General features: G+C 40.8%; 4 protein-coding genes and 3 non-coding genes across 13 annotated transcripts; 3 read left to right on the plus strand and 4 right to left on the minus strand.

The window, feature by feature from the left end:
- Positions 1 to 3,735: 3,735 nt before the first annotated feature.
- On the minus strand, positions 3,736 to 20,690 carry TOMM20 (translocase of outer mitochondrial membrane 20). The gene is made up of 5 exons (XM_062210635.1): positions 20,442 to 20,690; positions 13,411 to 13,457; positions 11,712 to 11,793; positions 5,611 to 5,753; positions 3,736 to 4,761 (listed from the first exon to the last, which is right to left on the minus strand). Exons 1-5 carry the CDS (start codon positions 20,560 to 20,562, stop codon positions 4,717 to 4,719), a joined length of 438 nt encoding a protein of 145 aa, XP_062066619.1. The 5' UTR covers positions 20,563 to 20,690; the 3' UTR covers positions 3,736 to 4,716.
- Positions 19,887 to 20,021, minus strand: LOC133774046 (small nucleolar RNA SNORA14). Its single transcript, XR_009868024.1, has one exon. It is a non-coding gene; the product is annotated as a small nucleolar RNA SNORA14 (small nucleolar RNA).
- A 5,725-nt stretch (positions 20,691 to 26,415) lies between the features above and the next one.
- RBM34 (RNA binding motif protein 34) lies at positions 26,416 to 45,298 on the minus strand. The gene is made up of 11 exons (XM_062210636.1): positions 45,174 to 45,298; positions 44,897 to 45,071; positions 44,523 to 44,659; positions 39,557 to 39,791; positions 37,181 to 37,240; positions 36,045 to 36,088; positions 30,188 to 30,271; positions 29,973 to 30,036; positions 28,463 to 28,502; positions 28,118 to 28,236; positions 26,416 to 26,766 (listed from the first exon to the last, which is right to left on the minus strand). Exons 1-11 carry the CDS (start codon positions 45,221 to 45,223, stop codon positions 26,479 to 26,481), a joined length of 1,296 nt encoding a protein of 431 aa, XP_062066620.1. The 5' UTR covers positions 45,224 to 45,298; the 3' UTR covers positions 26,416 to 26,478.
- Positions 45,299 to 52,296: 6,998 nt separating this feature from the next.
- Positions 52,297 to 201,259, minus strand: ARID4B (AT-rich interaction domain 4B). Of its 6 annotated transcripts, none has more exons than XM_062210639.1 (24): positions 200,842 to 200,997; positions 199,955 to 200,009; positions 149,325 to 149,435; positions 145,903 to 145,968; positions 144,224 to 144,314; positions 139,237 to 139,316; positions 128,850 to 128,941; positions 119,380 to 119,518; positions 114,575 to 114,654; positions 110,890 to 110,966; positions 108,821 to 108,975; positions 105,413 to 105,485; positions 102,945 to 103,039; positions 101,507 to 101,604; positions 99,128 to 99,371; positions 98,615 to 98,787; positions 93,415 to 93,570; positions 77,375 to 77,459; positions 75,108 to 75,306; positions 70,245 to 71,456; positions 66,963 to 67,076; positions 64,163 to 64,378; positions 62,546 to 62,692; positions 52,298 to 54,352 (listed from the first exon to the last, which is right to left on the minus strand). In XM_062210639.1, the coding sequence occupies exons 2-24, from the start codon at positions 199,958 to 199,960 to the stop codon at positions 54,225 to 54,227; spliced, it is 3,837 nt and encodes a 1,278-aa protein (XP_062066623.1). In that variant the 5' UTR covers positions 199,961 to 200,009; positions 200,842 to 200,997; the 3' UTR covers positions 52,298 to 54,224. The 6 variants fall into 6 exon arrangements, 5 of the variants coding, with proteins under 5 accessions (XP_062066624.1, XP_062066623.1, XP_062066622.1 ...); XM_062210638.1 differs by lacking the exon at positions 200,842 to 200,997 and adding an exon at positions 201,008 to 201,259 and having other exon boundaries at positions 52,300 to 54,352; positions 93,307 to 93,570; XM_062210637.1 differs by having other exon boundaries at positions 52,300 to 54,352; positions 93,307 to 93,570.
- LOC133774026 (U6 spliceosomal RNA) lies at positions 102,496 to 102,602 on the plus strand. Its single transcript, XR_009868007.1, has one exon. It is a non-coding gene; the product is annotated as a U6 spliceosomal RNA (small nuclear RNA).
- Positions 201,260 to 201,650: 391 nt separating the features above from the next.
- Positions 201,651 to 221,331, plus strand: GGPS1 (geranylgeranyl diphosphate synthase 1). Of its 2 annotated transcripts, XM_062210643.1 has the most exons (4): positions 201,651 to 201,849; positions 210,610 to 210,702; positions 217,667 to 217,737; positions 217,968 to 221,331. In XM_062210643.1, exons 2-4 carry the CDS (start codon positions 210,633 to 210,635, stop codon positions 218,727 to 218,729), a joined length of 903 nt encoding a protein of 300 aa, XP_062066627.1. In that variant the 5' UTR covers positions 201,651 to 201,849; positions 210,610 to 210,632; the 3' UTR covers positions 218,730 to 221,331. The 2 variants fall into 2 exon arrangements, with proteins under 2 accessions (XP_062066627.1, XP_062066628.1); XM_062210644.1 differs by lacking the exons at positions 201,651 to 201,849; positions 210,610 to 210,702 and adding an exon at positions 211,737 to 211,919.
- Positions 214,608 to 214,772, plus strand: LOC133774062 (U1 spliceosomal RNA). Its single transcript, XR_009868039.1, has one exon. It is a non-coding gene; the product is annotated as a U1 spliceosomal RNA (small nuclear RNA).
- Positions 221,332 to 233,466: the final 12,135 nt, after the last annotated feature.

Genomic DNA, 233,466 nt, shown 5'->3' on the forward strand with positions numbered 1-233,466 from the left:
GGGGGGGCAACGCTGTGGCATAGCAGGTAAAGCCGCCACCTGCAGTCCTGGAATCCCTTATGGGCCCCAGTTCAAGTCCCAGATGCTCTTCTGATCCAGCTCTCTGCTATAACCGAAGAAACCAGAAGATGGCTGGTCCTTGGGGCCCTGTACCCGCATGGGAGGCCTGGAGGAAACTCCTGGCTCCTGGCTTAGCATTGGCACAGCTCCAGCCACTGCGGCCATCTGAGGAGTGAACCAGCGGATGGAAGACCTCTCTCTCTGCCTCTCAAATAAATCAAAAACAAAAGGGAGCATTTAGCCCAGTGGCTAAGACACCAGTCAATGACCCACATCTCAGATCAGAGTATTTGGGTTGGATCCTCATCTCCAATTACCAACTGCAGCTTCCTGCTACTCCAGATTCTGAGACAGGAGTCTCAAGTTAACTCAGGTTAACTGGATTCTACCCACCCACATGGGACACTTGTAGTTCTCAACTTCTGCCCCAGCCATTGCAAGCAGCTGAGGAACAACACAGTGGAAGGCAGCAGTCTGGTATTTTTTAATCCCAAGGCCCTGTCCATGCTATCTGTAAAAAGATTGTATCACTCCTCACAATCATGTGTTTTTTCCCCTTTATGTGCCTTGTGTTAAGTAACCCCAGACTCTTGAATTTCATTGTGAAAAATTCTTATCCTACTTCTGCCCATTAGGCCTTCCATTATTTACTGAGCACTTAACTGTTTTACCTTGGGGAATCTAATGACCAAAGATATAGTCCTTAGAAATGAGCTAGTAGAGGCCAGTGCTGGGGCTCACTTGGCTAATCCTCCACCTGCGGTGCCAGCACACCAGGTTCTAGTCCTGGTTGGAGCGCCGGATTCTGTCCCAGCTGCTCCTCTTCCAGTCCAGCTCTCTGCTGTGGCCAGGGAAGACAGTGGAGGATGGCCCAAGTGCTTGGGCACTGCACCAGTATGGGAGACCATGAGGAAGCACCTGGCTGAGCCAATCCGAAGCAGCTATTTGGGGGATGAACCAACAGAAGGAAGAGCTTTCTGTCTCTTTCTCTAACTCTGCCTGTCAGGAAAAAAAAAAAAAAAAAGCTAGTAGAAATTACAACACACGGCTGGCATTGTGGCACAGCAGGATGTTGCCATTTGAAAGGCCAGCATGCCCGTGTAAGAGTGGGACTTGGCCCAGCCCTGGCTGTTAGTCACTTGCACAGTGAACCAGTGGATAGCTCTGTAATTGCCTTTCAAATCAAACTTAAAAAGTAAAAAATTATAGACCTGGGTAAATCCCATAGAATATCTCAGAATTCCTGCTTACTTTGTCAATGTTATATAAAGTATGTGACTCCTTTATCAGTCTAAATGGAAATTAAAGGTTTCTAACCTCCACACTGCCCTCTCGTCTGCTTTCAGAACAGTCATGGCCTTTAAAATCATTTGATTCTTCTGAAGAACAAATACGGAATTTATGTTGAACTGGTCTAGCTGGTAAGCTACTTTCTGAAATTTCCTGAAGTAATTTAGAGAATTCTTCCATCCACTGGTTCACTACCCAGATGGCTGCAACGGAGCCTGCAGTTTCATCTGGGTCTCCCATGTAGGTGCAGGGGTTCTAGGTGGACATCTGGTGCTTTTTTCCCAAGCCATTAGCAGGCCATCAGAAATGGAGCAGCCAGGACATGAACTTGTTACACAATGCTGGCCCCTGTTAACATCATCTTTGACCTCAACAAAGCTACTATCCTGTAAGGATTTCCTATTCATGTTTCTCACATGACCATCAAGCTCCACTGTCTGCTTTTTTCAGTGATCTCAAACCTACAGGAGCATCACCTAAGAACTTGCCAAACACTAATATGTGCATGGGGTCCTACACACCTGCTGCCTGGTAACCTGTTGCTTTAAACTTTCCAGATGATTCTGATACATGGTGAAATTGAACTACCATTACTATTCACAACCCTGCACCTAGTGACACCAAAGCTGGAGTTCTTTACCTAGAATCTGAGACCCCTTGAAGTCAAAAGCAAACGTACATTCTCCTGGGGAAGCAGCTATTACCCTCCTGACATCCTCCAAGAGATGTTAACCTAAAAAAGGATAGATGCCACCGCATCAAATTCAGCAGTGTTCATTTCTGCAAATATACACCAAGCCAAAATTTTCTCCAAGCCCTTTAATATTCACTTAAACAGCTTAGGCACAAGCAATAATAAACTGCAATTTTTACATCACAAGAGAATTTTGTATGGTATCTGCATGGTAAACCAATCTTCCCATCATCTCTTCTACTGTAACATTTCATTAATTCTCTGGTCTACAGGTTGATTCAGTAAAGTCAGAATGGCAGGCAGGAAGGTGGTAAAAATATCAAACGTACTGAGGGGTACAAGGAATCAAACATTTACTGGCTGCCTACTGCCCACAGTATGTTTTATACACTTCATGTCAATTAAATGTGAAGTTCCAGTTATCTGTCAATAGAATAGCATCACTACCACCATTCTATGCCTTTGTTTTAACTGCTTTCACGGAAAGTACAAATTGTGAGATAACAATACATTTTTGCCGAAAGCAGCATATCAACATGCACTAATGGATATTTGCCATTTCTAAGATCTTACAAAAGTGTGCAACATTAGCACACAGAATCACAAAAGCTGTTATTACTTTACTTAAATCTAGGGTTTTCATCCTGGGCACCATTTGGCCAGCATCATGACTTACTGGTTCCATCACTGGGCAAAACTGAGCATAGGAACAGCCAGTGTTCAGCAATTAGGTTCTGAGAAAAAAATCAGTGGATCTTTTTCTGTTTTTACCTAACAGTTTTAGTGGCACCTAATTGTAAATCACCAACACTGAAGATATAAAGTTGTGGAATGAAAACGTCTCTTTGCAAGCACTAGCCCACAGCTGATTATTTTCAAAGATCCAAGTGGCAGACAGCTCATACTGCAGTAGCTATCAAATCAAAAGCATATTTTCTACTCGCCTCCAACCCAACTTGGCCTCTCTTCTCCAGCTAGCACTGATTTTTCTGAGCTCATTCTTTTGTTGCTGTCTCTTGCTCCACTTCCCATTTCTAGTCTCCTCTGACTGCCTCTCTATGTCTGGAACTGGTGCAGATTCTTTCATAGCTGCAAGGTCCAACACTGATCTATGATTAAAACCAATCATCCAGCATGTTGCCACCCCCCCCCCCAAAAAAAAAGCATTTTGCACCACCTCCAAAACAGCATGGTTTAAAGGTTCAGGATCACAAACCTGGAAGGAACCTGAGGGAGAGTCCTCACGTATGTGAGTCACTTACTCTGATGGAACAATTTTAAGAACATTAGAGATACGTTCAGAGATGTAATGTGACTTGGCCAAGGCTGTGCAGCTAAACCAGAGACAGAAAGAAAGTGAGCCATCATCTACTACACTACAAAAAAATCCAAGATTAAGGTTAAGAAAAGCCAGAATAAAAAGAAACCAGAGTAAAAGGTCTAATAGTTAAGAAAAGTCTCTAGGACCTCTCCAGACTTTTAAATGGAATAAAAGCAATCTTTATAATATAATGAGAAATGCTGCCATTAAGGATCACAGTGCAATTATTCTCAGTTTTGAAACTGAACCCGCGACCGCAAATGTCACTGATAAATTAATTGAGTGAAAGAAGGATTAAGGAGACACATGAAGATAAAAGCCAAAGGAAATCAACCCTTTTACAAGCAGATCATCCCAGTCATCATAAAGGTTAAGTTTCAGCTTACTTTATAGAGCACTGACAGATCCCATTTAATTTCAGTGAAAAGCAACAAGATATTTACAACATTTTTAAAAACATCAATTCAGAAATACTAAATCAAGCAAGCATGCAAAATTCAGAATATAAACAAATACAAAGCCAGGTTGCCCAAATACACTTCTCAGGTGAAGATAGATTTGCAGCTGTCCAACAGAACCAACGGAACCAGGAGCAGAAAGGGACACCTCAGAGATCAGGAGGCTGATTTCCTCACTTCATAAATGAGCAAAATGAGCAGACATGAACTGGAAAAGCTCACACAGCTACATTAGTGGCATATACAGATCTAATTCCTAGTGTGATTTGCAACTCCACATATTTAAAACACATGGAGAAAAATACCCAGAACACATGAAGGCCACCGATTTAAACACAACATCTCTAGACTAACCCCAGGGGACAGGGTAAAGCTGCTAGCACAGCACAGCAGCACAACGCACATGGCTAAGAGATTAGATGGAAATATCTCCTGAAGAACTTTAATGCTCAGCCTTCACTATACAATCAAGTTTCCATTCAGTTTTCTAATTTATGTCACAATGTGCTAGTTTATAAAAAAAAGTACATTCTTCAGCTTTCTTCCACCCTCTTTCACCTATCTTAGAAATGGAGTATTGGGTATTTTTAATGTAAGTATGTTATATATGTACACATTAATTGCATATTTTAGAAATAAACAAAATCCATGATATTTTGGTAACTCATAGTGTATTTATAAAATGAAAAGCTCTCTACAAAATACACTTTTCACTGGGAAAATAAATAAAACAGACAAATGGATCTACGCAAAGCAAACATGAACTTTGGTAGATTTCAGTGTAGGACAGTCCACAACAAGCTTATTTGCCCTTTTTCCCCCAGAGCTGCTCAGCTTCCAAGTTAAGAATTTTAAAAATATTTTGAAGTGAGATTTTATTATGTTGAATTTCTTCATTCCACATCATCTTCAGCCAAGCTCTGAGCACTTACAATTCTCTGAAAGAAAAAAAAAAAAATTCAAGTGTTATAAGCATGTAATCAGGATTCTAAGTTCAACAGAAAATGCTCTTTGATTCAAAGAATCAAATCTTGCTAATAGTTCACCCATTTTGACATTTATTTCAACAGTTAACCGTTTATATATTGTTATCATCTACTAAGAAAACGATGATCATCCTATTGCCAGTTCCATCTCAAAATTTAAATCAAAAAAAAAATAATATTACATTATGCTATATGTTAGCCAATTACGTAACTCGAACCAGAAAGAGTTTCAGATCTCTTCATTCCCATACAAACTAAGAATACTGATCAGTACTTTATAACTTTTAAGTTATGCTTATCTTTCATATAAATGGGATTTTTGCACTTTTGAGTAGGGATTTAGGGATGTAATCTAATAGCTCCAAATTCAAAGCCCACCTCAGCAGGGGTGAAACTGTGTTATTAGAAAAGTGAGGTCAGAGAGTGCTGTATGACATAAGATCCAGGCTATGCCATCTTGACTCCATGTCCTCTATTAGGCCACCTTACTTACGTAAGGCATAACCTCTCAGAAGAGGAGGCAGAGAGCTAGTTTTAGAAATACGTCAAGAGTGGCATGGGTCTGGGGCCTGTGACTTAACACTAAGATACATACTGCCAGGTCTACCTCTGGGCCACAACCTCTAGATCTTATTCCTAGTCATTGAGTGCTTTGTAATTGGGAAAGAAAATTTCAAGCACCAATATTTCTCCAATATGATTTTATGATTTCACCATGTTCATTAAGCTCATTTTCAGATGCCTCTAAACATTCCATTCACAGAAATTCCACACTTATTTCATAACATTTCTAGTCCTTACCTGACTAATTGTTGGGAGTTTAGTGAGCAGCATCTGGAACACTGGCGGTGGAAGAGTTTGCTGTAATACTTGTAGCAACTGCTGTGGCTGCCCACATACAGCAATTGCATTTGTCAGATGGTCCACACCCTTCTCATATTCACCTGTAAGGTTCATATAAAATTGTAACCTGAAAAGCCTTCGCCTTTGTCAAAAAAATTCAACTTTTCACACCATCTCCAAGTGATGCAGATCAAAACCCGTGTAAGTAAAAAACTGAAAATAATCTATAGTGTATTCATATATCTGAATATTATTCATCTGTTATCAAGAATGAGTCAGATTACATATTCTAATATGGAGATGCCCCCAATCTACATACATACATACATAAGGGGAAAAGTACAGTGTAGAAATATATTTCCAAAAGCATTACTAAGAAATTACGAACAACTGAAAAGTACTTTTCTATGAAAAGAGCAAACTTAGGAGATGGATGACAGAAGTAGAAAACTTACTCAATTTTGCTTTAAACCAACCACTTGTACCAAATCAATGTTATCACATGGAAATAAAAAATTTTTAAATGATACCAGTTGGAAAAATGTTCACCTTGATAAAACTATGTCAGGAAGAAGCAGGTAACAAAACAGTGATCGATCTCTAAGTGACAGTATTTATTTGCTTTATCTATAAATTTTCTTTAATAGTGTCTTATAACTCTTGGAAGAAAAAATTAAGTTAAGGCTTACAGGTTTTTAAGGTTTACTTAATAAATATCAATTAACTGTCATGTGATCCTTGTCCTGAGTTGATTCTACCTTAAATAAAATTCTAAAAAATTCTAATATTTTCTGAATAAAATTTTGTGCTATAAGGGGCCAAGTGTTGTAGAGCAGAAGGTTAAGCTGCCACTTGGGACTCCTAAATCCCATACTAGAGTGCCAGTTCAATTCCTAGCTACTCTGCTGCCCAGCCATCCAGCTTCCTGCTATCGCATCATGGAAGCAGAATATGGCCCACGTGTCTGGGGCCCATTATCCATGTGGAAGTCCTGGATGAAGTTCCAGGCTCCTGGTTTCAACCTGGCCCAGCCTGGACTGTTGCAAGCATTTGGTGAGTAAACTAGTAAATGGAAGATCTCTCTCCCTATCACTATGCCTTTTGAATAAATTTTTAAAAAAAATTTTAAATACTGATACAGGCTGAGATATGAGTCTCTCCCAGTTCTGTACCATTTCTGAACAGAGATATTTGCTGCCTTGGCTTCAAATTATCCTTCTTAGGAAGTATGTATGGTGAACATCTTTGGAATTACAAAGTATCTCCCTTTGGAACAAGGCTCTATTTGTGTTTCATTCAGAATATAATCGACATTTATGGCAAACCAAAAACATCTTTTTAAAGATTGCTTCCATAAATTCAGGGCTCCTCTCCTATACACAAACCCACTATGTGTACTGGTGGGTACGCACTGTGGGGCTCAAAGAACCAGGCAAATGACAATACCCCGGCTACTGCTATTACAGTGAGTAATAAGCTGTCTTTTGTGTGACTCAGGCATCTCATGTCTTCAGCCAGCACCCATAAAATGGGCAAACCAATATACATGGTAAAATTTCAGATCCTTCACCTTCTGATACCATAAAGATTATGTTTTCAATTAAGCTGTTTTTATTTACTAAGCAATCATTCATTAAAAAATTTCAGAGTAAACCAATCTTAGTAAGAATGAGTTTTCAATTATATTTATTAGATATTTTCTAACAGTGCTTTTCTAGTACCGACTTTAGACATATGGCCTAGCAGTTAGGACACTGCCCAGGATATATCAGAGCACCTGTGCTCAAGTCCTAGCTCCACTCCCAAGTCCAGTTTCCTGCAAATGCAGACCTAGAAGGCAGCAGAAGATGGCTCAGGTAGTTAGCTGGGGTCCTGCCACCTATATGAGAATCGGATTCAGTTCCTAGCTCCTGTCTTCAGTCGGGCCTAGACCTAGTGTTGTGGGCATTTGGGGACTGAGTCAGCAGAAGGGCGATCTCTGTCTTCTCTCTTCAAACAAATATGTATTTTTAAAAACCATTATTTATCCAAGGGGCTCAAACACTCCCTCCTCAATCTTTATTCTCCTAACATTTAGCAAGTACCAGAAACAGTGTTCTTTGTGGTTTATAGGAACAGATTCACATCATTATCAGAACCTTCAGTCAGTTACTAGCCTTAGTCCTCATTAAGAGAAATTAAGAAATTGCTTAAAGTTATAGAGCCCAGGGCTTCTTAAGTCCAGAACTTTGTTTATATTGCTAACTTCTACCTTAACACAAGTAACAGCACAGTTGAACTAAATTTGATTTATTCTAAACTAAGTCAACAGCCAATGACACAAGAAGGCTTCCCAAAAGACAAATCAAAGATACAACCAAAAATTTTCTCAGCCTTTTTGAAAGCAATTCACGACCTAAGATAATGTCATCAGATCATTCCTAACCATTGTACTTCTTTTTGTCCCCAAGAGTGGCTGGTTTCCAATATCCTCCTACCATCAGACCTCATGCCTTTGAAGCTGCAAGCTGATGACAAGCATGGCTCTCATAATTGTCACTCCTGGTGTTCTTTGTAGGACCCTGAATTTGGTAATATGATGGTGTATCTCTTATTCTACCAATTAGCTGCTGTGTAAAGATTAAGAAAGCTGGCCGGCGCCGTGGCTTAACAGGCTAATCCTCCGCCTTGCGGCGCCGGCACACCGGGTTCTGGTCCCGGTTGGGGCGCCGGATTCTATCCCGGTTGCCCCTCTTCCAGGCCAGCTCTCTGCTATGGCCCGGGAGTGCAGTGGAGGATGGCCCAAGTCCCTGGGCCTTGCACCCACATGGGAGACCAGGAGAAGCACCTGGCTCCTGGCTTCGGATCAGCGAGATGCGCCGGCCGCAGCGGCCATTGGAGGGTGAACCAACGGCAAAAAGGAAGACCTTTCTCTCTGTCTCTCTCACTATCCACTCTGCCTGTCAAAAAAAAAAAAAAAAAATTAAGAAAGCTTTGGGGTAAAAATGTGAGTACTGTGGGGTCTCTGATAGCACCTAAATATAGTAAAGTTTTCCAAGAGCTTCTTCAACACCTCTCAACCATAGTCTGAAACAGCTGAATCTCTATTGCCAATGTAAGAACTGTGATTCTAATCTATACACCGTTTCAGGATACCCCAATTGTGTTGGCAATTGCCATATGGGTATGTTCAGCCACCATGCTGACCTGCTTGTAATTTCTGAAATGATGTCGTAAAGCTGCCCACCACAAGAGTGGTGCACCTCTGTTGTGCACTGATTCAGTAATGTTCAGTGAAGAGGTATATGTGATCAAGAAATTGGCTCAGTTCCTTTTTAGACATAATAAAACATCTCTGAACCAACTTTGATAATTATCTTTTCTGCAAATCCAACAATGTTAAAAAATATATCCGGGTACACTGACACGACCTCAATTAATCAACTTGTCTTGCAAAGCAGATGTTACTATCAGTTTTGCTGTCTAGATAGCCACAGCATTAGCAGTACCTTTTGTTAGTACCAAGAGTAACAAGAGCATCATACAGGAGCCAGCTCTGTGGTGCAGTAGGTGAAGCCACTGCCAGTGATGCTGGCACCACTTTCAATCCCACTTGTCTTGCTTCCAATCTAGCCCAGGGGTAATGTGGCCAAGAAGGCAGCAGAGGATGGTCCAAGTACTTGGGTCCCTGCCATGTATGTGGGAACCCAGATGGAGCTCTAGGCTCCTGGCTTAGAACTGGGCCAGCACCAGCCACTGTGGCCATCTGGAAAGAGAACCAGTCGATGGAATGTCTCTCCCTGTCACTCTCTTTTCAAAATAAATAAATTTTAAAAAATAAAAAAAAAAAAACCAGCATCAGATAATCATCTATTGCACAATATGGAAAGATCAAACCCAATGTTACAGGAATACAAAGTACTGCCGGCGCAGTGGCTTAAGAGGCTAATCCTCCGCCTTGCGGCACCGGCACACCAGGTTCTAGTCCCGGTTGGGGCGCCAGATTCTATCCTGGTTGCCCCTCTTCCAGGCCAGCTCTCTGCTATGGCCCGGGAGTGCAGTGGAGGATGGCCCAAGTCCTTGGGCCCTGCACCCGCATGGGAGACCAGGAGAAGCACCTGGCTCCTGGCTTCGGATCAGCGCAGTACGCCGGCCACAAGCGGCCATTGGAGGGTGAACCAACGGCAAAAAGGAAGACCTTTCTCTCTCTCTCTCTCACTATCCACTCTGCCTGTAAAAAAAAAAAAAAGGAATACAAAGTACTACCGTTCAGAATTAAGCCCAGCTTTAGCAACTGATGGGATTCTTCTCCCTTTCCCCAATACCCACAACCTCTCTCTCAGATCACTGGAGGAACTGAAGTGTTTGTTAGGTCTGTAAAAGACCTAGGAATATTTCTTGAATCTTTCTCCTGTTCTCACATTTTAATTGGTTCTCCTACATACTTTTGGCCTGGGCCAGCCAGCCCTGGCTGTGGCAGGCATTTGGAGTGAAGCAGCAAACTGAAGCACATGCTTGCTAATGCTCCATCACTCTGCCTTTCAAATACATAAAACTTATAAATAAAAAATATGACTTCTTGGGAAATGGAAGACATGAATAAAAGAAAAAAAAGCCACCACTTTAGTTTATCTCTTCCCATAAAAGATACAAATGAAACATGCACACATACGATCATGCAGTTCAATTTTAAATCTATAATGATGCAGCAATGAGAATAAGAAAAACAACTTAAAGTCGATGTCATTTTTATCAATAACTATGTACTTCAAAAGTACTTTTGGTTAGCCGGCGCCGTGGCTTAACAGGCTAATCCTCCGCCTTGCGGCGCCGGCACACCAGGTTCTAGTCCCGGTTGGGGCACCGATCCTGTCCCGGTTGCCCCTCTTCCAGGCCAGCTCTCTGCTGTGGCCAGGGAGTACAATGGAGGATGGCCCAAGTCCTTGGGACCTGCACCCCATGGGAGACCAGGATAAGCATCTGGCTCCTGCCATCAGATCAGCGCGGTGCACCGGCCGCAGCGCGCCTACCGCGGCGGCCACTGGAGGGTGAACCAACGGCAAAAGGAAGACCTTTCTCTCTGTCTCTCTGTCCACTCTGCCTGTCAAAAAAAAAAAAAAAAAAGTACTTTTGGGATAAATGTTAATATGACACAAAAAAGATTACTGAGGGGCCTGGTACTGTGACATAATGAGTAAAGCCAGAGCCTGCAGTGCCAGCATCCCATATCGGTGCCGGTTCAAGTCCTAGCTGCTCCACTTCCCACCCAGCTCCCTGCTATGACCTGGAAAAGCAGTAGAAGATGATGGCTCAAGTCCTTGGGCCCCTGCACCCGTATAGGAGATCTGGAAGAAGCTCCTGGTTCCTGATTTTGACCTGGCCCAGCCTTGGCCATTCAGTGAGTAAACTAGCAGATGGAAGACCTCTCCCTCTCTCTCCCTGTAACTCTGCCTTTCAAATTTATCAATTTCATAATTTAACTCTGTAACAGGAATCTTTGAAGGGAAAAAAATCCCCTTAATTTTGTCAGAGGGAATAAATAAGGCACAAATTAATGAAGTCTAAATTCTGGATGAGATACTACTGGTTACTTCTGAAATGAGGTGTCATGAACTCACCATGTGATCCTGATTAGGTAAATTAACCTTCTCTGGGACTTAATTAGCCATTCTTTCCTATAAACACTGGAAAACACCTGAAGATTAGATGAAGGCATTGAATAGTATATTCCTGCCTCACATGCTTCAGTTACTATCTACATATTGCACCACAGCTATATATAGAGTCTAAACTACTTAATAGTAACCTCGTTTGGAAAAATTATATTTTTTGTCATATGATATAGCAAGAACTAAAATTCAATTAAAATACACTATAGGCGATGATAACCCAAAGAAATATTTCTCTCTAGAACTAGTCTTATATAAATAATCACACTGCTAAGTATTCAAAATATGTCTTGAAATATTTACACTTCTTTTCCTAAAAATAACCAAGCTACATAGGAAAAACCTCTTATCATCATAAATTTATGTGTTTAAAGAATAGTATTAGTTCTATACTCTTTTAATGATTATTACCTTGAGCTAGTAACTCTTCTCCAAGCTGTATTTCTTCAAGGAAGAACTTCTGAACAGCTTCTGCATCTTTAAGGTCAGGTAACTATTGGGAAATAGACTCATTAGTAACTGACATCAAAATTATGCCAAAACCAATGAAAATTTTAAAAAATTGAATAGCTAATTCTAAAATTGGTAAGAGACAGTTATTCTTAGCACTTTTACCAATTATATCTATAATCAAATGAATGAAAGAAAAAATGCTAATTAAGTTGGTATTTTAGTAGTTCCTAGAAAGCTCTGAATCATATTTAAGAAAAAATGAGGGGCTGGCGCTGTGGTGTAGCGGATAAAGCCGCTGCCTACAATGCTGGCATCCCATATAGGCGCCGGTTCAACTCCTGGCTGCTCCACTTCCGATCCAACTCTCTGCTATGGCCTAGGGAGGCAGTAGAAGATGGCCCAAGTCCTTGGGCCCCTGCACCTGTGTGAGAAACCTGGAGGAAGCTCCTGGCTTCTGATCGGCACAGCTCCAGACGTTGCAGCCAAGTAGGGAATAAACAGGTGGATAGAAGACCTCTCTTTCCCTGCCTCTCCAAATAAATAAATATTTAAAAAAAAAAAAAGAAAAAAATGAAAGCTACCAATATCTATACCATCTATACATTGTTATTTTTTGATTGCTACTATGATAGACTTTTAAACAACTGTAATCAATTTGTTTTTCTGATTCAGCATTATTTCATATAGATTTTTAATGCCATCTAAAAGATGAATTTTTTTAAAATTTTGACAGGCAGAGTTAGACACTGAGACAGAGAGAAAGATCTTCCTTTTTCCGTTGGTTCACCCCCCAAATGGCTGTTATGGCCTATGTGCTGCGCTGATCTGAAGCCAGGCGCCAGGTGCTTCCTCCTGGTTTCCCATGAGGGTGCAGGGCCCAAGGACTTGGGCCATCCTCCACTGCCTTCCTGGGCCACAGCAGAGAGCTGGACTGGAAGAGGAGCAAACAGTCTAGTACCTGGTGCCCCAACTGGGACTAGAACCCGGGGTGCCGGTGCCACAGGCAGAGGATTAGCCAAGTGAGCCACAGCCGGGCAATCATTTTCTTTTTGTTGGGCATCTGAGCTACTTGTAAATTTTTTTGCAATTAAAATTATAAGTAGTTATTCAAATGTTTGTATTGTTTTATTTTGTGAGGTGTACCTGAATGATTATGGAAATATATAATGCCACCAGTTATATGGCTTATCTTTCTAAAAATGGAAAACTGTTATAAAAGTCCTTTTTTTTATTTAAAAATCTATACTTCAACAAAGTTTTTAGTTTTGGATCATATCATATACACTTATAATCCAGCAACAGTGAAAAACGTGAAGTCTCTAGTAGAGGTATCTTTCACTACCTCCAGCATTTAGCAATAATTTATTGTATTCTTTAATCTACAAATATTCACTAATACATATCTACATCTATTTTTCTGGGTTGTAATTGAGACAAGGCTACCAAAAAGACAACAAAGGGCAACTAATGAAGGATAATCTGTAGCTGAACTAAATTACTCACCCATTCCTAAAAACAAACTATTTTAAAATAGAGTATCAACGTCCAACATCAACCAGTTTTCTCAAAACACATACTGAAGCATATTTTTAGGTGATATGATATTTCTGTAAAGGATAAATATATAGTATTTAAACAAATCACAAATGGTTGTTACCTTAGAAAGCCCAGCTCTCTCTTTGGCAAGCTTTTGTTTCTTTCTTCCTACAAGAAATGAAATACGGTATTTTCATTTTGCCATTAGCAAACGTCAAATTCCTGTGGTGGTCATTAATGAATTCCATTTACGGACATTCCTGACTAGAACCCTGCCTTACATGGTCCCCCTGTCAAGGCCACATGAACAGGTCTAGTCAGTAAGCTACAGGCAACACGACATTTTCAGGCAGGAGGTTTTTTCCTTCTTTCTGGGAAACCTGCTCAGCAACTCACAAGATGGAGACAGTTCAACAGCTAAAGTAATGACAATAAGCAGAGCTGAGATGCCCTGCCCTGCAGCCTGCACAGGATATATAAAGGGGAAGTAGAACATTGCTTTTAGGGCATTACTGAGATACACCAGAGCCTACCTTTAATAACAGTTAAAAATTAATGTCATTCTTTTTTTAAAAAAAGATTTATTTATTTATCTGAAAGTCAGAGTTTGTACACAGAGAGAGGAGAAGAGGCAGAGAGAGAGAGCTCTTCCATCCGATGGTTCACTTCCTAACTGTCCGCAACGGCCGGAGCTCCAAAGCTAGGAGCCAGAAGATTCTTCCAGGTCTTGCACGTGGGTGCAGGGGCCCAAGCACTTGGGCCATCTTCTACTGCTTTCCCAGGCCATAGCAGAGAGCTGGATTAGAAGTAGAGCAGCCAGGACTAGAACCGGTGCCCATATGGGATACCGGCAATGGCAATGCAGGCGGCAGTTTTACCTGCTTCGCCACAGCACTGGCCCCAATGTCATTCTTAAATAGGATAAAAATAACATTTGAGAAAGTTTTCTAAAAATTACAATACAGTATTTAGGTAGTTGGTAAAAGTTGGGAGGAGACACAGTTCAGAAATGCACTATTATGCTAAAATCTTAACTGAACTACTGCTGGCTATTTAAGACTTTCGCCTAGAATATGTAGTTTGTTTTGTAAGTCTTTTTTTACTACAAAATCAAGAAACTAAAAATCTGAGAAGAGATGCTTAAAGCTCTAAGATATTAATCAATTCCTTTTTTAAAAAATTATTTAATTTTTTGGAAAGAGTTACAGAGAGAAAGGAAGAAACAGATAAGGCTCTTCAATCTACTGGTTCAGTCCCCAAATGGTCAAAACAACCAGTACTGAAACTAGGAGCCAGGAGCTTCCTCCCAGTCTCCCACATGGGTGCAGGGGCCCAAGCATTTGAGCCATCTTCCACTGCTTTCCCAGGCCATTTAGCAGGGAGCTGGAGGGGAAGGTGAACAGCCAGGACAAGAACCAGCATCCATATAGGACGCCAGCATCACAGGCAGTGGCTTTACCTGCTAGCCACAACGCAGGCCCCAACTAATCAACTCTTAAATCAATCCATCAATAACAGGAAACTCAGTACTATTTTTTCCCCCTCGGCGCTATTTTAAATTCCTCTTTATTGGTATACCCCATGTTAAAGGGTGCTGGCAAAGGGGCCAATGTTGTGGCTAGGGGATTAAGCCACAGACACTAGCATCCCATACAGGAGTGCTGGTTTGAGTTGCCGCTCTGCTTCAGATCCAGCTCCTTACTAGTGCACCTGGGAAGGCAGTCAAGACTGCTTAACAGCTCCATACTTTAGCCTACTGCCCTTTGAAGGAGACCAAAACGGCTCCTGGCTTCAGCCTGGCCCAAATCTGGCTGCAGTGGCCATTTAGGGAGTAAATCAGCAGGTGAAAGTTCTCTCTCTCTCTGCCTTTCAAAGAAATCTTTAAAAAAATTGAAAAGGGGTGTTGGCATAGAGTAAGCAAAGCAATTTTTTAGTCCAAATGGCCTGTTTTGTATCCAAGCTCTTCCATTTACTAGCAGTATGTGATTGGGCAAGTTATAATAACCTGGGCATCTCTTTTCATACAACTGTTTAACAGTACCAACTTCATAGAGATGACAAATTATTTCTTAAAATTCCTGGTTTACAATACATGTGCCATGTAATAAGCATTTCTTTTTTTAAATTAATTTATTTTTTTATTTGACAGTAGAGTTATAGACAGAGAGAAAGGTCTTCCTTCTATTGGTTCACTCCCCTAATGGCCGCTAGGGCCAGCACTGCACCAATCCGAAGCCAGGAGCCGGGTGCTTCCTTCCGGTCTCCCATGCGGGTACAGGGCCCAAGCACTTGGGCCATCCTCCTCTGCCCTTCCGGGGCCACAGCAGAGAGCTGGACTGGAAGAGGAGCAACCAGGACTAGTACTCGGCGCCCCAACTAGGACTAGAACCAGGGGTGTGGCACCACAGGCAGAGGATTAGCCAAGTGAGCCATGGCCCTGGGCTGTAATAAGCATTTCAAATTGAGTTATTCCCTCAGTAAGGGTTGTTTTATGCTAACTACCTAAAGTAATCATCACTGAGTACTACCAATGATATGGAAAATTACTGTGACACAACTAAGGAAGGTCAAGGCTCATTTACTTACTAGCTTAATGACCTTAGGCAAAGGTAAGGCCTGCCTAACCTTTTAAGACTTGCTCTGAGAAATAAAAGCCATATACCAAAGCAAATGTCTTCTGAAAACCTTAGAGTACTCTAAAAATCCAAGTCTCAATTCCCGACTAACATTTGCCTGACACCAGACAGAGGGTTAATTTATTACCATCAAATCAGGGTACTTTTCTTATTCTACTCTTACAAACAAGAGCTAAGCACTCTAGTGCTTAGGTGCCCCTTGCCAACTCTAGTCCCTCAAAACAGACTGCTGATTTTTCTAACTACATTACCTAAGTATACATCACTGGACACTAACTCTGGGGGACACACATACCGAATGGTAACAGATACTATTATCTAACTGCTAAATATCATGGTACAGACTGGAACCCATAACAAGGAGAATAGTAAGACTAGAAGAGAAATGAAAGACTTCACAGAGGAACCTGACACGAAGACAAGAAACACTCGGATGTTAAGAAATCGTTTTTTGGGTGGGCATGAGGCCTAGTGGTTAAAACAACTGCGTTCGATTCTGGGATCCTGCTTCCTGTGAATGCAGACCCCTGGAAACAGCAGGTAATGACTCAGTTGTGTCCCTGCCACCAACGTGGGCGACACTCAATGAATTCCCAACTCTGGGCTCCAGCTCCAGCCCAAGCCTGGCAATTGTGGGTAATTGTGGGCATTTGAGGAGTGAATGAGAAGACAGCAGAGCTCTCAGTCTCCCTTTCTCAAATAAATGATCTTTTTTGTAATTTTAAAAAGGAACTCAATTCTAGTTGCTACAAATCAGATACTATTTACAACATTATCAACAGATAATAAAACAGATATTATCACCCCTAATTCTACACATGACAACATTTACCTAGGTCACAACTAGTACATAATGGAGTGTCAATTCAAACCTGGGCAGATGAAATTTCAGAGCCTGTGCACTCAAGTATTATTCTGCCTCCATACTCAATAGTACGGTGAAATAAAGACATCCCTGTTAGACATTCCTCTAAAAATAAGATATCTCAGAAATGAACATGGGAAGCTTGTGAAATAAACAATAAAAAACACAATTCATTAAGCCAGAATTCAGTGAAAATGGCAAAAATAATAATGAAATCCTGAGTAGAGTGAAACTTAGGTCTACTACTATCCAGCCTTTACAAAACTTTAATAGGATATGGAGGAAGTACAATTTGACTGATATTGTTATCAATTTTTGAAAAAGATCTACTTATGTATTTATTTGAAAGTCAGAGTTACACAGAGAGAAAAGAGGCAGAGAGGCAGAGAGAGAGAGAGGTCTTCCATCCGATGGTTCACTCCTCAATTGGCTGCAATGGCCGGAGCTGTGCCAATCCGAAGCGAGGCGCTTCTTCCAGGTCTCCCACGTGGGTGCAGGGGCCCAAGGACTTGGACCATCTTCTACTGCTTTCCCAGGCGATAGCAGAGAGCTGGATTGGAAGTGGAGTAGCCAGATCTCGAGCCAGCACTTCAGGCCAGGGCGTTAACCCGCACTGGCCCCTACTGTTACCAATTTTAAGATCATTTGGATGCTTTACATTTCTAGCAGTAAGATTAAAATTCTCAAGTCTCCACATGGTGGCAGGGCCCCAGTCACTTAAGTCATCATCACTGCATTAAAAGAAGCTGGAGGGGCCGACACTGTGGCGTAGTGGGCTAAATCCTCCAACTATGCTAGTCCTGGCTGCTCCTCTTTCGATCCAGCTCTCTGCTATGGTCTTCAAAAGCAGAAGATGGCATAAGTATTTGGGACCCTGCATCTGTGTGGGAGACACAGAAGAAGCTCCTGGCTCCTGGTTTCAGCCCAGGTCCGGCCATTGCAGCCATTGGGGAGTGAACCAGCAAATGAAGAGACCTTTCTCTTTCTCTCTCCCTCTCACTGTCTATAATTCTACCTCTCAAATAAATAAATAAATAAAAATCTTAAAAAAAGAAAAAAAACTGGATCACAAGCCAGATCTGTGGCTCAAAGCCAGACACGCTTAATAAGGGATACAGACATCTTAACTACTGGGTCAAATGTGCATCCCTAAATCACTTTAAAGCATATATTTATTTATCTAAAAGATCCATTTATTTATTTGAAAGACAGGGACAGAGAAGGGGAGAGACAGAGATCTTTCATCTGTTGGTTCATTCCTCAAATGGCTCCATCAGCTAGGGCTGGGCCAGGCTTAAGCCAGGAGCCAGAAACTCCATCTGGGTCTCACACACTCAGGTGGCAGAGACTAAAAAAATCCTCTGCCTTCCTAGGCACATTAGCAGGAACCCAGATTCAAAGTGGAGCAGCAGGGACTCCAATAAGGCATGGGGCAGACTCAAGCAGCGGCTTAACCCACTGCAGCACACCACCACTCCCAAAGCATTCATTTAAAGAAGGCTGTATATTAATGAAAGAGGATTCATTTCATTTATTAATGATGAGATTAGTAAATACTCTGCTATTAAAAATCCTGATAATCTGCTCTTGCTACCTGGAGACAAAAGTCTGAATGAATAATGATCCAAATCTAAACATCTAACTTCATCTAATAAACATTTTGTCTCTTCTCCTAAAAAAAAAAAAAGGAAAAAAGCTAAATGATTTGAGAAACTGTCCTTGTACTGCAGATATAAATATTCTACCAAAAACTAGACTAGAAAAATTCAAAATTACTGAACTGAAAGTTATTTCATCCCACATATACTGAATACCTTCAAGTTCTTACAACCAGCCAATCTTGCAATTACCTTCAAACATTTCCCAAAATTACTCTGAATACAAGTTTTACTTGGTCATTAAAAAAAAAATCAAGATAATTCTATTCATAAACAACCGCTAGCATTCATCAATTATGTTTCAGGTAAAGTACTGAAACTCTATACTTAACACCATTTCACAAAAGAAAAACCAAGGCTTTAAGCTGCACAAGTAATTCACTTAAATCACTGCTGACTGCTAAAGTCAGAAAAAAATTTCTTGGATGGAAAATGACAGAAAAGGAACTTTTAAAACTAACATTCCAGGGGGCAGCGCTGTGGCACAGCGTCATCTGCGCACTGGCTGAGTCTTGGCTGCTCCACTTCCCATCCAGCTCCCTGCTAATGGCCTGGGAAAAAAGCCAAAGATGGCCCAAGTCTTTGGGCCCCTGCACCCACGTGGGAGACCCAGAAGAAGCTCCTGGTTTGCTCTGGGGAGTGAGGCGCTCTCTCTGTCTTTCTGTAACTCTGCTTTTCAAATAAATAAATAAATAAATCTATTAAAAAAGAAAAAGAAACTAACATTCCAAAATGTTAGCTTCTCTGATTTCTTCAACCAAATGCAGATTTCGACAGAATTTTTAAAGGAGTTAATTCATTCACCGACTCATTCCCATTTTTTTTTTAAGTTACAGAACTTTAAATTCCAAAGTCACACAGCCAGCGTCTATAGTGGGGCCTCCCCTAATCCTGGCGAGTTCTTCACACATCTGCCCAAAACGAAGGACACTACCTGATTTTACAGCAAAGGAAATTAAGATTCAGAAAGCCCAAGATTATGCGGCTCATCAGTGACTAAGCTGGCTCTGCAAGGCCGGCCTGAACCCAAATCTGCACTCCTTCCATTAGTCTAACTATAAATAAGACAAATTACATCTTTCCTCCTAAAAGGGAAACAGCTAGAACTACATTTAAATGACATCAGATCATCGCATGGATAGTCACGTGAAACACTCGAAGCGACCTAGGATAGCTTAATAAATAACATTAAATTGGATAATCACTTCTTTGTACTTTCTCTGGACTTTTCATGAAGTCCAGAACATGTAAATTTTAACTTCAAAAACTGTTTTGGCTGAGCAACCCGGGCAAGTCAAAAAACATTTCTTATTGCGACAAATTTACTCTTGATTGTTGCAAAAGAACATTCCCCGAAACCCAAGCGGCTCGCTGTGGTTTTGGTGACACGGTTTTTTTTCTTGCACATCTCTTTAAAAAAACAAACAAACAAAAAAAAACATGTCGCAGGTATGAAATAAGACTGATCCACAGGAGAAGCGCAGCCTTTTGGACTCCCCTGCGATTTCTATAGCATTCACTGATATCTTGGAAGCGTTGATAGCGAAGCTACCAAGAAGGTTTAGGAATGCAACAATGATACAGCGCTACATTTACCGATTTAGTTTCAGGCTACATAAAATGTGTCAAATAAAAAAGGCTCGACTTCCGCATGAACAGCTATTTTAAAAGAGGACTAGCAAAAAAAAAAAAATAAAGGGAACACTCCTCCGCCTCCCGCACCAGTTCCCAGACCCTCCATCCCCCAGCCTTAATTTTAATACCAACTAGAGTGCATTTACACGGTAGAAGGGTTTGGGAAAAACAAAATGGAGGGAATCCCGCGGGCCCGCCAGCCCCGGGAGCCCCGGGAGCCCCGGGAGCCACGCCGCCATCGCCTCTTCCGGGCCGCACCACGCGGTCGCTGAGCGCGCGGAGGCGAAGGGCGGCGGCTGCGAGGCAGGGGAGCGCGGGGGTGCGGGTGCGGGCCCAAGGGCGAGGGGGACACACTCACGTTCTCGCAGCCTGTTCTTGAAGTTGGGGTCACTCCGTCTCTTGCGGTCGAAGTAAATGCAATACCCGATGAAAAGGGCCCCGCATACGCCGGCGGCGATGGCGCTGTTCCGGCCCACCATGGTCTCTCGGCTGCGGAATGTGATGGCAGCGGCGAGGCCTCCGAAGCAGCGGTTGGCTGCGAACCCTCAGAGCGGACGGCGCCGCTCCAGACCGTCGCCCGCCGGCCAGGGAAGCGGAAAGAGCGAGCGCGGGCCACTTCCGGCCCAGTCGACCGAGGCCCCCGGGAACGTCTTAGGCAGTGCCTGAGCGCCGGCGCCGCGCTGCTGACGCGCCTGCGCAGCGGGCCCCGCCGCCGCCATTTCCGGCTTTGCTCAGAGGTGGAGGGATTCGGGGCGGAATTACGCACTTCGCTCAAACCCCGGAATGGGAGCTTTTGTCGCCGTGCACAAGGGCGCATCCCATCTGGGAGGGCCTGCCTTGTGCCCACCTCAGCCTCCGCTCCAGGTTCCTGCAGAGGCACACCTTGGGAGGCAGGATGTCGTGCTCAAGTGGTTGGGTTCCAGCCACCCAACTGGGAGACGCAACTGGGGTTCTGTACTCCTGGCTTTGGCCTGGCTCAGCCCTCCCTGTTGCAGACATTTAGGGAGTGAAACAGCTGTGTGTGTGTGTCAGTCACTTTGCCTTTCAAATAAAAACCTGGACACAAGCGCAGTGGCCTGTCCAGCCCAGGCAATACTGTGTGGTCACACATTCATGTGCTGTGTGCTGGGGAGGGTTTCGCTGCTTTAGTTCTGATTTGCACCTTTCTTGCCATTTAAAACTGCCTAAGTGTAGCACTTAGGCCTGAGTCCCATGGGTTCAGAACCTGAGAGGGCAATGGGAGAACCCCCAGTTTATAGCCAGCATCTCATACGAAAATGACCAGGAGTCCCTTAAAGCTGTGGCTCGGGTCTGACGTAAAAGCAGTGTTGGAGAATAGTATGCCCTTAACCAATGAAGTTTAGTTTAACTCTGGGTAGCTGGTGTCAGTTACTGGAAGGGTACTCTCAGGACCTAACCTAGTCCAGAAACCAGGCAATGGCCTCCTGCTTAGGTGAGGATGAACCCGAGATACTGAGGAAGGCTAAAAATTAAACCAAAGGCATGTGTGATGGTGCAGGTGTACCAGAGCAAGTGTTCTGATTACATGCAATAGAGAAAACACCAAATGTTTTTTCTTACACCTACTGCACATCCCAAAAAGTTGCCAGTGAACCGCCAGTACCCATATGTGTTCTGAGCCTCAGGTGTAGGAACAGAAATGATTTAGCCAAAGCTACAGCTAGCAGGAGGCCTTTCGTGGCCATCATGTCATTACTCCTCAATAAACACAGAACATGGCCCTCCTCTCCTACCCCTCACAGTTGTGTGTGTAGTAAATGCAGTACAGAGGCCAGGGCTGTGACGTAGTGGGCTAAGCCTCTGCCTGTGGTGCCGCCATTCCATATGGGTGCTGGTTCGTGTCCCGTTGTTCCTCTTCCAATCCGGCTCTCTGCTATGACCTAGGAAAGCAGTGGAAGATGGCCCAAGTGTTTGGGCCCCTGCACTCACATGGGAGACCCAGAAGCAGCTCTTGGCTCCTGGCTTCAGATGGGCCCAGCTCTGGCCTTTGTGGTCATTTGGGGAGTTAACCAGTGGATGGAAGACCTTTCTAGCTCTCCTTCTCTCTGTAACTCTGCCTCTAAAATAAAATTAAAAAAAAAAAATCAGTCTAAATTTTAATATAGCTACACTGAGGTTGTATTATACCAGGCAACATGTTTTAGCTATTTTTTTTTAAAAGATTTATTTATTTATTTGAAAGTCAGCATTACAGTGAGAGGAAAGGCAGAGAGGTCTTCCATCTGCTGGCTCACTCCCCAGTTGGCCACAACGGCTGGAGCTGTGCTGACCCAAAGCCAGGAGCCAGGAGCTTCTTCTGGGTCTCCCACGTGAGTGCAAGGGCCCAAGGATTTGGGCCATGCTCCACCACTTTCCCAGGCCACAGCAGAGAGCTGGATTTGAAGTGGAGCAGCCAAGTCTCAAACCAGCGCCCACATGGGATGCTGGCACTGCAGGTGGTAGCTTAACCCGCTATGCCACAGCGCCAGCACCCATGTTTTATCTATTTTTTAAATATTTGTGTTTGAAAGGCACAGTTGATTTTCCATCTGTTGGTATACTCCCCAATATAACAACTGGGGCTAGGTAGGCCAAAGCGAGAAACCACGAACTCCATCTGGGTGTCCATCTGGGTGGGAGGGACCCCAGGACTTAAGGTATCATCTGCTGCCTGTAATACCAGAGTGTGCAATAGCAGGAAGCTGGAGTGGAAGCAGAGTTAGAACTCAAGCTAACCATTCCAATATGGGATACAAACATCCTAGGTGGCAGCTTAACGAAACACTCCCCTCCACTCCCAACCCTTGCATTTTTTTTTAAAGATTTATTTATTTATTTGAAAGGCAGAGTTACACAAAGAGAGAGAGAGAGAGGTCTCCCATCCGCTGGTTCACTCCCCAATTGGGTGCAACAGCTAGAGCTGTGTCAATCCAAAGCCAGGAGCCAGGAGCTTCCTCTGGGTCTCCCACGTGGGTGGGGGGGACCAAGGACCTGGGCCATCTTCTACTGCTTTCCCAGGCCTTAGCAGAGAACTGGATCGGAAGTGCAGCAGCCAGGACTCGAACCAGCGCCCATATGGGATGCTGGCACTGCAGGCGGCAACTTTACCCTCTAAGCTACAGTACCACCCCAACACCCCCCTTGCATTTTTAAATACCTGTTGGAAAACACCTATTGCCAAGGAGTGGGGAACATATGGTCCATGAGCTGTGTAAGGCCTGAAAAATCATTTGGTCTGGACTTCCAAAGCAGACTAAGTTTTAAGGCGATAATTTTGTATGGTGCATGAATGATGTTATAAATATCCAAATGGACCTTAGCAGAAAAAAGGTTGCCCACCCTTGGATAGACTCCTGGAATGGAAAACAGCCTAGAAATCAACTAGACAAGTGTTTGTGAGCAGAATCATCAGTGGGTGATGGAATGACTTCAATAGACCATAACTATTTTTAATAAAACAAATGAAAAACACCATAGATAGAACATCACATTAGTAAGGATCAGCACTGTCATGGAAACATTTATGTAAGTTAAAAATACCTGTGTACTGGTCAAAACACAGTGAAAGCCAATGCACATCATAAACTAAGAAGTGTGAAACCACTGTTCTAGTCCAATCTCCTTATTTCACCAACAACGATGTTTTACTACAGAAAGGCAGAGATATTTGCCCACAGAGTCACAGAGCTCGGTCAAGAACCCAGAGATGCCCTTATTCCCCAGTCCAAGTCACAGTTCATCTGCCTAGGGAAATTACTTGGTTAGGTGATATACAGCATTCCTGTGTCTACTCATTCTAAATGATAATTTTTTTAACCTTGCATTTTAATCCCAGGATGATTAGCAGAAAATAAGAGTTTGATTGAGACAGAGTCAAGAAACAAAGATTTCTGAGAACAAAAAGAGTAATAATGCTCAGAAAAGCCAACAGGCGTCATTGCAGTCATTAAAAGCCACTGTTGACCATCCACATATACTCTCATGGCTACAAATATTTAATCAGATTTAACATGATACCAACAGTTCCACAAGTAACAATTAACAAAAGTATCTCGTGGAATTTTTCTGTAAAACTCATACTACTTTTTTCTTGGGTCAAACGTGTTTTAAAACTATTATAGTAACACATGTATATGCCCCTTAGGCAAAGCAAAAATTTCAGCTATACACTAATATGAAGTAAAATTTTAGCATTACCTCATATGCCCACTCACAGGAGAGCCACAACAGTCTATACAAGAGACTGCACGGATACATACAAACCATATAGTCCATATATGTTGTATCTTTTAGATAAATTTAACTGGAAATATACACAAAAATGCTCAGGAATTTAAGTAGATGTAAGAGTAGTAAGAATTTATTGAACCCTACTTACAAACAACAAAGTTCAGGGATACACATTGTGGTGCAACAGCTTAAGCCACTGCTTGGGATGCCCACATCCCATAGCAGGGTGTCTGGGATAGAATCCCGCCTGTTTCTGATCCAGCTTCCTGAATTGCACCTGGGAGACAACAGATCATGGCTCACGTACTTGGGTTCCTGCCACCCAGGTGGGGAACCCAGAAAGTTTCTAGCTACTGGCTTCAGCACGGCTCAACTCCAGCTTTGTGGTCATTTGGGGAGTGAACCAATGATTAAAGATATCTTCCTCTGTTGTTTTTTTTTAAATAAATAAATCTTTAAATTTCTTTTTCTTTTTTCAAGGCTTTAAGTACCACAATATCCTTATACCAAGTATCCCTATATTGAGCATAAACTCTAGTTCCAGTAAACAGGAAAACAGAGAGCTCTTTGCTCCTCTACGGAGCTACGTTTTAAAGATCCATTTGGTTTTCCTAGAGCTAGTTCCAAAAAACCAGGATTTTCAAAATAATTGGTAATAACTCTCCCTCTCCCCAGCCCACATCCTACCCATCAAAATGATGTATGTTCATTGGAGATTCTGCCGCCAAAATCAGTCTCCTTGGCTTACTCCCTACTCAGGCCTCCCACCTGGACACTGCCCCAACATAGATGTGATAAAGAGCACAACAGCTTATAAGCCCCAAGGGCATGTAATGGTATTCTCTCTCCCTTTGTAACTTCATTTATATTCTGCACCCAAATTACAAATTATTTTGTTAGAAACAATGCAGCTCCCTAGAAGCCTGGGAAAAGCAGCAGAATATGCCATAAGTGCTTAGACTGCTGCCACCCAAAGAAGAAGCTCCTGGCTTCTGGCTTTGGCCTGGCCCAGCCCTGGCCATTGTGGCTATCTAGGGAGTAAGCCAGTGGACAGAAGATCTTTCTCTTTCAGAATAAATAAATATATCTTTAAAAAGAAAAAGAATTCTCTTAAATGTTTTTGGGAAAAAGTGTCTCATTCTACTGAGTGATATCACAGATCATAAATTTTCCTGAGACAGTTATTTCTCAAATAGCAAATAAATAGAAACAAAAGTAGAAATGTCTTTTACAGCCAATTTGCTTAGCACTTTCAATAACCTGTGTAATCACTATTTAAATATAAAAGAACAACATTTCACCAATATTCTGGTTATAAGGCTGATCATATAAAATAAAAATTCACTTCCACGTATCACAATTATAATCATAAGAAAGAAAAATGAGTAGTTATTATATAACATCTCTTTTTTCTTAGCAACCTGACACAATATTTCCATTTTACCTATTAGGATACTTGTTCTAAGTGCAATCAGAATCAAAGTTTTTTGCTTTTCTTTAAATTTTTTCAATTAATCTTATCCCAATTAGTAATATTTTTAAAATAACTGTTTCAAGTGTTAGCTATGTATTTCCAACATACAGTAAAATAACAGGTACAGGAGTTGTGGTCTAGTAGTTAAGATGTCACTTGGGATGCCTACGTCCCATATCCCAGTGCCTGGGTCCGAGCTCTGCTCCTGATTCCAGCTTCCTGCCAATTGCCACCATGGGAGGCAGCAGGTGATGGCTCAAGTACTTGGGTTCTTGCCAACCTTGTCGGAGACCTGAATTGAGTTCCCAACTCCTAGCTTCAGCCCGGCCCATCCCCAGCCACTGCATGCATTTGGGGAGTGAACCAGCAGATGGGAGCTCTGTCTCTCTAGTAATAAAAATTTTCAAAATTAAAAAAAAAATAATAGATAACTATTAAACTTCTGAATGTTCATCTTAGGTTTGAAATCATTTCCTCTACCATCAGTAGTAACACATCATCCACAGCAAATAATCTGCCTACGTCTTGAATAATTCAAAGGTGGTATCTACAATGTGCACAAAGTGAGAATGTGAAAGTCTCCACATTTCACATACACCAGCAAGAAAAAATTATGAAACTCAGTACACAGGTTCACCTTACTTTTATTAGCAGAGCTTGGTGAGGATTAAAAAACACCAGCTTCCGATTGCTACTTCTGTTTTCTCTGTTTCTTAATTGGTCCACTTTTCTTCTGTCCTCTCTTCTTTTTAGTGAAGACAGCTTTTTCCCCAATAAACACACCTTTAGAATGTCTTTCTGCTTTTTTGGAAGCAAAGTTAAGTCCTTCTTTAGGTTTACCACCAGTCTTCAAAACTGGATTTGAATTTTTTGATTTTGAATTTAATTTTTCTTTATTAACAGAACGCATGACTCTGAGTTTTCTTCCCATTAGTTCAGAATTATTTAATTTCAGAGCAAGATGAACAGAATCTTTATTCTGCAATGAAAAAAATCAATACATTAGTTTCTACCAGAACTTCATCTGCAAAGAAATTAGTAACACTGGGACTTCAATGGATTAGAACAATTTTTAAGCCTGCATATAGAAACTTCTCCAATTTCCATACCCTGGAAGTCCAAGTGTGTCAGCAGCTGGGCTTGAAGTCTCCCTGACCATGTTCCTTACCAGCAGCACCTCAGGAAGCACACAAGCTACCATTCAAATGTTCAGATAAGCCACAATTCGAGGCTTCATTTGTTTCATTTTAAAACAGGGTCTCAACTAAGTAGATTAGTCAAATGCAGTATTTAAGCCAATACACCTCCTTCTCACAAATCATCTTTCTGCAAAAGCCCTGCTTTACTACTTGAGTGGAAGGCAGGGAACTCTCCATTATAGTCCCTGAGAAGTTGGACTACGTACTCTGAAGAGTTCTGTTTAGATCCAAATTCTATTACTTTCACACTCAAATCTAGAACCACTGATGCCAACAACCTCAATGGCCACGAAATCTGTGCTAAAGGACTTTACAAGCTTATTAGGTAATTGAGAATAGTAGAACAAATAGATCACTACAATATAGTAATGATGAAAACATAAGGCTTTGATGACCTTTCTAAAAAGCTGCCTGGCAGGAGTCTGAGAAATGGTCCCATCCCTTGACCTATGAATAGTCTAATGAGAACCTTTCCTAAAGAAGTAATCCAAAATACAGGCAAATATTTGAGGAAAAAACATAACTATTCCAATTTTACTATTATAAAGAAAAAGAGAACACTGCCAGTGTCCAACATCAGGGAAACAAAGTATAAATTACGTTGTATTACTCAGCAGAATCTGCTTGCAACAGAAAACCACATAAAGCAGGCTGCAAAATTTTATATTCGCAGATAGAACTGCAAAAAAGGTAGCATAGAAAAAAAAAGAAAATGTATTAATGAGTTGTTGCTGAGGGGAGAAAAAGTTAAGTGCCATCAGTCAGTGAGTATATTCTTTTGTTACATAATAATGTTATACATGAAATACTGGTTAATAATAAGTGAAAAATAACCAATTTTGTATACAGACTCAAATTTTCTCCTACATTAGTAAATGGCCAATTATTTTCTCCGTTTTATAAAATGTGGAGATTCAGAGATTTTTTTAATGTGCCACTTCTAAAACATTAGTAACATCAGTATCAAGAGAGAACAGTACAATTACAGCAACAGTAGTCTACTATGACATGGTATGAATTGAGTTTTTGAGTCAGAAACTGACAGTGAAAACAATGGCTCCAACTGAATGATGACACAGCAGTGACAATGAACAATTCTAAGGGCAGTGACAATGCATTAGTCTTCCATACCTCAAAGAGCACATAGCCAAACCCTTTGCCAATTCCTGTAATTTGGTCTCTCACAATCCTCACTGCCACAATATTTCCACAATCCAAAAAGTGTTCTTCTACTGCAGTTTCTTCAACTTCTAAAAACAAAGGCAGCCAAAAAATAAGTAAACACTTGGCATCTCTTTAGAAAGTTGGAAGTGTTTAACAATAAAGCAAGCTATACTTGGCCCCTCGAAAATAAGTCATTACATTGCCAGCTTTTCCAGGTTAGTCTAAAGCGCAACAGTAGTTATTTCTTAGCTTTCATTTCCCTATTACTTGTTTAATAACAGTATTTCCATTTATTTGTTTAGACAAACTTACTGTAAGGGAGGTTCCCCACAAACACTGATCTCTTGTCCCTCTGAAACACAAAGAGTATTAAAAAAAAAAAAAAAAAAAACTCATTAGAGCAGAAGATGGAAGTCATCCTAAAATGCCTCCTAACCTTTATTCTTAAATCTCAGATAGGTCAACCATCTCCTGATTTCACCACATATCTGGCCCTTGTTTTCTTGTTTCTTCTGTCTTCCTATCTGGACAGTGAGCAAGCACCAAAGGAGGAAGTGACTTTTCTTTCACAATTGCCACTGACACAGGGCAGCACTCAGCAAAGACTTACTATATTGGGGGCCAGCAAACTTTTCTGTAAAAGGTCAGACAGCAAGCATTTTAAGTATTGCGGACCACGTGGTCTCTGCAGCAACTACTCAGCTCTGCTGTTACAGCTCAAGAACAGCCCATAGATGCATAGATGATACAGAGATGAATAAGTATGGTTGTGTACCAATAAAACTTTATGCATACAACAGATAGCAGATGGGCTTAGCCCTCACACCATAGTTAGCTGTCCCTAGGTTAGGTCCTGAATCAAGTCAGGATTTTCATCCAGGTCACTGTCATTTCTGAATGAGACTGCTTTGAAACTAACAGACACATACTCCGGGTGAACTCATCCTTCACTGATTTCCAGCGATTTTTGTAAAACTGCAAATCTGTTCATATTACTCCCACAACTAAATGTCTGGAATATCTCCTGAACAAAACCCAGACTCCTCTGCGTGAAATACAGATCAGGCTTTCATGATTTAGCCTCTACCTATTTGTCCAACAGCAATTCTTACAACTTCCCCTTCACAGTCAACTCACTTAATAACCATACCAAGTTCCTGTCATTCCCTGAGCAAATTAAGCCTCTGTGCCCACCATTTATACTTTGTTTTACCAGATATCATCATCATTCTTTTTTTTGGCATACAGAATGCCTGCTCATCTTTCAAGACTGAGACCTGTTTTTCTGGAGTCCCTTCTTGTCTTTTTTCTCGTTGGCACGCTCCCAAGTGCCCTGGAGCTGACAAAGCAGTCTTCGCATCAATCACAGTATTTATCATGAAACAGGGGCACAATCTGTCCCTCTGCTCATGCCTTAGGTTTCGAGTTCCTGGAGAGCTGAGGCTGTTCTAGAACTGTATGCCTGAAAGAGCAGGTCCTCAACAGCTGTCTAATAGATTACTGAACTTTCTAGACCTCAGTCTGTAAAACACGGTGCTGGACTAGATGATCTAATGTACCTCGCAGGGTAACTGTCTAGGATTATTTGGTAAAGTAGGGGTGGGAGACATACTTCAAACATACTATATTTCTGAAACTACTATTATGTCCTTGTGTTGTTCTCAGCACCAACTTCCTGACCACAGACGGACAAAGGCTATTTCCTTCTGTCCTTTCCTCATATTCACACTACTAATTCCAATCCCTCCCAGGAAAAGCTCAGAAGAAACATCTCTCTACTAGACTCCAGTTAAATTCTTTAAACAAATCAAATATGACTTACAGATGAGGTCTCAGATGCAAGATCAACTCTAATACGAAATCCATCTGCAATGTGGGCCCCATTTCTGTATTATAAACATGAGAGGGGGATAGATTATTAAAAATGAGCACTGAATTACTAAAATACCTGCTTCAAAGTAAAGGTAAAACATATCAAATGTAACCACACATACTTATACAACAGTAATTCTGTACAAATCTCAGAAATAAAGTTACCTTTCCAATGCCTTTGTAGCAGCACTCTGGTCCTTAAATACAACATAAGCATTAATATTTTTCTGATCAGGATGAATTTTACGTCTATACCAAAAAAAAGAAGAAAATTTGTCAGCCTCAAAGTAATCAGAATAAATCCAGTTCATTTTCTACTCTCAATCAACACATGTGACAAGAATTCTTGAATGAAAATTTCATCTCCTTGGATATTTAGTAATAATTCAAAAAATAACACAAAATTCTTAGAGTGGCAGAAACATACCACACGTCTTCTGATGAGTCATCAATTTGAAAGATTAGGTGGGTCACGCATGAGATGCCCATGGGCACCAAGCCCTAAACAACACAAGGATCAGAAACCGACATCTTGGCTATAGCTATGTATCTGCCACATAGACAGATGTGAAAGTTAATTCCATTTTGCCTTCTAATTGTAAAATAAAACAGCCACATAGGAAAGTGCACAACCGTGTACATTTGGTGACTCAGCAGCAGGCTGAGACAGGGTCAGCCATGGTCCACGCAGCGCCCCTCCTGCCCTGCACAGGATAACACTATCACCACTTTAACAGGAACCACTTCCCTGAATAGCCACAGGTTTTATAGTGTCTATTCCTAGACACTAAACTTTGGTCTTGTCCATTTTTTGACCTGCGATGTCTTTTGAGTCCTGTTTAATGTACAGGATTCTCCCTTCTTTCTTCATCTAACTGTTTGACCCTGCAGCACTTCCCACAGCTTGGATTTTGCTGGCTACAAGCTCATACTGTAGTTCAACATGTACCTCAATTTCTGTATTTCTTGCAAATGGGCAACAGGATCCAAAGGTTTGATCAGATTTAGACTAGATACCTTTGTCATGACCAAAGGTAGGTGTGTGTTCTTTCACAGGGTGGAATGTTATCACTGGTTTTTACTTTTTCTAATGATGAATTCAGGCTTGCGAAATGGTGATACATTTTAGATGTGACAGTCAGCAAAATGGACCTAGTAATGACCACAGATCTTTTCTTGAAGTCATCAAACTATTGTTTTTGAAGTAACAAAAATAGTAATACTCAAACGAGTATCAGTAAGCAGAGTATTAGAAAATAGCGCTAATGACAGTCTTTAATAATAAATGACACTAATCCTGCCCATGTCAAAGCTCCTACACAGGCCCCAACTAAGCCAATGCCCACCTACCAGATGGGCCAGTGGAAGCACCTCATCTCCTCTGTGGACAACTTCACAAAGTTTGCATGAGGCTGCAAGCTCCTGCCTCAGGTGGCACTAGACAGTGTTAGGCATAAATGAAATAAACTGCAGCTTGGTCCCTGGCTCTTGGAGCTCAGAGAGATGCTCAGGTAGCAGTCAGGAAAAACAATCATCATCACAATGATAAATGATACTATTGATCAGTGTTAAATTGACAGACCCAAGTGTGCTTTACTTTTTTATTTGAGAGGCAGAGAGACAGAGAGACAATGAGAGTGAGTTAGCAAGAGAACGTACTCACATCTGCTGGGTCACTCCCCAAATGCTTCCAAAAGCCAAGGCTGAGCCAGGTTGAAGTCAAGAACTGGGAACTCAAACAAGGTCTCCCACATGGGTGACAGAGACCCCAACTATTTGAGTTGCCACCTGCTGCCTCCAAGGGTGCACATTATCAGGAAGCTGAAATGGGAGCCAGGGCTCAAACCCAAGCACTCTGATATGGGATGAGGGCATTCCAATCAGCAATTTAACCACTAGAAGCAAACAACTGCCCTGCCAGGATTGACTTACTGAATGCCTGATTCATACCAGGTACTGGACAGACAGGTTAAGTATCTCATCTCCAGTGTATGACATGGGTATTTGATTTTATGCACAAGAAAGCTTAGACTTAGAGGGGTAAATGACCATGATATAAGTTATCAATGGGGTGGCATTGTGTCATAGCAGGTAAAGCCACCACCTGCCAATGCCAGCATCCCATACAGGTGCCAATTCATGTCCTGGCAGCTCTACTTCTGATCCAGTTCCCTGCTAAGGGCCTGGGAAAAGCAGTGGAAGGTGGCCCAAGTCCTGCAAAAAATGCCACCAACAGGTACATGGCAGATTTTGATGGCCACACAAAGGATGGGCTGATGAGATACGGTGTCAGACACGTGACAAGCACACTCGAGACTTCTGCCTGAGGCTAGGTCAGGACGCTGCGGACCCTACTGCAGCCCCCCAACAGACTAAGCCAATTAACAAACAACAGCATTCTCTAAATTGGATCTTAAATAAAGAGAACATCTCATCTTTCAAAGACACTTTTTAAAAAGTTAACCACTTGGGACCAGCAATGTGCCGCTTGTGATCTAGCACCAGGTTTGAGACCTGGCTGTTCCACTTCTGATCCAGCTCTCTGATAATGCACCAGGGAAGGTAGCAGATGACCCTAGTGCTGTGGTCCCTGCCACCTATATGGGAGTTCCAGGTTACTGAAGTCAGCCTGGGTCAGCCCTGTCCTTTGTGGCCATTTGGGAAGTAATCCAGCAGATGGAAAATCTCCATCTCTTTTCTCTAACCTTGCTTTTCAACTTTAAAAGTAAAAAAAGTGGCCAGTACTGTGGTATAGAGCATTAAGCCAGTCTGCAGCGCTGGCATCCCATATAGACACCAGCTGGAGTCCTGGCAGATGCTCCACTTCTGATCCATCTCCCTGCTAATGCACCTGGGAAGGCAGCAGAAGATGGCCCAAGTTCTTGGCCCTGTATCCACAAGCTCCTGGCTCCTGGATTTGGATCAGCTTAGCTCCACCTCTTTGGGGAGTGAACCAGAGGATGGAAGGCCTCTCTCTATCTCTCTACCTTTCTGTAACTCTATCTTTCAAATAAACAAAATAAATCTTTAAAAAAATTTTAAAGAGCAGCTTTACTGGGCCGGCGCCACGGCTCAATAGGCTAATCCTCTGCCTGCAGTGCCAGCACACCAGGTTCTAGTCCCAGTTGCCCCTCTTCCAGGCCAGCTCTCTGCTGTGGCCCGGGAGTGCAGTGGAGGATGACCCAAGTGCTTGTGCCCTGCACCCACATGGGAGACCAGGAGAAGCACCTGGCTCCTGGCTTCGGATCAGCGCGGCAGCCACCGGAGGGTGAACCAATGGCAAAAGGAAGACCTTTCTCTCTCTCACTGTCCACTCTGCCTGTCAAAAAAAAAAAGCAGCTTTACTGTTGGTAAAGGTGTGGCAGCATAAATTCCGATCTCTACTGGACAGTATAACTGCAAATACAGTTTGACTAGATTTTAATCTGAAAGTTTACCCTACAAATAAATTAGCACATGTACAAAATCACCTCAGCACAGCTCATTCATTCACTCCAGCTTTACTTGTAATGGCCATAAGACTAGAAAAAAACTGCATGTCCATCAATGGAAAGTAAGTTAAAATAAGGTATACCTTGCACAATACTAAGATGCTCTGAAAAAGAACCACTTTTTTTTTTTAAACTTTTATTGAATAAATATAATTGCGAAAGTACAACTTTTGGATTATAGTGATTCTTCCCCCAACAACCACCCTCCCACCCGCAAACCATCTCATCTCCTACTCTGTCTCCCATCCCATTCTTTATTAATATTCAATTTCTAATTATCTTTAAATACAGAAGATCAACTTAGTATATACTAAGCAAAGATTTCAACAGTTTGTACCCACACAGAAACACAAAGTATAAAGTACTGTTTGAATACTATTTTACCATTAATTCGCATAGTACAACACATTAAGAACAGATATCCTACATGGCAAGCAAGTGCACAGTGACTCCTGTTGTTGATTTAACAATTGACACTCTTATCTATGACATCAGTAATCACCCCAGGCTCTTGTCACGAGCTGCCAAGGCTATGGAAGCCTCTTGAGTTCACCACCTCCAACCTTATTTAGACAAGGCCATAATCAAAGTGGAAGTTCTCTCCTCCCTTCAGAGAAAGGTACCTCCTCCTTTGATGATCCGTTAAAATAACCACTTTTACACTGAAACATCACATCAAGTGCAGAAAAGGTCTGGAGTAGTGCAGATGTCAAACGCTGCCCAGCGCCCAGCGAGAAGTTACACTGGGGGAAAGAACATGTGTGCCTATAGGTTTGCAAGCTGTTTCCAGAAGGTTACCTAAGACTCTAAAAACAGTTACTTGCCTGGGGCAGCGAACTGGCAGACAATAACAAAGGAGTAGAAAAGAAGCTTCATTGGGTATACTTTTCTACTTTTTGATTCTGAACCATCTGGTTCATTACTTAAATACATTGTAAATTTTTTAAAAAGGCAGAGGAAGAGAGGCTGATGACAATCACAGGTGCAAATTCCAATTTTCTGGCAAATCCCACCCAATCTGTTTAGTACTGCTCTTACATACACCTGTCAGAAGCTTGGTTTCTGTCAAAATATAGGCTCCTGGTTGTTAACCCTATAGAGAAATAGAAGTTTGTATGACTCGAAAAGAAGGGTGGGATCTTACCAAGTTTTCTATTCCCCACAACACCTAAACAACACCTTGCATACAGGAGGACCCTACATGTTTGGTTATCTCAACAGGTATTATTGTGGGAGGCAGTATATTATCAAGTGTTTACTACACATCTGGCATGGTGATGACAATGTGGGAAACCCAGCGAAGGCCTTATCTGCTAAATAACTCCAAATTAAGAATGAATGTATGAACGGAGGAGGTACTAAGAGGTCCAAGGGATGGTTACAATGCAATAGTTCGATGAAACAAGATTCCCAGAAGTGTCTCTAAGGCACATTAGCAATGGCCAGGGCTGGGCCAAGCCAAAGCCAGGAGCTTCATCCTGGTCTCTCCAGGTAGTAGAGGCCCAAGCACTTGGGCCATCTTCCGCTGCTTTCCCAGGTGCATTAGCAGAGAGCTGAATCAGAAGTAGAACAGCCAGGAGAGACGAATTATCATTTCTCAAGCACTCATATGACACCGGCATTATGGATAGCAGCTTAAATCTTTGTGCCACAACAGGGGGGCCCAATAAATAAATCTTAAAGGATGCTGACACCAATGGGAAGAGGAAGCAAGGAGAGCTGTCATCTCATTTTTCGCACTGGAGGAAAACAAACCCCAAAATTGGAATATGTCACACTACTAATCAGAGAACTGAAACTAGCTACAGGCTAATAGTAACCCCCAGGTGACCTGTAGAAGCAAACAGGAATCTTCTCTGGGAAAACCCAACCAGCTGACAGCAAGTATAAAGCAACACTGGTTTCTAAAACACTTTGATCTGACAGAAATTATAAGATAATCCTCAGAACTGATGAAATATGGTACTTATGATTTGTACTGGAAAATGTGGTCATAATGCTTTATGCTAGGGGCGGGCGCTGTGGTGTAGCAGGTAAGGCCGCCGCCTGCAGTGCCAGCATCCCACATGGGCGCTGGTTCGAGACCTGGCTGCTCGACTTCTGATCTAGCTCTCTGCTATGGCCTGGGAAAGCAGTGAAAGATGGACCAAGCTCCCGGCTCCTGAGCGGCACAGCTCTGGCCATTGCAGCCAGTTGGGAAGTGAACCAGCGGATGGAAGATCTCTCTCTCTCTCTCTCCCTCTCTAACTCTGAATTTTAAAACAAACTTTATATTCTCCAAACACTAAAATAATTTTCTTTGGCAATTTCTCAGAGTATTTTCCAGTACATAACTTGACAATACTTCCTGTGACTCTACAGCTTACATTTAGGTTTAAAGACAAACATCTGACAAATTTATAGGCTACTGAAAACACAAGAAAATGGTCAAGCATGTAGTATCAATCTATAAAGCTGTTAAGAAATGGTCTGAGTTTTTAACCAAAAGAGAAGAGTTTAAGATGACTTCCTTCCTCTAATTGTAAACTTACTTGATAGCCGCCAACTTTTTGGATAGAGTTTCCTCTGCTGGAATCTTAAGAGAAAAAAACATTATTAAAGAAAATTCAATACTTAAAATGTTGCTTCCAAATAGTTATATTCTACTTGAAGCCTGAACATCTAACTCAGGTATGTTGTGATTAAAAACAATTCTGGAGGGGGACAGCACTGTGGGCACTGTGACATGCTGTGTAGAACTGCCGCCTTCCACGCCAGCATCCCATACAGGCTCCAGTTGGAGTACTGCTGATCCACTTCCAATTCAACTCCCTGCTATTTTGCCTGGGAAGGCAGTGGAAGATGGTTCAAGTCCTCAAGCCCCTGGGCCTATGAGGGAGACTGGAAGAAGCTCCTGGCTCCCAACTTTGGTCTGGCCTAGTCCTGGCCATTGCAGCCATCTGGGGAGTGAAACAGCTTATGCAAGATTTCTCTCTCTCAGTCTCCCCCACTCTTTCTATAACTCTGCCTTTCAAATAAATAAATCTTTAAAAATAAAATTTTTAAAAATCATTCTAGAAAAATAACAAAATCAGAAATAATTCTGCTAACATTACATAAAAGGAACTTTGTATCTTAAGATAAAAATGTTGAAGGATAGCAGTCTACTCAGATTTAATAGGCGTTGATCACATAATATAATAATGCTTAGTTCATGCTCCAAGGAACACGGAAGCTGGTCCAGAATGCTGTTGGTGAAATCAGATTACTCACAATACACTGATTTTAAAAAATACTTCATCTGTCTATGCTGAAAGTATTAAGAACCGTTTGCATCAGTCATGTCACCCTTTCATACTGATGCCTAAACTGGGACTGCTTGATTCCGGAAGTGCTATTCAGCATTAACTTTTTCTGCCTATTCTATTGACAAACAAAATAAAAATCTTCTCAAAAAATACTGTTGGTCTTCGTAACAGGAATATCATTTTATTTTGTAGTCTCATTAACAAAGTCCAAGAGTCAGCAACAAATACTAAGAACAACTCTTAGGCTAGATTTAAGCCCACTGATCCAAAAAGTTAAAGTCAAGTGCTCCTTCATCTCACTAATAACAAGAAATTAATAACTTTGAGTTAAATGCAATACATTTTATGATTATAAAAATTTAAAGAGAGAGAAAACATACCAGAGAACGAAATCGTACAGACTCTATTGGCCCATACTCCTTAAAAAATGACTTCAGTTTCTAAAATAAAAAAATACATATATCCTTTATATACATATCTGTGTATGCATACATCTATACATATATTCAAATACATATATACTTTCAGAACATCAATTAAATGCTACAAAAAGGAATTAAATAAAACTGGTAACCTTTGTTTTTTTTTGGTAGGCAGAGTAGACAGTGAGAGAGAGAGACAGAGAGAAAGGTCTTCCTTTTCTGTTGGTTCACCCCCCAATGGCTGCTGCAGCCGGAGCACTGCACTGATCCGAAGGCAGGAGCCAGGTGCTTCTCCTGGTCTCCCATGCAGGTGCAGGGCCCAAGCACTTGGGCCACCCTCCACTGCACTCCTGGGCCACAGCAGGGAGCTGGCCTGGAAGAGGAGCAACCGGGACAGAATCCGGTGCCCCAACTAGGACTAGAACCCGGTATGCTGACGCCTCAGGTGGAGGATTAGCCTATTGAGCCGCGGCACCGGCCAAAACTGGTAACCTTTTATTGTCAGTTTTCATTGTAAGAATGTTTCAGAAAAAGCAAATGACTAAGCAAAAAATTTCACTGCAACTCACATAAAAAGAAACACAAGTGAAGTTCTTAACAGTAGCCACAGATGCACAATATTTTGCTCTTTCAATTTATTATCATCATTACCACATGTGAAAAATTAGGTTCAATTTGTATCTTCTACAGGTTCTCTCAACTTTCAGAATGGCTTAAACTAGAAATTAATTTTGGGCCAGCACCGTGGCTCAACAGGCTAATCCTTTGCCTAGCAGCGCCGGCACACCAAGTTCTAGTCCCGGTCGGGGTGCCGGATTCTGTCCCGGTTGCCCCTCTTCCAGGCCAGCTCTCTGCTATGGCCCTGGAGTGCAGTGGAGGATGGCCCAAGTGCTTGGGCCCTGCACCCCACGGGAGACCAGGATAAGCACCTGGCTCCTGCCCTCGGATTAGCGCGGAGTGCCAGCCGCAGTGTGCCAGCTGCAGTGGCCATCAGAGAGTGAACCAACGGCAAAGGAAGACCTTTCTCTCTGTATCTCTCACTGTCCACTCTGCCTGTCAAAAAAAAAAAAAAAAAAGAAAGAAATTAATTTTAAGATGTTTATGGCAATAACAAACTTTCCCCAACTATCCCTAACTAGACCACCAGCTTGAAAAGTTTTATACTTTATTGTTATGACTGATTTGAAAGGTACAGAATACTTATGTTTTACAGGTAGAACAATAATTTCTATAACCAATTCCAATTAAAGAATTCAAAGAATGCCTAGTATTTTTGCAAAGCATCATACCACCATGGCCCTCTTCCTTGGGCCCCTTACATACTGAAAGGAAGATCAAAAAACTAAGCTAACAAAGGAAAATGATGAACAAAATAATCACAAAACAAATGACAGGAGATATAAGGGTAAGGGAGAAAGGGAAAAATCAGTTTTTGGTACTGTTTTGTTATTAGGGAACTAGCATTTAAGTTGTCCTTCAAAGATGAGACAGTTTTTGACCCAAGGAATATCAACACAGTGATTACCTCAAGAACACACAAAAAGCATAGGGCATGTCTTTAGTTCAGTGAATCCCATATAATGGAAGAAACTTAGGATGTATTCATTCTTTTACACATGCCTCCACTATGCATGAAGAACTCCCTCTTAAGCATCAGGGATAGAGCAGTGTAAAGAGATTAACATCCCTGCACATGTAGAGTTTCTGTTCCAGTGACATGTAACAGATGATAAGGCTGAAAGAAAGAAACCAATAGGAGACCACTGCGATAGTCCAGTTATGATCTATGAAAGCCCAAAACAGGGCAGTTGACTACAGGAATAAAACGTAGGGGTAGGGGCTGGCCGGCACCGTGGCTCACTTGGTTAATCCTCCGCCTGTGGCGCCGGCATCCCATATGGGCGCTGGGTTCTAGTCCCCGTTGCTCCTCTTCCAGTCCAGCTCTCTGCTGTGGCCCAGGAGGGCAGTGGAGGATGGCCCAAGTGCTTGGGCCCTGCACCCGCATGGTAGACCAGGAAGAAGTACCTGGCTCCTGGCTTTGGATCAGCACAGTGCCGGCCATAGTGGCCATTTGGGGAGTGAACCAACGGAAGGAAGACCTTTCTCTCTGTCTCTCTCTCTCACTGTCTATAACTCCACCTGTCAAATAAATTTTAAAAAAAATTTTTTCATTAAAAAAAAAGTAGGGGTAGACTATTGGAATCAATCTATAAAATGATTTTTATAGTCATTTACAATGAAGTTAATGATTCATCAGTATAGGCTTATTTAATAAAGATTAAAGAAAGCTATTATTGTTTCAAAACTTTTACAATATATAAGCTTCAAACTCACCTTCTTATTACATGTGACAGGCAAATTTCCAACAAACACAGTTCTCTCATTCTTTAATTTCTCTTCCTCTTGGTTGATTTGGGTTTTCTTTCTTTGACTTACATCAAAGTTGTGATCTGCATCTTCAAGTAATTTTCTAGCTGCAACTTTAACTTTAGACTGAGAATTTTTTTCTTTCTGCCCTTGTTTTTGTTGACTTTCTTCTTCTAAATCAGCACTTGCTAGAGCGCTTTCCCTTTTTAAGGCAAGAACACAAGAAAATGAGAAGAGTCAGAGAAGTGAGCTCTAGTATTCGTCAAAATTCTACTCTTCTGACAAACTATTTCCCAACGACCTCTTTCCTAAATATACAGTACAACTCACATATACTAAGTGAACTTTTAAAGAAGAATTATCTAGGCCGGCGCCGTGGCTCAATAGGCTAATCCTCAGCCTGCGGCGCCGGCACATTGGGTTCTAGTCCCAGTCGGGGCACCGGATTCTGTCCTGGTTGCCCCTCTTCCAGGCCAGCTCTCTGCTATGGCCCGGGAGTGCAGTGGAGGATGGCCCAAGTCCTTGGGCCCTGCACCCGCATGGGAGACCAGGAGAAGCACCTGGCTCCTGCCTTCGGATCAGCGCAGTATGCCGGCTGCAGCGCGCCGGCCACGGCAGCCATTGGAGAGTGAACCAACGGCAAAAGGAAGACCTTTCTCTCTGTCTCTCTCTCTCACTGTCCACTCTGCCTGTCAAAAAAAAAAAAAAAAAAAAAAAAAAGAATTATCTAAAATGGGAATAGAATCTTTAGAAAAAAATTCTGTAATTCAAAACATAAATAAAGCTCAATTTCTGAAGACAAGCTGAAACTGCCAGCTAAGAGCAGAAACAAAAATTCACTTAAAGTTGGTTTAAAATTTAAAGCTGATTCACTTAAAGTTTTTGTAGATTAAGTTCACAACTCATCAATGACTGATTCCAATGATTGGTCTAGAACCTGATCCCTGGGGGCCAGCATTGTTGTACAGCAGGTTAAGCCACCACCTGTAACACCAGCAGACCACATCGGAGCACCAGTTCAAGTCGCGACTGCTCCATTTCCAATCCAGCTCCCTGCTAATGGGCTTCAGAAAGCAGAAGATGGCTCAAGTGGTTAGGCCACTGCCATCCACTCAGATGGGAGTTCTGGGCTTCTGGCTTCAGCCTGCATCAGCCAAAGCTATCATGGCCATTTGGGGAGTAAATCAGAGGATAGAAGATCCACTCCCATCCCCACTAGTCACTCCACTTTTCAAATAAATAAATCCTTCCTTAAAAAAGGTTCTTTGCTGGGGCCAGTGTTGTGGCATAGTGAGTAAAGCTGCCACCTGCAATGCCTGCATCCTATATGGGCACCAGTTGAAATCCTAGCTACTCCACTTCCAATCCACTTCCTGCTAATGTACCTGGTAAGATGGCCTAAGCACGTGGGCCCCTGCATCTACGTGGGATACCAGAAGAAGCTCCTGGCTCCTGGCTTCGGATAGGTGGAGTGAACCAGAGAATGGAAGATCTTTCTCTCTCTCTCTCTATCTGATGGAAGATCTCTCTCCCTCTCCCTCTGTACTCTGCCTTTCAAATAAATACATCTTTTAAAAAAGGAGTTACTATGCCTACAAAATACTCTAAGAAATGAATCTGGGCAAAAGAAGATTCCCTACTTATAACAATTCTGTAATAATTAAAGGAATGTTTATGAAAATTAAGTTTTTTTCTTTTTTAAAAGATTTGTTTATTTGAAAGGCAGTTACAGAGAGAAAGAAAAGGAAAGACAGAAAGTAAGGGTCTTCCATCTGCTGGTTTGCTCTCCAAATGGCTGCAATGGCTGGGACCGGGTCAGGTGGAAGCCAGGAGCTTCTTCGAGGTCTCCCACGTGGGTGCAGGGTCCCAAGAACTTGAGCCATCTTATTGCTGCTTTCCCAGGCACATTAGCAGAGAGCTAGATTGGAAGTGGAGCAGCCAGCACCTATACGGGATGCTGGCACTATAGATAGCAGCTTAACTTGCTATGCCACAGCGCCGGATCCAGTAAATTTTCTCTAAAATGTTTAACTGACATATAATACTAATGATTATATGTATTTATGGGATATAGTGTGACTTTCAATGCATGTATATAATGCATTATGATGAAATCAGGTATCTGGCATTTTTTTTTTTTTTAAGATTTATTTATTTATTTGAAAGTCAGAGTTACACAGAGAGAGAAGGAGAGGCGGAGAGAAAGAGAGGTCTTCCATCCACTGATTCACTCCCCAATTGGCCAAAATGGCCAGAGCTGCGCTGATCTGAAGCCAGGAGCTTCCTCTGGGTCTCCCACGTGGGTACAGGGGCCCAAGGACTTGGGCCATCTTTCACTGCTTTCCCAGGCATAGCAGAGAGCTGGATTAGAAGTGGAGCCGCCAGGACTCGAACCAGCATCCATATGGAATGCTGGCACTGCAGGCAGAGGCTTTACCTGCTATGCCACAGCACCGGCCCCAGGTATCTGGCATTTCTTTCAGATGTTTATCATTTCGTTGTGCTGGGAACATTCAAAATCTTTGTCTTGGCTATTTTAAAATATTCAATTCATTGCTGAATCAACCATAGTTATCCTTACTGTGCCTTAGAACACTAAAAGTTATTCCTCCTATCCAACTGCACCCCTTTATCCATTAATCCCCTCTCCAGTCCACCCTCTTTTCTAAAAATCTGAAGTGGAAAATACAATACAAAGTATTGGTACACATGGATAAGTAAGATCTGAGCATAAATTCAAAAAGAGAACTAAATGGGATTCCTCAAGAGTGAGGGAGAGTGATCAGTACAAAGAATTATGAAAATGACTGACTCATCAGCAAAGACTGGGTCCTGCTCAGTCCTAGGATCTGGGAATACAAACAGAAAGAGACTATAGGTGAAGTATAAAATGCTTGGGACCAGAAGTTACATGTTTCAATTTTTAGAATTTTGGAATAGATGCACAGACTTTCCTGGTTGAACATCGTTAATCTGAAATGCTCCAAAATCTAAACTCTCTAAGTGCAGGCATGTGCATCACATTTTGGATTTTCACATGAGTGGCTCAATCCGTTTTAAAAGGTTTTCAAAAGTTATTATGAAACAGGTAAAGTCCACAGTAAAACTGCAATGGCTGCAGTACATGACATGGGAACACAGAATAAACAAGACAGGTTTCTCAGAAGAGGAGAGTGGTGTCTGGCACACAGTCAGTCTGCAATGAATATTGACTATTAATAGTCTCCCATTACACACTCCACTAAAAGACGATGCACGTCTACTGTTTTGTTCACGATAATGTACAATGTGCATAATGGACCAAGCAGGAGAGAAAGGAAATGAAACGGTATGCTAAGGTGAGAAATGGGTCAACAAGGACATTCTATGTTATGCAAAAGTTCTTAGATTTTATCCAAAGAAGGGAGTCACTGAAAAGTTCAAGAGTACCTAAAAAAGATCATTTTTAGCCTAGCAGAAGATACTTAGGAATTAGAGATGGACACAACAGTACATATCTGAGAAAACAGACCAAAGAGAGCAGGGAAGGAGGTATAAAGAAAAGACAGATTAAACAGATAATTTATTTGAGAGAAAGAATGAATTAAAAACAGCATCATTAGAACTTAGCAGCTGATCAGTCAGGCAGAGAGAAGAAAGAATACAGGATAACTCCAGAACCACTGGATTAGGCAACCAGACTGGGGTACCATTCGCACAGAGGAATGGGCTGCTAAGGATGATGATCTCAGCCTGAAGCATTAATTTGAGGTGCCTATGAAACATACTGGCGTAAGGGAATACATTTACACACAGGTCTAGAAATCAGGGGAAAGATGAGAGGAGGCCCCCAATAAAGGCTGAAAAAAAGGTTAAGAGAAACAAGAAACCTCAGGGAAAATCAACATTTAAGGTCAGAAGATAAGCTACCCACTTAACACTGAGAAGTGACAAACGGAGAACCACAAGAGACTGTTTCCAGAAAAGCCAAACGCTTCAGCTAGAAAACCAGCTGAGTGACATACAAGAGAGGACTCCCAAGACAAGGGCTGTATGCACTGTCCTTAAATAAGGCAATTAGATCAGAGCGTCCATTTCAGAGGTATGGTCATGGCACAGACACAAAAAACACCACCAGGCTGCAAATGTGTAGAAGAGTGAATAAAAGAGAGATCAAAAGAATACACTACTGTTTACTAAAGCTTGCCTATGTTGAAGGGAAGGCTTGAGGGAATGGTAGCAAACAGACACAAGACTACCGACATTGTTGTTCAGATTTACATGGTGAAAACAACAACACTATAGGAAAGAGAAAATGGATGGATCTGACGGCACAATCCCTAAGGAGGCCGAGCAGGTAGGCAGTGTACATAGTTCATCCAGGTAAGAGGGAAGGCAGCCTTCTCCGGAAGACGAACAGAGGTTGTGCACAGACAGATGCATGGAGTGTAAGGAGGCAGACACAAAGGAGGCGTAGTTCACAACTGTTAGCAATTAACAGCTTCCAGAAAAGGTAAAAAGGTCCCCTACTGAAAGATAAGACAAAAAGCGGGAAAGAATACATAGGACCTTAAGAGGAGCAAAAAAGAATAAGGAGAGTTAACAAGAAACACATTTAATGGGAGCAACCGGGTCTCTAGGTTGAAGAAAACCAAGTTCATCTTTTACATACATGTCGAACTATTTAAACATGAAACACATCATAGTTTTGATTCCAAATAATAAGGGGGAGTGAATGTGTTAAAAATGAAACACTGCTCAAGTATTAGCAACTGCTGATCACGGACTCTTTTGTCTGTTAAGAGATTTTCCATAAATAGAATTTGCCCTTTGAAGAAAACAATTAGAAACATGAAATAAGAAAAAAAAATTTTAAGAGGAAGACTGCAGGTACAGGAATTTTCTGTTCCTACTAACCAATTTCTTTAACATAAACTAAGAGAATTTTACCAACCTGTTTGCTAAATTTTTGTCTGCCTCGGAGAGTTTCTTCTTCGCTTTTACTTTTTTTGCACCTTCTTGCAAAAACGGTCTTTGAGTCTGGAGTGTACTTTCTTCCTCCTCATCCCGTTTCCTTTTTTTGGCGGTTTCCTTACAAAAGTGTAAAGTTATTTTTGAGACCTCATTCTTTTCAAAGTCTGACCCTACAGGAAAAATTTACCGATCTTTCCAAATTAGCATCTCTTCCCTCTCAATGGTACGTCTATTAAGAAAAGTTTACTTACAATCAATCCCACTTAACCCACGTTAAAACTCTTGCTCAGCATGCCAAGCCGCTTGTCTCAAAGTCGTTCTAACCGGCCATTCGGAACAAACCCAGGGACTTACTTTGGGCACGGGCACGTACACGGGTTGAACTTGCGGCTCCAAAGAGCTAAAAAGAGACGCCAGCCGACCTGTACCGCCTCTGGAGGGGCGCTTGCCGTGGGCTAAGCTACCGGCCACTTGTCCAACCAGGTAGTCTCCGGTCAGATGCCCGCCGACGCCGCCGTCCAGCTTCTCTCTAGAAACGGACGCCACAAACTCAGTTATGCCGCGCCCGACCGCTTCTCCGCCCGAGCGAACACACGTCCTTCCCCAGCTACAGCGGCCGCGCGCCACTCACCCAGGCTCGGCACTTCTCTTCTTCTTTTTGTTCTTCCCTTCCAAAGCCATACTTAATCCAAGCCCTCCAAGCCAACAACACGTGAAACATCACTTCCGGGTTGTGGCCACTTCCTGCCCGGGCCACGCCCCTTCCGCTCGTGCTTTGGCGCGGGGACGCATGGGAGCGAGTTTGTGTCCCTACTGGTTGACTTCCGCGCGCTGTCCGCGACGCCTAATCTTGGGCGTGAAAAAATTCTTCCGATAGCAGTTGAGGCCTGAAGTGTGAATAACAGCAGGTCTGGGAGTGAGGTGTCAGTCCAAGCAGAGAGGAAAACACCCGTGACATCCGAATTGTTGAAGAGTTGGTATGTAGGTTTGACAAGAAGTGAGATTACAGGGGTATATTTAACGAAGTATCAATTTTTGAATTCGTGTGAAGGGTACACAGGAATTCTTAAACTCTTCTTGCAACGTTGGTGAAGTTGTTGACGTTATTTCAAAATAAAGTTAGAAACAAATACTTGGAGAGCCCAGCTTTAACAGAACACCTCTATAGACTGTCAAACTATTATTATTATTACTATTATTATTATTAGAAAGGCAGCGTTTAGAGAGAGAGAGAAAGAGATTCCATCTGCTGGTTCACTCCCCAAATGGCCGCAGTGGCCAGGGCTGGGCCAGGCCAAAGCCAGGAGCCCAGAGCTTCTTCCGGGTCTCCCACGTGGGTCCCAAACACTTGGACCATCTTCCACTGCTTTCCCAGGCACATTAGCAGGAAGCTGGATCTGAAGAGGAACAGCCAGGACAGGAACAGGTGCCCCAGGGTCACAGACAGTGGCTTTATCCATTGTACCATTATCCCATGCCCTGTTCAAATGCTTTTAATGCCGCTCTGCGTTTTTGCCAGGAAAGAGAGACACTTGGCACTCGAAATTCTATGCTGTTTTCTAAGCCTGGCTTCTCAAACTTACCTCGCTGCCTTGTACTTCCTATAACTGTTTTTTGCATTCGTGTAATTTACACATTCCTTATAGACCTAACAGCTAAGGATAAGGCTATATATACTTTGTTCATTCTCTATGCTGTAACAGTACCTGTGAATATCTGTTGCATTGACTTTGATAGTTTGTATGGTAAAATAGGATTTGCCATTCATCTTTTAAGAATAGCCATGTTTTTTGAAAGCAACTCAACACAAGTTTACTGAGAATATATGCAAATATGACCTTTTGTGTCCCCCGTCAAATAACTTTATTCAGCTTCTTGGCCCTAGTGGGTTTTTTTTTTGTTTGTTTGTTTTTGTCTTTTGTTGTTTTGACAGGTAGAATTATAGACAGAGAGAGACAGAAAGGTCTTCCCTCCATTGGTTCACTGTCCAAATGGCCACAACGGCCGGAGCTGCGCCAATCCGAAGCCAGGAGCCAGGTGCTTCTTCCTGGTCTCCCACGCAGGTGCAGGGCCATCCTCTACTGCACTCCCGGGCCACAGCAGAGAGCTGGACTGGAAGAGGAGCAACCGGAATTAGAACCCGGCACCCATTGGCCCTAGTTTTGATTGCTGAGCCCTAACTTTGTGTTTCTCACAATTATGATGTGCTGGGGCCAGCATTGCGGCACAGCAGGTTAAGACCCCTCCTGAGACATCAATGTTCCATAATAAGCCTGTTTATGCCCCAGCTGCTCCACTTCCAATCCAGCTCCCTGCTAATGCACCTGAGAAAGCAGTGGAGGGGGCTGGTACCGTGGCATAATTGGTAAAGCCCACGGCCTGCAGTGCCAGCATCCCACATGTCTGCCAGTTCAAGTCATGGCTGCTCCACTTCCTGCTCTGCTGTGGCCTGGGAAAGTAGTAGAAGATGGCCACGTCCTTGGGACCCTGCACCCATGTGGGAGGCCCAGAACAAGCTCCTGGCTTCTTGCCTCAGATTGGCACAGCTCTGGCCGTTGTGGCTAACTGGGGAGTGAACCAGTGGATGGAAGACTCCTCCCTGCCTCTCCTCCTCTGTGTGTAGCTCTGACTTTCAAGTAAATAAATAAATCTTTAAAAAAAAAAAAGGAGTAGAGAATGACCCAAGTGCTTGGGCCCCTGCAACCACGTGGGAGACCTGGATGGAATTCCAGGTTCTTGGCTCCAGCCTGGCCCAGACACAGCTGTTGTGGACATCTGGAGAGTAAACCAGGAGATGAAAGATCTCCTCCTCTCCCTCTCCCTCTGTTAATTTTGCCTTTCAAATAAATAAATCTTTTTAAAATATAATTGTGATCTTCTGATAATTCACGCAATTGAAAAAAGTCTATCCATGGATGCATGAACAAGCATTTGTTCCTATGTAGTCCAGTGAAAAAAATTCATTTTTCTCAGAATGTCTCCCAGTCCCATTCCTTCTCCACTATCCCTAACGTTGTTCCAAGAATCACCACCTCATTGGAGCATAGGTAATCCCATCCTACCTGTTCTTTGAAACATCCCTGTACTCTAGCCTACATGTCCCATTTCCCAATGAATCATCGCTAGATGTCAGTTTAAGGTCTGCTTGTTTGGAGACATCAGTCATCTTGACCCGTGTATAATCATGTACTGCCCCCTTCATAAGCTTTTTTTCTTTTTCATTATATGCTTTATTGAAGACAAAAGTCCCAAAACACATCCACCATCCCCCAACCACTAGCAAACAGTCTTCCTTCATGTAACCATGTCTGTGGGTACCCCAAGATACAGCTCTCTCCTCAAATATTTCATCTCAACTATAAAAATGGAACTGCAAAGGGTATACAAATATAAATGAGATTTTCTTGCCCTTGTTCTAATACAAACACTTCAGGTGACTCAAGAAACATGAGTAACAAGGAAAACTATGGTAATTAAGGAGTGGAGTGTCTGTTACTAACCCTGCATAAACTCTTATGTATTGTTCTCCCTGACCATACAGTTTTTTGTTTGTTTGTTTGTTTGTTTTTTTGACAGGCAGAGTGGACAGTATAGGGAGACAGAGAGAAAGGTCTTCCTCTTTGCCATTGGTTCACCCTCCAATGGCCGCCGCAGTAGGCGCGCTGCGGCCGGCGCACCGCACTGTTCCGATGGCAGGAGCCAGGTGCTTATCCTGGTCTCCCATGGGGTGCAGGGCCCAAGCACTTGGGCCATCCTCCACTGCACTCCCTGGCCACAGCAGAGAGCTGGCCTGGAAGAGGGGCAACCGGGACAGGATCGGTGCCCCGACCGGGACTAGAACCCGGTGTGCTGGCGCCGCAAGGCGGAGGATTATCCTATTGAGCCGCGGCGCCGGCCACAGTTTATTTTTTTTAAATATTTATTGTTTATTTGAAAGAATGACAGAGAGTCAGAGGCAGAGAGAGAAATAGAGATCTTCCATCTGCTGGTTCACTCCCCAGCTGGCTGCAACAGCTGGAGCTGGGCCGATCCGAAGCCAGGAGCCAGGAGCTTCTTCCGGGTCTCCCATGCGGGTACAGGAGCCCAAGGACTTGGGCCATCTTCCACTGCTTCCCCAGGCTATAGCAGAGAGCTGGATCGGAAGTGGAGCAGCCGGGATGCAAACCGGCGCTGTAGGCGTGGCTTTACCTGCTACACCACAGCGCCAGCCTCCACCCCGCCTTCCCGACCATACAGTCTAACACTTGATTTGATTATGTTTCATATTACTTTCTTTTTTTTCTTTTTGGACAGGCAGAGTGGACAGTGAGAGAGAGAGAGAGAGAGAGAGAGAGAGAAAGGTCTTCCTTTGCCATTGGTTCACCCCTCAATGGCCGCTGTGGCCGGCGCGCTGTGCTGATCCGAAGCCAGGAGCTTCTCCTGGTCTCCCATGTGGGCGCAGGGCCCAAGGACTTGGGCCATCCTCCACTGCACTCCCGGGCCACAGCAGAGAGCTGGCCTGGAAGAGGGGCAACCGGGACAGAATCTGGCACCCCGACCGGGACTAGAACCCAGTGTGCCGGCGCCACAGGCAGAGGCTAGTGAGCCGTGGCACTGGCCCTTATATTACTTTCACAACCAAGCCATGAAACTATTCTCCTGGAGGATTAGATCATATACATTCATAAGCCCTCCCATAACGTCAGCCCCCAAACTTCCTATGTTGTGGCTTAAAGTTAGAAGGTGAGAAAATGGCCTTGTAAAGAAAGACTGGCAGTACATACTTACCAAGGAAAATAGTTGGAGATAGAGTAAAAAAGATCTTCATTGCCATCAGAACTGTGTTTTAGCCGTTTAACGATTACTAACCCTTTGAAAGTTTAAGATATAAGGACTTTTTTCATGGAAAAACTAGAGATAAAAACATTTTGTTTACAAAAGTTTGGAGAAAATATTAAGGATTCCATGCATTCTTTCCACCTTCACATACCTCCCTCAGGTTAAAATCAACAAGATCCGACCATAAGGTCCTCTTAAATGGGGAAAATAAATTGAGAGAACACTGGAAGAAACATAAAGATATCAGACTGCCCCTTTTCTCATTTTCCCCAAGAACCCAAACTCAAAAGCTTCTTGGTTAAGTTCCCCCCATTTTATGCTTTAACAATGAGTCTAATTTTTTTTCTTTTTATATATTCCTGCTTTCATAGGAAAGCTAATTAAAACACTAAGATGACCTGATTTCTATCCAAATCAGAAGTGCTCAATGGTGTTCTGCATACAAACTGCAACAGACTGCCCAGATTGTCCAGATCAGGGAATCAGATTTGAGAATTACTCCTAATTCCTTACTTGGCTACCTTATAAGAAACTTTCTTCACAAAAGACTATAGCCTCCATATTTTGGCCTGAAGCACACAGCAAGCGGCTCATCCTGGTTCAGTAAGTTCATTATATATTGTTAACACTAGCATGAAATTTGGGTGACCAAGGTTAAATTCAAGTACAACAATGAAATTTTCAGGTATTCTGGAGAGGCTAGGAAGAAAGGCAAAAAGGTAGAAAGGACAAAGGGAATGCCTGGGTTCAAGTTTGACTCAGCTCTGGATTCCAACTTTCAGGTAATTCAAACACTAGGAGGCAGGAGGTGATAGCTTATGAACATAGGAGCCTGCTACCCATGAGAGACCTGAACTGAGTGGGACTGCTATCAGCCTGGCTCAGCACCAGCTGTTGTGGGCATTTGGGGAGGAGACCAGTGCATGGAAGATCGATCTCTCTCTCCTTTTTAAATAAAATGAGAGTAAAGACAGAGGGAAAAAAAAGGAGAGTTAACCTTTCTGTAAAAATGTTAGAGCCTGGGACTGGCATTGTAGCGTAGTAGTTAAGCCTCTGCCTTGGTGCCAGCATTCCATATGTCCTGGCTGCTCCTCTTCCAATCCATCTCCCTCCTAATGGCCTGGGAAAGCAGTGGAAGATGTACCAAGTACTTGGGCCCCTGTACCCCAGGTGGGAGACCTGGAAGAAACTCCTTGTTCCTGGATTTGGATTGGCCCAACTCCAGCCATTGCCGCTATTTGGGGAGTGAACCAGCAGATGGTTCTGTCTCTCCCTCTATCTGGAACTCTACCTCTCAAATGTATAAATAAAATATTTTTTTAAAAATTAAAGATCCATCCAAAGGGATTTTTGAGTTTTAAGGACTTAAAAGTTATAGTTTTACTTATTTATTTGGAAGAGAGAACGTCCATCTGCCGGTTCACTCTCCAAATGGCCACAACTCCAGGAGCCAGGAGCTTCCTCCGTGTCTCCCATATGGGTGCAGGGGCCCAAGCCCTTGGGCCATGCTCTGCTGCCCTCCCAGGCACATTAGCAGGGAGCTGGATCAGAAATGGAGCAGCCAGAACTCAAACCGGTGCCCATTTGGGATGCTGGCGCTGCAGGTGGCAGCCTAATCTGCTAGGCCACAACGGCGAGCCCAAAAATTAATCTTTTTTTTTTTTAAGTTTGAGGCAAAGCAGTGGTTCTCAACCCAGATGCATATTGAAATCACCAGAGGGGCTGGTAGTGCTGTGGAGTAGCGGGTTAATGCCCTGGCCTGAAGCCCCAGCATCCCATTTGGGTGCCAGTTCAAATCCTGGCTGCTCCACTTCCAATCCAGCTCTCTGCTGTGGCCTGGGAAAGCAGTGAAAGATGACCCAAGTCTTTGTGCCCCTGCACCCACGTGGGAGAACCGGGGGAGGGTCCTGGCTCCTGGGCTCAGCTCAGCCATTGTGGCCATCTGGGGAGTGAGCCAGCGGATGGAGGACCTCTCTCTTTGGCCTCTGCCTTTCAAATAAAATAAAGTAAATCTTAAAAAAATAAAAAAGAAATCACCGAGACCTTAAACAAAAAAATAAAAATGACAAATATCCAGGTAGCAGCCCAAACCATTTAACTATGTCTGTGGGGGGCAGACATTCTGATACAGCAGGTTAAGCTGTGGCTTAGGACACTCATGACCCATATATACTTATCAGAGTGCCTGGTTCAAGATCCACCTGAAACATGTGCTTCCGATATAGGAGTGCCAGTTTGACTTCAACTGCTGCACTTCCAGTCCAGTTTCCTACTAGTGTACCTGGGAAAGCACTGGAAGATGGTCTCTTGCTGCTCTCTTGCTACCCATATGGGAGACCTCCAGGCACCTAGCTTTGGCCTGTCCCATTCCTGGCCATTGTGGTAATTTGAGGAGTGAACCAGCAGACAGATCTGTCTCTCTCTAACTCTACCCTTTTAATAAATAAAATAAATCTTAAAAATATTTATATATAAAAATAAATGAACCTGGGAGGGAGCACTTCCTGTCACCACATATGAGACCCAGATTCAAGTTCTGGGCTTCTGGCTTCAGCCTGGCTTAGCCCAGGCTATTGCAGTCATTTGGGGAGTGAACCAGCAGATGAAATATTATCCCTCCCTCCTCTCTCTCTCTCTGCCACTCTGCCTTTCAGATAAATAAATAAATCCAAATAAAACTCTGGGGGTGGGGTTTCAGCATGGCAAACAATGCCCAACTGATTCCAGTGTGCATCAATAGTACACATTTAATTATAGGGATCTTCAAAGAGTTCCTGGAAAATGTATTTCAGGAAAAAACAATGGATGATTTCAAGATTTTTTTGCACCAAAATAAATTTACCATTTATTTCCATTTCCCATGAACTTTCTGAAGTAAATATGAAACCCACAAAGTTAAGAAGCTGCTGGTAATGGTTTCAAGTGTTAAAGAAAACATTTTCTACATTTTATTTGATTTTCTTCTTGCATAAACCTCCAAGTCACAAGAAAACTATTTACATTCAGATTCAAGCAAAAATACTCATAGTGTATGCAAAGATATAAGAATGCCTAATAAACCTCTCCTCTGATTAATGGACTTTAATTTTTACAAATAGAAGATTCCCTTTTTTGTATGTTAATTAACCCCTTTGCAATAATACATGCTGGATATGTATATGTGAGTCAATTATCACATACAGAAATGAATTAAAATTACTTAATCTTTTAGAAACAAAATCAAGGATTCACAAACTATGGCATTTTATTTCAGAGCCTTTGCTTACATTTGTACAATATATTACATAATTCTTCATTGTTGCAGATCCTAATATATATTTATAGCTTTTACTCTATAAGCTTTTTCTTCAACAGTTTGCTGTCAACAAATCTTTACAGTCCTGTACAAATTTGAATAACTTGAAACCATTTTCAACAAAATTAGTTACTGTAAGTAAGCACACAATACAAGACTGAAAATGCTTTTCTTAGAAAAGTTGAATGTAAAGGATTCTGACACGTTAGCATCTACAACAAAACGCTTTGAAATTCTCACATGTCGTATTGCCAGGAAACAAACAAAACATGCCAGCCCCATCCAAAAAAAGTACACAGAACTACAATTAAAACAGTAAAACAGTCTGTACAGTAAAGTACTGTGTATTAACAGTGCCAGGTATTAAATAGCTTGAATGAACACATCCGCAATATACAAATGTCTTACAAAGGTGAAGAATTAAATACAAGTGCCAAACAGAACAGAGATTGGAATCATACAACATAAAGTCAATACAAGTGAAAACAATTTTACGTTCATTTTGGAATTTATACAAGGCATTTAATTTTATAGGCCTACCACCCCAATTAGCTATTTATACTTAAAATAACAACCATCCTTTTGAGACAGTTCAGATCAACACCTTGAACCATACTAGTACAGTTACTTGTTCCTGAAGTCCTTTTGTTGTAGCTCATAATAAAATAAGCAATACAAATGAATTATCTGTATTTAAGGGAAAAGAAACATTTACAAGAAAACACAAAAATATAACTGTTATAATTCATTATGAATAAATATACACTTTGAACTGGCTAAGTACAATCTTTATACATTGTTTAAGATTTAATACAGTTTATTAGCCATTTTCTTTTTTCACACAATGTATTATATCAAAATTAAAAAAAAATACTGATTTATAGAAAAATGGCAAAGTACAGTAGTTCCATTCCAATTTGAAGGGGCATGAAAAGCCACTGCAAGACCTTTTAGCCTAATTCAAACCTGTAAACATGTTCAGTCTTTTTTAAAGAGAATCTTTAATAGTATTTGGTTACCAGGATTGATGTCTAATATCCTGTTAACTGCAGGTTTTGAATTTATTACATGTGCTTGACTTATACAATTAAAGCCACCCTATGGTGACTTGCATTAAAAAACAATTAGCTTGTACAAATGAAAATAGGTTCATATTTTTTCATAAATAAATGGAAAAATATCAAATGTTCCAGCTTTAACAAAATACAAGGGAATACATATACAGTAAGTTATCTTAACATGTTCTGGCCCACCCCGTAACTATGCTTACTGTATTGTCTCTACAGGCAGTGAAAAGCCTCCATTTGCCACAGTGGAAGGCCTTCAAGTTACCAGACACACAATTCCCAGACAAGTTGGAAACAATTATTGCTTGAGGAAAAGCAGTTCATTGTACTTTTTCTTCATAAAAAAGTGCACTTAAGTGCCAAGTCAGCTTGTCAAGAAACAATTTTTAAATATAAAATAGTGCTTGTCTGATTTTTTTTTTTTTTGTGCCACTGTGCAGTATAAAAAAAGACGTGGCCCTCAACAGCCATTAAGTGCAAAGTGCTTTAGCAAGTCCTGCTGTCACCTGCACTCAACTGACATTCCATTTTGTGATGCACTGGACATTGATGGTTCAGCTAAAGTTAGCATAACAGCAGCTGTTATAGAACTGGATGAAGGTGAAGAAGAAGATGAGGATGTAGCAGCACCTACAGAAAAAAGGAGATCAAACAAACAGCTGAATTTTTTAAAAAGTACATCTGACAATACAGGAAAAAAAAAAAAAAAAAACCATTGCTCCTCTGCTGTATGAGGGTACTTTAGTAAGTCTGTGGGGAAAATGCAATGAAATGATCTTATTTTGGTACAAAAAGTTTGAAATTCATTCATAGCGTTTTCATAATGTGCACGTTCTTTAAACTTTTTGAAGACTTTTAGTCTCTAAAATCAGTAAGCTTAGAACAAGAGCAGTCAATTCTCACAGTGCTGTGATATAAAGAAAGGAAAAACTAGTGTATTTCCAGCAGCTAGACAGGGGCGAACTACAGAAATAATGAGAAAGGATACATGAGGGATGGTGTTCATCAAATGGGGGAAATGTGTGACTAGTTTATAAAACATGGAAGTAAAATATGTAATATACTTCCTGTAACAATGCCAAATAGAGCTTTGAATTCAAGGGGAAAAATCTCTTATATGCCCAAAAATCTCCTTGCCCCATTTCTCACATCTTTTTGTTTCTGGAATTTTCTTATAAATTTGAATGGTGAAGAGAATGGAAGGTTAAATAACTTGGAATAAAGTCCATAGCTCAGCTACAGCATTCTCCTCTACTGGATGCCAAAGCAAATGATCCATTTTATTTCCCTCAAAAAAATTCTCATAGAAAAAAAAAAAACAAGAAAATTCTCATAATTATAAATTTATGTTTAAAGTATTTTTAAAAAAACAGGTAAAAAATTGATTTTGTACAGTGGAGTAAATCAGAATTAAAAGCAAAGCTCCCTCTCATCTTTCACCTAAGAGAACCCTCCTAAGTCCCCTAAATTCTCCTTACCACCATTATCAGTTATTTCTATTTTTTAAAACTCTAGAAAAAAGGCTGGCCTATTACGCCCAGGGCCAAATCTGGCCCATGTATTTGTGAAGAAAACTGTACTGGTACACAGCCATGCCCCTTTGTTTACATACTGTCTATGAGAGATTTCATAGCTACAGTGGCAGAACTGAATGTTTTCTATAAACTACGTGGCCAAGAAAGACAAATATTAGAAAATGTTTGAAAGCACTGTTCTAGAGGAAATTTTACCCTAGAATAGAATCTAGAGATAAAACATTCAAATTTAAAATATGCACATATAAAAACACAAATGGAAGCATACATATCATACAGTCTGACTATTTTTTTTTTTTTTTTTTTTTTTTTTGAACAGGCAGAGTGGATAGTGAGAGAGAGAGAGACAGAGAGAAAGGTCCTCCTTTTTGCCGTTGGTTCACCCTCCAATGGCCACTGCGGCTGGCGCATCTCGCTGATCCGAAGCCAGGAGCTAGGTGCTTCTCCTGGTCTCCCATGCGGGTGCAGGGCCCAAGGACTTGGGCCATCCTCCACTGCCTTCCCAGGCCATAGCAGAGAGCTGGCCTGGAAGAGGGGCAACCGGGATAGAATCCGGCGCCCCAACCGGGACTAGAACCCGGTGTGCCGGCGCCGCAAGGCGGAGGATTAGCCTGTTGAGCCACGGCGCTGGCCGGATCATTTTCTTTTCAAAGTGGAGTAGTATGCCACTATATTTATAAAGTATAACTTCTTTGATTTCTAATCTTTTTTCAGTTACCAAGAGTAATTTTTTGTGCATTATAAACAAAATTTTAAATATCTATTTCTCATTAACTTGATCATACAATATAACAATTTATATCTGCTATTATTTTTAGCAATACATAAAGATAGAAATTTCACTATACTGTTCTTATCACTTTTTTTATTGTACACACCCTACTAAGAATGGTACCTACTTTGATTTACATTTCTTTGGTAAACATGATAACCAATTTTCTATTGGTTTTTGAAACAGAATTGATTTGTAATGCTTACTCTCAAGAGAAAGCATCTATTTAACATAATCATCTTTTATAAGATTTATTTACTTGAAAAGCAGAGTTAACAGAGAGAGAGAGAGAAACAGAGATCTTCCATCCACTGGCTCATTCCCCCAATGGTCACAATGGCTAGGGCTGAGCCAGGATGAAGCCAGCAGCATGGAACTCCATCCAGGTCTCTCACATGGGTGCCAGGGGACTAAGCATTTGGGCCATCTTCTGCGGCTTTCCCAGGAGCATCAGTGGGGAGCTGGATTGGAAGTGAAGCACCCAGGGCTCAAACTGGCACTCATATTGGGTGCAAAACCCACTGTATCATTTTTGGTGTGAACCAGCAGATGGAGGACCTCTATCTCCCTCTCTGTGACTCTACCTTTCAAATAAATAAATAAATCTTTAAATACTATAATAAAAATAATTGATTTGATTTTTAAAAGTTTTTTGAGAGGCAGATAGAGAGAGAGAGTGAAACAGTGCACTCCCATTTATTTGTTGACTCCTCAAATACCTTTAACAGCTGGGACTAGGCCAAGCAGAAGTTGGGAGCCACTCAATCCTCGTCTCCCATTTGGTGGCAAGAACCCAAATACTTAAGCCATCACTGCTGTCTTCCAGAGTCAACATTAATAAGAAGCTAGAGCTCGAAGCCAGAGCCAGGGATTTAACCCAAGTATTCTAATGTAGGATGTGGGTGTCTTAACTACTAAGATAAATGCCCATTCCAGTTTTTAATTCCTTTTTTGTGTTTTTTTATCTTTTAAATTATTTTTTAAATGGTTACACCATCCAACATATAAAACTCAGATCCCCTTCCTTTGACAGAATTCTTTTGCACATATTTCTAAATATTAACATTTAAGTTCTTTTCAAATACTCTGTAATTCAGACTCTTACCCACCTTTCATATTAAAAAGTCCAGACCAGTTAAGGTAGAGAGAATCAAAGAATATCATGACAGCACAGGAGGAAAAGTAGCCAGATTCATGTGAAGAAAAAGGAAATAAAAATGAAAACTGAGGAATGGGCATTTGGGGCATCAGTTAGGACTTTCTTTGTGACACTTGCATCCTGTTTGGGAGTGCCTGCTTTTGAGTCCTGGGTTTGAGACCCAGATACAGATCCAGTTCTAGTTTCTTGCAAATGCACACTCTGGGAGGCAGAAGATAATAGCTTAAGTACTTGGGTCTCTGCCACCTATGTGGGAGTCTGACTGAGTTTCTGGATTCTGGCTTTGGCCTAGCCCAATCCTAGTTGTTGCAGGCATTTAGGGAAGGAATTAGGAGACAGAAGATCTCTGCTGTCTCTGTCTCTGCTTTTCAAATAAAATGAAAATAGTACCCAAAAAAAGTTTTTAAAGGAAAAACAATTCAGAGGTAGGAATAATGGCATACGAAGAGGAATAGGGAGCAAAGTCATAAAGTTACAATATGTGATGCTGTCTCCCTCCGCTCGCCCCTACTGTCCCATTTCTCCACTCCCCTTCATAGCGAAACTTAGAACTTCTCTCAGGTCACTATCACTACATCTCACCCCTCAGTGCACCCTCAACTGCCTTCAATCCAGCTTCTATCTCTGCAACTAAATGGAAATGCACTTGAAAAGGTCACTACTGACTGCTGCTCGTGCTCAGCCACCCACCACTTCCCAGGTCTTTCAGCAGCATTTCACACAGCTGACCACTCTCGAGTCCTCTCACTTCATTTTCTTGGCCATTCTCTCCTGCCTTTCCTCTTTCTTTTTCATTCAGTAGAGGCTACTGCTTCTCAAGCCTTACTGGTTTGATCTTCTACTTAGCCCTGCTTCTAGAAGTTGACTTCTCCAGCTTGCCGCCTTTTACCCCTTTTATTTCGTTTCTAAGTGATAAACTCAAGTAGTAAGGCTTTAAAAACCACTTGCCTTCAACTACTACATCTAATCTAACAGCAAATGCTGCTAATTCAATACTAAATGCTCTCTATATTTTATTGCAAGCATCCTGGTCCAAGTCATTATCAGTGCTCAACTGAACTACTGCAATGAGCTCTCACCATTAGTGACTCTACTTTCCACAGGGCACAAAGTGATCTCTAAAAAATTATCACAAATAGATGCTGTCATTTCTTCTTTAAATCTTCCCAAAAGCTGTCCATTTCACTTGGAATAAAATCTAAACTCCTCATCCAAGCGCACAATTCAGGCTCCAGATGATCTGGCATTCTGCTTGATATATCTACCAACTTCATACCACAATGGCTTCCTTCCTGTTCCCAAAACGCACCAAATCTATTACCACATTACAGCGCTGGTTCTCAGCCTGGGGATGATTCTATCCCTCCCCATCCTGAGGATATCTGGCAATGTCTGGAGACATTTTTGGTTGACATAACTGTGGGATGCTACTGGCATCTAGTGGGTACAAAGCAGAGAGGCTGATAAACATCCTACAATCCACAACATAGCTCCCTATAGCAAAGAAATATCTGACCCAAAATGTCACTAGTGCCAAGTTCAAGGAACCCCATGTTAGAGTGATATGCTGTTCTCTCTGCCTATGACTTCTGTTGTGAACTGAATTGTATCCCCCTAAAATTCTATTGTGACTATATTTGGGGGTGAGGAGTCAATTCAAGTAATAAGGGTAGGCCCCTAATCCAATGGGACTGATGTGAGACACCAGAGAGCTCTATGTACACACAGAGGCAATATGAAAAGGCAGCTGTCTACAATCCAACATGACAGGCCTCAGGAAAATCAAACCTACTGGCACCTGGATCTTGGACTTTCAGCTTCTCTCACTGTGAGAAAATAAGCTTGAGTTGTTTAAGTCACTCATTTTTGATATTTTCTTATTGGCAGCCCAAGTACACCAAGACAACTCCCTTTTCCCAGGATTTTAACTGATTTCATTCTTCTTGTCACTCAAGTCTCAACAAAAATGCCCTGATCATTTGTAGAAGATCCTGGTTCCTGGCTTTGGATAGGTGCAGCTCTGGCCGCTGCGGCCATCTGGGGAGTGAACGAGCGGATGGAAGACCTCTCTCCCTGTCTCTGTCTCTCTCAGTAACTCTGTCGTTCAAATAAATAAAATAAACCTTTTTTAAAAAAAGAAAGAAAAAAGGTAACTCTTACACAGTGTTGGCAGGAATGTAAATTAATGTAGTCACAATGAAAAACAGTACAGAAGTCCCTCATAAAATTAAAAATAGAAAGACCACATAACCTCCACTGAGTATATATGCAAAGGAAATGAAATTATCAAGATGCTTACTGCAGCACTATTCACAAGAGTGAAGATTTGGAATCAACCTAAATGTCCATCAACATATAAATCAATAAATAAAAAATATATATACAGATATTTTTCCACATATACATAATACAAAACCATTCAGTTACTTTAAAAAAAAAAAAAAAACCTATTGTTTACAGCAACACAGATGAATCTGGAGATCACAATGTTACGTGAAATAAGCCAGGCACAGAAAGACATACACTACATGATTTTACTCATGATTAAAAAGGCTGAGCTCAGCCGGTGCCGCAACTCAATAGGCTAATCCTCCACCTGTGGCACCAGCACACCGGGTTCTAGTCCCGGTCAGGGTGCCAGATTCTGTCCTGCTTGCTCCCCTTCCAGTCCAGTTCTCTGTTGTGGCCTGGGAGGGCAGTGGAGGATGGCCCAAGTGCTTGGGCTGTGCACCCGTATGGGAGACCAGGAGGAAGCACCTGGCTCCTGGCTTCAGACTGGCACAACTCTGCCCTTTACAGCCAGTGGGGAGTGAGCTAGTGGATAGAAGATCTCTCTCTCTCTGCCTCTACACCCTGTAACTCTTTCAAATAAATAAATAAATGTAAAGAAAACACCACACTGCATCCCACTGTGTCCCATGAAGATATACAATATCTATCAATTTAAAACCAGATTTAGGGCTGGTATTGTGGAATGGGTTAAACTGCTACTTGAGATAACATACAAGTCCTGTTTGCTCTACTTCCAATTCACCTTCCTACTAATGCACCTTGGAAGGTAGCAGATGATAGCCTAAGTGCACGGGTCCCTGGATGGGGGAGTTCTTCGCTCTTGGCTTTTGCCTGACCCAGCCCAGTTGTGGCCATTTGGGGAGTGAACCAGAAGATGGAAGATATCTCTCTCTCTCATACACACCTTTCAAATGAATGAATAAATCTTTAAAAAAAAAAAAAAATTTAAAAATGGGGCTGGCGCTGTGGCGTAGCAGGTAAAGCTGCCGCCTGTAATGCTGGCATCCATATGTGTGCTGGTTCAAGTCTTAGCTGCTCCACTTCCCAACCAGCTCTCTGCTAATTCACCTGGGAAAGCATCAGAGGATGGTTCAAGTCCTTAGGCCCTTGCGCACACATGGGAGACCCAGAAGAAGCTCCTGGCTCCTGGCCCAGCTCTAGGAGTGAACCAGTGGATGGAAGACCTATCCTCTCTCTCTCTCCCCCTCTGCCTCTCTATAACTCCACCTTTCAAATAAATAAATAAATCTTAAAAAAAAAAAAAAAACCAGGCCGGCGCCGTGGCTCAATAGGCTAATCCTCCGCCTTGCGGCGCCGGCACACTGGGTTCTAGTCCCGGTCGGGGTGCCGGATTCTGTCTGGTTGCCCCTCTTCCAGGCCAGCTCTCTGCTGTGGCCCGGGAGTGCAGTGGAGGATGGCCCAAGTGCTTGGGCCCTGCACCCCATGGGAGGCCAGGAGAAGCTCCTGCCATCAGATCAGCGCGGTGCGCCGGCCACAGCACGCCAGCCGCGGCGGCCATTGGAGGGTGAACCAACGGCAAAGGAAGACCTTTCTCTCCTCACTCACTGTCCACTCTGCCTGTCAAAAAAAAAAAAAAAAAGATTTAAAAATAAACTGAAACAACCCATCCAGTCACTGCCTTAACATCACTCTGTTGGGGCTGGTGCCACGCTCACTTGGCTAATCCTCTGCCTGTGGCGCCAGCACCCCGGGTTCTAGTCCTGATTGGGGTGCCAGGGTCTAGTCCCGGTTGCTCCTCTTCCAGTCCAGCTCTCTGCTGTGGCCCGGGAGGGCAGTGGAGGATGGCCTAAGTGCTTGGGCCCCTGCACCCGCATGGGAGACCAGGAGAAGCACCTGGCTCCTGGCTTCGGATCGGTGCAGCTCCAGCCGTGGCGGCCATTTGGGGGGTGAACCAACGGAAGGAGACCTTTCTCCTTTCTCTATGTCTCTCTCTCTCTCTCACTAACTCTGTCAAATTAAAAAAAAATCTATTTTCTTTTTTTAAAAGATTTATTTTATTTATTTGAAAAACAGAGTTAAAGAGAAAGGTAGAACCAGAGAGAAAGAGGTCTTCTGTTTCATTGGTTCACTACCCAAATGACTGCAACAGCCAGAGCTGAGCTGAACCAAAGCGAGGAGCTTCTTCCAGGTCTCCTGTGCAGGTGCAGGGGCCCAAGAACTTGGATCATCTTCTACTGCTTTCCTAGGCCATAGCAGAGAGCTGGATCAGAAGAGGAACAGGGGCCGGCACCGTGGCACAGCAGGTTAATGCCCTTGCCTGAAGTGCCAGCATCCCATATCGGCACTGGGAAAGCAGTAGAGGATGGCCCTAGTACCCACATGGGATACCCAGAGGAAGCTCCTGGCTCCTGGCTTCGGATCAGCGCAGCTCCAGCTGTTGCACCCAATTGCGGAGTGAACCATCGGATGGAAGACTTTAAAAAAAAAAGAAGAGGAGCAGCCGGGACTTGAACCAGCGCCCATATGGGAAGCCGGCGCTACAGGATGGGGCTTTAACCTGCTGTGCCACAGTGCCAGCCCCACTCTATTTTCTTACCAGTGCTTTTCACTAACTGAAAATAATGTTATGTGGATTTGGGGATAGACTGTAAGACCTATGAAAGTGAACATTATGATCTGAGATAATTTTCTGCATTTTCTAGATAAGGAAACTAAGGCAGAAGAGGTTATTTAAAATTTTTAAAATATGTATTTATTTTACTTAATTGAAAGGTAGATTTACTGTTCATTCCCTAGATGTCCACAATGGCCAGGGTCAGGCCGAAGTCAAGGGTACCACATGGGGAGCAGGGGCCAAAGCACTTGGGCCAATTTTCACTGCTATCCTAGGCCATTAGCAGGAAATTGGATCAGAAGTAACTGGGACATGAACTGGTGCCCATATGAGATGCTGGCTTTGGAGGCAGCTTAACCCATTACGCTACAACGCTGCCCCAGGCAGTAAGATTAAAGAACTTGTCTGACACACAGACATAAATTCAGATTAGTCTAAATGCAGAGTCAAATTGGTTTATGTTTAGATAAAATAAGGTAAAAATACTTACTTTCTCTCTCTTTCTTCTTTAAACGCTTTCTTCTCCGATCAATGGAAGCTACTTCAGATTTTAATGACAGATAGTGTTTTCTGATTTCTTGCAGTTTTTCTTGAAGAACTGTGATGCGCTCAGCACTTGTCAAATTTTCTAGGTCCGCTATGAATTTAAAACATTTATTATTATGTATTTTGTTTGTTTAATTAATTTGAGAGATAGAAAGACAGAGGCTCCCACCTTCTGCTTGACTCCCCAAATGCGTACAATGGCCCAGTGAAGCCATGGATGAATAAAGAACTCAATCCAGGTCCCCAACCTGATTACAGGAACCAGTTACCTGAGCCATCATCTGCCATCTCTCAGGGTCTAAATTAGCAGGAAGCTAAATACATGAGTCAAGAGCTGGGAATTGAACTCAAGTACTTCGATGTGGGATGTGGGTATCCTAATCAGCATCTTAACCAACAGAGGAAACATCTGCCCAATATGTACTTTTTAAAAAAAAATGTAAACATAAAAGAGAGAACATAGAGAGTATGGTTATGGAATAAAGGCAGGAAACTAAAAAACTAATGCTTCATAATATTTATTTCCTATTTTTTTTCATAACTTAGAACAATGCCTGGCACATAGTAAATACATACTATATGCTGAGGGAATATAGAATCAAAGACTTTATAATCAAAATATGTGTGCTAAAATTTCTACATTCATTTATAGTACCACTACAATGTATTATTAAAAAAAAATCTTACTGAAGGAGAAGCACTTAGTACTGTGGTTAAGATACTGCTTAGGACAGCTGCATATCATATCAGAATGCCTTGGTTCTAGTCCAGCTCTTCTTTCAATTCCAGTTTCCTGCTAATGCACATTCTAGGAGGCCTTATCATCCACTTTGGAGACCTGATTGAGTTTATGGCTCCCAGCTTCAGCCTGGCCCAGTCTTGGCTATTGTGGGCATCTGGGGAGTGAAGCAATAGATGGAAGATCTTCTTCTGTCTCTCTCTTTTTCTCTTTTAAATAAAATGAATATTAAAATAAATCTTAAAAGCAAATCATACTTAGAAGAAAACTGCTAACAAGCTTTTCTCTTCTGTTCTTTTTATGTTTCAGATTTTGGTGAATGCATATAGCTTTTAGATTCGAATAAAAACTATCAAAACTCTAAAGCAATTTATAATCTCCAAAAAATACCTGTGGAATTTCCCTATGTGAAAAGCTTTAGTGAAGCCTTTTTTTAGACACATTTCCTTTATTATGGAGATCTCTCACATATACACAGTATAGAGAGAAGTATACTGAAGTACATGAGCTTATCACCCAGCTTCAGTAATTACCAATTATGACAAATCTTGCTTCATCTGTAACCCTATCCATTCTTCAAATCTAACACCAGGTTGTTTGTTCTAGCATATCAAAAACATAGTTTCATATTGTTTGCTACCATTCTCATAGAATTTATTCTTTTGTGATTTTTTTATTCAAATCAGGACCCAAATCAGATCTATACATTGCAATTGGTTAGTATGTCTCTTAAGTTTGGTATAGCCTCTTTTTCAGAGTACAAGCATCAAGAGTTACCAGGATGAACTTCCTACAGCTTACTTGCCAACGTATGTCACTTACACATTTGAAAACTCCACTTGTAAACTTTGGGTAATCTATTACTGGCTTCCTTGAGATCAGGATCCTTATCCCCATTCTTTCCACACTTTCCCGGAGACTGTGTCCTTGCTGGGGATTTGGTACTATGCGACTTCATTCCAGTGGAAACTGATTTGACTGGCTGAGTTTTAGTTACACTCTCACCAGCTGAAAGTTCTTCACTGTCACTACTGTTTGCTGAAAGAAAAAGAAAAAGAAAAGTATTAATAACCAAATGAGTAACAATGAATTTGTCACATGCTTTTAGTGAATAATTTTAAACTAACCATTTGAATTTATGACTATACCAGTCTGCCCATAAACCTAAAAAAAATCACACACAAATGCAACAGCATTCCCATTTTAAAAAAACATATGTTCATATTTGAACGGCCAATAATAATAATAATAATAATAAAAACACACTAATCTTCCAAATTACATAGCCTGTCAAATACACAGCAATCGCCTGAAGGTTTTTATAAATCTATAATGTTACTATATAGAGTAAAAATGCAGCATCTTTTAGAATTATATTTTAGAAACTTCTTAATTTTAAAACTTTAGATAGGGCAGGTGTTGTGGCATGGTAGGCTGGGCTGCTGCCTGGGACACCAGAATCCCAAATTAACACTGGTTAGTGTCCTGGCTGCTTTATTACCAGTCCAACTTCCTGCACTGGGAAAGCAACAGAGGATGATGGCCCAAGTACTTGGGCCCTGCCACCCATACAGGAGACCCAGATGGGGTTCCAAGCTCCTGGCTTCAGCCTGGCCCAGCCTAGGGTAGTTGAGGCCATTTGGGGAATGAACCAGCAAATGGAAGATCTCTATCTCTCTTTCTCTCTGTAATTCTACCTCTCAAATAAATAAATAAATCACTTTTTTAAAAAATAGGACACATAATATTTTCTTACTCTCTTGGCCATTTACAAAGAGCATAATCATCATATTCACTAAAGAATTCCTTGAAAATACACTCACAATTTTGACATGTATAATAAATTTCTTCTTAAATAACTCCTATGACTAAAATAAACCATCACTTTTCCACTGGTAAATTCCCTCCTGGATGAATATATCCAGCAGTTTATGAAGAATTTAGTAGTCAGTATAACAGTTATGTAACATCTGCCTTAGATAATTAAGATTTAGTACTAGAATGCAAATACTTAACCTTGACAGCTTACCATATGAATAGGTGATGGGATTAGTATTTCCATGAATTACTTTTTGGATATAAAATACTATTTTAGATTCCATCAGAAATTAATTCACCTTAATAAGTCATTCTCAGAGAGAGTCAACTCATTCTGATTTACCATGGCAGAACCCCAATAATTAAAATAGGAAAAACTCAATCAACTATTGCACCCTCTGTACTGTATGGAGATAATAACTAACTTGTTGAAGATAAGCCCTCTCAGGAAATGTCATTTAAACAATAAAGTCTTGAAGACAAAAATATCACAATGTAAGAAAAATGAATCATATCATTTTAAATATCCATCAGTTACACCAAATAACTGATGAACAATTTGCATTATGATATATTGATTCTTTACTTAACAGCCGTTAAAAGAAAAAAAAAAAAAGACTGTAAAGCCTGAAAAGTATTACAAATAGTAAATAAATGAACATAGCATCTCCTCCCACCGTGCTCTTTTGGAAATAAAGAAACTCCACCACTCTTCGCATTTCGTATCTGAATTCCCTCCCAGCCTCCCACTGCTGCTCTGGAACCTCTGGCAGCTCCAAGCTAAGTCACCCAAGGCTCAGTCCCACTCTATGCAGTGGCCTGCCTCTGCCTGGCTTTCATGGCCTTGCTGAGCACAGCCGCCCGGGACCCGAGGGATGCCATATTCACCGCCTGGAAGTCATATGGGCTCAGCAGAACCTCGGGGAGCTGGCCGAATAACCCTTTTCTGCACTGAAGTGCAGCCAAGCCGGCTGCTAGCAAAGGTCAGGCAGTGGAGGTGGCAGGAGTCTCCTGGAAGAGCAGCAGGAGGTCAGTGTGGGACACCTGAAAAAAAATTCTTTACATATTTTCCGCTTCTTCCTTTATCTACAAAAGAGAGATACAATGTGCAGCCCTCAGGAGAAATATAGTATAATATATTCTCTGTAAGTCAATGAGCAGCGTCATTGCTAAAGTTAAGTATTGGCTGGAAGCATACTAGCTTGTAGTTGCTCTAGAGTCACACAGTGTGGCGTACCAAAGATAAATACAAACTGGAATTGCTGGAATTATGATTCTAAAGCTATCTTGATCGTTTCCTTCTATGTTGCTTTTGCCTTGAAGAATTACTAAGCAGCCAATTTCATGGTAATAAAAATATAAGACTGAAGCACTGTACAATATTTGATATAGATAATTAAGTGAAAAAAACTGGAACACAAAGGTAACAATCATGTTTGTTTATGTTACACACTAGTTATTATTTTTAAAAGGATTACCCAATCATTCATCAACAATCAATGCAACTGCTGAACAATACCAACTTGCTTAATCCCAGAATTTACTATAGGATCAGAAAACTGTATGACTGCCCCTCCCCTTTTTAAAAACTTGTTTAAAAACAAGAGGAGGGTTAATGGTAGTGTGGAGAACATGAGTTGCTTTACCTACAGAGAGGCAGAAAACTTTTGTGTGACATTTTTGAAGGTAGTGAGAAAAAAACATTGATCTATCCCATATTCTGAATACCCTTTGCTTAATGGGGAGGGGCAAAGTATATCAGCTATTATTTTTATATTTTAAAAACTAGAGGTTTCACACTTACTGCCTTTTCCCTTCTTTTTGTTGTTTACCACTGTCGTTTTATGGCTTCTTTTCTGCTTTTTTGATGAACTTCCTCCTCCCTGAGAATCTTTCACTCTTTTCTGACCTGTACAGGCTATGATGGGAAAGAAATTAAGTAACACAAAATAAAATCAAACATACCCTAGGTATAAATTAATTCCACATTGTAAAAAAAACAGTTCCAAACCTACATGGTCTTTGTGAGATTTATAATTATCATACAAGTTAATATAAATTTTTAATAAACTACCATTCAACAAAGCTGAATTCTTGCACATAATAGAAATTAGGGTATTTTAGAAAGTAAATAAAGTGTGCACATCCTTAGAAAAATCAATATAAATTGAAAATAGTTTTCAATATAGCACTGGGAGTTTATATATCTAGAAACTGAAAAACAGGTAAATGCTGAAAATAAAAACTGAAATTTGTTAAGATTCATTAAAATCAAAATACTAAAATTTAATTACAGCTTAAAAACATCAATGTTCTTATGTCTTACAATGATATTAATATAATTTTAAGTGGCATAAAGATAGTAATGGGATAAACTTTAGTAATAATACACACTTGGTTTTTTAACAAACATTTCAAAAAAGGTTAGCTCTCAGGCACTGGTTATTTTATGTAATATATTACAAAATAATATACATTACAAATATTTGTATATATTTGTAATGTTATAAGTGTATATATATATATACCGTATATATATACATTACAAGTAAATATGTATATATTTGCAATGGTGTGTGTGTATATATCTACATTACAAACTCAATACAGTAATTCTAAGAAATATCTCATCTCGGTGGGAAATTATCCCAAAACATGATAAATAAATGTCTCCTTTTTCTTTGACTAGCTCAAGTCCTGCATCTTCACTAAGACCTTCCCTGAGGCTCCCGGCTTCACGGATTAATCACTATTCCAGTGATGTATCTCTCTATACTACTCATTTGGTCCTTAGCATCTACTATGTTTTAGTATTTTTCTAATTATTTGTATTATCTCTCAGACTACACAAAAGATGCTTTCAGGCACAGATGAATGAAGTGCTATCTCCACTTAGTTCCAATGTCAGATACTATAATACATGATATAAATTAATACTATGAAAGAATCATGCACAGTTTACTACAAAGTTTTCTGGTTCTGTTACCAATGGTAAAATCAATATTTCAGTGTTGAAACATGACTGTGGTCAAGAATGGAACAAGCTATTAAATGTTTGCAACTTCCTAGATAGTTTTCTTTTTTAAAGGATGATATGTTATTTATAATTTTTCTTAACATTATTTTAATGTGATTTAAGTGAAACATAAATATGGTGACTTAAATGTCAACTATACTGAAGCACAACATTTTATAATTAAGTGCCGGTTTTCTCTCCAAGAGTTTAATTTTAATGCTTTCAGATACTAAGAAATAAAAACTTCCATAAACACTAAATTACAGTGGAAAAACTAAATAGTGAAACATATTTTTACTTAATGCAGATTCTCTAATATTCACAAATTTATTAAAAGCAGGCCTTATACAAAGGATACTTGAGAATTTATTCCAAACATATTCTAAAAAATTAAAAAATATTTTGATTTGATAAAGCAGATGGTTTCTCTCATCCTAAATTTGGGAGCAGCTCTTAACTTCCACACTTTTCAAACTAGTCCAGACTAAAATCAAAAAGGCAATACTAACTTAGTCTATTTGTAGATGATATAATAACTTTTTTGTTAAGTTTAATCTTTCTTAAGAAATGAGGAACACGGGGATATAACCTACTAATAAATGTAAAATTTTATCATACTGTTGTTGACTGCCTATCTCATCATTTGTGACAAAAGATTCTTTCATATGGAAGATTGCTCCATTCATGCCAAGGTAATTCGATTCCATGAAAGAATATGGCACACAGATGTAACCATAGTAGCTGTATACTTGTGAAAGCAAGGAAAAAAAAAAAAAAAAAAAAAGATCATCTTGATTTAATTGCAACTATACTTTTTACTTAATTAATTTTAAAAAGAAATGTCTTAGGGCAGGTGATTGGCCTTGTGGTTAAGACACCTGTTAGGATACTTATATCCCACATCAAAGCTCCTCAGTCTGATTCCTGGCTCAAGTTTCCTGCTAATGCAGACTCTGGGAGACAGCACTGATAGTTCAAATAGTTGGGCTCCTGCCACTCTTATGAAAGACTTAGGTTGAGCTCCTGGCTACTGTCTTGGGCTGGGCCCAGCCTAGAACATTATAGGAATTTGGGGAGCAGACCAGTGGATGGAGCTCTTTCTCTATCTCACAGTTAAATAAATTTTTTTTAAAAGAAGAAATGTTTTAAGATTTGTGAGAAAAACCTTAGAACTAATCTAGATTGTTTCTCTTTTGAGTTTAGCTGAAAATCTAAAGCTAGCACATGAAAACCTAATGTATTATATAAAATACATATCCTATGCATTCTATCTTTCCAATGGAAAAATGTGTTTCAAAAGCCAAGTGTCAGCCTAGAGTATACTGATTCAAAGCTACCTGAATGAAGTGGTTTATAAGAATGATGATAGAAATGTATAGCTATGGCACCATCAAAAGGCACTAATACTTTTGGAAAGTACTAATTTGAATTTCCACTTTTAAACAACTTCACGGAAAATCAAAAAAGTAATGCTGTAGTTTATTAACACATATATTGGTCCTTCAATTTGGAAGCTATGCATCTAAGAAAGCATCAAATTCCTTTACAGACTCACACAAGTTAGTCAGGCTTGAAAATCAGTTTGACACGGTTGTCTGAGGAAAGCAGTGCCTGGACAGTTGGTTGCTCCAAACCCCTACATACAGTATTTGGTTAAGGGTGGAGGGGTCTGTCAATAAATCAAAATGTTTGTGAGAAACTGCACATTACAATTGCAAAAACAATGTTACAGAAATATATTTCAGTTGCTCATGCCATATAGTCAACCAGCATATAAAATGATTTTTCAAATAGGTGTGGATTTTGGCCTGGGTACAATTTCCAGCATGTGTTCTGGTCCACTATGAAAGTTCATGGATGGCTCAAGCAAAGGATTTTAAAGGCCTCTCAAGATTTTAAATGCATTTCACTATTCATTATTTAAATTACCTTTCAAATTTCCACTTTTACCATGTTCACACAAGTACATCACTTAAATGTGTAACATTAAAACAAGAGATACTGTGAAACCATTAAAAATTTAAGGGGGGAAATTCTAAAAAAAGTCAACATACACTTTTTCCTCCTCACCTTTTTCAGGATGTTCTGGCTCTGGCTGATTACTACTGCTGGAACTCACACTTGCATCAAAGCCTGCTGGTGAGCTATTGCCCTCAGACTGCAGGTCCTGGAGCTCCCCTGTGACGCTATCCACCTCAATTGTGCTATCAGTTTCACTTTTGATACTTGGAGCCTCTTCTTGGTTTGGAGCTAGGGGTTCTGATACCGTTACAGAGGACTGCTGCTGACTGGCTTCCGTAACTGTGACTGAGGAAGGCGATTCAGGTGTAGTAGGAGGGGTATTTAATACTGAATTACTACCGCTGCTTGGAAATTCAGCTTTTCTGTCATTGACCTCTGCTGTTTTTTCTTCAATGGGTTTACTGTCAACATTGACTGGTGGTGGTTTTTCTGACTCTACATTGGGTGAACAACTCTCCTCTTCAGCCACAGTCTGCAGTAACTCCTCTGTTGCCCCTTCCTCTGGGGCAGGATGGGGTGGGGAAGCGGCAGCCTCAGTATCAGAGTCGGAAAAAAGCTCCTTCAGCGTTTTTTTAGGCCACTGTCCCTGAATACTCGACCAGACATCTTTTCGATCTTTAGCCCTGCTGTTCTGAAGTCTTTCATCAGAGTTATTTAAAAGTTTTATCCTTTTTTCTGCCACTTCTGAAAATCCTGAATAGAATCCAGTTGTCCGTAGAGATTTTCTTTTATCCTCCAAACCATTGTATTTCTTGGTTGGTGTCATCTTTGCTTTTGATTTTTCTTCTTCATCTTCATCTGAAGAGCTGTTGCTACTATTTTCTATGCAAAGTGATTCTTTGCCCTTGGTCTTCTCTTCCTTTTTGCTAGGTGATCCAGTTTTTAAACATTCCTCTGTATTACAAAATCTTCTTTTACCACGTTTTATTTGTGGCTTTGAAGATTTGTCCACTGTGTCCTTCTTGACTTCTTTTCTCTTTTTTGTGACGTCATCTTCTTCATAATCAGTATCTTCAGATAATCCTTCCACATCTTTTCTTAGTCTTTCTGGAGATTTTGATGCTGGTTTACATATTACCAAATCCGTGTGAACTTTGTTTTCTTCCAGCAAAGATGAACTGTTCTGTTCCTCTTTTGAAATAAGTTCAATTCTGGTGTGGGTCAAATGGTCAATTTTAGATTCTTCTTTGCCATTATTATCTATATCCTCAGTACTTCTCTCATCTTCTTGCTCACTGTCCTCAGCAGAACTTTCAGAAGCTAGAAAACAAAAGGAAAAAAAAGATAAGAAAAGAACTCAAATAATATCTCCTTTTTTTCTTACCACAAGTCACATACAAAGAATCAGGAAATGGAAGAGTTCTGGACTTCAGAGGATCAACACTGGAAACAAACAAACCAAAAAACTGAACAATGCCCATTAAATACTGAAGAAAAATCTCCAATCCAGATACTATGAGTTAAATATCCCCTCCGAAAACACACTGAAATTTAGCTGTGATTATAAGAGTATTGGGAGGAGAGACCTTTAAGAGGTGGTTAGATCATGGGGGCTCGTCATCTTGGGAATGGTTAGTTACAGAGAGAGCAGCTTTGCTGTAAAAGTTAACTGGCTCTCAAGCATTTATTCTTGTCCCTGCCCTCCCTCATGGGCTCACATAGCAATCTTGCTTGCCCTCCGTCATGTTCTGATGCTGGAAGAAAAGTCTTCACCAGATGGTGACAACTTGGTATTTTTGGACTTTTCAGCCTTCAGAAACGTGAGAACTAAATATATTTTCTTTATAAATTACCCAGTCTGCGGGGCTGGTGTTGTAGTGCAGTGGGTAAAGCCACTGTCTGTATCCCATATGGGTTCCAGTTTGTGTCCTGGCTGCTCTACTTCCAATCCAGCTTCCTGCTAATGGTCTGGGAAAAAAAGCAGAAAATGGCCCAAGTGTTTGGCCCCCTGATACCCACGTGGGAGATCAGGAAGAAGCTCCTGGCTCCTGGCTTTGGCCTGGTCCAGCCCTGGCTATTGCAGCCACCTGGGTAGTAAACGAATGGATCAAAGATCTCTCTCTCTCTTTCTGTCTTCCCTTCGTCTGTAACTCTGCCTTTCAAATAAAAAAGCCAATCTTAAAAAAAAAAAAAAATTATCCAGTCTGTGATATTGTTATAGCAAAAAATAAAGGACTAAACACCCAGCCACCATAAATATGGTGATGCTGGCACTGCAGGCAGTGGCTTTACCCGCTACACCACAGCGCCAGCCGCTGAAATGGATTCTTCATATCTCCCTCCCTCCCTCCCTCTCTCTCTCTTGCTTTTGACTATGTGATAATGAAATTCCAGCTCTCCCTGCCATGCTTTATAAGCTACTACCTGGATCAGTGACATCTTTTTATCCAGCAGAAACATTCTGACCTACTTCTAAAAGCAAGAGGTAGGGGCAGCCTTATGGCATAGTGGGTTAAACTGACGCCTATGACTTGAGTATCCCATATGGGTGCCAGCTTGAGTCCCAGCTGGTCCACTTCCTATACAGCTCCCTAATAATGGGCCTGAGAAAGTAGCAAAAGATAGCCCAAGACCCTGGACCCCCAAATCTCTGTGGGAGACCTGGATGAAGCCCCTGGCTCCTGGCTTCAGCCTAACCCAGCCCCAGCTGTTGCTGCCACTTAGGGAGTGAACCAGCAGATGGAGGATTCTGTCTCTCCCTCTTGCTCTGTAATTCTGCCTTTCAAACAAAATATTTAGCAAAAAATACATAAATAATAAACCATGGTAATCCTAAAATGAGAAAACACAAAGTACACTACTACATCCCTTGAGCATACACCTGTTGGTCCTCCATTACAACTAATCTAACTAGAGTGAGCCTCTAGAAGTTTCTGCAAACTCATGTATGACCTGGTCTCCTAAATTCCCTGAAGGGGCTTTTAAATTCCCAGAGAAGCTGAATGTGAAATCAGATTACGACCTAGAATCTCTATTCAGATAGTGTTCTGAGGAAGCCTACTTTAAAAGCTTTCTTTCAAAGCTAGGGTGTATATTTGCTGCTCAATTTTTAAAAACTGAACAATATCCTCTTTAATAATAATAAACACAGACAATCTAATTGTGAAGAAAAATACAACAATGATTACACAAGTCAGGATACTAATTACTTCTGGGAAGAGACACAGTGAATACTTTCAAGCAATTGTTGAGGATATTTCAGAAATTTACAGAAAAATAAAAGTATGATTCTATTTTCTATATTTCTATTTTGTTGTAAAATAATATTTTAAATCCATGTATATGTACTTTCACATATTATGGAAAATAATTTTTGTACCAAAATAAACTCATTTTTTAAATTTCATTTTTCCTTGAAGTTTTTGAAGTATCCCTGTATTCGTTCACTGTTTAAGAGAATAATTAGTATCCATCTTACTATTGTTGATTGAATTACACATTTTTTTTCCTGTGTGCAATTTTTTTCTGTTAGATACATTAGAAACCTTTATAAAATTGACTCTACTCTAGAAAACTGTAGTGTTAGTTTATATAATAAGTTCATGCACATATTCAATTAAAGTAAGAGGGCAATCACGTGACACAGCAGTTAAGTTACCACTTGGAAAGATTGCATCCCACATCAGAGTGCTTGGTTCAACTTTGGACTATTCTGCTTCCAATTCAGTTTCCTGCTAATGCACACTCTGGGGGACAGCAGATGATGGCTCACGTAATTGGATCCCTGAAGTACTACACAGGAGACGAGGATGGAACACCAGGCTCCTCAGGCATTTGGGGAGTGAACTAACAGATGGGACAATCTCTCTTGATCTGCCTCTCTCTCTCTCCATATCTCAAGTAAAATGAAAATGTATAAACTCTAACAACATTAAATAAAAGACAAAAACCAATTCCCATTATATTCAAAACAACTAAGAATCACATTATTAAATTATGAGAAATATAAACTATATTTATGTAAATATATTATTTTATTGCATCTCATCGAAATATTCTTTTACTTATGGAGATATATTCTTCTACTTCATTTCATAGATAAGATTTCTGCCTTTTCCCTATCAGATTTAATGAATTTCTCCCTCCAGTCCTTATTGCTTTTATTATTTCATACCTACTAGGCAATAATGTCACCATAAAAGAGACCATAATAGATGTAATCAAAATAATTTTCAAAGTATATCATTTTTCATAAAACACTATAGTTTTACAGTTTGATAACAAAGTATTATTTTTTAAAAAAAAAATTTCAGCAAGAGAGATAGAATGAAAGAAATCTTCCATCTCTTTTACTACTCAAATGCCATAACAGTCAGGACTGGACTACGCCAAAGCCAGTACCCAGGAACTCAATATGGATCACTTATGTGGGTGGCAAGTACCCAAGTACTTGAGCCATCACCTACTGCCTCCCAGTATATGTATTAGCAGGAAGTGATATTAGAAAAGAAGGAGGTAGGACACAAAACAGATGCTCTAATAAGGAATGTGGGCATCCCAAGAGGCAACTTAACCACCATGTCAAACAGCTGCCATATATGGTGTCAGAAAGAAAATAACAGGGGCTAATGTTGCAGCAAAGCAGGTTAAGCCACTGCTTGTAACACTGAAACCCCATATCAGAGTTTTGGTTCAAAAAGAAGTGAAGGATGGCCCAAATACTTGGGTCCCCATCACCAGATGAAGTTCCTGGATTTTGGCTTTGGCTTGGCCCAGTCCTGGCCATTACAAACATTTAGGGAGTGAACTACCAGATGAAAGTCCAGCCCTAATTGTGCCCGCAATTTGGGGAGTGAACCAGCAGATGGAAAACCTCTCTCTCTCTCTCTCTGTAACTCTGCCTTTCAAACAAATAAAATAAACAAAAAAAAAATATGAAATACTTGCATGCAGCAAGATGTTTATGTTTACCTTGAAGTCCATTAAGGATAGATGTAATCTCTATGGATTTAATATGAGCTGTATCAGAATTTTTGGCATCAGTAAGATCCAGTTTGGATACCATTTCAGGAGATGGATTTGTCTGAAATGGAGGTTTTGACAAGCGCCGAAGTTTACAGTTTTTAGGAGAATATTTTTCATCTTTATCTTTTTCTTTGTCTAGTTTATTCTAGGTTCAGAAAGAAAAAATATTTTGTGTTAGCCATAATCTATCAAGAGACATTAATTAGTAACAATGTTAACACCCATTTTTACTCAAACTAATAAGAATATTGTTAAACATCTAACATAAAAACAAAGAATAAAAAAGTGCCTCAAAAGTATTAAATAAAATGCTGTGAGATGAGGAAGAAGGTTTTATATTTACTATAATTTTGATACTGAGAATCAAATTTGCAACAAGGAATTGAGGCTAGTTAATTGGTGTTTATTATATAAATTCTTCAAAATTAAATTGCAATAGGTTTAAACATTACCTGAAAAAAAAAAAAAAAAAAAAAAACCACAATCTCACTTTGCTTGTTTTAAAACTTTTAAAATGTTCTTTATAGATTGTGAGTTGAGAATGACAATATTCCACATACAAATTGAGTATTCTTAATAAGAAATCTGAAATAACTGGAACACTTCAAATTAAGAATGCTCAAGCAGTGAAGTTTGGAAGATATTCCAAAATCAAAAACAAAATAAAACAAAACAAAACAAAAAATACAACAATCTGAAACACTCTGGACCCAAACATTACCCATAAGGGATACCCAATTTGCCCTTTCCTTCTACTGACAGCCGGCAAAACTCTGTAAAGAAATGATCACTTGGCCAGTGCTGTGGCTTAGTAGTCTAAACCTCTGCACTGGCATCCCACATGGACACCGGTTCAAGTGTTGGCTGCCCTGCTTCCAATCTAGCTCCCTGCTGATGGCCTAAGAAACCAGTGGAAGATGGCCCGAGTGCTTGGGCTCTTGAACCCATGTGAAAGACCCAGAAAAAGCTCCTGGCTCCTGGCTCCGGTTAGGCCCAGCTCTGGCCATTGTGGCTATTTGGTGGGTGAACCAGTGGATGGAAGACCTCTCACTCTTGTCTCTCCCTCCCTCTCTCTCTGTAACTCTGCCTCTCAAATAAATAAATAAATGTTAAAAAAAAAAAAAAGAAAGAAAAAATGACCACTTAAGGGAGAAAAGCTTTACTATTTTGGGCCAGCCACTTGGATCTGTATCATTTAGCAAAACTATAAAAAGCTCCTCACTTTGAATATGAGGAGTGGAATTTCAGAACAACTATTAAGTACCTCAACAGCACATACCATCCAAAGTATTTTTAAAAAGCCAGTAAGATAAATAATATTCTAAAATCTAGTTAATGCTCTACTTTTGAATCAAACATTTAGAAAGATATGATCTTTGAACAAGAACGATTCTATCGTACATAAATAACATTATATTTATGTAGGGTATGATTAATAAGGTCTTGGGAACATATTTGAAGCCAGTGCCTATATAGTCAGTTAAAGATGAAGACACAAAAAAGAATTGCCAGATAGGCTCTTCTCTGCCTTCAGATATCTCCTTTTCTTCCATGGAATAGTTTATAGCTATTACAATACCCATGTCTCTTAATCACACTTCTTTGTTTCTCCTAGGTAGGGACCAAAGAGACAGGAGAAGGTTGAAATGAAAAAGTGCAATCTGCTTGGGTGGTTTTATAAAATGTTGAGACTGAAAAAGGCTCAAAGATCATTTAGTAGTGGTTCTAAAATGTTTTTATACATATACATATACCCACTGTAGCATAGTGGGTAAAGCTGCTGCCTGTAGTGCCAGCATCCCATATGGGTGCCAGTTTGAATCCCAGCTGCTCTACTTCTGATCTAGCTCCCTGCTAATGTGCCTGGGAAAGCAGTGGAAGTGCTTAGGCCCCTGTACCCATGTGAGAGATCCAGAAGCAGCTCAGGGCTTCTGGCTTTGGATCAGCCCAGCTCCAGCCACTGTGGCCATTTGGTCTCTCTCTCTCTCTCTGCCTCTCTGTAATTCTTCCTTTCAAATAAATAAATAAATAAACATTTTAAAAAATGCTTTATACAGCCTGACAAAAATAAGTACACTAAAATCTAACATTCAATAAAATCAACATTTCAAGTGAGTGTAACACTAAGAATAATACTAAGGTACATATTATTTGACTGTATCATACTGGAGTAAAAGTTCTTCAAAAGAGAATGATGTGGGAAAAATTCATACCTTTATTTTCTTCCGATGTTTTATTTTTGGCACATTTTTATCAGCAGGTCTTACTATTTTATCTGCTTTAATCCATTCATCATATCTAAAATGAAAAGAAATTAATTTATTTTTGTACAACACATACCACAGAAGCAACTATGCTACATTAAAGAGAAACTCATATACAGAATCATAACATTTTAGAACTGAAAAGGACCTTGGGGATCATTTAGTTCAACTTTCTGGTTTGGTGAATAAGCTATCAAGGCCTATTGACAGATGAAATGACGTGCCCAGGGATATGTTAGTACTTGGCTGAGCCAAGCCTAGAAAGCAAGGTTTCTTGACTTCTTCACTAGTTACTCCTTACTCTACCTTATCAAAGAGAAACCAAACATACACAATAACACTAAGATAAACAATATTTCCTACACGATTTTTTCCCCTTTGTTTTGTTCTTAAGCAGGAGGTATGCTTATTTTCCCCCTAGACGTGTCAGAAAACTAAGGTAATATGCCATAGTTTTAAGTGGCATTGTATAATAAGAAAAGCCTCTTGTGATAACTTATGGACAATGCAAAAATCATCTAAAAAATACCTGCTTACAAAATACTAAAAAAAAGTTATCTGCCAAGTTTTTAAGTATTTATATAAGATTTATTTATTTTGAAGGCAGAATTCAAGAGAGAGGGAGAGAGAAAGGGATCTCCCATCTACTGATTCACTCCCCAAATGGTCCCAACAGCCAGAGCTGGGCCAGGCCAAATTTGGCCAGGAGCCAGGAACTCCATCCGGTCTCCCACATGGGTGGGCCATTTTCAGCTACTTTCCTAGGTGCATTATCAGGGAGCTGTATCATTAGTGGAGCAGTCAGGACTCAAACCTACACTCCTATGGCTTAACACTCTGTGCTCCAATGCCAGTACTAGTTTTTCAGTATTCTGATGTTTCCTACATATACAGTCAGCTGAGAACTGCAAGAACTGTGATGGCCACTCAATTCAATGATGACAGCTTTGATGATTTAAAATGAATAAATTACTGTTGAGTGCAATAAAACTATGGGTTTAGAACAAAAAAGAATGATGGTTTATTTTTAGAAAAACTGACCTATAAGAAACAATTTAACAGTCATTGTCTGTTGTTGTTTCAAATTACATATGTTTATTGTGAAAAACAGAGAACTCACTGACATTTTTGAATTTAGAACATGAATACCTGAATATGAACTTCTAAATTAAAATGTCCTCTAAACTGGAGGTATTAAGTGAAGTAAGACAGATCCCAAATCAAAAAGTAAAGGACTTGAGTCATTACTTGACTAATAAATTATATTTTCACTCTAGCGTATGCCTGGAAAAGTATCTGTGGCAACTCTCAAGCAGTTAAACTGCTGGTGCAAACTACAGGCTGCAGTAAAGCTGAGTTTTGTTGTGGTTATCGACTGCAAGTTACTGAGGCCCACATGAGAATAAAACAGAACAGGGGAAGGAATGAAATGAGTGCCAGGAAAGTCTTAACGTAATTGCTACTCAGTAATTATATGACTCTGATCAAGCCATTCAACAACTAGCTTAATTTATTTCTATATAAAATAAGAATGAGTCAAAAACAAAATAAGACTCATACCCACATGAAAATAAGTTTCTTACTATTCTTTACTAAAGATTGTTAATGTAGCTAGTTTTATATCAGATATTCTTATTACCAATAAGAAAAAAAAAATCCTACTCATATGAGTTTAGACATGAATTATATATATAATTACATATAATATATTATATATTATATATAATTATTATATATATAATAAAGATTTGTTTATTTATTTATTTGAAAGGCAGAGTTACAGAGACAGAAAGAGATCTTCCATCTGCTGGTTCACTTCCCAGATGGCCACAACAGCTAGGGCTAGGCCAGGCCAAAGTCAGGAGCTAGGAGCTTCTTCCCGGTCTGCCTTGTGGGTAGCAGGGACCCAAGCACTTGGGCTATCTTCTACCGTTATCCCAGGCACATTAGCAGGGAGCTGGATTGGAAATGGAGCAGCTGGGACTCATACTGGCACCCATATGGGAATGAGAGCATTGAAGGCAGCGGCTTAATCTGTTATGCCACAACATGGATCCCATGAATTATATTTTGAATAAGGTAAAATAGGAGCTTTCGGTTTAAGAACATCACCATGATACTATGCATCTATATAGTTTATACAGAGTACCAAAAATATCAAACAAGGGAAAGCAGTTACTATCACATGGATATTATGTTCACAACGATAGAGTAAGATTTCTTTATTACTCAGAAACAATATATGTGGCTTAATTCTCTTAGGGGTTGGCACTGTGGCGCAAGGAGTTAAGATGCCACTTTCGATACCAGCATCCTCTGTCAGCATTGCCAATTTAAATCCTGGCTGCTCTGCTTCAGATCAGACTCCCTATGAATGTACCTGGGAGAGCAGCAGCAGATGACCCAAGTAGTTGGGCTCCTGCCAGCCATGTAGGAGACCCAGATGGAATTCCCGAGTCCTGGTTTTGGCCTGGCTCAGCCCTGACTCTTGTGGCCATTTGGGGAGTTAACCAGTTGATGCAGAAGATTTCTTTGTTTCTCCCTCTCTCTCTCTGTTATTGTGCCTTTCAAACAAATAAATAAATATTTTTTAATTCTTAGGAACAAGTTTCATAGATGGCATAAATGCACAAATAACAAAAGAATGGATGCTCAGTAGGGTATACAGATTGGGGCCCAGTGCCTGATCTCTATAGTAATAGATACCATATGTTCATCATTTTCTCCTCTACCCAATTATAAAGTAAGCATGATGTGAGAGGACTGGATATTGACAAATATAAGTAGTCAGTTTTGCTTAAATATGAAAAGTGTGTTAGATCAGGAAGATTCCTGGAAAAGGCAAATTCTGGGATCAGAAGAGTATTTAAAGAGTAGTAAATAAACCATATGGCCTTATTATTCTGGAAAACAATTTTGTTTTAAAATTCTCATTGAATATTCTATATGGTTTTAAGAAATTCCTTGGAAAATTCCCTAGTTATGTTTTTTGCTGGAGTAACATGGCTCTATAGATATTAGCTAATTTGATCCTTTTATTATTTTTGCTTTCTATTCTACTTTTCAGAGCTTTTCTTCATTTTTTAAAATCCCTTGTTCTAATACTAATTTTTTGGATTTTTCTTAGATTTATACTCTCAGTATAAAATGTACTAAAACAATTATTTTTATCATTCTAACTAATAGATTTATGAACCACAACATGCCTTATAAACCTACCAATGAATTTATTTCATATATTAGGGAACTCTTAACAATGGAAGTGAATTAACTTGCATTATAGACTTGCCTAAAATCAGGATGTGGAATATTAGAGAACAAGAAATGAACTGCCTGTTGAAACAGCATAATATTAGAATTATAGTAGAGGGCATTCCAGGCTCTACTCAGATACACAGGAAATAACAGACCTCAAGGACTGAAAAAACTCATTACAAGGGCACCCTTAAAGAGGAAAACCAGGAAAAACAAAAATTCTGGCTGAAGAAGCTTTCTCAAATTACAAATGCCTCCACCAAAGAGGGGTTGAGACTACTGATAAAAACACATTGGCACACATGTATTTCAAAGTTTAATGTGGTGCCTGATCAATCTTACAAGAGAAATGAAACATGGTCAGAGGAAAAAAATGCTAGCTATAACTTCATTGTATTTCAAAATTAGGAAATGTTCCTTTCTTTTAGGTAATTACCCATTTGAGTACTATACAAGTGTTCTTTCTGTTTTCTTTACAGAATACTTGAGAACCAAAAAAAAATGAATACATACTGGGAAAAAATAAATCATGCCCCTCAAAACCAACATTTCCACGGACATTAAAATTTTATAAGAGAAGGACTAGTATTACCAGTGCAAATTAATTTAAAATAAACAATATTAGTGGGTCAAGAGTTTTAATTCCCAAGGCTGGCAACTGGAACAGTAGTTAAGCCACAAGCTGAGATACCCCAGTATCATACTGGTACACCTAGAATCAAGTCCTACCTACACTTCTGATTCCAGTGGCTTCCTGCTATTGTACAACCTGTGAGGCTACAGCAGATGCCTCAAATACCTGAGTCTCTGCCACCTATGTGAGAGACTCAGATTGAGTTCTGAGGTCCTAGCTGCATCCTGGCCCAGCTGACATTTGGGGAGTGAACCAATGGATGAACGCTATTTTCTTTCTCTCTCTTTCTCTGCCTTTAGAATTGAATTAAAAATTTTTTAAGAATTTCTAATTCCCTATCAGATACCAAAAATAAAGACATGGGAACTACAACAAAAAGCTGTAGCTGATTCTATTTATTCTACATAAATTTAGGCTTTTTATATGGTATACTTAACATATAATAAAAAGAAACTGTAACATATTCACTATAGGCCAACTAACTTGGCTCAATTTCAAATGTTTTGAACACCATAAAAATTAAAATTTCTGGAAAAGAAGCAGCATATGACAGAAAATTACAACTAACAAAAGACCACCAAGTATTTCTCAATTCCTCCTTGGGGCATCATTTCAAAATATCAATTTGCTCCTCAGGGTACTTTCTTAAGGAATACAAGAACCTTAATTAAGTCATAATAATTTTTTCAAATGTTTCAAGTTCCTTCCTTAGGTACCCCAAATACATGTACACCCTGTCCTTCTCTCAGCTATCTTGGTCATTGCTGTAGACACAAGGGCTCTCCAATATTCTTACTCTGCTTTAAGTATCACACAGTAAACCAAGACATTGGAGTACACATTCTGATACAGTCTTTGTACTGCATAGGAAGAACACTATTATTTTAACAGCAATTATGGGAAATAAGTCTTTACAGAAACCACCTTATTGTTGAATAACCACATTTCTCTCCATGCATATCAGCCTGTTACAGTGAGCTATCATGTAAGAGATAATACAGTTGCAGAAGTAGAAGAGACGTTTAACGTAAGTGGTTGGCCTGCAAACAAATTAAACATCTAGCAACTTTATATTCAAGCAACAGAGTTTCATGAGAATGTCCTGAAAACTCAAGTAGACTGAATTGTTGATTAAAAACATTCCTGCTTTTAACTGGACTTTATAAAATAAGATCAGAAGAGAGTTAACTGGTCTCTTCATGAGAGTAGGAAATGTACTTTGCCAGTGGACAAAGAAAAGAGGATTATTGAATTCTTAAAAACAAATATTGAAACAAGCAATAAAAAGTATTACAACAAATACTAAAAGAAAATACTGAGTTAGAAAATTTAAAACTGGGGGGCAGAGTTGTGGCATAGTGGGTAAAGCCGCCAGCTGCAATGCCAGCACCCCATATGGGTGCCATTTCGAGTCTCGGCTGCTCCACTTCCCATCCAGCTCCGTGCTAATGGCCTGGGAAAAGCAGCAGAAGATGGCCCAAGTACTTGGGCCCCTGCCACCCACGTGGGAGACCTGGATGAAGCTTCTGGCTCCTGGCTTCGGCCTGGCCCAGCCCCAGCCATTGCAGCCATTTGGGGAGTGAACAGCGGGTAGAAGATCTTTCTCTTTCTCTGTCTCTCCTTCTCTCTCTGTAACTCTGCCTTTCAAATAAATAAATCTTAAAAAAAAAAAAAAAAGAAGAAAATTAAAACTGATTAGCCTATACTTTTTCAATTGAGTTATCAATGAATTATAATTAATGCTATACATGGAATCTAGAAAAGTATATGATATTCATCTAAAGTACCAAGGAAATTATTTTCAAGGTATACATACAACTTACTTGAGAATATTTCTATTGAGATCATCTAACAATTAACAGAAAACACATGATGGAACATATCCATGATTAACTTATTTAACTTCTGAAGGTCTCAGATGCTCCTGATCCTATATAAAATGAAGCAACTGGACCAGGTAATTCCTAAAATGAAATCTTGTATGAGACTCCACAACTACATGTATACATGTGGACATATTTCCTGGACAAATATCTCTTAGGTATCTTTTCATGAGAGGCTCTATACCTAGCATTGGATATGCAGCAACAAATGCAACAAACACATCTCCTGCTCATAAGGAGCTGACAATTTAACAGAGAAAATGACACTAAACAGTGATTATGAAAGTAACAATACAAACTTAAAATGTTCTAAAAGAAGCCACATATGTATTTGAGTTTTTCAAATGTTAAATTAAATACTGATACAAAGCTAGAAGAAACCATTCAGAGACCACAGCATGCTTGCTCTCACCAAAGAAAAACAGGAGTTCTAAGATTAAGGCTTTCTGATTTTTTGTTGGATATACTGGCCAATCATCTAAGAAATCATTATGCAATAATAAAAATAAAAAAGAACGTCAACCATATATTCTATAAAATAGTTAGTATGCCCATATCAATTCAGATTATGGCTCTCCTTAAATCAAATTTCAAAGAAACAGTATCAGAATATAATAATATATATCCTGAGGGAATAGTCTTAGATATTTTTGCAAATAAATTATGTGCAGAATAAAGATATTTTTAAAACAACTGCATAGCCAAACCAAGCTGACATAATACTTTAAAATTCACTCTGTGAAATACATAGATTTTAAAAAAGACAAAGTCTAAAATCTAATGACTAATCATTAAGATATTAAAATCATCTTTACTTTGTTTTCTGCAATGGACTTATTTAATAATTGATGAATACTACATATTTTAAATCCTATCTCTATATCTAAAAATGTTAATGTACGTTACAATCTACTGAGATTTTTAAAATTTCACACCTAAAATAGTAATTCAGACTACGTTAATAAAGAAATTTTCCCCTCCTTAATTAAGAAAATATGAAAAAAAGTATGACCAAAAAAATAGGAAAAACACCAAGTCATGATGAAAACAGCACTAGTTATCAATAAGTACAAATTTTATAAGCAATTGTACTAATATTTCTCTAGTATGGATTTTATGTATAATCTCAATTCATACATATTTTAATTTTACTGAACTATAGCAAGATTTATAAAGAGAACTACTATACACAATTTCATGCATTTAGTAATGCATCTAAAATATATATAACAAAAAGTTTATCACTCAAAAAAATGCCTAAGCATGTTATTAACATTTCGTATTTTCACTTCATACAATAGTGTAAAATCCACATCAAAGAGAAAAGGGCATTCATAGTAATTAACAATATGACAATGATAGAAATATGAATATTATAGCATAGCCATATTTAAGGTGTCTTGACAGAAATAGCTCAACAGAATGGCTTAGTAACTATATCAACAGTTTTTCCTAGGAAATATAACTATTAAATTAAAGTATAGGTCCCTAGGTGGAAGTAACATGTAATACTAATAATACATCACAGAACATTTTACCAAGCACATAAAGGCCCCTGCAAATCATTAACAACTGTGACACTAATTATATTTTGTGACACAGATACTAAGTTTTTCAAATGCCTCAAAAGTTTACTTTGTTAATGTATGATAAATGTAGGAAATTAGAACGTGTACATATTTAGACAAAAATATTGATGTATCTGGCAATGTACAAAACTACAAAAAGAAAACATGTCCAAGTTTATGTTGTGCATTAAATGTACTTGCCAATCTACAAAAAACTATTGAATGGAACAAATCCAAGTTTAGTAACATCTAAATTGAATACATACACAAATTTAAGCCTAGAAATGCAACAAATAATTGAATTATTACTAATTTTTCATGAAGGAAACGTTTATCTTCACTTGTATCCAAAAACTGTTATTAAGACACCCTCCTCTAAAACAAGTTTATAGATATTTACTTGGAAATTACTGCCCAGTGGTCTTCATCTTAGAGGCTTTTAACTTTCTTACTATAAAAATACAGCAATTTCTCAGCGTTACCTGGCTTTGTTTTTATCATCACCAGCATAATTATTTCAAAGAATCTGAGTAGAACAGCTTTGTACTCTTTCACCAAGATTCATAAATGCAATAGTACACCCAATGAAAGTATAGCACAGATCAGATTACATGGGAGTGAAAGAAAAATGAAGAACACAGAACATTTTAGAGAAGGAAGGAACAGAGAAATAAGCTGAAAAGTGACACTTAAAATTTTTAAAAATATTTATTTATTTATTTATTTGAAAGGCAGAGTTACAGAGAGAGAGAGGGAAAGACAGAGAGAGTGATATTCTATTCACTGGTTCACTCTCCAAACGGTCGCAACAACCAAGGCTGGGCCAGACCAAAGCCAGGAGCCAGGAACTTCATCTGGATCTCCCATGTGGGCAACAGGAGCCCAAGGAATTGCACCATGTTCTGCTGCTTTACTCAGGCCATTAGCAGGGAACTAAAAGGGAAGTGAATTAACTGGTACTTGAAGCAGTGCCTATATGGGATGCCAGCATGGCAGGAGGTAGCTTTACTGGCTACACCACAATGGCTCCTGACACCTAAAAATTTTAAAGGAGACAAAGAGTAAGAAGTTACAGGAAATGACCATTTCCAATCAAATTCACTCCAGTCTCAACTCCATTTTGGTTGCTAACTAAGAGATTAGGTGTATATGACCCAACAGGTCACAAAAAGAACTATCATATATTATATACAAATATGAACTCAAAATGGGTGGAAGACCTAAACACTATAGCCACAAGCATTAAGTTCTTAGAAGAAAACAAAAGAGAAAGTCTTCACAGCCCTGAATTTGGCAGTTTTATTGGATTAACACCAAGAGCAAAGACAACAAAGAAATAAATTGGACTTTATCAAAATTAAAAATGTTTTAAATCAAAGGATATCATAATCAAAAGTTTGAAAAGATAATCTACGGAACTGGAGAAAATATGAGAAAATTATGTATCTGATAAAGCATTAATAGCCAGGATATAGGAAGAATTCCAACAACTGAACAACAAAACAACTCACAAATTACAAAAAAAAATAGTAAATGACTTGAAGAGAACTTTCTCCAAAGAAGAAAAAGTTACATGAAAATATGCTCAACATCACTAGGAAAACATAAATCAAAACCACAAGCTATCATTTCACATCTACTATACTGGCTATAACTCAAAAAACTGAAATATGGATAAGTGTTGTTGGAGAGGTAGAGAAATGGGAACTCTATTCAATATTCTCAATGCTGGTGAGAATGTAAAATGGTATAATCTCTGTAGAAAAGCTTGACAGTTCCTCAGAAATTGAAACAGCAATGAGTTGAGAAGAGGCTCCAGTGAGAAAGCTAGTCTACATGGTCCCAATCTTCCATTACTCTCCATATCTACACATATCACTTTTCAAAACTAGTTTTTTTTTGGACTTTAATATCTGCCCTACTTCCATTTTATTGCCAGAAGGTCCAATTTAGTTCAACATTCAATTATTATCTAATATATGCAAGGCAGATACTTTTGTAGATGTGGCAAGGGATATTAGTGAAGTGAATATTGAACAGAAATGTTTTCATGTTTTAAAATTACATGTACTTTCATAATGCAATGCTCTGTTACAGAAAGCCTAAATAATGAAAAGGGGAATAATTTACTCAAAATACCTACTGGGGATCAAATTTCTTTGACTCAGAAAAAATAATTAAGAAAAATTCAGTATCAGATAAGTGACTTAAGTTAGGGTTGGGAAAACAGGAACAAAAAGTAAAAAGATTAATGGCTATCAGAAGGAAAAAGTAATAGAACAATCAGAAGAGAGAAAATACACAAAAACAAGAATTAAGAGACAAAAGAGAGGATACTAGAGGAATGGCTTCTTAATTGTGAGAAAAGTAGAAAAGGAAAATAAACAAGAAAAAAAGTTACAGCTATAGTAGCAGGACCTCAAGAAAAGTATATCATGAAAGGAGAGATCAATTGGGAATAATGCATTGATAAGGCAAGTTAAAGCAAGAAGGCAAGAGATGAGGATAGAATTCTGTTACATGGGGCCACTAGTGATCTCTATGAGCAGTTCTGGAGGCACAGGGGGAAGTGGCAGACAAAAGCCTAAGTATGGTAGGTTTGTACAGAAACAACGAGAGAAAACAGAACAAAGAAGTGGCCCAGTAGAAGGAACTCTCTTTTTCTTTTGACAGGCAGAGTGGATAGTGAGAGAGAGAGACAGAGAGAAAGGTCTTACTTTTTGCCGTTGGTTCACCCTCCAATGGCTGCTGCGGCCGGCACATCTTGCTGATCCAAAGCCAGGAGCCAGGTGCTTCTCCTGGTCTCCCTTGCGGGTGCAGGGCCCAAGGACTTGGGCCATCCTCCACTGCCTACCCAGGCCATAGCAGAGAGCTGGCCTGGAAGAGGGGCAACCAGGATAGAATCCGGTGCCCCAACTGGGACTAGAACCCAGTGTGCTAGCGCTGCAAGGCGGAGGATTAGCCTGTTAAGCCACGGCGCCAGCCTAGAAGGAACTCTCTAGAAAAGGTTTTATTTGCAATGAGAGAAATAACGATAAGTCTAATAGGTGGATGGGAAAGACTGTGAATAGAGCAAGGAAAAGGGCTCATGTTTTTGATTAGGCAAAAAGAAAAGGGAAAGGTGTGGCAATTAGAAGACTGGCTTTAGACAGCAGCATGATTACCTATGGCTAAAGGCAAGAATGTAGAATGTGCAAGCAGATACAGGTAAGTAGATACTTCCACACTAAAGATGCAGTTTAAGTCTGTAGAAATTTTCTTCTTGTTTTGTCTCTCAATAAGGAAAAAAGCAAGGTCACCAGCTGAAAATGGGGATGGGGAAGAGATGTTAGGGATATGAGGAGAAAAGAAAACTGTAAAGCAGTCTACACTACAAAAGCAGGAATATGAATGGAAGAAGGAGAATTAAAGACCTATGTGATGGGGCAGACAGGACTCAAAACAGCACTCCACTATGGGATGTAGTATCACAAGTGGCAGCATAACCTGTTGCACCATAATGCTGACTGCTACAGTTGACATTCTAAAGTGTCTTTTTAAAAAAAATTCCTCTTTTACTTCATGGTGTTCTTTAATGTAGTTAGTGATCCTAAATATAGAAAACACTGTTCTAACCAAATTACCAACTCTTTGATTATAGAAAGCCAAACTGAAAATGAAGGGAGAAAATTCATTCAGAATCAGTAACATCATAATAAAATCCTGATATATCTTAAATCCCAAGCCAAATGACCTAGATTGTTCACAATACAGTCAGTTGTTACTGAACAAGAGTAAATCCATCACACTGATAAGAGTATATATGAGATTGACTTCAATATGTAACCTTTCTTTCAAAAATCAGTCTTATATTTATGCTATGACTTAGAAACTTAACAGTGAAAAGGATCAGCTAGATAACAATACTAAAAACTTATGAAATAGTAACATCGCAGAGAGAAGTTAAAGCAAATAGCAGATAGCCTATGATTAAACATTAGTGAAGTATATAACTCATGTTTTTAAATGTATATTTTAAAAGACTAAGAGAGAAATACAATATTAATAATGATTTTATCTTTCTCCTTTGATATATTTTCTCATTTTTCTAAATTGAATGATTTTTAGTAGAGTTAAAAATTATTTATAAAAGCAATGATTTAGAATATCCAAGGGGCTGGCTTTATTGTATAGAGGTAAAACCGCTGCCTGCTACACCTGCATCCCATATGGGCAGTGATTCACTGCTCCACTTCCAATTCACATGTCTAATGGCCTGGGAAAAACAGTGGAAGACGACCCAAGGACTTGGGCCCCTACCACCCACATGGAAGATCTAGATGAAGCTCCTGGCTTCTCTCTCTCTAACTCTTTCAAATAAATAAATAAATCTCAAAAAAAAAAAAAAAATCCAAGTATTCTAGTGCTTGATGAATTAGCAAATTCTTCAGTGTTAGAAAATAGTTTATATATGTATATATATACATACACATACATATTTATGCACATATGATAATCAGAATCAGAAAAGCTCTGTAATAGTATTACATTATTTGTGATTTGGGATAAAGAATCCTGACATTCTCAGTAAATTTGGTGTAAGAATGTAAAATACATCTCTTTTTTTTCCTGCATCACAGTAATTAAAAAAAAAAATTCCAAAAATCAACAATTTTTCAACTGTGAAACAGGGATATAAATGAAAATTTTATTAAAGATTACATAGCACTTTAGAAAAAAGATAAATGCAAAACTTACTGCGAAAAACAGTACTTTTAAAAAACTAATATATAGTATTTTTCAAGAAAAATGTTTGCTAGAAAATGTTTCAGATGAAACAAAAACACACATAAATAGATTTACACAAAATTTCCTAAGTTGCTCATCATGAATTACTGCCATTGAAAACTATTTTCATGAACCTTCATGCATAAATCTTTTTCAATTTCACATCTGTTAAGTGTAAATTTAGAGATCAGGCAGAAGACTCTTACAACAATAGAAAAGACTTGTAGAAACAATGGGAATTTGTTGCAGTCCTTATTAGCTTCAGACATGAAACAGTGGCAAGAATCCTAATTCTTCCTTATTTACCACTAAGAAAGGTTTTTAGTTACTATTCCAGAAAGAAATACAAATACTGTTATATTAACTATAACAGAATTAAGTGCCTTATCTAGTGAAGTACAGTCATTTTCCCTATGATGCTGGAGTGTGGAGAGATTCACACTATAGATTTTTATCAATATGGTAAGTTTGCTTCTTCTGAAAGGGTACAGTATACAAACACTTAAGATGTCAGATGGTATCCTTATCAGTAACACAAGCATGTCTTGCTGAACTAGGTCTCACTTTCCTTTCTATATCATTAAAAGCTTGAATGTCTCTTAAAATCTTCCCTTACTTTCTAACTATCAGAGGGAGAGAGGGAGAGAGGGAGAGAGGGAGAGGGGGAGAGAGGGAGAGAGGGAGAGAGGGAGAGAGGGAGAGAGGGAGAGAGGGAGAGAGGGAGAGAGGGAGAGAGGGAGAGGGAGACCCTCTAACCACTGGTTCACTCCCCAGATGGCTGCAACAGCCAGGCTGAAGCCAGGAGCCAGCAGCTTTATCTAGGTCTCCTGCATGGGCGGCAGGGGTTTTGCTGCTTTCCCAGGCACATTAGAAGACAGCTGACTGGAAGTGGAACAGCCAGAACATGAGCCAGCGCCCTTATAGGATGTTGGTGTCACAGGCAGTGGCTTTACCTGCTAGGCCACAAAGTCAGCCCCTGAGCAAAATATTCTTATAGCAGTTAACAGCTGTTAACAGCTGAGATCTTAAGTATCTTCTTTTGAACAGAACCATTAACAGCCAGTCCATCGGTTAAGGAAAATCGCATACCACAAGGCAGTATAAGAATCAACAGTTTAAAGGATAAATTATACACAGTGTTAAATTGGTTATATAGAAAACCTTGATTCAGGATAACTATGATATTCAAGCACTGATGATAGGTTTTCTTAAAATCCAGACCTTTGTTAATCTTGTTAGTTAGAAATAACACAGAATGAGTCTCAAACAAAACTCCAGGATATTCGTTTTAATTAAAGTTACTGTTTTCTTCCGAGTATCAGAAATGTATCCAAGTGGTACTTTTCTTTTTCTTTTTTAATTATTTTGTTTTATTTATTTATTTTTTTAAAGATTTATTTATTTATTTGAAAGTCAGAGTTACACAGAGAGAGGAGAGGCAGAGAGAGAGAGAGAGAGAGAGAGAGAGAGAGAGAGAGAGGTCTTCCATCCGATGGTTCACTCCCCAGATGGCCGCAATGGCCAGAGCTGAGCTGAGCTGATCCAAAGCCAGGAGCCAGGAGCTTCTTCCAGGTCTCCCACGTGGGCGCAGGGACCTAAGGACTTGGGCCATCTTCTACTGCTTTCCCAGGCCATAGCAGAGAGCTGGATTGGAAGTGGAGCAGCTGGTTTCGAACCGGCACCCATATGGGATGCCGGCGCTTCAGGCCAGGGCATTAACCCACGACGCCACAGCGCAGGCCCCCCAAATGGTACTTTTCTCCAAATAAAGCAATCACATTAGGCCAGGCTTCTAGGTCTTCCTATGTTGTAACAGGACAAGAGGTGTACTTCCAAAAAACACAGAATCTGAGATGATGTTTTCTTAGTAGTTTCTCAAACCAGAGAATACAAATTAAATATAAAGCATGAGAACTGTATTCCTCCTTAAAGATACTACATATACCAAGTACCACTACTTACAACTTCTATGGTTAATTTTTCCAGAGCTTTACCATAGACTAGATTTCAAATACAGTATGATACATCCCAAATCAATTAATTTGTTCTTAGGGGCTGGCATTGTGACATGGCAGGTAAAAGCTGCCACCTGTGATGCTGGTATCCTATACGGGCACTGGTTCGTGTCTTGGCTGCTCCATATTTTTTAGGATTTATTTATTTATCTATTTGAAAGTCAAAGGGACACAGAGAGGAGAAGAGAAAGAGAGAAAGGAGGAGGAGGAGAATCTTTCATCCACTGATTCATTCCCTAAATGGCTGCAATGGCCATGCCATAGGCAGGAACCAGGAGCCTCATCTAAGTCTCCCAAGTGGGTGCAGGAGCCCAAGCACTTAGACCATCTTCCACTGCTTTCCCAGTCACACTAGCAGGAAGCTGGATCAGAAGTGGAACAGCTGTGACTTGAACCAGCACCCATATGAGATGCCAATGCTGCAGACATCAGCTTAACCAGTTGCACCACAGCATTGGCCCCTGGCTGTTTCACTTCTGATCCAGCTCCCTACTAATTCTCTGTGAAAAGCAGTAGATAGCCAAAGTGTCTGGGTCCCTGCGACCCACATAGGAGACTGGGTTGAAGCTCCTGGCTCCTGACTGGCCCAGCACTGGCCATTATAGCCATCTGAGGAGTAAACCAGTGGATGGAAGCTATTCTCTTTCTCTCTCCCCAATCCTAGTCTCTGTAACTCTGACTTTGAAAATAAATAAATTAAAAAAAATGACTAAGTGATCAGATCTCAAGAGTGACTTGCTGGGGAGGGTGATGTGACCACAGGATAAGAGTCCTGCTTTCCCTTCTGATCAGCTGCCTTCCAATGGACATCCTGGGAGGCAGATGATTGGCTCAATGACGTGGGTCCCTGCCACCCACTTAGGAGACCCAGAGGGAGTTCCTGGACCCTGTCTGTGGCCTGGACCAGTTCTTGTTCTCGTGGGTATTTGGGGAATGAATGGAAGAGGATGGAAGACAATTCTCTCTCTGCATCTCATTACATAAAAACAAATAAATAAATTAAAAAACTGACTTGCCAATTTTGGATAAAATTAAAGTCCAAAAATTTTTTTGACAAACCAAAGAAAACACTTAAGAAAAAGTTTAAGAATTTACCATAGCCTAAAAACTGAATCTCAATCTTGCCTCAGATCCCTAGGTCAACAGCAGTCACAAAGCATGTTCCATTTTGGACAGGCAAATTTGCTTACATTTTCAACATTGTTTAGAAAACACAAATTTCTAAGAGCTCTGAACAAGACTGTAAAATACAGTAGCTGTTAATGAGAAGATAACGCCTTCTCAAAGTAGTGGAAGTTTCTTAAGAAATCCCAACTTTTAAATCCTCGTCTACATTGAAGAAAAGAAATGACTTAAGAATACAAAGAGGTTACTGTGGCAATGTAGTTTAAACTAGGAGAGGGAGGGGCCAGCTGATAACTGGTTATATATGTCAAGAAGCTCAAATTTTATTTACCTTTTTAAATAATTTTGCTATCATTTCATCAATTCTGTTTTTCTATGAATCTACATATATTACATAAAAATAAACTATGTAGACTTCAGTTTTCTAGACACAAAGTATATCTTCAAGTATTGAAAATATTAAGTAGAAGTCACTAAGTGAGGTATTTACATGCTAAAAGCTACATATTTTTATATGGCACTATGATCTCAATGAGAATATTAACAAATCCATAATCTGTTATGTAAATTTTAAAATAGAAAAGTATTTTAGAAGTGTTTTTAGGTAATAATCACTAGCTAAAACTCAAGTTACCTCACATTCCATCCGCAGTAATGCACCAAGTAAAGGACCTCTCCACCTTCGACATCAGAATCTTTAATACTAGCTTCATACATTTTTTGATTTTTCCCTCGTCCATACCGCACTTGGACTTTCATGCCTGGTGGATAGCATTCGAACTCCTCTTCCTCATTGTTGACATCATCATCTTCATCCTCTTCTTCCTCCTCCTCCTCCTCCTCCTCCTCCTCTTCTACTTCTTCATCATCTTCATCTTCCTCTTTGTTCGTTTCATCTCTTGAAAGGTTTAAAAAATCGCAGAGTTAATAAAAAACACTTCATAAGTTTTTCAGTTCCAAACCACATATACTGATAAAAATGGTGGCTGTGATTGTTCCAGGAACAGCAGATTCCATGTGTAAGAAATTCTCTGAGTTTCAATTTAATAAAAAAAACTAAAACTGTGAGATGACCTGGGTTATAGAAAGATACATTTAGAGAAAATGAAGATTAGAAATACATGCATTAAAAGAAAATTTCCAATAGTCAGAAGAATCGATGTTGTGTTGAATAGCAAGAAACTAGTTTGGTCGACTGTAACAATTTTCTGTTTTATTTTTAAAAGTGTTTTACATCTCTGTTGACAAAAAATTCATTATACTTCATTACACTTTCTAACTAAAATTATTTTTCTTTCAAATAATTCTAGCTGGGTTGGTATTGTGGGTAGTGGGTAAAACCACAACCATTATGCTGGCATCCCATATAGGCACCGGTTCATGTCCCAGCTGTTCTACTTCCAATCCAGCTCCCTACTAATGTGCCTGAAAAAGCAGCAGAAGAGGGCCAGAGTACTTGGGGCACTGCACCCATGTGGGAGAACTGGAGAAAGCTCCTGGCTCTTATCTGGCCTCGGTTATTGCAGCCATTTGGGTAGTAAACCATTGAATAGAATTTCTACCCACTCCTTCCCTCTCTCTAAAACTCTTTAAAATAAATAATCTTTAAAAAGTAAAACAAAATAAATAATAATTTTAGCTTCAGGATGTTTGAAATAAAAATTTTTACTAACAGATGTGTACTCTTAATAGCTCTAAAACATACTCCAAATAAATTTTCAAATGTTACATTAAATAAAATATTGTTTTAATTTGCAAAAGAATATTCTGTTAATGGTACATAAACAGCACATAAAGTTTGTTTTTTCCTATCCTGCTAAACTTCACCACAATTTTTGTTTTCTTTTTTACACATTTACTGCATGGTTTTTCCCAAAAATTCCAAACCTTAATGTACTAAATGAGTATATGAGATGCCAATTCCAAATATATGAAACTGAAAAGCCAAAGTATCCTAGAAGGAACATTTTAATTATTTTGATCTTCTCAACATCATGTGTTTTTGTTTTCTAATATTGAACCTTTTTTTTTTTTTTTTGGACAGGCAGAGTGGATAGTGAGAGAGACAGAGAGAAAAGTCTTCCTTTTTGCCATTGGTTCACCCTCCAATGGCCGCTGCGGCCGGCGTTTCGTGCTGATCCGAAGCCAGGAGCCAGGTGCTTCTCCTGGTCTCCCGTGGGGTGCAGGGCCCAAGCACTTGGGCCATCCTCCCCTGCCTTCCCGGGCCACAGCAGAGAGCTGGCCTGGAAGAGGGGCAACCGGGATAGAATCCGGTGCCCCGACTGGGACTAGAACCTGGTGTGCCGGCGCCGCAAGGCGGAGGATTAGCCTGTTAAGCCACGGCGCCGGCCACATTTGTATTATTTTTATACTAGGTACAAATCTATATTAAACAAGTTGGAGAAAATCTCCTATTATAAATCTTTCTAATCACTTGATTTATAAAAATTTGCAAATCCCAATATGGAATCCAAGACCACACAGTCAGTTTTCCTTTGCTCTACAGTAGGTCTGTATTTATTATAACAGTTTTCTCTCAAAAAAACCTATCATGTTACAGCTGACATGTGAATAAACAACATAAAACAGAACCACAAACTAATTAATAAGCTATACAATTAATGGATATACTATTTCTATAAAAAGCCTTCCTCCACTGATAATCTATTTTACACTCCTACATGCAATCTGTTGTAGTGATAACATACTTTAGCATTCCTAATACAGGCAACAAAAATAGTGATATAAGAAGCACTATAACACTTTTAATTCTTTTGTCCCAAGACCTAGTCATAGTCAAATGAAAAAGTATTTAAACCTGGGGCAAATGTTTGCCTTAAGAGTTAAGTCACTGGTTAGAACACCCTTATCAGAGTGCCTACATTCAAGTCCCAGTTCCATTCCTGATGTGCAACGCAGGAGGCAGCAGGTGATTGCTCAAGTGGTTGGGGGACCTGGATAGAGTTCCCAGCCTCTGACTGTGGCCTGATCCAGCCCCACCACTGGGGGCTTTTGGAGAGTGAAACAGCATATGGAGGCATGCTTTCTCTCCCTATAGCCCAAATCCCCACACTCAGGCTTCTCAAATAATCCTTAAAAACACCCAAATTAAATCAGCTATAATGTGAGACAATATCATAATAAATTACTAGAAATGCACTAATAATCTTAAATAGATATTAAAGAAAAACTTTTAACAAATACTAATTTTTTAAGTCTTAAGATTACATTATAATATACAGAATATATCTGCTACATGGCAATAAAACAAGTGAAATCATACTTTAAAAGTTGTAGCCAACAAATTTCCATTCAATCTAGCATAAAAACCTAATACTTTGTGTTTATAAAACAAAGCAATCAAAAATAAAAATTTTGTATGAATTGTCAACCTCAGACACAAACCAAATGAAATTCACTTAAATAATACACTGAAGTATAAAGAAAAGAAAAAAAAATAATTACTAGCAATAAGCCAAGAAAAACTACCCTATATTTCTCCTCTTTCTAAAAAGTCAACAGCAATAGGTAATGTGCTAAAAGAGATGGAACATAGAATGCCAAGAAAGATATCCTCTGAAAGAATAAAATGCAACCAACATACAGATTAAAAACTAAATTGATACATATATTTCATACCTGCACATATATACATACATAAACACATATATGTATTTAAGTTAGCTGTCTTTTAGAGAACATTTTGGGAAACCAAATATATCAGGAAAGGATTTTTTATCTAAATTTACAAAGAAATACCAAATCTTCCCAGTTTGATGTTATGGTCCTTACCATGAAACAAAAATTTTAAAACACGTACAGTTTACTAAGAACCCATTATGGGTCCAACACTGAATCAGGCATTTTATGTATTAACTTCTTTTAATTTCCCATACCTGAACTATGGAGAAAGCACAATGAAAATTCTTAGTAGCAGACAATTACTTAGAGAAAGTTTATATACTAGAAAAAAACCTACATATTAATTCCTTGTAATTATAAAATTCCTTATTACATTTACAAGTCAATTACAGTGCTACCTCTTTATCTGCAGTTTTGTTTCCTTCAATTCTAATTTCCCACAGTCAATGGTGCTCCACAAATATTAAGTGGTAAATTCCAGAAATAAACAATTCACAAGTTTTAATTTGTGAACCATTCTGAGAACTTGATGAAATCTCTTGCTATTCCACTCCAACCCACCCTGGATGTGAATCATCTCTTTGTCCAGTGTATTCAAGCTGTATATACTACTGGCCCATTAGTCAATTGGTAGGTAGCCCTCTTGGTTATCAGATTAGCAACAACACAGTCACCTTAGTTTGTGTAAGGACATTCTATGATGTTCACACAATAATGAAATAGCCTAATAGCACATTTCTCAGAAAAGATCCTACTGTTATGCGACTCATCAGCATATATATGGAGATTGTTAGTAGTTTTAGGAATCTAACAATGTTCTCAACATATAATGCTGTTCAAGAACATCTACAAATCAGGGAAGTTACCTTGTTTAATAATGGAGATATATTCTTAGAAATGTGTTATTTGGCAATTTTGCTGTTTTATGAACATGACAGAATGCTCTTATGCAAGCCTAGATGGTATTGTGTACTACACACTTAGGCTATACTGTAATCATATGGGACCACTGTCATATGTAGTCCATCCCTAATCAAAACATTGCTATGTGATGTATGACTGTATTTACAAATATCTACAATACATAAAAAGTTATGTATGTGAAGTTAAAGGATCTATAAAAACCTAAAAGAATAATTTAAGCCAAAGTTCCAACCTGAACAATTACGGCAATTATTAGTAACAAAATATATAGAGTCCTCACAGTGCCCTGCAAAGAGCAGATACTTGAGAAACATCAGCAGATCTAAGTATCAGATTTTTAGGCAAAAAGCTAAACCCTTACTAACTTTATTACCAGTTGAAATAGTTTCCAGTAGGAGGAAGGAATACTGCAAATACATATTTACACACAAATAAATACAACAAAGTATAATAAATACTTTTACTATATTCATCTAAGCCCAGTAGCTTTTTCTTTCGTATTTTTCTGCAGGCTGCCAATAAAATCTCAAAAGAACTCACAACCATCAAGGGATTTTAGGAAAAAACTGAATCTTTACATAGTTTCCTAATTGTTGAGATAGTCTCCAATAGTAGGCAAGTGTACTTTAAGTATATATTTATACACAAAGAGATATAATAAAATATAATAAAAAGTTGTTATTTTCATCTAAGCCCAGATTCTTTTATCTTCCCTGTTTGCATGTTATGGCCAAATCTCAGAAAACTACTAAAATGATTAAAAAAAATTGGTCATTCTTATTTAAATGAGCATTTAACAAGAGATTTTTATGTTTTTTAAACCTCAGAAATAAGATTAAACTCCAAACGTTACCTATGAAATCCAAGGGTCCACTGGAAATGTATCAATTACATTGCTAAATAATTCATCATTCCAAAGTGACCAAAACAAATAATGTTACTATCACATAAACGTAAATAAGCAATCTTGGCATTTAAGAAACCAATTAGTATTTTTCCATATTACATTTTGCTTAATAAATAAACACAACTCTTAGAATGTATAACCAACATACCATCTACAAAACTTTAGAAAAGGACATCTTTCCAAATCCATATTATCTGGTCACTGAGCAAAACTTAATTCAATAAAAAGTACTTTTATTGAGCTAAAAATTGTATGAATTTCAATGATGAGAGCAAGAATGGATCAAAAACATGATCTTTCTCTAAAAATTTATATCGGTAGGGTCTCTGAAGGAGGCATTTATTTAAAAAATGCACAGCACTATGTATTTTGTCATCAGATTTAGATTCATACATACATACATATAAAGAACAAGATATAAAAAAATCAGCTAATCAAAATGCAATGTAACCAAAAACAAATTTCTTACCCAGATTTTGCTTTTTCTTCTTCAGCTTCTACCTTTATGCTGAGGGATTCAGCTACCCTAGTTGTATCATCATTATCTTCCAAATTTTCATTTTCTTCTGATTTTTTTATGTTAACTTCTTTTTCCTGATCAGACTGTGTAGGTATAGATTCTAATAAATTCTTTTTACTTCCCTAGAAAAAGATCAAAGGAGTTAAAGCAACCAAGTAAAAATGTTTAACCTAAATCCATGATCTTGATTGTTTACCAAGAGGAGGTATCAACAAATACTAATATTGAATTGACAGTTTTACTTTTAAGAAACTTATGCCATTCATAAAACATAAGACAAAAATATCTAACAGCCATTTTAAGAGGATACTATAATCAAAATTATACAAATGTAGCCCTTAATGAAGAAAATATACAAATAAAAACTGTAACATCATACAATGAATTAAATTGAGGAAATTTATAGAGGATGCAGCAGGTATATTAAAGAAGGCAAAGGACAAGTAACAATAACTGATTTACCAGAGAGGGTTTAATATTTTCCTTTCTTTCAATTTCCTCCTCATTTGGCTTTTCTTCTTTTGATATTATATTCCTCTCCTCTTCAACCTTTATTTCTTTGACCTCAGTTTCATTTTCTTCCTTAATTTTTATTTCTTTTACATTTTCACACTCCTTACATGGCTTGTTCATAACTTTCTCTGGCAATGCCATCTGAAATTCAATATTTGCTGATCTACAATACTCCTCAAAACCATATAAGTATCTGGAAACATAAAGAAAAATTATATTTGGTGGAAATATTTTAATCTAAAAGGTATATTCATTTGTTTTAAGATTTCAAATAGCTAGTCATATTAGCATTCTATTACAAATAGAAAATTTTGGCCGGCGCCATGGCTCACTTGGCTAATCCTCGGCCTGCGGTGCCGGCACCCCGGGTTCTAGTCCCACCTGGGGCGCCAGATTCTGTCCCGGTTGCCCCTCTTCCAGTCCAGCCCTCTGCTATGGCCCGGGAAGGCAGTGGATCCAGGATGGCCCAAGTCCTTGGACCCTGCACCAGCATAGGAGACCAGGAGGAAGCACCTGGCTCCTGGCTTCGGATCAGCGCAGCACTGGCTGTAGTGGCCATTTGGGGGGTGAACCAACGGAAGGAAGACCTTTGTCTCTGTCTCTCTCTCACTGTCTAACTCTGCCTGTCAAAAAATTAATTAGTAAATTAATTAAAAAACATGGAAAAATTTTTCCAAAAAATTCATTAAAAGAATTTGTGCAGCGTGAAGATAGCAATAATATTAAATATAAAAACAGTAAAAATAGCAGCTATTCAAAGTATTAGTAATACACGTAGGGTCTATTTGTTTTCTTTTTCTTTTTTATATAGAATCTATTTGTCGGGGGCCGGCGCCGTGGCTTAACAGGATAATCCTCCGCCTTGTGGCGCCGGCACACCGGGTTCTAGTCCCGGTCGGGGCACCGGATTCTATCCCGGTTGCCCCTCTTCCAGGCCAGCTCTCTGCTATGGCCTGGGAAGGCAGTGGAGGATGGCCCAAGTGCTTGGGCCCTGCACCCGCATGGGAGACCAGGAGGAAGCACCTGGCTCCTGGCTTCGGATCAGCGCAGCGCACCGGCCATAGCGGCCATTTGAGGGGCAAACCAACGGAAGGAAGACCTTTCTCTCTGTCTCTCTCTCTCTCACTTCTAACTCTGCCTGTCAAAAAAAAAAAAAAAAATCTATTTCTCAAGGATTTTCATGTGTGAGGCATTGGGTCCTTTAGCACATCTTCTTTAATCATTAGAATAATCCCCTAAGTCAAGTAGCATTATTCAATTTTACAAATGAGGAAACTGGGGCTTAGGAGAACAAATAAGTGATCCAAGGGCATAAATAGCTAAGAATGGGCAGAATCAGATTCATACCCAGATTTCGTTGAATCTGGAACATTAGCTCTTTTTTAAAATTTTATTTGTTATACAAGTTTCATATATTTCATATATACAGATTTAGAAACATAGCGATGGTTCCCACTCTACCTTCCTTCCCACCCATGCTCCAAACCTTCTTCCTCCTCGCTCTCCCATTTTTATTCTAATTTTTTACAAAGATCTATTTTCAGTTTACTTAATGATGGCAAGGTTAACTGTGCACTAAGTAAAAGAGTTCAATAAATAGTGTGAAGAAAAACAACACTGCTCCTCAAAGGAAGAGACAAAGGCTGTAAACTATCATCAAATCTCACAATGTCCATTACACTCCAATACATTACATTTTAGGTACCCAATTAGTATACCTCAGATCAGGGAAAAACATATAGTATCTGTCTTTTTGGGACTGGCTTATTTCACTAAGTATAATGGTTTCCAGTTGTGTTGGAACATCAGTTTTTGAAAAAATTAATTAATGAATTAGAAGATCTTCATCACTGTTTCATATCCCAAATGCCTACAACAGCCAGAATCCATGAGCCTGGAACTCAATCTGGGTCTCCCACATGGTGGCAGGAACCCAAGTACTTGAGCTATCACCTGCTACCTTAAAGGGCAAATCAGCAGGAAGCTAAAATTAGAAGCAGAGACTGTATTTTTCAAACCCAGGTACTCCAATATGCAAAGCATGTGTCCCAAATGGTGTCAACTGCTACACCACATGCTCACCCCAAATATATCCACTTTTAAACCTCTATTAAGTATTTTATAAATGTACTTGGCCACAAATCCTTTCTACTTTGAAATTCCCATATATTTTAATATTCATAGCATACTGTCCAGAAAATGCTATCAAAAAGTATTAGCAAAGTTTTCTGATTTTTTTTCAAAGAAATAATCAGCCTCAGTTATATGGTAAGTTCTATTCTGTTTTCTTGATAAAATACTGTTAATAGCCATATAAAGTACACTTACTTTTTATAAGCACATTTAACATTGTATCCTGCAGCTGAATTTAAGACAGGGATCCCAAGATCTTGATAGACTTGTTTCCAAACAGCTCCACTTTCAATCTAATGGACAAAATGAAATGAAACTTCCCAAATTAAAAAGTGGATCACTTCTCAGCCTTTCAGTTAAGCTCAAGTGCAAAAAAATGAAAAAGTAATAAGATTTTGATAGATAATACATTTATATAAGTGTGTGTGTGGTTCAAGTCTCAAAGAAAATACCAAACTTGATGCATTCTGAATTTGGTTTATACCAAAAATTTTTACTATTCCAACCTCAGAAATAACAAATATTGAAATATTAGGCTAACTGACTTTTAAATAAACTAATTATAATAAGTATGAAACCACCCAGGTTCCTAAATCAAAATTTCTAAGAGATAAAAGTTTTTTAATGATATATTATTTCCTATAAAACTTAAATGCTAATAAATCAAAGTAGCTCCATTGAAGGTATTAAAGCAGTATCCATACACATCACAGCAACCTTAAATTAATTTTCTGTCTCTGTCAGGCATTGTGAAAAGGATTAAGAAAATAAACATAAGAACATAAACACAGAGTCTAGTAAAAAAGAGACACAGGCCTCAGTGGTAGGAGTCGAAATGGACAAGTTCATGAAACTGGGAAAAGTGGTGCTGGTTCTGGCCAGACCTTTTGGGATGCAAAGTAGTCATCATAAACACTGATGATGGCATCTCAGATTGTGCGTATATCCACACTCTGGTGGCTGGGATTTACCACTAACCCTGTAAAGTGACAGTTGCCATGGGCAAGAAGAAAACTGCCAAGAGGTCAAAGATCAAGTTTTCTGTGAAGGTTTATAACTACAATCACCTCAGGCCCACATGGATATTCTCTTGTTCAAAACTGAGGTCAAAAGGATGTCTTCAGAGATCCTACTCTTAAACCTAAGACGCAACAGAAGGCGGTCAATCTCAAGTTCAAAGAGAGGTGCTCGCTTCTGCAGCACATATACTAAAATTGGAACGATACAGAGAAGATTAGCACGGCCCCTGCACAAGGATGACATGCAAATTCGTGAAGCATTCCATATAAAAAAAAAAAGTTCAAAGAGAGGTAAGAAACCAAGAAGATATTTTTTGTTTCATTCATTATAAATTTTAAAAAGCGAAAAGAATTCCCACCAGTACTGTAATGCTGTGATTCAAATATACATAGTTTTATATGCCCAACACATTGAACAGTTAGTAAGAAAGCTTGTTTTTAAAAAATAACTAAAAATTTAAATGTTATCCATGTAGACTAGTGCTACCTTTCTAAATTCTGTTTTATTTTCCTTATCTTCTTACATTCTTATTAATAGACAATAATTTAGAGATGGTAGATGCTTGAGAAAACATACCTAATAAAAAAGATGTTTCACTTATGACTATACTTACATTGTCAAATCCTCCAAGTTTGTGTACAAGTCTGAATAATTTAAAGAGATTCAAATTTCGATATCCAAGTACAGGTCGTTTATTAATAGGTGTACCTGTTAGAGGAAAAACAAAATTTTTTTAGAGGATTCAAATAATATTAGTGAATACAAATCATGCAATATCTAAGAGAAAAAAATCTCTTATTCATCAAAGAAATGATATCTATTCCAAAGCCTATGTCATGTTTTTAAATTTTCTACATATCCTACCTTATATGATCTAATCCTACCTTCAACTCTCTGATGAAAAAGATAACAAATACTAAATTAAAAAGTTTAAACAAAAAAAAAATTTTTTTTTTTTTTTGGACAGGCAGAGTTAGACAGTGAGAGAGAGAGAGACAGAGAGAAAGGTCTTCCTTTGCCATTGGTTCACACCCCAAATGGCCACTATGGCCGGTGTGCTGCGTCGATCCGAAGCCAGGAGCCAGGTGCTTCCTCCAGGTCTTCCATGCGGGTGAAGGGCCAAAGCACTTGGGCCATTCTCCACTGCCTTCCCAGGCCACAACAGAGAACTGTACTAGAAGAGGAGCATCCGGGACAGAATCCGGCACTCCAACCGGGACTAGAACCTGGGGTGCCAGCACCGCAGGCGGAGGATTAGCCTAGTGAGCCGTGGCACCGGCCGAAACAAAGCTTTTAATATGGTTTGATAAAAATACAGAAACTGTTGAGATAATTAATGAGCAACTGCTTCAAAATGGAACTTAGTTTTATGATATTTTCTTTGTATTTCATTATTCTGATCCAGTTCTCTGCTATGGCTTGGGAAAGCAGTGGAAGATGGCCCAAGTCCAGCACCCTCATGGGAGTCCCAGAAGAAGCTCCTGGCTCGTGGCTTTGGATTATCACAGCTCCAGCCGTTATAGCCAGTTGGGGAGTGAGCCAGCGGATGGAAGACCTCTCTCTCTCTCTGCTTCTCCTTCTCTCTCTGTGTAACTCTTTCAAATAAATAAATAAATCTTAAAAAACAAAACAAAACAAAACAAAAAAAAACTTGGCCGGCGCTGTGGCTTAACAGGCTAATCCTCCGCCTTGCGGCGCTGGCACACCGGGTTCTAGTCCCGGTTAGGGCGCCAGATTATATCCCGGTTGCCCCTCTTCCAGGCCAGCTCTCTGCTGTGGCCCGGGAAGGCAGGGGAGGATGGCCCAAGTGCTTGGGCCCTGCACCCGCATGGGAGACCAGGAGAAGCACCTGGCTCCTGCCTTCGGATCAGCGAGATGCGCCAGCCGCAGCAGCCATTGGAGGGTGAACCAATGGCAAAAAGGAAGACCTTTCTCTCTGTCTCTCTCTCTCACTATCCGCTCTGTCAAAAAAAAAAAAAAAAAAAAAAAAAAAAAAAAAAAACCCTAGTAGAGAAGATAACAGATGCAATCTATGGATGGCCCTTTCCAAAAAAAAATTTGCTTGGCTCAATCACATTTCATCCCTCTTCTCTAATATTAGATCTAATAATCAGTTTCATTTCTTTAATTTTTCATTTATCTTATACAAAAGCCTAAAAAATAGCATGCTTCTTAGGCCAAGCTTCCATTCATATACAAAATGGTACAGGAATCAAAGACATTTTACATCAAAGAATGAAAAGATATTGTGGTGTCAATGATGAAGACAAGAGAACTAACAGGGCCAGCTTCTACATACCAAAATTACAATAGGGATTTGGAAGACACTAATTCCTAGAGTGTTGTGGCACTTCCAAATACTAATCATTTTGTCTTTCCCTTCCCACTACAAAGTTTTCTGCCTCTCCCCACTCTTTTTCAAACATCTTCCCAGGAAACAAGAAAGTAGACTCCGACCAAGAAGATAAGCAACATAGTAACAGGATCACAGTTATTGAAGGTCTAAGTCATCACTATAAATTAAAAAGGTTAGCACCAATTCTTTTTTCCTCAATCTCTAGTAACATTAGGTAGATAAACTGACCAAGAGATTACCTAGAAACTTGCCACATTTCTTTCTCTATTTCTGGCTCTCTAAATATGGTAAAGTTTAGGCCCATCTTAAGAGTAGTGCCACCCTTCCAGACCCTACCATCCTCTCATGTACAATGTGCATTATCACTTTCTCATACACACAGGACTATGTATATCAAACTAAGATTCTGGAGAAACTTTTGCACTAAAAGCCCTTGTGTATGCTGTAATAAAATGGCCCTACGATTTCTACTCTGCTATAGGTTTGCTAATATAATAGTACTTTGGGATTCCCGTGGAAGGGTAGGGGAAGTGGCTAGATGGGCATGTATATTTCCATGGCTATAATATCTATTAAAATACTGTCAAATTTCTCAACTAGCAGTCTAACAGTTAGCCATAATTACTGGTGATATGAAGCTTAATAAACATAATTCTTATTTTAAAAATCTTATTTATCCAATTGAAACCTGCAACATAAGCATTAATAAAGAAGAAAACACTCACCTCTATCTTCCATAAATTTGTACAACTGCTGAAGAAAATTCTCCCTTTCTTCTGGAAATGGTTCTATTTCTTCCTAGTTTTAAGCACAGAAGAAAATAATATTACAATTCTTAATTAAACATGTTAACAATATAAGCAGATTTCCTGCCAATAGTAAAGACTAATACTCTTTAAAACATTTCAAAGACGTTTTACCAAATAATTATTTAGTACTAAGCTGCTGAAAGTGAGGTAAGTCTAGATATTCTATCCTTTATAGGGGAATATATTCCTAAAAGGCATCTCAGTAATTGGACTCCCAAATATAAATTCTCATATTAAAAAAAACCAGAGACTAGCAAAATTGTCCATGAATGTTTTACCATTCATTAAATCAGGGTGGGAGGCTCAAGAAGACCTACTCTCATTTATATGAAAACTGGGTCAGGGTTTAACATCAAAGCTAATATTGTTCCTTAAGGAACTACACAAGCTTAAGTCCCACTAGCTGTAACTACAAGTATTCTTCATTATATACAGCCCCACTGTATAGCACGTCAAGCTTATATAATCAGTAAAGTGGGGAACAAACTTGATCTACAATACCTGAAGATTCAGACTTAGGGAAATCTTCAAGTAATAAAATAGTTCCCCGATTTATCAATTACAAGGGAGGGACTAGCTTCTTGCTGCTGTGGCCAAGGGCTGAGGCAGTAGGGAGCTGGTCCTGAAGCAACCTGCAAGGAGCAGGGTAGTAGGTAAGATTGAAGAACTCACCAATTCAATGACTTTCATCCATTCAACAAACATTTAATGAGCACCTGAAAGTGGAGGCACTAGGCTAGGTGCTGAATCAAAAAAAAGAAAAATAAGCTATGGAGCCTGACATTAAAGATCATGATTAGGAGTAACTGCAGGAAAAAAAAAACTGCATTGAAAATATACAACTAGGCTTTACAGTTACTCTACTTGAAACACACATATTTCTAATAGTAAGAGGGATGTTCAACTGAAAATTCTAAATGAATCTAAATATATTACTTTTTAATTTGGAAAATTGTGTGCTTAATATTAGTGCTCTAGTTAGAATGGTCTTGTTATTTCAAAAGCCAGGACAACCAAAGAAGGCAAATTTTAAAATGACACTTGGATAAACTATTAGGTTTGCTAGTTGGGCAGAGAAAAATTAATGACAACAATTAATTTGCTTATGATATATCCTATATATTTCAATTTAAACACAGTTCAAGGGCAGATATTTGGCCTAGTTGTTAAGACAATGATTGGGATGCCTATAACCCATACTGGAGCCCCTGGGTTTGAACACTGGTTTCACTCTCATTTTCATTTTCCTACTAATGGATACTCTGGGAAGCAGCAGATGAGTTCAAATAGTTGGTTCCTTGCCACCCAAGTGGGAGTTCTGGACTGAGTTCCTGGCTCCCAGTTTCAGCCTGGCCCACGCCTGGCTGCTGCCAACATTTAGGAAACGAACCAGCAATGGGAGTTCTCTGTATGTACCTTTCTGTTTCTACCATATAAGTCTATAAATATATATATAAACATAGTCCATGTATGTCAGAGTTTGGTAAGGTAGTCAGATACAAATATAAGGAAACCTATTTTCTAGACTTAAATATCTCCCTCATATTATATTTGAGTTTTATTCAAGAAAATGTTTCAAGTGGAGATCAGATTCACTTATAAAAAAATACCTATAACACACTAAACAGGTAAAGTTTTTGTAACTAACATTTATTGATTATCTCTTAAATGTTACATACTAAGACAACATGAGAGGATTACAAGGTATGGTCCTTTGGGGGCGGTGTTTTGGCTCAGCGGATGAAGTCGCTGCCTGTAACACCAAGATTCCATATGGGCACGGGTTTGTGTTCCAGCTGCTCCACTTCCAATTCAGCCACCTGCTAATGGCCTGGGAAAAGCAGTGGAAGATGGGTCAAGTGTTTGGGCCCCTAGCACCCATTTGGAAGACCTAAAAGAAGCTCCTGGCTCTTGGCTTTCACCTGGCCCACTGCTGGTCATTGCAGTCATGTGGATGAAACATATCATTCTCTCTCTCTCTAATAAATTAATTTTTAAAAAATGGTCCTTAACTTTAGGGAGTTTATAAATCAGTGGGGGAGGAAAAAATAGAAAATAAAAATACATAAATATGCAGAAATAAATGAAAAATATATATACATATTTTTGGCACAGTACTATTTTAGACTAACAAATGGAGTGACGGTTCACAGATGTTTCCCTTGGTATGTAAGTGAGGTTCTGGAAACGGAACAGGACTGTTATGAGGCTCACTGAAAGATGAGAGGGAAGGAAAGGGAAGGGAAGTGCAGGCAGAGGTAATGGTATGTGCAAACGCTGAAGAGCAGCAAGTCAGTAAGATGGTATTACTACAGTATAAAGTTCAAAAGGGGGACAGTATAACAAGAGAACCAATGAGGAAAAAGAGGCAGGGGCTGGACATAAAGGAGCTTCTCTGTTGACATTTTGAGTTTTACAGTGATGAAAAGTCACTCAGGAGATTTTATACAAAGGATTGGTTGCTCATTTTAGCATTTTAAATAGAAACCACTCAGAAAAGAGATCAAAGCAGGGAGATCTTTGCATCATTGTAAATATAGATCACTAAAATATAATTTCTAAAACAATCTTATTTCATTAACAGCTTACTATAAATGGCAGAATTTCATAACTTACCTAAAATATTATACATGGACAACAAATTACCTTAATTTCCTGAACATGTTGAATGTAATTTACTCCACAAACATAGTAGAAATAACTCAATAATTTTTATGAAGTTGTTCAGGAAACCATTAAAGACAGCTTGTCATTGCTAGAGCAGTTACAATAAAAGCTAAAAGTTTAGTTCCTTCATCCATACAAATTCAAAGATATTTATGATATAAATAAATCTATCCACCTCTATTAGATAAAATGTTTTAAGATTCTTAGAATTAAAGATACTAATTCTCCCTGTTTTTTCTTGCAATACAAGGTGGAAGATGTATTTTATGCTTTTATTGTCATTTCAGTATATATGCAGGTGTAAACATTTCATTAAGTGACAGCTGTTAAAATAGTGGTGAAAAGCATGTTTAACTGTTAAATGGGTACTTCCTTAATCATCTGATAAATCGAAGTACAGAAAGATTAAGAAACAGTTTTGAATTTGCTAGAATAACTATACTTACATTAATTTTGATTTCATAAATTAAAATTTTCTATTTTAAGGTAAGCAAGCAAACTCCTTGACTATAATGAGTATTGTAAATGCAATTTTATTATGAAATATCTCTAATACTGAAAATATTTATATGTTAATGACTTTACATCAAGTTCTAATCTACAAAGGAAAACCAACAGTTATTTATAATTTTGAAAGGTATCAAGTGATTTTTTTACCTCTTCTTCACTACTATTATCTTCCTTTTCTTTTTCATCATCTTCCTCCTCCTCTTCTTCCTCTGCTTCACTGCTTGAGCTATCTTCTTTCAACTCAGTCTTCCAATTAGCAGGAATAGTTTTACTTTTGTGAAATTCAAGTGCCTGGTCAAAGGCTGAAAAGGGATCAAAAACTATATGAACTAGAGAAATTAAGGTAACTGATTTATCTAAAAATATTAAATAAGATAAGGCAATAATATCAGTGATATTTAATTCTTTTCAATTAATTGCTATACTAAATGCTTTTCCTCCCTTTTTTCCCTCTTTTTTGCTAAAGTGCTTTTTCATGAAGCAATTCAGTTAGTCCTGTGAGTCCTATGCAATTTTACAGAAAGTAAAACTGGTATCATTGAAATGTTACTTAGGTTCAAACAAATGCAAGAGGAAAACTATACTTTTCTTCTTTTAACAGAAATTAAGCTTGTCTAGTAAAAACAAATATAACACAGAAAAACTATCATTATTTTTCCAACAATTATTTAACAGTATTGTGTAACAAACACAATCACTACAATAAACATACAATAACCTGGAAACTGACTATAACTATGATCTCCACATGTCTAGGTAAGTCTAAATTAAAACTAGGTTTATTAGCTTAAACTAAAACTAGCGAGACACAATTATTCTCATTTTACAATACACAAATATAAACCCTAAACATTTCTATGCTTTTGAGGCAATCTACATAGTATATTGTTGGATTCAATGAAGAGAAAGTAAACAGTTATTTAAAATGGCAAAAAAACAAGTAACAAATGCAATTATAGCATATTCCTCAATCAAATAAAACTATTAGACTTTTGGTTAGAGTCATTCATTCACTTGTTCAGTCAAATCAAAATTACTTTGCCTCCTTCATATACCAGCTCAGGTAATTAATATTTTATTAAGCAAAAGCCAGATTATACTAATAATTGATGATACAGTTGCTTCCCCATTTTCTATATTAGACTAGAAAAGACAAAGAAAGCCAGTACAACAAGACACACCTGGTTTCTAAGAGTATAAGTTACATATGGAGTCAAATAAAAGGGGGCCTCAAAAAGTTCATGGAAATTCAGTCTTTTTTTTTTTTTAAACAGGTAGAGATATAGACAGTGAGAGAGAGAGAGACAGAGAGGAAGGTCTTCCTTCCGTTGGTTCACTCCCCAAATGGCCGTCTATGGCCGGCGCTGCACCAATCCGAAGCCAGAGGCCAGGTGCCTCTTCCAGGTCTCCCATGCAGGTGCAGGAGACCAAACACTTGGGCCATGCGCCACTGCCCTCCTGGGCCACAGCAGAGAGCTGGACTGGAAGAGGAGCAACAGGGACTAGAACCTGGCACCCCTATGGGATGCCAGCGCCGCAGGCGGAGGATTAACCAAGAGAGCCATGGCGCCGGCCCAGTCTCACTTTTTTTAAGATCCACTTATTTATTTGAAAGGCAGAGCAACTGGTGGGACACACAGACACACGGACACACAGAAACAGACACAAACACACACACACACACACACAGAGATAGAGAAATCAAGAGATCCAGAGATCGAGAGATCTTACATCCACTAGTTCATTCCCCAAATGCCTGTAAGAGAAGCCCAGAACTCTATTCTAGCCTCCCATTAGGGTGGCAGGGGGTCACGCACTTGAGCCAGCATATGCTGCTTTCCGAGGCACATTAGCAAGGAGCTGGATAGGAAACAGAACAGTCAGGATTTGAATGGGTGCTCTAAAATGGGATGTCAGCAGGGCAAACAGTTGATTAACTCACTGCACAACAATGCTGGCCTCCACACATTATCTTTAAATTCAATTTTTCCATAAATTTTTGAAGCCCCCTTGTATAACTTTAAAGGTAGACTTTCCCAGGTACATCCCATGCGGGATGTAGTTGTCTTAACTATCACCTTTCTTGCTAGACTAAATGCCTGCCCCAAACAATTAACTTTAAAAAAATGCTTTTCTTAAGAGGAAAAGAAACTTTAGCCTTCAAAACACATAAACATTTTTAAATTACTTGTGATTTATTCTAAGATTATCCTTACCTTGTTTTAATATAGCATCAGGCTTTGGTGCGGTGTCACTTGTAATTTCATGGACATCTTTTCTTGGAACTGAAGTACTATATTATTTTTTAATTATAAAGGAAAAACAATATGACAGATTAATACAGAGTCTTGTCAATTACAAAGCTCAAGAAGACACTGAAAATATAGACATATTGACATTTGCAATATAAGCTATCACAAACAGGGCTGCAAATTGCAAATATTATGATGGGCAAGAAGATAAAATACAGAATCAACCACAGGATGATCCCAAGTTAACATGTTTTATAAACACCAAAGTGTTCTCAAATATTAAAGAATCCTCTTTTCGGCCGGCGCCGTGGCTTAACAGGCTAATCCTCCGCCTTACGCGCCGGCACACCGGGTTCTAGTCCCAGTTAGGGCGCCAGATTATATCCCGGTTGCCCCTCTTCCAGGCCAGCTCTCTGCTATGGCCCGGGAAGGCAGTGGAGGATGGCCCAAGTGCTTGGGCCCTGCACCCGCACTGGAGACCAGGAGAAGCACCTGGCTCCTGGCTTCGGATCAGCGCAATGCGCCGGCCACAGCAGCCATTGGAGGGTGAACCAACGGCAAAAAGGAAGACCTTTCTCTCTGTTTCTCTCTCACTATCCACTCTGCCTGTCGAAAAAAAAAAACAAAAAAACAAAAAACAAACAAAAAAAAAAGAATCTTCTTTTCAAATATCAAAGAATCCTTTGCCCAAATAGAATAATGAAAATTACTTATAGCAATATAATAATAAATGAAATACGTAGATGGGAGAATTATGAATCCAATAAAGAACAAGTCAAATAGTAAGAGTAAGAAATTATTTAGTGTAAGACTTGGAAGAGATTTATGTCAAAAATGTTCTTATAATAATTTTTCTTACAATAGATTGTTGGATTGTAGCAATGATATAAAATGCAATTTGAGGCCGGCGCCGCGGCTCCATAGGCTAATCCTCCATCTTGCGGCACCGGCACACCAGGTTCTAGTCCCGGTCGGGGTGCCGGATTCTGTCCCAGTTGCCCCTCTTCCAGGCCAGCTCTCTGCTGTGGCCAGGGAGTGCAGTGGAGGATGGCCCAAGTGTTTGTGCCCTGCACCCCATGGGAGACCAGGAGAAGCACCTGGCTCCTGCCTTCGGATCAGCGTGGTGCGCCAGCCGCAGCGCGCCGGCCACGGCAGCCATTGGAGGGTGAACCAATGGCAAAAGGAAGACCTTTCTCTCTGTCTCTCTCTCTCTCACTATCCACTCTGCCTGTCAAAAATTTAAAAAAAAAAATTTTTTTTAAATGCAATTTGAGGCCTTTCATGGAATTCTCCAACAATAAAAAAGATCAGATGCAAACAACTAGATCACGTTGTAACATAAGTATCACAGGAATTTCCTATTTTGAACTAATAAATCATTAAATTTTATGCACTTGGTTTGTTTCATTCATCCCACAAAAGCCTAAAAACTATTCCAATTATGTTTTTTAGCCTGCCATTTTTAAACTTCTTTAGAAATTTTTAAATACACACAAAAACAGAATTGTGCAATGAACCCCCATGTATCTATCACCATACTACAATAATCATTAACTGATAATTACTGTTTCAATTATGTTCCTACCTACTTCCTCCAACCCTAATTGGACCACTGAAGGAAATCCCTCACATTACATAATTTCATTTATATTTCATTATGAGTCTTTGAAAGACTTTAAAAATATAAATACACTATGATCACAAATCTACAAGTTACATAAGCCATTTTTGCAGCTTTATCAACATACAACTGACAAAATTACATATATTTAAGGTGTGATGATGATTTACAAACACATTGTGAAATTATTATTATAATCAAGTTAACTAACACATCCATCACCTAACATAGTTACTCTTTGGAGGAGAAGGAATAAGAATGTTTAAGATAGACTTGCTTGGCAAATTTCAAATACAAAGTACAATATAAACAACTACAACTGCCATGCTGTAAGGTACATCTTGAAAACTGATTTACTGTATAAATGAAAGAACGTGCTCTGTGATTGACATCTGATTTCTCCTACTCCTGGAACAAATTCTTACCTCTTTTTTTTTTTCTTAAGATTTATTTATTTATTTGAAAGGCTTAGTTACAGAGAGGGGTGGGGACAGAGAGCAGAGACTGGGACAGAGAGAGATTTTTTTTTGACAGGCAGAGTGGACAGTGAGAGAGATAGAGACAGAGAGAAAGGTCTTCCTTTGCCGTTGGTTCACCCTCCAATGGCTGCTGCGGCCGGTGCATCGTGTTGATCCAAAGCCAAGAGCCAGGTGCTTCTCCTGGTCTCCCATGCGGGTGCAGGACCCAAGTACTTGGGCCATCCTTCACTGCCTTCCCGGGCCATAGCAGAGAGCTGGCCTGGAAGAGGAGCAACTGGGAAAGAATCCGGCGCCCCGACCGGGACTAGAACCCAGTATGCCGGCACCGCAGGTGGAGGATTAGCCTAGTGAGCCACGGCGCCGGCCCAGAGAGAGATCTTTTATCAGCTGGTTACTCCTGCAAAGGCTACAAGAGCCAAGGCTGGGCCAGGCCAAACCAGGAGTTTCACTTGGGTATCCCACATGGGTGGTAGGAGCTCAAGCACATGGACCACCTTTCGCTGCTTTCCCAGGCTCATTAGCAGAGAGCTGGATAGGAAGTAGCACAGCCAGGACTCAAGCCAGCACCCACATGGGATGGCGGGGCTGCAGTGGGCAGCTTTATCCATTACACCACACCGCTGGCCCCTACTTAATTCTTAAAGAAAAAACAAACTTCACTCTAAAAAAATTCTACATTAGAAAATCACTTTCTGAACCCTTAAAAACATCTAGATCAAGCCATTTTAATCAGACTGCAGTGCAAGTCAAATATTATTAAACAGATATCACTACAATTATCAGTCATAACTAGAAATACTAGAAAGTTCTCATAAGACAATCAAGAACAAACCTTAAAGAAATGTTAATAAATATATCAATAAAGTATTAGACATGATAAATATATCCAGTTCACTTCAATAAATCATGTTACTATTATGTGGGCAAATGTTGACAAATTATAGAACTAGATTAGTTTAGAAATGAATAGGAGATCCGGCGCTGTGGCTTAACAGGCTAATCCTCCACCTTAGGCGCCGGCACACCGGGTTCTAGTCCCAGTTGGGGTGCCAGATTCTATCCCGGTTGCCCCTCTTCCAGGCCAGCTCTCTACTATGGCCCGGGAAGGCAGTGGAGGATGGCCCAAGTGCTTGGGCCCTGCACCCCATGGGAGACCAGGAGAAGCACCTGGCTCCTGGCTTCGGATCAGTGCGGTGCGCCGGCTGCGGCAGCCATTGGAGGGTGAACCAACGGCAAAAGGAAGACCTTTGTCTCTCTCTCTCTCTCACTGTCCACTCTGCCTGTCAAAAATAAATAAATAAATACAAAATTAAAAAAAAAGATTAAAAAACGAATAGGAAAAATGAATGAATGAAATGATTAAGGAAAGACCTATCTTTAAGACTACTACATTTAAAGATAATATGAAAACCAGTCATTCTTTGAAACCTTTGCGCAATGAAAATTTAAATCTCAGTCATTGGAAAGAAGTATTCATCACTTAATCTACTAATGTGCAAAAACAGCATATGTTTTTATAGTTTTTTCAAACCAAGTAAATAATACTTACAATTTGCCATCTTTGAATGATCGAACAAGAATATTGTCTTTTTTCACAGCAATCTCATCACTACAATCAGGACAAACCACCTTTAAAAAAAGTATGAAACTATTATAATTAAGACCATATTTGTAGATAATTACCAAAGTAGCTACTATTTAAATACTTTAAAAAATGTTTTAAAGCTTAAAGTATAAAAACTAATTTTAGTTTGAGGGTAAGCAAGTACACATACAGAGGGAGCACACACAAATAAATTTAAATTGGAATTTATATCCTTACACAAGTTCTCTGGATAATCCAGACTGCTGGCACAGGTATAGTATTGAGTAGAAACACGGCTATGGATGAAGCTGTGCGTGAAGTTCTAGTCAGAAACAGAAAAGAGCTAGAACCTTAACTGAAGGGCTCCCTTGGGGCAAAGAAAGGACAGAATATCCGGAGCCTGGGAGGCCACATTAATCCTTAGGATAAAAATCTAAAATATTTATGAGAAGAGTATGAAACAGCAGGATGCTTGCCTTTTAAAAAATTACTATGAGGGCAAGAGTTTGGCTCAGTGGTTAAGATGTTGCTGGGGGGTGAGGACAGCACAGTGAAATAGTGGGTAAAGCCACCACCATCTGCAGTACTGACATCCCTTATGGGTGCTGTGTCCCACTGCTCTACTTCCGATCCAACTCTGCTATGGCCTGGGAAAGCAGTGGAAGATGGCCCAAGTCCTTGGGTCCCTGCAACCACTTGGGAGACCAGGAAGAGGATCCAGGCTCTGGGCTTCAGATCAGCCCAGCTCTAGCCATTGCAGCCATTTGGGGAATGAACCAGCCGATGAAAGACCTCTCTCTCTCTCTCTCTCTCTCTCTCTGCCTCTGCCTCTTTGTAACTCTGCCTTTCAAATATAAATAAATCTTAAAAAAAGAAAAAAAATGTTGCTTGGGATGACTGCACCTCATATTGGCATGGCTATTAAGTACTGGCTCTTCTCCTGATTCCTGGTTCCTGCTGATGTGCACCTTGGGAGGCAGCAGCAGACGGCTTAAGTAGCTAGGTCCCTGCCACCTGTGTGAGAGACCTATATCCAATTCCCAGCTCCCAGCTCCCAGATTCAGCTTGGCCTAGCCCTGGCCATTGTGGACATTTGGGGAGTAAGCCAATAGATGTTAGCTTCTTCCCTACCTCCCTCTCTTTCTGTCTCTCTGTTTCTATCTTTCTGCCTCTTAAATGAAAAATTATTTTGGGCAAGAGTTGAAAAAGACTTGGAGCTGGGGTTGTGGTGCAGCAAATGAAGTCGCTGCCTGTATTCCACATGCACAAGGGTTTGACTCCAAACCAGGCTGTTCCACTTCTGATCCAGCTCCTTGTTAATGCCCCTGGAAAAGAAGGGAAAGACAGCCAAAGTGCTTGCATTCATGCCACTCACATGGGAGACTTCAATGAAATCGCTGGCTCTTGGCTTCAGCCTGGCCCCGCCCCAACCTGGCCCAGCCCCAACTGTCGTGGGCATTTTGAGTATGACTCAGTAGAAGGAGATCTCCCCCACACACCCGTCTTCCAAATAAATTAATCTTTAAAAAACAAAATAACAAATGGGGATAAATAATGCCTACTTCATAACACCTGCAAAGATGTTAGCACCAATCCTATGTCTAGTAAGTATCCAATAAATGTTAGATAGATGGATGGATACAAATTAAGGTACAAAGCTATCATAAAGTACAAGTATTTATGAAAACAAATGTTCTCATTACTTTTGATTATAAAAGCTGACCACTCACTAAGTACCAAACACTGAACTAGGCAATGGAGATGAATACAAAACATACTGAAAAGGATGATGGACATCACGTGTAAACAACAGTACAAAAGAAAAGATGCTTCTCAGTAATATATTATTTTCTTACAAATGCAAGTAAACACAGAATGGTGTGTTTTAATCACATTTCCAAGTCTGCAATTGGTAGCCAATGAACATAAAAACAGAATAATACAAGAGAGAAGATTCTCAACCAAAAATCTGTGAAACACAAGAAAGAATATCTACAACATTAAATGAATCAATTCTTATAAAACATTTTAAACAGTGCTTGGTATATAAGTGCTAAATTTAACGGTATATTGAAGTATATAATCTAGAGAACACACAAAAAAATATTAAATGACAATTAGGTGAAGAAAAAAGTGCATTATAAAGGGATTTGGCTAATTACTAGTAGTAAAGGAATGAAAATATAGGAAACTGAGACCAAGAAATAATTTTTGGTACATTCTGTCTCTTGATATCTGAGAACAAAGCAGAAGTAAAAGTGAAGAGAATGTTATCCTCAAAGTATTTCTAGTTTAATCAATAAATCTTTAGTTCAGTTTACAGGTATAAGGTGGGTGGAAGACAATGTTTGATACAAACCACTCAATGATCCTGAAATAAAATCATCAGAGTTGACGTCTAGACAATTCAGACATCAAATTTTAAAAGCTGGGTATTCAAGATAATTCTGAAGAGATATTGATTATTAATTTTAGTCTCCTGTTTGAGATTTAAATCTATAAATAACCTTCAGTTATACCTTACATAGAAAGAAATGCATTCTTACTGTCAAAAATACTTAACATTCTTATTAGAGTATGATACACAACTAATTATTTAACTTTCACTTGCTTTAAGAGCTACAAGTAATTTGGTAGTCTACTAAAGGAACAATTGAAAAGCAGCCTAAATCTGTGAAAGATGTTGGTATATATTTCCTTTGTAAAAGGCAAAGAAAATGGTTTCCTATACACAGCCTCTTCAATGACTGGCAAAAATAAAGGGGAGGGGATATAGTTCAAAAGATTTTATCACTGGCCACTATGCTTTGAGCTGCATAGAAGCTGGGACAATAATGAGGATACTCCTGATACTAAAGCAATGATCACCTCCTCAGAAAAAAGAGAAAATTCATAATATTCAACTTGAGATGTACAATTGCAAACATGGAGAGAAAACATTAAAATTAGGTATATTAAAGAATTTATTGGGGGCCGGCACTGTGGCACAGTGGGTTAAAACCCCAGCCTGCAGCACCAGCATCCTATATGGGTGCTGGTTCAAGACCTGGCTGCTCCATTTCCAATCCAGCTCTCTGCTATGGCCTGGGAAAGTAGTGGAAGATGGCCCAAGTCCTTGGGCCCCTGCACCCACGTGGGAGACTTGGAGGAAGCTCCTGGCTCCTGGCTTGGAACTGGCTCAGGTCTGGCCATTGCAGTCATTTGGGGAGTGAACCAGCAGAATGGAAGACCTCTCTCTCTCTCTCTCTCTAGCTCTGCCTCTCTCTCTAACTCTGTTTTTGAACTCAATAAGATAATTCTTTAGGCCGGCGCCGTGGCTTAACAGGCTAATCCTCCACCTTGCAGCGCCGGCATACAGGGTTCTAGTCCTGGTTGGGGCGCCGGATTCTATCCCAGTTGCCCCTCTTCCAAGCCAGCTCTCTGCTATGGCCCGGGAAGGCAGTGGAGGATGGCCCAAGTGCTTGGGCCCTGCACCCGCATGGGAGACCAGAAGTACCTGGCTCCTGGCTTCGGATCAGAGATGCGCCGGCCGCAGCGGCCATTGGAGGGTGAACCAACGGCAAAAAGGAAGACCTTTCTCTCTGTCTCTCTCTCACTATCCACTCTGCCTGTCTAAATAAATAAATAAATAAAAATTAAAAAAAAAAAGACCCTCCCCCTTTAAAAAAAATTTAAAAAATAAAAAAAAAAGATAATTCTTTAAAAAAAATAATTTATTGTAGAGAAAGTCAGAAATTAGGCTAATGTATAATGACATCCATGATTATGGAGGGAGTCTTTAATGGTAAGATTAAGCAAAGGAAGCAAACAATCTGGCACAGTAAGTATGAGGACAATGCCTAGGTATCTTTGTGAACCAAGAAAGATTCTGTGCTTCTTTTGCATCTAGGCCTCATGTAGAAGTTTGAAATCTTAAAAGTTTGCTTTTGAATTCTTTTAAAGATTTATTTACTTACTTGAAAAGCAAAGTGAGAAAGAAACAATTAGAATCGTTCATCCACTGGTTCATTCCCCAAATGGCCACAATGGCCAGGGCTGGGCCAGGCCGAGGCTAGGAACCTGGAACTCCATGTGGGTTTCCCACCTGGGTGGCAGGGGCCCAAGTACTTGAATCATCTTCTGCTGCATTCCCAGTTGCATTAGCAGGAAGCTGGATTGGAAGTGCAGCAGCTGGGACTCAAATTTGCACTCTGATATGGAACAGCAGCATCATAAGCTATGGCTTAACCCACTGCACCACAACACTAGCCTCTGAATTTGAATTTTCTACCCAAAATAGAATAGTATAATCAACTTCCAAACTATCAAGATTTTGCATTTCTTGGATGACTTCAAGAGTTCTTTGTATTCAAAGACATTAATTATTTGAGAGGCAGAGAGACAGACAGAGTTCCTATCTGCTGGTTCAATCCCATCTCTCGCAGCCATGGCTGGGCTGGGAAAAGACAGGAACCAGGGGCTCAATCCAAGTCTCTCACATGGAAGGCAAGAACCCAATTACTTGAGCCAGAGTCTGCATTAGCAAGAAGATGGAATCAGGAGCTGGAGCCAGGTATCAGACTTTGGTACTCTCATAAGGGAAATAGGCATCTAAACCATTGAAATAAATGCTAACCCCTCAAAGACAATTTTGAAAGCAATCTTTGTGTGAACTGAGTGTTAAAAACATTTTTCCATTTTGTACCTATGAAAAACACTAGTAAGGAAATGCATTGTTTTCTTTATAAATGTAGTTGAAAATTAAAGTCCTTTATACTGAAGCTACTCACCAACGCAGGAAACCATAGCGTTTTCTTTTTATCCAAACTAATGTAATCTACACACACAACTTTGCCTAGTAGCTCATCAACCTGTTTCCTGTCATCCTCATCCTCATCGCTGGACGATGACGAAGACTCTTCCTCTGGTCTAAGGAGAGAACAAATTAAGATATTTCCATTTATCTTCACAAAGAATAAGCCTACCAATGATGAATAATGGTACTCCAGAACTATTATCACATTTCATTAAAACCTACAACATGGCTATTTTAAAATTATTTTCTAAGTTTCTACAGAATAACAAAACTTTATCATTACAGGAAAGCATGTTATTTTTCTAAAAGTCTTTCTTTCTATTTAGTACTATGTTAAAGGATTAAAGGGAAAGTTCAGTATAGAATAACTGGTCCCCAAATCTTCCAAAACCTGAATGTCGCATATTAAAAATCCCAGTGCTGTTTCACTAAAATATTCTGGATCCCAATCTCAGATGAAAGGAGATTTAGAAGTAGTAATTTTACATCCCCAAGATAGAGCAAATTTATAAAGGAGGAGGCAGATTTTTATTAACTGGGGGTTAGGGTGAGGTGAGGAAGCAATCTGAAAAGAGATCACCACTACTATCCTTAATATCAAAAATATACAAACTCAGGAAGATGCTGTGGCACAGAGGTTAAACTATGGCTGCCTGCGTCATCAGCATTCCATGAGTGTCGATTTGAGTCCTGGTACTCCACTTCTGACACCTGGGAAAGTGGTGGAAGATAGTAAGGTACTCGGACCCCTGTCTCTCACATGGGAGATCCAGATGGAGTTTCAAGCTCCAGGCACTGGCCTGGCCCAGCCTTGCACATTGTAGCCAGGATGGACAATCCCTTTCTCTGTCCCCCTCTCCTCATCTCTCTAGGTAATTCTACCTTTCAAAAATAAAAATAAAAATAAAAATAAAAAAATCTATAAAAAATACACAAACGAATTATTCAGAAAACACACAATACATTTCGTTTGCATTATGTTAAAAGCATCTTTCAGTAACAGCAAATACTGGATGAGTAAATTAGAAAGATTTAGTTAACTGTCAGAGGAAAAAAGAACTATCTGAAATCATCAGATCAATGTTAGAAGAAAACATAGTAAGAAGTGAACCTACAAAGTAAAAATTACACAAAACAACATGATGATATATTTTGAATTTGGTTCAAAAACTGCTCATAATCAGTGTTATAAAGAAAATAAAGGGTTCTTACAACTGACTGTTGAAAATGCCCAGGACAAGTAAAGACATCAGAATAGCAACTATGTATATTCTTTTTGTAAAATTAAACCAAAACAAATGGCTAGTACTGATTATCTACACTTTATTTTTTAGATAGTTGGCAATGACTAAATTCACTGACAAAAAATGTGAATAGATAGATTAACTATTTTAAAACTTTAAAAATGTTTGTCTATTTGGTTGACTGCAACATATATAGGATATTCTGAATTTGTCATTGATGTCCTTTTAAAAAGATAAAAATACAAATACAATTTCTTTTGTATTTCTATGTTCCAACATGAATATATATGAAGTCAAAGCAATTACAATAATATTAAACATATATAAAGAATATCACTTTTTGACTTCAATGATCAAATAACTTGAAAACTATTCTTTGGTTGGGGACGGGCATTGTGGCACAGTAGATTAAGCTGCTGCCTGGGATACTAGCATACCAAATGAGTGTTGCATGGAGTCCTAGCTGTTCCACTTCCAATCCAGCTCACTGCTAATATGTCTAGGAAAGCACCAGAAGATGGCCCAATTGGGAAACCGAGATGGAGTTCAGCCTGGCCCAGCCACAGGATTGCAGAAATTTTTAGTTGGGTGAATCAGCAGATGAAAAATCTCTCTGTCTCTCATTGAAATAATAAATTTTTAGGAGAAAATTTGTTTCCTGGTAGAAACAAAGCAAATATTCAAAGTTTGCTAGTGAGAAGTAATATAATTCAAATGATAAAGAAAGTAGCTAATAGGTAGTAGAAAAACTCAACATACCTTTCTACTATTTTAGAAGAGCCTCTCAAGGGCAATGACTTTTATCTCAACTTTCTAATACTAAGAAAGACAATGGAAATTAAAAACTGTAATTTCGGCTTTTTCAGTCATCACAGAAGACCCATTCAGCTAGTTTGTTTTTAAATATTTATTTTTATATTTATTTTCATCTGCTTGAAAGGCAGCGTAACAGAGATATTCTATCTGTCCAAAACACCCACAATAGCTGGCATTGAGCTAGGCCAAAGCCAGGAGGCCAGAACTGCATCCTGGTCTCCTATGTAGGGTTCTAGCACTTGAGTTGTCATCTGATGCTCCCAGGATGCATTAGCAGGAAGCCGGATAAGAAGTGGCATTATCAGTGACTGCAACCAGCACTCTGATATGGGATATGGGCCTTCCAAGTGGAGCTTTAACCCACAGTGCCACAACACCTGCCCCTGTTTGCTTTTAATTTGAGAGGCAAAGATACAAAGACAGAAAGACAAAACAGAGGGTTCCTATACTCTGATTTACTCCCCCCAAATGCTTGCAAAGGCCAGGGATAGGCTAGGCAGAGGCCAAGAGCCAGGTACTTAATCTATTTCTCCCATGAGAGTAGCAAGAATTCAATGACCTGAGCCATCACTGCTGTAGTTTCTAGAGTTGGCATCAGTAGGAAGATGCAGGTCTGGAGTCAAAACCAGGTACCAAATCCAGGAATGATGATAACCACTGTGGGCATCTTCACTGTAGGTTAAATGTCCACCACCCAGCTAGAGTTTTATGTATGCCCTTTATATGAAGATTATTAGCAAGCTGGAAAATCCCAATGCCAGAGATCAAAATCTATAAACCACATCTTCAAAAAACTACTAATTCATTCTTAAGACTTAACAAAAAAAAAAATCTTTGTTTGGCTAGATGAAATTCTGTCCATCTTATAAATGAAATCTGTACATTCCATTCTAAAACCAACCCAACTTGCAGGCTTGATGTCCCTCTCCCCCTCACCTACTTAATATTTCATTCCAGTCAAGCTTCCTTCTTTCCACCAGCCATTTTTTACCCCTAATAAATAGAATGCTGTTATTTCCATCAGTTGGTTATTACTTCACAAAAAATATTATGTTCTTCCCTCAGACACTGGGGAATTCTTCACCTCCTCTTTGTTTCTGCACATGTGTCACCTCAGGTACTCAGAACACCACCTTCAAATTTACAAACTACTCATGCTTCTCTCTCCTCCTTCCTTCACTCTACTCTGTGTTCCACCTCATTCACAACTTCTATCATAATACATATTTATTTATTATGTTATTCTTTATTGTCCAACTCCTTCCAGGAGGAAATTTAGGTTCCAAAAGAAATTTTTAAAAAATAATTGATTTGGGGCCGGCGCCATGGCTCAACAGGCTAATCCTCCACCTAGTGGCGCCGGCATACCGGGTTCTAGTCCCGGTCGGGGTGCCAGATTCTATCCCGGTTGCCCCTCTTCCAGGCCAGCTCTCTGCTGTGGCCCAGGAGTGCAGTGGAGGATGGCCCAAATGCTTGGGCCCTGCACCCCATGGGAGATCAGGAGAAGCACCTGGCTCCTGCCTTCGGATCAGTGCAGTGCGCCAGCCGCAGCACGCCGGCCGCGGCAGCCACTGGAGGGTGAACCAATGGCAAAGGAAGACCTTTCTCTCTGTCTCTCTCTCTCACTGTCCACTCTGCCTGTCAAAAATTTAAAACAAAAAAAAATAATAATTGATTTGTTCACTGATCAAACTCAAGTACAACAGTGCTTGGCACGGCACAGAGGCTCAATAAACACCTGTGATGAAATAAATGAAGTGAAAAGATTTTCTTCTTTGTACTATGGTGATTCTGATTTTAATTTTATTATAAAATCACAATACAGGTGACATCAGTATAAACTACACAAACATACCTAAGGCTTTTTTTAGGATTTTCTTTTCTTTTCTTTTCTTTCTTTTTTTTTTTTTTTTTTTAGTTTATTTGAAAGAGTTACAGAAAGTGCAGAGGCAGAGAGAGAGGACAGAGACTGATCTCCTAACCACTAGTTAACTCCCCCAAAATGGCCAAAATGGCCAAAATGGCCAGGGCTGGGCCAGGTGGAAGTCAGGAGCCAGGAGTTTCTTCTGTGTCTCCCACATGAGTATAGGGGCCCAAGCACCTGGGCCATTATCCACTTCTTTCCCAGGCACATAAGCAGAGAGATGGATGGAAAGTGGACAGCTGGGTCTCAAACTAGGGCCCACAAGTGTGTTTCTTGCTCCACTCATTAGGGACTCAGATGCTGTTCCCATGAACTAGGCACAAAGACACATCATGCTGTCTTGGATTTACTAGTCACATGCAGATTGGTGAGACCTTCTTCTAATTACTGGTTTCTTTGCTTTCTTCTTGCACTCAAGGGCTCAAGAACCTGTTTGCATTATCCTTGTGGCTGCTCTGCAGGCTACTCGGCTGGCTGATGTACCACTATAAACAAAGCCTCCAGCAGTCTCTCTGCCTGGCTCTCTTAATCTCTCTCTAGACTTCTTTAACTTTTCCTTTTAGAGTCTACCAGGAAATTGCTTATACCGGACAGGGATGAACTAAAATAAATGACCATCAAAAGTATTTTAAGAGAACAAATCTGCCTGGTTTTTATTTACCTTCTCACTTATTATTTCTTTGATGGTGAGTATTTATAGAACCACTAAAAAATGATGCATTGTATTTGTGAAATAAAATCTGATGGCACCACTGGAAATTAAACTAATTGCATGGAAATATTTTCCATAATACATTAATAGCTAATTAGTTAAAAGTGATCACACAACACTATTAACTGCAAATTAATTGTAAATCAAGAAACAACAACTGTAGTCAAGACAGGTGCTGAAGAATACCAAATGAAATGCAAATGGAAAACTGGGCTAGGAACTTGAGAGGTTCAATCTCTGAAATGCATTTCTGACTTTAACAATTATTATTTCAGGCAAGTCAATTAACTCTGTTTTAAACTTTGTGAAGTAAAACACCACATTAAATCAGGAAGACTAACAAATTATACCTTCTTAGAGATTAAAGTATACCGAGTATATATATATATATATACTTACTATATAAACACTTTCAGCATATTAATTCATTTCATTTTTATAGCAACTCTAAGATACAGATAATACTATTATCCCAATTTTACAGATGAAAATTGAGGCATGAAAAGATTAAATAACCTGCCCAAAGTAACAGTGCAAGGGAGTGGCAGAGCCGGGATTTAAATCCAGGACACCTGGGTTAATTAAAATAGTTAATTAATTTTCAAGAAGATATGACAAACGTAGGAGTGCCTCAGTCAGTATTTCAGAATAACATAACAGCATTCTGGAAAACCTAAAAACATTATTAGGTCACAGTAACAGCTAATATCTACAACAGAACACTTTCTCACTAATAATGCTACCACATATTTTTCACTTATTTTTCTTTCTAGCTGAGATAATTTTAAATGTCATATATAGAGGCCGGCGCCGGGGCTCACTAGGTTAATCCTCTGCCTGCGGCACCGGCACCCCAGGTTCTAGTCCCGGCTGGGGCACCAGATTCTGTCCCGGTTGCTCCTCTTCCAGTCCAGCTCTCTGCTGTGGTCTGGGAAGGCAGTGGAGGAAGGCCCAAGTGCTTGGGCCCTGCACCCGCATGGGAGACCAAGAGGAAGCACCTGGCTCCTGGCTTCGGATCAGCGCAGCACACTGGCCGTAGTGGCCATTTGTGGGGTGAACCAATGGAAGGAAGACCTTTCTCTCTGTCTCTCTCACTGTCTAACTCTGCCTGTCAAAAAAAAAAAAAAAAAGTCATACATAGAAACATAACAGTTACAACCTAAGTATCCTAAGAATGATCAAACCATCAACAAGCAAAGTTAGATTTTAGGGAAATTATTTACCTAATAACTAAAGAAAATATTTTTTAGAAGAATAAAGGGAGTAATATTCAAAGAGTAAAGGGAGAAGAAAACAGATGACCCAAATCACAAATACAGTAAGAAAATAATAAGTATTTTTTCAATGAAATGACTAGTCATATAATGTCCTCCATCAAATGAGTATTTCCTAACTCGAGATTAATTTGGGATATAAATAAAAGTACTCTATATATAAACAAAAAGAGATTCCATCAGTTGAAATGGAAAGGGCCTATGGGACAAGGCCTGATCCTTCCTTTCTAAATCCCTTCGATTAGTTATTGTTTCCAAGCCAGCTTCTCCAATTTTAATAGGAATAAAAACAATGCCTATCTTTTTTTTTTAAAGATTAGCTTGGTTTATTTACTTATTTTTGACAGGTAGAGTCATAGAGAGAGACAGAGAGAAAGGTCTTCCTTCCGTTGGTCCACTCCCCAAATGGCCGCTATGGCCGGCACTGCGCCGATCTGAAGCCAGGAGCCAGGTGCTTCCTCCTGGTCTCCCATGCACTTGGGCCATCCTCCACTGCCCTCCTGGGCCACAGCAGAGAGCTGGACTGGAAGAGGAGCAACCGGGACTAGAACCCTGCACCCGTATGGGATTCCGGCATGGAGGATTAACCAAGTTAGCTACGGCGCTGGCCCCAATGCCTATCTTCATTTTTGCTATGAAGCAGAAATTAAATGATAGCGTATACCTAATTTCTATATCCAACACTCAGACACAATTATGTTTATACATGATTCTATATATTGAATGAAAGCATTTATTTACACTGAAAGTTTCATTCAACTCATTATGAACTTATTTATTTTTATTTTTTTAAGATTTATTTTATTTATTTGAAAGACAGAATTACAAAGAAAGGCAGAGCAAGAGAGCGAGCGAGAGAGAGAGAGCGAGAGATCATCCATCCACTGGCTCACTCCCAAGCTGGCCACAACAGCCAGAGCTGTGCCAATCTGAACCCGAGAGCCAGGAGCTTTTTCTGGGTCTCCCACGCAGGTATAGGGGCCCAAACACTTGGGCCACCTTCCACTGCTTTCCCAGGGCATAGCAGAGAGCTGGATTGGAAATGGAGCAGCCAGACTTGAACCAGTGTCCATATGGGATGCCTGCACTGCAGGCGGTGGCTTTAACTCTCAGCACCAACCACAGATCCGGCCCCTTAGTGTTTATTTATTTATTTATTTATTATTTTTATTTCTTGACAGGCAGAGTTAGACACTGAGAGAGAGAGACAGAGAAAAATGTCTTCCTTCCATTGGTTCACTCCCCAAATGGCCACTATGGTCGGCGCGCTGTGCTGATCCGAAGCCAGGAGCCAGGTGCGTTCTCCTGGTCTCCCATGTGCTGGGCCCAAGCACTTGGGCCATCCTCCACTGCCTTCCCAGGCCACAGCAGAGAGCTGGACTGGAAGAGGAGCAACCGGGACAGAATCTGGCGCCCCAACCAGGCCCTTAGTATTTATTTTTAACATTTACTCTAACATAATTTGGGCTCATGCATATGAAAAATTCCTAATACAAAAAGTTCAGGATCTGGCATTGCAATGCAGTGGGTTAAAATGCCGCCTGCAACGCCAGCATCCCATAAGGGCACCCGTTAGTGTCCTGGGTGTTCCACTTCTGATCCAGCTCCCTACTAACATGCCTGCAAAAGCAACAGAAGATGGCCCAGGTGCTTGGGCCCCTGCCAACCATGTGGGAGACATGGAAGAAGCTCCTGTGTAATACCTTCATTGCGGTCATTTGGGGAATGAACCAGCTAATGGATCTCTCTCTCTCACTCTGCCAATTCTTGATTTATTTTGGACATTATTTTACTGACTCCCAGTTTTAGAGGGGGGCAGAGCTGAAGTTTATTTATTTGAAAGCCAAAGGACAGAGAGAAAGACAAAGATCTTCCATCCATTGCTTCATTCTCCAAATGCCCATGATAGCCAGGGCTAGGCCAGGCGAAAGCAGGAGCCAGGAACTCCACCATCAGCTGCCTCCCAGGTGCACTGGCAGGGAAGGTAGATCAGGGAAGGTAGCCAAGACTACAGTAACAAAGTGTCCTAAGGAGATGTGGACATCTCACACCACAACTTCACCTGCTTCACCAATGGGCCACAATGTCCAGGTAAATTACTCCCAACTTTTTTGAGGACTTACCTTTTACAATTAGCAACTGTCTCACCTTCCATTCTACTAACACTGCTTACCTTTCCTATGCCTGTAAAATTTGCAAGGGGGAATTATTAAATTTCTTTGCTATTTTCTTTCCACTGTTTATTATAATTCTGTCTTAAACTTCTCCCTAATGTTCCCTAATAACAGGAAAGTAAGTCCTCTTTTTTAAATACAGACTTCCATTCTTCTATTCCACATTCTACTGACTATCAGCAGTTACCAACACTGACTGTCCAGTGTTACTATTAAGAAGTCTGATGCCTTTCTGCCTCTCAGTCCTTTGCAATAAATTGTTTTTCTTTCTGGAAATATTTAAAGGTTCTTTATCACTGGTTACCTAAGATTTCATCCTCTTGTCATTTACAGCCTTTTGGAGTCTGAGAACATTTCACTGAAAATAATTTTTTTCAATATATAGAATACGTGTCAAACAATGAGAGAAAAATTCCTGATATCAGAGAAGAAAATTATAAAGAAGCTAAAACAAACTACAATAACAGTAAAGTCTTATCCTTGACATTAGATAAATACAACAGAGGTTCAAAGGAGAGAAAAACACATTTGGTTTCAAGGAAAGAGAAAGGAGACATAAAATGACTCACATAAACGTAAAAGCATCTCTGCTGAGAATTAAAGAATGAGCAGGACAGTGGCAGGGAAGGGAGGCAGAAGAGGAGGAAAAACAACATGAATAAAAAGTGTGATATCAAAAAACAAGTGTTGTATTCAGGGATTAGTGACTAGTTCCAATTTGACCACAGGATTAAGACACATACAGAGAGAGAAACTAGAGGTAGACAGACAAAGATGTTAAGGTTGGCTGAGCATGGAGAACCTTAATCAACCATGCTGACAAAGCTGAAATTACTATTAGATCCGGTTAGCATTTTGTCAATTACAATTTGTATATATAATATATATACTATATATATATATATAAAGATTTATTTATTTACTTGAAAGTCAGGGTTACACTGAGAGAGAAGGAGAGCCAGAAAGAGAGAAGTCTTCCATCTGTTGGTTCACTCCCCAATTGGCCGCAACGGCTGGAGCTGCACCAATCTGAAGGCAGGAGCCAGGAGCCAGGAGCCTCTTCAGGTCTCCCACTTGGGCCATCTTCTACTGCTTTCCCAGGTCATAACAGAGAGCCAGATCAGAAGTGGAGCAGCAGGGACTCAAACCAGTACCCATATGAGATCCTGGCACTGCAGGCGGCAGCTTTACCCACTTTGCAACAGCACCGGTCCCATCAATTACAATTTAAAAATAACTATTAAAACAATACTAGAAGGAGAAATAAAATCAGGTTCAACTAATGGGAAAAAGGACTTACATATGATTAGATCTTCTTCCTCTATTTGTTTTCTTTCCTATGACTGGAGTACCAAAATGCTCAGGATTGGTGAGTGGAAGCTGGTCTAATGTCTGTGGGTAAGAACATAAACCCATCAAAATGTATTACCTTGCAAGTATTTTCTTCTTTTTAAATAAAAGCAGTTTAAGAATATGTTCATATCTTAAAGCATCATATTTTGAAATTAAAAGTTTCCCCAAAGGAAGGCTAAAATAAAACTTGACTAAAAATAGAAAATTCTAAGTTTCAAAAAACTTAAAGAAAAGATTATTGCACCTATTACTAAAAAAAATTAAAATATGTTGACAGCTCCCTATAGATGATTCATTGCCTACTTGAAGGTTGAAAGAATCTGAGAATGATTAAAACACAAAATAAAACAAATCTCATGTGAGAGATAACATACCTTTTTTTAAAAGACCTAGAAATCCCAGGTCAACCACAACTCAGATTTCTTTTTGTACACAGGGAATCATAATCCCCAAAATAAAATTCTTTTTTTTTTTTTGACAGGCAGAGTAGACAGTGAGAGAGAGAGAGAGACAGAGAAAAGTCTTCCTTTGCCGTTGGTTCACCCTTCAATGGCCACTGCGGCCAGCATGCTGCAGCCGGCGCACTGCGCTGATCCAAAGCCAGAAGCCAGGTGCTTCTCCTGGTCTCCCATGCAGGTGCAGGGCCCAAGGACTTGGGCCATCCTCCACTGCCTTCCCGGGCCATAGCAGAGAGCTGGCCTGGAAGAGGAGCAACCGGGACAGAATCCGGCACCACGACCGGGACTAGAACCCGGGGTGCCAGCGCCGCAGGTGGAGGATTAGCCTATTGAGCTGCGGCGCCAGCCAATAAAATTCTTAATAACTAACAAGGTAACATTATCAAGATAAGCAACAAAAACTTAATAATAAAAGTCCTCAAACTGGCTATATTATTACTTTACATTTAGGTTTAAAAAAAAAAAAAAAGATTTATTTATTTGAAAGGTAGAGAGGTCTTCTATCTGTTGGTTCACTCCCCAAATGAGCGAAACAGCTGGAGTTGTGCTGATCCAAAGCCAGGAGCCAAGAGCTTCTTTCTGGGACTCCCACACAGGTGCAGGGATCCAAGAATTTGGGCCATCTTCCAGTGCTTTCCCAGGCCATAGCAGAGAGCTGGATCGGATGAAGAGCAGCCGACTTGAACTGACGCCCATATGGGATGCTGGTATAGGCGGCAAACTTTACTTGCTGGGCCACAGCACTGGCCCCACTTTACAAACATTTATGTAATAAATATCTTTAAAAGAAAATCTAGGCACAGGCGTTGTAGCACAGTGCATAAAGCTACCACCTGCAATATGGGCGCCAGTTTGAGACCTGGCTGCTCTACTTTCGATCCAGCTCTCTGCTATGTCTTGGCAAAGCACCAGAAGATAGACCAACTGCTTGCTCCCCTGCAACCACGTGGGAGACCCGGAAGAAGCTCCTGGTTCCTGGCTTCTGATCGGCCCAGCTCTGGCCATTGTGGCCATTTGGGGAGTGAACCAGAGGATGGGAATATCTCTGTCTCTCTCTGCTTCTGCCTCTGCCTCCCTGTAACTTTGCCTTTCAAATAATCAGGCATCTAAAACAAAACTAATGCTAATAATTTAAAATAAATGTTTTAGCTTTTCCTTTAAAAAATTATTTACTTGAGAGGCAGAGTTATAGACAGAGAGGAAAAGACAGAGAAAGGTCTTCCATCTGCTGGTCCACTCCCCAGATGGCAGCAATGGTGTGAGCTGGCCCCAACCAAAGTTTGGGTCTCCCACATGGGTGCAGGGACCCAAACATTTGGGCCATCTTCCACTGCTTTCCCAGGCTACAAGCAGATAGCTGGATCGGAAGAGGGGCAACCAGGACATGAACTGGCACCCATATAGGATGCCAGTGCTGTAGGCAGAGGCTTAGCCTACTATGCCACAGCGCCAGGCCCTTAACCGTTATTTTTTAAAAAATGTTTGTTTGAGAGACAGAGAGACAGAAAGAGAAACAGAGACAGACAGCTCCTATCTGCTCATTTCCTTCCCAAATGCTTCTAACAGCCACAACAGGCCTAGGCCAAAGTCAGGAGCCAAGAACTCAATCCAGGTCTCCCAGGTGAATAGCAAGAACCCCACTACTTGAGCCATCACCACTGCTTCCTAGTATCTGCATTAGCAGGAAGCCAGAATGAATAGTCAGGTACTTGGATATGGGATGCATACATCCTGACTGGTATATTAACTGCTCAACTATGTGGCCACACCTTAACTTTTACTTTTTGAACTCAGAAAAGCTTGTTCAAAACAATTATTAACTATATTTGTGGAAAAGGGAAGCATATTAACAATATTTTTTGCACAATTTATTAGAATATAATAATGTATTTAAGATATATGATTCCAACAATAAAGAATCTGATAGAGGACAAAGGTACTGGCCATAAAGGACTAAATAAAAATTGAGTCCTTCAAAAAGTAGGCAAATATTTTAATTTTTATAGGACAAAGTCCCTAACCCCATACACATGAAACTTTAAAGCAGGTATTTAGAAAATATCTGGACAGAATTCAGCTTGTGGAGAGCCCTGGCAGCTCTTCAGTCAGGAGTTGGGTCATTGGAAACGGAACTGCCCTGGAGTCAAAGGACTCCAGGTCAGAGCCACAGGCCTTGCTGGCTCTAAACTGAAAAGCTCTTCACTCAGCCTAGTTTCCAAAGTCACCACTGCTGTCAAGGGGATGGCCAAGCAGAGTCCGCTACATTGCAGGCAGGAACTAAATTTCCTATTAGAGATGCCACCTGCCTCTGTTCAAGCCAGCTCTCCTCCCAAGCCAGCTAGGTAATGGAAGTCAGCAGGGTGCCATCCCTAAGGAGGTTCACACCTCCCTTATGTCTCTTCCAGTACCACATGTGAAAAGACAGTTCTGGACCTCATATCTGGCTAGGCATTAGCCCACTTGATTGTTATCAGGCCCCTTCAGTCAGTTTCTATTTGCTTCTCAATGCTCGTGGTGTAGACAGCACCTTTTTTTAGGTCCTCTACTAATGACTCTGTCCTTAGTTTTAGAGTTTAAATTGCTTATTAGATTTGATTCTCCAGACTTGTTACAGTGAAATTCTAGGTGGACATGCACATTAAACCTGCCACGGAAGCAGTTTCTGTAAGCTGGCACTGCCTCCCCCTTGAGAAGCTACCTCCTACTGAGAAGCCACCTCTTGCTGGAACCCAGTCTTGACTGCCCTTCCCAGTGATGCCCCTTTTCAGCATGAAACAGCCAGAGCAATCATCATATCACCACCCAGTCTCCCTAACAGATGTTAAGGTCCTTTCTTCTTGAGGGAGAAATGTGAGGAGTTAGATGGGTTAATAGGCAGTCAGTGTGGTCCCAGTGGAGTTTGAGGTGTAGAATACTTGCTGACCCTCAAAAGGTTATCTTTAGCAAGAACAGAATGTCTGCCCTCCTTAGGAATCTCCAAATTTTCCATGAGAATAGCAAGGGAGCTCACAGTTTATTGTGAAAACAAGTTACCTATCCCACTCTTTTGGATGGTTTTTTGTTTTATCTTGAGTAAGCCAGATAGGATAAAAGACTGCAAATCAGGTCTTTGGGTTTTTTTTAATCCCTGTGAGTAACTGAATATCAATATGACTGTCAATTTTTTTTTCTTCGAAATTGTATTTAAAAACCCCAGTGCCAGGAGGTCCTTGACACTAATAAATTTTGCTTTTTAAATCTCAAAAAATAATAATAATAATAATAATAATCCAGAGATAAAAGTTGTCACAAACACAATACATGCCTAACAGAAACTCTTTTTTAGAAAAAAGCTACTTGTCATTAACTCTAAATTATGCACCCCATGAGTAAGAATTTCAAAATTTGAGGGAAACAGCAAAAATATACTGGATCTGAATTCACCTGCTGCCAAGCTAACATATGGATTAAAATTCCCTCTTCCCACAAAAAAAAATTAAGATTGCTCTCTTGAAAGCAGAGACTCCTATGATGTTTTGTGATTTCTATTTTAAGTATGTGTTAGTCATTTCACTTGTTACAGGAAAGAAAATTTCTGAGTTGTTTAGGACCCACTTAAAAGTAATTTTGAAACAAGAGACCAAAGCCTTTCCCTAGTATGTATGAAGAGTTAAAACAATAAGAAGCAGTATCTCTATCACTGGCTCAACCCATGTCCAGAAAAGCAAGAACCTCTATATTTCAGGACAGAAAAAAGACTTGCAGTGGGGTATAAATTATTGTGTTTTATACCTAAGGGGCAATAACCAGAGAAGACTGGCAGCTACATTAAAGGGACAAAGAAAATTCCGCAGATCTGAGAGGAAAATCTCTATAGGCCTGGTACCTAAAATGGGCTGTAGAAAATATGGAACTGGGATTTTATCTAACCTTTCTTTAGTTTTCAGTTGCATGGAATAAATGCACAGAGAATACCAGATGACAATCCACTTTTCAATAGAAATTCTGACACTATTCTACAGATGTGAAGTAGTGGGTAACAAACCTACCAAGCTGGTTATGGCTAGAATTAGTGATTTTGGTGTTGGAATTTTCACTGATTAAATGCTATTATGATCTCTTATCACAAAAATCTAGGACTTCCAAGTCTTTGTTTAAGCATGTACCCTATTAATGGTACTGGGGACCCAAAATGCTGCCAGTACAACATGGTTTTCCTCTCAAAGTCCAAAGTCATTACACCAAATAATACTATGAGTAGTTTCTCAAAAAAATTAAAACCAGTTCCTCAAAAATATCAGATAAAGTAAAAGGTATATAGATGGTAGATTAAATTCCTCTATTATAAATATTCTTGACAATGGCTTAACAGAGCAAAATAAAATTTTAAAATATTTTTGATTTATGATTAGTGGTAGCTTTGCAAGGAGGGAAGGCCTATATTTATACTTACCTTAATGAGAAAGCCCCAGAGGCCTAAAAGAGTTAAATGCTTTGTAAAATCCTACAGGTGCTTTCAAAAATACTGTGTGAAGTAAGCAAGTGCCTCTTGTTGGTTAATGAGTTTATAATTTTAAACGTGGCAACTTAAAGTCTTTTGTTATCCACAGTTTTGTATATCAGATTTGCTGCTCATAAAACTAAAGCATTGGTTCTGTGTTTAGCTTTTCTCCTATAGGTTCCAATGAACTTTTTCCAGCCACATCTATTGTATTGAGTACTTTGGGATGGCTCTGTAAACAGATGAAGCCAATAATGTATTAAAGATACCAACTGAGAGAAAGTATGGTTAACTGAGGTTACTAAGAACAAAAAGTAATTTGAATCAATTGGTAATTTACAAAAAGCAGTTAGATTTTTTAAAAAAGCTATTAAAACTGCTATATTGGTCTATTATGTTGTTATATGTGTACACATATTGTATGCCTACATGGGAATATTTATTAAGAGTTTTATTTTAATTGGCTTATAGATAAGATTGCCCATAAATTTAAGCTGCTAAAATTAATCAAAGATACATTTTAATTCATGTGACCTGCATCTCTGTATCATATGTTTTAAACTTGGTGGTAGAAAGAAACTAAAAACACTTTATATGTTTGTGTTTAAGTTTACTGGTTAAACAAGCTACACTATGTTAGATATTTAAGAGATGTTTTCAAATACATGATTCTTAAAATTTATAGAAGGCATTGGACCTTCTGGTAAATGTTTTCTTAAGTTGTTATCTAATGATTGAAACTGCTTTCTAAGTTTTCATTTGATATTGCTATTGTCAGTAAGTGATCTGGGACTGGTACCCCCATTTCTCTATTGTAAGCCCAACATGTTCTTTCATTTCTCTATTCTCTTCAAGGTAGGAAACTAATTCTATTCTGTAGGACTCTCCAATATGCACAATTTGATTTTTGGATCTTATAAAAGGGATGGCTAACATTTTCTGTAATAATAGTATAGCCAAAATGAAAGCTTAAATTATAATTTCACAGCTAGATTTACTTTGTCATCAGTGAAGTAAATAGGGAAAACCTCCCTTTCAGACCAAAGGGAGAGAAAGTTTTAAAGTAAGGACATAGCTTTCCTTCCTCATGGGCATTATCTACCTCAACATAAACCACTATCACAACATGCCTGTGACTATAGACTTCTAGTCTAGGCCACAAAAATTAGAGGTGGGACTTAAGCATCCCCTTGACTTGCATCCTCTGGTCTGCTTTAACAAAAATTAGGAGGAAAAGAAAACTAGGCATCAGAAATGTGAAGATAGGTGGCAGCCTATTAAAGACTGGTCTGTACAGTGATCTGCCATCAGGGAGACCCAACAGGCCAGTCCACTGCAGTGGCTTTCAATGTGGTAAGCCTGGGCTTCAGAAGTCAGCTTATGAAGAGCCCTGGCAGCTCTGCCAGCCAAGAGTTAGATCTCTGAAAGTGGACCTGCCCTGGAGTTGAAGGACTTCAGGTCAGAGCCACGAATCTTATTGGTTCTAAGCTGAAAAGCCCTTCACTCAGCCCAACTTCCAAAGTGACCACCACAGCTGAGGGGACGGCCAAGTAGGGTCAGCAACATTGCAGGCAGAGCTGTAAATTTCCTGTTAGAGATGCCACCTGCCTTTACCTGGCCAGCTCTCCTCCCAGGCCAGCTAGGTAATGGAAGTCAACAGGGTGCCTTCCCCAAGGAGGCTCACACCTCCCTTAGGATGTACCCTGTGTGAATAGATAGGTCTGGGCCTCTTAACTTACAAAGTCTAAAGCCCACCAGATTATCATCAAGCCCCTTCTGTCAGGTTCTGTTTGCCTCTCAATCAGAAAACTTAGTTGTGTCTTAGATAGTATCTTTCTTGGGTCCTCTAATAATGACTCCGTCCTTTGTTCTAGACCCTGTCTAGCCCACTTGGGTCTCATTCCTTTGTAGTAATAACCTCTACTCTAACATCAATGGGTCTGCTCCCAACCTGTGCGTATTGATGGTCCTCTCCTCTACTTAATGTTGTATAATTATTCAGAATTTCTCTACAAACAAACCCCTCTAGCTGCAAAAGTTGAGTGGCCTTTCTCCCAGTCTTGGCTGGGATCAGATTTAAACCACATCCATCAAACAATCCTCACAAGGGTCCAGAGACCCCCCTCATTTCCTCTCTATGAAATCCTTTCATTACCTGGTTAATGCCACTCTTAGGATCATCGGTTGCTATTCTCACCCTGACTTGTATACTACAGTATCTGTTTAAGTGTTTACAGTAGGTGATAATGGAATGAACCAAGGCCTTCAGCAACCAGGCAGTCAACCAGATGCTTCTCCATCCATACATGCCTGTCCCTGCGGAGCTCCAAGATACCCACAGTGGGCCCCTGTAGACAACATCCCCAGTCAGCAGGAAGTAGCCAGAGAGACTGACTCATCGTCGCCCCCTTTCCTATCATCAAAAGGTCGGGATGGTAGCTTTGGGATCTGCAAGGAGGGAAGGCCTATACTTCTGGGAATGGAGAGTCTCTACCTGTACTTCCGGGAAAGAAAAGTCCTTGTCAAGGTCCCCGCGGGTGCCTAAAGGTCAACCAATGAGGATCAGTCCCACCTCAACCTTTAACCCCCATGCCCTGAATCTATAAAAGGAGCCCTCCCATCCTCTGACATGCGACTTCCTGGGCCCCTGCTCTGTTGGTACCGGGGAACCTCGCCCAGGAGTGGAATCCCAATAAAAGCTTGTGAATGAATTGATTCGTCTGCCTGGGAAGATTTGTTATGCACCGGACACCTTGTAATTAGTGCTTTTTCTCCTCCAACGAGTGAAGATAATATATTCATGTCTACATGGTTTATCCTTGTGTCCCAGTGTGTTCCAGTGCATAGCGCCTGGAATACAGAAAGGACATTAAAGAATCATACACCAATATCCAAATTTCTCCCCAGCAAGCCACAAAGTGAATAACTACATAGACACATAAGGTCACAATGAGCCTCCTTGAAGGTACAAAGGACACATGGTTATTTGTTCACATTTCTTTTGCCATTATACCACAACTATGTTTTGAACCATTCCAACTTAAAATTCCCTAGTTAAAATAAAAATTAATATATTAGATATTTCTCTGGATCAAATATGAAGCCTGCATTCACTTACGTAAAAAATCAAGTCAAGTATTCACTATCATTATGTAGATGTGCTACATAAGGAAAATTAAATTACATACACAATACATAACAATTACATACACTCAGAATTGCTACTTCATCATTGTCCCTAAATTTAAACCTCTATAATAATTCAACATATTTATTGAAGGTTTTTATTCAGAAAACACTGATGGGAAAAAGAACAGTTTATCAATATAAGAAAAATACATTTATTCTTCAAAACAGCTTAAAATCCTATACTATAGAGAAAATAAGAAAAATAATAAAAGATCACAAAACAAGAATAAGTAAAAAGTACAACAGGATCAAAGGATAAAGAGATCAGATTCTGGCAGACAGCTCACAGAAGCCATTATATGGAGAATGAAGCATTTCTAGGCGTCTTAAGAAACATCCCAACAAGTGGCTCAGGGCTTAGCAAGAATCACAAGAACATCTGAACCAAAATATGGAAATAGAAGTAATTTAATAAAGCAGAAATACAGGAAGCAGAAAATGAAATTGGAATCATAATACAAAGAATCTACCCCAAATTCTGAAATTAAATAGGAATTTAGTAATTAAAGGAGCAAAAATATTCAAACAAAAAGCCCCAAAGAATAATAAATATTAAAATATCCCCAAAGAAATACTGTTCTCTAAATAGTGACTAGAAAAACAGAAATCATATTTCAGCCATAGTATACATTAATATTTAATAGATTGGACTAGAGATTATATCATTGATAACACTATTTTTTACAATTCTGAATTGTAACCTACTGAGTTTTAAAACTTTGTGACTTTGTTTTTTAAGAGTTATTTATTTTTATTTGAAAGTCAGAGTCACACAGAGAGAAAAGAGGGGGCAGAGGAAAAAAAAGGGTCTTCCATCGACTGGTTCACTCCTGACTTGGCAGCAAAGGCCAGAGCTGCACCAATCCTAAGCCAGGAGCTTCCTCCGGGTCTTCCCACGCAGGTGCAGGGGCCCAAGGACTTCGGCCACTTTCCACTGCTTTACCAGGCCATAGCAGAGAGCTAGATCAGAAGTGGAGCAGCCAGGACTCAAACCGGCACCTATATGGAATGCCGGCACTGCAGGCGACGAGCTTAACTCACTATGCCACAATGCTGGCCTCCTTGTTTTGTTTTTAAAACAGGGATAAGAAATCAAGACCAACAGATGGATTTCCCAGCCACTGGCTCATTTCCCAAATATCAGCAACAGCTGGAGCTGAGCCAGACCCAAGTCAGGTGTCAGAAACGCAAATCAAGTCTGCCACATGGGTGACAGGGATCTAACCATATAGGCCATCACTGCTGTCTCCCAAGGTGCACATTTGTAGGAGGTTGGAATTGAGAAAGAACAGGGACTTGAACCTAGGAACTCTGAAAAGGGATGTGGTTATCCCAAGTGGCATCTTAGCTAGTAGTGTGAATGCTCACCTTGTTCCACTCTTACTAACATCTTCCAATTTAAGATCATGGCTTTGGTGCTAGAAAGTGCTGATTTGAGAACTAGCTCTGGCCAACAGTTTCTCAATTGTAAGTTGAGGAAAAAAACCAGAACTATCTCATAATGTCACAAATGTGATGATGTAAGTAAAGCACTTAGCCAAGTCCCTGGAAAATATAAGTTCTTCATTTAGTCATCCAAATAAAATTTATTCAGTTCCTACTCTTTGCCAGGCAGGAACTAGGAACAAAGTGGTGAAGAAGAAACACAAAGTCCTTGCCACATGACAGATTCTAGTGAGTAAGGCAGACAATCACCCAGATGGATGGATGGATGGATGGATGATGGATGATGGATAGACAGAAAGATAGATAAAGGTGTGATAACTATTATGAAGAAAACTGAATCAACTAAAAGGATAAAGAAGAATAGAAGAGACTAAACTAGGAAGGGATTCTTTGAGAAGAGGCTGTAACAATGTTCATTAGTTGAGAATGCTATGTAATATCTATACATCTTCAGACAGGGTACAAGCAGATTACAAATCACATTTTTTTCAACACTTATTTATAAACTAAACAATAGATAAAAGCTGTTTAAAAACCATTAAGCAGGCACATTTAATTTTCTTTGTGGAAAAATGTTAAAATAAAAGATAAAATCTGGTACTGAAAAGCAAGGTCTAAAACTGGTTTCATAGATTACATAATGATATCATGTATTAATGAATTTTCCTGATTAACAAGTAAGTTGATTGTGCTGAGAAAGCAGAAATTTACTTGCCTCAATACAAAATATTGACATGTTCATTTGCTAAGTGATTACTTACTTCACTTTCAGCAAAATGCCTCTCTCCTTTTAGGCAAAGTGAAGATCGCCTCAGTGTCTTCTCATCTCCATCATCAAAAACTGCAAGAGGAGGTAAAAATGAAAGCTACTGAAGATTTTTCAGACTAACAAGGTTACAGAAATTATAACTTAATTTTCCAAGGACAAATAGACCTACTGTTTAAGATTACATTTGGAATTCTGTTCACATTTCATGTTTTTAATGAATGAGTTCAACTACAGAGTTATTACATTATCTTTTCCATTTTGTAGTGGAAAAGAAATGTACCTGAAATGAAAACATCTTCTCTAAAATAAGAAATAGCAAATAAAAAAAGTTGGCATCTCAAGAGGAAACCATTTAAATGCTAATTAACCTTTCTCAAGATAGGAAAAGCAAGGTAACTTTTTCTACTGATAAAATACTGACAGATTTACCTATGAGACAGAAAGATTACAAATATATGTATCAGACTGTCCCTAAAATATGATTGCATTTCATTATTTAAAGCAGTGTTTCTCAACCTTAGCACTTTGTCCTGTGCATGACAGGATGTTTAATAGCATCCTAGCCTCTACCCAGGTACCAGTAGCACATTCTTCCCAGGTGGAACAATAAAAAGTGTCTTCAGACAATGCTAAAATTTCAGGGTTGTGGGTGTGGACAAATTCACCTGCAGGTGAAAACTACCAATTAAAAGTACTGAAATGTCTCCTAAAAGGTGATGGAAATATTAACTAACTTGGATTTAACAATCATTTCATAATATATGTATACCAAATCACAACACTGTACACCTCAAATCAACATACTTTTGGGGCTGGCATTGTGGGACAGCAGTTAAAACCACCGCCTATGACACCAGAATACAATATGGGCACCAGTTCATGATCCAGCTGCTCTACATGTGACCCTGCTCCCTGTTAATCCATCTGGGAAAGCAACAGCAGATCACCCAAACACTTCGGACCCTGTACCCATGTGGGACACCAAGATGGAGCTCCTGGCTTCTGACTTCGGTCTGGCTCAGCACTGGCTATTGCAGCCACTTGGGGAGTGAACCAGCAGATGGAAAACCTTTCTCTGTCTCGCCTTCACTCTAACTTTAATGTATGAAAAAAAAAAAAAAGAAAAAAAGAGTTGCTCCAGACACAGATAAATCTTTTTTAAAAAATTATATACTTTTATTTGTCCATTTACTATACCTCAAAAAAACTTTAATAAAAATTTTAAATAAAAATGTGCCAGTAAAATTACTGTTAACAGATATAGAATAAATGCAGTGTATTCAAAAAGTGTGTAGAAAACTAGATTACTCATTTATGAAAGAAGGTGAAATAAAGACCTTCCATAACAAACAGAAATTGAAAGAATTTGTCACCATTCATCCAGCCTTACAAAAGATGCTTAAGGATGTGTTACACACACAAACACAGAAGCATGGCCATCACTATGAAAGAAGGTAAAGCCAAAAATCTCCCATAAAAATGACAGGGCCAAAGTCACTACTTATCAATAGTCACCTTGAATGTCAATGTCCTCAACTCTCCAATTAAAGCATACAGACTGGTTAAATGGAAAACATAAAAACAAAACCCATCTATTTTCTGCCTACAAGAAACACATTTCACCAACAAATATACATGCAAACTCAAAGTAAAAGGATGGAAAAAGATATTCCATGCTAACAGAAACCAAAAAGGAGCTAGTGTAGCCATCCTAATATCAGTCAAAATAGACTTTAAAAGAAAAGACTGTTGGCCAACGCCACAGCTCACTAGGCTAATCCTCCACCTGTGGCAGTGGCATCCCGGGCTCTAGTCCCGGCTGGGGTGCTGGATTCTGTCCTGGTTGCTCCTCTTCCAATCCAGCTCTCTGCTGTGGCCCGGGAGTGCAGTGGAGGATGGCCCAGGTCCTTGGGCCCTGTGCCTGCACAGGAGACCAGGAGGAAGTACCAGGCTCCTAGCTTTGGATCGGCGCAGCACGCCAGCCGTAGCAGCCATCTGGGGGGTGAACCAATGGAAGGAAGACCTTTCTCTCTGTCTCTCTCTCTCACTGCCTAACTGCCTTTCAAAAAAAAGGGAAAAAAAAAAATGCTGAATCAGAAAAAAAAAAAAGACTGTTAAAAGAGATAAAAGAAGGACCCTTCTTTGCAATGATTAAGGGATCAATTCAACAGGAAGATGTGACAGGGCAACTGGCTATTTAAAAGAACTGTTAATGGATCTAAAGGGAGACACAGACTCTCAGACAATAGTAATGCAGGACTTCAATACCCTAGTTTCAGCAATGGACAGATCTATCAGACAGAAAATCAGCAAGGAAACAACAGAGTTCATCAACACTACAGACGAAATGGACCTAACAGATAGCTCTACAGAAATTTTCATCCCACAGTTGCAGAATACACATTCTTCTCATCAGTGCATGGAACTTTCTCTAGGACAGATCGTAGGCCAGGCCATAATGCAAGTCTCAGCAAATTAAAAAAAAAAAGTGAAAATCATACAATGCATCACCTGTGATCACAATGGAATGAAGCTGAAAATCAACAACTCAAGAATCTCTAGAACATATCAAACACATGGAGACTGAACAACATGCTCCTGAATGAACAGTGGCTCACAGAGAAATCGAAAACTGTTGAGGAACAGTGTTTTTATTTTTAATACTATTTGTTCAACTCTTTACACAGTATAGACTTAATCTTCTGTTTATAAAGTTAATTGAAAATAGATCTTAGTAAAATAATAAGAATGGGAATAGGAGAAGGGAAAGGAAGAAGGGTGGGAGTGGGAGTGAGAGGGTGGGTACAGTGGGAAGAATTACTATCACTATTTTCCTGAAGTTGTATTTATGAAATTCATGAAGTTTGTATACCTTAAATAAAAGGTTTCTTGTCGGGGAAAAAAAACTCATATCCTAAAAAATAGTAAGAGATAAATCATGCCCCAGTGAGAACAGCTGGCAATTCACAACAGAGAAAACACAAATGAAGTGATGTTTCTTTCAATAAACATGGAAAGATGTTTTATCTCACTATTAATATTGGAGGGACAGATCAATTCAAAACTGAGTTATTACTGTGTTCAAATTGCCAAAAACTTAAAAACACTAGTAATATCAAATATGACCAAGAAATGGAAAACAGGTACACCCACATTCACAGAATATAAATTAATAATCTTTTAGGAAGGCGATTTTCATTAACTATTAAGTTCTAAAAGAGTATTTCCTGGAGCTACTGCTGTGGCGTAGTGGGTAAAGCCACCACTTGCAGTGCTGGCATCCCAAATGGGTGCCAGTTTGAGACCTGGCTGCTCCACTTCCAATACAGTTCTTTGTTACAGACTCGGAAAGCAGTAGAAGATGGCCCAAGTGTTTGGGCCCCTGCACCTTCATGGGAGATTGGGAGGAGGCTCCTGGCTCCTAGCTTCAGAAGGCCCAGCTCCAGCCATTGTGGCCATTGGGGAGTGAACCAGTGGATAGAAGGCCTTTCTCTCGGTAATTCTTTCAAATAAATAAATCTTTAAAAAAAAAAAAAAAAAATTGAGGGCCGGCGCTATGGCACAGTGGGTTAAAGCCCTGGTCTGCAGTGCCAGCATCTCATATGGGCGCAGGTTCTAGTCCCAGCTGCTCCTTTTAGGATCCAGCTCTCTGCTATGGCCTTGGAAAGCGGTAGAAGATGGCCCAAGTCCTTGGGCCCCTGCACCCACATGGGAGACCCAGAAGAAGCTCCTGGCTCCTGCCTTTGGATCAGCGCAGCTCCGGCCATTGTGGCCATCTTGGGAGTAAACCAGTGGATGGAAGACCTCTCTCTTTGTCTCTAACTCTCTCTGTAACTCTCTTTTAAGTAAATAAATCTTAAACAAAAAAATGAATATTTCCTTTCAGCCTACGTTGACTTCTCAGTGTATATATCTGGACAATGTATACAGATCCAGGACCTACTGTTATAGCCAAAAAACTGGCAAAATCATCAGTAAGAAAAAAACAAATGATAGTATATCACTATTATGAAATATAATAAAGTTGAAATTCTTGTGCTACACAACAATGTGAATACAGTTAACACTATTGAACTGTACAGTTGAAAATGGTTACATTGGGTAAAAAATTTCTCCAAGATATATTTTGAAGAGAAAACAGAAATACATTTGTGTATAATATGCATTAAATATTTTCAAATTATATGCATTTATATACATTTTAAAAATAAGTTTTTAAGATTTCGAAAGGGAGCATCCCATATGGGCGCCGATTCTAGTCCTGGCTGTTCCTCTTCCAATCCACCTCTGCTGTGGCCTGGGACAGCATTGGAAGATGGCCCAATCCTTGGGCCCCTGAACCTTCATGAGAGAGCGGGGGAGGCTCCTGGCTCCTGGCTTCGGATCAGTGCAGCCATTTGGGGAGTGAACCAATGTACAGAAGACCTTTCTCTCTGTCTCTCCCTCTCACTGTCTATAGCTCTGCCTCTCAAATGAAAAATAAAATCTTTAAAAAAAAAAAAGATTTGGAAAGATAAAAATAACAGTAATAATGTCTATGGCATTAGGGAAGGTGGCTAATCAAAGAAATTTTGTATTATTTGTATTCGTTTAAGATGTTTTATTTTTTTTTTATTTGACAGATAGAGTTAGACAGTGAGAGTGAGAGAGACAGAGAGAAAGGTCTTTCTTCCGTTGGTTCACTCCCCAAATGGCTGCCACAGCTGGAACTACGCCGATCCGAATCCAGGAGCCAGGTGCTTCCTCCTGGTCTCCCATGCGGGTGCAAGACCCAAGCACCTGGGGCATCCTCCACTGCCCTCCTGGGCCACAGCAGAAAGCTGGATAGGAAGATGAGCAATCAGGACTAGAACTCGGTGCCCATATGGGATGCCGGCGCCGCAGACGGAGGATTAGCCAAGTGAGCCACAGCGCTGGTCCCTAAGATGTTTTATTTTTATACTTAAAAATATATTTTAAGAGAAAATTCATTCTCTTACCTACAGTGTACCAACTCGCATCTGTTAATTTATTGATAACAGCTTCCTGATATGCACCATCAAGGTTCTTTACTTCCACAACAGCTCCTACCTAAAATATTAAAAAAGTTGGAAAAAATTTTAAGAGAGAAACAAACCAAAACCTGTTTTTTTAAACTGAGTACATGATGGTGATAAATGAAGTGACTATGATTTGATTTGTGTCAAGGTACCAACAGTTTTTATCCATCAATGTTTTACTATCATCGGCGAAAATGTCAACACAGGGAAAAAAGCAAATACCTAAGTATTATCATGAAAATAGATTGCCAATACAATCCTGAAAGGGTCTTGGGAACCCCCTAGGGATCATTAGACTACACCTTGAGAACCACTGCCTGTGAAACTGACTATCCTTTATCCTTGGTCCCAGATTTCCACTCTTCTTTCAAGAAACCTGGGGAAGGATAGGGACAACTAAAAAATAGCTATAGGAGCAGGTATTCAGCCTAGCAATTAAGATGCCTATGTCACATATTAGGAGTATTCGGGTTTGATATCTGACTCTGGCTCTAGTTTCCTGCTAATGCAGACCTGAGGGTTGGCAGTGATGGTAAGTAACTGGGTTCCTGTCATCTACATAGAGATATGGATTGAGTTCCTGGCTCCCAACTGGTGACTGTGGTCTGGCCCAGTCCTAGCCATTGTGGGCTTTTGGTGAGTGAATCAGTGGTAGAGAGCTTGCTTGCTCTCTGTCTCCCCCATTTACATAAAGTTAAAATAATAATAATAGTAGTTATTATTACACTAAACCTTTGAGGTTTCCTTAAGGGTTAAAATGTACCACAAATGATAGTCATTTAAAATTTTCTATTTGATGAAGAAAATATAATTTCAGATAATTACATTTGTAATCCTTATAGTACCTATTATATAGACAAAGTACTAGTATCTAGGGGATCCAATTGAAAGTTTTAAAATTCAACAACAAAAACTGGCAGACACAATGTGTATATATATATATTTACTCTCCAAAAGTACAACTTCAGCAGTAAAAGATTTTTCTTACAACAAATGTTTCTTCAATTCCCTTAGCACTTCTTAAAATTGTACTAGCTAGATCAGTTCATTTTTAGACATTTAAAAGTGTCAAAGACCACACAGTGGCTACTCACACAGACCCTTTAGTTTAACTAGTAGAAAGTAAAATATCTTTTATTTCACTGGCCAATGAGAAATAAATGAATACAAAGAAATAAAACTCGTTAGCTGTTAGCAGTATCAACATACTCATTACTTGGAATTGTCTAAAAAAAAAATATTTTATTTGCCAGTAGTTGCTCCAAAAGAATTAAGAGCTCTGAATTTTTTTTAACTTCCTTACAGTTTAGATCATGGAACTTACATCACTAACCCTCAGTTTGGCACCTGTTAATTCTGGACAATCTATCATTTTAGTAATGGAAACACAAGACAAAAACCCATAAATAAAAGCAATCAATGGCTTTCTTGATGTTTATTTCATTTTTGAACACTGTTAGGTTTTATTATCAATATTCAATCTGTTTTTCTATTCATTTAGGAAAATTACATATTAACTATCAATTCAATAACAAAATAGCCAATGAATTAAAAATAAAATAACCAAGTATGATTATTGTTTCCTAAATGTTAAAATTCATGATGACTAAATGAATTACCTTTAGTGGGCCCTTTATGTGGTCATCCTGAACTTCCACTGTTGAAGAATCATGTCTAAATGTCACCTAGAAAATAAAACTTAATTAGATACCAAAAATTTCAAGTAACACAAGTTCATTTATATACTATTTATTTTTGCAACAAGTAATATAACAGCTGCCTAGTTTATACAAAATCCCAATATCTAAATTGATCAACTGAAAAATTAAACAGAGTGCAGTTGTACAGAGTGCAGCTCACTTTTTAAAAATAAAAGTAACCAGCCAGCACTGTGGCATAGCGGGTAAAGTCACCGCCATCTGCAGTGTCGGCATTTCCATATGGGTGCTGGTTCTAGTCCAGCTGCCCTACTTCCCATCCTGCGCTCTGTTATGGCTGGGGAAAGCAGTGGAAGATGGCCCAAGTCCTTGGGCCCCTGGACCTGCATGGAAGATAATGGAAGAAGCTCTTGGCTCCTGGCTTAGGATTAGTGCAGCTCCAGCCTTTGCGGCCAACTGGGGAGTCAACCAGTGGATGGAAGACCTCTCTGTGTCTTTAAGTCTCTCCTTTTCTCTCTGTGTAACTCTGACTTCCAAATACATAAATAAATCTTAAAAAATACAATAAAAAATAAAAATAAAAGTAACCAACATCATCACATCTAAATAATGGAATGTTCCACATATATTTTAGTTATTAGTTTAGTTGTACAATTTATTTTCCTTAAAAATGAGGAAAGAAGATATAGAGATCTTAGGTTTTATTAACTACAATATTACTTTGTGAAGGCCTGGCTTAACAAGAAGAAGTAGCAGCAAGCATTCAGTAAGAGTTAAGTATTCACCCCAACCATCAAAATTTAATCTTCAAAATAACACTTTCAGGAAGATTTTGTTGACAAGAAAACAGGCTGATGTTATGGCTCAGCAGGACAAGCTGCTGCCTGCAATACTCGTATCCTGTCCCTGCTACTCTGCTTTGGATTCAGCTCCCTGCTAACAGGACTCTGCAAGGCAGAGGAAGACAGTCCAAGTGCTTGGGCCTCTTTCACCCGCATGGGAGACTCAGAATTCCAGGCTCCCAAACTCAGCCTGGCCATTGTGACCATTGGGGAGTGAACCAGTATATGGAAAATTTCTCTCTCTATTAACTCTTTCAAATAAATAAAATAAATCTTTAAAAAAGAAAAAGAAATAAGAACAGTAAAGATGACTAAACTACTACATGGTGGAGCTGAGATTGAAACATACGGAGTCTAGCTCCAGAAATTTATTCTGTCTATATCATAAAAGTCATAGAAGGGGAAGTCAGATGCAAAGACATGAAATTAAAATAAAGGGTTCAAGTTTGAATATTTAATTGGCTGGCAAAAAACAATTCAGTATCCAAAAGTTATTTTTTCAATTTAAGGTCAATTTTACTGGAACTGAATCATTAATATGGTATTATCACGGTATATGTGATACCTGTTTTAGGGAATAGGGTCACTCACAAACTAACCATGAAAGGAGTGGCCTCGCCGGCATTGCAGCTCACTAGGCTAATCTTCCACGTGCAGCACCAGCAACCCGGGCTCTAGTCCCGGTTGGGGCACCAGATTCTGTCCTGGCTGCTCCTCTTCCAGTCCAGCTCTCTGCTATGGCCTGGGAAGGCAGTGGAGTATGGCCCAAGTGCTTGGGTCCTGCACCCACATGGGTGACCAGGAGGAAGCACCTGGCTCCTGGCTTCGGTTTGGCGCAGCACGCCGGCCGTAGCAGCCATTTGGGGGGTGAACCAACGGAAGGAAGACCTTTCTCTCTGTCTCTCTCTCTCACTGTCTAACTCTGCTTGTAAAAAAAAAAAAAAAAGAAAGAAAGAAAGGAAGGAAGGAAGGAAGGAAGGATGGAAGGAAGGAAGGAAGGAAGGAAGGAAGAAAAGAAAGGAGTGGCCTCATACATAGTAGCCCAGGCAACTTTATTTCACACAGACATTACTATACTTCATTTCAATCAAGTATTTAGGGATCTGTGCCTTTCCCTTAAACTGTAAGCCACTTGTAGATGCAGGCTAAATCTGTACACCATAGAATTTTAGTCTCTTTACATTGTACTAAGCAGTAAGTAAATGCTCAATAAATGAAAACATGTAAAGAAATGTATCAATAAATTTGTCAAAAATGTACTTGCTTTGAACTATAAATTGGTTAAGAAATAGTCCTCTAGGAAAAGGAAAACTTTGAATTAAAAATATTTAGAGAAGTTTGAAATATTCTTTATCAATAAGGTCCAATACAAGCGCTCTCTCCAAACATTCATGAAAAATGTGCATTAGGAAAAATTGCAGATTTCTAAATTTTTTATACCAACATAAACTTACGTTTTAATTCCCTTGCTCCACAAACTTTGTAAAGTACCCTCCATACAGGTAGCAGAATCAGGCACTAAGAGTTTTGTTCTTTTAATTTATAGCAAGGAATGGCATGACTGCTACATGCCACTTTCTTGGTTCATTCATTACACACAGGATTGACTAGGTAAGTGCGCAAGTCCAGGCTAAAACGCAGCCTGTGCTTTGTGCGCCTGAATGACACTACTGCCCAAAGAGAATATCTTTCCCAACTGGCACAAAGTACTATCTGCATGCCAAGTTCTGCTACGGAGGCTCTCCATCAGCAGGGAAGAATTTTGTGTAATTCACACAAAGCTGTTACATGTGCTAACAGTAGCACTGAAAAAGTGAGAAAATTGATTAATTGCTTTATCTTCATCTCTAGGACAATAGTACAAACAACTGAGTGCTCAGAGAACACTGGTGTGTGAAGCCAGAACAGGACATGCCACAGTAAAATTGCTGAAGTGCCATTGTATATGTATTCAAATATTTCACCTGTCCTGTATTTTTCAACAATGTAATTTATTAAAATATAAGCACTTACACTTTATTATCTGAAACAAAAATCAAGTACTTTAGAGTTTTCAAGACCAGAGGATAAAGAATTAAAAACCAGATGTACCTTATTTCCTTGTTACCTAAGACACCATTAATGGTAAGTCATATCCAGATTTTATGGTTAAAATGGGGAGAGGAGGAATTAAAAGTGATCAGCTATGGTAGTTCCAATTCTGCTACAAATTTGCTATAAAAACTATGGAGAAATCATTAGCTCTTTATGAACTTTATTTTTCTTAAAACTAAGGAATTAAACTAGATGACTTCTAAGATTCTCTTCAATGACTAAACACTAACAATACAAACAGTATCAAGTATATCATAAAATGACACTCAAAATACCAACTATAATCATCTAATTACATTTAACTGGAGTACTTTAAAAGCATGCTTAGGTATATTTTCACAATCATTACTCCTAGAAACTCATTCTCCAAGAAAATAATTTTGACACATAAAATGAGTTTAAATATCAAACACTAAACATAATTTGTAAAATATACAAATACTGTACCTTCACTTTGACAAGGCGTTTTGCTGTCTTGATCTTGGCTTCACAAAAGGCTCCTCGGTATTTAGCACTCACATCAGTGCCCACTGTCAAATAGGGAGGCTCATCAAGGGCCTAGAAACATGAAGCAACATAAATTAGATTTAAACTCCCTAATTCATAGCTACAATTAGACCTCAGAATAGTGGATCTATAATTCTGCTGTAACTAAAATAAAAATTCTTAATACAGGAGGGTATTTATTAACAAAACAATCTATAAATAAACTGAAAATAAGTAAAATGTTTACCATAAAGTCTGCTTAAATGTATGAAATGTATATCATGTAAAATAAAATGGCATCGGCCGGCGCCGCGGCTCAATAGGCTAATCCTCTGCCTTGCGGCGCCGGCACACCGGGTTCTAGTCCCGGTCGGGGCACCGATCCTGTCCCGGTTGCCCCTCTTCCAGGCCAGCTCTCTGCTGTGGCCCGGGAGTGCAGTGGAGGATGGCCCAAGTGCTTGGGCCCTGCACCCCATGGGAGACCAGGAGAAGCACCTGGCTCCTGCCATCGGAACAGCGTGGTGCGCCGGCCGCAGCGCGCCTACCGCGGCGGCCATTGGAGGGTGAACCAACGGCAAAAAGGAAGACCTTTCTTTCTCTCTCTCTCTCTCTCACTTTCCACTCTGCCTGTCAAAAAAAAAAAAAAGGTATCTTCCTCTAATTAAACACATATGGCCCATGTTATGAATCAGCTCACTCACAAGTACAGTCTTCCATTAACCTATTAATTCACTCATTCATTCAAAATGTATACATTTACTGAATGACCACTTAAAGAGAAAGGTCCATTTTCTAAAAGGCAGATCTTAAAAGCTTATGATTGGGGGCCGGCACTGTGGCGTAGTAGGTAAAAGTGCCGCCTGCAGTGCTGGCATCCCATATGGGCACTGGTTTGAGTCCCAACTACTCTACTTTCATTCCAGCTCTCTGCTATGGCCTGGGAAAACAGCAAATGGCCCAAGTCCTTAGGCCCCTACACCCACGTGGGAGACCCGGAAGAAGTTCCTGGCTTCACATGGGCCAAGCTCCGGCTGTTGTGGCCATCCGGGGAGTAAATCAGCAGATGGAAGACATCTCTCTCTACCTCTCTCTTTCTCTCTCTCTCCATCGCTGTAGCTCTGCCTTTCACAGAAATAAATAAAAATTTTTTAAAAAGCTTATGCTCAGGGCGAGTGCTGTGGCGTAGCAGGTGAAGCTGCCACCTGCAGTGCCAGCATCCCTTATGAGTATCAACTCGAGACCTGACTGCTCCACTTCTGACCCAGTACCCTGCCAGTGCGCCTGGGAAAGGAACAGAAGATGGCCCAAGTGCTTGGGTTCCTGCACCAACATGGGAGACCTGGAAGAAGCTCCTGGTTTCGAATTAGACCAGGTTCCAATCAGCCCAGCTCCAGCCCCTGCAACCATTTGGGGAGTGAATCAGCAGATGGAAGATCTCTCTCTCTCTCTCTGTCTCTCCCTCTCTATCTGTAACTCTGCCTGTCAAACAAAATAAATAAAACTAAAGAATGAAACTTAAAAAAAAAAAAAAGCTTATGGTCTAAAAAAAATCTTCAAATATTTAGACTATAACTTGATAGCCATCTAAATTCAGAACAGCTCTGATATGTCTATCCAGATATTTCTACGGTACAATAATGAAAAAGGAAACAAATTAAAAAAACACCATGCATTTAACCTACTATAAACTATTTGAAGAAACTCTCACCTGGGAAGACTTAAATAAAACTATTAAGCCAAAATGTTGGAATGGAGTTCACACTGTGGGGCAGAAGTAAGCCATAACCTGCAATGCTGGCATCCCATGTGAGCACAGTTCGAGTGCCAGCTGCTTCACCTCCTATCCAGCTCCCTGCTAAATGCACCTGGGAAAGCAGAGGAAAATGGCCCAAGAGCTTGGGCTCCTGCCACCCACGTGGGACACCTGAATCAACTTGCTAGTATTTGCCTAGCCCAGCCCCAGTTGTTGCGGCCATACAGGGAGTAAACCAGTGGATGGAAGATTTCTCCCTCTCTCTGTGTGTAACTCTGCCTTTCAAATAAATGTCTTTTCTTAAAAAAAAAAAAAAAGGCTTTGGTGTGAATCCAGTGTTTATTTACTCTTTTCTATTAAATAATATTTGTATTTCCTCAACTGTCATTTAATTTATATATATATATGTATATATATATATACACACATATATATAATTTTATTTATTTGAAAGACAAAGTTATAAAGAGAGGTAGATACAGAGAGACAAGAGTTCCATCCTCTGGTTCACTTCTCAGATGGTCACAATGGCCAGAGCTGCGCTGATCTGAAGCCAAGAGAAAGGAGCTTCTTCTGGGTCTCCCACGTGGGTGCGGGGCCCAAGGACTCGGGCCATCTTCTACTGCTTTCCCAGGCCATAGCAGAGAGCTGGATTGGAAGATGAACAGCCGGGACTAGAACTGGCACCCATATGGGATGCCGGCGCTTTAGGCCAGGGCTTTAACCTGCTGTGCCACAGCACCAGCCCCCTGACACTTAATTTTTAATAGCCCTGCCTTGACTTTTAACTGGATACATATCTTAACAGAATCTAGATTTCTTAGTATTTCTTCTGCTTATATTTATTAGCTCCATAGCCAAAGGAAGACTATACACATAGCTTTTCCCAAAGTGTATTAAAGAAATATTATATCTCAAGAACTACAACAAAAATAAAAGGAGTCAGAAGTTAAGGGAAATCATTTACTGAACAATTATAAATATATGTTAAAAGATCGAAGCCTAATAAAAAAAACATTTTCCGATCTATTTCTACAAATAACCTTTATACTGACATCTATTAACATAAAGTGGAAAATACTGTTACACAGCAACAAATAAAGTATCACTTTAATTTTAAAAATAACTGTAGCTAATTCTCACAGAAATAACCCATATCCAAAAAAACCCCTTTTTTTCCCAACAATTACATCAAAGACCTCCACAATGGCCAGTACCTCACATTCCATGTATGTCTTTAAACATTTTTTAAGATTTCAAAAACAAAATATATAATTTTAAAAATCTATTTAAGAAAATGTCTATATCAATTCATTTATGCTATAACAGGAGCTTATGCTGACTGAAAGATAATCATTCTGGCATTTTTTTTTTTTTTTGATGTTTATATATTGCACCTACAGTTAGCAAATGCATTTCAAATTTTCCTCCTGTCTTAGCCCTCTTAAAATCTAATTTTCCTGGGCTGGCACCGTGGCTCACTTGGTAATCCTCCACCTGCAGCACTGGCATCCCATATGGGAACCGGGGTTCTAGTCCCAGTTGTTCCTCTTCCAGTCCAGCTCTCTGTTGTGGCCTGGGAGGGCAATGGAGGATGGCCCAAGTGCTTGGGCCCCTGCATCTGCATGGGAGACCAGAAAGAAGCACCTGGATCCTGGCTTCAGATTGGTGCAGTGCTGTCCATAGCGGCCATTTGGGGAGTGAATCAATGGAAGGAAGACCTTCCTTTGTCTCTCTCTCACTGTCTATAACTCTGTCAAATTAGAAAAAAAAAAAAAAAAAATCTAATTTTCCTTAGCTAAAAGAATGGTTAAATTCCAGATAAACTATTGACTTTATTTTAGCAAGACTAAAGGAACTTAAAGTACTTCACTCAAAAATTTTAAGAATGGAGATATATAGCATTGGTAATATGGGACATGCTAATTAGATTGTGGCAATCTTCACAATTTACCAGTTTATAATGGTGTACATTATGTTCAATGTTGTCAGTTAAATATTTTAACATTTTACAAAGACAGAAATAATTTTAAGGGATTTTTAATTTACTTAGTGGTACAACTGGTATTGGATATCAGAACCAGAAAAGCCTAAATGATAGGACAGTATTCCTGATTGTAGGCTCCCAACTCTTCACAACTTGCAACAACCTCTATTAACATATCCTGCCTTGGGCCTGTGCTGTGGCATAGCAGGTAAAGCCGCAGCCTGCAGTGGCAGCATCCCACATGAGCTCTGGTTCAAGACCCGGCTGCTCCACTTCTGATCCAGCTCTCTGCTATGGCCTGGGAAAGCAGTATAAGATTGCCCAAGTCCTTGGGCCCCTGCACCCACTTGGGAGACCTGGAAGAAGCTCTTGGCTGCTGGCTTTGGATCAGCGCAGCTCTGGCTGTTGCAAACAACTGTGGAGTGAACCACTGGATGGAAGACCTCTCTCTCTCTCTCTCTCTCTCTGCCTCTCCTCTCTCTGTTTAACTCTGACTTTCAAATAAATAAATAAATCTTAAAAAAAAAAAAAGAAAACCCCATGAGGAATTTAAAATTACAAATGTAGAAGAGAACAAGAAATCATCCAAAGGTTGAATACTTGCACATACTCAAGGACGAATAAATATTTAAGGAATGATAGGATTCAAATTTTTAATAGAGAATTTCAAGAGAAAAAAGGACAAAAGAGTAACATATTTAGAATACTACTACACACAAACCCATGCATGTATTCTTTTCATTAGTATTCACAGCAGATACTAGAATCATTTCAAGTACAACGAACTGCAGACATGCTTACTGGGCAGATTTATTAAAGTTAAATTTGAGAGAGGGATTTTGTTTTCCCCAAAGTAAGCCCAACTCATATCTTCACTAACATAAAAATCTATGTTGACAGGAGAACAGTATTAATTACTTCAAATATTGTGGGAGTAAATTGTTATTTTGAAGGGCAATATTTTCCTTCCTTCAAGCTAGAACACAAGAGAAGGAAATGCAAGGCATCCAAAAGAAATGACTCTTAGAGGGAGACTTGCAAAGGGAAAAACCACAGTCTAATAAAAGACACTAATACTAAAACACATTTTGAGAGCTGTGTTAATTTGCTAGAAAAAACACAGGAAAAATAATGATCCATGTTCTGATCTTACTTCAGCTTCTATTTCTTTCACAACATCTTAAGTAAGTCATTTTTCTGTTCCAAAATTCTCAATAGCTTGAACCTTAATGCATATTTTATTTTTATTTATTTTTATTTTTATTTTTTTGGACAGGCAGAGCGGATAGTGAGAGTTGATGCATATATTTTATAAAAGGTTTATTTATTTATTTGAAATGCAGAGTTGCAGAGAAGGAGAAGTCTTCCATTCTCTGGTTCACTTCCCACATGGCCACAACAGCCATGGCTGCGCCAATCTGAAGCCAGAAGCCAGGAGCTTCTTATGGGTCTCCACGCTAGTGCAGGGGCCCAAGCAATTGGGCCATCTTCCACTGCCTTCCCAGTCCCTAGCAGACAGCTGGATTAGAAGTGAAACATCTAGGACTCGAACCAGTGCTCATATGGGATGTCAGCACTGCGGTTGGTGACATTACCCACTAGGCCACAGAACTATCCCCTGAATGCACATTCTTTTTTTTTTTTTTTTTTTAAAGATTTATTTACTTATCGGAATGTCAGAGTTAAAGAGAGAGAGTAGGAGAGGCAGAAAGAGAAGGAGAGGTCTTCCATCTGCTGGTTCAGTTCCCAATTGGCTACAACAGCTGGAGTTGTGCTGATCTGAAGCCAGAGCCAGGAGCTTCTTCTGGGTCTCCCAAGGGCGTGCAGGGGTCTAAGGATTTGGGCCATCTTATGCTGCTTTCCCAGGCCATAGCAAAGAGCTGGATCGGAAGTGGAGCAGCCAGGACTCGAACCAGCACCCATATGGGATGTTGGCACCTACTGGCAGCGGCTTTACTCACTACGCCACAGTGCTGGCCCTAATGCACACTCTTACTAGCCTATATCAAAGCATTGTGGTTACAAAGACTGTCTCAAAGGGATGCTTTGAGACATCCATAATTATCCAGAAGTAAAACTATGAAATTACTTTTAAATGCCATCAAAAACATAAATGAGACTTTCTTCAGAAACCCAAATCAAATTTACATCCAGCATGGTCAGATTCGTGCATGTAATTTTAGTAGGGCAAAGAATCACACTATCAATAGTCTAACATGAGATAACAGAATGGATTGATTGATAGAACAGGCTTTCAAAGCATAAAGACAAGGTTCCAATCCCAGCCACCACCTAGATGACATTTTGAAGGCTAACAAACCTCTCAGTTTCCACATCTGGGAAAGATCAATACTAAAAAGTACTCAGTTAAGATGCCTAAAGTAGTCAGCTATTAACAAGAGTATTTTGAAACACTCAATGTGCTAAAAAAAAAAAAAAAAGTCATTACATCAATGCAAATTCAGATTTGAAACCTCCTCCTTTTTATCCTTTTAATATTCAAGAGACAAACTACATTGTAAATGGATGCTTACCATAAACAAATGCAAATTCAGAGTTAAATCACTTTCTTCATTTGTCAATACTCCTCAGAATTCAATATTTTCTAATATAAAATCTAATGAGAAAATACCACAAAATACTGATAAAATGCTTGATATCTTTTTTTTTTTTTTTTTTTGACATGCAGAGTTAGACAGTGAGAGAGAGAGACAGAGAGAAAGGTCTTCCTTTTCCGTTGGTTCAGCCCCCAAATGGCCGCTACAGCCAGTGTGCTGCGGCAGGTGCACTGTGCCGAACTGTGCCGATCCGAAGCCAGGAGCCAAGTGCCTCCTCCTGGTCTCCCATGCGGGTGCAGGGCCCAACCACTTGGGCCATCCTCCACTGCCCTCCTGGGCCACAGCAGAGAGCTGGACTGGAAGAGGAGCAACTGGGACAGTACTGGAGCCCCAACCGGGACTAGAGCCCGGGGTGCCAGCACCACAGGCAGAGGATTAGCCTAGTGAGCCACGGCACCGGCCAAATGCTTGATATTTTTAAGATGTACTTTTTCCACTTCTGAAAATGTAGAAATAATCATGTTATGCACATGGAAAAAGATTATATAATAATAATAATGATAAGAATTAACCTACACTACACTGCCTTTCATTAATATAATCATTGGGAATGATCATACTTCAGGGCAAGGAATAGAAGTGTTTTATTCAAAATTTTTCTGTTAGAAGTTTCCTTTTTGTTTTTTATAACAGAAAAGTATTTTTTGCTTTTTAAAATGTATCATGGGGGGCAGGCACTGGGGCTCAGTGGGTAAAGCAACCACCTGCAGTGCCAGCATCCCATATGGGCTACTGCTCCACTTCCCATCCAGCTCTCTGCTATCACCTTGGGAAAGCAGTAGAAGATGGCCCAAGTCCTTGGGCCCCTGCACTCGTGTGGGAGATCTGGAAGACGTTCTTGGTTTCTGGCTTTGGATCGACGCAGCTCCTGTCATTGAAACCAACTGGGGAATGAACCAGAGGATGGAAGACTTCTCTCTCTGCGTAACTCTGACTTTCAAATAAATAAATCCTTAAAAAAAAATTGTATAGTGGGAAGGCTGGTGCTGTGGCATAGCAGATAAAGCTTCCGCCTGCAGTGCTGGCATCCCATATGGGCACTAGTCCAAGTCCAGGCTGCTCAACTTCCCATCCAGCTCTCTGCTATGTCCTGAAAAAGCAGTAGAAGATGGCCCAAGTTTTTGGGCCCCTGTACCTGCATGGGAGACCCGGAAGAACCTCCTGGCTCCTGGGCCTCCTGGCTTTGGATAGGCACAGCTCCAGTCATTGTGGCTATGTGTGAAGTGAATCAGTAGATGGAAGACTTCTCTCTCTCTGCCTCTGCCTCTCTGTAACTCTGCCTTTCAAATAAATAAGTAAATTAAAAAAAAAAAAAAAAAAGTATACTAGGGGCCGATGCTCTGGCACAGTGGATTAAGCCACAGCCTGCAGCAAAAACTTTTGATCCCACTCCCTGCTAATGCGCCTGGGAAAGCAGCGAAGGATGGTCTAAGTCGTTGGGCCCCAGAATCCACAAGGGAGAACTGGAAGAATCTTCTGGATCCTGGCTTTGGCCTGGCCAGCCTCGGTGTTTATGGACATTTGGGGAATGAACCAGCAACTTGAAGCTAGCACTCTCTCTGTCTCTCCCTCTCTATCTCTGTGACTCAGCCTTTCAAATAAATAATGTATACTAAGGAATATTTTAAACATATACAAAAGAAGACAGAACAGTATAATGCATCCAAATATACATAATCTGGCTTCTACAATTATGAATTCATTGGCAATTCTGCCTCATCTATCACTCAACCCATTCTCCCCAAACCCTTATTATTTTGAAGGAAATCCCAGATACTGTATCATGTCAAAAGGACAACAAAAAGTCTTACCAACTGTAATATTGGGATTATGAGTTATGCGGGATTTTCTTATTAATAATTGCAATGATTAATGGAAGTACAATACAGTAATCAAAATTATTATAAACTCCTGAATTAGATGCCTAGATTCAACTCTATCACTTAGAACTAGGTGATCTTCAGCTAGTTCTCTGTGCCTCTAAGATACAGTAACAGTTACTATTTATTTCACAGATAGGAGGAATAAGATGCTACACATAAAGTGCTTCCAACAGAGCTCAACATAAAATGCCTAATGAAGGTAATTATTACTATCTAATAATCTGAGGGGAAATTGTAGGTTGTTCAAAGGGTTAAGTCATAAAGTATTTCCATACAAATACAGCAGATGCCAGTATGTAGAAGTGTAAAACCATGTATACATGGGGAGTGAAGAGGTTTCCTTAAAATATATATCTGATTCAATTCAGACATCATGTTAAATTCTCCTAACAGGGGAGCTGAAATAAGTGGGGAGGCTCCATAATGAAATGTATCACAACCCCTTAGGTGGGGTTGAAAAACAACCAAGACCATATACCTATCCTGAAGCTAATAATGTACTTTAGTCCAGTGTTGAAATGTACAAATTATTTTTTTTTAACTTTTATTTAATGAATATAAATTTCCAGTGTACAGCTTATGGATTACAATGGCTCCCCCCCCCCCATAACTTCCCTCCCACCCGCAACCCTCCCCTCTCCCGCTCCCTCTCCCCTTCCATTTGCATCAAGATTCATTTTCAATTCTCTTTATATACAGAAGATCAATTTAGTATAAAGATTTCAACAGTTTGCACCCACATAGAAACACAAAGTGAAACATACTGTTTGAGTACTAGTTATAGCATTAAATCACAATGTACAGCACATTAAGGACAGAGATCCCACATGAGGAGCAAGTGCACAGTGGCTCCTGTTGTTGACCCAACAAATTGACACTCTAGTTTATGGCGCCAGTAACCATCCTAGGCTGTCGTCATGAGTTGCCAAGGCTATGGAAGCCTTCCAAGTTTGCCGACTCTGATCATATTTAGACAAGGTCATAAAAGACAGAGTGAGGATAGTAACCAATGATCCTAAGAGTGGCATTTACCAGGTTTGAACAATTATACAGCATTAAGTGGGGAAGAGGACCATCAGTACACACAGGTTGGGAGTAGAGCCATTGGTGGTAGAGTAGAGGTTATGATTACAAAGGAATGAGGCCCAAGTGCACTAGACAGGGCCTAGAACAAAGGACAGAGTCATTATTAGAGGAGCTAAGAAAGGTGCTGTCTAAGCTACAATTAAGTTTTCTGATTGAGAGGCAAATAGAACCTGATAGAAGGGGCTTGATAATAATCTGGTGGGCTTTAGGCCTTGTAAATTCAGAGGCCCAGACCTATCTATCTCTTCACATGGGGTATATCCTAAGGGAGGTGTGAACCTCCTAGGGGAAGGCACTCTGTTGACTTTCATTACTTGGCTGGCCTGGGAGGAGAGCTGGCCAGGTAAAGGCAGGGGGCATCTCTAACAAGAAATTTACAGTTCTGCCTGCAATGTTGCTGACCCTACTTGACCATCCCCTCAGCTGCAGTGGTCACTTTGGAAGTTGGGCTGAGTGAAGGGCTTTTCAGCTTAGAGCCAATAAGATCTGTGGCTCTGACCTGGGCATCCTTCGACTCCAGGGCAGGTCCATTTCCAGTGATCCAACTCTTGGCAGAGCTGACTTCTGCTGAAGCCCAGGCTTACCACATTGAAAGCCACTGCAGTGGACTGGCCTGTTGGGTCTCCTTGAGGGCAGATCACTGTACAGATCAGTCAGTAATAGGCCTGCCACCCATTGCTTCTGATGCCTAGCTTTCTTTTCCTCCTGGTTTGTGTTAAAGCAGACCAGAGGATGCAAGTCAAGGGAGTGCCCAAGTCCCATCTCTAATCTTCGGTGGCCTGAACGACAAGTCTATAGTCACAGGCATGTTCTGTAGTAGTTTTTCTAAGGTAGACAATGCCCATGAGGAAAATTATATTCTCACTTTAAAACTTTCTTTCCCTTTGGTCTGAAAGGGAGGTTTTTTCTACTTACTGTATACTTTGCTGATGGCGAAGTGAATCTAGCTATGAGATTATTATTTGAGTTCTTATTTTGGCTATGCTATTGCAGAAAAATGTTAGCCATCTCTTTTATAAGGTCTAAAGATTAAATTGTGCATCCTACAGATTCCTTCATAATAGAGTTAGTTTCCTACCTTGAAGAGAATAGAGAAATGAAAGAACAAGTTGGGCTTAGAATAGAGAAATGAGGGAGCAAGTCCTAGATCGCTTGCTGACAATTTAAAATTATAAACTCATCAACCAACAAGAGGCACTTGCTTACTTCACAGTATTTTTGAAAGCACCTGTAGGATTTTACAAGTATTTAACCCTTTAAGCCTCTGGGGCTTTCTCATTAAGATAACTATCATGTCTCCAAAATATCTGGTTGAAATAAGATTTCTTAAAATCATGACATAACATAGACCAAATCTGATCATTGTTACAAGGTGATTATTCAAATCTTTGAAAATAAGCATATTTAAATAACCCATAGCTCTTAATAAAAATTCAGCTGTTTTTGAACAATTAGAATTTAACAGACATCAAGAGAACATAATAGATTACTTTAACACATTGCTTTAACAGAGCATCAGAGTTTAATTCTATGTCAAAGAGAAATTGAGCTTCCTGTGATCTTTTGCTGTGAGGTTTCCTTCCTTTACCTTCTTTCATATTGGTGACCATGTTTCTGTGTTTCTGTGTGTAAGACATCTTTAAGCATCTTTTGCAGGGCAGGATGAGTGGCAACAAATTCTTTCAGTTTCTGTTTGCTATGAAAAGTCTTAATTTCACCTTCATTCACAAATGAGAGCTTTGCAGGATATAATATTCTGGGCTGGCAGTTTTTCTCTCTTAGTACCTGGGCTATGTCTCGCCATTCCCTTCTAGCTTGTAGGATTTCTGATGAGAAGTCTGCTGTGAGTCTAATTGGAGATCCTCTAAGAGTGATCTGACGTTTCTCTCTTGCACCTTTTAGGATCTTTTCTTTATGTTTCACTGTGGTGAGTTTGATTACAACGTGTCGTGGTGAGGATCTCTTTTGGTCATGTTTATTAGGGGTTCTATAAGCTTCCTGTACTAAGATGCCTCTGTCCTTCTCCAAACCTGGGAAATTTTCTGCTAGTATCTCACTGAAAATGCCTTCTAATCCTTTCTCCCTCTCCATGCCTTCAGGAACTCCTAGAACCCGAATGTTGGGTTTTTTAAGAGTATCCTGTAGATTCCCGACAATATTTTTTAGATTTCTAATTTCTTCTTCTTTTCTTTGGTTTGCCTGTGTCCTTTCCTGTTCTCTGTCTTCTAAGTCTGATATTCTCTCTTCTGCTTCGCCCATTCTGTTTTTAAGGCTCTCTAATGTGTTTGTCATTTGATCTATTGAACTCTTCATTTCATTATGATTTCTAGTCACTATCAGAGTTCCTTGTTCCACTAGTTGTTTCATTTCATTTTGATTCCTCCTTAATATTTCACTTTCACGAGAGAGATTTTCTATCTTGTCCATGAAGGATTTCTGTAGTTCAAGAATTTGTTTTTGAGAACTTCTTAATGTTCTTATCAATTTTTTGAGATCCGCTTCTTGCATTTCTTGGATCTCATCATCTTCATAGTCTTGAATTGGGGTGTCTTTTTCATTTGGGGGTGTCATAGTTTCTTCCTTGTTCTTGTTAGCTTGGTTTTTGCGTTTGTTGTTTGGCTTGTTGGAGATATTTGGTTTCTTCACTGTGGTGTTTTTTCTTGTTACACTATGGCTCTATATTAAAGTGGACTGTCTGCTTTCAGTGGAGCCTTAGAGGCTTGAGATGAGTGTGGACTGAGAGCTGTGTTTGGTTCCTCAGGGTTGAGGGTGTGTCAAGGATGACACTCCCAGGTTAGGTGTGGTAAATCTCTCTTTCTTTTTTTGATTTAAAAGGGAAGTAATTCCGCACAGCTGAACGTAATTGGAGGTAGTTAGCAGGCAAATGATATACCCACAGGAGCCAGAGATCGGAAGCTCTTTCCCAAGGACCACACAGGGAATCTCTGCTGCCCTCAGTGTGGGCTCCAATTCTCCTGCAGTCTCCCACTGGGTTGCCAAGTTAGATGCTAATCTCCTGTTATTTCACCCCTCCCCCCAGAGTCAGGTTTTTCTGCTAGGCTCAGGGCTGGTGCAGACCTGAGGTCGCCCTGCTTATGACGTATGTCCAAAATGGCGCCTGCTCTGTCTTGCTCGCCTTTGAGAGGTGAGCGGAGAGAGAGAAACTTGTGTCCGTATCAGTCACTTTTTTTATTTTTTTTCTCTCTCTTCTAGTTAGCCTGGTGAACTTTTCCCCACGGAGTTTCAAGCCTCGTTCCCTCTAGCCTCCTCTTTCCGCTTGCCTGCTGGTATCTCGGACTATGGAGGTTCGGCTCACCTCGCGTTCCAGCGCTGGTGCGTTGAGTCTGCCGCTGGTGTCCCGAACTTGGGCTCCCACGCTCTCCACGCAGGTCCACTGTGAATCACTAGTTCCGGAAGAGTTTCCTCTGCTGTTTCTTCCCCTACTCTTCCTTGACCCTGCAGTATCTCCACTTATATTAAACTTTCTCTCCCCCCGGACTAAGTGTGCTCCCTGCCTATTCCGCCATCATGCCGCCTCTTGATCGAAAGTTCTCTCGAAATGTACAAATTATTGTATCTGCAGGTTAGCTAAGATGCTTTTGCACAACACCAATCCTGAAAGATATACATATGTATTTATTCAGCCAGAAAAAAAAAATCTCTTATCTTCTTTTGCTATGTTTCTCTGATTGGTCAATAATATAGACCATCTCAGAGGGTAAAGTATTTTCACATAGCACCTGCATGCGAAAAAGTAAATTAAACTACTAAATTACCATTCTTTTCTAGTTGTCAAGGTAACAGCTACCTCACAGTTATCCAGCATTGCTTAAACAAACAATTATTTCTCTAATCAAATCACCAAATGTCCTAACTGGCACCCTCTGCTGAATTCTACTAAAAAGCATAAACCATTAAAAAATTAACTATTGGTAGATAATATTCCTTCAAGATGCCAAAATACCAAGAAGCATATAAATATATAAATAAATCAACAACAATCTCTAATGTGCATTTGGGATTGATTCTATCAAATACACAAAATAAGTTTTAGAAAGACAATTCTTTGAATGGCTGGCTAATGTTGACACTGCATAGAAAATATTCAGTCATTCAAGATTTATCTTTAAAAAAGCAAAGCATACTAGATAATATCTTATTGGAGTAGTTTGTTTGTTTGTTTGTTTTTTGACAGGCAGAGTTGGAGAGAGAGAAACAGAAAGGTCTTCCTTCCGTTGGTTCACCCCCTAAATGGTTGTTACAGCCGGCGCGCTGCGCCAATCCAAAGCCAGGAGCCAGGTGCTTCCTCCTGGTCTCCCACCCAGATGCAGGGGCCCAAGGACTTGGGCCATCCTTCACTACCTTTCTGGGCCACAGCAGAGAGCTGGACTGGAAGAGGAGCAACTGGGACAAAATCCGGCACCCCGACAGGGACTAGAACCTGGGGTGCCGGTGCTGCAGGAGGAGGGGGTTAGCCTAGTGAGTCGCAGCGCCGGCTGGAGTAGTTTTTTGGTTTTTTGTTTTGTTCTGTTTTGTTTTTAATTTTAGATTCTTTTATTTATTTCTTTGAAAGCCAGAGAGAGGAGGAAAGGCAGAGAGAGAGAGGCAGACAGACAGAAATCAACCTACCATCACTGATTTATGCCCCAAATGGCTACAAGGGCCAGAGCTGAGCCAGGCTGCAGCCAGGAGCCAGAAGCTTCATCTGGGTCTCCCACGTGGGTGCGGGGCCCAAATACTTTGGCCATCTTCCCCTGCTTTCCCAAGCCACTAGCAGGGAGCCAGATAGGAAGTGTAGCAGCCAGGACATGAACAGGTGCCCACCTGGGATGCTGGTATTGAAGGCAGCAGCTTAACCCACTATGCTACAATGCCAGCCCCACATAGTAATTAAAAAATAAATAAATAAATAAATAAATAAAAAGTGCAAAACATTCAAGCTAGTTACAGTGTAAAAGCAGCCAGGAGAATCAAAAATAAAAGCATTAAGTTTTATGCTAAAAACATTCAGTAATTCATATAATTAAACACACCAATAGGGTTGGCACTATGGCGTAGTGGGCTAAGCCTCCACCTGAGGTGCCAGAATCCCATATGGGCACTGGTTCAGATCTCGGCTGTTCCACTTCTGATCCAGCTCTCTGCTAAGGACCTGGGAAACAGCAGAAGATGGCCCAAATGTTTGGGCCCCTGCACTCACATGGGAGATCTGGAAGAAGTTCCTGGCTCCTGACTTCGGATTGGCCCAGCTCCAGCTGTGAACAAGTGGAAGGAAGACCTTTTTCTCTGTCGCATCCTCTCTGTAAATCTGCCTCTCAAATAAGTAAAATCATTAAAGAAAAAAAAAAAAAAAAACACAAATTATAACCCTAAGTCTATGTAAATAACCTATTTTGAATATGATAATCCCAAACAGGTAGTAAAGAATAATGAAATTATTTCAACAGAAGCATGAATGAAAAATATACCTATACCAAAAAGTACATCACTTAAAAGCTAAGCTTAGGGGCCCACGCTGTGGCGCAGTGGGTTAAAAGCCCTGGCCTGAAGTGCCGGCATCTCATATGGGTGCTGGTTCTAGTCCCAGCTGCTCCTTTTCGGATCCAGCTCTCTGCTATGGCCTGGGAAAGCAGTGGATGATGGCCCAAGTCCTTGGGCCGCGGCACGCACGTGGGAGACCCGGAGGAAGCTCCTGGCTCCTGGCTTCAGATCGGCGCATCTCCAGCTATTGCAGCCATCTGGGGAGTGAACCAGCGGATGAAAGACCTTTCTGTCTGTCTCTCCCTCTCTCTGTAATTCTGTATTTCAAATAAATAAAATACATCTTTTAAATAAATAAATAAATAAAATAAAAGCTAAGCTTAAAATATACAGCATTTTAGGGCATACAAAAAATAGAAGATTGTATAATCTAAAATCTCTTGGACTACTTCCTCTCTCCTTTTCATATGGTACTGAGGACAAATGGGAGGGGTAAGGGTTAGGTAGGCACAGGAGGTAAAGGACAGTTGAGTATACAATGGCAGTAAGAAGGAGGGTTATAGGAGACACAGGCAGACCCTATAGCTGAGGACATGTGGGAACTGAGTATCAACAAAGGAGTTAAGTGGCTGGAAGATTTGCTACACTGACCACGTAAGTAAACTGATTGATCTAATAAATATATATACATATATTGGGCCATGTTTCTTACTGCCAAAGAAATTAAAAAGGAAAAAAGGAAACAAGATATGACAAAGTGTAAGTATTAGACTGGAACTAGAAATATGGTTTGAACTCACAGTTGTGTCATAAACACACAAGAAAAAGACAAAAAAGTGCTTAACAGATGTGTGTGTGTGGTGTGCCTGTGTGCACTGTATTTTCCTAGTTCTGTCTACCACAAAGGCCTAGGAGCAAATGACTAACAATGTCCCCCAACAATGGAGGGGGACATGGCAGAGACTCAAAAGAGCAGCAGCCAAGATCTTGATTTCTAATCCAACCCTCCATTAACAAACACAATGGTACAGGCTTTTGGCCTACCAGCTAAGTCGCCCTCATTTTATACTGAAGTACCTAGGTTCCATGCCTGACCCCCCTCCTGACTCTGGTTTCCTGTTAATGCAAACCCTGGGTGGCAGCAGTGATGGCTCAATGCTTGGGTTCCTGGTGCCCACATGGGAAACCAGGCTTTGATCCCAGCAGGGGCCACTGCTGGCATCTGAGGAATGAACCAACAGATGATGGAAGCTCCTTTTCTGTGCATCTCTCTCTCCTTCTCGCCAATCAATATTAAAAAAAAAAAAAAAAAAAACACATTTATAAAAGGAACAAGGGATTCTAGGAGAAATGGCTGATGTTAAGATTGGGCAGGACATGGCCGGCACCGCGGCTCAACAGGCTAATCCTCTGCCTTGCGGCGCCGGCACACCGGGTTCCAGTCCCGGTCGGGGCACCGGATTCTGTCCCGGTTGCCCCTCTTCCAGGCCAGCTCTCTGCTGTGGCCAGGGAGTGCAGATGGAGGATGGCCCAAGTCCTTGGGTCCTGCACCCCATGGGAGACCAGGAGAAGCACCTGGCTCCTGCCATCGGATCAGCGCGGTGCACGGGCCGCAGCGCGCTGGCTGCGGCGGCCATTGGAGGGTGAACCAACGGCAAAAGGAAGACCTTCCCTCTCTGTCTCTCTCTCTCACTATCCACTCTGCCTGTCAAAAAAAAAAAAAGAAAAAGAAAAAAAAAAAAAGATTGGGCAGGACAAAGTACAAGAACCTGAAATATCTTGTGCTAGAAAGTAAGAAAATGTCCAATAAATGATTTGTTTATATTTACATAATGTGAAACAAATATAAAACATGGTATTTTTTTAAAGATTTATTTATTTATTTATTTGAAAGTCAGAGTTACAAAGAGAGGGGGAGAGACAGAGAAAGGTCTTCCATCCACTGGTTCATTCCCCAATGGGCCACAATGGCTTGAGCTGCACCAATCTGAAGCCAGGAGCCAGGAGCTTCTTCCAGGTCTCCACGTAGGTGCAAGGGCCCAAGGACTTGGGCCATCTTCTACTGCTTTCCCAGGCCATAGCAGAGAGCTGGATCAGAAGTGGAGCAGCTGGGACTTGAACCAGCACCCATATGGCATGCCGGCACTGCAGGCGGCAGCTTTACCCACTATGCCACAGTGCTGGCCCCTAACACTATATATTAATTTTACCACTGTTATCAATCTTACTTAACAAACATGAATCTAGGCTCAGAGAAATTAAATAACTTGTCCTGAAGATCATATAGCTAGTAAGTTACACACCTGGAGTTTGTAGACCACATGCTTTTCACTTCACAATATAAGGTGTTTCTCAACATAAGCTGTCTCCAGACAAAGTATTTTTAATATATAATTACTTTTCAAAAGAAATTTCATTTAACACTGCTATATAACATCTAATTTCTTTGACTCAATACATTTTTCCTGAATTCCACATAAATATATATGTAACCTCTTTGATTAAATTCTATACATGACTACAGACAGTGCATGGGATCACTGATTGCTTTCTATTTCCCTACCATTTGTCAACCCAGAGCCTCTTCTTTTTCTTTCCAAAGAAGCTGGGTTTACATGGCTGTGATTTAAGTCCCTCTGCAGAGTTCCTCTGGAACCCTTCACAATGTTGATGTCAACATTTTCTGGAATGTCAACAGTCTAACTGCTGAGAAGGGCCTTCATTCTCCAAGTAGATGTGGCAAAGAGCAATAAGACACTATTTGTATCTTCAGTAGCTCCCTCTAGAAGACAGGTAAGAACCATTAAAATACAGTTCAAAAGGTCACCCTTACCGCCGGCGCCGTGGCTTAACAAGCTAATCCTCCGCCTTGCGGCGCCGGCACACCAGGTTCTAGTCCCGGTCGGGGCGCCAGATTCTGTCCCGGTTGGCCCTCTTCCAGGCCAGCTCTCTGCTGTGGCCAGGGAGTGCAGTGGAGGATGGCCCAAGTGCTTGGGCCCTGCACCCCACGGGAGACCAGGAGAAGCACCTGGCTCCTGGCTTTGGATCAGCACGATGCGCCGTCCACAGAGGCCATTGGAGGGTGAACCAATGGCAAAAAGGAAGACCTTTCTCTCTGTCTCTCTCTCTCACTGTCCACTCTGCCTGTCAAAAAAAAAAAAAAAAAAAGGTCACCCTTACAAATTTTTGTGTATTTGGGACAAGCAAAAACAGTACATAGTTGTAGTGATGAGCTTAGTAGCACTGGTTACCAAAGGGCTTAATGTATAAGAATTCTAAAATTAGAATGAATTCTGTGATTTAGAATATCAATTATGTGTCAGTTTCTTTTAGTCACTAAACAAGTAATTGACAGTTTTGCAAGTAATCAAAGATAGATGTTTCCTACTGATGACTTTTTAATTATTTATTTATTTATTTTTAATTAATTTGAGAAAGAGAGATCTTCCACCTGCTGGTTCACTACATAAATGCCCATGACAGCTGCAGCTGGGCCAGGTTGAAGCCAGAAATTCCATTTGGGTCTCCTACATGAGTAGCAGGAATTCAAGTACTTGGGCCATCATCTGCTGCCTCCTAAGGTGTACATTAGCTGCAATCTGGATCAGAAGCAAGACAGGACTTTCACTCAGGGACTCTGAAATGAGATGGAACTGTCTGTCCCAAGTGGTGTCTTAACTGCTATGCCAAATGCTTCTACTTTGTTGATGACTTTTTAAGGTCATATTCTTGAGGATGTAAAATATACTAAAAACTTGGTGGGAATTTTTAAGAATCTTGTTTGCAATCAAATTCTTAGAAGCATTCTCTAGATGCATCTTTAGTGACATGTTAGATTTTAAAAAGTTCTACTTATTGCTTTCTTCGCCATGTCAATAGATGTTACTAACACGTCCAGATAGAGGCCACAATAATGTTAATTATAGTCTCACTTTGTCTCATGATTTTTAAACTGGTCGCAACACTAAGTTCCTCTAATTTCCAGATCGATAAGTTTAAATATGTTCTGGGAGTGATATAACTCTAGAGCAGATTCATTTCTATGTGAATAAGCTTTTTTGACCCCATTAGCAAGAGAAGAACAAATAAGATTAATCTTTTCTCGGGGCAAAGTAAATTCTCTAACTTGAGTTACACGTGAAAGCTCACTTGTTTTTCGGTACTTAGAACAAGATCTTAAATACAGTAGCACTTAGTAACATCTGTCCCAATGTATTCCTCGCTTATTCTTTCCTAACGCTAAAAATTCCACTTAGAATGTCTCTTCTATTTAAATTTCTAGGAATATACAGGTACTGTGACTATGCTAATATCTGAGACTATGCAGAAACCAGTCTGATCAATAGATGTGGGTCGAAAATTTGCTTATAAGTAACCTGTGATTACATTCCCTAAAGAATAATATAAAGAGGGGACGGCGCTGTGGCACAGCAGGTTAATGCCCTGGCCTGAAGCGCCAGCATCCCATATGGGCGCTGGTTCAAGACCCGGCTGATCTACTTACGATCCAGCTCTCTGCTATGGCCTGGGAAAGCAGTAGAGGATGGCCCAAGTCCTTGGACCCCTGCACCCGTGTGGGAGACAGGGAGGAGGCTCAAGGCTCGAGGCTCGAGGCTCCTGGCTTTAGACTGGCACAGCTCCGGCTGTTGTGGCTGACTGGGGAGTGAACCATCAGATGGAAGACCTCTCTCTCTGCCTCTCCTTCTCTCTCCGTTTAACTCTGATAGGCAGTATCCAGAGATGATTTGTGTTTTAGGGAGGGGTTGTGTTTTTTTTACATGCAATAACTTTTACAGCCCAGCAAAATAAAGCAAAATGAATAAACCTGGAAAGTAAGTACAGAACATAAAGGATGCTTCATAGAAAAAGATATGCACATGCTGAATAAATATTTATTTTCAAATAACTTCAAATTTACAGTTCAAAGAATTCAGGTAATTCCCATCACTAGATGGGCCAAACTGGGATTTGCTGTTCTTGTTACTTATGTTTGTTTATGGTTTAAAAAAAATTTTTTGAGAGACAAAGAGAGAGATCTCCCACTCACAGGTTCATTCAACAAATGTCCCCAGTGGCTTCATCCAGGTCTCCCATGTAAGTGCAAGGGCCCAAGTACTTGGGCCATCTTCCAGTGCTTTCCCAGGCTCATTAGCAGAGAGATGGAGAGGAAGTGGAGCAGCTGGGTCTTGAACTAGCAGCCATATGGGATGCCAGCACCACAGGCGGCAGCTTTACCCGCTACACCAGTGCCAGCCCCCATTATTTTTTCTGTAAGATTTATTTTAGGGGCTGGTGCTGTAGCGCAGCGGGTTAACGCCCTGGCCTGAAGCACCAGCATCCCATTTGGCTGCCAGTTCGAGACCTGGCAGCTCCACTTCCCATCCAGCTCTCTGCTACGGCCTGGAAAGGCAGTAGAAGATGGCCCAAGTGCTTGGGCCCCTGCACCCACGTGGGAGACCCGGAAGAAGCTCCTGGCTCCTGGCTTTGGATCGGTGCAGCTCCAGCTGTTGCAGCCAATTGGGGAGTGAACCAGCTGATGGAAGACTTCTCTCTCTCTCTCTCTCTGAGTCTCTCCTCTGTGTAACTCTGACTTTCAAATAAATAAATAAATCTTAAAAAAAAAAAAAGGAACAGAGACAGAATAAAATAAGGCAATAAAAAAACTCATCTGAATTATAGAAAAGGTGTTTTGAGAAATTCTAGCAAAAAAAATCAGAAATTGAGACAAAATTATTAAAGCAAACAAGCAAAAAAAAAAAAGTAAGTAAATGGAAAACTAGTATTTCCCTGTGCAGAAAGAAGTTAACAGCAGGCCTGAAACTGCTTGCCTTGAAAGGCCTGCTTACAAGGCTGCCGCTGGCTGGCTGTTGGGAACTCATGGGAACATGTATTTGGGGAGGGACCCTACTATTGACTGATAAGAGTAGTTCACTGTGTCTAAACTGTATTTACAAACAATATAGTTTATGCTGAATACCTGCTTTCATTCTCAGAGACTGGAATTTGGGTATGTGCCAGGCACGAGGCACCTACGTGACCAGTTCCCAGTAAAAACCTTGCATGCCAATTCTCTCATAAGCTTCCCTAGTTAACATTTCATTTGTGTTGTCACAATTCCTTGCTGACAGAATTGTGTCACATGTGACTCTACAATGAGAAAGTTGTACCTGGTTTCTCCCAGACCTCACAACACGCACCTTTTCCTTTCACTGATTATGCTTTGTAGCCTTTTGTTGGACTATATCACAGCTGTAAATACAACACCGAGTCTCCTGAGTTTCCCTACACAATTACCAAACCCTCAACACATTCTCTTAGCTCTGCTATGAAGGAGCTCTTTGAAAGTCACATAATAGGGTAAAAACACTGCCGATACTCTCATATTTGATGTGTTTATACTTCCTCCTCCTTGATTCCCTAATAAACAAAACATTTTAATATTATTGTATTTCCTTTCCTTGATCTTTTTAACATATTCAGCAAGCCTAATTTGAACATGTTCAATCCTTTGCAAGAAAACTGGTGTGCTGCTGCCAAAGGTCGAAAACACAGGAGATGAGTACTGAAATCAGCCTTTTTGGCAAATATAAAATCTACTTTCAGGATACAGACGAAGCCACTCAAAGAAACAGTCATCACCACTCACAGCTCAAACTGTTGTGGCACAGCAGAACACCACCTTGAATTCCAACTGCTCCACTTCTGATCTAGCTTCCTGCTAATGAGCCTGGGAAAGCAGCAATGACAGTCCAAATACTTGGGTCCCTGCCATCAACTTGAAAGACTTCATGGACTCCTTAGCTCCTGGTTTCTGCCTGGCACAGTACTGGCTGTTGCAGGCATTTGGGGAGTGAACCAGCAGATGAAAAGATCTGTCTCTCCCTCTGTGTCTTTGAAATAATAAAATAAATAAATCTTTTTTAAAAAGAAATAAAAACAAAATTATTTCAAATGTTAGTTCCAAAGAAGTCAAATACTCTACAGCTTTTGAGTACTGGCTCGTCGTAAGTCTGCTTTTCAACAAGTCCATTCTAGCATGTTACATGGTGAGCATGAGTTACTTATTCAACAGTGTTTAGAGATACTCACTTCCTGATATTGCACACTCTTGGAGGCAGTGACGATAGCTCAAGTAACTAGTTTACTGATACCTACATTGGATACCTGGATTGAATTCCCTCTTACCCACTTCATTCTGGCCCAGTCTAGATTTTTACAGGCATCTGAAGAGAAAACTGACAGATTTTCAGTGAAATATTAGCCTAGAGATACATGCTATGATTCAGAGAGAGAAATGAGTATGAAATAAAGACAATGCTGTAACAGAATTTAGTGGCACTGAAGAAATTAAAACAATAATAATAAAAAAAAAAAAACACAGTTACTACTAAAGTATATAATAGTATCTAACAATGTCTTTAGTGAGGTGGGGTCCTGAGTTCACATGGTCCACCCTTGGCACTATGATACTGTGCAAAAACCGTTTAACGCCCTGACTTTGCTTTCTTATGTCCTAAAGAATCAAACATCTTATATGGTCTAGTAATGCAAGATCTTACTTTACAGATGCACTGCTTTGTATTCCTTAGTATTCTCTCTAACTCATAAAAGCTAAAAGTCTTCCAATCAAGACTACTTCAGAGCCTACAGTCAGCTCAAGGCAATTTAATCTTTGGTGGACTCTGGGATTAACAGTATGTACATTTAAGCAAAACAGAAATTAGCTCTGTGTACGGGTATGTGTGTGTGTGTGACAAATTTTAGAAGCACAGGTAGGTAAAACAAGGTTCTATGAACAATGGGTAAAAACTGTTAACAGAAGAAACTTTAACCTGGTTACCATAAAGTGGTTTTTGTGGGTCTCTATAGATTATGCAATTAAACATAGAATTTTCAAATTATAAAGCCTGTACATTCAACAAATTCAAAAACAACTTAAGAACTATTACACCATAATGTTTCAAGTTATCCAATTAAAGTGGAAGAAAGGAAGAAGAACAAAAATACTTTGAAGCAAGTTAATCAGATTTAACCAGACATGGAAATATTAACTATGTTAGACATTATTTAATTTAATCAGAAAATACGGTTTACATTCATTTTTATCAAAACAAAAATTACGTAGCTGAACAGGAAAAGCTTCAGCTGTTGTGAGCATGTGGGGAGAGAACCAGGGAATAGAAGATCTCTTTCTGTCTCTTTTACTCTCTGCCACTCTGCCTTTCAAATCAATCAATAAATAAATAACTTGCAAATACAAAGAAAGCAAAGATTTAAATGATTTTAAAGACACAATTCATTAGGGACAAAAAAAGAGCTTAAACACAAATTTCCCCTGAATATCATACCATACTGCCTATTAAGTAGCAAAATCTACAATCCTTTAAAAACATCAATTGGGGAGCCGGCGCCGCGGCTCACTAGGCTAATCCTCCGCCTTGCGGCGCCGGCACACCAGGTTCTAGTCCCAGTCGGGGCACCGATCCTGTCCCGGTTGCTCCTCTTCCAGGCCAGCTCTCTGCTGTGGCCAGGGAGTGCAGTGGAGGATGGCCCAAGTCCTTGGGCCCTGCACCCCATGGGAGACCAGGAGAAGCACCTGGCTCCTGCCATCGGATAAGCGCGGTGCGCCGGCCGCAGCGCGCTACCGCGGCAGCCATTGGAGGTTGAACCAACGGCAAAAGGAAGACCTTTCTCTCTGTCTCTCTCTCACTGTCCACTCTGCCTGTCAGGAAAAAAAAAAAAAAAAAAAAAAACATCAATTGGGGCTAGTGCCATAGCTTAGTGAGTAAAACCATCACCTGTGGAGCTGGTATCCATATGCGCACGGGTTTGAGTCCTGGCTGCCTATTTCTGATTCAGCTCCCCGCTAATGAGCCTGGGAAAGCAGCAGAAAATGCCCCAAGTGCTTGGACCCTTGCTTTCAGGTGGGAGACCTGGAAGAAGCTCTGGCTCCTGGCTTCTGATGGACCCAGCTCTCTCTCTCTCTGTTTCTCTCTCCCTCTCTCTCTCTAGCTCTGCCTTTCAAATAAGTAAATAAACCTTTTAAAAAACGTATCTATAATTAACTTGTGTAGAAAACTAATTTCCACTCAGGAGCTAATGTTTAAAAATGACAAAGAAAAATTATTATTATAAACCATCTTTTAAAAATATATAGGTAAAGCCGGCGCCGCAGCTCAATAGGCTAATCCTCCACCTGCAGCGCTGGCACACAGGGTTCTAGTCCCAGTCGGGGCGCTGGATTCTGTCCCGGTTGCCCCTTTTCCAGGCTAGCTCTCTGCTATGGCCCGGGAGTGCAGTGGAAGATGGCCCAAGTGCTTGGGCCCTGCACCCCATGGGAGACCAGGAGAAGCACCTGGCTCCTGCCTTCGGATCAGCGCAGTGCGCCGGCTACAGCACACCGGCTGCAGCGGCCATTGGAGGGTGAACCAACGGCAAAGGAAGACCTTCCTCTCTGTCTCTCTCTCACTGTCCACTCTGCCTGTCAAAAAAAAAAAAAAATATATATATATATATATATAGGTAAAAATTTGAAAGGATATACTAAAATGAGTAAGTTAACTCTATGAGTTTTGGATAGTATTTTCCTTTTTAATTTTCTAGATATCCCACAATAAGTTTTTAATAATAACCAGAAAATGATTAAACCAAATGAAATATTTATTTATGGAATTTCTAACATTAAATATTATTTAATATTTACTTAAAGATAGTTTTTAATTTTCTGCTGAAACTTTTTTTAAAAAAGATTTTATTTATTTATTTGAGAGGTAGTTACAGATAGCAAGAGGAAGAAACAGAGAGAAAGTCTTCCATCTGCTGGTACACTCCCCAAATGGTTGCAACAGCCAATGCTGAGCCCATCTAAAGCCAGGAGCCAGGAGCTTATTCCAGGTCTCCCACGCGGGTGCAGAGGCTCAAGCACTTGGGCCATCTTCTACTGCTTTCCCAGGCCATTGCAGAGAGCTGGATCGGAAGAAGAACAGCCAGGACTACAACCGGTGCCCATATGGGATGCTGGTGCCACAGGCAAAAGAATAACCTGCACTGCCAGAGCCAATGGCCGCTGCAGCCAGCGCACCGCGCTGATCCGATGGCAGGAGCCAGGTGCTCTCCCAGTCTCCCATGCGGCTGCAGGGCACAAGCACTTGGGCCATCCTCCACTGCACTCCCTGGCCACAGCAGAGAGCTGGCCTAGAAGAGGGGCAACCGGGACAGAATCCGGCGCCCTGACCGGGACTAGAACCCAGTGTGCCAGAGCCGCAGACAGAGGATTAGCCTAGTGAGCCGTGGCGCTGGCCCCTGCTGAAACTTTTAAGAAAAAGTTAACTGAGACTCTAAAATCATCCAACTTAAATTTTAGGTCAATCTCTATTAACTTTTCAAGGCTTATATTACCTGTTCTCCAACTATACTGTAAAATTATCTTAAAATGCAATGCGATTAGCTGATCAGAGAAATGTAATTATATTGACTTCACTGGTTTTAATGTTAGTTATATGACATGTGTACCCGTTTTTCTTAAATACTGAAGGAAATATTCACAGCATGTTAACTGTAACTCTTATCTTTCTTTAAAAAACTCATTTATTTATTTGAAAGAGAGACATACAGAGGTTTTTCCATCTGCTGGTTCACTTGGCAAATATCTGTAATAGCCCAGCCTGGGGTAGGCAGAAGCCAGGAGCCAGGACTCACTCTGGGTCTCCAACATGGATATCAGAGACCCAACTACTTGAGTCATCACTGCTTCCACTCAGGGTGCACATTACCAAGAAGCTAGAATCCAAAGCAGAGCCAAAACCTGAACAAAGGCACTCTGATTTGGGATTCAGGAAACTTAACCATTGTGTCAAATGCCCACTCCACAAGGGTATCTTTAAAAAACAGGAATGAGAGCCAGTACTGTAGTGCAGTGGATTAAGCCACTGCTTGAGTGCTGGTACAGTAGTGGCCATTTGGGAAGTGAACCAGCAGATGAAAGACTTCTCTCTCTCTCTATCTCTCTCTCTCTCTGCCTTTCATATAAATAAATAAATCTTAACCAAAAAAAGAAAAAAGAAAAAAGACCTGCTCTCATTCTCGCACTCTCTATGTCTGCTTTGAATTTTTTTGTGTTGATAAGAACTTGGAGTAAATACACTTTGGAAAACCCCATCCCAACAGTTTGATAAACTTACTTCTATGGCTAAAAATATTCTTGAGTTTTATTTTAACAGAAAAGCTAAATTCAAAAACATTTTAGAGAGCAAACATTTAGCCGAGTGGTTAAGGTATTGGGTAAGATGTCTGCATCTCATCCTATAGTTCCTGTGTTCAATACCATGTTCCATCTAGCTGCTTCCTACAGCCTCCTACTAATGCAGACCCTGGCAGGCAGCAGTGATGGTTCAAGTAATTGGGTTCCTGTTACCCAACATATGCCAAGGGAGACTCAGTTTACTGAGTTTCCAACTCCCAGCTTTGGCCCAGACCAATCCAAGTTACTTCAGGCATCTGGAGAGTGAACAAGCAAATGAAATCAATCCCTTTTTCTCTCTTTCTCTCTGTCCATCTTTCTATTCCTCGGTCCTACCTAAATTAAAAAAAAAAAAAAAAAAAACTTTAAATTTTACATCCTTTTTAAAAATGATTTATTTATTTGAAAGGCAGAGATAGAGAAAAGGGGAGAAAGAGGGAGAGAGAGAGAACGAGAGAGGTCTTCCATCCACTGGTTCACTCCCTAAATGGCCACAATGGCCAGGACAGGGCCAGGCCAAAGCCAGGAGCCAGGAGCTTCTTCAGGGTCTCCCACAAGGGTACAGGGGCCCAAGTATTTGGGCCATCTTCCACTGCTTTCCCAGGGGCACTATCAGGGAGCTGGATGGGAAGTGGAGCAGCCGGGACTCAGAGTGACACTCATATGGGATGCTGGCACTGCAGGTGGAGGCTTAACGTTCTACACCACAGCACTCACCCCAATTTTTTATACTTTAAAAAGCTAATTTGTGCCTTCTATATACCAGACCCTGTGCTAAGTCGTCTATATTTACTCCTTTAATCTGCCTGTAAGATAGGTAGTCTTTCTTTGTATATGACATGAAATCCTCAAGCAATAATGTACAACAAAATGTCTCCATGGCTTCAATGACAGCAGTGGTACAAATGAACAAAGGAATGATGAATACACTGAAAAAGGAACAAAATTTTCAATGACAATGTGACTTTTTGTCTTTTGGCAAACTGAGATATTATCAGTCTCAACACCACAAATACAGTGAACAGTTAAACCAATCATTTCTTCAGCCAGCATTAGATATGAATATTCTGATGCTCCGTTTCTGTTTCTGTAATATTTACTAATTGATTTTTGTTAAACATGTAAGATAGTATCTTTAAAAAAAAAATTAGTCTCCTCTTTAGCCAATAAAAACCTACTAGATTTACCATCTAGCCTGAAACAACTCTAAGGAAAAAAACAGATAAAATACCTTAAGCAACAGTTTTCAAGTCTCTAAACATCGAAGAAAAAAAGAAACTCCTAGAAGACAATAAAACATGTAAGGTGTGCCCTAATTTACTGTCTTGAGAACAGGAAGGGGGAACTAAGATAGTGCCCATACCACATGAAGAAACAGCTAAGGGGCCGGCGCTTTGACATGGTGTGTTAAGCCTCCTCCTGCAGCGCCAAAGTCCCACACAGACACCGGTTCTAATCCCGGCTGCTCCTCTTCCAATCCAGCTCTCCATTGTAATCTGAGAAGGCAGTGGAGGATGGCCCAGGTCCTTGGGCCCCTGCACCTGCGTGGGCCATCTGGGGAGTGAACCAGTGGATGGAAGACCTTTCTCACTGTCTCTCCCTCTCTCTGTAACTCTGCCTCTCAAATAAATAAAATCTTTAAAAAAATAAAGAAAGAAACAAAAAAAAAAAAAAAAGAAAAGAAAAGAAAAGAAACAGCTAGGAGTCTAGTCTGGGGAGACCAAGGCAACTAGAGTTCAGAGACAGGACTAGAGAAGAGAGAGCTGCGCAAAGAACCCTAGAAATCAACAGTCAGTTCTCTCATTACTCAACTGGGGACTTATCAGCATATATATGTAAAGACCTAAGGCCATGGAAAGAGCAATCAGAAAGGATCAGAAAAGTATCCACTGTTCACATAGGGTTGAAATAAGTACTTGTTTCCCTCAGCCCGACAAGAAAAATTCATTCATTTCTGAAGACTTGGGTAATATCTCAGTAGTGGAAAATAATTACCCCTTGTCTGAGCATTGTTCTAGATGTGCTGAACCACTTTGAAAAGCAAAATCCAAAATCCAAAAAGATCAAGCCATTTAACTATATCCTAAGAAAAAGCTATAGGTATTCATAGAACTTCAGAAACAAGCAATTACTAAGAACAGATAAAATTAATTATGCCTAGCATCCAATCAAAGATTACCATGCAAGGGACAGCACTGTGGTACAGCAGGGTAAGCCACGGTGTGCAACACCAGTCCTGGCTGCCCAGCTTCTGATCCAGCTCCCTGCTAATGCACCTGGGAAGGCAGCAGAAGATGGCCCAAGTACTGCCACCTACTTGGGAGATCTGGCTGGAGTTCCAGGCTCCTGCCTTCAGACTGGCCCAGACCCAGACATTGTGGCTATTTGGAGGGAGTGAATCAGCAGATGGAAGATTTCTTTCTCTTTTTTTCTCTATCTCTCTGTCATTCAAATACATAAATCTTAACAAAAACAAAACAAAACAAAAATCATCAGGCAAAGAAGCAGGAAAACAGAAACGTAACGAGAATGATCACTCAAAATTATTCATCCAAAACTCTCACAGATATTAAAATGAGCACCTAAGAATACTAAATACCTATCAGAACTTATTCCAAATTGAAAGCCAAGTAGACAGAAGGGAAATATTTTACAAAACTGAAATCAAATGTCTAGTTATGATAACTACAATGATAAAAAATACACTAGTGAATAAAAGGTTAATTAACTTTAAGATATAGACAGTCACAGAAACTACCCAAAATAACACAAAAAGAAAAATGACCACCACCACACACACACATATATATATAGAAATATACAAGCACATATTAATCTATCAAAAAAAAAAAAAAAGCAGCATCAGGGAGCTTTAGCAGAATTTCCAATAGCCTAATATACATATAATTAGATTCCCCAAAGAAATCCAAAGGGGAAAAATAAAATATAACACTATCAACCAACTTGATCTGTAGCACTCCACCAGGTAAGAACAGAAAACACACACTTCTCAACTGCATACAGAACATTTACCAAGAAAGAATATATTCTGGGCCAAAAACATGTCTCAATAAATATGAAAGTATTTAAGTAATACAAAGTATGACCACAATGGGATTAAATTAGAATTAACAAGAGCTCTGAAAAGTCTACAAATATTTGGAAACTAAGGACACGTTTCATAATAACCCACAACCCATGGGTCAAAGAAGAATCAAATGGAAATCAGAAAGTATTTTGAATGGAAAGAAAACATATCAGAATATGCAGGATATTGTTAAAGCAGTACTTGGGAATAAATTTATAGCACTAAATATCTATACTAAAAAAGCAAAAAGTTCTCAAACTGATAGCATTACCTTTTCCTTAAGATAGTAGGAAAAGAAGTGCAAATTAAACATCAAGTAAGTAAAAGGAAGGGAATGCCACCAAGCAACATGAAAAATCAACAAGGAAGCCAGCGCCGCGGCTCACTTGGCTAATCCTCCGCCTGCGGCGCTGGCACCCTGGGTTCTAGTCCCGGTTGGGGCTCCAGATTCTGTCCCAGTTGCTCCTCTTCCACTCCAGTTCTCTGCTGTGGCCCGGGAGTGCAGTAGAGTATGGCCCAGGTGCTTGGGCCCTGCACCCGCATGGGAGACCAGGAGGAAGCACCTGGCTTTGGCCATAGCGGCCATTTGGGGAATGAAACAATGGGAGGAAGACCTTTCTCTCTTATCTCTCTCTCTCTCTCTCTCTCTCACTGCCTAACTCTGCCTGTCAAAAAAAAAAAAAAAAAAAAAGGAAAGAAAAATCAACAAGAAAGAAAAATAGATAAAATCAATGAAAACAATATCTGACTTGCTGAGATCAACGAAATTGACAACCTCACCAGACAACATGAAAGAGAAGATGGGGGCCAGCGCTGTGGTACAGTGGGTTAACGCCCTGGCTTGAAGTGCCGGCATCCCATATGGGTGCCAGTTCGAGACTTGACTGCTCCACTTCCGGTCCAGCTCTCTGCTATGGCCTGGGATGGCAGTACAAGATGGCCCAAGTCCTTGGGCCCCTACACCCGTGTGGGAGACCTGGAAGAGGCACCTGGCTCCTGGCTCCGGATCGGTGCAGTTCCGGCTGTTGCGGCCAACTGGGGAGTGAACCATCAGATGGAAGACCTCTCTCCCTCTCTCTCTATCTCTCTCTCTCTGCCTCTCCTCTATGTAACTTTCAAATAAATAAATAAATCTTAAAAAAAAAAGAAAAAAAAAGAAAGAAAGAAAAAGAGAGAAGATGTAAATTAGCAATTATCAGGAACAAGGGGGTTGACATCATTAGATTCTTCAAATAGTGAAAGAACAACAGGGAATACTAAAAATTACTCTACATCAGTAAGTTAGACAATTTAGATAAAATGGACAAAATCTCTTGATAGACAAAAGCACAAAAACACACTCAGCAAGAGATAACCTGCACAGACTTACCTATCTTAAAAATTGAACCTGGGGGCCAACGCTATGGCACGGCAGGTTAAAGCCCTGGCCTGCAGCACAGGATCCCACGAGGACCTGGATTCAAGTTCTGGCTGTTCCACTCCCTATCCAACTCCTTACTGGTATACCTAGAAAACAGCAGAGGATGGCCCAAGTACTTGGGCCCCTGCACCACATCAGAAATCTGGAAGAAGCTCCTGTCTCCTGGTTTCAGATCTGCTCAGCTCTGGCTGTTGTGGTCATTTGGGGAGTGAATCATTGGATGTGAGACCTCTTACTCTGTCTCTACCTCTCTCTGTAATTCTGTCTTTCAAATAAATAAAAATAAATCTTTCTTAAAAAATTGAACCTGTACTTTTACCTTCCCAAAAAGAAAAATTAAGGCCCAAATAGCTTCACTAGTGAATTCTATGACACATTTAAAGAAGAAATATCATCAACATAAACTCTTCCAGAAAATTGAATAGGGTGGAATCCTTCACAATTCATTCTATAGGCCAACTATATTCTAGTATATAATCACTCTATGAGAAAAAAAAATTATAGACCACAACCTCTCTTACCCGTAAATGTAAACTGTAGCAAACAGAATCCAACTATGTTTAAAAGATGATCTACAATAGGGAATTGTTTTAAAATTCACAAGTCAATCAGTAAAATTAACCATATTAAAAATTAAAAATGAACATTTGGTCACCAAAATAGACACAAAAAATACATCTGACAAAATCCAAAATCCATTCCTAAAAAAATCTGCTAGCAACCAGAAATAGAACCAAATTTACTCAACCTGTGTCTTAGTTCATTTTCTATTGCTATAACAAAATACACTGAGGCTGTGTACTTTATTATAAAGAAAAGAGGTATATTGAGGTTAACAGCTGTGGCAGTCCAAGAGAATCTGCTCAATTCTAGTTAGGGCCTTGTGACTAGATCAAAACATAACTGATGGCATCTAGATAGGAGTATGGGTTAGAGGGAGAGATCCCATGGAAAGTCATGAAGACAGATTTAGGAGCCAGGCTTACTCTTTCTTTAACAACCCAATATTGCAAGAAGTAAACAAATCTCCAAAGTCTTTTAATCCCTCAGAAGGTAATGCCCCTAGTGGCCTAATCACCTTGCACCACTTAAAACATTCCACTCTTACCACCACCCTGGATACCAATCTTCCAGGACAGGAAACTTTGGGGGACTTACTCAAACCATATCCAAACCCAATCTGGTGAGAGGCATCTAAAACAAATCTGCAACTAACATCGCTCCTAATAGTTGAAAGACTAAGCACTTTCCCCTAAAATTAACAAGACAGAGAAACCTATCTTACCACTTCTACTGAGCATTGTTCTGGAGATTCTAGTCAACACAAACAAGTATGAAAAGGCAGAACTGTCTTTATTGACTGGCAAAATTATCTGCTATCAATAAAATCCAAATGAATGCACAAAAATGTTACAGGAAGTAATAAGTAGTTTCAGCAGACATATAATCAATACAAATAATTGTATTGCTACTCAATAGCAAAAACCAGATAAAAACACCATTTATGATAAAATTAAAAACTACTAAATATTTAGAGATTAATCTGGCAGAAAGAAGTTCCCTCTATGAGAGTTCTAATTGGTACATTAGGATTCCCTTTCACTAGTGTTTTTCAAACTGTGAGTCACAACCTATTAATGGACTGTGAATGTAATGCGGTTAGTCTTCATCAACATTTCAGAAAATTACATAGAAAACAAAGTGCAATGAATATGCTAAAATTATTATCTTATGAAAGTCTTGTTTCCAGTAACTGTATGACATGTACTGGGTTGTTTTATTTAACTATGATCAACACAGCTTCTTTGTCTTTATGAAAATAACCCACCAAGGTACACCAGCATACACAGCTGAGAGTAAGGCCATAAAGAAAGATGGAAGCTCCAACACGAAGCATTGAGTCTGAAGTGAACATCTAGAAGCATATGAGTTCTGAAGTTGTAATTCTAGCAGAAGACTCAGCGGTAAGAACTAGGCAGGCATGTCTCTGTGCACCAGCATACCAAGCTTTTTACCACTTCAAAGCTCTCTCAATCCACTGGACTGTAATCAGTCTCTGGAACATCCTTCTTGTAGTTTCAGTCTAGAAAACTCTTCATTATTCTCCAAAATTCTGCTTAAATATAAAGCCTTCTCTGAATTTTCCACAAAGTGTCTCCCTGTATACTCCTAGATTTTTTTGAGTCCCCAAGTCGGAGTACTTTTTCCATTATATTATAACTATTTATTCATATACATTTTGTCTCCATCAAACAAAACTTCTCTATAGTCCAGTTTCAATGTCTACCTGGGGATGCATAGAGAAGCTCAATGAATATTTACTAAATGATAAGTCAGTATATTAATTAATGTAATGATCAACTCTGAACAATATTGAAAAGGGAACACTTGGGAGACCTCTAGTTTTACCTGGTAAAATTTTTTCCTTCTTTTTTTTTAAAGATTTATTTTTATGTATTTGAAAGACAGTTACAGAGAGAGGGAGAAACAGAGAGAGAGGTCTTCCATCTGCTGGTTCACTTCCCAAATGGCTGCAATGGCCAGAGCTATACAGATCCAAAGCCAGAAGCCAGGGGGAGCCTCTTCCAAGTCTCCCACGTAGGTGCAGGGGCCCAAGCACTTTGGCCATCTTCTACTGCCTTCCTAGGCAATAGCAGAGAGCTGGATCGGAAGTGGAGCAGCCAGCACTCACCCATATAGGTGCCTGCACTACATGCTGGGGCTTTAACTCACTGCGCCACAGCATCGGCCCTGTTTTTTCTTCTTTTAAGTATTCTTTCCCACCACAACATTCTGTTATTAAAACTGTCAAGGGGCCAGCGCCATGGCTCACTTGGTTAATCCTCCGCCCGCAGCGCCGGCATCCCAAATGAGCGCCGGGTTCTAGTCCCGCTTGCTCCTCTTCCATTCCAGCTCTCTGCTGTGGCCCAAGAGGGCAGTGGAGGATGGCACCAGCCGTAGCAGCCATTTAGGGGGTGAACCAACAGAAGGAAGACCTTTCTCTCTCTCTCACTGTCTATAACTCTACCTGTCAAATAAAAAAAAAAAAAAAAACTGTCACGCATATAACAAAGATGAAAGGATTACATACTGTATACCTGTATATCCACTAAAATGACTTGTCTATCCTAGCCTTTTCTGTGTCCCAGGTCAGAGCACATGGAGTCTATCAACGTTTTACTCTCCTTATTTGCATTTCATTTACATAAGAGGCAGAGAGACAGAAACAAAGGAGGGGGAGACACAGAAGCAGATAAGAGAGGGAGAGAGAGCATTCTCCCATCCACTGGTTCACTCCCCAACTGCCTACAATGACCAACTACCTACAAAATCAGGTTTCAGAGCCAGAAACTCAATCCAGATCTCCCACATGGACAGCAGAAACCCATTCATCTGAGCTATCGTACCTCCCAAGGTCTGCACTAGCAGGAAGCTCAAGTCAGAAGTGGAATTAGGCACCAAACCTGGGCATTTTTATATGGGATACAAAGCCTTAACCAATAGCCAAATGTCCTTATTTTTAAATATATCCTTCCATCTATCTGATATAAATATCATTTATATTTAAAGTAAATGGCAAAAGACTTCCAGTTTCAAGTCCAATCTATAAGAAGCCTGAAGTCATCTCTCCCAACCTCACAAGAAAAATGAACAAACTGAAATCAGTATCAACTTAATTCCCCAAGAGAACTAAAGTCACAAGGATAATCGCAGCTCCCAAAACTGGAGAGACAAGCAGATAAAAAGAATCATAACTTTTCAGAGCAGTCCAGGAGCAAAAATCTCCCTTAATAAGCTAAGATGGGGGGGGGGGGGGGGCAGTGCTGTGGTACAGCAGGGTAAAGCCCTGGCCTGAAGCACCAGCATCCCATATGGGCACCAGTTCTAGTCCCAGCTGCTCCTTTTCCCATCCAGCTCTCTGCTATGGCCTGGGAAAAGCAGTACAAGATGGCTCAAGTCCTTTGGCCCCTGTGCCCATGTGGGAGACCCGGAGGAAGCACCTGGCTCCTGGCTGCTCCTGGCTTCAGATCAGTGCAGTTCCAGCAGTTGCAACCATCTGGGGAGTGAACTTCTTTCTCTGTCTCTGACTCTCTCTGTAACTCTGTCTTTAAAAAAAAAAGCTAAGATGGAATAAGTAACCTGAACTTTAATTGATGAACTGCTGGAGGATGAATGTATAAAGACTTGAAAGTTCTTTCAAATAAACAAAATAAATCTTTTTTTTAAAAAAAAGAAAGAAATGTACTTGCAGAAGAAATAAGCCAAAGTAGAACTAAAAATTCAAGAAAACTCCAAGGGAAGTTGTAGACTGAAATGAATACATAACTGTCAAACCTTCTTGCAAACCGAAGGGCAGTAAATCTAAGATCCACAAAGACCAGAGCTCCTATTTTACTGCTGGCTCACACTGTGTCAGGCATTAGTGTAGTAAGTTATCTCATTTCATCTCACAATAACACTATAATATAGATATTATTGGGGCTGGTGCTGTGGCATAACAGGTAAAGCCGCAGCCTGCAGTGGCAGCATGCCACATGAGATCCGGTTCAAGACCCGGCTGCTCCACTTCTGATCCAACTCTGCGCTATGGCCTGGGAAAGCAGAAGATGGCCCAAGTCCTTGGGTCCCTGCAACCATGTGGGAGACACAGAAGAAACTCCTGGCTCCTGCTTTCAGATCGTATGTTGAGGATAGTGTTCATTGATAGCAGCATAGTGTTGAAAAAATAGATGAGTACTGCCTAATTCTAATCTGTTTTATGATTACCAGCAATGTTAAGTTTATAAAAACCTCTGCCCCAGTGACTCAAAATTCTACTTACATCATAGTTTCTTGACTACTAAAAAATTTAATAATTAGTCCTAAATTAAAACTGGACTTAACATTGTGGCACAGCAAGTTAAGGTGCCACCTTCAACACTCCAACATACCATATGGATGCCAGTTTGTGTCCTGGATGCTCTGCTTTCAATCCAGCTGGCTGCTAATGAATTAGAAAAAGCATCAGAGGATGGCCCAAGTGTTTGGGTCCAAGCTACCGACATGGGAGACCTGGATGAAGCTCTTGGCTCCTGGCCTGGGCCTGGCTCAGCCCTGGCCATTGCAGACAAATGGGGAGTGAACCATGGGATGGAAGACCTCCCCGCCCCCACCCCTGTCTCTGCCTCTGTAACTCTATCTTCAAAATAAATAAGTAAACCTTAAAAAAAAATTCTTCCTACTCCATATCCATATACACATAAACACACACACACACACACACACTTTCTCACAACTCACATGGAATTTGAAACTTCTAAATCATCTGTGAACTAAGAAAACTAAATATCTAGGGGCAAGCACTGTGGTAAAGTGGGCTAAGACTCCATCTGCAATACTGGCATCCCATATGGCCGCTGGTTCTAGTCCTGGCTGCTCCTCTTTTGATCCAGCTCTCTGCTGTGATCTGGGAAAGCAGTGGAAGATGGCCCAAGTGCTTGGGCCCCTGCACCCACGTGGGAGACTTGGAAGAAGCTCTGGCTCCTGGCTTTGGATCGGCCTAGCTCTGGCCATTGCAGCTATTTGGGGAGTGAACCAGTAGATGGAACACCTTTCTTTCTTTCTCTCCATCTCTCTGTCTGTCCCTCTACCTCTCAAATAAATAAATAAATAAAATCTTTACAGAAAAAAAAAAAAAAAGATTGACACATATTAAACACTAAACAAGTAGTAGCAAAATTATAACAAAAACTTCCATGATGATGACAGAAAGAACATGACCAGATAGACATTGTGTGACATTTTAATTCTATTTCAGAACAAGATGAAATTGATAGCAGTTAGTTTGACTTCAAGAGAAATGTAATGTTCCTATAGCAATACAAGATAAATTTAGAATAGCATGTTTACCAAAAAATAGAAATGTGTTAACTATTAAGTAACAAATAATCATTATTATCACAGAGTTACTTACAACGTACTCAGGTCTTTTTTATTTCTAAGATTTATTTATTTATTTGAAAGTCAGTTACACAGAGAGAGAAGGAGAGGCAGAGACAGAAAGAGGTCTTCCATTCACTGGTTCACTCCCCACTTGGCTGCAAAGACCACTTGGCACCAATCCTAAGCCAGGAGCTTCCTCCAGGTCTTCCCATGCGGGTCAGGGGCCCCAGGACTTGGGCCATCTTCCACTGCTTTCCTGGGCCACAACAGCAGAGAGCTGGATGGGAAGTGGAGCAGCCAGGTCTTGAACCAGCACCCATATGGGATGCTGGCACTGCAGGCGGCAGTTTTACCCGCTGCCCCACAGCATCGGCCCCAAAGTATCTGTCTTAACATTGGAAAAGCGAATATATAATGTTCAAACTCTGAATGATTACCTAAATCAAGTCTTTTTACTTGAGTTGTAACTTACTTGAACTCTCCCACAGCAAACCAATGTAAAAATGTTACAGTTGGGCCGGCGCCGTGGCTTAACAGGCTAATCCTCCGCCTTGCGGCACCGGCACACCGGGTTCTAGTCCCGGTTGGGGCGCCGGATTCTTTCCCGGTTGCCCCTCTTCCAGGCCAGCTCTCTGCTGTGGCCCGGGAGTGCAGTGGAGGATGGCCCAAGTGCTTGGGCCCCGCACCCGCATGGGAGACCAGGAGAAGCACCTGGCTCCTGGCTTCGGATCAGTGAGATGCGCCGGCCACAGCGGCCATTGGAGGGTGAACCAGCGGCAAAAAGGAAGACCTTTCTCTCTGTCTCTCTCTCTCACTATCCACTCTGCCTGTCAAAAAAAAAAAAAAAAAAAAAAAGTTACAGTTGGAAGTCTCTTCAACTGAGGGGAGAAAACAAGGTAGCAAACACAAATTAGAGAAAAATACTTACAAGAGAGGTGGAATGGAGTGATAGAATGAAGTGTAAACAAGTAAACAAACAAACAAACAAAAAGCATTGGGGCCTGTGTTGTGGTGTAGCAAGTAAACCCGCTGCCTGAAGCACCAGCAACCGATACAGGCGCCAGTTTGAGTCCCGTTGTTCTACTTCCACCCCAGCTCTCTGCGATGGCCTGGGAAAGCAGTAGAAGATGGCCTAAGTCCTTGGGTTCCTGGACCTGCATGGGAGACCCAGAAGAAGCTCCTGGTCAGCCCAGCTCCGGCCGTTACAGCCATTTGGGGAGTGAACTAGAGGACAGAAGACCTCTCTCTCTGCCTCTGCCTCTCTCTATCTCTACACTTCAAATAAATCAATAAACCTTTTTTTTTTTTTTTTAAAGTGCATCAAATGGACAAAGTAAACTTACAATTTACGAGAATCCTCCTATGCTATAAGGCACTTTTAGGCTCGTTCACCTTCTATGTTGTTACTGGAAGAATACTTGGCATCTAGATCCAAAGGGCCTAAAGACCTTTGAAAGCCTCTTCTAGCTACCTAGGCCACAATGTTTCCATGCAAAATTCAATGCAAAAACTTGCAGCAAAATAACCTGAGGATTCACTTTTCTCCTACCTTAAATACTGTCTTCAAAGCCTTGTATTGTTTATCACTAACTTTTAAGCTAGTACAGGTTCTCTTAGAACTAAGTCTTCTGGCCGGCGCCGTGGCTCAACAGGCTAATCCTCCGCCTAGCGGCACCGGCACACCGGGTTCTAGTCCCGGTCGGGGTGCCGGATTCTGTCCCAGTTGCCCCTCTTCCAGGCCAGCTCTCTGCTGTGGCCAGGGAGTGCAGTGGAGGATGGCCCAAGTGTTTGGGCCCTGCACCCCATGGGAGACCAGGAGAAGCACCTGGCTCCTGCCTTCGGATCAGCACGAAACGCCAGCCGCAGCGGCCATTGGAGGGTAAACCAACGGCAAAGGAAGACCTTTCTCTCTGTCTCTCTCTCACTGTCCATTCTGCCTGTCAAAAAAAAAAAAGCAACAACAAAAGAACTAAGTCTACTACACTTCACTTTTCTTTTTCTGTATTTTGTATTTCAGAGGCAAAAAGACAGAAAAAACAGAAAGAGAACTATCATCAGCTGGTTCACTCCCCAAATGTCTACAATGACCAAGGCTGGGCCAGGTTAAAGCCAGGAGGCAGAAATTCAATCCAGATCTTCCACATGGATGTCAGCAATCCAATTAGTTTTAATTTATTTTCATTTTATTTGAAAGTCAGAGAGTTTCCATCTTCTGGTTCAATTCCCAACAACTAGGCTGAGTCAGACCAAAGCCAAAAGTCTGGAACTCAATCTGCATGCGTCTCCCACATGGGTGGCAGGGACTCAAGCACATGGACCTTCACCCACTATCTACCAGAGTACATGATAGCAGGAAGCTGGAATCGAAAGCAAGATAGGACCTGAACCTAAACACGCAATCTGGGATGCAAGCATCCTAAGCAGCATCTTAACTACTGCACCAAGTGTTTGCTCCTGTAGTTCATTTTAATATATTCCCATATGATTTCTTCTATTCTTAAGAAAACAGGATAAATTTATACAAGAATGCTTAATACCATGATGCAAGTAAATTCTGGCTTTAAATTGTTTTCTCCCAATAATAAAAAATAGGCAAAGGTTCCTAAAACTACACTAACTATTCAACAAAACCATGAAAAGGTCACTAAATGGCAACAACTTTATTACCATTTATAAATAACTAGTAGAGAGGCAGTTTACTAACTAGAGCACAGACTCTGCGATCAGTTTAATGTGTGCCTGTGGGCAAATCACTCAACATCTTTGCATCTGCTTCTTCAACCATAAAAAAGGAAAAATGCTTTTGACCTGCCTCAAAGGGTTTTTCTAAAAAATAACTAATGATTATGAAGCTTTAAAAATATAATTGCCATTTTAAAATATTATTTAAGTGTAGTACAACAGAATCCCTTATAAGCCATTTATTCCGATCCTTAGCATCTTCAGGGGTCACTGCCTATAATGGTGTGGCCCAAAATTAACTTTTCCAACAAATGCTACTAGGGATCCTATGGAACAGTATAAACTTCTTAGAAAACAGCCATACAGCACAGGAATGTACCCTCACTAATTCTTACATGTGTCCTTTTAGTAGAACTCTTATACAGTACGATTTCATTTATAATAACTGTAATAATAACTTACAGGGCTATGAGATGCTACATACAGGTTATAGATACCAGGACTATTCACTGCCCAGCAGCACCAAATTCACATAAATTAAAAATTTTACAGAATATCTACTGACAGCTATATACTGCTATAAGTAAGGCGTCTAAAGACATAACTGCTTAAACTTAAATAAACATAGTGGTTATATATATCATTTTGTATACAGAGAAATCAACATATTGAACACAAATAAAATTTTGCTAAATCCACCAAAAAGAATGATACAAGGGCCACCATTGTGGCGCGGAGGGTTAAGCTGCCGCCTGTGTTACCAGCATCCCATACCGAAGCACTGGTTTGAGCCCTGGCTGCTCCACATACATTCCCACTCTCTGCTAATGCTCCCGGGAAAGCAGCAGACGATGGCTCAACTGCTGTAGTCTCTGCAATCACATGGAGACCCAGATGAAGTTCCTGACTCTTGGCTTCAGCCTGACCCTGACCATTTCGGCCATTTGGGGAGTGAACCCGAGGATGGAAGATCTCTTTCTGTCACTGTGACATTCAAATAAATAAAACTAATCTTACCAATAAAAGAATGCTATAGAGCTGTATACACGAATACAGAAGAATGAAAAAAAAGAGTTATAAGCAATATATATAAGTGTATTTTTACAAAACCAGAAGAAAAAAACACTCATAAAAGTTTATAGGCACAAAGAACAGGAAGTTAGTTTAAGTTAGACTGGGAATGTGTTATTAAATAATTTTTAATATTCACAACAAACTTACTGCTTTTATAGTAACTTGTTATTGCGCTGGGAGTAGAGCTAGTTTAGAAAAATATTTAAGTCAGGATAAAGTAAAAATAGATGGCTTACTAAATGTCAATAACTCTTGGATTTGTCTTTTTCTTTAAAAATTCACTGAAAACTTTCAGCAATAACATTCAGCGGTTCACCTAACCCAATAACAATCCTCTAGGTTTCAAAGTATAATTTACTTTTCCCCGAAAGAACCCATCTGGACAAAACGATAGAAAATTAGGAGGGAGAGCAAGCATTGTACTTGCTAAGAGAAGCTTCTATATGAGGAACGACCAGCAAAACAAAGGTTAGAAATGACAGTAAGAGTTTTTGGAATAAAGAAATATGGTTTTTACCTTGCACTAAATATTCTGTCTTTAAGGATTTCAAAAGGATAAAAATAGCAGGTTTAACTTTAATCACATAAATTTGCAACTTTTCTCCTACATGAACTTTAAGTTAAAAAAGATAAATTGGGGCTGGTGCCGCGGCTCACTTAGCTAGTCCTCCGCCTGTGGCGCTGGCACCCCGGGTTCTAGTCCCGGTTGGGGCACCAGATTCTGTCCCGGTTGCTCCTCTTCCAGTCTGCCTCTCTGCTGTGGCCCAGGAAGGCAGTGGAGTATGGCCCAGGTGCTTGGGCCCTGCACCCACATGGGAGACCAGGAGAATCACCTGGCTCCTGGCTTCGGATTGGCGCAGCACACTGGCCATAGCAGCCACTTAGGGAGTGAACCAATGGAAGGAAGACCTTTCTCTCTGTCTCTCTCTTTCTCTCACTGTCTAACTCTGAAAAAAGAAAGGAGAAGAGAAGAGAAGAGAAGAGAAGAGAAGAGAAGAGAAGAGAAGAGAAGAGAAGAGAAGTTGGGCTGGCGCCGTGACACAGTGGGTTAATCCTCTGCCTGCGGCACTGGTGTCCCATATGGGTGCCGGTTCTGGTTCCAGTTGCTCCATTTCTGATCCAGTTCTCTGCTGTGGCCTGGAAGAGCAGAGGAAAATGGCCCAAGATCCTTGGGCCCCTGCACCCACGTGGGAGACCGGGAGGAGGCGCCTGGCTCCTGGCTTTGGATCTGCATAGTTCCAGCCATTGCAGCCATTTGGAGAGTGAACCAATGGAGGGAAGACCTTGCTCTTTGTATCTCCCTCTCACTGTCTGTAACTCCACCTCTCACATAAAATAAAATCTTTTAAAAATAATAATAATAATAAATTGGATGAAACTGGAGGTCATCATGTTAAGTGAAGCCAGACCCACAAGGAAGGAAGGAAGGAAGGAAGGAAGAAAGGAAGGAAGGAAGGGACTATCTCACTCATATGTAGACGTTTAAAAAAAAAAAAGTCTGGGGAGCCAGCATTGTGGCATGGCAGACGTAGTTTGTGCCCCAGTTGCTCCACTTTCAATCCAGCTCCATGCTAATGACCAGGGAAAAGCATCAAAAGATGGCCTAAGTGCTTGGGCCCCCTACCACCCACATGAGAGACCCAGATAAGGCTCCTGGCTTCAGCCTGGCCCAGCCCTGGCCATTGCAGCCCCCTGGGGAGTGAACCAGCAGACAGAAGATCTCTCTCTCTCTCTCTCTTTCTGTAATGCCAACTTTTAAATAAATAAATAAATCTTTAAAAAAAGAAAGTCTCTGATTTTAGAATAGTGATTACTAGAAGCTGGGAAAGGTGGAGACATGGAGCTTAGAGGGAGGTTGGCAAATGGGCATCAAACCACAGTCAACAGAATAGACTCCAGTGTTGCAGAGCACAGGGATGAGACAATAGTTGTCAATAATGTATCATATACTGTATAAAGAACTGGAAGAGAAGAGCTGGTAGAATCCAAGCATAAACCAAAAAAAATAGGAAATGGAAAGACTAACTACCTGATTTAATCAGTTCATCCTGTATGTGTGTGTTCAAATACTGCACTGTACCCCATGAAAATGTTCAAGTACTATGTTAATCAAAAATTTTTAGGGGCTGGCATTGTGGCGTAGCAGATAAAGCTGCTTCCTGCAATGCTGGCATCCTCAGTGGGCACCAGTTCAAGTCCCTGCTGCTCTGCTTCCAATTCAGCTCCCTATTAACATGCCTGGGAAAGCAGCAGAGGATGGCCCAAGCCCTTGGGTCCTTGCATACACAGGGAAGAGCTAGAAGAAGCTCCAGGATCCAGACATTGTGGCCATCTGGGGAGTGAACTAGCAGATGGAAGATCTCTCTCTTTCTTTCCTCTCTCTCTGTAACTGACTTTCAAATAAATATCTTTTTAAAACAATATATAATAAAAAACTTAATTAAAAAGACTAGGATCACTAAATCACTCTGAATGCCTACTTAAATTCACAAGATTCTGCACATTCTTTCTTTAGAACCAGTAACATTAGCTACAATTTACTGAGAACTTACCATATAGTAAATTACACTTAGTCACCCCAACAACCCTGTAAGGTAGGTACTACAACTATTATTCAATTCAGATAAAGACACCAGTCTTTTTAGAAAGTTTAAGAAAATTCCCCACAACTTGGTGCAGAAATTGCAATTCAATTCCAGGTAATATTATCCACTGGTTCACTCCCCAAATGATCCCAACAGCAAGGACTGAGCCACGTTTAAGTCAGGAGCCAGGAACTTCACCATGGACTGCCCCACATGGATGGCAGGGGCCCAGGTACTTGGGCCATCTTCTGCTCTCTTCCCAGGTTCATTAGCAAACGGATGGATCAGAAGCAGAGTAGCCAGGACTCAAACCCATGCTCCAACAGGGGAGGCTGGCATCATAACTGGCAGCTTAAGCCACTGCTCCACAACACTGGCCCCAGCGTAAAGCATTGTAAATGTCATTTCATTTAATACAAAGTCTTACAAGGTAGCTGTTATTATCCCCACTTTGTAAGGAAATAAAATAAAATTGATATTTACTTTCATTTCAAAAATAAATAACTTTACCCAAACCAAAGCATCCAAGTAAAGGACAGATTCAGAACTAAAAACAAACCTCTCTCTTTCCAAGCCATATGCTCTTAATCACTAAGTGTCACTATTTATTGGGCACTTAAACCAAACAAAGATGGTTTTTACAGTAATATCCCAGTATAATTTTCATCATGAGTAAAAAAGTGGATCCTTTTCTTTAAATGTCATTTCCTTAAAGGTTTAATAGCTTATAATCTTCATTTCTACTATTAAAGTAATTTTTTAAAAGTGTGTTTTTCAATGAAACTTAACTAGTCATCTCCGAAAACGCTCATGAGTAATTACTTAATGCAATGAAAAGATTATCAAAATAGTCGAGTAGAGACAGAACCCTTATACAGGACTTCAAAAATCCTAAAGTTAAGTTTATAAAATTTATAAACTTTAAGAAAATGTCTTCAATAAGAAAACTTATGCTTCCTGCTAATGCTCCTGGCCTAAGTGCTCAGGTTCCCACCCTCATGGGAGACCCAGAAGAAGCTCCTGGCTCCTGGCTTTAGCAAGGTCCCAGTCCTGGATGCTATGGCCATTTGGGAAGTGAACCAGAGTATGGAAGACCTCTTTCTCTGTCTCTCCCTCTCTCTCTCTCTCTCTCTTTTTTTTTTTTTTTTTTTTTTTTTTTTGACAGGCAGAGTGGACAGTGAGAGAGAGAGAGAGAAAGGTCTTCCTTTGCCGTTGGTTCACCCTCCAATGGCCGCCGCAGCCGGCGCACTGCAGCCGGCGCACCGCGCTGATCCGAAGGCAGAAGCCACGTGCTTCTCCTGGTCTCCCATGCGGGTGCAGGGCCCAAGCACTTGGGCCATCCTCCACCGCACTCCCAGGCCACAGCAGAGAGCTGGCCTGGAAGAGGGGCAACCGGGACAGAATCCAGTGCCCCGACTGGGACTAGAATCCGGTGTGCTGGCGCCGCAAGGTGGAGGATTAGCCTATTGAGCCGCGGCGCGGGCCTCTCCCTCTCTCTTTAACTTGACATTTCAAATAAATAAATAAATCATTGAAAAATTTTAATACTAGCTAAAGCCAGATGTCTGTGTGTATGTGTGTGTGATCCATAAGATGGAATATTATTCAACAATAAAAAAGAACCAAGTACTGACACATATAATAAAATGGATAAATCTTGGAGGATAGAGCCATTTGGCACAGTGATTAAAGCGTCACTTAGGATTTCAGAATTCCACATCAGAGAGTCTGAGTTCCAGTCCCAGCTCCACTTCCAACCCAGCTTCTTGCTAATTCAACCCTGGAAGACAGCAGTGATGGCTCAAATACTTGACTCCCTGCCACCTACATGGGAGACACAAACTGAGTTCCAAGCTCCAAATTTCAACCTGGTCCAGTCCTGGCTGTTGCAGTCATTTGGGGAATGAATCAGCAGACAGAAGATCTCTCTGTCTCTTCCTTCAAATAAATAAATAATTTTTTAAATAAAAACAAGAAAAAATAATAAAATGGATAAACCTTGAAAACATGATGCAAAGTCAAAGAAGTCTAGACACAAAGGCCACATATTATACAAATTTGATTCCATTGATCGTTAATGTCCAAAACAGGCAAATCTTTACAGATAAAAAATAGATTAATGGTCTCCAGAGAAGAAGATAAAGGGAGTGACTGCTAACAGGCAGAAGTTTCTTTTTTGGGAGGATAAAAATGTTTTGGAGTTAGATAGCAGTGGTGAATACATAATCTTATAAAAATACTGCAAAGTAACAAACGGTAAATTTTAAAAGGGTGAATTTCATGGTATCAGAATTGTATCTCAATATTTAAAATTCAAAAACAACTGAGGAGAAGAATGCTCTGCGCAATATTTACTGCTTACTAACAAAGGAAGGCCAAGAGTGGAGACTGCCTCCTTGGCTATACTCAGTTCCAAGAACCTCAACCACCAAATAATAATAACAAAAATATTTTGTACAGGGGCAGGACCTTATCCCAAGGGCCTGCTTATCTGTTCATCTGCAAAAAGCAGCAAGCAGAATCTTTACCTCACATCCGATCCATTCAAATCTGATCATCCCTGCTTTCAAATATATACCCAATACCACTGCTCCTCCGACACGGCCCACCACCGCCTCTCCCAGGACTAACTTGACAGTCTTGAGGACCAGCCCCCTGTTTCCATCCCTGCTCCCCTACAATCAGTGCACAGTAGTTACTGTTCTTTTCCAAAAATCCCTATCCAACCACTTCACTCTCTTGCTCAAGATCCTTCAAACATTTCCTAACACACTCGGGTTTTACTTAGGTTCTTACCACGATCTATAAGGCTTCCTTACACTGTGTGGACCCTGGTGACCCTCCATGGCCTCCTATCTTACCACTCCAATCCTACTGGCTGCCTTGTTCCTTCAATATGCCAAGCTCAAAAAAGTCAAACACATCTCACCTCCAGCCCTCCCATTTGTTTGTTCTGCAGGAATGCTCTTTTCCCAGAAAACAGAATGGCTTCCTGCATCACTTGTTTCATGTCATGATACATAAAAGGTCATCTCCTCAGGTAGGCCCTCTGTTACCACTCACAACAGCACCTCTCGTCACTCTAACTTCCTACTCTGACTTTGCTTATTTCTCTTAATAGCACTCACTGATCACTACTTTTTCTTTTTCAGTATCTGTCTACCCTAACAGAAAATAAACTTCAGCAGGGTAAGAACTCTTGTGTGTTCACTCTTACACCCTCAATGCTTCCATCAATGATGGAGCTGACAGAAACACATTATTCAGTGAAACAGGTACTCATCTAGCATTTCTGTTTAAATACAATAAGCAAACAATTAACACATTTGGACAGAAATCATGTCAGTGTTTTACAAAACTACCTGTTTTTCAAAGAGATCACAACTTTAAAGCACAAACCACATACTATGGATCTTAAATGCTTTCGAATATCATATAAGGGTACTTCAAAAAGTTCATAGGAAGTGGAATTAAAAGACAAGTTTATTTTTTTGGTGCAAAAAATCAGTTCAGGCCCCTATTCAAGTCTCACTTAGACTTCCCCTCTGCAATCTCTAGCCCTTCTAATCAGATCTCACCTTTCAAATATTCACTGCAATACTACCAATCTCTCTACAAAGCAAATCCAACACCTTTACCCCTTCTTAAAAACCTTCAGTCATTCTATGTAGCTCAAGAAAATGTTCAACACCCTTACTACATTTCATCTCCCATCACCGCTCTTCTAGTACCCCACCAAAAACATGTTTCATGTTAATTCAGCCACAGCAAACTGCTTACAATCTCCAGAAACATCACTTTGTTGTGTTACTTTCTAACATTGCTCCCTTTCTTGTCTGAAGCATTTTTTATTATTATTATTATTATTATTATTATCATTTGAGAGACAGAGAGAAAGGGCAAGTGCACATCAGCATGGCCAGCCAAGGCTGGAAGCTGAGAATTCAATCCCTATCTTCCATATAGGTAGCAAGAACCCAATCATCCAAACCATCACCACTGCCTGTCAGGGTATGCACCAGAAGGAAACCGAAATCAGGAGTGGAGCCAGGACCCAAACCCAGGCATTCCAATATGATATGGGCATCCCAACCACTAAGCCAAACAGCTACTCCTCAAACACTTTTTTCTCCTCTTTTTTGCCAAGTCAAAGTTTCAACATTCAGCTTAGATGCCAACTCCACCAGAAAACTTTCAGTGGCTCTCTGATTTAGAAGTCCTCTTCTGTCCTCTCATAGCACTTACCACAATTACTGTATGATAGAATAAACACTCTTATAATTCAGCCTGCTATATGCTTTGCTTTATTTTTCTGTTTCTTCTATTAAATTGTGGGCTCCTTGAGCAGTCAGATAGCTTATTCACCTTTGTTCCACACTGCCTGACACGTATAAAGGGTTGTTACTGAACAAATGATTTAGGAAAGGGGGGGCAAGAGATGGAAGGAAGGAAAGGGAAGAAGAGATGGAAGGCAGAAAAGGGGAGAGAGGAAGGAAGTGAGGGGGGATGCAAGGAGAGAAAGATTTTTAATTCATAGGCCTTTTAAAAAGAGCATTTGTGGCCGGCGCCGTGGCTTAACAGGCTAATCCTCTGCCTTGCAGCGCCGGCACACCGGGTTCTAGTCCCGGTCAGGGCGCCGGATTCTATCCCGGTTGCCCCTCTTCCAAGCCAGCTCTCTGCTATGGCCCGGAAAGGCAGTGGAGGATGGCCCAAGTCTTTGGGCCCTGCATCGCATGGGAAACCAGGAGAAGCACCTGGCTCCTGGCTTCGGATCAGCGCAATGCGCCGGCCGCAGCGGCCATTGGAGGGTGAACCAACGGCAAAAAGGAAGACCTTTCTCTCTGTCTCTCTCTCTCTCTCTCACTATCCACTCTGCCTGTCAAAAAATAAATAAATAAATAAATAAATAAGAGCATTTGTGATCAGTCCATTATTTTTATATGGCGTAAGTCAGTGATTACTGAAGACAGAATGGTACATCTGAAAAAGCCAATCTACTCACATTACAAGTACAACCATCTAAATCACTCATTCCCTTAAAGATTGTGATATATATCCAGTCCATCTGGCCCAATTTCATTTGAACATTTACTGCAATGTAATGACAGATGTTAATAACAGGCACAACATAAAAGCAGAAAAAGGTTAGGAAAAACAAGGAAATAAATCTGACATAATTAAAATTAAGTCTCAATTATTTACAAATACTAATAATCTACCGTTTCCTAATTATGTCCTATCACTGATGTTGAAAAGAGCACAAAAAATAAATTCAACATCAGTGTTATACATGACAACATTATAGCAAACTGCTTTTGTATTACAAATCATATTTCTCAAAAGTATACTATGCAAAGATATGACAAGATAAAAGCACACTAGCCAGTAAAGCGGCTGTATTTATTTAAATAAATTCTTGAAGATAGTACAACAGGAAAATTTCTGCTCAAACTGGCACATACAAGAGGACTTTCAAAAAGTTCACGGTAAATTAATGCAAAAAAACTTCTGAGATCCAGGCATAGTTTTTCCGTAATTTACAAATTCCATGAACTTTATGTCACCTCATGTGCAAGGACATTTCTCATTATTTTGGGACTTTCAAGCAATGACCAGAAACTGTTACTGTACTTTTTCAATTTCCTCAATACTATGTGACTTAACGGACTCAAAAAAAGTTGTCACTAACAGAACATACAATTTATATTTAAAAGCTTGCTTGGTAAGATCCAATAAATGGTGTAAATCCTTCTACAGCTCATTTGTCATTATAACATTTAAATTAGGAACATGAAAAAAAAATTAGGTCCAATAGAATCAACATTAAATATATCTGAATTGCAATTTTTGCTAAAGCAATATATAAATCACAGGCAGCTTCTTATCTTTTGGCACAGTAAAAACTGTAAGAAATAAGCTAAGTTCTTAGCACTAGTCATTACTACTAAACTCCCTGAGAGAGTACCTGTTACAACAACAGGAAGTTTCCTTGTATAAAGTTAGAAATTTCTCTTTTCTTTTAACATTACCAGTACATTTTTATAAAAGACAGTAAGAATGGAAATGGTGAGCACTTAAACCTAGTAGTTCAAAAACGATACCAAAAATTTGCATTTTTCTAATACCATGAAACTTTTAAGACTAAAGTTTCCAACATACTTTCATTTTTTAGACAGACAAGTTAAAAAAAAAAAAAAAAGAGGGTGCAGAACGAAAGGAACAAAGAAAAATCTAAAAGAACTCCAACTTACTATATTTCTTTTGACCAAACATTTACAGAGTACCTAAGATGTGTCAAGCACTACACTGGGCACTGTGACAGATTACAACATTTGTTCCAAACTAAACCCTGAATTTACTCAGCTTCTACACTTTTTAGTATACATTATTCAACCCACTGTTTTCTTAAGAAATTTTCAACCTACATCAAGGAATGTACATGGTTCTCCCAATAAATCCACTTTTCACTATTTTACGCAGGTCACAGGAGTTGTGACCAACAAAAGGGATTCATTTCTAAAACATCACCGGTTACGTTTTCAAGGAAGTGAGACAGCAACTCAGCAAATACAAACTGTTTCAGGCATTTTATGGTGCCCCAAAGTCAAGAAAGAATCTTTAAAAAGCTGAGCTAAATTACTTCGAATAGTGAATACTTAAATAACCACAGTTCTTACTTTTCTTCCATAAGCACAAACATTACAAATTTTAACTTAGACAAAGTACTGAAAAGGCAGTCTTGATTCTAAAGAGAAGTAAAGTCTATTTCTGAAAAAACAATTTAAAGGAACTGTCAAAAGTAGATGACATTTACAAGCTAACGTGCTGTCTGTTGCATTCCTGAGCTTGTTAACACAATCTACCCCTTTAAAGCACCTCTGAATTTGTAACGGATGAAAAAACATCTGCTAGTAACTGACGTCCACCAGTTGAACCTAGACAATTTAGTTATCAGAAGGTTTTTTATTCTAGAGGGTAAAAAAAATAAGACGGCAGTCATTTACACATTCTCAAAAGAGAAAAAAAAACGCACCTGTACTTCAACTGCTATAATTTCTTCCACCAACTAGACAAATTGCATTTTTCAGACACTATCCTCCATTCAGTTAGCATGTTTACATTTAAGAGGAAGCTGGCCATCAGTTTCCCACACATTACAATGCAACACAGCATCCAACAATTTGCAGACTAAGAAGGCCTTTATAAAGAGGTGGGGGACATACAAGCTTAAATCTCTGGAAATATCTCTGGAAATACAGGAATAAGTGCCATCTCCGAATTGCGTAAAGATCACCAAAATTCTGTTTCAAGATCTTTGCATGATGATGATTTTTGTGGCTATTAAACAGGTTTTCTGCTAGAAATTCACAGTACTATTTGCACACGAAATGAGATTTTCTTTCATCAGTGTAACCGACAGAACCACAATACAGTTCCGTTTCTAGAGTCAGATTACTTGACCTGCTTTTTGTTTTTACCTTTTAAAACACTTAAGAGGCGTGCAGTTATTGCTACCGTTCCCTGTAAAAAGCCGTTCTATACGGAAGACTCACCCTCCACGAGATATCCTACAACTAACTCCACAACTCCACAGCAAAGCCTGTGCACCTTCCCACCACCTGACCCCCATCGTCTCCTGGGAGGGGCTCAGCCCCAAGCCACCAAACACATCCTCTCCTGCAAAACTCGAAGGCCGCACACGACGACCGCGGCTCGAGCCCCTGCTTTCTGAATTCTAAAACCCAGAGGTTCTTTTTCTGCAGGCAGACTTACCTTCATGGTGAATCTGGGACTGCGTTCCGCTCAGAAACACCAGATTCACCTGCACCTGGAGGGGAAACAAAAGACACCCAGTTAACACCACGGGCACCCCTCTGCACCAGCGGCGGAGTAGAGAAGAAAGCGAGCGATGCCCGAAGCCCAGAGAAAGAGCCTTGCGGAGAGGGAATCGGCCCTGGAACCACCACGAGCCCATTCGGGGCTCCCTCTGGCCTCCCCATCCCCGCAAACCCGGCCACCTACACAGCTCGGCAGCTTCCCGTCCCCATTGTCGGGACCCGACGGAGTTTCCCGTCTCCGACAATGACGCCATTTCTGTCAGTGAAGAAACTCACAACAAGCCCGGGGTCCGGCGCGGGGCCGGCCGCCCTCCCCCCCGCGGGCCTCGTCGCCGGGCCGAGCCGCTCCGCGCCCCCACTGGCCTCGCAACCCCGCGTCGGAGCCGGAGCCCGGCCGGGGGCCGCCGAGGGGCAGGACGGGCCCGAGGGCCGAAGGCAAGACCAGCCCACCCCAGAGCCTCTGCCCACGTCCCGTTCACAGCCGAGACCCGACAAGTGCGAGCGAGATCAACATCTGCCCCCGCCGCGGGGACGGCGAGAGGACCGAGGGCCTGGGAGGCAGCACGGACCCCCACCCCCACCCCGCCTGGGCCCCCAGCCGCGGCCAAGGGCCGCTAAACCGCTGAGTGTGCGGCCGCCCGGCCAGGGGGCGGCTCGGGCTCGGCAGCTGCGGGGGGGCGGGGGCCCCGGGAGGCCGAGGCCCCGAATCGGGGCGCCGGGGAGACCACCACAGCCATCTACCCCCTGCTCCTCGACCGGGCCCAGCGACTCCCAGAAGGACCCCCTCAGAAGACCGCGAAAGCCCCGGAAAATAACCCCTACCTTCCTCGGAGGCGAGATCTGACCCTGGCACGTCCAGAGTCCCCTCTCCTCCACCCCCCCCAAAACCAGCAGGCCCGGGGGAGAGATGGGGAAGAAGGGCGGTGGGTCCAGTGGCTGCTGAAGCTGAGGCTCCGGCTCCTCCTCCTCCCGCGGCGGCGACTGGTACCTTTGTTTGGCGGCCGCTCGGGTTCCCTCGCTGGGGGGAGGGGGGACGACGAAAAACCCCTCCTGGACTGGAGGTCCGGGCCCCCAATCGCGCTGCCCTCCAGAGGACGACGGCGATGGACCCTCTGCGGCTCCCTCGAGGCCAAGGTCCAGGCGGTGGCCGTGGTGGCGGCAAGCTTAAGCCCAAGAGTCTCCCTCAGCTCCGGCGCCCGAGCTCCTCACTCCGGACTCGACTGACGGGCAAACATCGCTTTCCCCCACCACCACCCTAGATTCCCCCCCTTCCCTCCTTTCTCCCCTCCCCTAGTTTTCTTTCCCCTCCCCTACCTCTTTCCCGGATGGCCTCTTAGGCGACCGCGGATTGGCTATTTTTCTTTAAAACCCGCCTATACCCTCTTCCTACTGGTCCCAAGGATACAAACAACGACGCCATTTTCCCACCAGTTCTATGGAAACAGAAAGTTACGCCTCAAAGCTTCCCGGGAAATGTAGTCCAGCCAACCCAGGCCAACGCTCAAACCTTCGCTCAGGAGAACTGCACAACCCGCAAGGCCCCGCGCCGCGCGAGACGGGACAGGGAGGGAAAGGGGGCGGGGCGACAAAGCGGTGGGGAGGCGGCAACGACGCCTGCGCAGTGTGACCAGGATGGCGCATTTTCTTGCATCGAGTAATGCGGTGTCGCTGGCGGCTGAGGAGGGCGGAGAGTTCTGTAGTGAAGCAGGGGGAGGGATTCATGTAGGCATCGGGAGGAGCCTTGGTCTGAACTACAAAGTGGGAAGTTGATGCTTGGGTGTTGCTACTCCCGGACCGGCGGCGTGAAAGTCGTGATATCATCCTTGAACCGTGAGCGGCAGTCCTGGCGGCTGGGGGGGACCCGGATGGCAAGGAGGGCGGAGGAGGCTGGGAGGTGGACCGAGGGGAAAGAAAGAAAGGAGGGAGAGGACCCGGATGCTGAACCGGCTTGTGTACGACTTTCCCATCCCCTCGCGTGAGACGGGGCGGGGGTGGGTGACCCAGGAGGGCGGAAGAGGGCATCTGTGCTAGCGTAGTAGGCATTCGAAGCTCTCAGCCAAGCCGCTGTTAAAAATCGGCGTCTTAAGTTATTTCAATCGCCTGCCTGTACGTGTCGGGCAGTTTCCTTCACACCCAGCATCTCCTGGAGTTTAAGAGGAAAGATTCGCTCTGTGCTCCGCATTTTGTGTGTGTCTGGTGTAGTAACTCTGAAACCAGGCCCTTCCCTGGAGGAGGAGGGAAAAAAGACTCTGTGTGGAATTTGTATTTTCTCAAAGCGAGCCGATGTTCTGATTCGTCCTGTAACACATTGGAAGGCACTTGCGTTCAGCCCTTCACATGTGCCCTAGGAAAATGTGGAGAAGCTGGCATGACCCTTCTTGAACCTAAGTCTGGTGAGAGATGTGAAACTAAACGGACTCACCGGTGAATGTGAAATTGCAGTAGTGGCAATGCTGCAAAGCAGAGTTAAGTGGTGATAGGAGAATGTGAAACCGGGAATTTGGCTTAGGAAGATAACGGGAGGCTTTCCCAATATAGAGCTGCAGGGGTAGAGAGCATTAACTAGAAGAAAAGCACATTCCAGACAAGAAGAGTTGGAAAGGCCTGCATCAGGAGGCAACCCTTCTGAGTTTTTGTTCTTGTCCTAAGAGCAGCGGCACACCTTTCAAAAGTTCTCAATTGGAAGGGAGAGGGGGCTTAGTTTGAACTGTGCAAAAGCACAAGAGAAAGAAGTGAATGCAGAGATCCCCAGCAAGGAGGCTACTGAGTTAGTGCTTCACCTGGTGGAAAGAGTGTATTGTGTGTATTTTTTAAAAGATTTGTTTACAACAGTATTTATTTATTTATTTATTATTTGAAAGAGTTATAGAGGGGATAGGGTAGAGGAACAGCAGAGACCTTCTATCTGTAGGTTCACTCCCCAGATGCCCACAATAGCCAAGGCTAGACCTGGCCAAAGCCAGGAACCCGAAACTCCATCCTGGTCTCCCGGATGGGTGGCAGGAGCTCAAGTACTGAGGCAATCACCTGCTGCCTCCCAGGCACATTAGCAGGAAGTTGGATTCCAACCAGGCATTCCATCCACTGCAGCTGAGATGAACCCCAGGAACATGCTCTATCCCCAAGGAAGTATGAGAGTGGTAAACAAGCAGACGAGATGGCGATTAGCAAAGAATTTTATTGAAGAAGCAAAGAGAAGAACTTCTGTAGCCTAGAGGGGAACAGAATTCCACTGAAACTAACTAGTGGAGTTTATTTACATAAACCTTAAAGACTCTCCACAGAGTGGCGAAAGCACTTTATCTTAGGGTCTGTTAAGGGAGTTGCTTATCTTCCTCAGACTGCCAAAACTGTACAGGCATATGACCACCATAAACTGGCCACTGGTCACTTTGACGCCAGAGCCGCCTTTTCCCCTGTAATTGCCGAAACCCTTTCCTTTCCATGATAAGCTCTTCACTCTCTGTCCAGACACTTGATTTCCCTTATTCTTCTCACATAGCATAAGCAGTGGCTTAACTGGCTGTGCCACAATGTTCACTCTCAGTTGTAGTTGTACAAAGATGCATTGATCCACACTTTGACCAAATTTCTAGCTTTTTTTTCAGTTTTGAAAGTGAGGACTTGGGCCGGCGCCACGGCTCACTTGGCTAATCCTCCGCCTGTGGCGCCGGCACCCCGGGTTCTAGTCCCAGTTGCTCCTCTTCCAGTCCAGCTCTTTGCTGTGGCCTGGGAAGGCAGTGGAAAATGGCCCAGGTCCTTGAGCCATGCACCCACATGGGAGACCAGGGGGAAGCACCTGGCTCCTGGCTTCAGATTGGCATATTGTGCCAGCCATAGCAGCCACTTGGGGGGGGGGGGGGGTAAACCAACGGAAAAAGGAAGACCTTGCTCTCTCGCTCTCTCTCACTGTCTAACTCTGCCTGTAAAAAAAAAAAAAAAAAAAAAAAAAAAACGAAAGAGAAAGTGAGGACTCGTGCCAGCATTGTGGCCTAGTGGGTTAAGCCACCACCTGCGGCTCCAGCATCCCATATGGGCACCAGTTCCTGTCCCAGCTGCTCCACTTCTGACCCCGCTCCCTTCTTTTTTTTTTTTTTTTAAAGATTTATTTTTATTTATTTGAAAGTCGGAGTTACACAGAGAGAGAGGGAAAGGCAGAGAGAGAGAGAGAGAGAGTTCTTCCATCCGCTGGTTCACTCCTCAGTTGGCCGCAATGGCCGGGGATGCAGCGATCCGAAGCCAGGAGCCAGGAGCTTTTTCTGGGTCTCCCATGTGGGTGCAGGGACTCAAGGACTTGGGCCATCTTCTACTGCTTTCCCAGGCCATAACAGAGAGCTGGATCGGAAGTGGAGGAGCTGGAACTCATACCAGCGCCCATATGGCATGCTGGCGCTGTAGGTGGCGCCTTTCACCCACTACGCCACAGCACCAGGGCCCCTCCTGCTCCCTTCTAATAGCCTGGGAAAAGCAGCAAAAATGGCCCAAGTGGTTGGGACTTGGCCACCCACGAGGGAGACCTGCGGAACTTCCTGGCTCCTGGCTTCAGTCTAGCCCAGCCCTGGCGGTTTAGCCATCTGGGGAGTGAACCAGCAGATATAAGATCACTCTCACTCTGTGTGTGTGTGTGTGTGTGTCTATCTGTAGCTCTGACTTTGAAATAAGTATTAAAAACAAAAAAGGACTAAATTCAGACTAGTTATTCACCCTGAAGATAAATTAGTAGAGTTCGGCCGGCGCTGTGGCTTAACAGGTTAATCCTCTGCCTTGCGGCGCCGGCACACCGAGTTCTAGTCCCAGTCGGGGCACCGATCCTGTCCCGGTTGCCCCTCTTCCAGGCCAGCTCTCTGCTGTGGCCCCGGAGTGCAGTGGAGGATGGCCCAAGTGCTTGGGCCCTGCACCCCATGGGAGACCAGGAGAAGCACCTGGCTCCTGCCATCGGATCAGCGCCGTGCGCCGGCCGCAGCGCGCCTACCGTAGCGGCCATTGGAGGGTGAACAAACGGTAAAAAGGAAGACCTTTCTCTCTGTCTCCCTCTACTGTCCACTCTGCCTGTCAAAAAATTTAAAAAAAAAAAAAAATTAGTAGAGTTCAAGTAACCAGGTGAATGCCTGAGACTAGTGAATGATAGCTGAAATTTCAAGCTGAAATAAATTGGGAGTCCTTTGAGTTTAAAAAAAAAAAAATTCAGAGTACATGCCACAGTATGTAGAATGTCTTAGGCAGAGAGACACACAGAAATCTATTCTTTTCCCCAAATGCGCTCAGCAGTCAGGTTGAGGCAGGCCAAAGCCAGGAGCTAGGAACTCAATATAAGTTGTCCATATGAGTGGCAGAGACACAACTACTTGAGCCATCACCTGCTGATTACAACCATGCATGTTAGCAGAAAGCTGGAATCCAGGGTGGAGCCAGAACTCAGACCCAGGCACTCCAGTGTGGAATGGAGGTGGCACAACTGGCATCATAACCTCTAGCCAAACACCAGCCAAGAACTACGTGGACTCAAGAGACGAGACATATTGGTTTTCAATACCTAAAAAACTGAACATTTTTAGTTTTTTTGCTTGTATGTAAACTTCCTCTGGGAAAAGACCATTAATTGACTTTTTTTTTTAATTATCTATTTATTTATTTTTTTGACAGGTAGAGTTATAGACAGTGAGAGAGACAGAGAGAAAGGTCTTCCTTCCGTTGGTTCACCCCTCAAATGGCCACTACAGCCGGTGCTGTGCCAATCCGAAGCCAGGAGCTATGTGCCTCCTCCTGGTCTCCCATGCAGGTGCAGGAGCCCAAGCACCTGGGCCATCCTCCACTGCCCTCCCAGGCCACAACAGAGAGCTGGACTGGAAGAGGAGCAATCAGGACTAGAACCCGGCGCCCATATGGGATGCCAGTGACGCAGGCGGAGGATTAACCAAGTGAGCCACGGCACAGGCCCCCATTAATTGACTTGTTAAATGAATAGTCTTTTTTTTTTTTTTTTTTTTTTTTTTTTGAAAGAATTACAGAGAGAGGTAGAGCCAGAGAGAGGTCTCCCATCTGCTGGCTCACTCCCTAAATGGCCAGATGGCCAGAGCTGAGCTGATCCTAAGCCAGGAACTTCTTCTGGGTCTCCCCCGTGGGTGCAGGGGCCCAAGGGCTTGGACCATCTTTACTGCTTTCCCAGGCCACAGCAGAGAGCTGGATCAGAAGCAGAGAAGCCAGAACTCAAACCAAGGCCCATATGGGATGCCAGCGCTGCAGGCCAGGGCTTTAACTTGCAGTTAGCTCTAATTTCTGTACAATAGAGTACACCTATAATTGACCCAGAACCAAAAGAGAATTCTTGAAAACTGGTCTCGTTTATTTATTTATTTTTTTAAGATGTACTTATTTATTTGAAAGGCAGAGTTGCAGAGAGAAAGAGAGCAAGTGGGTGAGCTTCCATCTATTTGTTCACTCCCCAAATGGCTGCAACAGCCGAGACTGCGCCAGGCCAAAGACAGGAGCCAGAAATTTCATCTGAGTCTCCCATGTGGATGCAGGGGTACTTGGTCCATCTTGCACTGTTTTCCCAGGTGCATTAGCAGGAAACTGGATCAAAAGTGAAACAGCTGGTACTCGATGAATGTCCATGTGGCGTGCCAGCATTGCAGGTGGCAACTTAACCACAACATTGGCCTCATGATTTTTAAGTTAACTCAAATGTGTTTTGGAGGCTGTGAAAAAAATACATGATTTTTCTCCCAACCGAATTGAGAAGAAATGACTACGAACATTTAAATAGAGAAGTATACAACATGTAAGAGGTACTTTTTAAAATTCTCTTTAGTTACTTAATAATAATCGTTGACATCAGCCTTTATTTTTCCTGTTTTGCGTCTTCTTTTTTTTTTTTTTTTTTTTAAGATTTTATTTATTTATTTGAGAGGCAGAGTTAGAGAGGGAGTGAGAGATAGGTCTTCCATACACTGGCTCACTCCCCAAATGGCTGCAACAGCCAGAGCTTAGCCAGTCCAAAGCCAAGAGCCAGGAGCTTCTTCTGGGTTTCCTACATGGGTACAGGGCCCAAGCATTTGGGCCATCTTCTACTGCTTTCCCAGGCCATGAGCAGAGATCTGGATTGGAAGAGGAACCGCCAGGACACGAATCAGCACAGATGCTGGTGCCACAGGTGGAAGCTTAGCCTACTACACCACAGGGCCCTCTATTCTTTCTTTAACCCTTAAGAGTGAGGTAACCCATGTCTGAAATAAGAAGCTCCTAGCTCCTGGCTTCAGATCAGCCCAGCTCCGGTCATTGCAGCCATTTGGGGAGTGAGCCAGCAAATGGAAGACCTCGCTCTCTCTGTCTTCCCTCTCTCTGTAACTTTGCCTCTCAAAAAGAGAGAGACAGGGATATTAAATGACTTGATTCTCACTAGGTTGGGTAGATTCAGTTGAGCTCTTAATTGTGCTGATAAAGTGGAATGCCAGCAGTAATAATTAGATTTTGGAAATTGTTTTGCTTTTGTGGCACTTTATCAGTATTTGCCTAGTAATTATGTTTATAAGCAATGTGTTCTTTTATTGAAACATACAAAAAGTCTTGTATTTTGTGGATTCAGCATCATATTCTGCTCTCTTAATATTTAAAATGTTTAAATTTAATGCCAGCAAGGAGTAACAGTGTTAGAATCGCCTTCTCCTTTAGAGTGTAGGTGGTGACATCATTGTCTCACATAACGGAGCTGTAAAAGAAACCTTTTAATACTGAACATTATGAAGTTACTATGGCAGTTTTAGAAACTGAGGAACACATGCTCAGTAGTAACAGTAAATAATTTAAAAGGAACACCCCTGCTTTAGTGGGAAAAGGCCTATTTCCAATTTCCTCTAACCCATTCTCAAGCAGCTGCATCAGAATCATTCAAGGTGCATATTAAAAATGAAGATCCCAGGGCAGGCATTTTGCCCAGCAGTTAAGATGCCCACTTCCCATTTATGAATGCCTGGGTTCAAGTCCCGGCTCTGCTCCTGATCTGCAGCTTCTTGCTAATGTGCACCCTGAGAGGCAGCAGGTGACTGGTCAAGTCGTTGGGAACCTGCCAACTACGTGGGAGGTGCAGGTTGAGTCAGCCTGGCCCAGTCCCAGTTGTTGGCAGCTATCTGGGACCTGAACCAGCTGATGGTGGCTGTGTGTATTGTGGGGTAGAGGGAGTATCCTTCTCAAATCAAAACATTGAAAAGTTACATACAAATGGAGTTTCCTAGTCTCCTGCCCATACTTAGTGAATCAGAAAAAGACCATTGAGTAATCAGAATAACACAAAGTGTATTCAGCTTGGCTTCCTTTATTCAAAAAAAGTGGCCCTCTCTCAAACAGATACATTGATGTGCTTTGTTATATTCTAGAGTACTGGTACAGAGGACTAAGATACTTTCCACTCCCAAAATTCTCTGATAGACAACTCTTTGGGCAGTCCCAGTTTTGACCTGCAGTGAGATACCATATTACTGGACTTAGTTTTGTGGTGTTGTATCTGCAGTGAAGGCAGAAAAGTGTTAGAAGAGGGCTTGTGGTCCTAGAAAGCAATTCATAATCCCAAGAAGCAAAGAGGACAAAAGTGATAAACCTCACAAAGTGTACCAAAGAGAGCACTCAAGACTCCTTGGGGCCAGCATTGTGGTGAAGTGGGTTAAATGGCTACCTGCAACACCGGCCTCCCATGTGAGAGGTGGTTCAAGTTCTGGCTGCTCTCCTTTCAATTCAGCTCCCTACTAATGCACCTGGGAAAGCAGCAGAAGATGGCCTAAGTACTTGGACCCCTGAATCCATGTGGGGGACCTGGATGAAGCTCCTGGCTTTGGCCTGACCCAGCACTGGCCATTGCAGCCATTCGGAGAGTGACTCAGCAGTTGGAAGATATCTCTCTCTCTCTCTGCCTTTCAAGTAAATAAATCTTTTTTTTTTTTTTTTATTCTTATTTATTTATTTATTTATTTGACAGGTAGAGTTATAGACAGTGAGAGAGACAGAGAGAAAGGTCTTCCTTCCGCTGGTTCACTCCTCAAATAGTCACTACGGCCGGTGCAGCACCGATCTAAAGCCAGGAGCCAGGTGCTTCTCCTGGTCTCCCATGTGGGTGCAGGGGCCCAAGCACTTGGGCCATCCTCCACTGCCCTCCTGGGCCACAGCAGAGAGCTGGACTGGAAGAGGAGCAGCCAGGACTAGAACCCGGTGCCCATATGGGATGCCGGCGCCACAAGGTGGAGGATTAACCAAGTGAGCCACGGCGCAGGCCCCCACATAAATAAATCTTTTTAAAAAAAAAAGAAGACTCCTGATACGAGGGTCTTCAAAAAGTTCACATGAGTATTTTGAAACAGTTATGTATGAACTTCAATTTTTTTTGCACCAAAATTTATTTTCACTCTATTTTCCCTGAACTTTTTGAGAAATATTTAGAAAGAAGCAGAGGTGACATTCAACAGTAAAGGAAGTCTCTGGGAAGACCACAAGTGAAATTCTGGGAAAGACTGAAGTCAATTCAAAATAATAAAACACTACTATAGGGAAATATTTTTAATTAACATAATTACTTCAAGTACATGTCTTAAGTCAGAATCTCTAAAATTGATTGTGGAGAAAATGCTGAAAGAGTGATGGGTTCCCTTTACTTTTTTTTTAATGCTCAATCCTCTGACTATGCTTTGCTAATTCTTTTTTTTTTTTTTTTTTTTTTTTTTTGAGTTACATAGCGAGAGGAGAGGCAGAGGCAGAGAGGTCTTCCATCCAATGGTTCACTTCCCAACTGGCCGCAATGGCCGGAGCTGCACCCATCCGAAGCCAGGAGCCAGGAGCTTCCTCTGGGGCTCCCACGAGGGTGCAGGGGCCCAAGGATTTGAGCCATCCTCTACTGCTTTCCCAGGCCATAGCAGAGAGCTGGATCGGAAGTGGAGCAGCTGGGTCTCAAACCAGCACCCATAGGGGATGCCAGCGCTGGTTGAAGTCCCAGCTACTCCACTGCTAGTCTGGCTCCCTGCTTATGCACCTGGGAAAGCAATAGAATATGGCCCAAGTGCTTGGGCCCCTGTCATCCCCATGGGAGACCTCAAGGAAGCTCCTGGTGTCCTGGCTTAGGCCTGGCCTGGCCCTGGCTGCTGTGGCCATCTGAGGAATGAACTAATGGATAGAAAATCTATCTGTTCCTCTGTCCCTGTAACTCTGACTTTCAAAATAAATTAACAAATCTCTAAATAAAAATAAATAAAACATATGGTTTGTATGTTTTTAGTATATTCCCAGGGTTGTGCAACCTTCACTACAATCTAATTTCACAATATTTCAATCCCCACAAAAAGAAACCCCATACTTGGTAATGAATCGTCCTTGTCCCCACCCTTGCACCTGCCAATTAAACTACTTTTCTAAAAGCATTTCATATAAATGGAATCATAGAGTTTTTTGTGACCAACTTCTTTCACTTTATGTTGCAAGGTTTCAAATGTTAGTTTTCTTAAGGCAAACCAGACATCTACCTTCCAAAAACACCTTGAGATACACATTTCTTTGCAGTTTGATGTTCAAATTTGATTCATGAAATCATCGTTTATTTTTTCTTCTTGACAGATCAGGTTTGAAATTTGCAAACAATGGAGAAGACTCAAGAAACAGTCCAAAGAATTCTTCTAGAACCCTATAAGTACTTGCTTCAGTTACCAGGTAATAGTTAAGCAATGGTCATTTAGGATAATTTTCATACAGTAGTGGTCATTTAAATGTGAATACATTGGAAAGATTTGACTTGCCAGCTCTTGAGATTTTGTAGTTAAGGTGATATGTATCAGAAAAATGCTGAGTAGAACTTTATAAGTTTTCCTTCTTAAAAGGTAATTTTTGAGCCACTCATTTTAAAATTCTGTTAAATAATATGCCTTTAAAAAATAAAAGTTTTTTTTTTCTTTTTTTTGTTGACAGGCAGAGTGGATAGTGAGAGAGAGAGAGAGAGACAGAGAGAAAGGTCTTCTTTTTTGCCGTTGGTTCAACCTCCAATGGCCGCTGCGGCCAGTGCATCTCGCTGATCCGAAGCCAGGAGCCACGTGCTTCTCCTGGTCTCCCATGCGGGTGCAGGGCCCAAGCACTTGGGCCATCCTCCACTGCACTCCCGGGCCATAGCAGAGAGCTGGCCTGGAAGAGGGGCAACCAGGATAGAATCCAGTGCCCCAACCGGGACTAGAACCTGGTGTGCCGGCGCCGCAAGGCAGAGGATTAGCCTGTTAAGCCACGGCGCCGGCCAAAAAATAAAAAATTTGAAGCAGGCTTTTGGCAAAGGAGTTGATGCCACTTGTAACACTTGTGCACCTGTATCCCATGTCGTAGTACCTGGTTTGATTCTCCACTCTTCCAGCGCTCCTGTTTGGGATGCAGTGTACCAAGTTTACTTAACTGCCCGTGCCACAGTGCACACTCCTCTCACTGGATGCTTTTTATTCTTCATGGATGCTTCACATTCAGAGTCCCCACTGTTTAGCTATTAGTATAACTTTTGCAAATTTATATAACAATGGAATGCTTTACTTAATTACCATATTTGCAACATAGCCCACTTATACCTATAAAAGGATACGCCACCTGGGGCCGGCGCTGTGGCACAGCAGGTTAACACCCTGGCCTAAAGCGCTGGCATCCCATATGGGCGCTGGTTCTAGTCCTGGCTGCTCCTCTTCCAATCTAGCTCTCTGCTGTGGCCTGGGAAAGCAGTAGAAGATGGCCCAGGTCCTTGGGCCTCAGCACCCACGTGGGAGACCTGGAGGAAACTCCTGGCTCCTGGTTTCGGATCAGCACAGCCTCAGCCATTGCGGCCATCTGGGGAGTGGACCATCAGATATGTCACCTGGACCTGGACATAGATTCCTGTCTTAAAAACTGCCTAATCATGTGTATGTATGTGTTTTTGTTTTACTTTGCTACTTTTTTAAGGCTTTATTTATTATTTATTTGAAAGGCAGAGTGATACACAGAGAAATGGGGAGAGAGATCTTCCATTGTCTGGTTTACTCCCCAAATGCCAGGAACTCCATCCAGGTCTCCCACAGACGTGGCTAGCAAAGCTTAATGTTAAGACACCACTTAGACACTCACATCCCATGTCAAAGTGCCCAGGTTCAGAGACCAGCACTGTGACACAGTAACTTAAGCATCACTTATAAAACTGGCATCCCAAATCAGAGTACCAAGTTCAAGTCCAGGGTGCTTCCCTTCCAATCCAGCTTTCTGATGATGCACCCAGGAAGGTATTGGAAGATGGCCCAAGTACGTAGGGTTCTGGTGCTTGTGGAAGACCAGGATGGAGTATATGTTTCCTTGCTTCAGCCTTGCACAGACCTGGCTTTTGTGACCATTTAGGAATTAAACCATTGGACGGAAGTTATCTCTCTGTCTCGCTCTTTCTCTCTCTCACTGTCTCTTCCTCTTTGTCGTTCTGCCTTTCATAAATAAATAAATCTTTCTTGGGGAAAAAAAAAAAGCAGTGCCTGGGTTCAAGTCCCAACTTTGTTTCTCATTCTGGCTTCCTGCTAATGTATACCATAAGAGGTAGTGATGATGTCTCAAGTGATTGGGTCCCTGCCACCCACATGGGAGACCTGAATTGAGTTCTAGCCTTCTGGCTTCAGTATGGCCCTGATATAGCTGTTGGACATTTGAGGTTTGAACCACTGAATGAAAGATCTTTGTCCATGGGTTTGTCGTCTTTTTCTCTCTTTCAAATCAATGTTTTTTAGAAAGCCAAAGTAAGTCTAGCTCTGTTTATTTGGTTTTTGTTATTTTAATTGATTGTGTTTATTTGAAAAGTAGGAAGACAGAAAAAGATCTCCAGACCACTGGCTCACTCCCCAAATGTCCACAACAGCCAGGGCATTTGCGGGAAGCCAGGAACTAGATCTGGGTCTGCCATGTGAGTGGCAAGGGCCCAATTACTTGTGATGCGTCTCAGGATGTATATTAGCAGGAAGCTGGAATTGGGAATATAGCTGGGACTTGAACCCAGGCACTCCAGCATGGTGATGCACTTCCCAAGGTGCATCTTCACTGCTGAGCCAAATGACTACCCCAGCGAGATAACTCTTGGACTGCCCGGAAACTGTCATGATTAGTGTCTTTCTGTTGTGGCACACTGTAATGGGATTTAATTGCTAATAGGTTATTGTTTCAAAATAATGGAGAGATCGTAGAAATGGTGAATTCAAAGAGTAAGTTGCCCACTGTTTTAAGAATTGCCAAAAGATGACTTTCAAGTAACATTGAGCAGTTAGTGACTCACTTCTCATTGAGAAACATGGCACTGTATTCTGCTTACCTTTAGGAACCGGGCTGCCATAAAACATGCCACTTGCCTGTATTGACAGCAGTCTAACAAGTGTCTCCCACTCCACTACCCTGCAAACACAGACTGTCTGTAGTTACATTTTTTCTTAACTTTCATTGTACTTAAAAGCCAGTGGGACAGAAGTCTATATACTGGTTAGTGCCCCAAGTACCCACAACAGCTGGATCTGAACCAGGCCAAAGCCAGGAGTCCAGAACCCAATCTGGGTCTCCCACATGGTTGGCAGGGACCCAGATACTTGAGCCATTGTCTGCTTCCTCTTGGGATGCATGTTAGCAGGAAGCTGGATTGGAAGCACTGGAGTTAGGACCCTAACCAGCCTTGCCAGCATCTCAACGGAGACTTTATCACTGCACCAAAGCCCTCCGTATAGCTATGTTTTAACCATAATACTTACATTGTGGTGCCCTATAATGTTTCTTTTAATTCTCATTATCTAGGATTAGTATTTAAGCTGTTAGATAACATTTTAAATTCTCATTAAATACTTTACCTTTTTTATCAAATATGTTCTTGTTCCATGGTAGAATATAAACTCAAAAGATACTCCAAGAGAAGTAGACCATTGCATTATACATAACACATATTTTTTAAAATATATATATTTTGAAAATCAGAGTTACAGGAAAAAAAAGATAGAGAGGTCTTCCATCCACTGGTTCACTCCCCAGATGGCTGCAATGACTGGAGCTGGGCCAATCAAAGCCAGGATCCAGGGGCTGCTTCTCAGTCTCCCTCATGGGTAACTAGAGGCCCAAACTCTTGGGCATCTTCCTCTGCTTTTCGCAGGCCATTAGCAAATGGGAGCTAGATAAGAAGTGGAGCAGGCAGGACGCAAACCAGCACCCATATGGGAAGCTGGCATCACATGTATTGGCTTAACCTGCTACACAGCAGTGCCAGCCCCATAACATTTTTTATAGAGAGCTTCAGAGAACTACAACATAAATTACAAATGGACCAGATCAATTATAGTGTTATAAAGTTACTTTTGCTAATAAGAGGTTATAATGTTTGTGAGAATATCAAGATTTTGGTGTAGTAGAATAATGTTTATTTATATTTATTTACCCTAGTGCAGGTTTCTAGACCTTTTTAGTAGGAGGTGGGGGATAAGGGTGGAGAGAGGAAAATGAGGTTGGGAGTGGAGGAAGAGGGACGGCAGAAAGAGAGCTCTTAAAGAAAAAGTGGAATGTTTGAATTCTGAGAGGTCTCTATCAACCATTAGAAATAATTTTGGATACTTAACCTGGCAGGGGAGATATCGTGATCACAAAGGTGGCTTTCCTAGGGCGAGGCTCACACATTGCACTCCTGGTGTGCTGACCCCTGCGATTTCCCCAAATGCCGAAAACTCGACTGCATGATTTGTGGTAGTGGGGGACTGTGTGCGCACTCTCCCCTAAAAGAAAAAAAGAAAGAAAAATTATTTGGGGAACTAGCCTTGTGACAGAGTGGGGTAAGCCACTGCCTGCAGTGTTGGCATCCCATATTAGTGCCAATTTGAGTCCCAGCTGCTCCACTTTAGATGCAACTCCCTGGTAGTGGGCTGGGAAAGCAGAGGAGGGTGGCCCAAGTGCCTGGACCCCTGCAACCATGTGGAAGACCCAGAAGAAGCTCCTGGCTCCTGGCTTCAGCCTGGCCCAGCCTCAGTTGTTGTGGCCCTTTGGAGAGTTAAGTCAGCAGATGGAAGATCCCTCCCTCTGTGTCTCTCCCTCTCTCTTTGTAACTCTGCCTGTCAAATAAATAAACAAGTCTTTTAAATAAATAAATTGGGAACTTCAGAGTACCAGCCATAGTGGTTAAGACCCCTGTGTCTCACATTGGGATACCTGTGTTCAATACCTGGTTCCTGCTAATGCAGACCCAGAGGCAGTGGTGATGCCTCAAGTGATTGGGTTCCTGCCACCATGTAGGAGAACTGGATTGAGTTCCTAGCTTTTGGGTCCAGCCCAGGGCCCATACAAGGCATCTGGAGAGTGAACCAGAAAGTGGAAGCACTTTCTCTCTCTCTCTCTCTCTCTCTCTCTCTCTCTCTCTCTAGCATTGCCTATCAAATAAATTTGAAAGTAGTAGGCCAAACCCGAGAATCTGATCAAAGAGAAAATATATTTAAATAAAATTGCAATAATGGCAAACCAAGCCATTTATTATACCATTTTCTACATAATATTCAAAAGTAAAATGAAAAATATGAGTACACATCAATTCTCTGTTGTTTTGTCTTAAGAACTTTTTTTTTCATTGTGTGCATTTTATATGTAGCCCAGACTGACCTTCATAAACTGGAAAGGAGATCAGAAGTGAAAACTATGTAATTGCTACCTAGACCATGAGCACTGTACCAATTAGTAGGCAGAAGATACTACTTCTAGGCCCTTAGAGACACCTTTTTTAGACTTTTCACAGGAATGAAAATCATGTCCCAGTTGGTTATACTCATTTGTTTAGATGACTAGCGCAGAGAAAACAGATTTAGAAAATCATGTTTCTGTTTACTGAGACATAACTTTTTAATGTTATCATTTTCCTGAAATTGGGATGTTATTGTGCATTCATTTAGCAGGAAGCTCATCAAATATTTTTTAAGGTTTATTTATTTATTTGAAAGGCAGAGTTACAGAGAGGCAGAGAGAAAAAGAGAGAGGTCTTCGATCTACTGGTTCACCCCCCAAATGGCTGCAATGGCTGGAGCTGGGCCAATCCAAAGCCAGGAGCTTCTTCCAGGTCTCCCATGAAGGTGCAGGAGCCCAAGAACTGCACTGTTTTCCCAGGCCATACCAGAGAGATGGTTTGTAAGTGGAGCAGCCAGGACTTGAACCAGGGCCCATATGGAATGCTGGCACTGCAGGTGGTAGCTTTACCTGCTATGCCACGGCATCAGCCCCGCTCATAGAATATTTTGCTGAATGAGTTGGTTATGTTACTTACCTGTCCTTCCTTTATATTTAGACTAAAATGAATTCTAGTGGTAACTCCTACCCAAAGACTTCCTAAGCTTTCCAAATAAGTAAAAGGTGATGTTGAAAAACTTACCCTAGTCAAAATGAAGAGATTCACTTTTGACTGAATTTGAGATGTTAAAAGGGAGTACTTCTTAAGTGGGCATTTGGCATTTTGCATAGCAATTAAGATACCACCTAGGATGCCCACATGCTGTATTTAGTGCCTGGTTCCAGTCCTGGCTTCCAGCTTCCAGTCCAGCTTCCTGCTAATGCACAGCCTGGGAAGCAACACTTGTTGAATCAACTCCTTTATTCCCTGCCAGCTACATAAGAGACTGAGATTGGGTTTCAGGCTCCTGGCTTCAGCCTGGCCCTGCCCTAGCTGTTGCAGGACTTTGATAAGTGAATTCATATATGAAAGATATCTCTTGGCCGGCGCCATGGCTTAACAGGCTAATCCTCCGCCTTGCGGCGCCGGCACACCGGGTTCTAGTCCCGGTTGGGGCACCGGATTCTATCCTGGTTGCCCCTCTTCCAGGCCAGCTCTCTGCTATGGCCCGGGAGTGCAGTGGAGGATGGCCCAAGTGCTTGGGCCCTGCACCCGCATGGGAGACCAGGAGAAGCACGTGGCTCCTGGCTTCGGATCAGCGCAATGCGCCAGCCGCAGCGGCCATTGGAGGGTGAACCAACGGCAAAAAGGAAGACCTTTCTCTCTGTCTCTCTCTCTCACTATCCACTCTGCCTGTAAAAAAAAAAAAAGAAAGATATCTCTCTCCCTTTCTCTGTCCACCCCCTACCATCACCATCTGTCTTCTCTCTCAAATAGAATGAAAATAAATAAATATTTTTAAAAGGTAACTTTCAGGGTGTGATGTTCTCATTTGATATAAAAGTAGCAGAGCTCCCCACTTCTTGTAAAAGGTAATTTATGAGGTAATTCAGTAGTAAAGTATGTTTCATTAAAAGTACCTCAGTTCTGTAAGTATGATAATGCTAATTCACTGTCACTAAGCAGGCTGCCTGCCTTTTCAAAAAGAGGAATGAAATAGACCTTAATTCCTAAAAAGCCCATTTCATCCCATAATCACTGATACAAGTTAAGATGAAAGGAGTGGGCTAGGAGGCCACATTAAAGTGTGTTTAGAATCTCTTTTGACTGCCCTAACTTTAAAAGGTTGTACACTTTATGATGTGGATTTTTGAGGGCTTGGGTGTCTCTCAGTGGAACGCAAGCTCTGCGATAGGTAATGGATTCATGAGGCTGAACAAGTCAAGTCTGATCGGTTTTCAAGGAGGTTTCTGATATGTTTCTTGTATTTAAAACTTATTGTCAAACTTTATTTTTCAATCTCAGGTAAACAAGTACGAACCAAACTTTCACAGGCATTTAATCATTGGCTGAAAGTTCCAGAAGACAAACTACAGGTATCTAGGCAATTTTAATCTCATTCTTAATCCCCAAAAAATTAAGCTACCACAAAAATACTCCTATCACTTGATCCAATTTAGTACTCACGCAATATATTGTTTCATATTGGGATTGCCAAATAATCATTAGCTTTAGAAACTTAAGAGATTTTCATTATCTGTTAATAAAAGTATAAGCTGTTTTGAATAGTTCAAATAAAGAGGAATTTTCAATTATTTTTTATTAGATTATCATTGAAGTGACAGAAATGTTACATAATGCCAGTTTACTCATCGATGATATCGAAGACAACTCAAAACTCCGACGTGGCTTTCCAGTGGCACACAGCATCTATGGAATTCCATCTGTCATCAATTCTGCCAATTATGTGTATTTCCTTGGGTTAGAGAAAGTCTTAACCCTTGACCACCCAGATGCAGTGAAGCTTTTTACTCGCCAGCTTTTGGAACTTCATCAGGGACAAGGCCTAGATATTTACTGGAGGGATAATTACACTTGCCCCACAGAAGAAGAATATAAAGCTATGGTACTGCAAAAGACAGGTGGCCTATTTGGATTAGCAGTGGGTCTCATGCAGTTGTTCTCTGATTACAAAGAAGATTTAAAGCCACTGCTTGATACACTTGGGCTCTTTTTCCAAATTAGAGATGATTATGCTAATCTACACTCCAAAGAATATAGTGAAAACAAAAGTTTTTGTGAAGATCTAACAGAGGGAAAATTCTCGTTCCCTACTATTCATGCTATTTGGTCGAGGCCTGAAAGCACCCAGGTGCAGAATATCCTGCGCCAGAGAACAGAAAACATAGATATTAAAAAATACTGTGTACATTATCTTGAGGACGTAGGTTCTTTTGAATACACTCGGAATACTCTAAAAGAGCTTGAATCTAAAGCCTACAAACAAATTGATGCACGTGGTGGGAACCCTGAGCTAGTAGCTCTAATAAAGCACCTAAGCAAGATGTTCAAAGAAGAAAATGAATGATGTAAGCCATTCTTGATTGGGTCTGATAGCTGATATTAAGGTTTTTTCTTTCAGCCTTATCATCCTTTTACAAATTCAGACTGAGGTGTTAGTCTTCCAAATTGAGAAAATAGGGTCACTTATCTGATTCAATTTAGAAACCCTAGTGTACATACAATCAGAATACAAATTTGAAAGAATCAAAGAACCACATTTGTGTAAGTCTCACTTGGATCGCCATGACAGGACATTGTAACCAACTGCCCTGCTACCACAAATGTTCAGTTTATTCTGTCAATAAAAAAAAAAAAAAAAAGACTTTAGTTTCTAGGAATTCTGATCCAGATGCTTCCTAACTGTACTATATGGGCAGTTCCCAGGTCATTTACCCCAGTTTCAAGCTTGTGACTACATGGGACTAGTTTCTTAACCTAGCTGGCCCAAAGACCACAAAACCCTTTTTTTCCCCTAAATGCTGCTGCTAAGAATATGTCAGTCTCCTCCCTGGAAGCCCTCCTCTGTGAAAAGGCTGATAGTGGTGAACAGTAAGTACACTGGTCCTTTGACTTCCCCTCTTCCTTTTTTCCTTTCTCTCCACGCCTGTGAAGTTTATCTGTTAATCAAGGTGTCTCCACTTAGTGAAACTCACAGACTAGTTCTTTTCCCCCTTGTCAGTCCTTTTCCCCCTTGTAATATAATTTGTGCACTGCAAACTGCTTAGTAAGTTGGAGTAGCTTTCTCTTTCCCTTAGGAAGGAAATAGTCTGTGGAATACGAGTTTTAGAAAGAAACCTTAGAAGAACCACGTCATTGGTAGGGAACATCTTTTAAGGGCAGTTTTCGACCTCCAGTAAAAAGTGGCAAAAGTGCCCTTTGCCTTTCCACATATTACTGCCTACCTTGAAGGCTGCAGGTCCTTGAATAGAAATAGAGTAGGCGTCTTTAATTTCCGAGATCAAATGAAGCAGAAGTGTTAACCTGGTAAAGAGAAGTAGCCAAAGGCCGCATTACCCAGCATTAAGTAGCTTCTTAGTGCCTTAGCTAGCAAGCCCATTATGTCTTCTGATCTCAAGCCATTTGGAGCAATTGTGGCTCAAGACGTATGAAAAAAAAAGCCTATTTCTAGTGTCACAGGTATTGTGATTTCCCAAAATGCAAGTTATTTTCCTTAGAAACATTGTGTTTTGTTGGATTGGTTCTGCCGATGTTATCCAAGTTTAAATCATGTACTTACATGAGAAATTCTTATCCAAGCATTCAACCTAAATCTTTTTGAAAAGTTGAGTGCTGCCTTTACTAATATGTAAAATAACTGTAGTCACCTATTTCAACAGTGATAATGAAACCTCTTAAAAACAGGGGTATTTGTGCTACACTCTAAAAAATTTGAACTTTATATTTATGAACCCATATTATTAAAAACAATTTTTTTAAATCTTGAAAAATCATTTATCTTTAAGTATAAAAAATACATAGGTAGGTTTATTCCTTGTCTAATCATATTAATTTTGGCCTGGTGCTATTCGTGATTCTTTTGTCATTTTTATCTTACCTTTGTCAATGACAAATGCTTGGCATACAATTAGGGGCAAAAGGTCATTTTAGCTATAAAATAATCAAAGCTCCCTTCTTTTCACTTGGTCTGTAATCATAGCTGTTAATACATAGGAAAACCAGGATATAGTGAGTAGCTTAAATCCAATAAAATGAATTAACTCTTGTACTTAGAGTAAAGCTACAGTCTTTTTTGTGAAGACCCAAGTAAAATTGAAGTTTGCCCTTTAGAAGTGATTTTTAAATATTTTAAAAATATTTTCTAGTCTATGGAGTTTAAAAATACAAATTGATTTTGTTTATTTGCCCAAATCAAAAGAATAAAGTTAGATCAATTACTTTGCGGTAAATCACCCTGACTTTAGCAAGACGTTACATCCCTCAGCAAGGAGCCGACACTGGCGTGATAGGCTAAGCCCCCACCTACATCCCATATGGGTACCAGTTCAGGATCCAGCTGTTCTGCTTCTAATCCAGCTCCCTGCTAATGGCCTGGGAAAGCAATGGAAGGTGGCCCAAGAGTTTGGATCTCTGCACCCATGTGGGAGACCCAGAGCATTCTCCTGGCTTCAGATCAGCACAGCTCTGGCCATTGAGGCCATTTGGGAAGTGAGCCAGCAGTTGGCAGACCTCCCTATCTCTCCTTTCTTAACTCTGCCTCTCAAATAAGTCCTTAAAAAAAAAAAAAAAATCCCTAAGCAACTCCATTCCAGCCTCAACCTCATCCTGTTTTACTTCCTTCCCTGTGTACTCTATGTTCTGTATCATCCATTTTGGGGAAACTTTGAAAATTATTCTCAGATCACTTTCCTCCTTTCCTTGGCCCCTCTCGTCTTGCCAGTTCCCAATCCTGAATGAATGCAACCATCACATTCTTTGTTCTTCTCATCTTGCCGAATGTGGCTGGGAAACATTTTCAGAAGTATTGTTGTAGCTATTAGAAGACAATGTTTGAGGCCAGCACTGGGGCTCAGTAGGCTGATCCTCTGCCTGCGGGGCCAGCACACCGGGTTCTAGTCCCGGTTGGGGCGCCGGATTCTATCCCGGTTGCTCCTCTTCCAGGCCAGCTCTCTGCTGTGGCCCGGGAGTGCAGTGGAGGATGGCCCAAGTGCTTGGGCCCTGCACCCGCATGGGAGACCAGGAGAAGCACCTGGCTCCTGGCTTTGGATCAGCGTGGTGTGCCGGCTGGCTGCAGCCGCGGCAGCCATTGGAAGGTGAACCAATGGCAAAGGAAGACTTTTCTCTCTGTCTCTCTCTCACTATCCACTCTGCCTGTCAAAAAAAAAAAAAAAAAAAAGGCAATGTTTGAATAAGTGCAGCAACTTGTATTTTGCATCCAGTCTGCCCATTGGAGATTTGAAATTTATCAGTCTAACTTCCGGTGCATCTCCTTTTCCACTCTGCTCCCCTCAAGCGTAATCTCTTCTGTCTTTCCTCTCCTCTACTTGTCTGTCATTTGTCTGTTTTATATCAAGAGAAGTTATTCTGTCCCAGGCCACAGGAACTGTGGTGGTCTTGATTCTCTCCCCATGTCTTGAGAGCCTTGTTCCATTCCATATTTATCCTCAAGATCTATCCATTGGCTCTTTTTTCTGTTGTTGTTAATAATTGAAGGTGGTTTTTTTTTTTTGGGGGGGGGGGTAAAGATTTATTTATTTGAAAGGCAGAGTTACAGAGATGCGGAGGTACAGAGAGAGGGCTTCTCCCCAGATGGCCACAATGACCAGAGCTGGGCCAATCTGAAGCCAGGAACCAGGAGCTTCCCTTGGGTCTTCCACATGGGTGGAGGGACCCAAGGACTTTCTACTGCTTTCCCAGGCCATAACAGAGAGCTGGATCAGAAATGGAGCAGCCAGGACTCAAACCAGCGCCCATATGGCTGTGGCTTTACCTGCTATGCCACAGCGCAAGCCCCTTGACTCTATTAATGAATGTATTAGGAGGAAGGAAAAAGGGAAGGAAGTGTACATGTGAGGTACTCGTCAGGTAGTAGGAATTTTATGTTTTCTTGAAGAATTTACTGAGCCCTGCCAGGACCTTGAATACAAGTCAAAGCACTTGGCTCTCCTATGAACACTGCATCCATTCTTTATGCACATTTAAATGCTTTTAAAAGTTTGGAAAGCACTTTTTCTTATGTTTCCTTCCTATAATCACCCCACTCCAGTCTGTCCTCGTTACATTTACACCATAATGGCTGGTATCTGTTGTTTGAAATACAGAAACAAGTTCATGATAGTAGACCCAACAATAATGTGAATTCAGATTTAATGGAATTGGCATTAGGCTCCCCAAACCCCTACTACCCCTCCAGGCTAACTTAACTGCAGACTTGCTCTAACCATTTAATCATCTTGTAATATTTATGTTATCAAATAATTTGGACCTTATTGTATTACAGCATAGTGTTACTATACTCTGAACTGGTTGACTAAAAATTAGTGCAAGGATGGATGTTGGCTTAGCAGTTTAAACATTCACATCCCATTTTGGAGTACCTGGGTTTGTTATCTACCTCACCTTCTGATTGCAGCTTTCTGCTCATGGAGACTCTGGGTGGCAGGAGTAGGAGAGCAGAATTGAGTTCCTGACCACCCAGCTTTAGTGTAGAGATCCTGTGTGACATTTTTGAAGTGAACCAGAGGAAGACAACTTGTTCACTCAATCACTTTCTCTCTTTGCCTCTCAAATGTGGTGGATATTGTGGTGCCATGGGTTAACCCATTGCTTGGGATGCTTGTATCTTGTATCAGAGTGCAGGTTAGAGTCCTGACTGCTTCTGGTCCAGCTTCCCACTAATGCACCTGGGAAGGCAGCCAACAATGGACCAAATGCTTGGGTTCCTATCACCACATGGGAAACCTGATTGCCTTTCTTTCTTTTTTTAAAAAGAGGCGGAGAGAGGGAGAAGAAGGTCTTGCATCTCCTGCTTCACTCCCCAGATGGCCACAACAGCCAGAGCTGCGCTGATTCGAAACCAGGAACCAGGAGCTTCTTCCGGGTCTCCCACGCAGGTGCAGAGGCCCAAGGACTTGGGCCATCTTCCACTGCTTTCCCAGGCCATAGCAGAGAGCTGGATGGGAAGTGGAGCAGCCAGGACTTGAACCGGCACCCATATGGGATGCCAGCGCTGCAGGCTGGAGCTTTAACCCACCACGCCAAAGCGCCAGCCCCCTGATTGCCTTTCCTGGCTCCTGGCTTCAGCCTGGCCCCGCCCTAACTGTTACAAGTGTCTGGGATATGAGCCAGCAGATGGAAGATCCTCTCTCTTTCCTCCCCACTCTGTCACTCTGCCTTTTAAATAAAAATAAATTTTTTAAAATGTGATACAAGCAATAATATTAATAATATAAACAGAATTATTCATCAGTGGAAGGTAATTGTGTAGAATGTTTTATGATCATTGATTAATGAGCATCCTGTCATGGATACCTGGAAAACATTTGCCTTGTCATGCACATTCTTTATAACACTCTAGGAGGAATGAGCAGCTTATTTGAATTATTTCTATCACTGTACATAAAGAAATATATCTGAAGATACCAGGGTTGCTCAAATTAATAATGGAAAGTATCTGGACCTCATTGGGTTAGGTAGTACTAATGATAACCCTGTAAAAGTAATTTGTAAATCTTATCAAAACTTGTAACAGAATTGTGAAATGCATATAGGTAAATGTTTGAAAAGTAAACATGTTTTAAGAGGTTTCAGTTTTATAAATTACATTCTAAAAGATGTCAATACTTTTTAAGAAGAACATAGCCTGTTTATTAAAGCTAACAAGAAGTCGGTTGACCATAAATAATTGGATTTATAAAATTGAGTTAAACTGAAAATTAAACATAAGATCATTGGAGAAATTATGTCACTTGAACCAAAATAAAGTAACAATTCAAAGAGACTAGTAGATTTTCTAATCCATTTTATGAGAATCCATTTGTGGTTTGATAGAAGTAAAAATGTAATTTTTTTAAGTTTGTTGAGTCCTGAAATTTGGCCAGTTACAGTTTAAAAAGCTCTGTGGATTAAAGAGGAAAATATATATATATAAGACTTCAGTAAATGAAGTACAACTAAGATAAAATACATATAGGGCCAGCACTGTGGCACAGCAGGTTAAAGCCCTGGCCTGAAGCACCGGCATCCCATATGGGCGCCGGTTCTAGTCCCGGCTGCTCCTCTTCCAATCCAGCTCTCTGCTATGGCCTGGGAAAGCATTGGAGGATAGCCCAAGTCCTTGGGCCCCTGAACCCACGTGGGAGACCCAGAAGAAGCTCCTGGCTCCTGGATTCTGATTGACAGCTCTGACCATTGCAGCCATCTGAGGAGTGAACCAATGGATTGAAAACCTCTCTGTCTCTACCTCTCTCTGTAACTCTTTCAAATAAATAAATAAAGTAAATCTTTAAAAAAAAAAAAAGATAAAATACATAAAGTTCTAGATAATCTTACAAGGATTAGGAAAAATCTGAATATAAATACTGATAGTTCAGGGGCAAACCCTTACCTAGCAATTAAGATGTCAGCTTCCCATACCCAAGTGCCTGTGTTCAGGACTTACCTCTGACTCCTGACTCCTGCTCTCTGCTAGTGCAGACCCTAGGAGGCAATAGTGAGGGTCAGGTAATTGCGTTCCCACTGTGATGAGAGATCTGGATTAAGTTCCCTTGTGGAGTGAACGAATGGATGGGTTCAAATAAATAAATTTATTTCTGCCTATCAAATGAATAAAAATTTAAAACAGGCAGGCTTTGAGCCTGGTAGTTAAGATGCTGCTTGAGACACCCACATCCAATATTGGGGGGGCCTAAATTCAAATACCAGTTCTCCCAATTCCAGCTTCCTACTAATGTGTACCCTGAGATGCAGCAAGTGATCAATCAAGCAGTTGGGCTCCTGACATCCATGTGGGAGACCTGAATTGAGTTTCCATTTCTGTCTTCAGCCTGATTCAACCCTAACCATTCGGTGCAGCATTTGGGAATTGAACCTATAGATGGGAGATTCCCTTGCTTTCTCTCTCTCTTTGTCTGCTTTTCAAATAAATTAAAAGAAAAAGCAAATAGTTCAGAGGAAGTCAAGAAGATTCAGCACCATGAAGAGTATCATTAATTTTGAGAGCAATTTTTAATGTTTTGAGATCAGAAGTCACTACTGTCATTCCCATGAGGAATTTGATGAGGTTTCGTTTGTCACATCTTTGTTCAGAGAAGAGTACTATCTAGCTGATGGCTGCTGTAACAAACCAAAGGTCACACCAATAATTCTCAGCTGTCTTGGCATATCATCACTGCATATATGGGTAATTAGTGTCACTTGCCTCATTTTCTTGGTTCTGCTCTCTTTCAGCCCATTTTGACACAATCGCCAGATTAATCTTAACTATTTGCCTCTGTTGTACCTCTGTTCAAAAACCCATTACTTATTGGACAACCCCTTCAGCCTCACAAAGCTTTCTAATCAGCTTCCTATATTGCCTTTCACCATTGCTAAACTGCTTTTACTTCATCTAACTCTGTTCATTCTTACCTAAAGACATCATACACTGTCCCATGTCCATACTCATGATATTGCTTTCTGAAATATTTCCCCAGCCTCCAATTAAGTTTGCTCCATCGGTAGTCTAAATGTCATAATTCTTTACTGAAGACTTTTCCAAGTAAGTTTTTTGTTTGTTTTTATTTATTTATTTTGACAGGTAGAGTTATAGACAGTGAGAGACAGAGAAAAAGGTCTTCCTTCTGTTGGTTCACTCCCCAAATGGCCTCTATGGATGGCGCCACGCCAATCCGAAGCCAAGAGCCAGGTCTCCCACGCAGGTGCAGGGGCCCAAGGACTTGAGCCGTCTTATACTGCTTTCCCCAGGCCATAGCAGAGAGCTGGATGGGAAGAGGAGCAACTGGGACTAGAACCGGTGCCCATTTGGGATGCCAGCACCGCAGGCATTAACCAAGTGAGGATTAACCAAGTGAGCTATGGTGCCAGGGCCCTGTTTATTTGTTTTTTAAAGATATATGTATTTACTTAAAAGGCAGTTAGATCTTCAATCCACTGGTGCACTTCTCAAATGGCTGCAGATGTCAGTTCTGGACCCGGCCAAAGCCAGGAGCAGAGTTCCATCCAGATCACCCACATTGATGGCAAGGACCCAAGTACTTGGGCTGTCCTGCACTGCTTCCCCAGGCACATTAGCAGGGAACTAGAATGGAAGTGGAACAGGGGACCCTCAAACTGGTGCTCTGATAAGGGATGCTGGCATCCCAGACTGCAGTTTAATCTGCTGTGCCTTGACACTGATCCCATGTTACAATTAGTAATAGTAAGAATATAACTGTAAGAATCCACCCAAGGCCGGCGCCGTGGCTCAACAGGCTAATTCTCTGCCTAGCGGCGCCGGCACACCAGATTCTAGTCCTGGTCGGGGCGCCAGATTCTGTCCCGGTTGCCCCTCTTCCAGGCCAGCTCTCTGCTATGGCCAGGGAGTGCAGAGGAGGATTGGCCCAAGTACTTGGGCCCTGCACCCCATGGGAGACCAGAATAAGCACCTGGCTTCTGCCTTGGGATCAGCACGGTGCGCCGGCTGCAGCGCACCGGCCGCGGCAGCCATTGGAGGGTGAACCAACGGCAAAGGAAGACCTTTCTCTCTGTCTCTCTCTCACTGTCCACTCTGCCTGTCAAAAAAAAAAAAAAAAAAAAAAATCCACCCAAAAAGTAAATGAGCAAGAGAATGACTTTTATCTAAGTAGTAGAGACCTTAACAAAGGAAAGCTTAAATATGTGGCCTTTAGTTAAAACTTTAGGTCTTTCAATGCATATAACTGACCCAATTAGGTCTTTTGTTATTCTTGACAGACCCATTACAGTGCTGATTTCGTTGTCAAACAGCTGGAAAATATCTCTTGCTATGTGTCCTCTAGAAGAAAAACAGGGGGCAGGTACTGTGGTGTGGCAACCAGTTAAGGCCCTGACCTGAAACGCCAGCATCCCATATAGGCTGCTCCACTTCCGATCCAGCTCATTGCTATGGCCTGGGAAAGTAGTATAGGATGGCCCAAGTCCTTTGGCCCCTGCACCCACGTGGGAGACCTGAACAAGCTCCTGGCTCCTGGCTCCAGGTCAGCTCTGGCCTTTGGGGCCAATTGGGGAGTGAACCATCGGATGGAAGACCTCTCTCTCTCTCTCTCTCTCTCTCTGTGTGTGTGTATGTAACTCTGACTTTCAAATAAATAAATAAATCTTAAAAAAAAAAGAAAAGAAAAGAAAAAGACAGTAGTAGACCTGTACCGTTGACCCAGATTATTTTTGTTATACTGTTACCTAATACATGTAAAATAATATATGTAAAAGAAACAAGACATACGGGAACACCTATATTGCCATTGGCTATTCTTCCTGACTCTGCCTAATCATAGCTTTGGTTTTTTGTTTTTTGTTTTGTTGGTTTTTTTTTTTTTTTTTTTTTTTTTTTTTGGCAAATTACCTCTCCCCAGTTGTATATTGCCCAGCTACTGTAACTCCGCAGGGGGGTCCAGGAACATTGCTGGGTCCTTCCTTTCACTGTCCTGCTATAATGAAAAATGAATACATGACCTAATCTTGGCTGGTTGCACTTTGTCTCCAGGCCAATTTTTTTTTTTTTTTTTTTAAGATTTATTTATTGAAAGGCAGTTAGAGTGGGATCTTCCATCCAGTAGTTCATTCCCCAAATGACCATAATGGCCAGGGTGGGCCAAGCCAAACCTAGGAAGATGGTACCCATGGTGGGAGACCTAGAGCTTCATCCTGGTTTTCCACATGGGTAGCAGGGGCCCAGACACTTGGGACATCTTCCACTGCTTTTCCCCTGGATTGAAAGAGGAGCAGCCAGGACATGAACTGGTGCCCATGTGGGAAGCCAGCCCTGCAGGCAGTGGCTTTACCTGCTGTGCCACAAGGCTGACTCCTCTCAAAATTTTTGATGAAAGATTTGAAAAACAAAAAGTAACATTGTTTAGTGCAGAAACATTTTGGAACCCATGAATAGTTTTTCCATAATACACATTTTTCATGAACTTTTTAAAAATATTGTTTTTAAAGACTTTTTTAATTTTATTTGAAAGGCAGTGACAGAGAGGAAAAGACAGAAAGAGATCTTCCATCTACTGGCTCACTCCTCAGATGTTTGCAATGGCTGGGGCAGGGCCAAACCAAAGCAGGAGCCAGGAATTCCATCCAGGTTTCCCACATAGGCAGGGACCCAAGCACTTGGGTCATCTTCCAATGCCTTCCCAGGTACATGAGCAAGGAGCTGGATCGAAAGCAGAACAGCTGAACATGAAGCTGATCCTGGGTGCCTGCATTGCAGGTGGCAGCTTAACCTGCTGCACCACAGAGCTTACCCCATGTACTTTTTTTTTTTTTAAGATTTTATTTATTTGAAAGGCAGAGAGGGAGAGAGAGAGCTTCCATCCACAAGTTGGCTCACCAGATGGCTGCAGCAGCCATCTTGGCTAGGCCATAGTGAAGAGCCAAGAAATCCATCCTAGTCTCCCATAGGGTGGCAGGGACCCAAGTACTTGGGCCATCTGCTGCTGCCTTCCCAGGTGCGTTAACAGGAAGATGGATGGGAAGCAGAGCAACAAACAGGCACTTGATATGTGATACCAGCATTGCAAGTGGCAGCTTAACCTTCTGTGCCACAATGCCAGCCTCTCCTGAACTTTTTGAAGACCATACACATGGATTTCAAAAAATATTTACACCAAAATAAACATCTTTTTAATTCCCTTTTCTGTGAACTTTTTGTCTTTTTTAAAAATTATTTGGGAGGTAGAGAGAGAGAACTCCCATCTACTGGTTCACTCCTTAAATGTCTACAATGGGAGGACTGGGCCCAATGCTGAAGCCAGAAGCCAGACAGTCAATCCAGTTCTTCCATGTGGGGAGTTGGAACCCAACCATTTGAACTGTCACTTCAGCTTCCCAGGGCCCACATTATTAGGAAGCTGGAATCAGGAGCTAGAGCCAGAAATAGAACCCAGTTAGGCCAGCGCCATGGCTTAACAGGCCAATCCTCCGCCTTGCGGCGCCGGCACACTGGGTTCTAGTCCCGGTTGGGGTGCTGGATTCTATCCCGGTTGCCCCTCTTCCAGGCCAGCTCTCTGCTATGGCCCGGGAATGCAGTGGAGGATGGCCCAAGTGCTTGGGCCCTGCACCCGCATGGGAGACCAGGAGAAGCACCTGGCTCCTGGCTTCAGATCAGCGAGATTCGCCAGCTGCAGTGGCCATTGGAGGGTGAACCAACGGCAAAAGGAAGACCTTTCTCTCTGTCTCTCTCTCTCTCACTATCCACTCTGCCTGTCAAAATAAATAAAAATTAAAAAAAAAAAAAAAAAGAAAGAAATAGAACCCAGTTACTCCCATATGGCACGCAGGTGTCCTAACCAGCATCTTAACTGCCATTGCAAACATATGCACTTTTTGAAATACTCTTGTATTATCTGTTTCAATGTTAAGATTTTAAAAGTCATGAAACTAGAGAGCTGGCATTGTGGGGCAGCTGGATAAGCCCCCTCTTGGGTCACCTGCTTCCCGTATCAGGAGGGCCTAGGTCATGTCCTACCTACTCTGCACATCCAATCAGTCCTCCTGCTAATATGCCTAGGAGGCAGTGGATGATGACCTAAGCACTGGGTTTCCACCAACCAGATGGGAGACCCAGATGGAGCTATAGTCTCCTGGTTTCAGCCTGGCCCAGTCCTGGCTTTTGCAAGCATTTAGGGGGTGACTCGCTAGGTAGAATATCTCTTTTTTTCCTCTTTCTGCCACTCTGCCTTTCAAATGAACTCAATAAATATTTTTGAGAAGTCAAAATAGCAGTGTGATTGCTTGGCATAGCCACTAAGACGCCAGAGTCCCACGTCTCTGACCTATCAAAGTACCTGCATTCAGTCCCCTCTTCCAACTTCCGGCTAATGTGAACCCTGGGAAGCAGCAGTGATTCCCTCAAGAAATTGGGTTCCAGCCACCCATGTAGGAGGCCTGAACTGAGTTCCTGACTCCCAGATTCAGCCTAGTCCAGTCTCAGTTGTGAGAATTTGTGGAATGGGAACTAGCAGATGGAAGCCCTCCCATTGTGTCTGTCTCTCTCCCTCTCTGCCTATCTGGCTCTCAAATAAATAAAAGTTTTAATTTTTTTCATTTATGAAAGATGGTAAAAACACCAATAAACAAGAAATATCAGCAATAAATGCTTACATAACTTTAACAGGGTGGCTACTTCCACTGGGCAATCCAGAAGACTTTTCTCTAAGGAACAGCATTTAAACTGAGCTCTAAATGATTTAAAATAATAATAATAATTGTACCGTGATGTTGGTGAAGAGCAATCAAAACAAGGGAAATACAAAAGCCATCATGTGGAAAGTAACTACCACATGGACAAGATGGCCTCAGGTCTTGTGAGAATTTGCAAAACAGAGTAAGGACTTAAGGTTTTAATCTACGTGTAATTGGGAGGTCAATGACAATTTCAGAAGGGGAGTAACTGGATTTAAATTACATTTGGGAGCAGGCATTGTACAGCAGATTAAGCTGCTTTCTGCAAAACAGGCATCTTGTATGAGTGCTGATTTGAGTCCTGACTGTTTCACTTCTGATCCAGCTCCCTGCTAATGGCCTGGGAAGAGCAGTGGAAGATGGCCCAAGTGCTTGGACCCCTGCCATCCATGAAACAAAGATGTATCCAGGCTCTTGGCTTCAACCTGGTCCAGCCCTGCCCCCACTTCCACCCACAAGACTACAGCCATTCAGGGAGCAAACTAGCAAATGGAAGATCTCTCCTCTCTTTCTCTCTCTTGCTCTCTCTCTCTCCCTCTCTGTAACTCTGCTTTTCAAATAAATTAATCTTTTTAGAAATTACATTTGTAACACATGCTGGCATCTGAGTAGAAAAAGGACTGTAAGTGGCTAGGAGAGGAAGTCAGGAGGCCACTTTGGAGTGTTAGAGTATCTAGTGAGAGACAGTGGTAGCTGAAATGGTGACAGCAAAGAACAGTGTGAAATAGTTGAATAAGTGATTATTTAGAAAGCAGAATCTATAGGAATTAGTGGTAAACAGGATGTAGAGTTAATGGAAAGAGGAATCAAGATGATCTTTAGTTTTGTTTGTTTTTTCATTTTTTAGAAAAATACTCTCCATATACCTGCAATAACCAGGGTTGGAATAAGCCAAAATGAGGAGCCAGAAACTCAGGCCAGGTCTCTGGGGACAGGGTGACTGGACTCAGTACTTGAGCCATCATTTGCTGCCTCCCAGCATGTGCATTAGCAGAAGGCTGGATCTGAAGCAGAGTAGCAGTCATTCCCATAGGGGATGCAAGTGACCCAAGCCAGGGCATAACACTCTATGCAACAACACCTGTCCTGATCTTTCATTTTGTAATTTATTTTTTAAAGAAACTGAGTAGATGATGGTACAATAGATTGGGTTCAGAAAGACAGGGCTGGATCGGAATTGGAGCAGCTGGGACTAGAACCAGTGCCTAAGTAGGATGCCTGTATTGCAGGCTACTGAACCCATTATTCTACAACACTGGCCCTGTGGTATAGTGGGTTAAGCTTCTGCCTGTGATACTGGAACCCCATTTGAGTGCTAGATCATGTCCCAGATGCTCCTCTTCCAATCCAGCTTTGTGCTGTGGCCTAGGAAAGCAGTAGAAAATGGCCCAAGTGGTTGGGCCCCTGCACCTGCATGGGAAACTCAGAAGAAGCTCCTGGCTTCTGGCTTCAGATTGGCACAGCTCCAACCACTGTGGCCATCTGAGGAGTGAACCAGTAGATAGAAGACCTTTCTTTGTCTTTCCCTCTCTCTGCCTGTAACTACCTCTCAAATAAATAGTCTTTTTAAAAAATGTATATAAAGGTATATATATATATATTATAGCATTGTTTGTAATAGGAAAGGAAGTAACAAATGTCTGTTAGTATGGATTGATTAAATTGTAATTCAATGATTTAATTCAGGATAACTGTCTATATAAAGATGCACAGGATATATATAGTAGCACGGAATCGGAATGAATGAATATATATGGTGGCAATATGCTTTTTATGGGGATAACTGTATTCTTCTCCTTCCATATTTTCATTATTAGTTCCAGAAAAATATCTAGACCATTTTGCATTTTCTTGCCTTGGAGAACTTTCATGATTAGAGTGTTTAAAGTTCCTGTAAGGTACTTGCATTTCTGGCTTTATTTTTCTAAAGTTTGAGCCTGTTGAAGAGATCAAACCAGAAGTCCTGGAAGGGGCCCTGAGAATTTTAAGGCCGAAGAGAGAGAAGAGATTGCTGGGAAGGAAGCCGTAGCCAGCAGTTCTCAGGAATATTGATAGTACCCTTAGAGGATGAGCAAGACAAAGCAGAACGGCTAAAGCCTAGCGCCCAAGACTGTATCAGGGAAGAAGAGTTAGAACCTGCCTTAACGGATCGCTGTCAGTTTCAACTATAAAACCTGCCAGTGGCACCTGATGCCCTCAAGCAGCTCTTACATCAGCTAGAAAGTAGCATTATTAGGAGAGAGAGGAAGGCCCCAACACTGGCTGAGATGAAGCTTTCTGCTGGCCCTGCCAGATGGCAGTGGAGGAAGAAAACTATTCATCCTCTCCAAGGTGCTGCACTGAGCTCATGTGTTTATCTTCCTCTTGAGAATACTAAAAGCAAAGTGAAAGAATAAAAAGGTCAAAATGTCACTGGGAATGAGAAACTTTTAGTGGATGAGAAATTTCAGAAACTTTCTGGAATACAGAATACACAAAGGTTACCAGTTGGTGGTGAAATCACTGGGGATAAGGCCATGGCTAAGAATGTGTAGAGAAGGGATGGTGCAAAGAAAGCATACTAAAAGCCCAGCAGAACCATGGTAGTAGGCATAACGATGTTGACCCTCCTCCACCTCCCAGAGATGACCGTGTCCTAATCCCCAGAGCTTATGAATGTGTTAGGTTATATGGCAAAGGGCCATTACAACCGCAGGTGGAGTTAATGTTTCTAATCAGATGATCTTAAAGTAGGGAGAGTGTCCTTCAGAGTGGAAGAAGGAGGCAGAAGAGAGACGTTTTCTGTGCTTCAGTCACAGGCTACAATCTGGGTGTCAGTTAGGGCTATGTTCTCCTCAGAGGCTCTGCTAGGAAAAGATCCAACTTTAGGCTCTCTGAGTTTATTAGAA

Source organism: Lepus europaeus, chromosome 14 (assembly GCF_033115175.1).
Source record: "Lepus europaeus isolate LE1 chromosome 14, mLepTim1.pri, whole genome shotgun sequence".
Taxonomy (NCBI): domain Eukaryota; kingdom Metazoa; phylum Chordata; class Mammalia; order Lagomorpha; family Leporidae; genus Lepus; species Lepus europaeus.

Coding starts and splice junctions, on each gene's coding strand:
- TOMM20 (XM_062210635.1), bottom strand. CDS start 20,562: ATGGTGGGCCGGAACAGCGCCATCGCCGCCGGCGTATGCGGGGCCCTT. Junction 11,794..13,410: donor AGAGAGCTGGGCTTTCTAAG/GTAACAACCATT, acceptor ATTTCCCAATAG/TTACCTGACCTTAAAGATGC. Junction 5,754..11,711: donor AGAAGAGTTACTAGCTCAAG/GTAATAATCATT, acceptor TGAACCTTACAG/GTGAATATGAGAAGGGTGTG.
- RBM34 (XM_062210636.1), bottom strand. CDS start 45,223: ATGGCTTTGGAAGGGAAGAACAAAAAGAAGAAGAGAAGTGCCGAGCCT. Junction 39,792..44,522: donor GACAAAAATTTAGCAAACAG/GTTGGTAAAATT, acceptor TGCCTTAAAAAG/GGAAAGCGCTCTAGCAAGTG. Junction 26,767..28,117: donor TTGGCTATGTGCTCTTTGAG/GTATGGAAGACT, acceptor TTTTCATTGCAG/AATAAAGATTCTGTTCATCT.
- ARID4B (XM_062210638.1), bottom strand. Junction 139,317..144,223: donor TGCGAGTTGGTACACTGTAG/GTAAGAGAATGA, acceptor CTCCTCTTGCAG/TTTTTGATGATGGAGATGAG. Junction 128,942..139,236: donor GGCATTTTGCTGAAAGTGAA/GTAAGTAATCAC, acceptor TCTTACCCACAG/ACATTAGACCAGCTTCCACT.
- GGPS1 (XM_062210643.1), top strand. CDS start 210,633: ATGGAGAAGACTCAAGAAACAGTCCAAAGAATTCTTCTAGAACCCTAT. Junction 210,703..217,666: donor GTACTTGCTTCAGTTACCAG/GTAATAGTTAAG, acceptor TTTCAATCTCAG/GTAAACAAGTACGAACCAAA. Junction 217,738..217,967: donor TTCCAGAAGACAAACTACAG/GTATCTAGGCAA, acceptor ATTTTTTATTAG/ATTATCATTGAAGTGACAGA.